We start from the raw sequence: 288,358 nt of genomic DNA, 5'->3' as shown, positions 1-288,358 counted from the left end.
CATCAGGAATGAAGAGCTTATGCTTGAAACGTGGACTCTCCTGCTCCTCGGATGCTGCCTGACCAGCTGTGCTTTCCTAGCACTACATTTTTCGACTGATTTCCAGCATCTGCAGCCTCACTTTCTCCGAAGTGAGGAAAGTGATGTGTTTTTATTAGGTATTGACAGTTTAACTGAACATAGTGATGTATTTGTTTCAGATATTAACTACAACTGAGGACAGTGATGTGTTTGAGTCAGATACTGACAGTGCAGTTGACAACATTGTGTTAGTGTCAGATATCAACAGTGTAACTTGGCACAGATAATGTGTTTGTGCTGTATGTTGACAGTGCAAATGTACATAGTAATTTGATTGTGTCAGACTTTCACTGTGACTCTGAACACTAATGATGTGTTCATGTAGGATATTGCCAATATGACTGAGGACAGTGATGTATTTGTGCCAGATTCTGACAGTGTAATTAACAACAATAATGTGTTTGTGTTCGATACTGACTGTAACTGAGAATAGTGATGTGTTTGTGCTGGATATGAGGGACAGTGATGGGTTTGTGTTGGATATTGGCAGTGTACCTGAGGACATTGATGTGTTTTTGTTGGATATTAACAATGTAGCATGAGATCTTTAATGTTTTTCTGCAGATATTGACAATGTAACTGAGGACAAGTGATTTGTTTATATTGGATAATGACAGTGCATTTGAAGATAGTGATAGTTGTATTGGAAATTGATAGTTTAACTGAGGACAGTGAAAAGTGTTTGCCTGATATTGACAATGTAATTGAGTACAGTGATACACTTGTGTTGGATATTACAAAGCAACTGCCAATAGTGATGTTGGTGTTGGACACTTGCACAGTAACTAAAGACAGTGTTACATTTGTTTTGGATATTGACAGTGTCACTGAATACTGTGATGTATGTGTCAGGTTGTGACAGAATATCAGAGGAGAGTGATATGATTATGTTGGATATTGATCATGTAGCTAAGGATCATGATGTATTTGTGTCAGATATTGAAAGTATAACAGGAGACACTGTTGAGTTTGTGTACTTGAGGATAGTGATGCTTTGAAAACCATTTCTGTAAATGATGAATTTTGTTACATGTGGCTGAGTCAGTCTGTCACTCCCAGTTTTGACATCTGTCTTTACCTGTCTCTTCTATTTTTGCTCTCCCTCAATATTCCTTTCACGTCTTAGATTCCTGGTCTCTCTCTGCAGTAAGATCAAACTTTTTTTGTCCAAAATTCCTCCTTCACTAATTAAACATGTGGTTATACACCTCAATGTTAAATATATCAATTTGTGATTTCATGGAAAGGAATTACATGGCCGAATTTTGCAAGATTTCTCCACCTGTTCTACACTCACTTAAAAAGCAGATGATACAATCCCTTGATAGCAGTTGCCAGGCTGCAGTGTGTAACCGACTGTCAGTAATATGAAGGCTGATGTAAGATTCATCTCTGTCTTTCTCCCTGTCCCAGTAGAGCTTTACTCACCTTTAGAAATAGCAATTCCTCCATACATCACCAGACCGGGACTAGGAGTCGAAATGAGTTTGGGACTGAGTTTGGGTGTCAGAGTGTGAGTGACTGACTCAACCCACATTGACAATGGAGCTCACACAGATTCGGAAGATTTTCTATCCTATTCTCGTTGCTATTGCTATCCCAGGTCAGTGATTCTGTTCCTGTTCTTCCTAATTGTACATAGTTATTGTCTTTGCCTGTCTGTCAGTGTGCTGCCGATGACACCAGCTCAAGGATTGTCCCATTATGTTCACCTAACTCCCTTTCACAAATGATATTGCTGCTTGGACCCATCTGTTAATGGAATCAGAGGGTTTGGAGGCCATGGGGCCCTTGTGTTCTTTTATCAATTTTGAATGGAGCTGAAAATGACTTGTGGACTTTGGATAGCTTGTGCTGAAAGGAAAAGACTAAAAAAATTTTGTTTGTTTGTGAGGCCAGGCCTGGAGGCTAATTTCAGTTTGAGCTTTGATTAAGAACGTTCTAACAGACACAATGAGCCCCCAAAAAGAGCATTGTGTTTAAACAGACATCAGAAGTTAGCCACTAATGAGATCAGTAATTGGGAATTATTTCCAGTACATCAGGAGAGACTCTATGTTCAAGGAGATAGCAGTAATTGAATGGTAATTGAGATCTCGGGAAGTCAATCGGTTAGGGTGGAGCTGGAATTAAAGTTGTTTTTTGAATTATGTTTTCTGAGATGCTGCTAAGGCAGAATGAAGATTTGAAAGCTCCCTGCCTCCTCTGATACACCAGCTTCTAGAAGCCCATACAGTAAAAAACTGAGTTAGAAATATTGGTGCCTTTGTCTGGGTGAGCTGAGAAGTGACTCTGATCAACCTTTCACAAAAAAACATCGATGCTCAGAGTATTGTTGCTGACTGCAATAGGGATTGAATATAAAAGGAGGGATGTTTTACTCCAGTTGTACAGCTTATTGGTTAACCACATCTGTTTGCATTGATATGCCAGTTCAGATTCACACTCAGAGTGATTCAGTTTTGGATTCAGATTAATTCAGATTCAGTTGGGGATCTGGTACTGAGGAAAAGGACACATTGGTGCTTGTCTATTGCCTATTGTCATATTGTTCTGTTTGTTTTACCTGCAATAGCTGCTGAAGGCTCTGTTGATGACTTTGTGGATATTGTAACTCCTGTAACTTTAATTTTCTAAATTAGTGACTGTCATAAAGCTAAGGTTGACCCCGCTATGAGAAAAAAACTGAAACACCCAAAGAGGAGTTCCTCACCCTATAGTCTGTAAAGAGGGTGTGAAAAGTGGTGTAGCCTGCTTTTCAACAACTTCTAGTGGTTAACTAAAAGAAATCCCTGGCACTCACTTCAAAATCAACAAATAGCAATTTATTATCTAACTCTAACAGTGAACAAATTAACTAAACTATTAACAAACTGAATAATTCCCTTCTAACTACTATGTATTGCCAAATAAAACAAGATTCTAATGGTATGATGTTCCAATAAATATAAGCCCCACTCATATACAAAATAAACCGAATTTGAATTTAGTCTCTCAGAATTACAGCCAGGTTGTATGTCTTTTGGGATATTCTGTGCATCCTCTCTTGATTCTTCTGTCAGGAACACCTCCTCCATCAATTCTACCATCAGGATCACCTGCTACATCATTGGTATTATTCTTATTTAGATGGTGCTTTCTCCAATACATAGATGACTGTGAGAGTCAGCGATTCTCCCTCGAAAACTGAGGGCTGTTAGTTCTGGCAGATGGCAGTCAATTCTGGGGTCTTTGTCCAACTGTCTCCTTCTTTTATACCTTTGATGAGTATCAATATTTCTTACAATAGGATTCATCCTATGTTGTCCAAACCACCAAATTTAAATTTAATAGGTTTTTTGGTTTCTAAGTACCTGGTTCAAATTGATTGGCTCAATTCAAAAACCTGTTGTCTTGGTAAAAACTGCTTGACCTGCTAACTGTATGGCCTTTTGATACAAATGTTTCAGTTCAGGTTCTCCACGAACTAGACATCCATTTTAACTCTAAGCACTGAAAAAAAAATGCATCTTTTAAAGGATCCATGAAATGCTTTCCCCTAGCATTTTACACATTTTACATTTTTAAAAATACCAAATTCTAACTTCCTGCCTCCGAATCTACAAATACTCTATCCAACGTCTCCTTCACAACACTGATCAGCCAATCATGAAATTATTAAATTTGACTCACCACTTGCCTCCCCAGGGCCATTAGAGATGGGCATCAATGCTCACAAACCATGAAAGAATAATAAATATGGCCACTGCTATTGTCCTTCTGGGAAGATCTGGTGTATTGCTGCAATACATGTAGTGGATGGAATCTACTGCATACTGATTGAAAATTTAAGGTGGTGGATTTGTTCCAGATCCTTGAGGAGAAAGTGAGGTCTGCAGATGCTGGAGATCAGAGCTGAAAATGTGTTGCTGAAAGAGCGCAGCAGGTCAGGCAGCATCCAGGGAACAGGAGAATCGACGTTTCGGGCATAAAAGGAAGAAGGGCTTATGCCCGAAACGTCGATTCTCCTGTTCCCTGGATGCTGCCTGACCTGCTGCGCTTTTCCAGCAACACATTTTCAGCTCTTGTTCCAGATCCTGTCAGTCTCTCCCTCTCTCTGTCTCCCTCTCCACCACCACCACCCTCCCATGCTCTTTCTTTCCATGTTTCCCCCTCTAACCCTCCACTGTCTGTTCCTCTTCTTCTTTAACTCAACCTGCTTCTTTATATTCATCCAGGGCAAAGCAGTCCACTTGAATGGCGCCACATCCACAAGTATCCACTTCCTCCAAAACCAAAATTCAGTTACAGTGGTATGTATTATCTCCAAGATGCACTGCAGAAATTCACCAAAGGTCCTTAAAAAGCACCTTACGAACCCATGACCATTTCTATCTAGAAAGACAAGTGCAGCACCACCTGCAAGTTTCCCTCCAAGCCATTCACCATCCTGACTTGGAAATATATCATCATTTCTTCATTGTCACTGGGTTAAAATCCTGGAATTCCCTCTCTAAGGGCAATGTAGATCTACCTACAGCACATGGACTGCAGCGATTTAAAAAGGCAGATCACCCCCACCTCAAGGACAAGAGACAAACAATAAATACAGCCAGCAATACCCCATGTCTCACAAGTGAATAAAAAAGATAATCATTCACACCTCTTGGTCTAAAATACATCTAATTATACCTGAAGAATTTAATTGAAATTGAACATAGATGTAGTGCCAAACCCTGGCGTCACCAGCTCCCGATTATATAACCATGGAAAGTTTTAGAAACTACAGCAGGGAGGTCAGCTTTTCTGCAAGTCCTCGCAAATTGTATCATAATTCCAGCTTTGATTCATGTCTGTCATACCCATAACCAACACCAAAACTATCAATTACAATTTTGAAAGTTGCCCCATCGAACCATTGTTTTTTCAGCGTAAGCTACATCATGATTTCAATCCTGGATAACCAGCTTGAGCTTTCCATTCTTTGTTCTCTTTTACAGAAACCCCATCAATAAAAATACTTTCTCTACACCTATCTCACGAAATGTTTTGATCATTTGAAAGAACTTGAAAGAATCTTATCCTCCAGAGGTGATCTGACCAAGCCTCTGTGCAATGTCATTATTAATCTCTCTGCTTCATCTCTGTCCCCCTGAAAACATTCCATCAACCTTTTAGATTACTTTTTGCATCCATTATACATTTTTCTGGTAGGCATAATCATACATTTCTCTGCTCCTAACTGCTGACCATTAAAGCAAACATTTCATTTTAACTGACATGAAATTGATAGCCCCCAAATTTCACATAGTGATCTCGTTGTGTTGCCCACTGTGATTAGTTTCCTTTTTTCTGTTGTGTGCAATTTGTGCTATGAACCAGCACTTGGTAATCATGGTAACATTCAAGGGATATAGCACTGTAAGTGTTTGCTGCATTTGAGTATTCCAAAACATTGGTTACAATCAATTCTGTTTAGAAATAGGGCAGATCCAGTTGAAATGGTTCAAAAAGGTGTTGTTGTTCATTGTGCTGTTAGAATCAACTGAGCATGAGTTATGTAAAGTTGGGGCTGTTAAACAGTTCTGTACAGCGAGAGATCAGGGATGTCTGAGGAGTTGTGATGGGGTTGAAAGAAGCCATTTCACTAAAAGTGCAGTCATTCAGAAAGTGTGGTTTGAAACTGCAGAAGCAATTTTCACTTTGTACATCTGAGTCAGGTAGAGATCAGGGGAATTAAATCCAATGTAGTACCAACTGGATGAAGTTTGGTGATAAGTTTGAGTTGTACCTGTGAGTAAAGTGCAAATTCCAAGAAGCTAAGGGAGCCATAGTCCCAGGAAAGGAAGGTGAACTATCAGAATATGGTTAAAAATCAGACAACAACAGGTTTATTTGGAAGTACAAGCTTTCAGAGTGCTGCGCCTCCATCAGATAGCTAGTGGGGCAGGATGATAGGACACAGAATTTATAGTAAGATATCAAAGTGATTTGATGTATTGAACAAACCTAGGTTGCCAATAAGTCTTTAACCACTTAGAATGATTTGCAGGTTTCGATTCATTCATATGTAAATCCCGGAACTTCTTTCATTTCACTTTCCCAAGATAACTTAAGATTTTACAAAAAAAGTGACATCTCAGCTCAGACAATGCAATAAAGATCTGAGGTTAGAGTCTGTCTGTATTCCAACCTTGAGTCAGACCGGTTCTATTTTCCAAAGTAAGAATTTATAAAATGTCATATGGACTGACTAACTGCAGATTATGTGCTTTTTGAATAAAATAGAATGTATTTGCAAATCCAAATCTGCAAATGTAAATTTACCCCAAAGACTTTTATATGTGTATGCATGTGTGTGAGTGACTGAGAGAAAGCAAGAGAGAGAGAGAGAGAGAAAGAGAAGAGAGTCTGTTTGTGTGTGTACGTGTGTGTGTGCCCGTGCGCACGCGCGCATATGTGTGAGACAAAGCATATGCCTGTGAGAGGTTGTGCACATGAGATGGGGTCTACGTGAGTGTGTAAGAGTGTGTGTTTATTTGTGTGTGGTGTGTATGTATAGTGTAGTGGGGTCACCTGTAGTGTGACATGAACCCAAGATCCTGCTTGAGGCCAGTTTCATGGCTACAGACCTTGGCTATCAGTCTCTGCTTGGTGACTCTGTGTTTTGTTTATCCTGAAGTCTGTCTTGGAGGATGGTCACCCGAAGATCCAATGCGAATCTCCCTGACTGCTGAAGTGTTCTCTGACTGGGAGGGAACATCCCTGTCTGGCAATTCTTGCACGATGTCCATTTGTCTATTGGCGTAGCTTCTGCCTGGTTTCGCCAATGTACCATGCCTCAGGGCATCCTTGCCAGCAGTGTATGAGATAGACAATGGCCGAGTTACATGAATACCTGCTGCGTACATGGTGGGTAGTGTCCCCACATGTAATCGTCGATACTCTGACACGTCTTGCAGTGGTTGCCGTAACAGGGTTGTATGGTATTGTGTTCAATGTTGTCCTAAAGGCTGGGAAGTTTGCTGTGGTCTATTAAGATTTGGCGATTGTTTAAAGGTGAGGCCTGGAGGCATAGGGAAGGTATTGGTGAGGTGCTCAGCCTCATTCATAATGTGTTGCAGACTGCGAAGAGCATGACACAGTTGCTCTGCTCCTAGGAAGTACTGAACAATGAAGAGTACCGTATCCCATGTCTGTCTCCTGAGGAGATCATATTTTTTCAACTGTGGCACATTAGAACTGGCAATTGATGAGAACAGGATGTGATGCCCAACTCATCGATCGCTGTTCTAATGTGCCACAGCAGTCAGTCCATGTGACATTTTATAAATTCCTACTTTGGAAATAGAATCGGTTTGACTCAAGGTTGGAATACAGACAGACTCTAACCTCACATCTTTAATACATTGTCTGAGCTGAGGTGTCACCTTTTTTGTAAAACCTTAAGTTATCTCGGGAATGTGAAATGAAAGAAGTTCTCAGATATACATACTAAGGAAGTAGCAGCGCTCTGAAAGCTTGTACTTCCATATACACCTGTTGGACGATAACCTGGTGTTGTGATTTTTAGCTTGGTTTACTTCACCTTAAAATTTGAATATCCAACTCTCGGTCTCTTTAGTTAAGTAATTCATGTAACTAGGTAACCATGACCAATTGGGGGAAACAGGTCTTTTGTCCAAAATCTATGTCATCACACTCAATAAACAATACATTTCATAAGATTATTTAGATCAGTTTATTTTACTAATTATCATTGTTACAGGACTATATCAAACACCATCACAGAAACAAAATTCATAGAAGCTCTGCTGTCCTCCACGCAAACAATCTCCTCAACAAAATCAACAAGTTTACCCAGGTATTATCAAACCTCTGCAAATCCATGTCGACTCATGTTGATCATATTATACTTGTAGACATAGGGGCAGCCTCCCTGACATTTCTACTAACTTTCCGAGACAGTTGCTTTCCCTCCTGTTCTTCTTAAATGTGACATTAGTAATTTTCCAATCCAGGGAGCTCTGTAACATTATGACTAACTCACCTGTAATTTTGTGGGCTTCTTTTTACTTCCATAGGTTGAACAGAGCGTGGATACTTGTTTATGCCAAGGACCATTAGTTTTCTATTACATTTTTAAAATGCAAGTTAAATACATTGACAAAGTGTAATGTCAAGGAACTGTAGAAAAACTGGAGTCAATGAAAATCAAGGGATTTCCAGTCAAAGCTGACATGTAGGAAGATGGTTGTGATTATTGGAGGTCAATCACCTCAGCTCCAGGATATCATTGCATACGTTGCCAAGTGGAGTGACAAAAATGTGGATATTTGCCAATAATTGCACAATATCCAGCACCATTTATTGTCAATGAATTATGCCCAAAAAGAGAACATCAGCAGCTCTTGACATTGACATCACTGAATCCCCACTATTAACATCCTGGGGGTTACTATTAAGTAAAAACAATGACTGCAGATGCTGGAAACCAGATTCTGGATTAGTGGTGCTGTATTCCCTTCATCAGGAATACAGGTGAAGGGCTTTTGCCCAAAACGTCGAATTTACTGCTCCTCGATGCTGCCTGAACTGCTGTGCTTTTCCAGCACCACTAATCCAGAATGGGGGTTACCATTGACAAGAAACTCAACTGAACTCACCAAATTAATACAGTGCCTACAAGAGCAGGCCAGAGGTTAGGAATTCTGAACCAAGTAACTCAGCTCCTGATTTCCCAAAGCCTGTAAAAGATATATAGAATCCCTATAGTTTGGAAGCAGGCCATTTGGAGAGCATCCCACCCTATTCCTGTAACCTTGCAATTCTCAAGGCCAATCCACCTAAACTGCACATCTTTGGAGTGTGGAAGGAAACCAGAGCACCTGGAGGAAACCCATGCACCACATAGGAAGAATGGGTGACTATCTATGTGGTGTTTGCACAATGATGGAATAAAACCAGGGACCCTGGCACTGTGAGACGGCAGAGCTAACCACTGAGTGACTGTGCCACGCTATGTCAGAAGTGTGATGGAATACTCCCTACTTGTCTGGATGGGTACAGTTGCAGAAGCTAAATACCATCCAAGACAAAGCAGCCCCTTCCCTGACGTCCATTCCACAGTCTTCAGCATTGACTGATTGGTGAGGCCACTTTTGGAACATCGTGTACAATTCTGGTCTCTTTCCTATCGGAAGGATGTTGTAAAACTTGAAAGGGTTCAGAAAAGATTTACAAGGATGTTGCCAGGGTTGGAGGATTTGACCTATAGGGAGAGGCTGAACAGGCTGGGGCTGTTTTCCCCGGAGAGCCGGAGGCTGAGGGGTGACCTTATAGAGGTTTACAAAATCATGAGGGGCATGGATAGGATAAATACACAAAGTATTTTCTCTGGGGTGGGGGAGTCCAGAACTGGAGAGCATAGGTTTAGGGTGAGAGGGGAAAGATGTATAAGGAACCTAAGGGGAAACTTTTCACGCAGAGGGATGTGATGACAGAAGAGGTGGTGCACCATGGTTCAATTACAACATTAGGATGGGTATACGAAAAGGAAGAGTTTAGAGAGATATGGGGCAAGTGCTGGCAAATGGGTCTCGATTTATTTAGGCTATCTGGTTGGCATGGATGAGTCAGACTTAAGTGTCTGTTTCCATGCTGTACTTCTTTCTGATTCTATAACTCTATGACTTGCTTCACCAGTGTCATAGCATGGCCACAGTGTGTACCATTTACAAGAAACACTATAATAATTCAGCCAAGTTCCTTAGACAGCATCTTCCAAACACACAACCTCCATCATCTAAAAGGACAAGGGAAGCAGATAAATGGCAAAACCATCAACAGCAGTTCCCCTCTGAATAGTACACCATCCTGATGTAATACTATAGATATAACTGTTCCAACAGAATTCAAGTCCACAAGTTCTATAGGCAAGGCAATGGCCTAGTGGTTTTATCACTGGACAGTTAATCCAACAACACAGGTAACGTTCTGGGGACTCAGGTTCAAGTCCTAGTATGGCGGATGGTGGAATTTGAATTTAATAAAATCAGGAATTGAGAGTCTAACGATGACCAAGAATCAATTGTCGGAAAAACCCATCTGGTTGACGAATGCCCTTTAGGGAATGAAACATAGAAGAATACAGCGCAGTACAGGCCCTTTGGCCCTCGATGTTGCGCCGACCCAAGCCCACCTAACCTATACTAACCCACTATCCTCCATATAACTATCCAATGCCCGCTTAAATGCCCATAAAGAGGGAGAGTCCACCACTGCTACTGGCAGGGCATTCCATGAACTTACGACTCGCTGAGTGAAGAACCTACCCCTAACTTCAGTCCTATATCTACCCCCCCTTAATTTAAAGCTATGCCCCCTTGTAATACCCGACTCCATACGCGGGAAAAGGTTCACACTGTCAACCCTATCTAACCCCCTAATCATCTTGTACACCTCAATCAAGTCACCCCTAAACCTTCTTTTCTCTAATGAAAACAGCCCCAAGTGTCTCAGTCTTTCCTCATACGATCTTCCTTCCATACCAGGCAACATCCTGGTAAACCTCCTCTACACCCGTTCCAGTGCCTCCACATCCTTCCTATAGTATGGCGACCAAAACTGCACACAATATTCCAGATGCGGCCGCACCAGAGTCTTATACAACTGCATCATGACCTCAGGACTCCGGAACTCAATTCCTCTACCAATAAAAGCCAGTACGCCATATGCCTTCCTCACCGCACTATTTACCTGGGTGGCAACTTTCAGAGATCTGTGTACATGGACACCAAGATCCCTCTGCCATCCTTAACTGGTTTGGACTGCATGTGACTCTAGACCCACAGCAATGTGGTTGACTCTTAACTGCCCTCTGGGCACTTAGGGCTGGGTAATAAATGTTGTCTGGCCAGCAATGCCCTCATCCCATGAATGAATAAAAATACATTCATTATCCACTCATTAACTTATGTCCAGGCATGTATAGGTGAATTTGGTTAGCCATGGTAAATGCAGGATAATAGGAATAGGATAGGGTGTGGGTGTGGGTCTGTGTAGGATGCTCCTCAGAAAGTCAAAGTGGACTTGATGGGCTGAATGGCCTACTTCCACATTGTAGTGATCCCATGATATCCATCACTAATCCACTAGGACCCTGGCATTCCTTCAGACTATATTGCATTATAAGACATGGCTAGGATCCATGCCATTATTCCTCAGTGTCACTGGCTCAAATCCTGGAACTCCAATCTTAATGGAATTGTGGATATCGGTGCACCATGAAGATTGCTGTGGTTCAAGATGGCAGCTCACTTTCACCTTTTCAAAGGCAATTATTATTCTTGCATCATTCCACATTCGCAAATCTAATCTAACCTGTTCCCTGGTTGATTCCAGAAAGTACTGTTCGATGAAAATGTCCTAACTCACCCTCTAGCCTACTTTATCAATTTGATTTATCCCGATTTGACTTTCCTGATGAAGGGCTTATGCCCAAAATGTCGATTCTCCTGCTCCTCGGATGCTGCCTGACCTGCTGTGCTTTTCCAGCAACACACTCTCGAATTTGACATGTCCAGTCAATATGAAAATTTCAATTCCCCAGATTATTGTAACTTTTTTTAAAAGACCCTAGTGTTGGAACAAAGAAAATTTACAGCCCAGGAACAGGCCCTTCAGCCCTCCAAGCCTGAGCCAATCCAAATGTACTGTCTAATCCTGTCAGTCAATTCCTAAGCATCTGTATCCCTCTGCTCCCCACCTACTCTGCATCTGTCCAGATGCATCTTAAATGAATCTACCATGCCTGCCTCTACTGCCCCTGCTGGAAACGCATTCCAAACTTTCCACCTCTCACCTTGAAAGCATGACCTCTCGTTATTGAATCCTTCACCCTGGGAAAAAGCTTATCTCTATCCACCCTGTCTATACCCTTCAGGATTTTATAAACCTCAATTTCCTTTTTTCTAGTGAAAATAAGCCTAACCTACTCAACCTCTCCATAGCTAGCACCTTCCATACCAGGCAATATCCTCGTAAACCTCTCCAAAACGTCCACATCTTTTTGGTAATGTGGTGACCAGAACTGTACATAGTATTCTAAATGTGGGCCGAACCAATGTCTTATACAATTTTAACATGACTTGCCAGCTCTTATACTATATGCCTTCTTGACTACTCTATCTACCTGTGCAGCAACCTTCAGGTACCATGGACCAGCACTCCCAGATCTCTCTGCCCATCAACTTTTCCCAAGGCTATTCCATTTATTATATAATTCGCCTCAGAATTAGACTTGCCTAAATGCATCACCTCACATTTGTCTGGATTGAAAGTCATCTGCCATTTTTCCGCTCAACTCTCCAGTCTATCTATATCCTCCTGTTTCTCTGATAGTCCCTTATGCTTTCTGCCACTCCACCAATGTTTGTGTCATCAATGTTCATTGATGTATACTCAGTGTAGCTGCTCGGAGGACAAAACCAATTTCTACTCTATTCCTTTGCTTTTCTCATCCACAAACTGATTCTACGTTTTGATGCATCAAAATAAACTAATTTCTCACTCCAGAATTGATAACATCCTTCAGTTTGTATACTCTGTCCCTTTCTGTCACAATTGGTTAACAATAACCTGCAAATAACAATAACAATAACAAAGCCTTGTCCTTTATTTTTAACATTCCAATTTTTCGCTTATATTCTAACAGTGATTGAATAAACGAGCTTGATCTGAAACTCATTCCATATCTCTTGTTTGACCAGTGCGTCATTAGTTTTGATGTTATGTGAAATAAATCAAATTGACTGCGCATTGGTGAAGTTAATTGCGTGATCCAAGGTGAATTATTCCCTCGACATCTCTGATTGGTTTTGGTTGTGAAGGATTCAGGCATTGGCAGCACATATGTATGCAGATAAACCTGATTTCATAGCATTGACAGATTTAGAGATTTGTTAATTCTGTATGTGAATGCAGCAGAGAAAAATGTTAATTCCTTTGAATGCAATATCTAATTTTTGTTACTACTCTGATAATTTTTTCTTGCTATTATTCTGGTTTCTCACAGTCAACCTGCTGGTGATTTTGATCCTATTGCGAGGAAAGTGTGGTCTGTCCCGATGTATCACCTGCTACCTTTTGGCTATGGCATCAGCTGATCTAACCGTTATTCTCACTGATGTGATAATGAATCAGATCATTCCACTTTATTCCTCGGTACTATTTTCAAATGACATCACCCTGTGTGGTCTCATTGACTGCCTCACTCATGCAGCCACAGACCTTTCTGTCTGGTTCACAGTGGCCTTTACTTTTGACCGATTTGTAGCCATTTGTTGTCAGAAGCTGAAAACTAAATATTGTATGTGGAGAACTGCAGTGGTGATTATCGGAACAGTGACTGTCCTGAGCTGTCTGAAGAATATCCCTTGGTATTATCGATATGATCCTGTTTATCTCTTTATCATACCTCTGTTTTGTATGGTTAAATTCAGCTACTACACCTCACCCCTATGGAAGGCCTTTGACCTCTTACATCGCATCACTACCCCACTACTCCCATTCGTTCTGATTGCGTTCCTCAATGCTCTGACTGTCCGGGATATTTTGCTGGCGAGTAAAGCTCGCAGAAGATTGCGGGGTCAGGGTGATAAGGAGAACCAGAAAGATCCAGAAATGGAGAACCGCAGGAAGTCTATCCTCCTTCTCTTCAGTATCTCTGCCAGCTTCATATTACTGTGGATGACACAAGCTGTGTACACCATTCACGAGCGAATTACATTAAACCACATCATTGATCGGCTTCTCAAAAACCGCCTTCCATTTGTTATTGGGTACATCGGGCCGATGCTGCAGCTCCTCAGCTCCTGCAGCAACACCTGTATTTATGTCGTGACCCAGAGCAAATTCAGAGAGGAATTGAAGAATGTGCTCATTTATCCCTTTCTCCTTGTTCTGCCGCTCATGAAATAACAGCTGGAGCTGGCCATTCTCCTGATTCCACTTCACGTTCCATTCCCAAAGGCCTCACACTCTCTGCTAAAGCAAAATATCACTGGAACAAGTGATTTTAAAGTCAGTCTAATCAGACCTCGCTTTGAGCTTGCATAATGCTGACTGGCACAGTTGTGAAGATTTGGTGAACAGAATTCATTGCTTTAATATAAAATTAAACCAAGCCAAAAGCAATGAGCAAAGAAGAAAAGTACATTTCATGTCATTATTACCCTAAATGACAGTTCATGGCTTTTCTGCACCCAACTGTTTCATGCTGCTTTGAATTATGTTTAATTCCTTTCAGACATTTGGAAATGTGTACAGAGACCTGCCAGTCCCTCAGTATCCTGCTGTTAGCAGCTTCAGCCCACCAACCCACCCTCCACTCCCGACACCTTCCCTTGCAGCCGCACGAGCTGTCAAACCTGCGCCCACACCTCCATCCAAGATCCCAGAGGATCCTTCAACATCCAGCAGAGATTTTCCTGCACACCCAAACACCTCATCTGCAGTGTCCATTGCTCTTGATGTGGTCTCCTCTACATTGGGGAGACAGGACACCAATTTGTGGAACATTTCAGTGAACATCTCTGGGACACACGCACCAAACAAATACAGCACCCTCTGGCCGACTACTTCAACTCCCCTTCCCACTCCGCCAAGGACTACAAGTCCTAGGCCTCCTCCACTGCCAAATCCAAGCCACCCAAAGTCTGAAGGAAGAACACCTCATCCTCTGCATTGGGACCTTCCAACCACACATCAACGTCGACATCACCAGGTTTTCATCTCTCCTCCACCCACCTTATCCCAAATCCAACCCTCCAACTTGACACTGCCCTCTTGAACTGTCCTATCTGTCCATCTTCCTTCCCACCTATCCACTCCACCCTCCCCTCTGACCTACCACCTTCACATCCCACCTGTATCTACCAATCACCTTCCCAGCTACCTCACCCACAGCCTCATCCCCACCCCTCTATTTATTTTAGTCCTCCCATCCCCCCATTCCTGTTGAAATACTTATGACGAAAACGTCGATTCTCCTGCTCCTCGGATGCTGCCTGACCTGCTGTGCTTTTCCAGAGCCACACTTTTCGACAGCTTCATCCATTGTCAGGTTATGCTTTATGATGTGTTTTCCAGTTAATGTTTTGCCTTAACTCATACATGAGTATTTGAAAATCTAAAAGTACCTTATGCATTGTGACTGTACTAATGAATGGAACTCCTAATTGAGGCAGAATCGAGATAATAGTGAAATATGCGCTGCAGCCTGATCAATGTGAGACACACCCCACTTTAGGCTCCTGCAGAGTAAAAGCACAAGACTACAAAGCACACGTTATCAATAATCATACTGTCAGTCATTGTTGATGCCTGCTTGCAGTAGTGTGGGTGTTATACTGTGGGCATCCCCTGGAGACCAAGAATGAATTTCTTGCACCAGAAAGTTGATCAGTGAGATAAAGATACTCAAAAAGGTGCAGAGGAAGTTTATCATGATACTACCAGGGTTGACTGAGTTCAGTTATGAAGAAAGATTGTATTAGTTCAGACTCCTGTGATGAACAGAGATGATTTTGAGGTTACCTCAGATGTATTTTCAAGACTCTGAGGAGTTTTGAAGATGGAGAATTATTTTCTCTGGTAAGGTGATCAGATCTTGAGTGGAGATTATGTGGATTTGGAATGTTAGATGGAAAAGGGGTAAAAGAGGCTCTTGAAATAATGTTAAAAGGGATTGGGCAAATATTAAAGGATGAGAAAATAACAGATAGAAATAATAACAGATTCAGACTTTTCTGTAAGTTTCTATGATTCTGTTTGAGTAATCAATGTATTTGACTCTAAATTCCTTTCTGTCTTTCTGTGTGGACAGATTTTTTAAATGAATGTTTGCCAACTATTAACACTGATAAACATGTCTCAATCATAATTAATTGTGAGATTGGTATGTCTTACAAAGATGAGTATTAGTTTGCTCATTAGAATTTATATTTACTGATTGGTCAGAATGGAAAGTATTAGAACTGGAATAAAAGGTGCTGCCAATCTGATTGTATTATTAAATCATATTATTGTACAGGACCAATAAAACTCAACTACAACCTAGCTCTTTAATCTGTAGCATTTTATATTCAGATAGTGGTCATTATTCATTATACTGCATTGAAACCAGTCTTCCTATACTCAACACAAGCCTCATCATTGTGTGGCTTCCTTCCTTTGCTCCTTTAAGTTCTGCCTGGCTCATGTCAACTCTAAATGATACCTCTTGATTCTGTCTCAGCCCTCTTAGCCAATGTCTGGTGTTCTTTATTTCAATCTGATTATTGTCCTACTTTTATAAAATAAAGAGTGTTGGAAATCTAAAACAAAAACAAAAACTGTTGGAGCCTGGCTGTATCTGTGGACAAAAAAATAAGAGTTAATGTTTCGAGTCCAGTGCCCCTTCTTCAGAATTATTCTGTGGCTACTTTGATCATTGCAGGTCTATCTGAAACCTATTGTTTCTCCAACAAAAAAAACAAAATGCTACAGATGTTAAAATCTAAAGACATAAAATGTTGATGAGATTTGATAGGTCAGGCAGCATTTATGCAGACAGAACAACAGTTAACAAGTCAGATTGATGACATTTCTTCAGCACTGCTGCTTCTTTCCATCTGCTGATTTGGTCTGCCTCCTGTTCCTTAATCCTGCCTCCTGTTCTTTAACCCTGCCTCCTGTTCTTTAACCTTGCCTCCTGTTCTTTAACCCTGCCTCCTGTTCTTTAACCTTGCCTCCTGTTCTTTAACCCTGCCTCCTGTTCCTTAATCCTGCCTCCTGTTCTTTAACCCTGCCTCCTGTTCCTTAATCCTGCCTCCTGTTCTTTAACCCTGCCTCCTGTTCTTTAACCCTGCCTCCTGTTCTTTAACCTTGCCTCCTGTTCTTTAACCTTGCCTCCTGTTGCTTCAACCTGCCACATTTTGCTTCAATCTGCCTCTTGTTGTCTCAGTCTGCCTCGTTTGGGTTTATCCAAATCTTATTCCTTCAGTCTGCTTTCTATTGGACCAATATAATCTTACTGGTTTAATCTGCTTCCTATTGAGTCACTGTGCCTCCTGTTGGTTCAGACAGGTATCTGTTGGATGAATCTGCCACCTGTTGGTCCATTCTGCATCCTGTTTATTCATTCTGCCCTCCTTTTACTACACTCTGCCTCCTGTTGGATCAGTCTAATTCCTATTGGTTTAGTTTGCTTCCAGTTGATTCTGATAAGGGCAACCCATTCAAAACATTACCTCTGTTTGCCTTTTACAGATGGGCCAAGACGAATTATGTTTCTCTATCAAATTCTGTTTTAGTTACTGATCTTCAGCATTTACAGTTCTTTATTTAATTCGATGCTCAATTCCTTCAGTCTGATTCCTGTCAGTTCATTCTGCCTCCTTGTTGCTTGAGTTGATTTCTTGTTGACTCAGTCGCCTTCTGTTCGTTTAGTCAGCCACCTGTTTGATCAAAAAAACCCCAAGAACTGCAGAGGCTGGAAATCAGAAACAAAAAAAACAAAAAAAAAACAAAGAACTGTGGAATTTCTGGAAAACCTCAACAAATCTGGCAGCATTTGTGGAGAGAAAGCAGAGTTAAAATTTCGGGTCCAGTGAGCCTTCTTCAGAAGGATCAGTCTGTTGGCTCACTCTGCCTCCTGTCGATTTGGAGATGCCAGTGTTGGAGTGGAGTGGACAAAGTTAAAGTGCTTCAAAAACTAGTGCTTCCAAATAAACCTGTTGGACTATAACTTGGTGTTGCGCAATTTTTAACTTTGTCTCTTGTTGGTTCACTCTGTCTTTATATTGGTTCATTCTGTCTCCTGTTGTTACCGTTAGCCACCTCTGCCCACTGTTTGTTCAGGAACTAAGAGAAAGGAAGGACTGCAGATGCTGATTTCTTGAAAGTGGAATCACAGGTAGGCAGGATAGTGAAAAAGGTGTTTTAGTTTACTTCCCTTCATTGGTCAGTGGATTGAGTACAGGAGTTGGGAGGTCCTGTTGCAGCTGTACAGGACATTGGTTCGGCCACTTATGGAATATTGCATTCAAATCTGGGCTCCAAAGTATACAAAAGATTTGTTAAACTTGAAAGGGTCCAGAAAAGAATATTGCTGGGATCTTTTTTAAGATTTAGATTAGATTCCCTACAGAGTGGAACCAGGCCCTTCAGCCCAACAAGTCAACACCCACTGTCTGAAGACTAACCCACCCAGACCCCTACCCTTTATTTACCCCTCACCAACACACCTAACACTATGGGCAATTTAGCATGGCCAATTTACCTGACCTGCACATCGTTGGACAGTGGGAGGAATCTAGAGCAAGCAAAGGGAACCCATACAGACATAGGGAGAATGTGCAAACTCCACCCATTGAGGGAATTGATCCCAGGTCCTTGGTGATGTGAGGCAGCAGTGCTAACCATTGAGCCACCATGCCACCCTGTTTGGAACGTTTGAGCTATAGGGAGAGGCTAAATAGGCTGGAACTATTTTCCCTGGAGAGTCAGAAGCTGAGGGGTGACCTTATAGAGGTTTATAAAACCATGAGGGGCATGGATAGGGTGAATAGTCAGTGTTTTTTTCCCAAAGTAGGAGAGTCCAAAACTAGAGGCCATAGGTTTAAGGTGAGAGGGGAAACATTTAAAAGTGACCTAAGGAGCAACTTTTTCATGGAGAAAGTGTGTGTATGGAATGAGCTGCTAAAGGAAGAGGTGGAAGCTGGAACAAATACAGCATTTGACATTATTGTGAAGATCTGTAGCTCGAGTTGGTGGTTGGAATCGTTGGCTGGTTTGCTGAGCTGGTTGATTTTTTGAAAACGTTTTGTTCCCCTTTTGGGTGACATCTTCAGTGCTGTGTAGCCTTTATATGAAGCACTATTCTGAATATCCATGGTTCTGTCTCTTATGGTGGGCGGTCCTATTTCCAGATTTGTACTGTAGTGGTCTGTAGATGGGGTCTGTTTCAACATATTTGTTTATGGCACCAGGGAATGAATACCAGGCCTCCAGGAACTCCTGAGCTTGTCTGTGTTTTGCCTGTCCCAGTTGAATTGGTGTCCTTCATTATCAGTGTGTATTGACATAAGGAAGACCTGATTCTGTCATTTTGTTGCAAGCATTGCTCATGTATTCTGGTGGTGAATTTCCTGCCTGTTTGTCTTATATAATATTTCTTGCAGTTGCTGTATGTAGTGGGTATGGAGTCTTTTGTCATGGATGGTAGCTGGTGAGGTGTGACTGTTGGTTTGTGTACTGTCATTATTCCCAGAGGATGTAAGAGTCTTGTAGTCAGTTCTGAGATGTTTCTAACATAGCATTGGGTGGTCAGTGTGTTGGGGCGCAGAGTCTTCTTGTATGCTTGGCATCGGTGGATGAAACTGTTAAGCTACCCATTATTCACAGGGACTTTTTAAAAGGTATTCCTCTTTTTTGCGAAGCTCTGGGGTGTTGCAGTGTGTTATAGCCCATTAAACAGAGTCATGACACAGCTCGGTTTGTGGACGTTACGGTAGTTACTGTTGTAATTAAGAATCTGGTCTGCGTATGTAGCCTTTCTATACACCCTGGTAAGGAATTCACTGTTCGTTCATTCCACCAGTATGTCACAGAACAGAAGCTGGTTGTAGTTCTCTTCTTCTCTGGCAAACTTGATCCCTGCAAATATGCAATTAATAAGGTGGTGTGTGTTTTCCAACTTGAACCGTTTGATGATAACAAAGGTATCATCCACATATCTGATCCATAGTTTGGGCTGGACCTGGGGGAAGTCTGTGCTTTCTAGTCTTTGTATTACTGATTCAGCAATAAACCCAGATTGGTGAGCCCATGGGTATCCCATTGATTTGTTCATACACCTGGTCATTACAGACAATATGCTGACCATGCAGTATCTTTGCTGATAGTTTCATTGGCAGTCTGGGTTGTGGATTTGTATAGAAGTGCGGCTAGTATTTCCTTCACCAGTGTAATGTTAGTAGAGGTGAACAGCACTGTAATGTTGAATGAGACCATCATTTCATCCTTATTGATTTTTGTATCTCTGTTGAGGAATCCCTGTTTTGAGTGGATGGAGTGTGTTGAACCCGCGACAAGATGGTTCAGTCTGTGGTGTAGCACTTTGTTGGTGTGCCTGCGTCACCAGTGTCTGAGGGGAAGGTCTGGTTTGTGCACTTGGGGAGTCTGTAAGAGCCGGGCTTGCTGTGAGTTTAGTCCAATTCCTGCTGGTCCTAGTTTACTTACTGTTGCTTTTGTTTGCTTCCTTTTGGTTCCATCTATTTTCTGTTGGTTCAGTTTGACTCTCATTAGTTCACTCTACATCTTGGTTCATTCTATTTCCTGATTCGTCAGTCTGTCTCCTATTTGACCAATCTGCCTCCTACTAGTTCAGATTGTTTCCTTTTGGCCCAGTCTCCTTCTGATTAGAGGGTTAAATGTAGTGAGGAGAAGGTGACAGAGGAATGTTGGTTAGTGAGTAGAGGGTGATAGGGGAATGTAGGTCAACGAATAGAGGGTGATACAGGAATGTAGATTAGTAGTGGAGTTTGATAGTGAAATGTAGTTCACTGCATAGAGATTATAGACTAACACAGTACAGGGTTACAGAATAATGTAGATCATTTAATACAATGTGATAGAGGAATGTAGGTCAGTGAGTATACAGTGAAGAGAGTATATAGGTCACAGAATAGCCGATAGTAGAATGTGGGTCAGTGAGTAATGGGTAATAAAGTAATGTAAGTCAGTGAGTAGAGGGTGTAAGGGGAATGTAGGTCAATGAGTAGAAAGTGATACTGTAATATAGTGAGTAGAAGGTGATCGAATAATATAGTTCAGTGAGTAGAGGTTATTGAGTGATGAGGTCAGTGAGTAGAAGGTTAGAGAATGTAGATCAATGAGTAGACTGTGAATAAGAAGTGCTGATCAGTGAGTAAAAGGTGATTTGATTTATTTATTATTATCACATGTACCTAGGTACAGAGAAAAGTGTTTTATGTGCAGTGCAGGTTGTACCAAAGTGCACAGGATAGTAGAAAAGGGCGAGGAATACAATGTTACGTTTGCAGAAAAGGTATACCGAGAGTGGGATCAATATTAAATTTAAGGCTCATTCAAAAGTCAAATAACAGCAGGGAAGAAGCTGTTCTTGAATCTGGTTGTACATGTATACAAACTTTTGTATCTTGGAAGAGGGTGGAAGAGAGTGTAATTGGGGTGGGGGGGACTTTACATTCGTTCCTTTCCCGAGGCAGTTGGAAGCGATAGATAGAATGAATGGATGGAACAGCCGGTTTGCATGATGGACTGGGGCTATGTTCACGACTCTCTATAGTTTCTTGCAGTCGTGGGAAGGGCAGTTGCCAAACCACGTTGTGATGCATCCAGGTAGAATGCTTTCTATGATGCACATATAAAAATTGGTGAGAGAGTAGGGGGATAAACCTCAGTGAGTTAAAGATGACAAAAGAATGTCAGTCAGTGAGCAGATAAGAGATAGGAGAATGCAGGTCAGTGAGTAGATGTTGTTACAGTTACCTAGGTGAGGGGTAATGTAAGTCAGAGATTAGAGACTGATACATTAATGTAGGTCAATGACTAGATGGTGTTACGATAATTATGTTCAGTGAGTAAAGGGTGACTGATGAATACAGGTTAGTGACCAGAGGGTAATAAGGTAATCTGTCCACGAGAAGAGGGTAACAAGAATATCAGTCAATGAATAAAGAGGGTTAGGGGAATGTAGGTCAGTGAGTAGAGGGTGATAAAGGAAAATGTAGGTCATTAAGTTGAAGATGTTTAGGGATAATGTATAGAAGGTGATAATGGAATGTCGATCAACGATTACAGAGTGATAAACTGATGTGCATCAGTGAGTAGATGATAGAAGAATGTAGGTGAGTGAGTAGACAGTGATACAGTAACGTAGATTCAATGAGTAGACAGCGAAAGAGGAATGTGGGTCAATGAGTAGAGAGTGACACAGTAATGTTGATTCAGTGAGTAAAGGTAAATAGAGAAATGTAGGTCAGTGAGTTGAGAGCACTTGGTGAATATAGGTCAGTGAGTGGATGGTGTTAAGAGGATTGTAGCTCAGTAACTAGAGGTGATATGGGAATGTCAGTCAGTGAGTACAGAGTGTCTGGGGAAAGTGAGTCCATGAGTTAAGTGATAGACTAACGTAATTCAGTGAGTAGAGGGTGATATGGGAATGTTATTCAGTGAATAGAACATGACAGAGGATATATAATCACAGATAGAGGAATGTACGTCAGTGACTGGAGAGGGTGTTTAGAGATAGACTAATGTAGGTCAGTGAGTAGATGGTAATAGAGGAATGTCATTCAGTGAGTACAGGATTACAGACTGATTTACATCTGTGAACAGGTGATAGAGGAATGTTGGTCAGTGAGTAGACAGTGATACAGTAATGTAGATTCAATGGGTAGATGAAGAGAAAGTATGTCAGTGAGTAGAAAATGACAGCAAAGTTGATTCACTGGGTAGGGGGTGATAGAGGGTGATAGAGAAATAAAAGTCAGTGACTAGTGGGTGATACAGAAATGTAGGTCAGTGAGTAGTGCATGTCAGTGATTCATGGGTGTTGCAGTAATGTAGATTTGTGAATACAGGTTGATAAAAGAATCTAGTTCAATGTGTAGAGGGTGATAGAGTAATGTAGGTCAGTGAATAGAGGGTACATTTTTTGTACTCATGGCACATAAACATTGGTTGGCCAGATAACTATTGCCTGTCCCTGGTGAGCTGCGTCCTTGAACCACTGCAGTCCGTATATTGACTCAGAATGCCATTAGTGAGAGAAATCCAGGATTTTGACACAGCGACAGTGAAGGAGTGGCAAGATATTTCCAAGTCAGGGTGGTGATTGGCTTGGAGGGGAACTTGCCCAGGCAGTGCTTTTCCCACATGTCTGCTGCCCTTGTCTTTCTGGCTGGTAGTGGCCATGCATTTGAAAAGTGCTGGCAAAATATCTTCAGGGAATTTGCAACAGTGCTGTAGAATTACAAAGTCCATCAACAACTTGGCAAGTTGTATTCTGCTAATGGTATTGCATTCAGTCAGCATTGTCACAGAAAATGATGTAACTATTGGGTTACTCCAAGTTAGACCAACAAAATGGCAGCAGAGAATTCAATGCAAGGGAATCAGTACTGGAACAGCACATTCCATTGGCATTTTGGGGATGAAGTCCCAATTAACAGCTCTTATTTTGTAAAAATTATGTATATGACTGGGTAAACTATTAATTCTCCTGTAGTAATTATCTCTGCTAGAAATGGGTGTTGGAAAGGTGTTATTAAGTTCCTCAGTGGCACTTTGCTGATTTACTGTGTGGGACTAGATTGTTAGGGTGGGCTTTATCATAGTCTCTCATCATGTGAAAATGAAACAGAAATCAAGAACAGCAAACAACAGGTTAACTATCAGCCAGGAAGCCGGACAAGGACTAGATTAGATTAGATTAGATTAGATTAGATTAGATTAGATTACTTACAGTGTGGAAACAGGCCCGTCGGCCCAACAATTCCACACCGACCCGCCAAAGCGCAACCCACCCAGACCCATTCCCCTAAATTTACCTCTTCACCTAATACTATGGGCAATTTAGCATGGCCAATTCACCTAACCTGCACATTTTTGGATTGTGGGAGGAAACCGGAGCACCCGGAGGAAACCCACGCAGACACGGGGAGAATGTGCAAACTCCACACAGAGTCGCCAGAGGTGGGAATTGAACCCGGGTCTCTGGCGCTGAGGCAGCAGTGCTAACCACTGTGCCACCATTGGACCTCCCACCAGTACAGACTTATCACCGTCCTTACTGTAAAAGGCACCCTAGAGAGGAGGGAGTGACTTCCAATGGGCTCTCTGACTGGTCCTCTGTAATGTCAGTGGAACATTCCCAGAAAACAGTATTGACTTTGGTAGTGCCCTAGAGTGTGGGAAGATAATATTTCTCACCACAAATATACCTGTGAAGGAAAAGTATATCATTCAACACATTTCATATCAAGTCTTTATTTTTGCTACAAAGTACCTTTTCTTATTAACAATGATTGTACCTTGACACCCAGATATTGAAATGGATATAGCTCATCCGTCTGATATGTTTAATAAAACTGACAGTCCCAGGAGTAAACGAGACAAATTAGAATTTGCCTCTTTGTGAAACAGCATGTACTGTATCAAAAAGGGCATAATAAATGGTATGATGACCACTCTGTTCATAGGGGATATGTTATTTTAGTCAGAACAGGACAGTGCTGGATGGCAGCTCAGACCTCTTTCAAGGGGTCCATGGTTGGAGGAGTGTCCTTCCAGTGAGGGGGCCAGGTTGCCTGGATACTGGGTCGCTCCTTCACTCGATTGTAATAATCAAGCAGGTATGGATATCTCTTCTGCGACAGTCTACAATCCAAAGTTCATAAACAAGCGTTAAGAGTTTTAGCATTACAGGTTTTAAATCAAGTCATCTCGTCTTCAGAATTAAGACCCACATTCCAGGCACCATTGTGCTGAATGTAGAAAACTTTCCTTGCAAACCTTGTTTAAACATCTTGCCCCCCTCATCTTAAACCTATGCACTCTAGTATCTGACATTTCCACCCTGGGAAGAAAGAAACTCTTGACTATCCACCCAAACTATGCTGCACAATTTTATAATCTTCAATCAGGTCAACCCTCGGCCTTCATAGCTCGACCAAAAACAATCCAAATTTGTCCAACCTTTCTGATAGCTAATACACTCTAATCCAGGCAACATTCTGATGGACTTCTTTTGCAATCACTCCAAAGCCTCCATACCCTTCAGGTAGCAATTGTAATGAGGTCAATCAGATGGACCTCAGAGTATGAGTTCCCTGTTTGGACCAGATTAACATCCCCAGTTAGGGATCCCTGGCTGAAAAATAAACACAGGAGTGGCAGACATCCTGTTCACTCTGACAGCGTGCTCAGAGGGAGCTGGATTAGTGTCATGTATTGTGCATATGTGAATAAAGGGTGGCTTGGTGACACGATAGCCTCCTCTGCGGAGTTATTTCAATAGCAACAAGAGTAAGGCATGCTCCGGAAGGGATTTGCTTGCAACAGCCATCTTTGAGTTGGGGGTAATCATTTCTGGCATCATGCTTTTATTTGGGAAACTTGATTCATTTGATCCTGCCAAAGATTGACCCAGTATGTGGAAAGAAAGTGCTACTTTTGCCAGAGAAATCAGGGGCAGGTGAAAAGTAACAAATACAGCTGACAACTTTTTCCATTATTAGAAGCCTAACTTTCCAAGGCACCAGATACCAAAACCTTTCAAGAGTTGACAGATTTAGTTAAGGAATGTTATGATCCCAAACCTCCTCTAATTCTGAAATATTATCAGTTTTACTCAGCAATTCCAGAAGAACTGAATCAGTCAGGACTTCTGACTAGGTTAAATCGACTGGCAGAGGCATACGACTTTGGTTTAACCCTTAATAAGATGCTGACGGACTGTCTGGTATGTAGGATTAATATGCATTAACCATGCAAAAGTGCCTACTAATCCAACTGGACTTCAAACAGGCATGACAACTAGTTTTACCATTGGGAAAATACAGGAAATGGAGTATATGAGTTGCAGGGTTTTCCAATGGATGTAGACACCCTTGCAAATCTAACTGAGCTTGGGGAATATTATTTATGTGAAGGCAATTGCATAATCTCAGTTAGCACATATCCTGAACAGAAGGACTCGAGGTCAACCACAGCAAAACCAAGCCTCATCTAAATGTTAAAATTTGGATCTAGTCTGGCAAGACATTGTGGTTGCTGCAGGTAAATAGACTCGAGACAGCAAAAGAGTCCCACTAGACTTAAGTGGAGTAACGGAACTCATAGGCTGATATGCAGGAGAGTGCACACCTTGGAAAATCCAACTACATCTGGGATGGAACAGTTAAATGGCTCAATAACATTCAAATCAGAACCAAACAAAATAAACATCTGGTTAAACAGACACCTGGTTCTACTGGAGAACCGTTTCAGTGATTGTAGAACCAATCTTCAACTAAATTCTCTCTGGACTCCAACCCTCAAGTTTTGTGCAAGGCCTCGTCAGACTGAGAACCAATTCCAGGGAACCTATACAGATAGAGGGTAGGACTGTGGACATCTTTTACAATACACAGACTCCAGAAGTGTTGATCACAGATAACAGGCGATCATTTACCAGCAGGGAACTGGAGTATTTCCTAAAATCAAATGGTATTCATTGTGTAAGGACAGCTCCAAACCATCCATCATCCAATGGTCTGACAGAAAGAGCAGTTAAAAACTTCAAAGGCAGGCTTAAAGTAACAATTTATGGCGTCATTAGAAACTATACATTCTTGGTTCCTCCTATTTGATTATAGGACCACCCCTAAAGCATCTATAGGGACAGCTCCAGCACAGTTGCCAATAGGGAGAAGACCCAAACTTGAGTTTTTTTTGCAGAAACAACAAGATTGATGAAAGTAGAGCAATGGACTATATGGACTTCAGTAAGCTGTTCAACAAGGTTCTGCATTGCGGACTGTTTAGCAAGGTTAGGAGAACAGGGAGACTAGCCATTTGGATACAGAACTGGCTCAAAAGGTGGGTGACAGAGGCAGGTTATTTTCCAAACTGGATGCCTGTGACCAGTGGTGTGCCACATGGATCAGTGCTGGGTCCACAGCTTTTTGTCATTTACATAAATGATTTGGATATGAACATAGGAGGTATGTTTAGTAAGTTTGCGTGACAGCAAAATCGGTAGCATAGTGGACAGTGAAGAAGGTTACCTCAGAGTACAGTAGGACCTCGATCAGGTGGGCTAATGGGCTACAGAGTGGCAGGTAAGGTTTAATTTAGAAAAAATGTGAAGTGTTGCATTTTGGAAAGGCAAATCAGGACAGGACTTAAAACATTAAGTGGGGAGTGTGGTTGATCAAAGAGACCTTGGAGTGCAAATTCATAGTTCCTTGAAAGTAGAGTTGCAAGTAGATCGGATAGTGAAGGCAGTGTTTGGTATGTTTGCCTTTATTGGTCAGTGCATTAAGTATAGGAGTTGAGCATCATGCTGCGGCTGTACTGGACATTGGTTCGGCAATTTCTGGAATACTGCATTCAATTCTGGTGTCCCTGCTAGGAAAGATATTATGAAAGGGTTGAAAAGATTTACAAGGATGTTGCCAGGATTGGAGGGTTTGAGTTATAGGAAGAGGCTGAATAGACTGAAGCTATTTTCCCTAGAGCATCAGAGGCCAAGAGGTGACCTTAGAGAGGTGTATAAAATCACGAGAGTCATAGATAGGGTAAACAGACAAGGTATTTTCTCCTCCCAGGGTAGCAGAGTCCAAAACTAAAGGGTTTAAAGGTGAGTGTGGAAAGATTTAAAAGGGAGCTAAGGGCCAATGTTTTCATGCAGAGGGTGGTGCACGTATGGAATGAAGTGCCAGAGGAAGTGGTAGAGGTTGGTACAGTTAATTAAGTTAAATCTGATCTTCCCAGACATGGTGGTGGAGGCTGAAATCGAAACAGGAATACCAATGCCGGACAGAAGACTCTGCTAAGTGAGAGAGACAGTTTACTTCAGTTTGGTGTAGGAACCAAGGGAATAGCATGATTAAAAGACATGGTCGACACAAAGTCAGGTTCAGTGACATATAGAGTTCAGGTAGGTCCAACAGTCCTGAGCAAGCCATAAACCATATGAAAGCTGCAAACTTACAAATGGTGTCCAGCTCCTCGACAGCCTTTCTAACTGTTCCAAAATGCATGGGGTCTCCCTCTCTGTCAAGCAATGAAGATTCCTCAGAATCTGAGATAGACATGGCAAATGCCGCCGCCTTGACTAAAGAGGACACAAAGGTCTCAGACAAGGCCCTAGCAATCTTCTCTTTTGTCTCCCTTAGTATCCTGGGACAGATTTCATCAGGCCAGGGAGACTTATCTACCTTACTGTTTTTCAAGGCAATCAATTTCCTTCTTAATATCGACATCCCCAGAATATGAACATACATATCCCTAACCTCACCATTATCTCTATCCTTGTCCTCATTAAGGACCTCACCTATTTCCTCTGGTTTGCTATGAATCTACCCTTTCCACAGTTATTCTCTTACCCCGAATATACATGTCAAATGCCTGGACATTCTCCTTAATCCTACTTGCCTCAGTTAAAAATGACACAACAACAGGTTATTGTCCAACAGGTTTATTTGGAGGTACAACTTTTCGGAGGGCTGCTCCTTCATCACCTGATGAAAGGAGCAGCGCTCCGAAAGTTTGCACCTCCAAATAAACCTGTTGAACTATAACTTGGTGTTGTGTGATTTTTAACTTTGTCCACCCCAGTCCAACACTGGCACTTCCATATCATGGCTACATGCCAAGGACATTTCGCTACCCCTCCTAGTCTTCTTAATTTCTGGTTTAAATTATTTTCTGCTTCCTTTATCCTCCCCGAGTGCCTTGCCAGGAATGAGTACTGTACCTAACCCTTGAGATATTGAACCAAGACAGAGATTTCTATAGAGATATTTCACATTCAACAATACAACTGTCAGTAACTTACCCAAATCGGACACATAGGGCCAGTTGTGGGAACAGCATGACATCAGCCATGGTGAAGTTTTTCCCTGCTATATATGATTGGGGTCCCATCTGAAGACAAAAAAAAAGGGAGAGATTATATCTGTTCACTGATAAACCAAAAGCATTAGCTCTCTGTCAGACAGTTCCAATTCGCATAGGGAGATGGAATCGGATACAATGGACAGTATCGGAAATCCAATTTTGCCAACAACTAGATTAAAATCAATTCCTATTTCCTCTGCAGTTGAATGCAAAGGGGAAACAGGAGTGTCTGCACAGCTTTACTCAACACAGAAAATGATAAGAATCATAGAATCCCCAGTGTGGAAACAGGCCATTTGGCCCAACAAGTACACACTGACCCGCTGAAGAGTGACCCACCCCTACCCTATTACTCTATATGTACCCCTGACCTAACCTACACATCCTTGAACGTTATGGACAATTTAGCATGGCCAATTCACCCAACCTGCACATCTTTGGGCTGTGGGAGGAAACTGGAGCACCCAGATGTAACCCACGCAGATACGAGGAGAATGTGCTAACTTCACACAGCGAGTCACCCAAGGCTAGAAATAAACCCAGGGCTCTGGTGCTGTAAGGCAGCAGTGCGAACCACTGAGTCATCGTGCTGCCATGAAAACTCTCAGAAGATCCCATTCATTTACGTCCAGCCATACTGAGATACATTAGATTAGATTAGGTTAGATTAGATTAGATTAGATTACTTAGTGTGGAAACAGGCCCTTCGGCCCAACAAGTCCACACCAACCCGCCGAAGCGCAACCCACCCAGACCCATTCTCCTACATTTACCCCTGCACCTAACACTACGGACAATTTAGCATAGCCAATTCACCTGACCTGCACATCTTTGGACTGTGGGAGGAAACCGGAGCACCCGGAGGAAACCCACGCAGACACTGGGAGAATGTGCAAACTCCACACAGTCAGTCGCCTGAGGCGGGAATTGAACCCGGGTCTCTGGCGCTGTGAGGCAACAGTGCTAACCACTGTGCCACCGTGCCGCCCACCCATCAGTAAAAAGAAAATGAAGACAATTTTGAATTTTGACACAAATATTACATTAAAGTTGGAAGCCATTTGCCATCAGATTACTGAAGATGATGATTCATACCCCAATTGCACACTGTGCTGCCAAGGCTCAAACTGCAAACTATAGAAGACTTTTGGGTTCGATTATGGGAATATCACAGCACACGTACCTGAATGGCACATACATTACTCTCATTAGTTTGGCCACATTTGGAATGTTGCATTCAGTTCTGGTCATCACATTACCTGAAGAATGTGGGAGCTTTGGAGAGGATACAGAGAAGGTTTACCAGGATGTTGCCTGGTCAGGAGGGCTTTAGTTACGAGAGGCTGGATAAACTCAGATTGTTTTCATGGAAAGACAGAGGCTGAGGCGGGGGCATCCTGATAGAGATCTACAAAAATTATGAGAGACAGAGATAGAGTGGATATTCAGAGGTTTTTGACCAGGGTGGAAAGGTCAACTACAAAAGCATAGGTTCAAGGTGAGAGGGGAAAGTTTAAAGAAGTGCAGATAAAAATTTTTACACAGTGCTCAGAATGCACTGCCAGTGGAGGTGGTGGAATCAGATACATTAGCAATGTTTAAGGCGTATCTTAATAGACACATGAACAGGAGGTGAACAAAGGCATAGCAACCATATATAGACAGTAAGTAGCAGGTCTAAGTAAGGATTAGGAATTGATGCAGGTTTGGTGGGCTGAAGGATCTGTTCCTATGCTACGTTGTATTGTATTATATTATATTATGCCAATCATATCCAAGGCATGGTTTTGAAGTCAGTCCAGGCCAATAGGATGCAAGTCTCCTGCTAACTGACCGCAGGAAACTTAGTCAAACAGGACTGGTCAGTTTCAATCCCATTCCACTTGCTATGTGAAACAGGATTGGTCAATCTCAAACCCTCCCCCTCATTGAGGACAAAAGACCTTACCTTCATTCCTCTCCTCCAAAGCTCATGTATCATCCTAAAGGTGGGGTGTGTCAAACTGAATACAATGCTACAGGTTGTTTATAACCCCCACTCTATACTGAAGCATCACTTGCTGCTCATTGTATTGCAGTTCCCTTTGAGATAAGAAACCTACCTTCCCTAGATATCCTTCCCAGAGGGTAAACTCGGATGTCAAGGCAGCTTTATTTCTTGCCAGGGCACTTTCATGTCGCTCAGGTTCTGGGACCCTCCAATTGTAGAAAGCATAATCAGCTGCAGATACAATAACAATTAAATTAGAATGGATTCTGCTCCCCAGTACATCCAGAAACCCATTCCCTACTGGATACTGTTCCAGTCTCACTGTTATTCAGGTGAGTTACTCACTGCTACCTGTCAATTTGGAACAATTCTTGCAACAGGAACAAGGATAAACAACTCTCTTGCCTTTCCAAATAATCTGCTCCCAACTGGGAAAGCAGTGTACATGCTAATATAATTGTCTGGACCAGAGGTGTTTGCTGGGTGTTGCTAGGGAAGATTGTAAGAGGGACTTCTGAGGCCACAGATTGGCAGGAGTTGGGTCCAGCTTCAGGGAAATGGTGGAGACAGGACTGCATCTGGTAAACCATTTCACAGATTCATACAGCGCAGAAAAGGCCCTTCAGCCCATTGCATCTGCACCAACATAACTACCACTAAAAAGGTAGTAAGTAAGGACTGCAGATGCTAGAGATCAGAGTCGAGAGTGGGGTGCTGGAAAAGTACAGCAGGTCAGGCAGAGAATCTCCTGCTCCTCGGATGCTGCCTGACCTGCTGTGCTTTTCCAGCACTGCGCTCTCGACTACCACTAAAGGTGCGCTAAAGTGTTATGATACTTGAAGTACTCATCCAGTACCTTCCCAGGCAGTGCATTCCAGATTCCCACTGAGTGAAGAAGTTTATTCCCCAAATCCCCTCTGAATCTCCTGCCCCTTACCTTATCGTGATTGACCCCTCAACTTATATAGCTTAATCATGTGTCCCCTCAGTCTTCTCTGCTCATTAAAAAAAATTCCATGCCTATCTAGTTTCTCCTTATAACTCAATTTTCCCATTCCAGCTAACATCCTGGTGAACCTCCTTTGTATCCCATCTAATGCTATCATAACCTTCCCGTAGTGAGGTGAACAGAACTGCACACAGTACTCCAGCTGTAGCCTGACCAATGCTGTATATATTTCCAACATTACCTCCTTGTTCTTATACTTAATTACTCTATTTGGATCCTTAATCCATGGAAGCTCTTCCTGTTTTTATTCTGAACAAAGTGTGTTGTGTGCAACGACTGTGCAAATGGGTTTCTGAATACTCCTTTACCATGTTCATAAACTTTTGACAAAGTTTCACACACGAGCTTTAATTTTGCTGACTAATCTCATGGTATCTTATTGTATTGACACGGATAGAAAACTGGTTGGCAGACAGGAAGCAGAGACTTGGAATAAACGGGTTCTTCTCAGAAGGCAGGCAATGGTAAAGCAGGATGCCACAGGTTTAGTGCTAGGACCTCAGCTATTCATGATATACATTAATGATTTGGATGAAGGAATAGAATGCCAGATCTCCAGATTTTTTGCAGATGACACTAAGCTGGGCAATAGTGTGTGTTGTGAGGACGGTGTCAAGAGGCTGCAGAGTTACTTGGATATACTGGCTGAGTGGGCAAATACAATATAATGTGGATAAAGGTGAGGTTCTCTACTTTGATTACAAATTCAGATTATTATCTGTATGGTGGCAGTTTAGGAAAACGTGAGGTGCAACGAGACCCAAGTGACATGGTGGAACAGTTAATGAAGGTTGGCATGCAGGTGCAGCAGGCAGTGCGGAAAGCTAATGACATGCTTCCTTCATAACGAGAGGATTTGCATATCAGAGTAGGGATGTCTTGCTGCAATTATGCAGGGCCTTGGTGAGGCCACACCTCGAGTGTTTTATGCAGTTTTGATCTCCTAGTCTGAGGAAGGACATTCCTTCTACTGAGGGGGTCCAGCAAAGGTTCACCAGACTGATTCCCAGGATGGCAAGACTGACATATGAAAAAATACTAGGTCGACTGGGCTTGTATTCACTGGAATTTAGAAGAATGAGGAGGATCTCACAGAAACACAAAATCCTGATGGGACTGGACAGGCTAGTTGCAGGAAGAATGTTCCTAATGTTGGGGAAGTCCAGAAAAAGGAGTCACAGTCTAAGAATCAGGGGTAAGCCATTCAGGACTGAGATGGGGAAGAACAAATTCACTCAGAGTTGTGAAGCTGTGGAATTCTCTCCCACAGGAAGCTGTTGGGGCCAGTTCATTAGATAGATTCAAGTGGGAGCTGGACGTGGCCTTTGCAGTTAAAGGTATCAAGAGACAGAGGGAATGGGATACAGAGATTGCATGATCAGCCATGGTCATATTGAATGGTAGTACAGGCCCAAACGGGTCAAATGGCCTACTCCTGTACATATTTTCTATGTTCTTATCCTCCCTTTTCCTTCTACCTTGTTCCACCTCAACCATCACCAACTTTACCGTCCCTCAGCATCCTATGCTCCCTCTCCCTATACACTACTTTGCCATCTTACCCTCTTTTCCATCTGGACTACTCGAAATTTTATACCCCCCACTTTCCTCAGTCCCCTCCACCTCCTTCCTGTCTCACTTTCTTCTCATTTCCCCCTCACCTGCACTTTCTCCATCAATCGTCCGTCCCTCTACCCCACACTTTCCTTTCTTCTCATTACCCTCCCAACAATATCCCGCATCACCCACTCTCCCACCACATGTTCCTTCCACTTCATCACTCTCCCCAACAATATCTAGGATCCAACAACAACCCTAACCCTACTCCAGTCTGGCCACCTCCTGAAACCCACTGCACAGAACACGAGTTCTGTGAGTTGCCCAGGTTGAATGAACTGGAACAGTGATACAATGGTTCAGAATGAGGAACTTACCCATCTTCTGATGCAGAGTTAGAACCTCAAACATTCTCTGGTAGACCAGAGCCTGTTCTGCTGGTGCGTCTGGGATCAATTGGTTGCCTTGGGATTTATACTGACTCTAAGGCAGAGGAGGAGAGAAATGGGAAAGAAAGACCAGATAAACATGCAATGCAATCCTGAGGAATATTTTATTGAGAGCTATTTGAACACATTTGCTTTCCTGTTCATGTAGTTAGCTAGGGCACAAACTCCCAGACGTCTGGTCATTTCTGCACCAGGACCTGGTTTTTCTGGCAGTAATGGTTAAATTGGCAAAGATAAAGTTGCTAACGCCACAAGATATATTTCACAATGTATCTGATATTTCATTGGTCTAATGGCTTTAAGAACGGTCGAAACTCAATTATATCACACGGCATGAATAATCCCTTATATAAGCACAAAAATATTCCAGCCAGTTTTAATTGAGTTTTGAAATTAATTTGGATGTTGGTATACGATTTGATGGAACATAAGAAAAGCAACCAATTTAGGAATTGATTTACGCCTAACTGGTATTGGCTTAGTTAATACAGTGATGCAATTTACCAGTCGTGAGAATATTGCTGTGGGAGAGGAAGAAATACTTTACCTACCATTTGAGAAAAAGTACTAGGGAAATTAATTGGGCTAAAGGCCAATGAATTCCCTGGGCCTGATACATTGCATCCTAGGACTGTCGAGGTTGCAGTGATAATGAATGTAATGATAGTAATAATGGTGGTAATCTTCCGAGAGTCCTTGGATTCTGGAAATGTTCCAGAGGATTGGGAAAATGCCAACATAACACATTTAATCAACAAGGGAGGCAGACAAAAACATAACTGTAACTTCGTGTCAACTCAGATGAAGAGTCATCTAGACTCGAATATTAGCTTACTGTCTCCAATGGATGCTGCTTGACCCACTATGACCTCCAGTATTTGTTGTTTTCAGAACAGATAACTATAGCTCAGTTAGGTTAACATTTGTCACAACCTATTATAAAGGATGCAATAACATTTAGAAAAATGTTAGAAAATTTAGAAAAAGGCATTCAATAAAGGGCGACACAGTGGCTCAGTGGTTAGCACTACTGAGACCTGGGTTCAATTCCAGCCTTGGGCGACTGTCTGTGAGGAGTACGTGCATTCTCCCGGTCTCTGCGTGGGTTTCCTCCGAGTGCTCCCACAATCCAAAGATGTGCAGGTCAGCTGAATTGGCCATGCTAAATTGTCCACAGTGTTCAGGTTAGGTGCAGTAGTCAGGGGTAAATGTAGAGTAATAGGGTAGGAGAATAGGTTTGGGTGGTATACTCTTCAGAGGGTCCGTGTGGACTTGTTGGGCCAATGGACCTGTTTCCATTCTGTAGTGATTCTATTATTCTACTGCATATAAGGTTACTTAATATGATTAGAACTTATGGTGTTGGGGATAATAGATGAGTATGGATAGATAATTAGCTAACTAATTGAAAACAGATTTGGGATAGAGTGGGCAGATTTAGGATGGCAACCTGTAATTAGTGGGGTCACATGAATAGGGTGGGACAGAATGGTTTACGATGTGCTAATGATTTGGAAGAGGGAAGCAAATGAACGGTTGTCAAGTTTGTAGGTGGCACAAAAAGTAGGTGGGAAAACAAGCAGTACACCACAAATAGTTTACATGGGGCTATTGACAGCTAAGGTGAGTGGGCAAATTCTTGGCAGGTGAAATATTGGATGGGAAAATATGCACTTTGGCAGGAAGAATTTTTTTAAAAAGCTGATAATTATTTTAAAATGGAGACGGACTGTAGAAAACTTTCACACAAAAGGATTTAGGGATCCTCATGAATAGAACATAGAACATAGAAGAATACAACGCAGTACAGGCCCTTCGGCCCTCGATGTTGCGCCGATCCAAGCCCACTTAACCTACACTAGCCCACTATCCTCCATATGCCTATCCATGCCCACTTAAATGCCCATAATGAGGGAGAGTCCACCACTGCTACTGGCAGGGCATTCCATGAACTCACGACTCGCTGAGTAAAGAACCTACCCCTAACATCTGTCCTATACCTACCCCCCCTTAATTTAAAGCTATGCCCCCTTGTAATAGCTGACTCCATACGTGGAAAAAGATTCTCACTGTCGACCCTATCTAAACCCCTAATCATCTTATATACCTCTATCAAGTCACCCCTAAACCTTCTTTTCTCCAATGAAAACAACCCCAAGTGCCTCAGCCTTTCCTCATATGATCTTTCTACCATACCAGGCAACATCCTGGTAAACCTCCTCTGCACCCGTTCCAGTGCCTCCACATCCTTCCTATAGTATGGCGACCAAAACTGCACACAATACTCCAGATGCGGCCGCACCACTTATACAACTGCAACATGACCTCAGTACTCCGGAACTCAATTCCTCTACCAATAAAAGCCAGTACGCCATATGCCTTCTTCACCGCACTATTTACCTGGGTGGCAACTTTCAAAGATTTGTGTACATGGACACCAAGATCCCTCTGCTCATCCACACTACCAAGTATCCGACCGTTAGCCCAGTACCCCATCTTTTTTTTTACTCTTACCAAAGTGAATCGCCTCACACTTAGCTACATTGAACTCCATTTGCCACCTTTCTGCCCAGTTCTGCAGCTTATCTATATCCCGCTGTAACCTGCCACATCCTTCCTCACTGTCTACAACTCCTCCGACTTTCGTATCATCCGCAAACTTGCTCACCCAACCTTCTAACCCCTCCTCCAGGTCATTTATAAAAATGACAAACAGCAATGGTCCCAAAACAGATCCTTGCGGAACACCGCTAGTGACGTCACTCCAAGATGAACCTTTGCCATCAACTACTACCCTCTGTCTTCTTCCAGCCAGCCAACTCCTAATCCAAACCTCCAACTCACCCTCAATGCCATACCTCCGTATTTTTTGCAGTAGTCTACCATGGGGAACCTTATCAAACGCCTTACTAAAATCCATATACACCACATCTACTGCTTTCCCCTCGTCCACCTCCTTAGTCACCTTCTCAAAGAATTCAATCAGGTTTGTGAGGCACGACCTGCCCTTCACAAAACCATGCTGACTATCCTTGATCACATTATTCCTATCCAGATGTTCACAAATCCTATCCCTTACAATTCTCGCTAAGATTTTGCCCACAACAGAAGTGAGACTCACCGGCCTATAGTTACTAGGGTTATCCCTACTCCCCTTCTTGAACAAGGGAACCACATTTGCTAGCCTCCAATCTTCTGGCACTACTCCTGTAGACAACGAGGACATAAAAATCAAGGCCAATGGCTCTGCAATCTCCTCCCTTGCTTCCCAGAGAATCCTAGGATAAATGCCATCAGGCCCAGGGGACTTATCTATTTTCACACTTTCCAGAATTTCTAACACCTCATCTCTACATACCTCAAAGCCATCCATTCTACTTAATTGTGACTCAGTACTCACATTGACAACAATGTCCTGTTCCTGATTGAATACTGACGAAAAGTATTCATTGTGTCTCCCCAATCTCTTCAGCCTCCACACGCAACTTCCCACTACTATCCTTGACTGGACCTATTCCTACCCTAGTCATTCTTTTATTCCTGACATACCTATAGAAAGCCTTAGGGTTTTCCCTAATCCTACCAACTAAGGACCTTTCATGTCCCCTCCTTGCTGCTCTTAGCTCTCTCTTCAGGTCCTTCCTGGCTACCTTATAACTCTCAATCGCCCCAATTGAACCTTCACGCCTCATCTTTACATAGGCCGCCCTCTTCCATTTAACAAGGGATTCCAATTCCTTATTAAACCACGGCTCCCTCACACAACCCTTTCCTCCCTGCCTGACGGGCACATACTTATCAAGGACACTCAATAGTTGCTCCTTGAACAAGCTCCACATATCAATTACACCCTTGCCTTGAAGCTTACTTTTCCAGGCCACACATCCTAAGTCATGCCTCACAGCATCATAATTTCCTTGCCCCCATCTATAACTCTTGCCCTGTAGTGCACACTTATCCCTCTCCATCACTAGAGTAAAAGTCACCGAATTGTGGTCACTGTCCCCAAAGTGCTCACCTACCTCTAATTCTAACACCTGGCCTGGTTCATTACCCAGAACCAAATCCAGTATGGCCTCACCTCTTGTTGGCCTATCTACATATTGTGTCAGGAAACCCTCCTGCACACATTGGACAAACACTGACCCATCTAACGAACTTGAGCTATAGCTTTCCCAATCAATATCAGGAAAGTTAAAGTCCCCCATAACAACCACCCTATTACTTTCACTCTTCTCCTGAATCATCCTCGCAATCCTTTCTTCTACGTTTCTAGGACTATTAGGAGGCCTGTAAAAAACTCCTAACAGGGTAATCTCACCCTTCCTATTCCTAACCTCAGCCCAAACTACCTCAGATGGCAAGTCCTCATCCATCGTCCTTTCCACAGCTGTAATACTATCTTTGACAAGCAATGCCACACCTCCCCCTCTTTTACCCCCACCTCTGACCCTACTAAAACATTTAAACCCTGGAACCTGCAACAGCCAATCCTGTCCCTGTTCTACCCATGTCTCCGTAATAGCCACAACATCGAAGTCCCAGGTACCAACCCACGCTGCAAGTTCACCTACCTTATTTCGTATACTTCTTGCATTGAAGTATACACACTTCAAACCACTTTCCTGTTTACAGGCACCCTCCTTTGAAATTGATGCCATGTTCCTAACCTCTCTACACTCCAGGTCCTGCACCCTAAAGCTACAGTCTGGGTTCCCATGCCCCTGCAGAGTTAGTTTAAACCCCCCCCAAGAGCACTAGCAAACCTCCCACCAAGGATACTGGTGCCCCTCAGGTTCAGGTGTAGACCATCCTGTTTATAGAGGTCCCATCTTCCCCAGAAAGAACCCCAGTTATCCAAATACCGGAATCCCTCCCTCCTGCACCATCCCTGTAGCCACGCATTTAACTGTTCTAAATCACAAAAAGCTAGTATCCACGTTCAGCAGGTAACAGGGAAGGCAAATGGAATTTTGGCCTTTATTGGAAAGGAAATGGAATATAAAAATAAATCTTACTAAAACTTCACAACACATTAGTCAGGCAAAATCTAGAAAAATGGGAACAGTGTTTGATCCCCTTATCTAGTAGGGACATGCTGCCATTTGAGGCATTCTAGAGAAAGCTCAGTAGGCCTTTAGCTATGGAAGAATTTTCTTATGAAGAGAGATTAAGTTGGGTTTGTATTCATTGGAGTACAGAAGAATGAGAGGCAAACTTATTGAAACTTGAAATATTCTTAGGGGGTACAGACAGGGTAGATGTAGGGAGGTTTCTTTCCTTTATAAGCGTCCAGGACTAGAGGGCATGATTTTTGAGCAAGCCCATTTAAGACACAAATGAGAAGGAATGATTTCTCACAGAAGGCAGTGAATCTGTGGAATTCTTCACTGCTGAGGGGTGTTGAGGCTGAACCGCTAAGTATGTTCAAAGCTGAGACAGACAGACTTTTAATCAATAGGATAACAGAAGGAAGTGGAGTTGAGGATTACCAAGTCAGCCATAATCTCGCTGAATGGAAAAACAGACTTGATGTACCAAATGGCTTAGTTCTGTTTCACCAAAGTTGACAAACATCTGAACCTGATTTTGAAACTCTATAAAGACTGTAAAAGAGTCCAAATTCAGACTGCTACCTGTAACTTCATACATGCCTTTAATTTGGACCTGCTATCCAACATAAACACCCTCCATGTAGGTCACTCACCAGAAGCTTGCACTGGCACCATGGTACAAAACTCAGTCCCATTGGGCTACCAATGCAGTCCAACAGCAGAAAACATCAGAAATAGTCAGCAGTTTAGGAAATGTCCTCAGGAAGAGAAAGACAGAAACACAGTTCAGGGTTCAGGTCATCAGGACGATCAAAAGTTAGTAAATGACCAGATTTAAACCATGCACAGAAGCAGGGAAAGGACAGGATGAAACATAAGAGAAGGTCAGAGATAAGTGGGAGGCTGGAAAGATTAAATAATAGAAGGAATGATGAAGCAGACAAAAGACAGACAAGGTGAGGGTTTCCACTGGATGGTCCCGTTTCCTCCCACAGTCCAAAAATGAAGAGCTCATTCCTGATGAAGGGCTTATGCTCGAAACATTGACTCTCCTGCTCCTCAGAAGCTGCCTGATTGGCTGTGCTTTTCCAGCTCACACTTTTTGACGCTGATCTCCTGCATCTGCAGTCCTCACTTTCCCACAGACAAAGATGTGCAAGTTAGGTGGATTAGCCATACCAAATTGCCCATAGTGTTCAGGGATTAGGTGTGTTAGCCATGGGAGATGCAGGATTACAGGAATAGGGTCATGGGTCAGGTCTGGGTGTGATGCTCTTTGGAGGGTTGGTGTGGACTTGTTGGGCCGAATGACCTGTTTCTGCACTATGTGGAACAGGAGTAAATGGGAAAACAGAATACTTGTCAGGAGCTGCAATGAAATGTCTCAGGTGAGGGGTGAAGTTGAGAAGTTGGGTGACAGCAGCCAGGATGGGAATTGAACTTGCACATTAGTGCTGGTGTCACTCTGTATTACAAACCACCATCCAGCTGATGGAGTTAACCCGACCTAAATGGTCAGTGCTCTCATCTCCTGTGGTTATCTGCCTCCAATGCAATTGACCCTAATCCCACTTCAACCTTTTTCCCCCCCAAGGTCATAAACAAGACAGGTGTGGTACTCCCAAACTTTCAACCTGTTCCTCTTGGGACACAATTCTTTCCTACCTCAACTCCCACATTACTTCTGAGGATCTTCTGAAATCTTTTGTTTGTTCCCAATCTACTGGAACACCCCTCCACCAGCAACCCCCCCCCCCCCCCTCACCTTTGTCCCCTTTGCCACTTCTCACCATGAGCTGGAAATTTTTTATCAAATTTCATTCCAGTCTAGGAGACAGAAGTATAAAAACTGGGAAGTGACATGTTGGTTTTCGGTTAGGGATTCAAAAGGAGCTCCAGCAGCATGTTCTAGAAACAAAGAACTGCGGATGCTAGAAATCGAAACAGAAATCGCTGGCGACTCTCAGCAGCATTTGGAAGGAGAAAGCAGAGTTAACGTTTCGGGTCCGTTGACGCTTTCTCTACAGAGACGCTGCCAGACCTGCTGACTCCTTCCAGCATGTGTTTGCTTTGGCCCAGCAGTGTGTCATTTCACTGTTCCTCCCTGGAATGGTGTGTGGGACCAATGGCTAGGAGAAGCTCAGTGACAGCCTTAGCTACTCCCACTTGGGAGGCTTTACAGCAATTCTCGATTTTCAACAATCTGCGCATTTTACTTCGGTGCAGGTTTGGTACTTCCGTGTGTCGGGTGAACTAGGAGGGAGAGCCCTATGGGGTCTCAAAAACGGAAATCCCAAATTGCCTAAACTTGAGAGGACTGGAACTTGACGCTGTCTTGTTTTGATCGGGCTGATTCTTACCTCCAAGTACATGCAGGCTGCGAAAGACTCGTTCACAATGTTCCCGTTGTGCTTGAAGCTTGGGAGCTGCAATATATTTTTAAAAAGAGGGCTAATTACTCCACAAGGTCGAAAATCCCGCACAGGTTTCACCTCCAGAATGACTTGAAAGTGGTTGCTTCCGAATTAAAGCTTCAGAACAGCGAGCTGGGCACTTGTACTGGTCTAAAACCGACTACATTTGATTACAATGCTGTTGAGATTATTAAAACCCGCCTTACTTGTCCTCTGGGGTTCACAGCCAGCACCTCCGGTGACTTGTGGTCCTGCTTGTCAAAACACAGCAATTTCTGCGGGATCCCAAATAGTTTCTTCTCTTGCAAGGCGATCATGATTCTCCAGCAGGGAGGGGAGCCCGAACCCCAGTACAAGATAGTGTTGTCGGCCATTGTGCAGCTCTCACACACTCACTCGCTAACTAACTAGTTAGCTAACACGCCGAGCCCTTTACTGAAAAGTCATCACCCCACCCACCGTTTTATGAGTTTATGGTCAGCTGATCAGCAACAATTTCGCAATTCAGGAAATGACATTGCAAAAATAAATTCAATAAAAAATTGTGCGTCCATTCACCTGGATTAAAAAGTGCAAAGGACTTTCACTTCCATTGATAAGGTTATTTTGCTGACAGCGACTCAGTGAGAGAGAACGGGGCTACCTGGTAGTTTATTAGAAACGCACTACAGTATAAACACCTCGGAGTAGGAGCACATCGAGTCTGCTCCGCAATTCAATGAGATAATGGTTGATCTGATAATCCTGGGCTGCACTTTCCTGTCTTTTCTCCACAACCCTTGATTTAATTACTTATTAAAAATCTGTCAGCTATGAAAATACCTCACCTCAACAGCCCTGTAATGACTTCCACAGATTCACAATCCTTGGAGAAGAATTTCTCTGTTTAAATGGGCAATCCCTTGTCTGAGATTATGCCCTCTGGTCCTACACTCTCCTAAAACACCAAACAACTTTTCCACATCCACCCTGTCAAATCTTCCAACAACCTTGTATGTTTCAACAAGGTTGCCTTTCATTCTTCTAAATCCCAATGAATACAGACTTGATCGACGTAATCTCTCTTTATAGAACAATTTGTCCTAGTGAACCATCTCTGGACTCCTTCCACTGCCAGTATTCCTTTCCTGAGGTAAAGGGCCCAAATCTATTCACAGTATTCCAGCTGTGGTCTGATTAGTGCTTGGTGTGGTTTGGGCAAAACTGCCCTATTTTCATACTCCATTCCCCTTGCAATGAAGATGCACATTCCATTTGACTTCCCTATTACCTGTTGAACTCGCACAGTATATATTCTGAAGATTTTACAATTAATCAAAATGTTTGACCATAATATCATGCAGTGATCAATTATCACTTTCTGTCATTGAAACATAGGGACACTCTGCATGTGCCATAAGACCCATGAACCTGCTCAGACTTGTTACAACACATCTCTGGGATCTGAACCTAGACCTTCTGGGCTCAGAGAAATGGAGATTACGACTATATTACAAAACCATCCACCATCTCCTGCTCCTCTCTCCCAACCCTAAAGAACTTGTGGGCGGCACGGTGGCACAGTGGTTAGCACTGCTGCCTCGCAGCGCCAGAGACCCGGGTTCAATTCCCGCCTCAGGCGACTGACTGTGTGGAGTTTGCACGTTCTCCCCGTGTCTGCGTGGGTTTCCTCCGGGTGCTCCGGTTTCCTCCCACAATCCAAAAGATGTGCAGGTCAGGTGAATTGGCCATGCTAAATTGCCCGTAGTGTTAGGTAAGGGGTAAATGTAGGGGTATGGGTGGGTTGTGCTTCGGCGGGGCGGTGTGGACTTGTTGGGCCGAAGGACCTGTTTCCACACTGTAAGTAATCTAATCTAAACTGATGCAGGCGTACAGCATGATTCTGCATGATCGCTTGCTAGTGGTACCTAGTGAAAATAAACCAGAATGGTCTCACACAGGCAAAGAATTACACAGGTCATGTTTAAATTAGCACATTTCTGTTACGAGTCCTGGCAAATGGTGTTAGGACCAATGTTTTGAGAAGAAGCAGTCTGTCTGTCCCCATGCCAACTGAGTGCTTGAAGGTTGCTCCAGACTTTCCGATGGTAACAGAAATGCATTCCAGCCTGTACATTAGTGTTCAGTTAGCATCAATGAGGAAACTGAAACCCAAGGAAGTAAATAAAACTAATGTGCTAATTTAAACATGACCAAACTGAAAAGACACATATCATCTAAATAATAAGTGTTATCAAAGTAACATGCAGCAATTACTCTGTGGCATAAGAGGACCTGCAGAAAAAGAAACAAAGTTCACATTTCAGGTCAATGACTTTTTATCAGATTGGAAGAGTTAGATAGGTTTTATAATACAACAGGAGAAATGGGAGGGAGTAAGGAGGAAGACGTTAAATCATAAACAAGCAAGGCAAAAGGAGATGGTAACAGAATAAGCAAAGGTGTTAATGCAAAAAATACAGAGTTGTTGCTAAAAGCTGTGGAAGTAATTGTACAATCCCAATTGAATCTTCATTAACTTTCTACATCAATCAATGTGGAGTCAGCAAACCATTTTTAAACTTCTTGCAGGGGATGTGAGCACTGTTGGCAAACTAGCATTTGTTGCCCATACCTAACTACCCTAGAACTGATTAGCCATGTCAGAGGTCAGTCATCAGTCAATTACATCACTGTGAGGCTGGAGTCAAATGTAGGCCAGACCAGGTAAGGACGGTAATTTTTTTTCCTTAATGGATATTAGTGAATCCGATGGATTGTGACAATATTTGACAATCGTTATATGGTCGTCATTCGATATTCTTTATTTTGAATTCCAGATTTTTAAATCAAATTCAAATTTCACCATCTGCCATGGTGGGGTTCAAACCCATATCTCCAGAACCTTACATTTGGGTTACCATAAGACATGGGAGCAAAAATGATAGCATTCGGCCCCTTGACTCTGCTCTGCCATTCAATCATGGCTGATAAGTATCTCAACCCCATTCCTCTGCTTTCTCCCCACAACCCTTGAGCCCCTTGACAATAAAGAACTTATCTATCTCTATCTTAAATATACATAATGAACTGGCCTCCACAGCCTTCTGTGGCAATGAATTCCATAGATTTACCATTCTCTGGCTGAAGAAGTTTCTCCTTATCTCCGTTCTTAAAGGTCTTCTCTTTACTTTAAGGCTGTGCTCTTTTGGTCCTAGTCTCGCCTACCAATGGAAACGTCTTACCAACATTCACTCTGTCCAGGCTGTGCAGTATTCTGTAAGTTTCAATTACATCCCCCTCCTCATTCTTCTAAATTTGATCAGGTATAGAGTCATAGAGGTGTACAGCATGGAAATAGACCCTTTGGAAGAACACGTCTATGCTGACCAGATATCCCAACCCAATCTAGTCCCACCTGCCAGCACCTGGCCCATATCCCTCCAAACCCTTCCTATTCATATACCCATCCAAATGTCTCTTAAATGTTGCAATTGTACCAGCCTCCACCACATCTTCTGGCAGCTCATTCCATACACGTACCATCCTCTGCGAGAAAAAGTGCCCCTTAGGTCTCTTTTATATCTTTCCCCTCTCACCCTAAACCTATGCCCTCTAGTTCTGGACTCCCCGGCCCCAAGGAAAAGACTTTGTCTATTTATTCTATCCATAAGCCCTCAAACGTTCCTCAGGCGATAAGCCTTTCATTCCTGGGATCATTTTCGTGAACCACCTAAGGTCCCAATCCAGGTCAGTACATCCTTATTGAGGTATGGGGCCCAAAGTTGCTCACAATAATCTATATGTGTTCTGAATAAAGTTTTATAAAGCTTTATAAAGCCTCAGTAGATCCTGCTTTTATATTCTAGTCCTCTTAAAATAAATGGTTTAAAGAATAAATCAAACATTGTATTTGCCTTCCTAACTACTGACTCAATCTGCAAGTTTACCTTAAGAGAATCCTGGACTAGAACTCTCAAGTCTCTTCACATTTCAGCTTTCTGAATTTTCTCTCCATTTAGAAAATAATCCATGCCATTAGTCAGGACTGCTTGTCCAGTGACTTAACCATGTTGCCACTGCTTCCCTAAACTAAAACACATGAAAAGTGCTGCCTTTTAAAGCTGCACAACTGAAACTAAAAAAAAACCCACAACCATAAAAGATAGCTAATAAATGTTTAGGAATCAATCATTGTGCTAGTAACCAGTGCACACTCCAGTCCCTGACATACCTACAGCTCATGGAAGGTGTGAAGTGTAATGAGAGACACAGACATTGCAACTGGACTTTAGAAGAGGCAGGCAACCAGAGGAATCCCTCCACTTCGAACTAGGCCTGTCCAATATGAACTTGGAAGTGGACATGTTGGGAAGGCTGATGCTCAGCTTCATGATTCCCCACTCCACAAAAGATTGCTAACTGAAAAAGGGTTACACTGGAAACATTGACTTCTCCACCTCCTGATGTTACTTGGCGTACTCTGTTCTTCCACTCTCCTGCTTGTCTCCCTCGGGTTCCAGCATCTTCAGTTTTTTTTGTCTCTAGCTATATGGAAACCAGGTTGCTAATAAGGGTGGTGCTGTTGATATCTGGTGTGCCAGCCTCTACCTTGCAGTGGTTTAGTGCCAACACTCGCCACCAGAGAACATTAAGTTGTTGATTCCAGGACGTTCACTGACTTCACCTTCTCTGCAGATTTTATTTTTGTAGCTTCCCACATCATTGTCCTCCAAACCTGCATAGCCTGCTTCTACCTCCTTACCAAAATCCATAAACAGGATTGTGGCACACCCATCATTTCAACAGGTTTCTGCTTCACTGAATTTATTTCGAGGTGTACAAAATAATGAGAGGAATAGATAGAGTCAATAGCCAGAGACTTTTCCTAGGGCAGGATTGACTGGTATAAGAAGTCATAGTTTGAAGATATTAGGAGGAAGGTATAAAGCAGAGTCAGAGGTAGGTTCTTTACACAGAGAGTTGTGAATGCATGGAATACATTGCCAGTTGAGGTGGTGGAAGCGAAGTCATTGGGGAATTTTAAGCGACTGCTGGACATGCATGTGGATAGCGGTGAGTTGAGGGGTGCATAGGTTAAGTTACTATATTTTACATTAGGATTAAGTCTCGGCACAACATCGTGGGCCTAAGGGCCTGTTCTGTGCTGTATTTCTCTGTTCTATTTCTTCCTACAAGACTATTCTTGTTCTCACCTCATCCAGACTTTTCCTACTTACATTCATGACTTGGAGATGCCGGTGTTGGACTGGGGTGTACAAAGTTAAAAATCACACAACACCAGATTATAGTCCAAAAGGTTTAATTGGAAGCACACTAGCTTTCGGAGCGACGCTCCTTCATCAGGTAATAGTGGAGGGCTCTATCGTAACACAGAATTTATAGCAAAAATTTGCAGTGTGATGTAACTGAAATTATACATTGAAAAATTGATTATCTGTTAAGCCTTTCATCTGTTAGAATACAGTGACAGTTTCAACATATAGACAACGTATTGTCTAGCTATCACCATTGTTAACAGCTAACCCGAGAATGCAACTTTAAAAAAAAGGTTTTGTGATTTACACATGAAAGAAGTGAAACTATTCTAACAGATGAAAGGCTTAACAGACAATCAATTTTTCAATGTATAATTTCAGTTACATCACACTGCAAATTTATGCTATAAATTCTGTGTTACGATCGAGCCCTACACTATCACCTGATGAAGGAGCGTCGCACCGAAAGCTAGTGTGCTTCCAATTAAACCTGTTGGACTATAACCTGGTGTTGTGTAATTTTTAACTTTGTACATTCATGACTGTTCTGACACTTTACATTGTAAATTGTGAAACTGGTTTCCTGGCTCCAGCCACCTCGCTATGACCCTTTTCATGCAATCCTTCAATAAGCCCTGCTTCATTCGCATTTTTGACAAGCTTAGAAATAAATTGCAGGCCCACCTTGAAGTATTTAGAATATCAGCTTTTGGATGAGTGCAGAATACTTCTTAACAGATCAAATGTGTAAGAACATTGTCAGTGCAATTGAATACAGTCGAGTATCAAGGGCCACACATACAACAAAGAACTGGGCATGAGACTAACTCCTGAAATGATTGTGCATGAATCTAAAGAACTGAACCCCAGAAAATATCCAACTACAGATCTGGAATCAACAAGTCCACAGAGATATTTATAGTGAAGGGGGTATAATGGAAATCAGATCAAATACTGTTAAAAATAGTCAGGACTCTGATCAGACTGGACATTAAATAAGGTGTTTACACCAGTGAATATTCAATGAGGTTGATAAAGAGATAACCACATGCTAAATCAGCCAGTAGAAAACCTACACAGATTTACAACTCTTTTATTGTTAAACTATAGTTCAGTACAAACACCCATTTCTACCCTTCTCTACTGAATCCTCTTACAATCCAGAAACCAACTCCCCGATTGGGAAAAATCCAACACTTTATTTATCAACAGAGAGATGTGAGAGATATAAAGTCTGTTATCAGTAGTTTTTAATGTGTCATTGATACAGAAGGAGTCCAGCAGAAGGCACTGTGTGAAAGCAATTGAAAAGAGAGCATCTAGCCTAATACTGAGCAGTAACTGAACAACTGAAACAATTCCAAAGTTAAAAATCATACAACACCAGGTTATAGTCCAACAGGTTTAATTAGAAGCACTAGCTTTCGGAGCGCTGCTCCTTCATCAGATGGTTCATCACAACTGCACCTTACATACCATGTTCGGTTCTGGTCAGACCCCTCCAATGACCAGTTTCCTTCAGAATCATACCAGAATTTAATATTCAGTTTATCTGGTGTACAAAACTCCCAACTGTCGGTATTATTACCAATTTCATATTGCCCAGCTTTTTTAGGCTGATGATGATACTATGATCTGGATGCAATAACAGAATAATTAGAATATGGTGACTGGTGGATGTTACATTGTCTGATTCATTCTCCTGTTCCTCTCATGGGCAGCTGAATATATTGTCCAGGGTGTCGGTAAGTGTTATTTTCTACATTCACAGTCAGCATTTCCCATTCACGATGACGACCTGCTTGTAACAATATTAACTCTGATCCCGTCAGTCATGTTGTAAAGCTCCTTAGAATTGTAGTACAGTTTTTATTGTGTCTAGTATTCCCATCTACTCCCCATTTTTATATCTATCAGCACAAATGTATCACCTATCATCATTACCTCGTAAAGTCCGTGCTAGAAGCTATCTTGTGGCATGCTGGTAGTGTCCCTATCCTTAATTTTGGAAGCCCAGGCTCAAGTTCCAGCAGCACCAGAAATATGTAATAACATCTCTGAACAGGTTGATTAAAAAATAGGCCAAATAAAAAAATTAAAATTGGTGCCAACATGACTGGGACCCACTTTACCATGTCTATGATCCATGGTATCTGTCATTTTCAAACTGTTGATCTTGTTCCATGTCCTTAACTGCCTGCCCGTACTTGACTTTATTCCAAAACAGGTGTAACTGTTTACTCAAGTCCTTGACGTATCCATAGATTTTACTGTTAAGTGGTCCTACATCAGCCTTACTGGCAATTATTCAATCTAGCAATTAAATGGCTTGACCAATCAATACTTCCAAGGGTGTGAGTCCCATATTCTTATTTGGAATTACTGGAAAGAGTATCAAGATACATAGCAAGAATGTTACCCACCTTTCCCAACTCCTGTATCATCTTTGTTGTGGAGTTTTAATGTTCGTTTCACGGTTTAAACCATGCAAGAGCTCTATGAATATGGTATGTGAATTTTTTGTTGAATTTCTATTTGCTTGCATACTTTCTTAATGACCTTACCTGTGAAATTGATCCTTTGGCCGGAATCCATTTGGGTGGGATATGATTTCCTCTGCTAATATTTTTGCTACATTTGGCTCAGAACATAAAGTGTTGGAATTTTCCATCTACTGGGTAAACCAAACTATGTTGTTTGTAAAGTAGGTGCACATGATACTCATTCTTTAGCCCAATTTTTCCCATTCCGAAACGCAATTCCTCTATCAATACAAGCTACACATCACATGCCTTCTTAACAACTCTATCAACCTGGGTGTCAACCTTCAGGGATCTATGTACATAAACATAGAGATCTGTCTGCTCATCTACACGACTAAGGATTTTACCATTAGCCCAATTCTCTCTATTCCTGTTGCTCCTTCCAAAATGAATCACCTCACAATTTTCTGCATTAAACTCCATTTACCACTTCTCAGCCCAGTTCTGCAGCTTATCAATGTCCTCTTGTAACCCACAACATCCTTCGGCACTATCCACAACTCCACTGACCTTAGTATCATCTGAAATTTACTAACCCATCCTTATGCGCACTCATCTCGGTCAATTATAAAAATGACAAACAGCAGTGGGCACAAAACAGATCCTTGTGGTATACCACTAGTAAATGAACTCCAGGATGAACATTTTCCATTAACCACCACCCTCTGTCTTCTTTCAGCTAGCTAATTTCTGCTCCAAATCATTAAATCACCCTCAATGCCATGCCTAGGTAGGCAATAGCCTACTGTGGGGAACCTTATCAAATGGTGTGATGCTGGATGTGGTTCTGGAGAAAGACGCTTGACAAGTTTTTGATGTGACAGTGGGGCACCATTTCGTCAACAGCGACCACATTCAAATCTGTTCGTGACAAGAATAAAGTTGGCCTGCAAAAGCTGGCTTTGGATTGGGGGGAGGGCAGATTTTATTTTATTTTATAAAGCAGAATCTGGCCACACTAGACTGGGACAATTCCTTGAGGGCACATCTGCATTGGAGCAATTGGGGGCATTCAAAAAGGAGCTGGGAAGAGCTGGTCAAACATGCGTACTTTAGAGGGAGATGTAGGAGCAGTAAGTTCAGAGAATGCTGGATGGCTAGGACAGTCCATGACTGGACAAAGACTTTTAGCAAGTCCAAAGGTAGCAATTCAGCTGTTGCCCTACATGAGTACAAGTAGTGCAGGAGGGAACTTATGAAAGCAATTAGAAGCGCAAACAGAGGCATGAGAAAGGACTTGTGAACAGGATTAGGGAGAATCCTAAGATACTTTCTCAATACATTAAAGGGAAGAGGTTAAGCAGAAAAAAGTAGGGCCCATGATGGACTAAGGTGGCAACCTGTGTGTGAAGCCACAGGATATTGGAAGGGTGTTGAGTTCATCTTCAGATTGGCAAAGAAAAAGGGTAGGAGTGGAATTTAAGAAAGGGGATAATAGAAAACCTACACAGTTTGGAAATGGGAGCTATTGCAGGTTCTGTTCATCTATGCAACTTCCATATCCGCCACAGATTCACCTGCATCTCCACCCACATCATCTACTGCATCCGCTGCAGCCGGTGTGGCCTCCTCTATATTGGGGAGACAGGCCGCCTACTTGCGGAGCGATTCAGAGAGCACCTCTGGGCCACCCGGACGAACCAACCCAACCACCCTGTAGCACAGCATTTCAACTCCCCCTCCCACTCCACCGAGGATATGCAGGTCATTGGACTCACCCACCGCCAAACCACAACAACGCGACGGTCGGAGGAGGAGCGTCTTATCTTCCGACTGGGAACCCTCCAACCACAGGGGATGAACTTGGACTTCACCAGTTTCGTCATCCCCCCTCCCCCCCACCTTGTCTCAGCCGAATCCCTCCAGCCCGGCACCGCCTTCCTGACCTGCAGTCTTCTTCTTGACCTCTCCGCCTCCATCCTACTCCGACCTATCACCCTCACCTTGACCTCTTTCCACCTATCACATTTCCAACGCCCCTCCTCCAAGTCGCTCCTCCCTACCTTTTATCTTCTCCTGCTGAACACTCTCTGCTCATTCCTGAGGAAGGGCCTGTGCCCGAAACGTCGAATCTCCTGTTCCCTGGATGCTGCCTGACCTGCTGTGCTGTTCCAGCAATAAAGTTTCAACACTGTTCATCTTAAAAACAGACAAATCCTCTGACCTGATGAACTGCATGCCATGAGACAAGGTAGGAAAGTGCAGGGACTCTGACACAAATTTTTAATTCCTCTCTAGCCATGGGGCAAGTGCCAGAGGACTGGAGGATGGCTAATCTCGTTCACCTTTTTAAGAGAGCTGGTAGAGTTGAACCAGGAAATTATAGACTCATCAGTGACAGGGAAACTATTGGAGAAAATACTGAATGAGCACATTGATACCCACTTGGAAAGGCCTGGGTTAATTAGGGAAAATTTGCTTGGCTTTGTCAGAGGGGGGTCATGCCTGACAAATGTGTGACAATTTTTTTGAAAATGTGATGGTGTGCCAATGGGGAAAGTTTTAGTTAATCAAGTTAATTTGAATTTCAGCAAGGCTTTTGACAAAGTCCCACAATGGAGGCTGATTGAGAAGGTTAGAGCACATCAAGGGAAACTTAGTAAGATGGATCAGAAACTAGTTTAGTAATAGGACAGAAGGGTAGTGGTAGAAGGCTGTTTAAGTGTCTGAGGGCTAGTATACAACAGTGTACTGCAAGTAATGGTACCATAATATAATTTCTTTAGTGTCCAGGCTTTGTACTTTTAAAATACCTGATACTCAATATACTCTAAATTTTCACAGTAGTGTCTTATACTGAGGTACATTATTAATAAACAGCTTGGTGGCTTAACTATAATTTATTTTCAAAGAGATATTTTGTTTTTAACCCATCATTGTTCTGTGACACTGACAGAGAGATTCAGGAGTTCTTGAAGGTGCCATGCTGGATCTGAGAAACAAAATTAAAATTCCTACATCCTGTGTTAGGAAGAATGGGTTAATTAATCCTAATGTCTCCCAAATTCTGAAACCCCAAATTTATAATCTATTGAGCATTATAAATTCTCAAGTCTTTTTAAGTAAATTCTCTGATTTAAATGGGGTGAGGCGAAAGTATTGGATGTTATTACATGATCACCCTCATCCTTCCTTCTGTGGGCGGCATGGTGGCACAGTGGTTAGCACTGCTGCCTTACAGCTTCAGAGTTCAATTCCCTTCTCAGGCGACTGTGTGTGGAGTTTGCACGTTCTCCATGTCTTCGTGGGTTTCCTCCGGGTGCTCCAGTTTCCTCCCACAATCCAAAAATGTGCAGGTTAGGTGAATTGGCTATGCTAAATTGCCCATAGTGTTAAGTGAAGGGGTAAACGTGGGAGTTGGGTCTGGGTGGGTTGCGCTCCGGTGGGTCGGTGTGGACTTGTTGGGCCGAAGGGCCTGTTTCCACACTGTAAGTAATCTAAAAAAGAGAGATTGGAGCCATGTGTACTCGTTTTCTTTTCAGAACAAGGGGAAAACTACACTCCTTGTAATGTCGAATTTTACTTTCAAATTCTTTGACAGACTTTTTCAAAGAAAATTATACTTCAAATGTTTCAAAATTCCAGTTTTTTCTCTAAAGAATCAATTCACACCAATTGATATTTAATAAGAGCAAATTTTACTATCCAGAGTTAAAGATTCTCGAGGGCAACTAGGGACAGGTGATTAATTCTGGTCAGCCAGCAATGCCCACACCCCACAAGTAAATAAAAGTAATATTAAAATGAAATTTGGATGAAAGTTCACTCTGACACGAGAACGAAATTACAGAATTGCCAATTCAATTTCAATAATTCTGAAGTTTTTTTTATTTAAAACATTTTTTTATTAAACTAAATAGCACAGCATTGTAAGGGAAAGAGGAAATAAATTTGTGTCATTTGTTGAGTCTGCTTTCTTCAATTGGCTTTCTCCAAATGTAATTAAGGAAGTAATTTCTCACCAGAAACCTTTAACATTCTGACTCCAAATAAACATTTTGCAGTTATTGTTTTAAAGACCACTATTAGCTCTTTCAAGGGACCATAAGGCCATAAGAAATAGGAATGGAAGTGTGAGAAACAAAGCTCACTCACTTCAATAATTTCAGTCCGAGACAAGATCTGAATCAGTAGTGTCATTTATTTCACCCTTGCAAGAGGGTGCGATGTCCACTGTCTACAAGGCAGGGACACACACACACACCGAATTCAACTAATACACGATATTTATGCAATTTGGTTCCTATTTTTTATCCCATTGCTCCTCCCTGTTTACATCTTCCACTTCTCTAAGACTGGCCCCATTACTCCTGTTTATCTCTTGCCTTATCCGGCCTGATCTGTGACAAAATGCTTATTTCTGGCCTCACAAGGCCGTTTGACCACATCCCGCTGTGGCCCATTGTTAGGTATTATCTACTCCCTCCATCTGTGCTTTCCCCAACCATACTGATCCTTATGACCTTCTAATTGGGGTTTGTTTCTATGTTTCTGTAGAAGTGAGAAACAGATGCTTATAACTACTACTTGTGCAAGCATATCTGACAACCTACATCCTGGGCGGCACGGTGGCACAGCAGTTAGCACTGCTGCCTCACAGCGCCAGAGACCCGGGTTCAATTCCCGCCTCAGGCGACTGACTGTGTGGAGTTTGCACGTTCTCCCCGTGTCTGCGTGGGTTTCCTCCAGGTGCTCCGGTTTCCTCCCACAGTCCAAAGATGTGCAGGTCAGGTGAATTGGCCATGCTAAATTGCCTGTAGTGTTAGGGTAAGGGGTATATGTAGGGGTATGGGTAGGTTGCGCTTCGGTGGGGCGGTGTGGACTTGTTGGGCCGAAGGGCCTGTTTCCACACTGTAAGTAATCTAATTCTAATTCAAATCTAAAAAAAATCTAATCCTCACAGCACCTTATCTATTTGTCTGTAACATCCACCATTGTTTTGTAGTCACGTTTCATTCTTGTATACAATTTTACCTATTACAAAAACAATTATGTATTTCCTCCACATAGTTTGCATTCTAGTTGACTCAGCTCTTAGTTGAAACAATTACACACTGGTGTGAGTTCATTTACCTTGCATAAGTAATTATAATTGCATAAGTAACACTACTTTACCTATATCCCACAGAAGTAAGGTCATTCGGCTCATCGAGTCCACTCAAAGGGACACATCACCATAACCTCAAAATTTTAATCAATTTGCTTTGCACCACAATTCTTCTTTTTATCTGGGAGAATCATAATAACATGTTAAAATCCCAGCACTGAATATTTCACTTAAGTCTGCCTTCATAGGTTTTTTTATAACACAATCACATCACATCACATCCACACTTTCATAACTCCATTTCCCATTTCATAACTCCATTTCCCATAGAGATATGAATTCTGATAAGTTACAAAACTTATCTCCAGAAAAAAAGCAGAAGCTATATATAAAACATTTGAAAAGCAAGGAACAAAAACAAATACACAAAACCAGATCACACGGGGTTAATGTTTAGTTCAGTGACTTCAGGCACTCAAGATATTCATACTTATTATCCCAATGAAATTTAAGAACATTCTTGCAACTTTTGTTTTACACAATGAAGCCTTCTAAACACTTTCCTCCAATCTCAGATCTTAACTTTATGCTTCAAACTTTGTTGTTGCAGGAAAGGGACAGAAATGTTTATATTTATGATTAGATATGCCAAGCAAAAGTACAGAAGCAAAGCAGAAGTTTCCCTCCTCCATTTTGGCTGTAGCAGTCGAGAGGTTACAGCCATTTTGGCTGTAGCAGTCAATTGGAGCAGCAGGAATTAGAATTTCAAGATAAGAGAAGGTAAAGCAAAGAGCGAAAGAGGGGATGAGAGAGACAGGATGGGGAAGAATGTGGACAAGAAACAGAAAAAAAGAGAGAATTTCAGGAAAAACAGCAGAAATGGGAGCTTGAACCAAGACAGCTTGAGCTTATGATAGACTCCTACTATATATCTTGATCACATTAATATCACAAATTTAAGGCAATTTTCTCATTTAGTTCTTAAATTTGGAGAGAGAGATGAAAATTTTCAACTCTTTCAAGTGGGTAGCACAACAGTCCAGCACTTACCATTACTGTGGAGATACTATCCTCAAGGATGAAATGGAGACTATCACTGATTAGGAGGCAGCAAAGAAGGATATCCTTCTTTGGCCAGTTTGTGCCAAAGGCATACCATCAAAAATTCCATACCATCAGAAAATGATCTAATCAGATATAACTGGAATTTGAAAGGCTTAAGCAACTTGCTTTTGACCAGTAAGTATGATACTTACAAAACAAAACTCCCCAAAATGGTAGGGCACTGGAGTGTTATTGAACAGAAAGACCTAGCGGTGCAGGTGCATAGTTCTTTGCAAGTAGTAGACAGGATGGTGAAGAAGGCATTTGGCACATTTGCCTTCATTGGTCAGTGCACTGAGTATAGGAATTGAGATGTCATACTGCAGCAGTTGTTTAGTGAGGCCACTTTTGGAATACTACATTCAATTGTGGTCTCTCTGTTATAGGAAAGATATTGTTAAATTTGCCAGGGTTCAAAAAAGATTTAAAAGGATGTTGCAAGGGTTGGAGGATTTGAGCTATAGGGAGAGGCTGAATAGGGTGGGGCCATCTTTCCATGCAGAGTCAGAGACTGAGAGGTGATCTTGCAGAGGTTTATAAAATTGAGGTCATGGGTAGGGTGAATAGCCAAGGTATTTTTGTCCCCCAAGTAGGGGAGTTCAAAACAAGAGGGCAGAGGTTTAAGGTGAGAGGCAAAGATTTAAAAGGGACATCAGGGGCAACTTTTCCACACAGCAGGTGGTGCATGTATGGAAATGAACTGCCAGAGGAAACAGTGGCCACAGATACAATAGCATTTATATGGATATATGAATAGACCATAAGACCATAAGACATAGGAGTGGAAGTAAGGCCATTCGGCCCATCGAGTCCACTCCGCCATTCAATCATGGCTGATGCGCATTTCAGCTCCACTTACCAGCGTTCTCCCCGTAGCCCTTAATTCCTCTAGACAACAAGAATCTATCAATCTCGGCCTTGAAGACATTTAGCGTCCCGGCTTCCACTGCACTCCGTGGCAATGAATTCCACAGGCCCACCACTCTCTGGCTGAAGAAATGTCTCCGCATTTCTGTTCTGAAATGACCCCCTCTAATTCTAAGGCTGTGTCCACGGGTCCTAGTCTCCTCGTTTAACTGAAACAATTTCCTAGCATCCACCTTTTCCAAGCCATGTATTATTTTGTACGTCTCTATTAATAGGAAGGGTTTAAAGGACCATGGGCCAAATGAGATTAGATTAATTTAGGACATTTGGTCGACATGGATGAGTTGACCAAAAGGTTTGATGTATGACTCAATAAATGATTAGGTCATCAGTTTGCTCGATGAGCTGGTGGGTTTGTTCTCAGACATTTTGTGACCATGCTAGGTAACATCATCAGTGAGCCTACAGCGAAGCGCTGGTGTTTTGTCCCATTTGCCATTTATGTGTCTTGGTTTGTTGTGGTGGGTGATATCACTTCTGTTTCTGAATGGTTGGTAAATAGGGTCCAAAGCTATATGTTTGTTAATGGAGGTCCGGTTTGAATGCCAGGCCGGTAGGAATTCCCATGCATGTCTTTATTTGGCCTGTCCCAGAATGGATGCACTGTTAAAAATGATTTTCACTGAGTAGTTTAAAAACTCTTCCTCCTCCCATTTAAAAAAAGAGGCACAGAGAGTGAGTGATCCAGGCAGGCAACCACATTTCCTGATGATTATGAGCCGATCCACAGAGAAGACCTCCAATTGGTTTGGGGTGACTGGGGAGGATAAGGTAGAGATGGAGGCAGTGACAGAAAACTGAGCTATGACCCTGCAGCCAGTGACAAGGGGCTGGTAAAGAAGATTAAAGGAGAGGAGACCCTTTACCTGTGGGTCTACCTGCAGTACAACCTGCACTGTGAGGATTCACTGACCTGCTCCAAGGCAGTAACCTGGCTGCTACTATCATTCCCAGTAATCTCAGAGAAGCATGATGATGTTATTAAAAGGTCAAAGTAACCTAGAAACAGAAACCAACCTTACTTGTAGCTGCCTGCCCGTCCCGGCACTGCGCGTGCGTACAGTTGGGGCCGGGGCCGGGGCCAGACCGGGCTTGTGGCGGGGGCGGGGCGGGTGCCGCGGGGTGTTGTGGGATGTTTGACGGTTTGTTTCCCTGGCAACCGGCGGCGTTCTGATCTCGAGAGCGAGGAAGAGAGTGAGTGTGAGAGGGGGATGGATGGGGTTGTAATGGACGGGCGGGGAGGGAGGGAGGGTAATGGGGAAGGGATGTCATTGCGAGGACAGGCGTGTAATGACAAAGACAAGGGTGTGATAGAGAGAGGAGAGCAATGGGGAGGTGGCTAATGGGAAGGAGTGGGCTGATGAGGAGGGGTGGTAATGGGAAGTGGGAGGAAAGGAGGAGCAGGCAGATAAAGGTGAGGAGGGTAGGGTGTAATGGAGTTGTAACCGGGTAGGAGGTTAGAATATGAGGTTAATGGGAGGGGTGTAATGTGGAGGAGGGTGGGGGCGAATGGGGAGGAGTTGCAACATGGTCATTGGAGGGGCAGGAAAGATGGGGTGTAGTTGGGAAGGGGTGGAGGGTGTGAAAGGGCAGGGTATTTAGTGGTTGGAGGCTCAAGGGGAGAAGGAGAGTGGTGTGTAATGTTGAGGAAGAGTGTGGACTGTGTTAATGGCGAGGATGGGAGGAAAAGGGTGGTGGGGGAATGGGTGAGTGGTCAAGAGTGGTGTGAAATTGTGAGTTAGGGATGGGAGTCAGATTATTGGGGAGGAGGAAGAGGTGATGGGGTGGAAGGAATAAGAATGGAGGATGTTGATGGGGAAGGGGTTAATTTGGAGAAAAGGTGGCAATAAAGAACAGGGGAAGATTGGGAGGAGGGCAGAGTCGGGACTTAATGGGGAGGAGGGAGGGAGGGTATAATGAGAAGGAGGGTTGGGTGATAATTGGGAGGGGTTAATAGATTGATTGGAGGCCTTTAATGTGGATCAGGGGAGGACCAGGTGGGTAATAAGGAGAAGAAAAGTGGGGCAATGAGGAAGAGGAAAGTGGAGGGGATAATGTGATAGTTAGGAGGAGGCTAAGGGATTCTGTTAATGAAGAAGGCAAGGGGGTAAAAGGGTGTGGGGGGGTGGAGTGGTAACTAAGGAATGAAGTGGAAGATTGGTGGGAGGGGAGGTAAAAAGGTGTGGAGGGGTGGGTGGTAATGGAAAGGTTGGGAGGGGTGATTATAAGAAGGTGTGTAATGAGGAGGAGAGGGAACAGGTTAATTGGGAGGATGAGAGTGGGTGATGGGGAGGAGGAGAGAAGAGTCATGGTAATGGTGAGGAAGGGAGAGGAGAGGATGAATTAGGAGTAATGAGGAGGTGAGGGTGGTAACAGGGAGGTGGATGATGGGGAGGAGGGAGTAATGAGTAACATTGAGGGAAGATGCAGAGATAGGAACAAAGTGAGGAAGTGTGGGGGACAGCTGGAAGGAGATAGATTGTCAAAAGGAGTAGAGTGAGGAACAGGGACATGGATGGAATTGAGGAAGGGACATGAGCTAAGTGAGGGAGGATATGAGGCCAGAGGTAAGAAGGGTGTGGGGCAAGGCTAGAAAGGAGGGAGTCAGAGGAAGGAACAGAGTGAAGGAGAGAGGAGAGCCATACAAGGATGGGAGAGAGGGAGCAGAGATTAGAATATTCAAGAAGACTGATTCAGCCTCCAGCATTAGCTATGGAGTAGGCAAAGTTGATGATCAGGGAACTGAGCAGGGAATGAAGACAGCAGTTTCACTCTTCCAAGTGTTTAGTTGAATATTATTTCTTCTCTATTATGACCATATGAGCTATAAGTGGTTGTTAGTTCCTCTGCACCATTGTTTGATAAGATTACAGTTGATCTGATAGTAGTAGTTTCTACTTTCAACCTCTTCTTTTATGTCTGTCACTTATGACGTTTGATTCCCACTTCAATCAATAATGTATCTAATTTGACCCTGAAAGTATTCAGTACCCACCCTCCTCTATGCCCTTTTTTTCTCCCCTAAATATCCACCCCACAATGTTGTGCTGAGCATAAACCCAAATTAAACAAATCCCTTTTGCCTGCCCTTGGTCCATATCCCTCCATTCCTTGCAAATTCATGTGCTTATCTAAACATCTTTTAAAAGCCCCTGTTGTATTTGCCTTCAACGCTGCTGCTGGCAGCGTGTTTCAGGAACCTACCTATCTCTAAAGTAAACTTTTACTTCCTATCTCTTTTGAATTTTTCTCCCTCTTAGCTTAAATACATGCCGACTTGTCTTAGACTTTTCAGTTCCGACTATCTATGTCTCATAATTTTATAAACTTCTGTTGTGTCTCCCCTCAGCCTCCATGACTCCAGAGGAAACAATCTTAGTTTGTCCAGCCTGTCTGTGTTCTGTTTAGTAAGATCACTGCTGAGTCATCTAAACTCAATTGGATATTGGCAACCTTTGTGAACTGAGAAGGACAGCGTGTGACTTCAAAAGGACATTGACAAGTTGTTGGTGGTTTTTTTAGATTAGATTACATTACAGTGTGGAAGGAGGCCCTTCGGCCCAACAAGTCCACACCGACCCGCCAAAGCGCAACCCACCCATATCCCTACATTTACCCCTTACCTAACACTACGGGCAATTTAGCATGGCCAATTCACCTGACCTGCACATCTTTGTGATTGTGGGAGGAAACCGGAGCACCCGGAGGAAACCCACGCAGACACTGGGGGAATGTGCAAACTCCACACAGTCAGTTGCCTGAGGCGGGAATTGAACCCGAGTCTCTGGCGCTGTGAGGCAACTGTGCCACCGTGCCGCCCGTGGTAGTGACAGTCAATGCAGAGAAGTGAGAGGTGATGCAATTTGATTGGAATAACATTAAAGGACAACATAAAGTAAGGTTATAAATGTAAAGGGAATGCAGGAGCAGAGGGGTGAGGGTGTATATGTGCGTGAGTTGCAGGACAGCGCAGTAATCATTTAGTAAAGCAGAACTGTTCTCAAATTTAATACTAGAGGCACGGAGTACAAGAGCAAGGAGGTGATGTTGAACTTGTACAAGACACTTGTTAGACTACAGCTGAAGTGTTGTGTATAGTTCTGGGTGCCAAATTATTCTGGGAGAATGCAGAAGTGATTTACAAGAATGGTTCTAGGAATGGGATACTTCTGTTGTGAGGCTTGATTGAAGACATTGGGGCTGTCCTCCCTGGAAAAAGGCTGAGAGTAGATTTGATAGAGCTTTTCAAAATCAGGATCAAACTGAAGGTTGAGGGAAACTGCTCCCACTCGTGAAAGGAAAAAGAAAGAGTGAGCATAGATTTAAAGTGAAATGCAAATAAAGCCAGGGTGATGAGGAAAAATCGGAATACACCAAGTCTGGAATGCACTACCTGTAAATGTAATGGAGTGAAGTTTGGTTTAGGCATTCAAGTGGGCACTGTATGGTTGTTTGAATAGAAACAGTATGTATGGATGTGGGAAAAGCAAGAGATTGCACTAGGTAATATAACAACTGCAGGCATAGAACAGTACAACACAGAACAGGCCCGTCAGCCCACGATGTTGTGCCGACCATTGATCCTCATGTATGCATCCTCAAATTTCTGTGACCATATGCATGCCCAGCAGTCTCTTAAATGTCCCCAATGACCTTGCTTCCACAACTGCTGCTGGCAACGCATTCCATGCTTTCTCAACTCTGCGTAAAGAACCCGCCTCTGACATCCCCTCTATACTTTCCTCCAACCGGCTTAAAAAATGACCCCTCGTGTTAGTCATTTCTGCCCTGGGAAATAGTCGATAGCCAGAGACTATCTATGCCTCTCATTATCTTGTATACCTCAATTAGATCCCCTCCTCCTCCTTTTCTCCAATGAAAAAAGTCTGAGCTCAGTCAATCTCTCTTCATAAGATAAGCCCTCCAGTCCAGGCAGCATCCTGGTAAACCTCCTCTGAACCCTCTCCAAAGCAAGAGATTTCCTATCAGAAACTGGACACAGTATTCCAAGTGCAGTCTAACCAAAGTTTTATAGAGCTGCAACAAGATCTCACGACTCTTAAACTCAATCCCCCTGATAATGAAAGCCAAAACACCATATGCTTTCTTAACAACCCGGTCCACTTGGGTGGCCATTTTAAGGGATCTATGTACCTGCAAGATCCCTCTGTTCCTCCACACTGCCAAGAATCCTATCCTTAATCCTGTACTCAGCTTTCAAATTCGACCTTCCAAAATGCATCACCTCGCATTTATCCAGGTTGAACTCCATCTGCCACCTCTCAGCCCATCTCTGCATCCTGTCAATGTCCCGCTGCAGCCTACAGCAGCCCTCTATTCTGTCAACGACACCTCCAACCTTTGTGTCGTCTGCAAACTTGCTGACCCATCCTTCAATCTCCTCATCCAAGTCATTAATAAAAATTACAAACAGTAGAGGCCCAAGAACAGAGCCCTGTACAACACAGCACTCACCACAGACTTCCGGGCAGAATATTTTCCTTCTACTACCACTCGCTGTCTTCTGTTGGCCAGCCAATTCTGTATCCAGACAGCTATGTTCCCCTGAATCCCATTCCTCCTGACCTTCTGAATGAGCCTACCATGGGAAACCTTCTCAAATGTCCATATACACCACATCCACAGCTCGACCCTCATCAACCTTTCTAGTCATGCCTCACTCTAAGGTTTGTGAGGCATGACCTGCCCCTCACAAAGCCGTGTTGACTGCATTTAATCAAGCCATGCTCTTCCAGATGGTCATAAATCCTATCCCTCAGAATTTGTTCTAACACCTTGCAGACGACAGACTTACTTAACTTACTTACTCTGGCATGATGGGCCAAATAGCCACCTCCTGCACTGTAAGAATTCTGTGTTAAGACAACTTCTTTATTACTCCAGGAAGTAGTCAAGTAAACCTTCTCTGAACAGCTGTGTATTTGTTTGTCTTTGTAGTGTATCTGATTGCTGGCGTTGCAATATTAGTGAATCTGCCTGCCTTTTCACTACTGCTGAATCTGACTGCATCCTTTGCGTATTGGTGTATCTGTCTCCAGTCTTTTTGTCATATGGGTGTATTTGACTGCTGCCTTTACAATATTGGTGCATCTAATTGCAGCCTTGGTTGATTTGACTAGAGCTTATGCAGTCTTGATGTATTTGACTGCTCCTTTGCAATATTGGTGTGTGCAGTTATAATGCAGCCTGGGTGGATCTGACTGCAGCCTTTGCAGTCTTGGTGGATCTGACAGGCCACTCCGTTTGCGGTGTTGGAGCATCTATCAGGATGCTCTCTGTGATGTTGATATGTCTAGTTATTGTTCTTGCAGTATTGTATGATTTTAGTTGTGTGGCCACAATTGTAATTGTGGTGTTATCTGTGCTGAATCAGTTTATTACTTTGGCAATATTCCCTGTATTGATAATTATTTGTGCCGTATTGCCCATATAGTGTTGCAAACCACTTATGGTCTCGCTATCAATGGGCGATCCCATAATTGTTTTGCTACTTTGCCAACGTGAACTATTATTTTACAGTAGTACATCAATGGGCATTTTCCAAACCATGTTGGTGTCCATGGCTTACTATCTTCATTCCCCTGCTACACGGTTTACAGATGTTCTTCTCACTTGCTGCTGTCCACATAGACAACTGGAACACCACTGATCTCCTATCATGTGTTCTGATTGTAATAGAGCATTTTTGAATGTCTTTGGGCACAAAGCAAACATAGTTAGCATCTCAATGTTTTATTTGACAAAAGGTACACCACTGATTTTGAAGGAAAGAATGTTACTTCATAATAAAACATTATTTGAAAATCAACTTAATGCTCCCTTTTTTGTTGTTGTTGATTCAGTTACAGATCATTTATTTTGATGCTAATGTCTTCAACAATGGGAGACAGCACAGAACAAACAGAGTTTGAGGGTCACCAGGGTGAGTAAAAAGGAGCAGCTTTTAGAAATGATGGACACCTTTGGACCTAAACAGCTACCACACAGTAGTTTGTGTCAAAGGCACAAGTGTCTCCATTGAAATTTTTGCCCCACTCATTACAATAATGTGACTGTGATGTGGGCAGAGCATTCCCAATAGACCTAAAAGCAAAGTGCTGAAGAAGCTGCGCCAAGGTCCCCTTGTAGAGAGAGGAACAGTTCTGAATCCAGAAACTACAGAGAATAACAATAGATCCATCACAACCTGGAATAATTTTTAAAATTTTCTTAATGCTCTTACTTTAGAACATAAATTTGTAAATGGGTGCTGTATTCGATCACAGAATATGGATTTTATGGATTTGGTTAAATGTAGTTAAGAGAGTTTGGCAACAGCAATTTGCTTAAATGTGGATGTGTATTAAGTTATAATAATAAGAGTAATAAATGAAAAGAAAAGAGAAAAAGCAACAAGTCTCATGCTCTTTTGCCCATCGATGGCTGGTCTGGAGATTGAGTTTGCTCCTGGTCCAAGGTGATGTCCCTGTCTCAGAATGAAGCTGTCTCTCTTATATAATCTCAAAAACACAGTGCTGACCCAGTAACGGAACAAAAACAAGTTGCTGTACCATCTTCAGCCTGTAAAAGGAATATTCACAGGACTCGTTCAATGTTGTGCAACTGTTGACTATCACAAACAATTTTAACCTTTCAGCCTCGACAATCAATTTTTCATGTAGCTGTCATCGAGTCATAGAGGTGTGCAGCACAGAATCCGACTCATCGGTCCAACTCGTCCATGCTGACCAGATATCCTAACCTAATCTAACCATTTTCCAGCACTTGGCCCATATCCCTTTCTATTCATATACCCATCCAGGTGCCTTTTAAATGCTGTAATTGTACTGGCCTCCACCACTTCCTCTAGCAGATCATGGCATACACAACCCAGCCTCTGAGGGAAAAAGTTGCCCCTTAGGTCCCTTTTATATCTTTCCCCTCTCACCCTAAACCTATGCCATGTAGTTCTGGACTTCAACACCCAGGGAAAAGACCTTGTTTATTTATCCTATCTATGGCCCTCATGATTTTATAAATCTCTATAAGGTCACCCCTCAGCCTCTGAAGCTCTTGGGAAAACAGTCCCAGCCTATTTAGCCTCTCCATCTAGCTCAAATCCTCTAAACCTAGCAACATCCTTGTAAATCTTTTCTGAAACTTTTCAGGTTTCACAAAATCCTTCCAATAAGAATTGCATACAATATTCCAAAAGTGGCCTCACTAATATCCTGTACAGCTGCAACATGACCGCCCAACTCCGAAACTCAATGCTCTGACCAATATGGTTAAAAATCTCACAACACCAGCTTATAGTCCAACAGGTTTATTTGGAAGCACTAGCTTTCACAGTGCCGCTCCTACATCAGATGGTTGTGGAGAATAAGATTGTAAGACACAATTTATAGCAAAAGTTTACCGTGTGATGTAACTGAAATTATATGTTGAAAAAGACCTGGATTGTTTGTTCAGTCTCTCATCCTTTCGAATGACCATTTCAGTTTCAGTTCTTTCATATGTAAATCACATAACTTTTTTTAAAAAAGTTACATTTTCAAGTGAATTTTAACAATTGGTGTCGTGTTGGCCCAGATAATGTATTGAAAGTGTTAGCACCCTGTGTGAGGCTGCCTGTGCCACAATGGTCAAACTGATTCTAATATAAAATAAGGATTTATAGAACCTTACATGGAGTCTTGCAATTTTTGAGCAAAGTAAAATGTGGGGTGAATTTGTACTTGCAGAATTACATTTTATTTTGCTCAAACACTTCCTGAAATCTCCTCTAAGCCTTCTACCCCTTATCTTAAATCTAAATACCCCATTTATTGGCTCCTCTGCTAATGAAAAAGTGCCTTCCTTTGCTCCTCATAATCTTGTATATCTCTATTATGTCACTTCTCAGCCTTATTTTTTTCTTCATAGCGCAGGCTATCTACTGAGGCAATATCCTGGTAGATTAGATTAGATTACTTAGTGTGGTAACAGGCCCTTTGGCCCAACAAGTCCACACCGACCCGCCGAAGCGCACCCACTCATACCCATTCCCATTCCCCTACATTTACCCCTGCATCTAACACTACGGGCAATTTGGCGTGGCCAATTCACCTAACCTGCACATTTTTGGACTGTGGGAGGAAACCGGAGCACCCAGAGGGGGGCTCACGCAGACACGGGGAGAATGTGCAAACTCCACACAGTCAGTCGCCTGAGGCGGGAATTGAACCTGGGTCTCTGGCGCTGTGAGGCCCACAATCCTGGTACATCTCCTTAGCACCCTCTCCACTGCAATCACATTTTTCTTGTGGTGACCAGTGCTGCACATAGTATGGCTGTTGTGGCCTAACCACCATGTTACATTGTTTATAACCCTAAGTCTAACCTCCTTGCTTTTGTATTCAATGTGTTGGCTAATAAAGGCAAGGAGTCGAGAGTGTGGTGCTGGAAAAGCATAAGGGCTTACGCCCAAAACATCAATTCTCCTGCTCTTCAGATGCTGCCTGACCTGCACTTTTCCAGCACCACGCTCTCAACTCTGATCTCCAGCATCTGCAGTCCTCACCTTCTACTACTGAAGGCAAGGATGCTATCTGTATGCCTTCCTCCCCGCATCTACCTGCAACCTTTGGGGATTTATGTAGGTCTGTCTAATCTTCAGTACTTTCCAGAATTCTTCCAGTAATGGGCTAATCCCTTGCCTTGTTAGTCTTCCCCAAGTACATTATCTCACACTTTCCTGGGTTGAATTCCATTCATCACTGCTGTGCCCACCTGAGCAGTATATTACTTTCCTTTTGCAGTTTACAGATATTCTTCTCACTATTTACTGACCTGCCAGTTTTTGTGTCATTGGCAAGCTCTTTGATTATACCACTTAAAATTTAGTCCAAATCTTTAATGAATACAAACAGCAAAAAGTCCAGCTTTCAGCACCAAACCCTGCTGAACCACACCAGTAACAGATGTCCAGTCACAGAAACATAAGCCAATTTTGGATCCTGTGCACCACTTTGCCTTGAATCCCATGGGCTCTTACTTCCTCAACCAGTCTATCATGAGAGACATTATCAAAAACATTTCTAAATAAAAGACCATGTAAACCATATCAAATGTATTATCTTCATTAACGGTCTGTTACCTTCTCAAAAACTTCAATCAAATTTGTCAAACACTGATCTTGCCAGGTATAGAAAGTTTGAGTTATTGATATGGGCCAGGCAAGACCCCCTCAAACTATTTTAAGAAGTTAGCCTCGATCCTAATGTTTTCTTATTTTAAAGGCAGATGTGAAGTGGGTGTTCCGGATGTGATACAGCTGGTCAAACCACTCGGATTTAAGCAAATAGAATTTATTGAAGCATGAACAAAAAAAATAGAAATTTAGAATAACTTAACTGTTGGAAAACCTAACTGACCCGATACAGTAGTGATTACTAATTAACTGTTCTAATACACTAACTCTGATAAACACACCTCTCGGCAAAAAGGTAAATTCAAACACAGATTCTTACAGGTAGGAGGGAACAACGTCCAGATAGAGATTTCAGAAGAAAGTCAGAAGAATTCTTTACTGAAGCTTGAAACATTCCTGGGCTGTCACGTCTTGTCATTTGTCCAAGTGCATTTTAAATGTTGTTAATGTTCCCACCTCAACCACTTCTGCTGGCAGCTCATTCCATATGCATACCTCCCTTTGTGTAAAAAAAAGGTTGCCCCTCAGATTCCCTTTTATTCTTTCCGCTCTAACCTTAAACTGATGCCCTCTAATCCTCAATTCCCCAACCCTGGGAAAAAGACTGAGTGCATTCACCATATCCATGCCTCTCATGATCTTTAATAGCTCCATAAGGTCCTCCCCTCAGTCTCCTAAGTTCTAAAGAAAAAAAGTCCTAGCTTCTCCCTACAACGCAGACCATTTAATCCAGGCAACATCTTTGTAAATTTCTTCTGCACTCTTTCCAGTTTAAAAACATCCTCCTTATAGTAAAGTGACCAAAACTGAACGCAATACTCCAAGTGGAGCCTCACCAGTGTCCTGTATAATTGCAACATAACTTCCCAACTTCTATACTCAATGCCCTGACTAATGAAGGCCAGTGTGCCAAAAGCCACCTTCACTGCCCTGTCTACCTGTGACTTTGCTTTCAGAGAACTGTGAACCTGAACTCCAAGGGCCCTCTGTTCCTCAACATTCCTGCCTTGATTTGACTTTCCAAATTGCAAGACCTCACACTTAATATGTATTAAACTCCATTTGTCATTTCTCGGCCTACTTCGCCAGCTGATTAAGGCCCTGCTGCAATTTTTGATAACCTTTCTCACTGTCCATGATACCACCTATTTTAGTGTCCTCCCCAAATTTCGCAATCATGCCGTTCTACATTCTCATCCAAATCATTGATATAGATAACAAACAGCAATAGGCCCAGCACTGACCCCTGAGGCACTCAACTAGTCACAGACCTCCAGTCCGACAAGCATACATCCACTAATACCCTCTGCTTCCTACCATCAAGCCAATCTTAAATCCAATTTGCCAGCTTGCCCTGGATTCCATGCGATCTAACCTTCGAGAGCAGTCTGTCATGTGGAACCTTGTCAGAGAGATTTAAAAAGAGGCAATATTTTTACAGAGGGTGGAATGAACTTCCTGAGGAAGTGGTGGATGTGTGTATCATTACAATGTTTTAAAAAATATTTAGATGGATGCATGAATAGGAAGGGTTTGGAGGGATATAGGCCAGGTGCAAGCAAATAGGATTAGGTTGGGATTATGTTTGGCATGAACTGGTGGGACCAAAGGGTCTGTTTCTGTGCTGTATGACTATTTGTCTCTGACCCTCACTTAACATTCTGACGTATCCCTTACTCAAAGTTTGTGAGAAGATTTGTAGCTCGGGTGCTCGTTGTTGTGGTTCTGTTCGCCGAGCTTGGAATTTATGTTGCAGACGTTTCGTCCCCTGTCTAGGTGACATCCTCAGTGCATGGGAGCCTCCTGTGAAGCGCTTCTGTGTTGTTTCCTCCAGCATTTATAGTGGTTTGTCTCTGCCGCTTCCGGTTGACAGTTCCAGCTGTCCGCTACAGTGGCCGGTATGTTGGGTCCAGGTTGATGTGTTTGTTGATAGAATCTGTGGATGAGTACCATGCGTCTAGGAATTCCCTGGCTGTTCTCTGTTTGGCTTGTCCTATAATAGTAGTGTTGTTGCAGTCAAACTCATGTTGCTTGCTACCAACTAGCCACGAAACGACACGACCAGCTATCCTTAGTAGCCACACACGCAGATGACAAGCAACATGAGTTCAACTGGGACAACACTACTATTATAGGACAAGCCAAACCGAGAACAGCCAGGGAATTCCTAGAGGCATGCTACTCATCCACAAACCCATCGACCCGGACCCAATATACCGGCCACTGCAGCGGACAGCTGGAACTGACAACCGGAAGCGGCAGAGACAAACCACTATAAATGCCGGAGGAAACAACACAGAAGCGCTTCACAGGAGGCTCCCAAGCACTGAGGATGTCACCTAGACATGGGACAAAATGTTTGCAACACAAATTCCCAGCTCGGTGAACAGAACCACAACAATATCCCTTACTTTCGCAATATTTGATAATGTGTTGCATTCCTTTCCCAGGGAGACACTCCACCTCGTGCCTGTCGCAATAACCCTATAATATACACCACCATCCTGTACAATAACATTCTTTAATATATCTCGCACACATTATTGAAATATTGTATGATAGATGTTAGAGAGCACTATAACATTAGTGGGTGACACAGTGGTTAGCACTGCTGCCTCACAGAGCCAGAGACCCGGGTTCAATTCCAGCCTCTGGCAACTCTCCCTGTGTCTGCGTGGGTTTCCTCCGGGTGCTCCGGTTTCCTCCCACAGTCCAAAAATGTGCAGGTTAAGTGAATTGGCCGTGCTAAATTGCCCGTAGTGTGAGGTGTAGGGGTGGGTTGGTTGCTCTTCGGAGGGTCAGTGTGGACTTGTTGGTCCAAAGGGCCTGTTTCCACACTGTAAGTAATCTAATCTGAATAACAGTAAATAAGACATGTCTGACACTCTGTTTCAGGAAAACAGCCAAACATACCCCTTGGCTCTGAATGTAATGCACAATGCACTGAGTAATATTTGCTGCTACAACCTAATCCTGTCTCAATACCATTTTGTGATCTAGCAACCAATTCTGAGTCATGTGAACAAAGTTTTCTGATATATCGCACACCCTCTCAATAAAGAATGCTATTCCTTCATTAAAATAGTTACCTCTCACTTTTGTCAGCAATAGAAATGTGAGCGAGGTAACAGATATTCGTCTATTTTATTTATTCAAACTTGGCAGCATGGTGGCTCAGTGATTATAGCACTGCTGCCTCACAGCGCCAGGTGACATGGGTTCAATTCCTCCTTAGTTGAGTGTCTGTGTGGAGCTTGTATATTCCCTTCATGTCTACATGGGTTTCCTCCCACAGTGCAAAGATTAGGTGGATTGGCCATGCTAAATTGCCCATAGTGTTCAGGGATGTGCAGGCTAGGTGGGTTAGCCATGGAAAATATAGGATATGGGAGTTGGGCCTGGCTGTGATGCTCCTTGAAGGGTCGGTGTGGACCAGTTAGGCCGAATGACCTGTTTCCACATGGTTGGGAAGCTATTCTATGATCCAGCACTTATTCTGATTGAGAAGAGCACAACTCACAAAACCCAGTTTCATGCTAATATATTTTTAGTAAATGAGCAACTCACCTGCAGTGAAGAAACCGAGCCTTTGAGAAGTGAAGGAGAATGTAAACTGCAGAAAGGTGACCAGTTGCATGATCAGAAAGGAGCAGATTGTATGGGGATACATGAACTCAACTCTACAAAACCTCAGGAGAAAGCCAAGGACTCAGGATCCAGGTGAGGAATTTGTTCTATATTACAATAATGTCCTGTAGTTGGAAATGGATAAGATTATTATTTAACTTCAAAAGCCTTATTGATTGTTCATCTTAAAGCATACTTTACATTAAATTATTGATGGTATAGTTCATTATATTAGAGAATCATTTCCCACAGAAACCGATATTGTGTCTATTGTGCCACATTGAAAGTGATATTCAAAGTTGTCCCATTTTCCTTGTAACTATTTTGTATGTTAGTATTTATGCAATTATGTAAGAAATAGAAGCAGTAGGTCTCCTTGCCCCTTGAATCTAATTCATCATTTAATAAGATCACAGCTGATCTGATTGTGGTCCCAACTCTACTTTCCTTCTTGGTCCTCAATGACTTTTGACTGCCCTGTTGATTTAAAATCTAACTCCGCCTTTGAACATTTTCAATGAATGGAGAATTCCAAAGTCTGATGATCCTCTGACAGAAGAAATTCCTCCCCAGTTCCACTGTAACTGGGAGTTCCCTCTTTTAAAATTGCTTCTTAGTTCTCTCTTTCTTCATAAATAGAATCAACCCTGATGGATCCCTTCAAAAATCTTACACATTTCATGAAACTCCTCTGGGCCTAACCTGCTGAAGTTTTCCTCGTAAAATATCCCTTTATCTCAGGGATCAGCCTAATGATTCTTCTCTGAACTGCTTCCTTCTTTATCCTTCTTTAAGTAAGGAGACCAAAACGGCACTTAACACTCCAGCCATCATCTCCCATTCCCTGTACGGTTGAGCAAGCTATCCTTGCTTCTATATCTTATTCCTCTTACAATAATGACTAACATTCCATTTGCTTTTATAATTACTTGCTTTAGCCGCATGGCCAAATTTTTGTGATTCATATATAAGGACACCCAGATTTGTCTGCACTGCATTTTTCAAAAGGTTTCTCTCTATTTAAATAATGTGTTGCTTTTCTATTCTCCCTGTAAAAGTTGGCAACATTATATTACTGCATATTACTCTTCATCTGTCCAAAGCTGCTCATTCACTTTAAACTTTCAAAATCCATCTGCAGACTTGTGGCTTCCACACATTACTTTCTTAGTAATATTTATACAAACAAATGTGGCCACAATATACCTGAATTCCTTAATCAAAGTCAGAAGTCTAGAAGTTTGGGGACCCCCCCCCTCCCCCCCCCCCCCCCCCCTCCCCCCCCCCTCCCTCCCCCCCCCTCCCCCCCCCTCCCCCCCCCCCCCCCCCCCCCCCCCCCCATACCAATCTCTATGACATTCGTGGTTACAACTATCCAATTAAGATTAGATTAGATTACTTACAGTGTGGAAACAGGCCCTTCGGTCCAACAAGTCCACACCGCCCCGCCGAAGCGCAACCCACCCATACCCCTACATTTACCCCTTACCTAACACTACGGGCAATTTAGCATGGTCAATTCACCTGACCTGCACATCTTTGGACTGTGGGAGGAAACCGGAGCACCCGGAGGAAACCCACGCAGACACGGGGAGAACGTGCAAATTCCACACAGTCAGTCGCCTGAGGCGGGAATTGAATCCGGGTCTCTGGCGCTGTGAGGCAGCAGTGCTAACCACTGTGCCACCGTGCCGCCCACTAAGGCTGGTTACGATCCATCGACCTCTGGGTTATGGGCCCAGCACGCTCCCGCTGTGAGGGTAAATTAATTAATTTACCCTCACCCTGCTTTCTGTTGGGTAGCTGAACTTCACTCTTGCTAATATTGTACTCCGCGAAAGTGAGGACTGCAGATGCTGGAGATTAGAGTCAAGATTAGAGTGGTGCTAGAAATGCACAGCAGGTCAGGCAGCATCCAAGAGCAGGAAAATTGACGTTTCGGGCAGGAGCCCTTCCTGATGAAAGGCTCCTGCCCAAAACGTCGATTTTCCTGCTCTCGGATGCTGTCTGACCTGCTGTGCATTTCCAGCACCACTCTAATCTTGACTAATATCCTACTCCCAATACCATGAGTTGTTAAATTGTGCACCAACCTTTAATTAGGCACCTTATTGAATGCTTTTTTTGGAAAATCCAAATACACTGTACATACCTACTTGTTTCTCGTTATCCATCCTGTTTGTTTTATCCTCAATGAGCTATATTAAATTTGTCAAACAAGATTTTCATTTCATAAAATCATGCAAAACAATATCGATCTGATCGTTTTAAAATGATCTTCTAAATGACCTGCTCCTGCTCCTTTCGTTTCAAAATGGGAAGAGCTGAAATTTCTGGATTCAACGTTAATTCTATCTATCACTCACCACAAATGTGCCAGACCTGCTGAGTTTGTCTAACATTTCCTGTTTTTATTTCAGATTTCCAGCATCTACAGTATCTTTCTTTTAGTTTATTGCTTCCTTTATAATGGATTCTAACATTTTTCCCAATGACAAGACGTTAGACTATGGTTTACTGCTTGCTGTCTCCCTCACTTCTTAAAGTGTTCCATCGTTGGGGGGTGTTCCATTGGTACTTTTCCAAACCACTGGAATATTACAAGAATTTTTTTGTTCAGCCTGTTTCTCAGTATTAATTCCCCAGTCTTGTTTTCTAAGAGGCCAACAAATCTTTTCCGTTTTGATGTTTTTGCTGTAATTTTTATATTTCTTGCTACTTTACTCTTATACTGTAATTTTGCATTCTTGGTCATTTTTGGTCATCCTTTGCTGCTTTCTAAATTTTGCCTAGTCTTCTTTTTATCATTAATCTTTGCAGCGTTGCTTAACCTTACTTTCAATATGATGCCATCATAATCATGGACGTTGCATGCATCTCAGTGTTTGTATATCAATGGAAAATGTCTTTGTTATATTTAATGAAATATTGGCTCAATGGCTCAGTGGTTAGCACTGCTGCCTCACAGTGCCAGGGACCCGGGTTCAATTCTCGCTTCGGGCAACTGTCTGTGTGGAGTTTGCACATTCTCCCCATGTCTGCGTGGGTTTCCTCCCACAGTCCAAAGATGTGCAGGTTAGGTGAATTGGCCATTCTAAATGCACATAGTGTTAGGTGCAGTGGTAAAAGAATGGGTCTGGGTGGGTCGCTCTTCGGAGGGTCGGTGTGGATTTTTGGGCCGAAGGGCCTGTTTCCACAATGTAGGGAATCTAATCAATCTCTTTGTATGTCTCTCACTGCTTTACTACAGAGCTGTCTTTTAACCTATTTCCCTTCCACTTTAGTCAACGCTTTCTCTATACCCTTACTGGTTTTAGACACCAGCTTCAAATCCACATTTCCCATGCTAAAATTGAATATGAATTTCAAGTATGTTATCGCTCCTACTTGGATGTTTTTTTACAATGAGGTACTGAATTAATCCAGATTCATCACACATGTCTCAAATGGTCTGTTCCCTGATTGGTTCCAGATAGTATTGTCCCAAAAATACTTTCTCAAATACAGTATACTATATGAACTCATCCTGCAGAATACCTTCCCAAATTGATTCGTCAAATCTATATGAAAATTTAAATTGCCAACTATCAGTGGGGCAGTACTTTTCTTACAAGATCCATGATTTCTTCTTTTTATTATTTACCATGTGATGTAGTTGCTGTTTCACAATTTAGAAGCCACTCTTACTAGTGACTTCTTTCCTTTGCAATTTCTTAACTCAGCTCAAACAAATTCTGTCCCTTGTCCTTCTGAGCCAAGATCATTTCTTACCATTTTGCGAGTTGCTATTCCCTTTTGTGAGTTGCTATTCTGTAGAACCATAGAATGGTTGCAGCATCAAAAGAGGCCTGTTGTCATTGTCAGCCTTCTGCAGACAAAAGTGCAGCTCCATCCCTGCATTTGTGTCGTAGAGTCATAGAGATGTACGGTATGGAAATGGACCCTTCGTACAACTCATTCATGCCGAGCAGATATTCCAATCCAATCTAGTCCCACCTGCCAGCACCCAACCCACATCCCTCCAAGCCCTTCCTATTCATATACCCAAGCAGATGCCTATTAAATGTTGCAATTGTACCAGCCTCCACCACTTCTTCTGGCAGCTCATTCCATAGATGTACCACCCTCTGCATGAAAAGGTTGCCCCTTAGGTCTCTTTTATATCTCACCCCCTCTCACCTAAACCTATGCCCTCTAGTTCTTGACCCACCCCAGGGGAAAGGCTTTGTCTATTTATCCTATCCATACCCTTCATGATTTTATAAACCTTTATAAGGTCATCCCTCAGCCCCCGACGCTCCAGGGAAAACAGCCCCAGCCTGTTAAGCCTCTCCCTATAGCTCAAAACCTCCAACCCTGGCAACATCCTTGTAAGTCCTTTCTGAACCCTTTGACGTTTCATAACATCTTTCCGATAGGAAGGAGACCAGAATTGCACACAATATTCTAAAAGTCGCCTAACCAATGTCCTGTAGAGCCACAACATGACCTCCTAACTCCTGTACTCAATACTCTGACCAATAAAGGAAAGCATACTAAATGCCTTCTCCACTATCCTATCTACCTGCAACTCTACTTTCAAGGAGCTATAAACTTGCACTCCAAGGTCTCTTTGTTCAGCCGCACTACCTAGGACCTTACGATTAAGTGTATAATTCCTGCTAAGATTTGCTTTCCCAAAATGCAGCACCTCGCATTTATCTAAATTAAACTCCATCTGCCACTCCTCAGCCAATTGACCCATCCGATCAAGATCCAATTGCAATCTGAGGTAACCTCCTTTGCTGTCCACTACACCTCTAATTTTGGTGACATCTGCAAATTTACTAACTATATCCCTTGTGCTCACATCCAAATTATTTATATAAATGATGAAAAGTAGTGGACTCAACACTGATCCATGTGGCACTCCACTGGTCACAGGCCTTCAGTGTGAAAAAACAACCCTCCACCACCACCCTCTACCTTCTACCTTTGAGCCAGTTCTGTATCCAAATGGCTAGTTCTCCCTGTATTCCATGAGATCTAACCTTGCTAACCAGTTTCCCGTGGGGAACTTGTCGAATGCCTTACTGAAGTCCATATATATCACATCTACCACTCTGCTCTCATCAATATTCTTTGTTACTTCTTCAAAAACACTCAATCAAGTTTGGGGCCAGCGACCATAATTCTATTAGTTTTAAAATAGTGATGGAAAAGGATAGACCAGATCTAAAAGTTCAAGTGCTAAATTGGAGAAAGGCTAATTTTGACTGCACTAGGCAAGATCTTCCAAAAGCTAATTGTGACAGATGTTCACAGGTAAAGGGACGGCTGGAAAATGATTTCCCACGCACAAAGCCATGTTGACTATCCCCAATCAGTCTTTGCTTTTCCAAATACTTGTACATCCTGATCCTCAGGATTCCCTCCAACAACTTGTCCATCACTGATGTCAGTGAGCTCACCAGTCTATAGTTCCCTGGCTTGTCCTTACCACCTTTCTTAAACAGTGGCACCACGTTAGCCAATCTCCAGTCTTCTGGCTCCTTGCCTGTGACTATCGACGTTACAAATACGTCAGTAAGAGGCCCAGCAATCACTTCTCTAGCTTCCCACAGAGTTCTAGGGTATACCTGATCAGGTCAGGGGAATTTATCCACTTTTGTGTGTTTCAAGACATCCAGCAGTTCCTCCTCTGTACTATGGACAGTTTTCAAAATGTCACCATCTATTTCCCTACATTCTATATCTTCCATGTCCTTTTCTACAGTAAACACTGATGCAAAATACTCATTTAGTATCTCCCACATCTCTTGCGGCCCCACACTCTTGCTGATCTTTGAGGGACCCTATTCTTTCCCTAGTTACCCTTTTGTCCTTAACGTATTTGTAAAAACCCTTTGGATTCTCCTTAACTTCTCCTTTACTCTATTTGCCAAAACTGTCTCATGTCCACTTTTTGTCCTCCTGATTTCCCTCTTAAGTATACTCCCACTGCCTCTATACCCTTCTAAGGATTCACTCGATCTATCCTGTCTATACCTGACATATGCTTCCTTCTTTTTCTTAACCAAATCCTCAATTTCTTTAGTCATCCAGCATTCCCTACACGTACCACCCTTTCTTTTCACCCTAACAGGACTCACTTTATCTCATTTCTGAAGGCTTTCCATTTTCCAGCCGTCCCTTTACCTGTGAACATCTGTCACAATTAGCTTTTGGAAGATCTTGCCTAGTGCAGTCAAAATTAGCCTTTCTCCAATTTAGCACTTGAACTTTTAGATCTGGTCTATCCTTTTCCATCACTATTTTAAAACTAATAGAATTATGGTCGCTGGCCCCAAAATGCTCCCCCACTGACACCTCAGTCAACTGCCCTACCTTATTTCCCAAGAGTTTTGCACCTTCTCCAGTAAGTACATCCACATACTGAATCAGAAAATTTTCTTCTGCACACTTAACAAATTCCTCTCCATCTAAAACCTTAACACTACGGCAGTCCCAGTCTATATTTGGAAAGGTAAAATCCCCTACCATAACCACCCTACTATTCTTACAGATTACCAAGACCTCCTTACAAATTTGTTTCTCAATTTCCCGCTGACTATTAAGGGATCTATAATACAATCCCAATAAGGTGATCATCCATTTCTTATTTTTCAGTTCCACCCAAATAATTTCCTGGATGTATTTCTGGGAATATCCTTCCTCAGTACAGCTGTACTGCTATCCCTTATCAAAAATGCCACTTCCTGTCCTCTCTTGCCTCCCTTCCTGTAGCATTTGTATCCTGGAACATTAAGCTGCCAGTTCTGTCCATCCCTGAGCCACATTTCTGTAATTGTTATGATATCCCAGTCCCATGTTCCTAACCATGCCCTGAGTTTATCTGTCTTCCCTGTTAGCCGTCTTGCATTGATATGTTGCAGTTGTATAAGACTCTGGTGCGGCCTCACCTGGAGTATTGTGTGCAATTTTGGTCGCCATACTATAGGAAGGATGTGGAGGCACTGGAACGGGTGCAGAGGAGGTTTACCAGGATGTTGCCTGGTATGGTAGAAAGATCGTATGAGGAAAGGCTGAGGCACTTGGGGTTGTTTTCATTGGAGAAAAGAAGGTTTGGGGTGACTTGATAGAGGTGTACAAGATGATTAGGGGTTTAGATAGGGTCGACAGTGAGAATCTTTTTCCACGTATGGAGTCAGCTATTACAAGGGGGCATAGCTTTAAATTAAGGGGTGGTAGGTATAGGACAGATGTTAGGGGTAGGTTCTTTACTCAGCGAGTCGTGAGTTCGTGGAATGCCCTGCCAGTAGCAGTGGTGGACTTTCCCTCATTATGGGCATTTAATCGGGCATTGGATAGGCATATGGAGGATAGTGGGCTAGTGTAGGTTAGGTGGGCTTGGATCGGCGCAACGTCGAGGGCCGAAGGGCCTGTACTGCGCTGTATTCTTCTATGTTCTATGTTCTAAATGCATCTTCACAACTCCCTAATTTTCTTTTCTACTTAGATAATTATCCTATTCTCAAAGTTCACTAACTCTTGGGCAATGCATTCCAGTTCCCAGCCACTTACAATGTAAATAAATGTTCCCTTGTGTTGCCTTTTGCCAATCACTTTAAATTGGTGTCTTCGGATTCGGAGGCCTTCTACAAATGGGAACATATTTTCCGTTGTTCTAATTTCAGATCGCTTGTGATTTTAAATACCTCTAACAAATCTCGATAAAATCTTGTATTCAGTAATTTGCACACATAAAACTTAAGATTCTTCTTGCTCTGTCAACCTCCTAAGAATAATATCGTTTGTAAAAAAAAAAAATTGCCTCATCTTGTTCTACCTACCAAAATTTATCACTTTGCAGTTCTCTGCAATAATTTATCTCTTATTTTTCTGCCCATTCCACCATCCTGTTCATGCCTTGCCTAAAGGACATGAGTGAATCAGATGATTTTCACAACAATCAGTAATGGTTACACAGTCACTATTCAGCCAGTTTATAATTTCAAACTTTTATTCAATTTTTGCCATGTGCCATGGTGAGATTTGAATCCATGCTACCAGAATATTACTTTGAGGTCCTGGATTATTAGTCTAGTGATGTTACCACTCTGCGACTGCCTACCAGTCGGGATGATGAAGGCATCAGAGGTGGGTGACATATGCGCTGCACTTAGCAAGGATATTGGATGAATTGAGCTTTGTGAAGAATGATTGAGTCTGAGAGGTCAGTATAAGGGCATTTGAAATGAAAGCCTTCAATTGATGAAGGGGTTGATCAAGTTATTAAAAACAGAAAACAAAGTTCAGAGCAGATGAGGTTAATTCAGATAGTCTGATTTAAAATGTTTTGATAACAGCAGTGTCATTTATGTTATTAATCAACCACATAGGTCACGAACATTACTGATCATTATTTAGTTCAAAGATGGTAGATTGTTGGTGATGAAGAGGAAACATCTAGTTCATGATGAAGCATTGTAATATTCCTTTTGTTGCTGTTTAAATCACAGCTCAATTATTCCAGCACTCACCTTGTCAGCAATGGGAGATGGGGCAGTGCAAACCAAGGATCACCAGGGTGAGTAAGAGGACACTGCTTTTAGAAGTGATGGTCACATCTCTGGATTTAAGTGGATGCTACATGGCATAATGAGGATGCAGTTTTAAAAACTCTTTCATGGATGTGAGTGTCCTGGCAAGGCCAGCATTTGTTGCCTTGAACTGGGGGGCTTGTTAGGCCATTTCAGATGACAGTTAAGCATCAACGACCTTGCTGTGTATCTGGAGTCACAGGTAGGCCAGACCAAGTAATGATGGCAAAGATGCCACCTGTTAAAATCTTCTCCCATCCGTTCATTTGTGATTTTTGGCACAAGATTTGTGTTTGACAATCCATTATTTACCCAATCATTCTTTAACCTTGATTGTGGTGTAGTGTGAGTATTATCTCTTCCTTGGTTCTGAATAAAATGGAAACATTTTCTACAAAAACTGCCAGGAATATGAATTGGTAATTGAGCGATGGCTGTGAGGCTGAAGCAGCTACAGAAAACATTTTCAACTTTGCATCATGAGCTAAACACCAAGATTGCAGTCAAGAAAATGACAAAGCCATAGCTAAGTTTCAGAAATTTCTATTTGCTAAGTCAGTGAATATTACTGTAACACTTTGAGGTATGTCCCATCGTTCTCTTCATATTGAGCCCTAACATATATCTGTCAACACTCTGGATAAAATCGCATAATATATGCCACTTATCTTCCTTATTCTGTCTGATCTGTCCTACCCTGCTCTTATTATTATTGATGTGGTTTCCATCACTTTCTTATACTTTGACATTGCAGACGTTGTCCATCACTGTTCATTCAGACACCGGCACGTTAGGTGTCAGGAGGCTGAGAACAATCCCAAAAGCCCAGCTTTCTATCAGCCTCATGATAATGTATTTTCAGGAACTGATCAGCTGTCCTGCAATGAAGAAACAAAACCTGTGAGAAGTGTAGGAGAAAGTAAACTGCAGAAAGGTGAGCAGCTATATGATCAGGAAGGAATGGAGAATCTGGAAATACATGAACCTAACTTCAGAAAAGCTCAGGAAAAAAGAAAGGACTCAGAATACAGGTGAGAAGCTGTTTCCATGAAATAGAGAGTAGATACTAATTGGTCATAAATGGGTTTTGCAAGATGTAATAGTGTACTGCAGGAGTCAGTACTGAGGCCTCAAGTGTTTAAAATTTATACAAATTACTTGGATGACGGGACTGAAGATGTGGTTACTAAATTTGTTAAGTACAAAAGTAGACAAAAGGAGGCTACAAAAGGATATAGACAACTTAAGTGAGTGGTAAAGATCTGGAAAATGTGACAATATTGATTTTGACAGACCAATAGAAAATAAGCATTTTATTTAAACGGTGAGAGGTTGCAGAACTCTAAGATGCAAAGGATCTGGGTGTTCTAGTGCATAAATTACAAAAGGCTGGAATGAATATTTAACATGTAATTAGAAAAACAATAAAATTTCATTTTATGAGAGAGGAATTAAATATAATAGGGAGTTCTTCACTGGTACAGAACACTGTTGAGACCACATCTGGAGTACTGTGCAATATTTCTGTCCTTGTTGAAGGAAGGATGTAAATGTGTTGATTGCAACTCTGAGAAGACTTATTAGATTATTACTTGGAATGTGTGAATTATTTTATGACAAAAGATTGGACAGGTTAGGCTTGTTTTCATTGGAGTTTACAAGTGGAGAAGTTGACTTAATTTAAACTGTAAGATCCCAAGGTGCCTTGATTGGGTGTACATGATGAGGATGTTTCCACTTGTAGGAAAAGTCTAGAACTAAGTGATAAGCATTTAAGACAGATGAAGCCAAAAGTTTCTCTCAGCGGATTGTGACTTTTTGGGACACTCTTTCTCAGAGCCAATGGAAGGAGAATCTTTTTTAAGGCAGAGGTGACAAGGAGGTGAACGTTGATACTTTTAGACATTCAAATCCTCAAGGTGTATGGAGAGAAAGTGAGAATATATTGAGATAGATGATCAGACATAATCATCTTGTATGGTGGAGCAGGCTCAAAGGGATGAATGGCCTACTCCTGCTTCAAGTTTCTCTGCATCTATATAGGTAGGAATGTGGATTTGAAGTTACAATCAGGTCAACCGTGACCTTATTACGTGGTGAGCAGAGTCAAGGGTCCAAATGGCCTATTCCTTAATCCTAACTCCCATGTTCATTTGTGTTGGTCTCAGATTCCAACAGTATCCTGTTATGGGGGAGAGACTAACCTTGTTGATTGCCTTGTTAGGCACTTAATCTTCAGTTGAACTATTTTCCCTTTGCCTTGCATTTTGGCATTTCTTTCCAATTCCTAACTTCCTACTATTCACCTGTAAGTTATGAAAGATGAGGAATGCTGTAGTGATAGCGATAGTCACGTAGAGTAGGGTAAGGGTGGGTGGAATGAGCCTCTAATATTAGTTTTGAATGGACTGTGAACAGCAACAGTGAAGAAATCAGGATAAGAAATGGGTGTGCTGAAGTTAAAAAGGATATTGGATTTAGATTAGTTTTGGATGAGTTGAGGATTGTAGGCATCACTTAATGAGATTGTGGCTAATCCAATAATCCTTAATTTCACTTTCTTGCCTTTTCTCCATGACTCTTTATTCTCTTAGTGATTTAAAATTGTCTATTTCAACCATTGATATACTTAATGACCCAGCCTGTACAGCCAACTTGAATAAGTAATTTCATAGAGTCATGGTTGAGCTAGGGAGGCTAGTTTCAAGAAGTTGATGGAGGGATTAATCAAGCTTTAAAAATAGAAGAGAATTCAGATAGGACAAGATGAATTTACACAGTCTGATAAAATTGTTTCTCTTAACAGCAGTGCAATTGGTGTCACGCCTGAGAAATCCTTGTAAAATTGTCCTGAAATTAGAATCACTGATCTTTCTTTAGTTCAGAGATGTTAGACTGTCAAGAATAAAGACCAAAGATCAAGCTTGTCATGAAATATTTTAATATACCTGTTCTTACTGTTCAAATCACAGTTCAGTCATTCCAGCAGTCGTGGTGTCAGCAATGGGAGATGGTACCGTGCAAACAAACGCCGAGGATCATCATGGTGAGTAAGAGTGAGCAGATTTTAGCTGCTAGTCACACATTTAGTCACATTTACGTGCTTCCAAGGAAGGCATGGCATGCCTCCCATTGATACAGTCTCTCACCCCAATCATTTGTGTTGTTGGCAGAGCATTTGTGATCGACATTCCATTGTGACAGACTCAACCAATAAAAGACACTCTAAACTCCACCCTTCACATATTACTCTCACTGAATCCCCCACTGTCAACATCCTTGGGGTTACCATTGACCAGAAACTCAACTGGACTCACAACATAGACACAGTGGCTGGAAGAGCAGGTCAGAGACTAGGTATACTACAGTGAGTAATTCACCTCCAGACACCCCAAAGTCTATCCACCATCTACAAGGCACAAGTCGGATGTGCGATGGAATACTCCCCACTTGCCTGGATGGGTGCAACTCCAACGACACTCAAGAAGCTTGACATCATCCAGGACAAAGCAACCTGCTTGATTGACACCACAGCTACAAACATTCAATCCCTCCACCACCGGCGCTCGGTAGCAGCAGTGTGCACTATCTACAAGATGTACTGCAGAAGTTCACCAAAGATCCTTAGACAACACCTTCCAAACCCACGACCACTTCCACCTAGAAGGGCAAGGGCAGTAGGTACTCAGGAACACCATCTCCCATTGCTGACACCAGGACTGCTGGAATGACTGAACTGTGATTTGAACAGTAAGTTCCCCTCCAAGCCACTCGCCACCCTGACTTGGAAATATACTGCCATTCTTTCACAGTCATTGGGTCAAAGTCCTGGAATTCCCTCCATACCAGCATTGTGGGTCAACCCAAGCAAGTGTACTGCAGCGATTCAAGAAGGCAGCTCACCACCAACTTCTCAAGGGCAAGGAGGGATGGGCTATCAATGCTGGCCAGCCAGCAATCCCCAAGTCCCAGAAATTAATAACAAAAAGTCTTTCTTTAACCTTGACCAGTGCGTAAGTGTGGGCATCAGCACTTCTGGATTTCCAAACAAAAGGGAAATATTGTTGATTAAAAACTTCAGGGAACATGAATTGAGAATTGACTGACTGTTTTCAGGCTGCGTCAGTTACAGACAAAACTCCATCCATGCAGCAAAATTACGAGTTGCACATATCCAAAACCAAAAAACTGTAGCAATGTCTACTGGGCAAATAAATATCCCTAACCCCTCATAATACTACTCCAGTATATATTCACTTCCAAGGAACACCTATTAATACACACTATATACCTTCACAATAACTTTGTATAATCTACGTTGTACTTTTGCACAGTAACATTTGTACATCCAGCACCTATCCTCAGAATGCTGTCTGACAGACCACATTTATTATGGTAGCATGTTCTGGTGTATCTTACATTTCTCTCAGTAAAAGGCACAAACATACCCCCCCCGATTACCTTGTAAAAGATCCACGGGATATACCACACCTCAGTAATACGCTTCCTGATATACCTGATTCCTGCCACCACATCCATCCTTATTTTCATTTGTTGGAGAGAATCCTGAGGGACAGGATTTACATTTTTGGAAAGGCAAGTACTGATTAGGAATAGTCAGCATGGTTTGGTGTGGGAAATCATGTCTCACAAACTTGATTGAGTTTTTTGAAGAAATAAGATTAGATTAGATTACTTACAATGTGGAAACAGGCCCTTCGGCCCAACAAGTCCACACCGACCTGCCAAAGCGCAACCCATCCAGACCCATTCCCCTACATTTACCCCTTCACCTAACAGTACGGGCAATTTAGCATGGCCAATTCACCTAACCTGCACATTTTTGGATTGTGGGAGGAAACCGGAGCACCCGGAGGAAACCCACGCAGACACTGGGAGAATGTGCAAACTCCACACAGTCAGTCGCCTGAGGTGGGAATTGGACCCGGGTCTCTGGCGCTATGAGGCAGCAGTGCTAACCACTGTGCCACCATGCCGCCCACCGAAAGAAAACAAAGAGAATTCATGAGGGCAGAGCGATGGATGCGATCTGGGTGGGGAATGGGTCTGGATGGGTTGCGCTTCGGCAGGTCGGTGTGGGCTTGTTGGGCCGAAGGGCCTGTTTCCACACTGTAAGTAATCTAATCTATATGGACTTCAGTAAGGTGTTTGACGAGGTTCCCCATGGGAGACTGGTCAGCAAGGTTAAATCTCATGGAATACGAGGAGAACTAGCCATATGGATGCAGAACTTGCTTGAAGGGAGAAGACAGATAGTTGTGGAGGGTTGCTTTTCAGACTTGAGGCCTGTGACCAATGGTGTGCCACAAGAATCAATGCTGGGTCCACATTTAAATAAATAATTGGAGGTATAATAATGAGTTTGCAGATGACACCGAAATTGGAGGTGTAGTGGACAGCGAAGGTGGTTACCTCAAAGTACAATGGAGGTACTCAGTTGGGCCAATGGGCTGAAGAGTGGCAGATGTAGTTTAATTTAGATAAATGTGAGGTGCTGCATTTTAGAAAAGCAAATCAGAGCAGGACTTACACACTTAATGGTAAGGTCTGAGGGAGTGTTGCTGAACAAGAGACCTTGGAGGTTCATATTTAGGCCACTTTTGGAATATTACGTGCAATTCTGGTCTCCTTCCTATTGGAAGGATATTGTGAAACTTGAAAGAATTCAGATAAGATTTACAAGGATGTTGCCAGGGTTGGAGGATTTGAGCCATAGGGAGAGGCTGAATAAGCTGGGACTATTTTCCCTGGAGCGTTGGAGGCTAAGGGGTGACCTTACAGAGGCTTATAAAATCATGAGGGGCATAGATAGGATAAATAGACAAGGTCTTTTCCCTGGGGTGGGGGAGTCCAGAACTAGAGAGCATAGGTTTAGGGTTACAGGGGAAAGATATAAAAGGGACCTAAGGGGCAACGTTTTCTCAAAGAGGGTGGTGCGTGTATGGAATGAGCTGCCAGAGGAAGTGGTGGAGGCTGGTACAAATGCAGCATTTAAAAGGCATCTAGATGTGTGTATGAATAGGAAAGGTTTAGAGGGATATGGGACAAGTGCTGGCAAATGGGATGAGATTAAGTTAGGATAGCTGGTTGGCATGGACGAGGTGGACCAAACGGTCTGTTTCTGTGCTGTACATTTCTATGACTCTATAACTGATTTATAGGAGAGATTGGACAAGCTAGTCTCCTAACCTCTTTTTCTCTTTAGAGGTGAGGAGACTGAGAGGGCATCTTATAGAAGTGTTTAAGATCATGAGCGGCACGGATAGGGTGAATGCACTGTGTTTTTCCCAGCGTTGCGGAACGGAGAACTGGATGGCATCAGAGAGTCATAGACATAAACAGCACAGGAACAGACCCTTTGATCCAACTCATCCATGCCACAGTTTAAGGTTGGAGGGAAAAGAATAAATTGGAACCTATAGGGCAACCTTTTTACAGAGTTGTATGCATATGAAATGAGATGCCAGTAGAAGATGTTGAGACAGGTACATTATCAACATGTAAAAGGCATTTGGACAAATACATGGATAGGAAAGGTTTAGAAGGATATGGGCCAAGTGTAGGGAAATGGGATTAACCTGGATCGACATATTGGTCAACTTGGACCAGTTTGGACCAAAGGGCCTGTCTCCGTGCTGTAGGATTCTATGACTCTACCCGCTGATATAGCCCAGTTTTAACTTAGTATCTTTGGTAATGTACATTACCTTAGTCTCCATGAAGCTTCTGTAAATAACCTACTTGTCTCTCAATAGCACTATCATAACGCATAACTGCTCAGTAACACACTGTTACATCCCAGGCCTTCTCACATTAAGACTGTCACGTCTCACTCTTCCTAGCAGTACTCACACTACACTGTGTGCCCATCTCATTTCATCTCCAGCACATGTATTGGATGGGGAGAGCACAACACAAAGCTCAGCATCTGTTAGCCTTGTGCTAATGTATTTTCAGAAAACAAGCAACTCTCAAGTGGTGAAGAAGCAGAGTCTGTGAGAAGTGAAGGTGAAAATAAACTGCAGAAAGGTGACCAGCTGCATCATCAGGAGGGAATGGACAGCGGAGAGGTGCATGAACTCAACTCCAGAAAACCTGAGGAGAAAGCCAAGCAGGACTCAGGATCCAGGTAAGGAGTTTGTCCTGGTAAACTTGGATTCAATCAGTAATGGATTGAATAATGTCCTGCAGTTGGGATGATTCATTAACTTCAAAGACTTTGTTGATTGTTCTTTAGGACACCTATTTTTACTTAATTCTTGACAGTACATTTCATTATTCAAAGGATCATCACCACAGAAGCGATCTGTTCTTTTTACACTGGTTCTTTGAAAGAGATATTCAAAGTATTTCTATTTCCTTATTGTCTCCCTATAGTTTTGCATTTTTGTGTTTGCATTTTAGGACTTAAGCAACATTTTTTGTAAATTATGATTTCAGTGTCAAGTATAAATGGTGAGAAGTGATTTGGAAGAGAGGCTGGAAGGAGTTGAAATGAATTTTGAGCTAAATACAGACAGTCACTGAGGGACAATAACAAAGAAGAGATTAGGAGTGAGTAATGGGTGCACTGAATTTGGTAAAGATATTAAATGTAGAGTTTTAAATGACTGAATTTGGAGTTGAGAATATTTAGAGGTTGCTGAGTGAAATGAGCACAGTTACAAGAAGAGGATGAGTGAGATTAATTTGAGTGGCTGATGAAAGTGTTTATAATTGACTTCTCTTGGTGTTAACCAAACAGGCCTGGGAAACTGTGTAAAAATGTTGAGATTAGCATCACTGATCATACTTTAGTTCAGAGATGTTCGACTATTTGTAATGAAAGTAGCTTATCATTAAATGTTTTAATATTTCTTTTGTTGCTGTTTAAATCACAGCTCAGTTATTCCAGCAGTTGCCTTGTCAGCAATCAGAGATGGAACAGTGCAAACAGAGTCTGAGAATCCCCATGGTGAGTAAAGGGAGGAGCTTTTAAAAGCAATGGTCGCACCTTTGGAATTAAGTGGCTGCTACACATCTTTTATCAAGGGTACAAAGGCTTCAGTTGACACCATCTCTCACTAAATTTCTTTATCATGTAAGCAGAGTATTTACAAAAGATACTCTATCATTTACCCAGTCTTTCTTTTAATCTTGTGTGTGTGTGTGTGTGTGTGTGTGTGGTGTGTGTGTAATGTGGGTGTCAATTTTATGAATCTAAAAACAATACTGTTGCTAATGCTAGAAATTGACTCATTTTGGGGACTATAATGAGTTATGAAGTCATCTTCAACCTTGCATCGCATGAAGAGAAGTAGACCAGGAGAAAGTGAGGACCATTTGACATACATTAGCCATTTGGCTCCTCCAGCCTGCTCTGCCATTCAATAAGATAATGATTGATCGCTTGGTGTTTCAATTCCATATTCCACACAACCCCAATAATTTTTTATTCCATTACCTAACAGAAATCTATCTATCTTCATCTTGGAAATGTTCAATGACATCATCTCCTTCTGAGACAGTGTTCCAATATTGCACAACCCTGTGAACGAAAAATAAACTTCATCTCTGCCCTAAAAATGTAACCCCTAATTTAAAACCGTGCCCCCAATCCTCGTCTCTCATACAAGAGGAAACATACTTTCCACCTCCACTTCGTCAAGACAGCTTTGAAACATGATTAAGTCATCCTTCACACTTTTAAGCTCCAGTGGAAACAAATCTAATCCATTCAACTTATCCCAAGGAGACGACTGATGCTTCCAGGTATTAATCTAGCAAATTTTTCGGAAGTGTCTGCAATGTATTTGCATCACGTCTTCCCACATTATACTCCATCTGACAGATGTTTTGGCCAATCACTCAATCTATAAATATCTATTACAAGCAACATAGGAACTTGTTACAACAGATTTTCTGACGTATCTTTTCATCATCTGCAAATTTTGCTACCATGCCTTCCTTCCCTCAGGTAAGTCATTGATATAAATTATAAAAAGTTGAGGCCCTAGAAAAGACAACTGTAGAACTCAACACATTACATCTTGCCCATCAGATGAGGACCCATTTATGTGTAAACTCTATTTTCTGAGAGTCATGCAATCATCTATCCGAAAATAGAAGAAATTGCTGGAAAAACTCACCAAGTCTGAGAGCATCTGTGGAGACAAAGCAGAATTAATGCTTCCGATCCAGTGACCTTTCTTCAGAATCATCTACCCATATCGATCAGTTAACCCCACGACCATGAGCTTTTATACCCCAAAGTAAGCTTTAGTACTTATCAAGTGCCTTCTGGAAATTAAGTACAATGTCTTTTATTTGCATTCCATGTTGCTCTTTCATAGGCCTCTAATAAACATAATTTCCCCTCATGACGACATTCTGACTCTTCTAGATTCCCTAAAAGTTTGTGTCTAGCCATAACTTCTTTAGTGATTGACTCCAAAATACGCTGTAGGAGCAGACATAAGCCATCAGATCATCAAATGTGCTCGGCCATTTAATGGCTGATCTGATAATCCTCAACTCCACACTCCTGCCTTTTTGCCAAAACATGAATCAAGGAGTAGCAATAAGGAGGGCTGATATCTTGGAAGGGTCATCAAATGATGCTTTGTGGGTAGAATTTCAAATTAAAAAGGGTGCAATCTCACTGTTTGGTGTGTATTTAGACCCCCAAAGAGTCAGTTGTAAATTGAGGAGAGGATATGTAGTCAGTTCACTAAGGAATGTGAAAATAATAAAAGGATACTTCTATTAATGGATTTTGGCTATCCTAATATTAATTGGGATAACCATAGTATAAGGGTTTAGAGGGGGAAAATTTTTTGAAATGTATATTGGAGAGCTTTTTTTTTGGCAACATTTGGATTATTGTACAAGGGATGGTGCAGTGCGGAGTCAAATTCTGGGGAATGATGCTGGACAGGTGTTCAAAGTGATGGTGAAGACCAATTTATGATAGCGACCACAACATCTTATGTTTTAAGTTTGTTATGCAAAAGGAGACAGACAGTCTGCAAGAAAGGGTATTGGATTTGGGTAAAGCAGGACCTGTCCAAAATAGACAGAGCAACTATATGAGACTAAATTTACAGCAGTAGAATGGGAAGCATTCAGAAAGAAATGGGGAGGTTACAGGTCCAATATGTTCCTTTTATGGTGAAATGTAGGAGCAACAAGCCCAGAAAATCCTGCATGTCCAGAAATATTCAAAACTGGATAAAAAAGAAACAAGAGATGTATAACAGGGAGCAAAGCACAATAGAGGCCCTACAGGAGCAGTGGAATAAATAAAAAACAATTAGGGGAGCAAAACGGAGGAATGAGAAAATGTTGACAGGCTACATTAGGGAGAACCCCAAAACATTCCACAAGTATAACAAGGGGAAGAGAATAACTGGGGAAAATGTAGGGTCTATTAGGAATCAGAGGGGCAATCTGTGCATGAAGCTGAAGGAAGCTGGTAGATGTTAAATATAAGTACTTCACATTTGTCTTGCTCAGGAGGAAGAGGATGCTCATATAGAATTCCAGAAGATTGAATGTGCAGTTCCTGGGCACTGACCTTCCCACAGTGCGGCCCTCCCTCAGCATTGACCCTCCGACAGTGCTGCACTCTCTCAGCTCTCACCCTCCGACAGTGTGGCAGTCCCTAAGCACTGAGCCTCCCACAGTGTGGCACTCCCTCAGCACTGACCCTCTGACAGTGCAGTTCCCCCTGTTTCCTGATCCTCTGACAGTGCACCATTCCCTCTGTACTGACCCTCCCACAGTGTGGCACCCCCTCAGCACTGACCCTTCTACAGTGCGGCGCTCCCTCAGCACTGACCCTTCTACTGTGCGGCGCTCCCTCAGCACTGACCCTCCCACAGTGTGGCACCCCCTCAGCACTGACCCTTCTACAGTGCGGCGCTCCCTCAGCACTGACCCTTCTACAGTGCGGCGCTCCCTCAGCACTGACCCTTCTACAGTGCGGCGCTCCCTCAGCACTGACCCTTCTACAGTGCGGCGCTCCCTCAGCACTGACCCTTCTACAGTGCGGCGCTCCCTCAGAATATTAAGGAGGATAGTAAAAGCTTTTTTAGGTATGTGCAAGGCAAAAAAATGGTTAGGACAAAAATTGGGCCCTTGAAGACAGAAACAAGGGAATATATTACTAGGAACAAAGAAATGGCAGAGGAATTAAATGGGTACTTCAGATCTGTGTTCACTGGGGAAGACACAAGCAATCTCCCTGAGGTAACAGTGGCTGAAGGACCTGAACTTAAGGGAATTTATATTTGCCAGGATTTGGTGTTGGAGAGACTGTTAGGTCTGAAGGTTGATAAGTCTCCGGGGCCTGATGGAAATTATAGACCAGTTAGTCTGACCTCAGTGGTCGGAAAGATGCTGGAGTCTATTATAAAGGATGAAATTTCTGCACATCTGGATAGTAGTAACAGGATAGGACAGAGTCAGCGTGGATTTATGAAGGGGAAATCCTGCTTGACCAATCTTCTTGAATTTTTTGAGGATGTAACTATGAAGTTGGACGAGGGAAATCCAGTAGATGTAGTGTACCTGAACTTTCAGAAAGCTTTGATAAAGTCCCACACAGGAGGTTAGTGAGTAAAATTAGGATGCATGGTATTGGGGGCAAAGTACTAGATTGGATTGAAAATTGGTTGGCTAATAGGAAACAAAGGGTAGTGATAAACGGCTCCATTTCGGAATGGCAGGCAGTGACCAGTGGGGTACCGCAGGTATCCGTGCTGGGACCGCAGCTTTTTACAATATATGTTAATGATATAGAAGATGGTATCAGCAATAACATTAGCAAATTTGCTGATGATACAAAGCTGGGTGGCAGGGTGAAATGTGATGAGGATGTTAGGAGATTACAGGGTGACCTGGACAAGTTAGGTGAGTGGGCAGATGCAAGGCAGATGCAGTTTAATGTGTATGGTTATCCACTTTGGTAGCAAGAACAGGAAGGCAGACTACTACCTCAATGGAATCAATTTATGTAAAGGGGCAGTACAGAGAGATCTGGGGGTTCTTGTACACCAGTCAATGAAGGAAAGCATGCAGGTAGAGCAGGTAGTGAAGAAGGCTAATAGCATGCTGGCCTTCATAACAAGAGGAATTCAGTATAGAAGCAAAGACGTGCTTCTGCAGCTGTACAGGGCCCTGGTGAGACCACACCTGGAGTACTGTGTGCAGTTCTGGTCTCCAAATTTGAGAAAATACATTCTGGCTATTGAGGGAGTGCAGCGTAGGTTCACGAGGTCAATTCCTGGAATGGCAGGATTACCTTACACTGAAAGACTGAAGCGACTGGGCTTGTATACCCTTGAGTTTCGAAGATTGAGAGGGGATCTGATTGAGACGTATAAGATTATGAAAGGATTGGACACTCTGGCAGTAGGAAACATATTTCCACTGATGGGTGAGTGCCGAACCAGAGGACACAGCTTAAAAATACGGGGTAGACCATTTAGGACAGAGATGAGGAGAAACTTCTTCACCCAGAGAGTGGTGGCTGTGTGGAATGCTCTGCCCCAGAGGGCAGTGGAGGCCCAATCTCTGGATTCATTTAAGAAAGAGTTGGATAGAGCTCTCTAGTGGAATCAAGGGTTATGGAGATAAGGCAGGAACAGGATACTGATTAGGAATGATCAGCCATGATTATATTGAATGGCGGTGCAGGCTCGAAGGGCTGAATGGCCTACTCCTGCACCTATTGTCTACTGACCCTTCCACAGTGCGGCGCTGCCTCAGCACTGACCCTTCCACAGTGCGGCGCTGCCTCAGCACTGACCCTTCCACAGTGCGGCGCTGCCTCAGCACTGACCCTTCCACAGTGCGGCGCTGCCTCAGCACTGACCCTTCCACAGTGCGGCGCTGCCTCAGCACTGACCCTTCCACAGTGCGGCGCTGCCTCAGCACTGACCCTTCCACAGTGCGGCGCTGCCTCAGCACTGACCCTTCCACAGTGCGGCGCTGCCTCAGCACTGACCCTTCCACAGTGCGGCGCTGCCTCAGCACTGACCCTTCCACAGTGCGGCGCTGCCTCAGCACTGACCCTTCCACAGTGCGGCGCTGCCTCAGCACTGACCCTTCCACAGTGCGGCGCTGCCTCAGCACTGACCCTTCCACAGTGCGGCGCTGCCTCAGCACTGACCCTTCCACAGTGCGGCGCTGCCTCAGCACTGACCCTTCCACAGTGCGGCGCTGCCTCAGCACTGACCCTTCCACAGTGCGGCGCTGCCTCAGCACTGACCCTTCCACAGTGCGGCGCTGCCTCAGCACTGACCCTTCCACAGTGCGGCGCTGCCTCAGCACTGACCCTTCCACAGTGCGGCGCTGCCTCAGCACTGACCCTTCCACAGTGCGGCGCTGCCTCAGCACTGACCCTTCCACAGTGCGGCGCTGCCTCAGCACTGACCCTTCCACAGTGCGGCGCTGCCTCAGCACTGACCCTTCCACAGTGCGGCGCTGCCTCAGCACTGACCCTTCCACAGTGCGGCGCTGCCTCAGCACTGACCCTTCCACAGTGCGGCGCTGCCTCAGCACTGACCCTTCCACAGTGCGGCGCTGCCTCAGCACTGACCCTTCCACAGTGCGGCGCTGCCTCAGCACTGACTATCCCAACAGTGCAGCACCTTGTGATCAAACCTGTTTGAAGTTCATGCTGATATCTCCTGCAGTGAGACCTGAATGTACAATCTTTAGTCTGAAGGTATGACCTATACCCCGCTGGACTGTTACAGGGATTGGGGGTTACCTAGAACTTGTAGATGGATCGCTTTTATAAAAGTGTGATCTTTGAATCCGTCCTCATCCACATGAAAGTAATAGTTGTCATTGTCTTCAGCTCTGAGGTTATCAATCTTCAAGGAGCAATTGTTCTGCTCCAAGCCCCAATTACATTTGTATGTCCAACAAAAGTGGACATCCTATAATTCGCATCTTTGCTGTAGGCGATAGTGTATTTCCAGTAGTACCGGTATTTAAACCAAGCTCCTTTCACGGCCTTGTAAGGGTGGGATGAAAACTGAAAGATGCAGGCTATAACCACACATGTCGAGTGTGTGGTGCTGGAAAAGCACAGAAGGTCATGCAATATCTGAGGAGCAGGAGAATCAACATTTCCAGTAAGAGCCCTTCGTCAGGACCACACACGGCCCACTGACGGCCCTCCGATCTACAGTTGGCATTATCCATTCTTCTGTCATTACACCTGAATGAGAGAGAGAGAGTGAGAGAGAAAAAAAAAAAGAGAGGTCTAGAGCATTACAGAACCAATTACAATTATGTTGGGAAACAGTGCATAGAGGAGCCTGACGGACCTATTACATGGATAATCGCACATTAGATTTAGATTACCTACAGTGCGGAAACAGGGCCTTCGGCCCAACAAGCCCACACTGACCCTTCGAAGAGTAACCCACCGAGACTCATGCACCTATCACTATGGGCAATTTAGCATGACCAATTCACCTGACCTGCTCATCTTTGGACAGTGGGAGGAAGCCGGAGCACCCAGAGGAAACACGCAGACACAGGGAAAATGTGCAAACTCCACACAGACATCGCCCGAGGCTGGAATCGAACCCGAGTCCCTAGCGCTGCTAGGCAGCTGTGCTAACCACTGAGCCATCTGAATCTGGAGCAGAAGTCGGCCATTTAGGCTCTTGTTTACTGATCTGTTTATGTTTAGAATTCCACATTCCCAGTCCTATCTATCCAATAACCTCTGATTTCCCCAGCCCAACAAGAATCTATCCCATCCTTTACAATATTTACTGTTCCCAACGCCTCCACTGTCTGAGGCAACGAGTCCCAAAGTCGCACACACACACTGTTTTAAAAAAAGATGACCTGTAATTTTAACACAGAGCCATAAAAGTGGATAAATCTCCAAGATCTGATCTAGTGTATTCCAGGATGCTGTGGAAAGTTAGGGAGGAATTGTCAGTGACCTACAGACCTGTGAATCTGACTTCGGTGCTGGGTAAGTTGTTGGAGGTGATTCTGAAAGATAGGATTTACACACATTTAGAGAGGCAAGGAATGATTACGGATAGTCAGTATGGTTTTGTGCGAGGAAGTTTTTTGAGGAAGTAACGAAAAAGTTGATGACAGAACAGCAGTAGACATTGTTTACTTGGACTTTAGTAAAGCCTTTGACAAAGTTCTACATGGTAGACTAATTAGTAAAGTTGGATCACATGAGATTCAAGTTGAGTTTGCCAATGGGGAAAAAAGGCTGAACAGCAGGAGACAGAGTGGTGGTCGACAGTTGTTTTTCGGGCTGGAGGCCTGTCGCTAGTGGCGCTCCACAGGGATTGGCGTTGGATCCACTTTTGTTTATAATTTATAATAATGATTTAGATGAGAAAATAAAAGGTATGGTTAGCAACTTTGTGATGACACCAATGTTGGTGGCATCGTGGACAGTGAAGAAGGTTTTCGAAGATTCTAAAGAGATCTTGATCGATTGGGTCAATGGGCTGATGTGTGACAGGTGGATTTTAATTTGGCCAGATGTGAGGTATTGCATTTTGGTAAAACGAACAAGTGAAAGTCTCATACAAATAATGGTAGGCCCTTGGGTAGAGTTGTAGAACAGAGGGACCTGCTGGTTCAGGTACATATTTCTTTGAAGTTTGTATACAAGGTGGATAAGAAGTGCTAATAGTATGCTTACCTTCATTGCTCCGACCTTTGAGTGTAGGAGTTAGAAATTCATGTTGAGGTCGTACAGTGTCAGTACATCCAGCAAGGAGATTTAAACTGTTCACAGTTCTCTAGGTATGGCCTCACTAGCATGCTATACAACTGCAGAATAATATCCCTGTTTTAAACTCCATCCCTCTGGCAACGAAGGACAATATTCCATTTGCCGCCTTAATTACCTACTGCACCTGCAAATCAACCTTTTTATGATTCATGTATAAGGACACCCAGGTCCCTCTGCACAGCAGCATGCTGCAATTTTTCACCATTTAAATAATAGTCCATTTTGTTGTTATTCCCACCAAAATGGATGACTTCACATTTGCCAATATTGTACTCCATCCGCCACACCATTGTCCACTCATTTATCCATATCCCACTGCAGCCTTTCAATGTCTCTGCTCACTTTGCTGTACTACTTACCTTAGTGTCATCTGCAAACTTTGACATATTACACTTGGTCCCCAAATCTAAATCATTTTTGTAAGTTGTAAAGAATTGTGGTCTCAACATTGATCCTGAGGCACACTACTAGCCACTGATCTCCAACAGAAAAACATTCATTTACCTAGGGAAGAATATTATAAACGTGTTACTGGAAAAGCGCGGCAGGTCAGGCAGCATCCAAGGAGCAGGAGAATCGACGTTTCGGGCATGAGCCCTTCTTCAGGAATGAGACCTCATTCCTGAAGAAGGGCTCATTCCCGAAACGCCGATTCTCCTGCTCCTTGGATGCTGCCTGACCTGCTGCGCTTTTCCAGCAACACATTTTCAGCTCTGATCTCCAACACCTGCAGTCCTCACTTTCTCCAAGAATATTATAAAGCTGAAGAAGGTTCAGAAAAGATTTACCAGGATGTTGCTCGGAATGGAAGGGAGAGACTGGATGGGCTGGGACTTTTTTCACTGGAACGGAGGAAATTGAGGTTTGTAAAATCATGAGGTGTATACAAAAGGTGAATGGCAGGTGTCTTTACCCTATGATGAGAGATTTCAAGAATAGGTGGCATAGTTTTTAAGGTGAGAGGAGAAAGATTTGAAAAAGACCTGGGGGCAACACTTTCCCACAGAGTGATTTGCATGTGGAATGAACTTCCAGAGGAAGTGGTAGTTACAGGTACAGTTACAACATTTAAAAGACATTTTGATAAGTGCATGAATAAGACATCTCTGGAGAGACATGAGCCAGTGCAGGCAGGTGGGATTGGTTTAGTTTGGGATAATATTATCTATTACTGGTTAGACCCTTTGGTCTAACCAGTAATAGATAATACTGGAAAGACCAAAGGGTCTGTTGTCATGCTGTATGATTCTAAGAGGATGCATCCTTGCCACATCCAATTTGAAAAGACCCTTCAAGATCTAATAAAGTGATGGTCTTTTCAGCCATGTAAAAAGTATTTATTCAGATTTAATTGATAAGCTGAATTAAAGCAGATGAAAGGGTGCCAGCCCCTGAAGAGGCAGTTTAAAAAGAAACCAAAATTGAAATGAACAAAATTCAAAGCAGTATTGTTTCTACTTCACCAGGTGACCACAAGCACAGACAGCCTGCAGTAAGGCTGTGGACTCTGTCTTTATGTACTTAATGAGAAGGCAAACGCAATATCAGGTTTTATTGAAAAAGGGATGGAGTATAAACATTTTGCGACAGCTGTACAGGACACTGGTTTCTGCACACCTCACTTGCATGCTTGGTCTTGTTATTTAAGGATGGACAGATATCTTCAAACCAGTCAGCTCAGGCAGGCTATGAAGCACCACTGCAGCAGTTGGGATGTGAACCCAGGCCTCCTGGATCAGAGACCGGGACTGTCAGGGTCTGTTTCTATGGTTTTTGAATCAATGACTCTCTGACTTTCTATCCTGTGTCACAAGAGTCACCTGATGCTTATGAAGGGCTACAGGTTGACGTGCACTGAGTGCAGGTTGGGCCCATAACCCATTGGGGTTTAATACAGTGATCTGACTGAGATCCTAAGTGGAGGATTAGTGAAGCAATTCCCCCATGGTGAAGCTTCTTAAAGCAGTGTATTGTTGTGTAGGCGCTATATGAACGCATTTGAGAGTACTGTCTCCAGATCACTCCCTTTTAGATACTGAGGTAATACTCTCAGCCCCAAAGCATTTTTCCATCTTCTGCCCTGCTGAAGCACCACCAACCTCTGTGGGAGTGTTTGTTGCTTGAGAGGTTTCCCAAGACAGTTCATGTGGGGAGAGGCTGGGATCATCCCAATCGGAGCAGAAAAGGATAATAGTGAGATTGAATCGAGGTATTCAAAATTACCAGAGGTTTCAATTGAGCTACTGAGGGAGACACTGTCGCCAGAGGCAATAGGGTCAGTCACCAGAGGGGGACAGATTGGAGAGAATCAGGAAAGGAACTAGAGGAGGGGGGAGGGAGAGGAGCAGAATTTCTTTTTAACACATCAAGTTATCTGATCAGAGACACTCTGTCTGAAAGGACAGAGGTGGTGGTGGAGGGTTGTTTTTCAGACTGGAGGCCTATGACCAGTGGTGTGCCAAAAGATTGGTGCTGGGTCCACTACTTTTCGCCGTTTATATAAATGATTTGGATGTGAACGTAGGAGGTATAGTAAGTAAGTTTGCATATGACACCAAATTAGAGGCTTTTACCTCACAGTAGAACAGGATCTTGATCAAATGGGCCAATGAGCTGAGGAGTGGCATATGGAGTTTAATTTAAATAAATGCGAGGTGCTACATTTTGGAAAAGCAAATCAGAGCAGGACTTACATACTTAATAGGCTGACTAGAGGGGAGGCCATATCGGATTTGGTGTTTGACGACGAACCAGATCAGGTGTCAGATCTCTTGGTGGGAGAGAATTTCGGTGAGAGTAATCACAACTCCCTGACTTTGACTGTAGGCATGGAAAGGGATAGGAGCAGAAGGTATGGAAAGTATTTAATTGGGGGAGGGGGAATTACAATTCTGTTAGGCAGAAACTGTGGAGCATAAATTGGGAACAGATATTCTCAGGGAAATGCACAACAGAAATGTGGAGGTTGTTTAGGGAGCACTTGCTGTGAGTGCTGGATAGATTTGTCCCACTGAGGCAAAGAAGGCATGGTAGGGTGAAGGAATCTTGGGTGACAAGAGATGTGGATCATCTAGTCAAGAGGAAGAAGGAAACTTACATAAGGTCGAGGAAGCAAGGATCAGGCAGGGTTCTCGAGGGTTACAAGTAGCCAGGAAGGCACTGAAAAATGGATTTTGGAGGGCTAGAGAGGGGCATGGAAAAGCCTTGGGTAGAATTAAGCAAAATCCCAAAGTATTCTACAGTTACCTAAGGCAAGAGAATGGCCAGAGTGAGGGTAGAGCCAATCAGGGATAGTGGAGGAAACTTGTGCCTGGAGTTGGAGAAGGTAGAGGAGGTCCTTAATGAGTACTTTGCTTCAGTATTCACCCGTGAGAGGGACATTGTCATTTATGAGGACAGTGTGAAATAGGCTGATATGCTTGAACAGGTTGATGTTAAGAAGGGGCATGTGCTGGAAATCTTGAAAAACATGAGGATAGGTAAGTTCCCTGGGCCGGACGGGACATGCCCAAGTTTACTAGGGGAAGTGAAGGAAGAGATTGCTGTGCCTTTGCATCCTCACTATCCACGGAGTAGTGCCAGATGATTGGAAGGTGGCAAATATTATTCATTTGTTCAAGAAAGGGAATGGGAATAACCTGGGGAATTACTGACCAGTCAGTCTTACAATGGTGGTGGGCAAATTATTGGAGAGGATTCTGAGAGACAGGATTTATGATTATTTGGAAAACCACCGTTTGATTAGAAATAGTCAGCATGGCTTTGTGAGGGGCAGGTCATGCCTCACAAGCCTTATTGAATTCTTTAACAATGTGACAAAACACATTGATGAAGTTGGAGCAGTGGATGTGGTGTGTATGCGTTTTAGCAAGACGTTTGGTAAGGTTACCATGATAGCCTCATTCAGAAAGTAAGGAGGCATGAGATACAAGGAAATTTGGCTGTCTGGATACAGAATTGGGTGGCCCAGAGAAGACAGAGGGTGGTAGTAAATGGAAAGTACCCAGCCTGGAGCTCGGTGACCAGTGGTGTTCCATAGGGACCTGTTTTGGGAACTCTGCTCTTTGTAATTTTTATAAATGACTTGAATGAGGAAGTGGAAGGGTGGGTTAGTAAGTTTGTCAATGACACGAAGGTTTTTGGAGTTGTGGATAGTGTGGAAGACACTGTTCTAGGTTGCAACAAGACGGCATGGTGGCATATTGGTTAGCACTGCTGCCTCACAGCGCCAGAGACCCGGGTTCAGTTCCCGCCTCAGGCGACTGTCTGTGTGGAGTTTGCACATTCTCCCCGTGTCTGCGTGGGTTTCCTCCGGGTGCTCCGGTTTCCTCCCACAGTCCAAAAAAATGTGCAGGTTAGGTGAATTGGCCACGCTAAATTGCCCATAGTGTTCAATGCAGGGGTGAATGTAGGGGAATGGGTTTGGGTGGGTGCGCTTCGGTGGGTCGGTGTGGACATGTTGGGCCGAAGGGCCTGTTTCCACACTGTTAAGTAATCTAATCTAATCTAAAGACATTGATAGGATGCAGAGCTGGGCTGAGAAGTGGCAGATGGAGTTCATCCTGGAAAAGTGTGAAGTCATTCACTTTGGAAAGTCAAGTTTGAATGCAGAATGCAGGGTTAAAGGCAGGATTCTTGGCAGTGTGGAGGAAGAGGGCTCTTGAGGTACATATCCACAGATGCCTCAGAGTTGCTACGCAGGTTGACAGGGTTGTTAAGAAGGTGTATGATGAGTTGGCTTTCATGAGATGAGTTTAAGAGCCACGAGGTTATGCTACAGCACTATTAAGCCCTGGTTAGACCATAATTGGAATATCGTGTTCAGTTCATTATAGAATAAATCTCCTCTGCACCCTCTCTAGCTTTAGAGAGGGTGCAGAGGAGATTTACAGTATGCTGCCTGAGCTGGAGGGAACATCTTATGAAGAAAGGTTGAGGGAGCTAGGGCATTTCTCATTGGAGCGAAGAAGGATGAGAGGTGATTTGATAGAGGTGGACAAGATGATGAAAGGTATAAATAGAGTGGATAGCCAGAGACCTCTTCTCAGGGTGGAAATTGCTATCACAAGGGGGTATAATTCTAAGGTGCTTGAAGACTTAGGGGAGATGTCAGAGGTAGGTTCTTTACACAGAGTGATTGGTGCGTGGACAGCAGTGATAATGGAGTCAGGTACATTAAGGACATTTAAGCGAATCTTGGATAGGCACATGGATGATTGTAAAATGAGGTTAGTTAGATGTTAGAATAGGATAAGAGGTCAGCACAACATGGAGGACCGAAGAGCCTTATTGCGCTGTATTATTTTATGTTCTTAATGTCAAACATAGAGGTGTGGCTATCAGAAATGATGATAGCAATCAGCTGCAATAGGGCACTGTATAGTAGAATGAGTAAATGGATGGCAGATAGGATTTAATATTGCAAAGTATTATCGAGTTATTGATACCAAACCTTATCGAGTTCTTTGAGGATGTGACTAGAAACGTTGATGAGGGTCGAGCTGTGGATGTGGTGTATATGGATTTCAGCAAGGCATTTGATAAGGTTCCCCATGGTAGGCTCATTCAGAACGTCAGAGGAACTTGTGTCTGGATACAGAATTAGCTGGCCAACAGAAGACAGCGAGTGGTAGTAGAAGGAAAATATTCTGCCTGGAAGTCAGTGGTGAATGGTGTGTTGTACAGGGCTCTGTCCATGGGCCTCTACTGTTTGTAATTTTTATTAATGACTTGGATGAGGGGATTGAAGGATGGGTCAGCAAGTTTGCAGACGACACAAAGATTGAAGGTGTCATTGACAGTATAGAGGGCTGATGTAGGCTGCAGCGGGACATTGACAGGATGCAGAGAATGAGCTGAGAGGTGGCAGATGGAGTTCAACCTGGATAAATGCGAGGTGATGCATTTTGGAAGGTCAAATTTGAAAGCTGAGTACAGGATTAAGGATAGGATTCTTGGTAGTGTGGAGGAACTGAGGGATCTTGGTGTGAAGGTACATAGATCCCTTAAAATGGCCACCCAAGTGGACAGGTTTGTTAAGAAAGCATATGGTGTTTTGGCTTTCATTAACAGGGGGATTGAGTTTAAGAGTCGTGAGATCTTGTTGCAGCTCTATAAAACTTTGATTAGACCGCACTTGGAATACTGCGTCCAGTTCTGGTCGCCCTATTATAGAAAAGATGTGGATGCTTTGGAGAGGGTTCAGAGGAGGTTTACCAGGATGCTGCCTGGACTGGAGGGCTTATCTTATGAAGAGAGTGTGACTGAGATCGGACTTTTTTCATTGGAGTAAAGGAGGAGGAGAGGGGACCTAACTGAGGTATACAAGATAATGAGAGGCATAGATAGTCTCTGGCTATCAACTCTATTTCCCAGGGCAGAAATGGCTAACATGAGGGATCACAGTTTTAAGCTGGTTGGAGGAAAGTATAGAGGAGAAAGTGAGGTCTGCAGATGCTGGAGATCAGAGCTGAAAATGTGTTGCTGGAAAAGCGCAGAGATCAGGCAGCATCCAGGGAACAAGAGAATCGACGTTTCGGGCATAAGCCCTTCTTCAGGAAAGTATAGAGGGGATGTCAGAGGCGGGTTCTTTACACAGAGTGTTGTGAGAGCATGGAATGCGTTGCCAGCAGCAGTTGTGGAAGCAAGGTCATTGGGGACATTTAAGAGACTGCTGGACATGCATATGGTCACAGACATTTGAGGGTGCATACATGAAGATCGATGGTTGGCACAACATCGTGGGCTGAAGGGCCTCTTCTGTGCTGTACTGTTCTATATTCTAAAGTGTGAGGATGTGCATTTTAGCAGAGAGATGGGGAGAGGCCATATATTTTTATTAGCGCAGCTCTGAATAGTATGCAAGGACAGGTATCTGGAGTTCATTTGCATTGATATTTGAAGATGGCAGGACATATTGAGTGAAATCAGCCTTGCCTTTAATAAATAATTTGGTCACAACACTTTTTTTAGGCAGGATGTGAAGATTCCTAAGAAGGTACAGAGGAGAGAGCAACATGGGACTCAAGAACAGGAGTGAGTCATCTAACATAAGGTTATGGCTAACTTAATTGTGGTCTGACTCCACTTGTTTGCCTCAATAATCCTTAGCTACCTTGTCGAACACACATCTTTCTAACTCCGCTTGAATAAATTGATTGATTCAACCCTCACTAAGTCAGTTGAGGAAAATTCCAAAGATCAGCTTTCCTTTTGATAAAAATTTCTCTTTTTCTCTATTTAGAAAGCGAGACCTCTTATTTTTAAACTGTGGTCTCCGCCAGAAGATGAAACATTCTCCAAGTAACAACCTTTTAAGCTTCCTCATTATCTTTGACCTTTCAATGATTTGGAAGTACTGATATTGGACTGGGATGGACAAAGTTAAAAATCACACAACATTAGGTTATAGTCCAACAGGCATATTTGGAGGCACTTACTTTCAAAGTGCTGCTCCTTCATCAGGTGGTTATACTGTATAAGATTATTAGACACAGAATTGAAAGCAGAAAGGTTACAGTGTCATGGAGCTGTAATTGTGTATTAAAAAAATTTGGATTAAGTCTTTTATCTTTTAGAATGTGATATGCTAGTTTCAGTTCTTTAATATGTAACTTCCAGAACTCCTTTTAAGTTACATTCTCAAGAAAGCTTTAGCTTTTCTAACAATAGGTGGCATCTCAGCGCAGACAATGCATTGAAGGTGTGAGGTTAAAGTGTCTCAATGTTGTCTCAAACTGGTTCTATTTCTAAAGTGGGACTTACAGAATCTTATATGAATTTATGCAGTTTTTGAGCAAAATAAAATGCAATTCTGCAAATACAAATTCACCCCATAAACCTTTATGCGTGTGCATGCAGGAGAGACAGAGTCAGTGTGGGTGAGAGTTCATGTGGACACACACTCTTGCAAGTGCACTTAAAATTCACAAACCTGACTCCCCAGTCAACTCATCGTCTGCGCCTGCTCCTACCCCACCAGACTTATCTCCTCATACCTTGACACTGTCATGTTCCCCTTGGTCCAGAAACTCCCCACATATATTCGGGACACCACTCACACCCTTCACCTCTTCCATGACTTTTGTTTTCCCAGCCCCCAGCGCCTCATCTTCACCATGGACATCCACCTTCAAACCCTCTGATTCTTCTCCTCCTGCCAATCCAACAAGTAGCACAGCACCGACACACTCATTCATTTGGCGGAACTGGTGCTCACCCTCAACAACTTGTCCTCCAAATCCTCCCACTTCCTTCAAACCAAAGGATTAGCCTTGGGCATCCAAATGGGTCTCAGGTATGCCTGCCTCTTTTTCAGATACATGGAACATCTTCTGCAGTTACACTGGCACCATCCTCCACCTTTTCCTCTGCTACATTAATGACAGTATCAACACCATCTTGTGCTCCCAAGAGGAGGGTGAGCAGTTCATCAACTTCCTAAACACCTTCCACCCTGACCTCAAGTTCACCTGGATTATATCAAACACCTCCCTCCCCTTCCTGGACCTTTCCATTTCTAGCAACCAATTCAACACGGACATTTAGTTCAAACCCACTAACTTCTGTAGCTACCTGGATTATACTTCCTGCCACGCTCTCACCTCCTCCAGTAAAACAACTATCCCTTACTCCCAATTGCTCTGCCTCTGCTGTATCTGCTCCCATGAGGAGCAAATCCAAACCAGGACATCCCAGATGGCCTCCTATTTTAAGAACCACAATTTCTCCACCCACGTGATCAACTATGCCTTCCGCACATCTCCTCCACTTTCCACACATCCGCCCTTGAACTCCATCCCTCTCACTGCAACAAGGATAGGAACCCCCAGTTGTCACCTTCCACCTGACTAACCTCTGGACACAGTGCATTAATAGTATGAAACCCCTCGCACGTCTTTGCCATATCTTTGACCCCTCTATAATTATTTGGAATTGCTCGCACACTGTGTCCATCCCATTTCAGTGAGGCGCCAGCACACTGAGTGGGGAAAGAGCGTTCACCTTGTAAGTTTTGTGCTAATGTATTTTCAGTGACTGAGCAAAGCTACTTCAGTGAAGGAACAGTCCCAGTCAGAAGTGAAGAACAAAATAAACTGCAGAAAGATGACAAACTGCATGATCAGGAAGGAACTAAAAGTCCAGAGCTGCATGAACTCAACTCCAGGAAACCTCAGGAAAAAGTCAAGAAGGACTCAGGACCGAGGTGAGAAACTTGTTCTGGAAAATATGACCAATTGTGTTATGATTGATTGAGTAACAGATTGGTTTTTTTTAAACTTGCAAACACGTGTTGAAACTTCTGTTTCCACACACTTTTAGTTGTCAGTTTCTTTTACAATATCATCGAGTATTTCTATAAAGATAGTGGCTGCTGAGCCCAATCTGTTCTGTTGATTTTGTGAAAGAACTGACCAATTCATGCTTTCCTGACAGCTTTAGTGTTTCAAGTGTCTATCCCACTCTGTCTTAGAAGTTCTTCAGATGGTATGATTTAAAGGAGTAATGAATGTGTGCAGCTCTGAGAGGAGTGTGGGCTTAAAATTTTGATTTTCTAGGTTGTTCAGCCACTGATTAGTTGTTTCTTGACCTTCTGTGGAGAAAAGTGTCTCATTTTCACTTCTCGAATTCCTTCTGCATGGTCACCACTGTCTGTTATGAGAATTGTAGAAATGGTGAAGAGGAGGTATTGATTGAGAACCTGGATATACATATGTAATAAGCAGTATGGCCAGTGTTTGCTTCAAAGAAAAGCTGGAGATCTGAAAAAAGAACAGAAGATGATGGATAAACTCCACAGGTCTGGCAGCATCCGTGGATTGGAAACTGTGTTAACATTTCCAAACACACTCTCTCTCTCCACAGATTTTGCCAGAATGATGGGTTTCTCCAACACTTTGTTTTTATTTCAGTATTTCCTTCAGTTACTTCCCTAATGATGTGCATTATAAGAATTTAATTAGCCACCTCCACAATGATTATCCTCCAGTTAGATATAGGAAGGGTTGAAGCTGTTATTTTGGACATGATTTAACTTCGTTTCTAGCCACCGATTCTATCATGCTTTGATCCTGGGAACAATCGATGGCACAATGCGGCACGGTGGCACAGTGGTTAGCACTGCTGCCTCACAGCGCCAGAGACCTGGGTCCAATTCCCGCCTCAGGCGACTGACTGTGTGGAGTTTGCACGTTCTCCCCGTGTCTGCGTGGGTCCCTCCGGGTGCTCCGGTTTCCTCCCACAGTCCAAAGATGTGCAGGGCCAGGTGAATTGGCCATGCTAAATTGCCCGTAGTGTTAGGTAAGGGGTAAATGTAGGGGTATGGGTGGGTTTCGCTTCAGCGGGTCGGTGTGGACTTGTTGGGCCGAAGGGCCTGTTTCCACACTGTAATGTAATCTAATCTAAAATCTAATCTGTAATCTAATCTAAAATCTTTGATTATGTCAGTCTGTTCACAACCTTGGTGCCACATTTGAGCCTAAGAGAAGTTTCTGACTTCATGATTGTACCTTTACTAAAACCACATTTCCACCTCCAATAACTTTTGTCTCCGTGCATCTGCTATGGAAATTATCATCCATGCTTTTGATGTCTAAACTCAATTATTCCAATGCATTCTTGGCTGGTCTTACCAATACTACCTTCCATAACCTTGACGCAATCCAAACTTCTGCATGAACCTTAAATCAATAAGTTAGCCAGACTAGTTCCTTATCACCTCTGTCCTCATTGAACTACTTTAGCTCTCAGTCAAGCAGATTCTTGATTTTAAATTCTCATCCTTATTTTCAGATCTATCCTAATGCTACCTTGCCACATCCATAAACACATTCAACCCCACAACTCTGAGATATCTACTCTGAATCTGGGCTGTAGTATTTCTGGTCTCTGAAGTTACACCTTCAGTTGCATCGACCCCTAGCTCTGGAATTCCCTGCTTACATCTCTTGATGTCTCTCAATTGCTTTCTTCCTTCAAGACTGCTCTTAAAACCTACCTCTTTGACTAAGCTTTTGGTCATTTCCCCTAATAACACCACATGTAGCTTTGTATTTTATTTGTTTTGCAGTACTTTGTGAAGTAACCATGGTTGCTTTATTACGTTAAGGTGATAAATAAATCAAAGTTGTTGTTGCCCTTTGATGAAACAGTAGTTCAGCATGTGGCATTACAAATTGTAGATATTACTGAATGTTGGCATTGTTAATAAGGAGCCTTTTGCCAGCTTCTACCAACTTGGCACCATTTGACATTCAGTTTTGTCATTAGATTAGATTAGGTTACTTAGTGTGGAAACAGGCCCTTCGGCCCAACAAGTCCACACCGAGCTGCCAAAGCACAACCCACCCAGACCCATTCCCCTACATTTACCCCTTCATCTAACACTACAGGCAATTTAGCATGGCCAATTCACCTAACCTGCACATCTTTGGACTGTGGGAGGAAACCAGAACACCCACGGTCATCTTCCATAATCTCTTGTTTGAACCTACTCATGTCCACATGTACTTGAGATCATCTACGATGGCACGCTTCTTTCTCAGTTGTGTTTCCCTGATTCTAGGGAACTATAGATAATCATTTCCTTCTGAGGGAAGTAAGGGAATTTTTGATTTTTTAATGACATGTGACTTCTGCCATATCAGCACTTGCATACTATAAAGATGAATGATTGAAAAGAGGAATCATTCTGTTTAGTACCATTAAATGTGAGATAAACCTCTTGAGATAGGCAATGTCACTTACTAGAGTGGTATTGTCTGTAAGCAGTACATTGAGTAGGACTTTCCCTGACCTTGAGGTACGACCAGAGAAATGGTATAAATGGTTACAAGTTTTTCAAAAACTGTCCGAGTGGAAGAGAATGTGGATTGGAAACAATACATTGGTTTAGTTCCTTTTTGAATAGTGTGGCAGTTGTTTAGGTGGGAGAGGTTTCATTAAAAGCTCCTGCCTTCCCCAGACATATTGAACAAACCTAAGAACACCTATCTTCAATGCCTGGGTCTATCCAGTCTAACCCTGAATGCAGCCCAGCAACACTTCACTAATGCATCATGAATTTTGGAAGCTAATGCTGCTGCAAATTCATTCCCTCCCTAGCAGGTGCAGCTCCTTTAGATACGTTGCATACTATATTACTCAAAAGCCTGCATTCCCAACGCCCTTCAACTGCTGGTTTCTTTACAGAGGATATAGTTAAACTGAAGCTCCTTCACTCTAAGCTGCTCCAAACTGGATCTTCCTTTTTAATGAAATGTGTAGTGAGTGAACTTTGAGAGAAGAACATCTACCATAACCACGTGCTCAGGGAACCTGCTAAAAGTTGTATTCATCATTTTCTTTCATAACAGGGCGGATTAAAATATAATATGGGAAATTGAGAGGATATGCACTTTGGTAGGAAAAATAGAGGAGCTGAATAGTATTTAATTGGAAAAGGCTGCAGGAAACTACACCATGGAGGGATTTAAGAGTCACTGCGTGTAAATTACAAAAATGCTCGCACACCAGTTCAGCAAGTACTCGGGAAGACAGATGAATGTTGGCCTTTGTTTCAAATGGAATGTAGCGTAAAAATTGGGAGATCTTGCTAAAGGAGAAAGTGAGGTCTGCAGATGCTGAAGAAGGGCTTATGCCCGAAACGTCGATTCTCCTGTTCCCTGGATGCTGCCTGACCTGCTGCGCTTCTCCAGCAACACATTTTCAGATCTTGCTAAAACCATACAAGTTCACGTGTACTAGTTAGAACGCAGCTTGACCACTGTGAACAACTTTGGCCCCCTACCTAAGAAATGGTGTACTGGCATTAGGGGTAGTCCAGGGTTTAATCTTAGATCTGGAGGGGCTATCTTTGAGTAGTTTGGTCTCGCACCCATTGGAGTTTAGAATTTTTAGGGGACTTGAGGAAATAGATGTAGAGAGACTGTCTTCCCAGCTGGAGAATCCAGGACCAGAGGACATAATCTGAGTAAGGGGACCTTTAGAACAGAAATGAGGAAAGATTTCTTTTCCCCAAAGATAGTGAATCTGTGGAATACTTTACTGCAGAGGGCCACTGAGGTTTTGATATTAAATATGTTTAAGACAGATTTTTAATCAATAATAGGACCACGTGTTATAGGGCAAAGACAAGGACATTGAGTTGAGGGTTATCAAATCAGCCATGATCTTACTGAATAGCAGGAAAGAATGAATGGCCAATTTCTCCTCCTGCATGTTATGGTCTTATAACAGATCTTTTCCATATTCACCTGAAGCTGGATTTTGTATGGTTGATGACATTCAAAACATGACTGCATTGCATAGTCTGACATCATTATGAAGGATCCCATGGTATTATTTGAAGAACAGATTGCTCTACTGATGTTCTGTACTTCTACATGAGCCAAGATTACTAAAACAAAATATCTGACACTTATCCAGTTGCTCTTTGTGGACACTCACCTTGAACAATTTAAGAAAAAAGAAATAAGAGCAAGAATAGCACATTTCATCACTTGAACTGCTCCCCTATTCAATATGATCATGTCTGTTCTTACTACATGAGTCCGTTTGTCCCTCTCCTCCCCATATTGCTCATTCTTTGCAAATTCAAAAATATATCTGTTTCAGCCTTAAATGTAGTCAGACTTGTGGTCATCCAAACCCTTTGGAGTAGATAGTTCTATAGTTTCAGAACCCTCTAGTTGAAGCAATTTCTCTTCATCTCAATCCTAAATGATCATCCTTTATCTTGACGCTGCATCCTTGTGTTTTAGATGCTCCAGTTAAGGGGAACAAAATGTGTCTAATCTGTCAACTGCATCACAATCGTCTATGTTTCAACAAGATAACCTCATGAGTGAAAGTTATTCGCCTTCTTTTCGTAGGAATTTATCTAGTGAATTTTTTCCATTACTCTCTATTACCTCCATTATAAATATAACCTTTCTTAGATAGGGAAGTCAAATCTGTGCACAGTGCTCCAAATGTCATGTCATTAAAGTTATGTACAATTGTAGCAAAATTTCCTTTTCTTGCACTTCAATCAACTTGCAATAAAGTCCAACAGGCTATTTGTCTTCCTGTAATAAAACAAAGAACTGTGGATGCTGGGAATCTGAAACAAAAACAGAAGATACTGGAGAAACTCAGCAAGTCTGGCAGCATCTGTAGAGAGAAATGCAGTGTTATCACTTTAAGCCCGGTGACCCTTGTCAGAATTGAATGAAGAGGCACTGGACTTGAAACGTTAACTGTTTTTCTTTCTACTGATGCTGCCAGACCCCTGTTGAGTTGATCTAGCATTTTGTTTTTATTTGTCTCTTCTCTGACTTGTTGTATTTGCAAGATAATAATTAATGTTCTGTTATATTCAAAACTTATTGAACATTGACATTTAAAAGTTTCCCATCTTTTAAAAACATATCCTGCTTTGCTGTTATTCTGAACAAAATGAGTAGTCTCACACATTGTTGTCCACTCAGTCACGGTTTTGATTTTTCCTATCAAATAAGGATGTACCTGCATTGGAGACACTACAAAAAGCATGGTTAAATTCACAAAACTATACCTTCTCAACCAAGTGAAGCATAAAGGATCACCACCACCTGCAAGTTCCTCACCAAGCCACTTACCACTCAGTCTTGGAAATATATTGCTGTGCCTTTGATGACACTGAAATTCTGGACCTTTCTCCTTAATAGGAGAAGGTATTGTAAGTTCCCACACCAAATAGACAACAACAGTTCAAGAAGGCAGTTCACCACCACCACCTCAGGAGCAGCTGGGGATGGGCAATAAAGATAGCTAAGCTAATGAAGTCCAAGTCCCATAAATGAATTCAAAGGTGTCCTACTGCAGCGTTTTACCATTCCTGCTCTGTTTAAAACTCAATGAAATTTCAACGTGCACACCAAACCATTATGGCTGTGACTGTCACTTTAGATTTCTGAATCTCCCTTTCACCTGATTCCTTCCTTCATAATAGTTAAAAACTTCGCTCTATTTGTACAATTCACCAAAACACTGATCCTATTCCAGTTTTAAATAGAAAATATCCCCATGGAACAGCTCTTTTATCACTGGTGTCAATGCCTCATGAATCAAAGCCATCTGAGCCATTTTAAATTCTCTGATCTGACTTATCCCTATGCTAATCAGAATGTGGCTCATGGAACAATCCAGAAATTATTATCTTTGTGGTTCTGTGTTTAATTGGAACCTAATTCCTTAAACTCTCTCAGTAAAGCATTATTCATAGTTCTACCTATGTCAGTGTTTCCAATGTGGACCACAGGGAGCAGTTTCTTTCCCTGCTTTCTCCAGTCACAAGGGTATGTTACTAATACTAGCATAGAGCAAGTGTCACAAACTTTGATATGCCTAGATATGATTGCAGAGAACAGTATCTGCCCATCAATCTATCGACCTCATCTATTCACTTAATGGATAGGAAGCAGTGAGAGGGTGTAAATGGGTCATTTTCAAATTGGTGGGCAATGAATAGTAGAGTGTTGGCCTCAGCTATATGGAATCCATATTAGTGACTTGGATGAAGAGTCAGTCAGTAATGTATCTAAGTTTGCTAATGATATGCAGCTGGATGGAGAGGTAAGCTGTAGAAGCATACATGGAGGTTGCAAGGAGATATGGACAGGTTCAGTGAGTGAGCAGGTGGGAACTGTGAGGTAGTTAATATTGGTCATAAAAATAAAATAGCAGAGTATAGTCACACTTGCAATTGTTAATGCTCAAAGGATGTGCTTGTACAGGGAGTATTGAATGTTATTATCTAGGTCCAGCAAGCAACTAGGGAAGATGAATGACGTGGTGTCCTTTATTGCAAGAGGATTGGAGTACCTGAAATAAAGCTGTTTTGTTAAAATTGTATGGGGCTTTGATGAGACCACATTTGGAATACTATGTGCTGTTGTGATCTCCATGATTGAAGAAGGATGTACTTCCATTGGAAGCAGTACAGCGAAGGGTCACTAGATTGGTCTTTGGGATGAGATAGTCGTTTTATGTTGATAAGTTATGTAAATTGGGCTGCTACTCTAAAGTTTAGAAGAATTAGACACAATCTCATTGAAACATACAATATTCTGACAGGGTTTAACAAATTAGATGCTGAGTCATTGTCTCTACTGGTTGTACAGTCTGAAACATTGGCACAGTGACAGGATAAGAGATGATCACTGAGGACAGAGACAAGGAGAAATTTCTCCACTCTTCCAAAAAACCCTGGATTCTCGAATAGTCCCTAGCAAGTTGTATGCATGGTACTTCTGTTCAAAGAAGGATGTAATCAAAAATGAGGAAATTGTTGACCAGTCAAAATCTAGACTACATTATTAACGAAGCGGCAGCAGAACATTTACAAAATCTTTCAGGCAGAGTCAACATAGTTTCGTGGAAAAGAAATTGTGTTTGACAAATTTAATAAGGTGCTTTAAGATGGAACAAACAAAGTGGATAAAGGAGTGCCAATAGATTTAGTGTATTTGGATTTCCAAAAAGAAAGATATAAGTAGTACATCAAAACTTAAATTAAGAGGTAAAAGCTCATACTGATAGCATTGATGTATAAGCATAGATAAGGATTGGCTAACTACCAGGAAACAAAGTTGGGATAAATATTATTTTGAGGATGTTAGACTTTAGTGGAGTGCCCAGGGACTAGAAATCTTCAATTATTTACAATTTACATTAATGACTTAGAGCGTATTCTACCCAAATTTGCTGGCGAAACAAGAATACGAGGAAGTACAGAGGATCAGGGGACCTTGGTGTTGAAGGACAGGGAGGGAAGGTGGTCAAGATGGTGTATGGGATTCTTGCATTTATTAGTCAAGACAATGAATACAAAAGTAAGGGGATGAAAATGGAGCTGTATATTAGTTAGGTCACAGCATGTGTACTGTGTGCCGTTCTGGTCGCCACTCTAAAGAAAGGATGTGATTACTGGAGAGGGTGCAGAAGAGATTAACCCAGGATGTTGCCTGGGCTAAAGTGAAGAGAGACTTGATAGGCTGGGGTTGTTTTCCTTGGAGCAGAGATGTACAGAGGTCTGAGGGCGTAGCTGCAGCTCTATAAAACCCTGGTTAGACCAGACTTGTAATTATGTATCCAGTTCTGGTAGTCTCATTATAGGAGGGATGTAGATCCTTTAGTGATGGTGCAGAGGAGATTTACCAAGGTTTGTGAGAAGATTTGTAGCTCGGGTGCTCGTTGTTGTGGTTCTGTTGGTCGAGCTGGGAATTTGTGTTGCAGATGTTTCGTCCCCTGTCTAGGTGACATCCTCAGTACTGGGGAGCCTCCTGTGAAGCGCTTCTGTGATGTTTCCTCCGGCATTTATAGTGGTTTGTCTCTGCCACGTCCAGTTGTCAGTTCCAGCTGTCCGCTGCAGTGGCCGGTATATTGGGTCCAGGTCGATGTGTTTGTGGATGAGTACCGTGGCTGTAGGAATTCCCTGGCTGTTCTCTGTTTGACTTGGCCTATAATAGTAGTGTTGTCCCAGTCGAACTCATGTTGCTTGTCATCTGCGTGTGTGGCTACTAAGGATAGCTGGTCATGTCGTTTCGTGGCTAGTTGGTGTTCATGGATACGGATCATTAGCTGTCTTCCTGTTTGTCCTATGTAATGTTTTGTGCAGTCCTTGCATGGGATTTTGTACACTACGTTGGTTTTGCTCATGCTAGGTATCGGGTCCTTTGTCCTGGTGATTTGTTGTCCGAGAGTGGCTGTTGGTTTGTGTGCTGTTATGAGTCCTAGTGGTCGTAGTAGTCTGGCTGTCAGTTCAGAAATGTTCTTGATGTATGGTAACGTGGCTAGTCCTTTGGGTTGTGGCATGTCCTCATTCCATTGTCTTTCCCTTAGGCATCTGTTGATGAATTTGCGGGGGTATCTGTTTTTGGCGAATACATTGTAGAGGTGGTGTTCTTCATCTTTTTGCAGTTCTGGTGTACTGCAGTGTGTTGTGGTCCTTTTGAAGAGTGTCTTGATGCATCAAGCACACATACCAACAGCCACTCTCGGACAACAACTCACCAGGACAAAGGACCCGATACCCAGCATGAGCAAAACCAACATAGTGTACAAAGTCCCATGCAAGGACTGCACAAAACACTACCCAATATACCAGCCACTGCAGCGGACAGCTGGAACTGACAACGGGAAGTGGCAGAGACAAACCACAATAAATGCCGGAGGAAACCTCACAGAAGCGCTTCACAGGAGGCTCCCAAGCACTGAGGATGTCACCTAGACAGGGGACGAAACGTCTGCAACACAAATTCCCAGCTCGGCGAACAGAACCACAACAGATTTACCAAGATTCTGCCTGGATTGGAGGGCATGTCTTATGAAGAGAGGTTGAGTGAACTAGAGCTTTTCACACTGGAGAGAAGATAGAAGTGTACAATGTAATGATACGCAGAGATAGAGTAGGTGGCCAGAGACTTTTCCCCAGGGCAGAAATGGCTGTCACGAGGGGTCATAATTATAAGGTGATTGGAGGAAGGTATGGGGGAGATAGCAGAGGTATGTTCTTTACGCAGAGAGTGGTGGGTGCGTGGAATGCACTGCCAGCGGTGGTGGTAGAGTCAGAGATCAGGGATATATAAGCAACTGTTGGAAAAACACATGGAGGGCAATAAATTGGTTGTTTAGGTTGATCTTAGATTAAAATAAATGCTCGGCACAACATCGTAGGCGGTAAGGCCTGTACTGTGCTGTACAGTCCTATGTTCTATAAGGTAGACAGGGAGACACCATCGTGGGCTGAAGGGTCTGTTTCCACACTGTGGGGAATCTAATTAAACATTTTTGCCTTAGCAAAATGACCAATAACCAGAGCACACAGTTTTAAGGAGAAAAAGATTTTCCGGTGATTTGATGAAAATATTTTTCATGCAGAGGGTTTCAGGTATCTGGAACTTGCTACCAAAAAGGGTGGTAGAAGCAAGAAATCTCAAAACATGTAAGAACTATTTCGATGAAACGCTCAAAATGCAATACAAGACAAGGGTACAGGTGAAGTGCTGGAAAATGGGGTTACAATAGATGGATGTTTGATGACCAGCACAGATACGATAGGCTATAGAAACATTTGCTCTGCTTTATGACTCTGAGTTCAGAGAAGTTTGTCGGGCTAAATCCTACGATAAAATCCCACAAGGAAAGATTGAGTAGATTGGCATATATTCATTGGGGTTTCGGTGATTGAGAGGTGATCTTATTGAAACATCAGATTTTAAGGAGGCCTAACAGGTTGGATTCTGGATCAGTGGTGCTGGAAGAACACAGCAATTCAGGCAGCATCCGACGAGCAGCAAAATCGACGTTTCGGGCTGCTGCTCATCGGATGCTGCCTGAATTGCTGTGTTCTTCCAGCACCACTGATCCAGAATCTGGTTTCCAGCATCTGCAGTCATTGTTTTTACCTAACAGGTTGGATGCTGAGATGAGATTTCCCTTCATGCATGATTATATAGTTAGGAAGTACAGTATTTAAAAATAAGATCTCTCATTTAAGGTGGAGATGAGTAGAAATTTCTCCTCTCAAAGAAATCAAAGTGTGGGCTAAATCTTTTGAGTAAGTCATTGATATACTCAAGGCTGAATTAGACAGATTTTTGAATTACAAAGGAGTCAAAACATATGATTGCGGCTTTTTGCTGTCTCTATATCAGCCATATTCTTGAAAGACTGGTCGAACAGACTGAAGGCTTAATACTGTTTCCATTCCTGATGATCTGATGACATTTTGCTGTCTTATATTGAAATCCACCTCTGACTTGTTCAGATTTCTTTCACATTCTAAAGGACTTCTTCCAATCTATCATTGTGAACTCTAATTTGTTGAAATGGGACACACCTTTCTACGTCAATGAAAGTTACCCCAAAAATATCCAACTTTACTTCTGTTCTTAGTTTATATGCTTACATTTCAAAAATACTTCAGTGCCTATGAATTGCTCTGAGACATCTGTGGTTATGAAAGACACATACATAAATGGACATGTTTTATTTTCTTTGGTTTTAAGGTACAGTAAATCCTCTATCCAAAAAATTGCAAATTGCGAATTCACCTAACTGTGCCAAAAAATAAGTAACAACAAAAATCAACATTGGTGGGCAAAAATTATATATCTGCGATTTTTAACCTATTTTTACCGAGCTCCATATCACAAATTTCATCATTTGTGGGGTTTCTCAGGAACAGAACCCTCACGGATATGTAGGAATGATTGTATAATATTTTGGATTAGTGGTGCTGGAAAAGCACAGCAGTTCAGGCAGCATCCGAGGAGCAGTAAAATCGACGTTTCGGGCAAAAGCCCTTCATCAGGAATACAGGCAGAGTGCCTGAAGGGTGGAGAGATAAATGAGAGGAGGGTGGGGGTGCAGTAAAAGTAGCATAGAATAGGTGAATGGGGGTGGGGATGGGGATGAAGGTGATAGGTCAGAGAGGAGGGTGGAGGAAGCCATGTGGCTGGTGCAGCCACCATCCCCACGCTGATTAATGATGTCACTTCCGCCCCCATCATGGCCGCTTCCACAGCCACTTCCGCCCCTCACAATTCCTCATGCACCACACATGACATCACTTCCACCCCTCACATCATTGCTGATGTCACAAACTCAGTAACTTCCGCCCCCCCCCCCCCATACTGCTGTGTTTTGCCACCACTTCCGCCCCCACCGATGCCACTCACCGGCATTCTGCTGACATGCCCCCCAAGATCCCACTGTCACCATCCCTGCTCCCCAGAACCCTGAGGGAACACCACCCCTGCTCATGACTCTACCCCATTCCCCCCACCACCACACCCACTTCAGTTACAGGCTCCGCCCCCACTCCAAGCTCCACACCCACACCAGATCCCAGCTCCCAGCCCTGCTGAGTTTTCACCATTCCTCCAGACCTCCCCCTCACTGAGGGCGAACAATCAGTCCTCAGCAAAGGACTCACCTTCATGTCCTCTACCCACACATCGATGAATTTAATACATGCTGTGACGTCGAACACTTAGTCCGCTGCCTCCGCCTCCAAGCTTACTTTCACAATCCGGACTCCCACCCACTTTCCAAGGACCCCTTCGCCCGCCTCCAACACACTCCATCCACCTGGACACCCCGTGCTGACCTGTTACCTGCCCTCGACCTCTTCATTTCCAACTGCCGCCGGGACATTAACCGCCTCAACCTGTCTACCCCCCTCCCTCACTCCAACCTCTCGCTCTCACAACACGCTGCCCTCCAGTCCCTCTGCTCCAATTCCGACCTCACCATCAAGCCAGCAGATAAAGGAGGTGCAGTGGTAGTGTGGCACACTGACCTCTACACCGCTGAAGCCAGATGACAACTCGAGGACACCTCCTACCGCCCCCTCGACCATGACCCCACCCCCCCATCACCAAACCATCATCTCTCAGACCATACAGAACCTCATCACCTCAGGAGATCTCCCATCCTCAGCTTCCAACCTCACAGCCTGGGAACCCCACACTGCCCGGTTCTACCTCTTTCCCAAGATCCTCAAGCCTGACCACTCTGGCCGACCCATTGTCTCAGCATGCTCCTGCCCCACTGAACTTATTTCTACCTACCTTGACACTGTCCTATCCCCCCTAGCCCAGGAACTCCCCACATACGTTCGAGACACCACCTCCAACTCCTCCAAGACTTCCATTTCCCCGGCCTCAACGCCTCATCTTCACCATGGATATCCAGTCCCTCTACACCTCCATCCGCCATGATCAGGGCCTCCAAGCCCTCCATGTCTTCCTCTCCCGACATCCCCAACAGTACCCTTCCACCGACACTCTCATTCATTTGGCCGAACTGGTCCTCACCCTTAACAATTTCTTCTTCGAATCCTCCCACTTCTTCCATACCAGAGGGGTAGCCATGGGCACCCGTATGGGCCCCAGCTATGCCTGTCTCTTTGTTGGCTACGTAGAACAGTCCATCTTCCGTAATTACACTGGCACCACTCCCCACCTCTTCCTCCGCTACATTGATGACTGCATTGGCGCCACCTCGTGCTCCCGCAAGGAGGTTGAGCAATTCATCAGCTTCACCAACACATTCCACCCTGACCTTAAATGTACCTGGACCACCTCTGACACCTCCCTCCCCTTCCTGGACCTCTCCATCTCCATTAATGATGACCAACTTGACACTGACATTTTTTACAAATCCACCAACTCCCACAGCTACCTGGATTATGCCTCTTCCCACCCTACCTCCTGCAAAATGCCATCCCGTATTCCCAATTCCTCCGCCGTATCTGCTCCCAGGAGGACCAGTTCCACCACACAACACACCAGATGGCCTCCTTCTTTAGAGACTGCAATTTCCCTTCCCATGTGGTTAAAGATGCCCTCCAACGCATCTCATCCACATTCCGTGCCTCCGCCCTCAGACCCCATCCCTCCAACCGTAATAAGGACAGAACCCCCCTGGTGCTCACCTTCCACCCTACCAACCTTCGCATAAACCAAATCATCCGACGACATTTCCGCCACCTCCAAACTGATCCCACCACCAGGGATATATTTCCCTTCCCACCCCTTTCCGCCTTCCGCAAAGAACGTTCCCTCTGTGATTACCTGGTCAAGTCCACGCCCCCCTACAACCCACCCTCCTGTCCTGCCACCACAGGAATTGCAAAACTTGCGCCCACACCCCCTCCCTCACCTCCATCCAAGACCCTAAAGGAGCCTTCCACATCCATCAAAGTTTTACCTGCACATCCACTAATATCATTTATTGTATCCGTTGCTCCCGATGCGGTCTCCTCTACATTGGGGAGACTGGACGCCTCCTTGCAGAGCGCTTTAGGGAACATCTCTGGGACACCTGCACCAATCAATCACACCCTATGGCTGAACATTTCAACTCCCCCTCCCACTCTGCTGAGGACATGGAGATCCTGGGCCTCCTTCAATGCCGCTCCCTCACCACCCGAAGCCTGGAGAAAGAACGCCTCATCTTCTGCCTCGGAACACTTCAACCCCAGGGCATCAATGTGGACTTCACCAGTTTCCTCATTTCCCCTTCCCCCACCTCACCCCAGTTCCAAACTTTCAGCTCAGCACTGTCCCCATGACTTGTCCTACCTGCCTATCTTCTTTTCCACCTATCCACTCTACCCTCCTCTCTCACCTATCACCTTCATCCCACCCCCATTCACCCATTGTATTCTATGCTACTTTCTCCGCACCCCCACCCTCCTCTCATTTATCTCTCCACTCTTCAGGCACTCTGCCTGCATTCCTGATGAAGGGCTTTTGCCCGAAACGTCGATTTTACTGCTCCTCGGATGCTGCCTGAACTGCTGTGCTTTTCCAGCATCACTAATCCAGACTCTGGATTCCAGCATCTGCAGTCATTGTTTTTACCCTGTATAATATTTTGATTAAGTTACACTGACTGTTTTGCATGACCCCTCAATTTGTTTCTCTGAACACTTGCACCAAAATCTTTCCGGTTTGCATTCAACTTTCACTATATTAAATCTTGCTTTGTGGTACTCACCATGCTTCCCAACCTCAAACATGAAGCCAACTCTGATGAATTGCTCAATACAAAAGAGACTCTACTGTCATGGCTTCACCAACATTTCTGTGAGAAGTAATTCCTGCTGGTATCAGCATTTTCTCTCCTCGCCAGCACAATGCACAAAAAATTTAAAATATTGTATTTTAACATGAAGAGGCTACACACAACAGTAAAACGTGCAGGGGACATTGGTTACATTCTCTCCTTCCTGTTTGACCTGTGAATCAAGACTTTGGTGAGAACCTGAAATATTTTTATCCTTAATTCGACAGAATGACAAAGCAGTTCCTGCGACAGCACTGTAAGGAGCAGAAGCTCTACCAGACACCTTACCTGAATGACACACTCTATTTGCACTTTAAAGGTTAGTGGAATTTTCATTTTTTCCAAACATTCTTAGCTACTAACTTCACAGCCTTGAGTTTCCTTTGTGTGCACAGCTTGGAGATTGGACCCAGAAACAAATTGAGGGATCATGCAAAACAGTCTGTGAAAAGTAATCAAAATATCATACTGTCATTCCTCCATATCTGTGAGGGTTACGTTTCTGAGAAACCCCACAAATGATGAAATTCGCCAATGTTGTCCTCATTTCGTATCAGTCATAGCATGTCTAACCCCTGCAATCAGGAAACTTTATAGTTCTTGATTTAGCTTTTACTTTGCATAAAGACTGTATATCAGGAATGATATGAATGCATTGGTGAGAATGTGGAAGAGGTGTAATAAGAATGGTGCTGAGGATCAGAAATGTTAGTTATAGTGTCAGATCTACGGCACAAAATGAGGCTTCAGCCCATCACATAATGCAGGTCAAAAAGAACCAGTTAACCTGACTGTTCTAATCCCTTTTGCCAGCCTTCTTGCAAAGATGGATTGGAGAGATCGGACTGTGTTCCTTGGAGAGGAAAAGGTTAAGAGGAAACTTTCTAGAAGTTTTTTCCAAGATATGGACAAAATAGATATGGTAAAACTATTCCTGCTCGTGAAAAGATTGGGTATGAGAGGGAACTCACTTTAGGAAAAATATGGAAGCTTTGGAGAGGGTGCAGAGAAGATTTACCAGGATGTTGCCTGGAATGGAGAATAGGTCGTATGAGGATAGGTTGAGAGTGCTAGGCCTTTTCTCATTGGAACGGCGAAGGATGAGGGGTGACTTAATAGAGGTTTATAAGATGATCAGAGGAATAGATAGAGTAGACAGTCAGAAACTTTTTCCCCGGGTACAACAGAGTGTTACAAGCGGACATATATTTAAGGTGAAGGGTGGAAGGTATAGGGGGGATGTCAGGGGTAGGTTCTTTACCCAGAGAGTGGTGGGGGCAAAGAATGCGCTGCCTGTGGGAGTGGCAGAGTCAGAATCATTGGCAACCTTTAAGCGTCAATTGGATAGGTACATGGATGGGTGCTTAAGCTAGGACAAATGTTCGGCACAACATCGTGGGCCGAAGGGCCTGTTCTGTGCTGTATTGTTCTATGTTCTATGGAACAGTTTTGCAAAAGAAGCAAATGCAAACTTTTTTTGCACGGCAAGTAGTTAGGATCTGGAATACAACACTTTGAATCTTAATGGAACCAGGTTCAGTCTCCTCATTTAGGAGGGCATTGGATGCTTGTAAACTACTCATTTATTTTCCATTCACTCTGAATATTGAGGCTGGAGAAAGTTAGTAATTCAAGGAAAGAACAGCTGGTCAGAAGATGCCTGAGCTAACTGAAGTTTTTAGGATAGATTTCTCTTTCGCTTAACAGCAATAATAAATTTTAATTTACACAGTTAGAGGTTAACTACATGTTTAAGGTGTGACAGAGGCCATTGCTACACTGTGTGCAATTCAGCTTTTAACCTGCATCCAATGTTAACTTCTCATACTAGATTTGAGTTTGATGAGCACTCGTCTTGTTTTTCTGTACTGCCTATTGTAGGCTTCTCCTGCATTGAGAATCTGGAGGAGTACACTGGCCTGAGATGTCTGTGGCTGGAGAGTAATGGATTGCTACGGATTGAGAACTTGGATGCTCAGACCGAGCTGCGTTGCCTCTTCCTGCATCAAAATCTCATTCATAAAATAGAGAACCTGGAGCCACTGCAGAAGCTGGACTCCCTGAATCTGAGCAATAACTACATCAAAAGCATTGAAAATCTGTGTAAGTAAAGGGCTTGACTGTTCTGTCCCCATAAACATGAAATGCTCATAACATAAAGTGGGTTTTCACTTCTTATTATCACACTTTTCCTTGTCACACAGACTGACTCATTCTGAAACCAGAGGAGAAAAACTAAATGGAAGTGATTGTCATTCCCACTGTAACTTGTGGCAGAGTTTCCATCACAATGAGAGATGGAAGTGAGAATGCAAGTAAAAATAGTTTCCAAACTATTTTTCTCAGTATTCAGTTGTATAGGAGGGAAACTATGTTGGAGTGCAAGACAAATGATGTCCATTCTGTTGGGAGAGGCATAAGGAAAGTGGGCATTGTGCATGGGTCAGAGGACAGGCTGAAGTACACATGGTTGGGAACAGGCAGGGATGGAGAGAGAAGCCATGATGTGTTCGCAGGTGAGCAGGAGAGTTGGTGCCAGACAGGAAGTGGCAGGGATAGGAGTGCATGGTGGTAATGTCAAGGAGGATGATTAAAGGCGCATGCAGTGGGGAGTGGAATATAAGGAATGAGTGAAATGTGAGCACCTGAATAAACCTTACACTAATCACATAGGAAGCAATTTGTATTTCCTTTTTGTAATTTTTTAGCTCAGCTGATCACACGTAGCTTCTCTCCCAGCCTTAAATATTCAGTTAAAGACAGTGAGTGAACTGTGTCCGTTTCACACATTTACTCTCTTTCTCTCTCACACATACTCAGTCATTTACTAATTCACTCTATCTTGTTCCTTACCAAAGATTTCCATTTGACTCTCTCCCTTTCATCATTTTACAAAAGAATATTAAAAACAAAAAGTAGGAGTGGACCATACAAATCCTCCAGCTACCTGAATTCCACTTTCCTATGCACTCTCCACAGACTGTTATTCCAAAATCTGTCTTTGTCAACTTTTTAAAAATGGAGAATAGACAACTTTATGGATTTGACTGTTTCAAAGATCCACTACCCTTTGAGTGAAGAAGTGTCTCCTCATCGCAGTCCTAAGTAATCAATACTATATCCTGAGGCCGTGGCCCCTTGTTTTAAATTCCCTTTGGCTAAGCTTCTAACTTGCAAAATTGGAAAGCTTTTCTATGTTTAGAAGTGCATTTTGTTGCTGTAGTTCTGCATATATCAAGAGGAATAGCAACCAGTTTATCTGTTTCCCAGGCAGGGATTAAGATTAGATTACTTACAGTGTGGAAACCGGTCCTTTGGCCCAACAAGTCCACACCGACCCTCCGAAGAGCAACCACCCAGACCCATTCCCCTACATTTACTGTTCACCTAACACTACGGTCAATTTAGCATGGCCAATTCACCTGACCTGCACATTTTTGGACTGTGGGAAGAAACCGGAGCACCCAGAGGAAACCCAGGCAGACACTGGGAGAATGTGCAAACTCCACAAAGACAGTTGCCTGAGGCGGGAATTGAACCCGGGTCTCTGGCGCTGTGAGGCAGCAGTGCTAACCACTGTGCCACCCACAATGTTGACTACTGTACTTTAATATTAGAGAGGGCAATTGGTCATCAGTAAATTGATGCATATCATCTGATACTGCTTTCCCTGTGGTATTTCATGGATGATTGTAACCGGTCTCCTTAATTCAAACCTTTTGCCTTCTTAGCTTGCCTGCCAGCTCTCAAAACACTGCAGCTAGCTCACAATCGCTTGTCCACAGTGAAGGACATTGAGCATCTGAAAGAGTGCCCCAGCCTGAGTGTCCTTGACCTTTCGCACAACAAGCTGACCGACCCTGACATCATAACTGTCTTTGAGGCGATGCCTGATTTGGTAAGTGAAGCTTATCTGTTTGTCCTGTAAATGTTAAATGCTTTGTACTTTAACAATGCAATGTGCAGCACAACCATCATCAATGTGGATTGAGTTTTATTCATGCTGAACGCAGAATTTAAATTTTCAATAGCATTTTAAAATTCTGAAGAATACTGATGCTGAGCTGGTATCCTCTAGGTGACAGGATGGTACGATATGTGAGAACCCTTTCAGTAAAGGATCTCAAGTCTAATTTAAATCATCCTGTTAATATTAAATTATCATAGAATCCCTACTGTATGGAAACAGGCCATTAGGCCCAGCAAGTCCACACCGACCCTCCGAAGAGTAACCCACCCAGACCCCTTATCCCTGACTAATGCACCTAATCCACACATCCCTGAACACCATGGGCAATTTAACTTGGCCTATTCACCTAAACTGCACATCTTTGGACTGTGGGATGAAACCGGAGCACCCAGAGGAAACCCACGCAGACAAGGGAAGAATGTGTAAGCGCCATACAGACAGTTGCCCAAGGCTGGATTTGAAACTGTATCCCTGGCATTGTGAGGCAGCCGTGCTAACCATGGAGTCACCGTGCCGCCCCTAGATATTCTTCCCTGAACTGAAAGTGTGCGCGGCAAGGGTGATCCACTTTAGAATTTTCACTTACTCAATGTTTAATTTCACATGGGCATTTTCAGACTTTTGCTGTACACATCACCAGTTCCTGGGTTCAGATTATCGCTGGGCTGTTCTCTACATGTCACCAATTCATGTGTCCAGAGTTTCACTGGACTTTTCCCAATGGACAACTGCCAGACCTATGATGAGACTGTCAAAGAGCTGTTCCCTATACACCACCACCACCTGTGTTTGTCTGTCACTGTGTCCTGTACGTCCCAAGCTCCCATATTTGGACTGTCATGACACATCAGCTCCTGTGTTCAGAATGTCATTAGACTGTTTGCTATAAATCAGCTTCCATGTTCAACATTAAATGTGTTTCTACTATTGGATAGCATTTACTAAATAATCCCAACTGTACCAAGAACTACATCAGAAACCAATTTAAGATTATTAGTCAGTCTTGCAATGAGATTTGATTGGTGAAGGCAAATGGAATTGGTCTATGTACAATGCACCTTTTTCATTGAGGAAAGTATCATGATGACTTTCGATCCCTGCTGTATCACCCGTCGCAAAACTCTGACCATTCAGAGTCAACCTGCTTGGTCTGAGTACTTTTTTTTTATTATTCACCAGCGAACTACGATTGACAATTAACAGTTTCTGTTGCATCTCCATGCCAATCCTGGTCCAATCAGTCAGCACCTTCTCATACTTGGTGTTCCCTTGCCAAGTTTGCTGTCAGTCCAATTTGTGCAAGATAAAAAGATTTGACTTTGTGTCTCCTTGTAGCAAATGTTCTGTTTTAAGATGGAAAATACCACAAGTAGACCAAACAGCATTTTAGCAGATTTCTGAACAGATTAAAAAAAGTAACAAAATCATGTAGCAAGATATTCAATCAGTAATTAATATTGAAGTCTGTCTACACAGGAAAGTTTAGCAAAAAGTAATGACAGAAGGAAGCGAAAAGTGAGAGGGATGAACAAAAGGTCTGATTGAATCTGGTATGTGTATGTAGACCTAAAGCCTATGCCTACACGCACGATTCTGTGCAGCACAGAAGATCTGTACGTATTATTTCTAGGAGAGATGCAGTCAGCCCTATCACGATCCATTTTTGCCTTTCCAAGTATTTATCTAATTTCCTTTTGAACATGTGTACATGCAAAGCTTGAGCCTGTGACTGTAGATAGGTGCAGACCTGGAGCCTACACTGGTATGTATGTGAAGATCTGGTGCCTGCAGCAGTGTGTACATGCAGGCCTGGTACATGATCCAGTGTGTACATGCAGACCTGGTGCATGATCCAGTGTATACATCAGTCCTGGTGCATGCACCAGTGTGTACATGCAGACCTGGTACATGATCCTGGAGCCTGTAGCAGTGTCTTTGTGCAGGCCTTGAGCTCCTGGTATTGTCTACGCACAGGCCTGGAGCCTGTGTTAATATGTACCATATGCTGGTACATAAGTCACAAAAAGTTAGTATGCACTTACATAAATGATTAGGATAACAAATGGAATTTTGTATTTATTGTAAGGGAATGGAATGTAAAGGTTTTGCTGCATTTATACAGGGCATTGATGAGATCACATTCTTTTGGTCTTACCGAAGAAAGAAGGTAAATACTTTTGGAGTTTTGGGAAGGTATGAAACTTATTTGATGAGGAAAGTATGGACAGGTTAGGTCTGTACCAGTCAGAGCTTAGATGAACCAGAAGTGATCTTGTTGAGATGTGAGATGCAGGCAGGGACACGGAAAGAACTGATGGACCCTGATGCTTCTCCTGTTTCTGAGACTCTCTCTCTATCTCTCTATCTATCTATCTCTCTCTATCTCTATCTCTATCTCTATCTCTATCTCTATCTCTCTCTCTCTCTCTGAATCTCTCTGAATCTCTCCGAATCTCTCCGAATCTCTCCGAATCTCTCCGAATCTCTCCGAATCTCTCCGAATCTCTCCGAATCTCTCTCTCTCTCTCTCTCTCTCTCTGAATATCTCTCTCTCTCTCTCTCTCTCTCTCTGAATATCTCTCTCTCTCTCTCTCTCTCTCTCTCTGAATATCTCTCTCTCTCTCTCTCTGAATCTCTCTCTCTCTCTCTCTCTCTCTCTCTCTGAATCTCTCTCTCTCTCTCTCTCTCTCTGAATCTATCTCTCTCTCTCTCTCTCTGAATCTATCTCTCTCTCTCTCTCTCTCTCTCTGAATCTATCTCTCTCTGAATCTCTCTCTCTCTCTGAATATCAATCTCTCTCTCTCTCTGAATATCTATCTCTCTCTCTCTGAATCTCTCTCTCTCTCTCTCTGAATCTCTCTCTCTCTGAATCTCTCTCTCTCTGAATCTCTCTCTCTCTGAATCTCTCTCTCTCTGAATCTCTCTCTCTCTGAATCTCTCTCTCTCTGAATCTCTCTCTCTCTGAATCTCTCTCTCTCTGAATCTCTCTCTCTCTCTGAATCTCTCTCTCTCTCTGAATATCTCTCTCTCTCTGAATATCTCTCTCTCTCTGAATATCTCTCTCTCTCTGAATATCTCTCTCTCTCTCTCTCTCTCTCTCTCTCTCTCTGAATCTCTCTCTCTCTCTCTGAATCTCTCTCTCTGAATATATATCTCTGAATCTCTCTCTCTGAATATCTCTCTCTCTCTCTGAATCTCTCTCTCTCTCTCTGAATCTCTCTCTCTCTCTCTGAATCTCTCTCTCTCTCTCTCTCTCTCTCTGAATCTCTCTCTCTCTCTCTCTGAATCTCTCTCTCTCTCTCTCTCTCTCTCTCTCTCTCTCTCTCTCTGAATCTCTCTCTCTCTCTCTCTCTTTGAATCTCTCTCTCTCTGAATCTATCTCTCTCTGAATCTCTCTCTCTCTCTCTCTGAATCTCTCTCTCTCTCTCTCTCTGAATCTCTCTCTCTCTCTCTCTGAATCTCTCTCTCTCTGAATCTCTCTCTCTCTGAATCTCTCTCTCTCTCTCTCTCTCTCTCTCTCTCTCTCTCTCTCTCTGAATCTCTCTCTCTCTCTCAGTAATCTCAGAGAGCTAGAGCAGGTTACTGAGATGGCTAGTGACTAGATCATGGAATGATTCATACTACAGAATACGAATTTTTAAATTTGCCAAAGTTAGAGCCATTGTGAATCAGCAAATGCTGGAGTTATTGATCAACTGGACATGGAACAAGAAATAAACTGATGTGATGGCTAAAGGTTAGAAAACAAGATAGACTAGACAGGAAGAGAAGGCAACTGCATTCTGTACATCTTTGACCACAAAATGTGGGACATATCATCTCTCCCGGATTAACCACATTGCTTTCCTCCTTTAACACACTGGAGGAGGGAGACAGAGAGAGAGAGAATATAGATACAAGGAATTTGGAAAACTCAAGAGGTTGGCAGAGAAGAAAGAAAAACTGGAGGAATTAAAAAAGAGAGACTGAATAATAGCCTCACTGTGAAGACAGAGCACAAGAAAGGAGAGGAGCACTTTGATTGAAATGCTGAGCAGATCGATCTGTCAGCATCTGTGGATAGAGAAATAGAGTTAAGGTCACAAGTCAAATATGACTCTTTTACAGCTTCATGTTGTCTAATTTATCATGCCTTATACCAAAAAGTTCATCCACGTTCAAAAGATGTACCTTTGTTATGAAGTTGAAGGTGTGTACTGTACCTTTAAGCGACAGTGAATGCTGTTCTGAACTGAGACCTCACAAACACCTGTTATGTGACTAGATGGCAGTCTCAGAGTGCACTGGAAAATTGAAAATATGTGACATTTGGCTGTGGAATAAGTGTAATTACCTGAGTTGGTTGCTGTGTTGATGGTTAAATTTGAATTGTCAATCAGTTTAAATTGTGCCCCAGGATACTAAAACCCAATCGAGTTTGAATTTATTGTTCTGCCAACATCGAACCAATGAGACGATTCAATGTTAGGGATGTAAAAATGCAGGTATTTTGCAAATTGGAGAAAGAGCAACTGCCATCAAGAGAGACCCAAGAAATTAGGAAACACTCTCTATCAAAGGTGTCTTTTCATATGAAACATATTCACAATAAAAATAAAGAAAACAGCTCAGGGAGATCTTCAGCCTGAAGAAGACAGACACCAAAGATGACAGCCGCTGTGTGGTTTTGAAATTAAGTCGATGTAATTTTAATAAGTGTCTAATAGGACAACATATTGTAACAGAGTTGGAGGCAGACAATAAGCGGTTAAGAGAAAGGGGGCCTAGACTTGTGGATAGTTGTTGTTTAATATTCACTTTTAGAGTTAAAGAATAAATTGATATTATTTTCTTTAAATAGTGGAATTTGGGAGTTCTCTATCACTCATATTTTAACAGATTACGAGGCAAAGTGAGTTTTTCTGAGTGTTTGGTTTAATTAACCGAAGAGTTCACTGCCGTGTTGTAACACTTTCAAAACACTGAACGCATTCATAACTTGGTATTGTGTGTCCGAAGAGATGCTAGAAGATTTGTTATATAATGTTTATTTAATGACCTCGCTAAAAACTCTGCCTGCTGATTATGTTCCCTAGCTACAATGTTTCCATCCATTTCACGTGTGCTACAAGTAATGAGATGTTGTGCAGGCTGATGTGTTGCCAGGCTCCTCTTTAAATCTTGTTATTCATTCTGTTTTCTACAGCATGTGCTGAACCTTATGGGCAATGAAGTCATTAAGAAAATCTCAAACTACAGGAAAGTAGTGACTGTGCGCCTGCATCATCTGACCTACCTGGATGACAGACCAGTCTTTCCGAAAGACAGGTAGATGTCTGAAAGGCACTTGAGTTAGCTAAAGCCGTGTGTATTCACTGCAAGAGTTAGCAGGAGGATCAAAAGAATGAACATAGGTCAGGTTAATGAGGACCCCATAGCTATATAATTGTAATCAGGACTGAGTCATAAATAGCTGTAGCACAGATCCCTTATGTTTAAATACTTCTATCAAATCTCTTCTCAACCTTCTTTAAGAACACCAGCTTTACTGATCTATCCTCGTTTCTGGCACTGTTCTGGTGAATCTTTTCCGCACTCTCTTTGACTTTTTATTTCTAAAGTGTGGTGCCTAGAACAATCCTCCAATTTGTGAGCCAAACCAGTATTATACAAAGTTTAATCATAACTAGGAGAAAGGGAGGACTGCAGATGCTGGAGATCAGAGCTGAAAAATGTGTTGCTGGAAAAGCGCAGCAGGTCAGGCAGCATCCAAGGAGCAGGAGAATCGATGTTTCAGTCATAAGCCCATCTTCCGCAGCTACTCTGGCACCACCCCCCACCTTGTCCTCCGCTACATCGATGACTATATCGGCGCTACCTCATGCTCCCACAAGGAGGTTGAACAGTTCATCCACCCCAACATCAAATTTACCTGGACCGTCTCAGACTCCTCCCTCCCCTTCCTAGACCCCTCCATTTCTATCTCAGGCAACTGACTCAACACGGACATTTACTATAAACCGACTGACTCCCACAGCTACCTAGATTACACCTCCTCCAACCCTGCCCCCTGTAAAAACACCATCCCATATTCCCAATTCCTTCGCCTCCGCCGCATCTGCTCCCAGGAGGACCAATTCCAATACCGAACAACCCAGATGGCCTCCTTCTCCAAAGACCGCAATTTCCCCCCAGACGTGGTTGACAATGCTCTCCACCACATCTCCTCCACTTCCCACTCCTCCGCCCTTGAACCCCGCCCCTCCAATCGCCACCAGGACAAAACCCCACTGGTCCTCACCTACCACCCCACCAACCTCCAGATACATCGTATCATCCTTCGTCATTTCCGCCACCTCCAAACAGACCCTCACAACCAAGGATATATTTCCCTCCCCTCCCCTATCAGCCACTCCCTCTGCGACTCCCTCGTCAGGTCCACACCCCCACCAACCCAACCTCCAGGAGTGACACCTTCCCCTGCAACCACAAGAAATACAAAACTTGCGCTCACACCTCCCCCCTCACTTCCCTCCAAGGCCCCAAGGGATCCTTCCATATCCGTCACAAATTCACCTGCACCTCCACACACATCATTTACTGCATCCGCTGCACCCGATGTGGCCTCCTCTACATTGGGGAGTCAGGCCACCTACTTGCGGAACGTTTCAGAGAACACCTCTGGGACACCCGCACCAACCAACCCAACCGCCCCGTGGCTGAACACTTTAACTCCCCCTCCCACTCCACCAAGGAGACATGCAGGTCCTTGGACTTCTCCATTGCCAGACCATGGCAACACAACGCCTGGAGGAAGAGCGCCTCATCTTCCGCCTAGGAACCCTCCAACCACAAGGGATGAATGCAGATTTCTCCAGCTTCCTCATTTCTCCTCCCCCGACCTTATCTCAGTCCCAACCCTCGGACTCAGCACTGCCTTCCTAACCTGCAATCTTCTTCCCAACCTCTCCGCCCCCACCCCACTCCGGCCTATCACCCTCACCTTAACCTCCTTCCACCTATCGCATTCCCAACGCCCCTCCCCCAAGTCCCTCCTCCCTACCTTTTATCTTAGCCTGCTTGGCACACCTTCCTCATTCATGAAGAAGGGCTTATGCCCGAAACGTCGATTCTCCTGCTCCTTGGATGCTGCCTGACCTGCGCTTTTCCAGCAACACGTTTTTCAGCTTTAATCATAACTTCCTGTCTCATTTTATAGAGCTGATGATCGCAGCCTTTCCACGCCTTCTTCAAAGTTTATGCACATATACCCCAGATTTCTCTGTTCTTGCAGCTCCTTTAAAATTGTATCCTTTCATTTAGATTGCGTCTTATTTCTCCCCCAAGCAAGAGGTATTATTTCACATTTCTGTACAATAAATTTCAACTACCATGTCTTCCAATTTTACTAAGTTGTCTATGGCCTTCTGAACTCCACATCTATCCTTCTTTTAATGCACTATACTTCCAGGTTCTGTAGCATCTGCACATTTCAAATTTGAGCATCCAAGTTTAGATAATCAGTATGAATCCATACAAAGTGGTGCTGAACCTGATCCCAGACTAACATCCTAACTGCTAACAATGGTACCCATTCTGACTCCTAATAGTAGTTCTCATCCTGACCCCAAACAATGGCATCCATCCTGACCCCTAACAGTGGTACACATGCTGACCCCTCAGTGATACCCACCCCGAACCATTTTGGGTACAAACAACTGTTGATGATTCTGTTTCCCATGACTTAGCAAAATTGACACTGCCTCACCTATTCATTGGTCTCAAATTTGCTGAAATGCTCACTTATTTGGCAGCTTATCACTTTATCACCCACATTACTTGCACTATCCTTATCATTCTCTTCAGTACTTCATGAAAAGCTCAACAACTTGCCTGTAAAAGATCGCTGCCAGCTTTCTTTATAGTTTCCATCTTTGATCAGGTGACTATTAATTTTGTTCTAAATTACCATTTCTGATAGCTTTCCCACCACTGAGGATAAACTGACTAGACCATAATTGATGGGATTATACTTATATTCTTTTTGAACAAGGGCGTGACATTTTCAATTTGAGCCTTATACAAAAGGAGATCTGGAAATGTTTGGCCAATACCTCAGCAATTTCCTCCCTTTGCTCCTTCATTATTCTCAGGCCAACATAGGTGAAATCAGATTTCACCTATCAGCTTTAAGGACATCCAGCCAATCAGTCTGTTTCTGAGACCTCTCCACTCTCATTGCTCCTTTTAACCTCAACTACATAATGTGTCTCAGGTACAGCATTGGTCTGTCTGCTTGTGGGATAGCTCCACTTTTGTTGTTCCTTTTAACCTCACTGCTACAGTTGCAGAGTCCTGCACAGATCCATCGTTGTCTGTCTGCTTCTTCGATCTTACTGCTGGCGTGGCTCCTTTTAAATTCACTGGGACCATTCCAGAATCCCACACAGGTTTCCTATCTACCTTGGAGCTTTAATCATTATAAGACTTCAAAAAAAAGACATCTGACCTAACTGGAGCAGCCATTCAATTCAGTTGCCCAGTAAGATGTTTCTGCCAGTTCAGTTTTGAAAGCTGCTGCATCTTTTTGCAGCTCCAACGTTGCTTGAGTTACAAACACATGCTACTGTTGTTTTCCCTCTGTATCACCTTGGTGTCCAGCAGCTCCTACATGTTCCAGCTGCAACATATCACCTGACCTTCATCTCTGTTGTATTTCATTTAATTTATTAAGTAATCACTCTAGTATCTGTGCTTTTTATACTGTATTGCGAGGGTCTCCAAATGTTTTAAGCACCAGATCACTTTCCGAATTTAAGTGCAGCCCTGGGTCTATCTTTAAGAAAATATCAAATAAACAGTTTATTTCTAGAGTGACATGAATCTAAAATCACACATATAGAATTTTTCATTTTGTCCCCTACTATCAAATCTCAGTGTACAGCCACAGGTGTGATACTATCTGGAGTGGATATGTTTCTCTGTTTAGACGTCCTTTGACCTGAGTTTCATATCAACATTATTTTGCACCGTAATTATTTCCATATGATCTCTATTACTTTGTAAATCAATTTGTAGATTCTGATAGAATTCGATAGCCAATCCACCAATGTCTGCTTGGAGGAATGTATCAGAGACAAGTATATCATTACATCCATTTCCTGAAATTGTTAAATTCCTCTGCTAACTTTCTTAAATGTGCACAGGAGTTTTCTCATGGAATTATTTTTCTTATCTTTGATTGTTTCTACTACTTTTTCTCCAGACTTGAGAAGGTATGTTATTTTTAACCGGGAGTATGTTATTTTTAACAGGGAGGACCCAGTTTCAATTTGAATGTGTCCAGAACACTAATGATATGCACTATGTCGCTTTCCTTTCACTGTAGTTTATACCTATTGTGGAACTGTTTTAACATTATGGCTATAAGGAACTCAAAAATGAGCAACCACTCCTTTTCTGACAGCTCACTGCATACTTCATTCCTGGATTTTGGGAAAGTGATGAATTTGGGCCTTAGATCTAAAAATCTTTGTAGAACTTTCCCTCGACTTAATTACCTCACAACAAGCTGGAGAGTTATTACTGTCAGCAGCATCGAGTTCAATTGTAAGGATTTGAACAGGTGGTGCTGAAGGACTCTGACTTGAATTGAGCTTTTAATCTTAACAAGAACTTTCATTAAATGAGAAAAGCCCATAATTTTACTCACTCATACTTGCTGGTACAGTCTACATTGGTAATTCACGAAAGAAGGGAAATCAGTCTGAAAAATGCAATTCAGCCCTCATTGGGGCCAAAAATATATATAGAGCATAGAACATAGAAGAATACAGCGCAGTACAGGCCCTTCGGCCCTCGATGTTGCGCCGATCCAAGCCCACCTAACCTACACTAGCCCACTATCCTCCATATGCCTATCCAATGCCCGCTTAAATGCCCATAATGAGGGAGAGTCCACCACTGCTACTGGCAGGGCATTCCATGAACTCACGACTCGCTGAGTAAAGAATCTACCCCTAACATCTGTCCTATACCTACCCCCTCTTAATTTAAAGCTATGCCCCCTTGTAATAGCTGACTCCATACGTGGAAAAAGATTCTCACTGTCGACCCTATCTAAACCCCTAATCATCTTGTACACCTCTATCAAGTCACCCCTAAACCTTCTTTTCTCCAATGAAAACAACCCCAAGTGTCTCAGCCTTTCCTCATACGATCTTCCTACCATACCAGGCAACATCCTGGTAAACCTCCTCTGCACCCGTTCCAGTGCCTCCACATCCTTCCTGTAGTATGGCGACCAAAACTGCACACAATACTCCAGATGTGGCCGCACCAGTGTCTTATACAACTGCAACATTACCTCAGTACTCCGGAACTCAATTCCTCTACCAATAAAAGCCAGTACGCCATATGCCTTCTTCACCGCATTATTTACCTGGGTGGCAACTTTCAAAGATCTGTGTACATGGGCACCAAGATCCCTCTGCTCATCCACACTACCAAGTATTCGACCATTAGCCCAGTATCCCATCTTTTTGTTACTTTTACCAAAGTGAATCACCTCACACTTACCTACATTGAACTCCATTTGCCACCTTTCTGCCCAGTTCTGCAGCTTATCTATATCCCGCTGTAACCTGCCACATCCTTCCATCTGTCTACAACTCCTCCGACTTTCGTATCATCCGCAAACTTGCTCACCCAATCTTCTAACCCCTCCTCCAGATCATTTATAAAAATGACAAACCGCAATGGTCCCAAAACAGATCCTTGCGGAACACCGCTAGTGACGGCACTCCAAGATGAACCTTTCCCATCAACTACTACCCTCTGTCTTCTTCCAGCCAGCCAACTCCTAATCCAAACCTCCAACTCACCCTCAATGCCATACCTCCGTATTTTGCAGGAGTCTTCCATGGGGAACCTTATCAAACGCCTTACTAAAATCCATATACACCAGATCTACCGCTTTCCCCTCGTCCACCTCCTTAGTCACCTTCTCAAAGAATTCAATAAGGTTTGTGAGGCACGACCTGCCCTTCACAAAACTATGCTGACTATCCTTGATCACATTATTCCTATCCAGATGTTCATAAATCCTATCCCTTACAATTCTCTCTAAAATTTTGCCCACAATAGAAGTGAGACTCACCGGCCTATAGTTACAAGAGTTATCCCTACTCCCCTTCTTGAACAAAGGAACCACATTTGCTAGCCTCCAATCTTCTGGCACTACTCCTGTAGACAACGAGGACATAAAAATCAAGGCCAATGGCTCTGCAATCTCCTCCCTTGCTTCCCAGAGAATCCTAGGATAAATGCCATCAGGCCCATCTATTTTCACCCTTTCCAGAATTTCCAACACCTCTTCCCTACATACCTCAAAGCCATCCATTCTCCTTAATTGTGACTCAGTATTCACATCGACAACAATGTCCTGTTCCTGAGTGAATACTGACGAAAAGTATTCATTCAGTGTCTCCCCAATCTCTTCAGCCTCCACACGCAACTTCCCACTACTATCCTTGACTGGACCTATTCCTACCCTAGTCATTCTTTTATTCCTGACATACCTATAGAAAGCCTTAGGGTTTTCCCTAATCCTACCAACTAAGGACCTTTCATGTCCCCTCCTTGCTGCTCTTAGCTCTCTCTTCAGGTCCTTCCTGGCTACCTTATAACTCTCAATCGCCCCAATTGAACCTTCACGCCTCATCTTTACGTAGGCCGCCCTCTTCCATTTAATAAGGGATTCCACACGACCTTCACACGACCCTTTCCTCCCTGCCTGGTGGGTACATACTTATCAAGGACACTCAATAGTTGCTCCTTGAACAAGCTCCACATATCAATTACGCCCTTGCCTTGAAGCTTACTTTTCCAAGCCACACATCCTAAGTCATGCCTCACCGCATCATAATTTCCCTGCCCCCAGCTATAACTCTTGCCCTGTAGTGCACACTTATCCCTCTCCATCACTAGAGTAAAAGTCACCGAATTGTGGTCACTGTCCCCAAAGTGCTCACCTACCTCTAATTCTAACACCTGGCCTGGTTCGTTACCCAGAACCAAATCCAGTATGGCCTCACCTCTTGTTGGCCTGTCTACATATTGTGTCAGGAAACCCTCCTGCACACATTGGACAAACACCGATCCATCTAACGAACTTGAGCTATAGCTTTCCCAATCAATATCAGGAAAGTTAAAGCCCCCATAACAACCACCCTATTACTTTCACTCTTCTCTTCTCTTGAATCATCCTCGCAATCCTTCCTTCTACGATTCTAGGACTTTTAGGAGGCCTGTAAAAGACTCCTAACAGGGTGAGCTCACCTTTCCTATTCCTAACCTCAGCCCAAACTACCTCCGATGGCGAGTCTTCATCCATCGTCCTTTCCACAGCTGTAATACTATCTTTGACAAGCAATGCCACACCTCCCCCTCTTTTACCCCCACCTCTGACCCTACTAAAACATTTAAATCCTGGAACCTGCAACAGCCAATCCTGTCCCTGTTCTACCCATGTCTCCATAATAGCCACAACATCGAAGTCCCAGGTACCAACCTACGCTGCAAGTTCACCTACCTTATTTCGTATACTTCTTCCATTGAAGTATACAGACTTCAAGACACTTTCCTGTTTACAGGCACCCTCCTTTGAAATTGATGCCATGTTCCTAACCTCCCTACACTCCAGGTCCTGCACACTAAAGCTACAGTCTGGGTTCCCATGCCCCTGCAGAGTTAGTTTAAACCCCCCCCCGCAAGAGCACTAGCAAACCTCCCACCAAGGATACTGGTGCCCCTCAGGTTCAGGTGCAGACCATCCTGTTTATAGAGGTCCCACCTTCCCCAGAAAGAACCCCAGTTATCCAAATACCGGAATCCCTCCCTCCTGCACCATCCCTGTAGCCACGCATTTAACTGTTCTCTCTCCCTGTTCCTCGACTCTCTATCACGTGGCACGGGTAACAAGCCAGAGACAATAACTCTGTTCGTTCTAACTTTGAGCTTCCAACCTAGCTCCCTGAAAGCATGCCTAACATCCTCAGCCCTCCTCCTACCTATGTCATTGGTGCCAATGTGGACCACGACTTCGGGCTGCTCCCCCTCCCCCTTAAGGACCTGGAAAACACGATCAGAGACGTCACGTACCCTTGCACCTGGGAGGCAACATACCAAACGGCACGGTGGCACAGTGGTTAGCACTGCTGCCTCACAGCGCCAGAGACCTGGGTTCAATTCCCGCCTCAGGCGACTGACTGTGTGGAGTTTGCACATTCTCCCCGTGTTTGCGTGGGTTTCCTCCGGGTGCTCCGGTTTCCTCCCACAGTCCAAAGATGTGCAGGTCAGGTGAATTGGCCATGCTAAATTGCCAGTAGTGTTAGGTAAGGGGTAGATGTAGGGGTATGGGTGGGTTGCGCTTCGGCGGGGCGGTGTGGACTTGTTGGGCCGAAGGGCCTGTTTCCACACTGTAAGTAATCTAATCTAATCAAACGTGAGTCTCTCTCTCATTCCCACAAAACCGCCTATCTGTGCCCCGAACTATCGAGTCCCCAATTACTATTGCTCTGCTCTTCTCCACCCTTCCCTTCTGAGTAACGGGGACAGGCTCCGTGCCAGAGGCCTGAGCCCCGTTACTTACCCCTGGTAAGTCGTTCCCCCCACAAGTATCCAAAACGGTATACTTGTTCTTGAGGGGAACGGCCGCAGGGGGTCCCTGCACTGGCTGCTTCCTCCCAGTCCCCCTCACTGTCGCCCATCTGTCTGCAATCTTTGGAGTTACTACTTCCCTAAAGCTCCGATCTATGACCCCCTCTGCCTCCCGAATGATCCTAAGTTCATCCAACTCCAGCTCCATTCCCTAACACGGTCTTGGAGGAGCTGGAGATGGGTGCATTTCCTGCAAGTGTAATCAGCAGGGACGTCCATGGCATCCCTCACCTCAAACATGTTGCAACATACTATCAGCTGTGATGAAAACTAGTGTCTTAGTTAAAATGTTTTTCTCAACTACATACCTTTTGAATTTGTTGTAAACCTCTTGTTCTCCAAGGGCAAAAGGTCCTAACAATCACATTTAGTTGTCATCTCCTTAAAAACCATGTACACAAAAACAATAAGCTGGACTGTTAATCATGTCAATGGATTGATCAAACTACATGAGAATCATTCACAGTCCTTTGGGTCCTGCTGTAGTTGCTGAAAGACATTTTCAGACAAAGATCCAACATGGTATGCTATTGTGGAAACACCAAATGACATGCTGTGGAGAGTGCCTTATTATTTCTTTGCCCTTAAAGTGTTTGATAAAGAGTCAATAACAACAGTCATTTATTCTTTACTATCTGAGAAGGATTTCTTGTGGCTTGCCAGATGTTTGCTAGACATAGGGAGTGGCATTGCTAATCAGGGATAGTATCACAGCTGCAGAAAGGAAGGTTGTCGAGGAGAGTTTGAGTACTGAGTCAATATGGGTGGAAGTCAGAAGCAGAAAAGGTGCAGTCACTTATTTGGGAGTTTTCTATAGACCAATACAATATTATGGGGATAACTGAGACGTGGCTCCAAGTGGACAGGGCCTGGGAAATGAATATTCAAGGCTACACGTGCTATTGCAAGGACAGACTGACGGGCAGAGGGGGTGGGGTGGCCTTGTTGGTAAGGGAGGATATTCAGTCCCTTGCGCGGGGTGACCTAGAGTCAGGGGATGTAGAGTCAGTGTGGATAGAGCTGCGAAATACTAAGGGTAAAAAGACCCTTTTGGGAGTCATCTACAGGCCCCCAAACAGTAGTCTGGATGTTGGATGTAAGTTGAATCAGGAGCTGAAATTGGCCTGTCGCAAAGATGTTACTACAGTTGTTATGGGGGATTTTAACATGCAGGTAGACTGGGAGAATCAGGATGGTATTGGACCTCAAGAAAGAGACTTTGTGGAGTGCCTCAGAGATGGATTCTTAGAGCAGCTGGCGCTGGAGCTGACCAGGGAGAAGGCAATTCTGCATCTGGTATTGTGTAACGCACCAGAATTGGTCAGAGACCTCGAAGTGAAGGAGCCATTGGGAAGTAGTGACCATAATACAATAAGCTTCAATCTGCAATTTGAGAGGGAGAGGGTACAGTCGGAAGTGACAATACTTCTGTTGAATAAAGGGAACTATGGAGCTATGAGGGAGGAGCTGGCCAAAGTTCAATGGTGCAATACCTTAGCAGAGATGACCGTAGAGGAACAATGGTGGATATTTCTGTGTATAATGCAGAAGTTGCAGGATCAGTTCATTCCTAAAAGGAAGAAAGATCCCAGGAGGAGGCATGGGCGGCCGTGGCTGACGAGGGAAGTTAAGAAACATATAGCAAAGATAAGTGGGAAAACTGAGGACTGGGAAGCTTTTAAAGAGCAACAGAGGATTACTAAGAAGGAAAATACGCAGAGGAAAAATGAGGTCCGAAGGTAAACTGGCCAATAATATAAAGGAGGATAGTAAAAGCTTTTTTAAGTATATGCAAGGCAAAAAAATGATGAGGACTAAAATTGGGCCCTTGAAGACAGAAACAGGGGAATATATTACGGGGAACAAAGAAATGGCAGAAGAATCAAACTTCAGATCTGTGTTCACTGGGGAAGACACAAGCAATCTCACTGAGGTAATAGTGGCTGAAGGACCTGAACTTAAGGGAATTTATATTTGCCAGGATTTGGTGTTGGAGAGACTGTTAGGTCTGAAGGTTGATAAGTCTCTGGGGCCTGATGGTCTACATCCCAGGGTACTGGAGGAGGTGGCTCAGGAAATCGTGGATGCGTTGGTGATTATTTTCCAGATAGATTCGGGGTCGGTTCCTGAGGATTGGAGGGTGGCTAATGTTATACCACTTTTTAAGAAAGGTGGGAGAGAGAAAGCAGGAAATTATAGATCAGTTAGTCTGACCTCAGTAGTGGGAAAGATGCTGGAGTCTATTATAAAGGATGAAATTACGGCACATCTGGATAGTAGTAACAGGATAGGACAGGGTCAACACGGATTTATGAAGGGGAAATCATGCTTGACTAATCTTCTGGAATTCTTTGAGGATGTAACTCTGAAGATGGACGAGGAAGATCCAGTAGCTGTAGTGTACCTGGACTTTCAGAAAGCTTTTGATAAAGTCCCACACAGGAGGTTAGTGAGTAAAATTAGGCCGCATGGTATTGGGGGCAAAGTTGGATTGAAAATTGGTTGGCTGATAGGAAACAAAGGGTAGTGATAAACGGCTCCATTTCGGAATGGCAGGCAGTGACCAGTGGGGTTACGCAGGGATCCGTGCTGGGAGCGCAGCTTTTTACAATATATGTTAATGATATAGAAGATGGTATCAGCAATAACATCAGCAAATTTGCTGATGATACAAAGCTGGGTGGCAGGGTGAAATGTAATGAGGATGTTAGGAGATTACAGGGTGACCTGGACAGGTTAAGTGAGTGGTCAGATGCATGGCAGATGCAGTTTAATGTGGATAAATGTATGGTTATCCACTTTGGTGGCAAGAACAGGAAGGCAGATTACTACCTCAATGGAATCAATTTAGGTAAAGGGACAGTACAGAGAGATCTGGGGGTTCTTGTACACCAGTCAATGAAGGCAAGCATGCAGGTAGAGCAGGTAGTGAAGAAGGCTAATAGCATGCTGGCCTTCATAACAAGAGGAATTCAGTATAGAAGCAAAGACGTGCTTCTGCAGCTGTACAGGGCCCTGGTGAGACCACACCTGGAGTACTGTGTGCAGTTCTGGTCTCCAAATTTGAGAAAAGACATTCTGGCTATTGAGGGAGTGCAGCGTAGGTTCACGAGGTCAATTCCTGGAATGGCAGGATTACCTTACACTGAAAGACTGAAGCGACTGGGCTTGTATACCCTTGAGTTTCGAAGATTGAGAGGGGATCTGATTGAGACGTATAAGATTATGAAAGGATTGGACACTCTGGCAGTAGGAAACATATTTCCACTGATGGGTGAGTGCCGAACCAGAGGACACAGCTTAAAAATACGGGGTAGACCATTTAGGACAGAGATGAGGAGAAACTTCTTCACCCAGAGAGTGGTGGCTGTGTGGAATGCTCTGCCCCAGAGGAGCAGATTGGGAGGCAGATTTTGGAAAGGAGCAGAAGTAACAAGGTTCATATTGATTGGAACCTCCCTCATTCAAATAGTTTGGATGGAGCAGTTTTTGTCAGATGTGTCCGGGAAAGATTCCTGATTCAATATGTAGATAGGCCAATGTTGAATTTGGTGCTTGGCAACGAACTAGGCCCGGTGTCAGATCTCTAGTGGGAGAGTATTTCCCACAACTCCCTGAGCTTGACTAGAGTCATGGAGAGGGATAGCAGCAGACAGTATTGGAAAGCATTTAATTGCACGAGAGGGAATCACAATGCTGTTAGGCAGGAACTGGGGCACCGGAATTGGGAACAGATATTCTCAGGAAAATACATGATAGAAATAGGGAGGTTGTTTTGGGAGTGATAGTGTTAGATAGGTTTGTCACACTGAGGCATGGAATGGATGGGTGACAAGGGATGCAGAGGAAGAAGGAAGCCTACTTAAGGTTGAGGAGGTAATGATCAGACAGGGCTCTAGTGAGTTATAAGGTAGCCAGGAAGGAACTGAAGAATGGACACAGGAGAACTAGAAGGGTGCATGAATAAGCTTTAGCAGGGAGGATTAAGGAAACCCTAAAGAATTCTGCACTTATGTGAGGAGCAAGAGGATGGCCAGAGTGAGGATAGGGCCAATCAGGGATAGTGGAGGGAACTTGTGCCTGAAGTTGGAAGTGGTAGGGGATGTCCTTAATGAATACTTTGCTAGCAGTATTCAAGACTGAGAGGGACCTTTAATGTGTCTGATGACAGCATGAAACAGACTGAAATACTCAAACAGGTTGATGTTAAGAAGGGGGATGTGCTGAAAAGTTTGAAAAATGTAAGCAAGATATTTGATAAGGCTCCCCATGGTAGGCTCATTCAGAAGGTCAGGAGGAATGGGATTCAGGGGAACATAGCTGTCTGGATACAGAATTGGCTGGCCAACAGAAGACAGCGAGTGATAGTAGAAGGAAAGTATTCTGCCTGGAAGTCTGTGGTGAGTGGTGTTCCACGGGGCTCTGTCCTTGGGCCTCTACTGTTTGTAATTTTTATTAATGACTTGGATGAGGGGATTGAAGGATGGGTCAGCAAGTTTGCAGACGACACAAAGGTTGGAGGTGTCGTTGACAGTATAGAGGGCTGTTGTAGGCTGCAGCGGGACATTGACAAGATGCAGAGATGGGCTGAGAGGTGGCAGATGGAGTTCAACCTGGATAAATATGGGCGGCATGGTGGCACAGTGTTTAGCACTGCTGCCTCACAGCGCCTGAGACCCGGGTTCAATTCCCGCCTCAGGCGACTGACTGTGTGGAGTTTGCACGTTCTCCCCGTGTCTGCGTGGGTTTCCTCCGGGTGCTCCGGTTTCCTCCCACAGTCCAAAAGATGTGCAGGGTCAGGTGAATTGGCCATGCTAAATTGCCCGTAGTGTTAGGTAAGGGGTAAATATAGGGGTATGGGTGGATTTCGCTTCGGCGGGTCGGTGTGGACTTGTTGGGCCGAAGGGCCTGTTTCCACACTGTAATTTAATCTAATCTAAATGCGAGGTGATGCATTTTGGAAGGTCAAATTTGAAAGCTGAGTACAGGATTAAGGATAGGATTCTTGGCAGTGTGGAGGAACAGAGGGATCTTGGTGTGCAGGTACATAGATCCCTTAAAATGGCCACCCAAGTGGACAGGGTTGTTAAGAAAGCATATGGTGTTTTGGCTTTCATTAACAGGGGGATTGAGTTTAAGAGTCGTGAGATCTTGTTGCAGCTCTATAAAACTTTGGTTTGACTGTACTTGGAATACTGCGTCCAGTTCTGGTCGCCCTATTATAAGAAAGATGTGGATGCTTTGGAGCGGGTTCAGAGGAGGTTTACCAGGATGCTGCCTGGACTGGAGGGCTTATCTTATGAGGAGAGGTTGACTGAGCTCGGACTTTTTTCATTGGAGAAAAGGGAGGAGGAGAGGGGACCTAATTGAGGTATACAAGATAATGAGAGGCATAGATCGAGTCGATAGCCAGAGACTATTTCCCAGGGCAGAAATGACTAACACGACGGGTCATAGTTTTAAGCTGGTTGGAGGAAAGTGTAGAGGGATTGTCAGAGGCGGGTTCTTTACACAGAGAGTTGTGAGAGCATGGAATGCGTTGCCAGCAACAGTTGTGGAGGCAGGGTCATTGGGGACATTTAAGAGACTCCTGGACATGCATATGGTCACAGAAATTTGAGGGTGCATACATGAGGATCAGTGGTCGGCACAACATCGTGGGCTGAAGGGCCTGTTCTATGCTGTACTGTTCTATGTAAGGATAGGTGAGTCCCTTGGGCCGGATGGGATGTACCCAAGGTTGTTGCAGGAAGCGAGGGAAGATATTTCTGCACCTTTGGCAATGATCTTTGCATCCTCACTCTCCACTGGAATAGTGCCAGATGATTGGAGGGTGACAAATGTTATTCCATTGTTCAAGAAAAGGAATAGGGATAATCCTGGGAATTACAGACCAGTTAGTCTTACATTTGTGATGGGCAAATTATTGGAGAGGATTCTGAGTGACACAATTTATGGTTACTTGGAAAACCATAGTTTGATTAGAGATGGTCAGCACAGTTTTGAGAGGGCAGGTCATGCCTCACAAGCCTTATTGAATTCTTTGAGGATGTGACAAAACACATTGATGAAGGTAGAGCAGTGGATGGCACGTACATGGATTTTAGCAAGATAAGGTTCCCCATGATAGGTTCATTCAGAAAGTCAGGAGGTGTGAGATACAGGGAAATTTGGCTGTCTGGATACAGAATTGGCTGGCCCATAGAAGACTGAGGGTGATAGTAGATGGAAAGTATTCCATCTGGAGCTCAGTGACCACCGGTGTTCCACAGGGATTTGATTTGGGACCTCTGCTGTTTGTGATTTTTATAAATGACTTAGAGTAGGAAGTGGAAGGTGAGGTGGGGGGGGGGGGTGCATTTAGTACATTTGTTGATGACACAAAGGTTGGTGAAGTGATGGATAGTCTCAAGGAATGTTGGAGATTGCAAGGAACAGGATGTAGAACTAGGCTGATAAGTGGCAGATAAGTGGCACTTTAATCTGGAAAAGTGTGAAGTGATTCATTTTGGAAAATCAAATTTTAATGCAGATTGCAGAGTTAAAGGCAGGATTCTTGGCAGTATGGAGGAACAAAAGGATCTTGGGGTCCATGTCCATAGGTCCCTCAAAATTGCCACCTAAGTTGATAGAGTTGTTAAGAAGGTGTATGGTGTGTTGGCTTTCATTGGCAGGGGGATTGAGTTTAAGAGCTGTGAGGTTATGCTGCAGCTCTATAGTGCCCTGGTTAGACCACACTTGGAATATTGTGTTTGGTTCTGGTTACCTCATTATAGGAAGCTTTAGAAAGAGTGCAGAGATTTACCAGGATGCTGTCTGGACTGGAGGGCATGTCTTATGAAGAAAGGTTGAGGGAGCTGGGGCTTTTCTCATTGGAGCAAAGAAGGATGAAAGGTGACTTGGTAGAGGTGGACAAGATGATGAGAGGCATAGATAGAATTAATAGTCAGAGACCTTTTCCCAGGGCTGAAATGTCCATCACATGGGGGCATAAGTTTAAGGTGATTGTCATCTCCCCTAAACCTTCCTCCAGAGGTCGGATCTTTACACAGAGAATGGTGGGTGCATGGAATGTACTTCCAGCAGTGGTGGTAGAGTCAGATACATTAGGGACATTTAAGTGACTCTTGGATAGGCACATGGATGACAGTAAATTGAAGGGTATGTAGGTTAGTTTCATATTAGATTAGGATAAAAGGTCAGCACAACATCAAGGACCAAAGGGTCTGTATTGTGTTGTACTGTTCTATGTTCTGGACGTTTGATCCAAAAACTCAGCTATATTCTGGGGACCCGCGTTCAAATCCCACCACAGCAGATGGTGGAATTTGAGTTCAGTAAAAAATGATCAGGATTTAAGAATCTGCTGATGACCTTTGTCAATTGTCAGAAAAACACAGCTGGCTCTTTAATGTCTTTCAGCGATGGAACTCTGCTCTGAGTCTGGAGTCAAATGTAGGGCAGGTGAGGATGGCAATGCGGTTGACACTCAACCGCCCTCTGAAAAGACCCAGCAAGCCACTCAGTTGTATTAATCGATATAAAGTCTCAATAAAGGAATGATACCTGATGGATCACCTGGCATCAACGTAGGCACTAGAAAAAACAATAGCAGAAATATCCATGTCAATCCTGCAAAGTCCTCTTTACTAACTTCTGGGGGCTCCTGCTAAAATTGTGAGGACTAGTAAAACAACGACCTGACATAGTTACACTCACAGAATCATACAGACAATCTCTCCGACCCCACCATCACCATCCCTGGATATTCCTGTCACAAACCCAGCAGAGGTGGCAACACAGTGGTATACAATTTGCAGGCAGTTGCCCTGGGAGTCCTCAACATTGACTTGAGATCCAGTGAAGTCTGATGGCTTCAGGTTAACATGGCAAAGAAACCTCCTGCTCATTATCCTGTACTGCCCTCCATCAGCTTATGAATCAGCCCTCCATGTTGAGCAACACTTGGAGGAAACATGAAGAGTAGCAAGGGCACAAATGTACTCCGGATGGGGATTTCAATGTCCATCACTGAGTGGCTCAGCAGCAGCACTAATGACCAAGCTGGTCAGTTCCTAAAGAATATTGCTGCTAGACTGGATCTGTAGCAAGTGGTGAGGGAGTCAACAACAGGGAAAAACATTCTAGACCTCATCCTAACCAATCTACTGGCTGCAGATGCATTTATCCATAACGGTGTAAATAAGAGTGACCACCGCACAATCCTTGAGGAGACTAAGTTCCACTTCACATCAAGGATACCCTTCATTGTATTGTATGACACTATCACTGTCCTAAATGGGAAAGACCTCAAAAAGATCTAACAACTCAAGTCTGGGCAAGTATGACGTGCTAGATCAGGTGGCATGGTAGTACAATGGTTAGCACTGCAGCCTCACAGTGCCAGGGACCTGGGCTTGATTATAGCCTTGGGTGACTCTGTGGAGTTTGCTCATTCTCTGTGTTTACATGGGTTTTCACTGGGTGCGGCCAGTTTCCTCCCACAGTCCAAAGATGTGCAGGTTAGCTGGATTAGCCATGGTAAATGTGGGGTTATTGAGATGGTGTGGGCCTAGGTGGGATGCACCTTGGAGGGTTGATGCAGACTTTATGTGCCAAAATGGCCTCTTTTTGCAGTGTAGTGATCCTGTGCTGTGGGCCATCAACTGCAGCAGAATTGTACTCCAGTACCTAATGGCTAAACATATCCCCCACTTGATGATTAGCATCAGGCTAGGGGATCAAAAGAGCTGAATTCCAGAAGTCAAGTGAAAGTGACAGCCCTCGACATGAAAGCTGCATTTGACTATGTGTGGCATCAAGATGCCCCAGAAAAACTGGAATCAATGGATGTCAGGGGCAAACTTTGTTCTCACTGCAGTCATTCCTGACATGTAAAAAGATGGTTGTGTTGGTTAAAGGTCAGTCATCTCAACTCGAGGACACCTCTGCAGGAGTTCCTCAGGATACTGTCTTAGGTTCAATCATCTTCACCAATGACTATCCCTCGATCATAAGTTTAGAAGTGGGAATGCTCACCAATGATTGCATAATGTTCAGCACCATTCTCGACTCCTCAGATGTTGAAGCAGTTCATATTGAAATGCAACAAGAACTAGACAATATCCAGGCAGTCACACTTGCATCAGACAAGTGCCAGGCAATGATCATCTCCAATAATCTGGTTAAAAATAACACTACACCAGGTTATAGTCCAACACATTTACTTAAAAGTATATGCTTTTAAAGCACTGCACCTTTGTCAGGTAGCTAATGGGGCAGAGGACACAAAATTTATAAGTAAAAGATCAAATATTATACAATTGTTGCGATGTATTAGACAAATCTAGATGGCTGTTAAGTCTTTAATCACTTCAACTAGGGATGCATTAATCTCCAGACAGGAATAATCCCTCCCTGTGGGGGAACACTTCAGTGGTCAAGGACATTCGGCCTCAGATCTTTGGGTGAACGTCCTCTAAGGTAGACTTTGGTATATAGAACTGTGCAGAGTCACCGAACAGCGGCTGATTACTATGAGGAACCCATGAGGACAGCCTCTACTGGGATCTTGACTTCATGTCAGGTGACCCCACCACACTATACACTCTCACACACACATTCACACATAAGCACACATACATACTCATGCACTCACACAGACTCTCTCTCAGACATATGCTTTCTCTCACTCATATACATACACTCACAGACATATTCTCTGTCACACTCACGCAAACGCACACACTCACTCAACTCAAATTATATGATATTGAAACTGCCAAGGTCTTGTTTCTTCTTTGACAAAGTAGTACCATAGTCCACAGGGTTTGCTTTCAGGAATCAGGCATGGATAATCATACTCTGCTACTTTGTGTATTTATTGAGTCTAAAGATTTCCATAAAGTCCTTGATGGCACAGTGGTTAGTATTGCTGCCTCACAGCGCCAGAGACCCGGGTTCAATTCCTGCCTCAGGCAACTGACTGTGTGGAGTTTGCATATTCTCCCTGTGTCTGCATGGGTTTCCTCCCACAGTCCAAAAATGTGCAGGTTAGGTGAATTGGCCATGCTAAAAATTGCCCGTAGTGTTCGATAAAGGGGTAAATGTAGGAGAATGGGTCTGGGTGGGCTGCGCTTCGGCGGGTCGGTGTGGACTTGTTGGGCCGAAGGGCCTGTTTCCACACTAAGTAATCTAGTGTGTAGGGATATACAGGATAAGTGGATTAGCCATGGAAAATGCAGGATTATAGGAATTGGTAGGGGGTGGATCTTTGAAAGGTCTGTGCAGACTAAATGGGCCAAATAGTCTGCATCCACACTGTAGGGATTTTATGATACTTTGAGTAGAGTCCTCCTTAATTTTCAATTCTTGATTTACATCTTCTTTTGCTATTGATAAATACCAGAAGTTAAAATGCTGCTTAGATGAGTTCAGTCATATACTTTTCTTGTCAAAATCACAGACTACAAATGCCAACACCACTGATTCCATGTTCCCCACATGGCGCACTCAATCAAATTCTCATCCGATTCCCCTGAATTAAAGTATAACCATTATCTGTTTTCTAGTTGCATCAGTCTCTATTAGATGGTAGCATTGAGTCAGAGTAGTAGGTTCTCTTCTGCAAAGGCTATTAAAGAATAAGGTGGACTTTTATAATTGTTCAAGCAGTTTATGTATTCCTTCTATGTGGCGCCAGGTCATAAATCACAAGGTAACTGTTTCAATATTTAGCCACATAAAAGGGCAAAGACAGCAAGTATGTGGGAACATTAGTACCTCCAAATTCTTTTCCAAGTCACGTTTCATCCTGAATTGGTACTATATTGTTATTCCTTCAATTGTCAAAGAAGGTGAAATCTTTAAAAATGTGTACATAAATACCGTGGGGCAACTTTCATTATACAGACTGCAGCAATTTGAGATGGCAGCTCACACTTTTTTTGTTAGGAGTATCTAGGGATGAATAATAAATGCTGGACACCTCTTTAATGTACTTTATTAAAAATCTGTCGGAATGAGAGACAGAATCACACTGGATAAAGGGCGGGGGAGAGAGAGAGAAAGTGGCAAGTGGGGAAAGGTAGAAACAGGAACATAAAGTAAGAAATTCTTGTCAGCCTGTGGTGTGCACTGTTGTGAAAAAAAATTGTCACGGTAGAAATTGAACTCTTAATCTCTTGACTTTGTGATATTCTGTTTGCATTTATGTAGAAATACTGAGAGGTTCCAACATAAGAGCCGTTTGGCCCAACTAGCTTCTGCCAGTCTTCACCATCTGCATGCTCAAATGGGCCTAAAAACTGTGCCGTTGATTTCTGACAGGGCATGTGCAGAGGCCTGGGCTCGAGGAGGATGGAAAGCCGAGAAGGAAGAAAGAATGCAGTGGGAAACGAGTGAGCGTAAAAAGATTCAGGATAGTCTTAATGCTTTATCAGCGATCAAGAGGAAGGCTGAGGAGAAACGTAGGCTACAAGAAATGGAAGAACGAGGTAGAATCTGGCTTGATGTTGTCTGAGTTTCTTTAAAGGAGTTGCATAATTTTCGCTCTTCATACTTTACACATGAAAACATTAAAGTCTAAGGTATTAATTGTTGTATCCATTCTACAGCAGATGCATATATCATGAATTAGATCACTGAGACCGGTGAGCCATGAATGGTTTCCAACCTTCATGAATATTTGAAGCATCATTTACAATGTTCTTACCTTAAGCACAAGTTCCTGTCATATAATGCACTCCCTAGGATAGTAACTGTAAAAGATCCAGTCCACCTCTTGAGCTAAAGGTAAAGTCAACACAGTCTTACCAGTCTGGCAAGTTGTTCTAAATAGAAAGAGAGACAACTGGTGATGGTTTACCTAAGAGTCACCATGCCTCAGGCAAAGGGATAGGTTGAGAATAAGAATCCTTCATGGCCTCAGCCAGTGTGGGAATTGAACTGACACTGTTGGTATCACTCTACATCACAAACCAGCTATCTAGCCAACAGAGCTAAATGGATCCCATTCCATTTCGAAATATCTTTGTTTCTGTCAATTTCATTATCTCCAAAAGGTACCACACTTGATCTCTCTCCATCTCATCCTTTCAAGTCCAAGGACCCATTACAATGACTCATTTCTCTCCTATGAAAAGCTGTGCTCTCTTTTTGCATTGTTTATTTGGTTTTGGAATTACATCTACCTTGTACATTAGATTGGAGTCTTGAGATGGTACTGATAGCATTTTCATGCTTCTATTCCATTTCAAATCGTCCAGCCCTTTGGGCTGGGTGTGAGATTTTACACCAGGTTTGTTCCATGAGGAAATAGGTCACTGACTCAGGTGAAACTATCACCGTCATAAAGGAGCCTTCCGATAACAGCCTTATGGGCACTCTGTTGGTATATCAATCTTATCCTTTGCCATTCCACCAAAAGTGCCAGTAGAAATTGTATCTTACTGTCCTGCAAAAAAACACTATCCTATCACTCCTTTTGCAAAGAAAGCTGTTTTAGATTAGATTAGATTAGATTAGATTACTTACAGTGTGGAAACAGGCCCTTCGGCCCAACAAGTCCACACCGACCCGCCTAAGCGCAACCCACCCATACCCCTATATTTACCCCTTACCTAACACTACGGGCAATTTAGCATGGCCAATTCACCTGACCTGCACATCTTTGGACTGTGGGAGGAAACCGGAGCACCCGGAGGAAACCCACGCAGACACGGGGAGAATGTGCAAACTCCACACAGTCAGTCGCCTGAGGCGGGTATTGAACCCGGGTCTCTGGCGCTGTGAGGCAGCAGTGCTAACCACTGTGCCACCGTGCCGCCCACAGCCTACCCTCCCTGCCAATCACCCATCCTACATCAGGGATTCCAGGTGAGCCCTACTCCCTTGTGCTGCAGGTCCAGTGTGAAATACAGTTTTCACACTCTCCTACTCTCCAGTGTCCAGGTGAGTCCCTCCATTCAGTGTTGGGAATCTGGGAGAAGCCCACTTCCAGTGTTCGAATTCAAGTGAGCCCTGTGGGATCTCTACCACAAAACTTATATCTGATGTCCTTTGGACAGATGCTTATAGCTCCCTTTTGTGTTTGGATGAGATGAAAACATGGTTGCAAGCAGGACTTGGTGTTTGTTTACAGCCACATAGCCAACCAATTTTCAACAACAGTCAAGGTTCCTATTTCAGAATCCCAACATTGTCAATAGAAATAAAAGAGCTCTATTATGGTCGCTTCTCACTTGATACTTTTTGGTCAATGTTTAACTTCAATAAAGTGATTTAGAAGAGGAATTTCAACTCAATTTTATACACTGCTATTACAGGCCTCTCTCTCTTTCTCCATAAAATTAGGATATGTTTGTAGAGATGTTGAAAACTTCTAGAAATAACATTCCCTCAAGATTTTGTTTTATTCATTCACGGGTCGTGGGCATCGCTGGCTGGGCCAGCATTTATTGCCCATCTCCAGTTGCCTATAAGAGGGTAGTGGTGAGATGTATTCTTGAATGGTTGCAGTCCATTTCCTGTTGAAACACAATGCCAAGAGAGGGAATTGCAGAATTTTCACCCAGAGACACTGAAGGAACAGTGATATATTTTCCAAGTCTGGATGGTAGGTGGCTTGGAGAGGACTTGTAGGCGGTATCACATGTATCTGCTGCCTATGTCCTTCTAGAAGTGAGTAATCATGGGTTCAGAAGTTGTTGAATAAGAAACCTCGGTGAATTTCTGTAGTGCGTCCTGTAGATGGCACATACTGTTGCTACTGAGTGCAGTGATGGAGTGAGCATATGTTTGTGGATGTTGTCATGGTGGCTCAGTTGTTAGCACTGCTGCCTCACAGCGCCAGGGACCCGGGTTCAATTCCCGCCTTGGGCAACTGTCTGTGTGGAGTTTGCACATTCTCCCCATGTCTGCGTGGGTTTCCTCCAGGTGCTCCGGTTTTCTCCCACAGTCACAAAGATGTGCAGGTTAGGTGAATTGGCCATGCTAAATTGCCCATAGTGTTAGATGCATTCTTCAGGGGTGAATATAGAGGAATGGGTCTGGGTGGGTTGCTCTTTGGAGAGTCGGTGTGGACTTGTTGGGCTGAAGGGCCTGTTTCCACACTGTAGGGAATCTAATCTAATCTACTTGAATAATTGGGGCTCTTTCTGGGGTAGGTGGGACCTCTACAAGCAGGATGGTCTTAATCTGAACCAGAGGGGTACCAATATCCTGGGGGGGAAATTCGCTAAGGCTATTGGGATGGGTTTAAACTAATCCTGCAGGGGAATGGGAACCAAAATTGTAGGGAGGTCCGAAATCATGTTTCAGAGACGTAAGATGGCACTGGCAAGCAAGAAGTTGGTTTGAAGTGTATCTACTTCAACGCCAGGAGCATCCGGAATAAGGTGGGTGAATTTGCAGCATGGGTTGGTACCTGTGACTTCGGTGTTGTGGCCATTTCAGAGACATGGATAGAGCAGGGACAGGTATGGTTGTTGTAGGCTCCAGGATTTAGATGTTTCACTAAGAACAGAGAAGATGGTAAAAGAGGGGTAGGTGTGGCATTGTTGGTCAAGGACAGTATTACAATTGCAGAAAGGATGTTTGGGGACTCGTCAACTGAGGTTAGTATGGGCTGAGGTTAGAAACAGGAAAGGTGAGGTCACCCTGTTGGGAGTTTTCTATAGACCTCCGAATAGTTCCAGAGATGTAGTGGAAAGGATAGCAAAGATGATTATCAACAGGAGTGAGAGAGGCAGGGTAGTTGTCATGGGGGATTTCAACTTTCCAAATATTGACTGGGAACACTATAGTACGAGTACTATAGATTTGTCCAGTTTGTGCAGGAGGGCTTCCTGACACAGTATGTAGACAGCGCTGAAAATATGTTGCTGGAAAAGCGCAGCAGGTCAGGCAGAATCCAAGGAACAGGAGAATCGACGTTTCGGGCATAAGCCCTTCTTCAGGAATGTAAACAGGCCAACAAGGGGCGAAGCCACATTAGATTTGGTACTGGGTAATGAGCCCGGCCAGGTGTTAGACTTGGAAGTAGGTGAGCACTTTGGTGATAGCGATCACAATTCCATTATGTTTACTTTAGTGATAGAAAGGGATAGGTGTATACCACTGGGCAGGAGTTACAGCTGGGGGAAAGGCAATTACGATGCAATTAGGCAAGATTTAGGAAGCATAGAATGGAGAAGGAAACTGCAGGGGATGGGCATATTAGAAATATGGAGCTTATTCAAGGAAAAGCTCCTGTGTGTCCTAAACAAGTATGTACCTGTCGGGCAGGGAGGAAGCTGTAGAGTGCGGGAGCCGTGGTTTACGAAGTAAGTGGAATCTCTGGTCAAGAGGAAGAAGAAGGCTTATGTTAGGATGAGATGTGAAGGCTCAGTTAGGGCGCTTGAGGGTTACAAGGTAGCCAGGAAAGACCTAAAGAGAGAGCTCAGAAGAGCCAGAAGGAGACATGAGAAATTTTTGGCATATAGGATCAGGGTAAACCCCAAGGCTTTCTATAGGTATTTAAGGAATAAAATAATAATGAGAGTAAGATTAGGGCCAATCAAGGATAGTAGTGGGAAGTTGTGTGTGGAGTCAGAGGAGATAGGCGAAACACTAGATGAATATTTTTTGACCGTATTTTCTAGAAAATGTCAATGTTGTCGAGGAGAATACTGAGATACAGGATACTAGACTAGATGGGATTGAGGTTCACAAAGAAGAGGTATTAGAAATCCTGCAGAGTGTGAAAATAGATAAGTCCCCTGGGCCGGATGGGATTTATCCTAGGATCCTCTGGGAAGTCAGGGAGGAGATTGCCAAGCCTTTGGAATTGATCTTTAAATCGTCATTGTCTACAGGAATAGTGCCAGAACACTGGAGGATAGCAAATGTGTTTCCCCGTTCAAGAAGGGGAATAGAGACAACCCTGGTAATTATAGACCAGTGAGCCTTACTTCAGATGTTGGTAAAATGTTGGAAAAGGCTACAAGAGATAGGATTTATAATTATCTGGAAAAGAATAATTTGTTTAGGGATAGTCAGCGCAGTTTTGTGAAGGGTAGGTCGTGCCTCACAAACCTTATTGAGTTCTTTGAGAAGGTGACCAAACAGGTAGATGAGAGTAAACCGGTTGATGTGGTGTATATGGATTTCAGGTAAAAACAATGACTGCAGATGCTGAAAACCAGATTCCAGAATAGAGTGGTGCTGGAAAAGCATAGCAGTTCAGGCAGCATCCGAGGAGCAGGAAAATCGACGTTTCGGGCAAAAGCCCTTCATCAGGAATACAGGCAGAGTGCCTGAAGGGTGGAGAGATAAATGAGAGGAGGGTGGGGGTGGGGAGAAAGTAGCATAGAGTACAATAGGTGAGTTGGGGTGGGGATGAAGGTGATAGGTCAGGAGGAGGGTGGGTGAAGGTAGCAAAGAGTACAATGGGTGGGATGAAGGTGATAGATCAGAGAGGAGGGTGGAGTCGATAGGTGGAAAAGAAGATAGGCTGTAGGACAGGTCATGGGGATAGTGCTGAGCTGGAAGTTTGGAATTGGGGTGAGGAGGGGGAAGGGGAAATGAGGAAACTGGTGAAGTCCACATTGATGCTCTAGGGTTGAAGTGTTCAGAGGTGGAAGATGCCTTGGATGGAGGTGAGGGAGGAGGTGTGAGCACAGGTTTTGCATTTCCTGCAGTGGCAGGGGAAGGTGCCAGGACAGGAGGGGGGCTTGGACCTGACCAGGTAATCACAGAGGGAACGTTCTTTGCGGAAGGCGGAAAGGGATGGGAAGGGAAATATATCCCTGGTGGTGGGGTCCGTTTGGAGGTGGCGGAAATGTCGGTGGATGATTTGGTTTATGCAAAGGTTGGTCGGGTGGAAGGTGAGTACCAGGGGGGTTCTGTCCTTGTTACGGTTGGAGGGGTGGGGTTTGAGGGCGGAGGTGCGGGATGTGGATGAGATGTGTTGGAGGGAATCTTTAACCACATGGGAAGGGAAATTGCAGTCTCTAAAGAAGGAGGCCATCTGGTGTGTTCTGTGGTGGAACTAGTCCTCCTGGGAGCAGATACGTCGGAGCCGGAGGAATTGGGAATACGGGATGGCATTTTTGCAGGAGTAGGGTGGGAAGAGGTGTAATCCAGGTAGCTGTGGGAGTCGGTGGATTTGTAAAAAATGTCGGTGTCAAGTCGGTCATCATTAATGGAGATGGAGAGGTCCAGGAAGGGGAGGGAGGTGTCAGAGATGGTCCAGGTAAATTTAAGGTCAGGGTGGAATGTGTTGGTGAAGTTGATGAATTGCTCAACCTCCTCACGAGAGCACGAGGTGGCGCCAATGCTGTCATCAATGTAGCAGAGTGGTGGGGAGTGGTGCCGGTGTAATTACAGAAGATGGACTGTTCTACATAGCCAACAAAGAGACAGGCATAGCTGGGGCCCATATGGGGTGCCCATGGCTACCCATTTGGTCTAGAGGAATTGGGAGGATTCGAAGGAGAAATTAAGGGTGAGGACCAGTTCAGCCAAGCCGTTCGATAAGGTTCCCCACAGTAGGCTATTGCACAAAATGCGGAGGAATGGGATCGTGGGAGATATAGCAGTTTGGATCAGTAATTGGCTCGCTGAAAGAAAACAGAGGGTGGTGGTTGATGGGAAATGTTCATCCTGGAGTCCAGTTACTAGTGGTGTACCGCAAGGGTCGGTGTTGGGTCCACTGCTGTTCGTCATTTTTGTAAACGACCTGAATGAGGGCATTGAAGGGTGGGTAAGTAAATTTGCAGACGACACTAAGGCCGGTGGAGTTGTGGATAGTGATGAAGGATGTTGTAGATTACAGAGAGACTGCAGAGCTGGGCTGAGAGGTGGCAAATAGAGTTTAATGCGGACAAGTGTGAGGTGATTCACTTTGGTTGGAGTAACCGGAATGCAAAGTACTGGGCTAATGGTAAGATTCTTGATTTGGAGGTGCCGGTGTTGGACTGGGGTGTACAAAGTTAAAAATCACACAACACCAGGTTATAGTCCAACAGGTTTACTTGGAAGCACACTAGCTTTTGGAGCATCGCTCCTTCATCAGTGGTAGTGGAGGGCTCAATCCTAACACACAATTTATAGGTAAGATTCTTGGTAGTGTAGATGAGCAGAGAGATCTTGTTGTCCAGGTGCACAGACCCTTGAAAGTTGCCACCCAGGTTGACAGGGTTGTTAAGAAGGCATACAGTGTTTTAGCTTTTCTTAATAGAGGGATCGAGTTCCAGAACCATGAGCTTATGCTACAGCTGTACAAACTCTGGTGCAGCCGCAGTTGGAGTATTGTGTACAGTTCTGGTCACTGCATTGTAAGAAGGATGTGGAAGCTTTGGAAAGGGTGCCAGAGGAGATTTACTAGGACGTTGCCTGGTATGGAGGGAAGGTCTTACAAGGAAAGGCTGAGGGACTTGAGGCTGTTTTCATTAGAGAGAAGAAGGTTCAGAGGTGACTTAATAGAGACATATAAGATAATCAGAGGGTTAGATAGGGTGGACAGGGAGAGCCTTTTTCCAAGTATGGTAATGGCGAGCACGAGAATAGCTTTAAATTGAGGGGTGATAGATATAAGACAGAGGTAGTTTCTTTACTCAGAGAGTCGTAAGGGTATGGAATGCTTTACCTGCAACGGTAGTAGATTCACCAACTTTAAGTACATTTAAGTCGTCATTGGACAAGCATATGGACATACATGGAATAGTGTAGGTTAGATGGGCTTCAAATTGGTATGACAGGTTGGCACAACATCGAGGGCCGAAGGGCCTGTACTGCGCTGTTATGTTCTATGTACTTTGTCCATTATGGTGTAAAGCTTCTTGAATGTTGCTGGAGGTGCATTCATCCATGCAAGTATTCCATCATACTTCTGACTTTTAGACAGTGGACAGGCTTTAAGGAAGCATGAGGTGAGTTACTCACTGCAAGAATCCTGCTTTGGAGCCACTGTCTTTATATATGGCTATTCCAGTTCGGTTTCTGGTCAATGATAACCCCAGGATGCTGATAATGGGGGATTCAGTGTTAGTGATCCATTTTGGGCGACACGGTGGCACAGTGGTTAGCACTGCTGCCTCACAGCGCCTGAGACCCGGGTTCAATTCCCGCCTCAGGCGACTGACTGTGTGGAGTTTGCACGTTCTCCCTGTGTCTGCGTGGGTTTCCTCCGGGTGCTCCGGTTTCCTCCCACATTCCAAAGATGTGCAGGTCAGGTGAATTGGCTATGCTAAATTGCCCGTAGCGTTAGGTAAGGGGTAAATGTAGGGGTATGGGTGGGTTGCGCTTCGGCGGGTCGGTGTGGACTTGTTGGGCCGAAGGGCCTGTTTCCACACTGTAATCTAATCTAATCGAATGTCAAAGAACAATGTTAGATACTCCTTCGTTGGAGACAGCCATTGCCTGGCAGTTGTGTGGTGTTCATTTTACTTGTCACTTGTCAGCTGAAGCCTGCATATAATCCAGGTTTCGCTGCATTTGGACACCGAATGTTTCAGCATCTGAGGAGTCGCAAATGGTGTTGAACACCGGGTAATCATTGGCAAACATCCCCAGTTCTGACCTGAGGATGGTTGGACCATGAAAACTATCCTGAGGAACTCTTGCAGAGATGTCCTGGAACTGAGATGACTGACCTCCAATAACCACCGCTATCTTCCTTTGTGCCACATATGATTCCCATGCTAGATAAACTACATCCCAAGTCCATCAGAGAATATTGAAGATCTCAATGAAACTTAACTCAACTGTTTCCAAACACATCCATTTGAAAATTACACTCTACAAGCTGAAAGAAGGTTTGTATTCCATATCAGAAAAGAGACAAATAAAGTAGCAGGAAATATTGATATTTCAACAGGAAAGCATAGAAAATTATCATGTTACTAAGAAGTGATTTCACTAAGTTACAACACACAATAGGAGGTAATGGCATGTCAAATAATTCCTTTTGTGTAGGCAGGGAAACCCAATTTACCATCCCAGTTGTACTCAGTGTCCAAAATGATAAAGTGACAAAGCAGATGGACCTGGTATATTAGATGAACAAATCAGCACCATTCACAATTCATCAATTACTGAGGCAGACAATGTTCAAATGCAACAAGCTCTGGACAGTATCCCGGCTTGAGATGACAAGTGGCCAGTAACATTCGTGCCACACAAGTACCAGGCAATGACCATCTCCATTAAGAGTTTAATTACTGCCCCTTGACATTCAGTGGTGTTGCCATCACTCGATTCCTTACTGTCAACATCCTTGCAGTTACCATTGACCTGAAACTCAGCTGGACTCACCACATCCACAAATGGCTACAAGATCAGGTGAGAGGCTCAGAAAACAACGATGAGTAACTCCTCTCCTGACTCCCCAAATCCTGTCCACTATCTACAAGGCATTGTAGTGTGATGGAATACTCCCCAGTTACCTGGAAGGGTGCAGCTGCTGCAACATTCAAGAAGTTTAACACCATCCTGGACAAAGCTTGATTGGCATTGAATCTACAAAGATCCAATCCCTCTACCACCAAGTAGTAGAGTGGTCGATCTACAGGATGCACTGCAGGAATATACCAAAATTCCTTAGACAGCACCTTCTAAATCCATGCCCACTTCCATCAAGAAGATTAAGGACAGCAGATGTATGAGAACACAACAACCTGCAAATTCATTCCAAGCAAATCACCATTCTGACTTGGAAGTCTATTCATTGTTGCTGGGTCAAAATCTTGGTATTCTCTCCCTTACTGCATTATCGGTCAACCTACAACCGATCTGCAGTGATTCAAGAAGGCAGCTTACCATCACCTTCTCAAAGGCATCTAGGGACAGGAAATAAATGCTGACCAGATAGCCATGCCCACATCCAACCAGTGAATCTTAAAAAAAATTGGACCTTTGGCTGTATAGGCTATACAATATGTCCAACAATTGCTTCGCAGCTCACAAACCTCAGACTGTAGAAGTGACCAAGATACTGGTTGTACGTTTGCTTGCTGAGCTGGTAGATTTATGGGCGGCACGGTGGCACAGTGGTTAGCACTGCTGCCTCACAGCGCCAGAGACCCGGGTTCAATTCCCGCCTCAGGCAACTGACTGTGTGGAGTTTGCACGTTCTCCCCGTGTCTGCGTAGGTTTCCTCCAGGTGCTCCGGTTTCCTCCCACAATCCAAAAATGTGCAGGTCAGGTGAATTGGCCATGCTAAATTGCCCGTAGTGTTAGGTAAGGGGTAAATGTAGGGGTATGGGTGGGTTGCGCTTCGGCAGGTCGGTGTGGACTTTTTGGGCCGAAGGGTCTGTTTCCACACTGTAAGTAATCTAATCTAATTTGCTCTCGGATGTTTCATCACTACGCTAGGTAACATGATCAGTGAACCTCCAATGAAGCGCTGGTGTTCTGCCCTGCTTGCTATTTATGTGTCTTAGTCTGTTGTGATTGGTGATATCACTTATGGTTCTTTATCTGACAGGTTGGTAAATGAGGTCCAAATCGATGTGTTTATTAATGCCGGTTTGAATGTCATGCTCTTGGAATTCCTGTGTGTGTCTTTGTTTAGCCTGACCCAGGATGGATGTATTGTACCAGTCAAACTGGTGCCTCTCTTCGTCTGAGTGTATGGATACTAGTGATAGTTGGTCATGTCTTTTGGTGGCTAGTTGGTGCTCATGTATCCTGATGCCTAGTTTCCTGCCCGTCTGTCCTATGTGATGATCAGTGACAGAATCAGCCTTTGTGACTTATCCATGGTATATAACAGGATCACTCATCTCATTCTTGCACAAAACTTATTCCATATAACCAAAGGTACTAGATTAACTGAGTTGATAAGCAACATGCTAGCCATCAGGTATTTATTTTTTAATTGAACTGGGAAGAGAAGCAAATGACACTGAAAAATATTTCACCTTTATGTAATATTCTCAAACTGTGCTGTTCAATGTGTATTACGAACATCATGTCCATTCCTTCAGCTGAAAGAAAACACAGAAATTGCTGGTGAAATACAGCAGACCTGGTAAATTCTGTGTAAAGAAAGCAGAGTTAACGTTTGACTCTTCATCAGAGCTGTTCACAGCTAGGAATATTAATTCAGCTACCAGCAGACCTCCTCAACAGTTGCAGAGCTCTGGCTGTCTGAAACCTACTAGACTGAATAATCTGTACCTGGAACATTGCTGCATCTGTTGTAAGGAGACAAGTTACATTAAGAGTAGTTCAAACAAAGCAGACTAATGACTTTCATCAACTTCTCTTCCAGAAAAATGTTTAACTCCAGGACACAACTACTTACATATTGTCCAGCCCCTAGATTGTAACCCCTACAACTGTTATCTTCTCATTGGATAAGGCCTCTACAAACAAAGGCACATAAATTGCGCCCCAACAGCAGCCAGTGAAATATAACTTGACTGTGCCACAGTCACTTTGGGACTGGTGTGAGTCTTTGCAAGGCCTTACGTACTAATGTGAGGATGCAGCCAAATTAATTCTGTCAACTGTGACTGTGGGAAGCCGTCAGCTCCAAGAATGCCTTCTACTGGCAGAGATGTTTGCACATCTGCAAGTCATCAATTCTCAAGCTAAAGCCTATACACGATATTGGTGAGAGAGAGTTTAGCAATGTGACAAAAAAAAAATTCACCATACTTATACTTGCTGACAAGGAAATGCATCCATTTTAAAAGTTATCATCGATGTACTTGAACTCCTCCATTACCTTGCTTCTCCCCATCCCTGCAACCTACTTTAGATCTATGATCTTTAAGAACACTGCGGTTCTGGTTTCATGTATTTTTCCTAATTTCCTAGTCACCACTTTTAACAACTGTGCCTTTGGCTGTCAAAGCTCGAAGTTCCCTCCCTAAACTTCTGCATCTAGGTCTGTCCTCTTCTCAGTTATTCCTTAAAACTTACCCTGTTTGACCAAGCTTTTAGTAACCTGTGTTAATATCTTTTTATATGTCTCATTGTCCATTTTTGTCTGATTAATCTCTCATTAAGGTATCGTGGAATGTTTGATCATACAAAATGGTGCTATATGAATCTAGGTATTACAATGAGACATACACAGGGTGCCTCCACTTTTTCTTGGAATTCAAAAATTCGCAGTTCTCCGAAAGCTTGTTTTTTTCACCCTATAATCCCACTTTTTAAATTCCAGGTGAAGATTCTAATTCCGAGTCCAATGACCCTGAGATAATTCCGTGTTATTCAAGTTTTGAAAGCCAGCAAAAGATCGAAGCGTTTGTGAATGATGTTGTGAAAATCCAGGAGGAGATTCTGGAAGACCAGCAGCAATTGGCTGAAAGAAAAACTGAGACAGCTACTGAGAACCAGCCAAAAGGATCCAGTGCAGAGATAGTAGACCAAGCTGCTTTACCTTGCAGTTTGGACAGAGGGAATAGTACTGAGTTCACGCAATCAGAAGAACAGGTTTTCTCACCATCACTGGATCCTTCTGACCAGTTGCAGAGCACAGTCTTCAACAGTAATATTGCAGGTTAAAGTATTTTCAACTTACTACTTAGGGTCATGGAGATGTACTGCACGGGAAACAGACCCTTCAGTCCAACTCGTCCATGCCAACCAGATATCCTAAATGAATCTAGTCCCATTTGCCAGCACTTGGTCCATATCCCTCTAATCCCTTCCTATTCATACACCCATCCAGATGCCTTTAAATGTTGTAAATGTACCAACCTACACCACTTTGTCTGGCAGCTCAATCCATCCACACAGCACCCTCTGCGTGAAAAAGTTACCCCATAGGTTCCTTTTAAATCCTTCCCCTCTAACCCTAAACCGATGCCCTCTAGTTCTTGACTCCCCCAACCCAGTGAAAAGACCTTGTCTATCTATTTGTCCTATTCATGCCCCTCATGATTTTAGAAACCTCTATAAGATCATCCATCAGCCTTCGACGCTTGAGGAAAAACATCCCCAGCCTGTTCAGCCTCTCCCAATAGCTCAAATCCTCCAACTTTGGCAACATCCTTTTCTGAGCCCTTTCAAGTTTCACAACATCTATTCTATAGGAGGGAGACCAGAATTGCACACAATATTCCAAATTGGCCTAACCAATATGCTGTATAGCTCCCAACTCCTATACTCAATGCTCTGAACACTAAAGGAAAGCATGCCAAATGTCTACTTCACTAAACTATCTACCTGAGACTCCGTTTTCAAGGAAATATGAACCTACACTCCAAGGTCTTTGTTCAGCAACACTCCCAGGACCTTACCATTAGGTGTAAAAGTCCTGCCCTGATTTCCCTTTTCAAAATGGTTCCTCTCACTTATCTAAATTAAATTCCATCTGCCACTCCTCCGCCCATTGGCCCATCTGATCAAGATACTGTTGTACGGTGAGGTAACCTTCTTTACTAGGAGAAAGTGAGACTGCAGTTGTTGGAGATCAGAGTCAAAAGGTGTGGTGGTGTAAAAGCACAGGAGGTCCGGCAGCATCCGAAGAGCAGGAGAGTTGACATTTCGGGCATTCCTGATGAAGGGCTTATGCCCAAAACATCGATTCTCTTACTCCTCAGATGCTGCTTGATCTGCAGTGCTTTTCCAGCACCACATGTTGCAACTCCAACCTTATTCGCTGTCCGCTACACCTCCAATTTTGGTGTCATCTGCAAAGTTACTAACTATACCTCCTATGGTCACATCCAATTCATTTACATAAATGACAAAAAGCAGTGGACCCAGCGCCAATCCTTGTGGCACATCACTGGTCACAGGTCTCCAGTCTGAAAAGTAACCCTCCTCCATCACTCTTTGTGTTCTTATCTTCAAGCCAGTTCTTTATCCAAATGGCTAGTTCTCCTTGTATTCCGTGACCAAACATGCTAACCAGGTGTTTTAAAAACTTAATAGTGTTTTAAAAATAGTGAAACATGCAAACGTTTGATTAACAGCAAAAATCAAAGTATTTAAGATATTAAAGGTTGATATTAATGAAGATGACATACAGCATAGGAAGGAATATTTACTTAGCTATCCTTTGTAACTGGGCAAAAGTGAGGACTGCAGATGCTGGAGATTATAGTCTAGAGTGTGGTGCTGGAAAAGCACAGCAGGCCAGGCAGCATCTGAGGAGCAGGAGAATCGATGTTTCGGGCAAAAGCCCCTCAACAGGAATGAGGGCTTTTGCCAATCCTCAGTTTCTCCTAGTATAATGGTATCTGGATTAGATGGGTGGAGGACTGGCAGATGGAATTTAATTTAGATAAATGCGAGGTGCTGCATTTTGAAAAGGCAAATCAGGGCAGGACTTTTACACTGAGTTGGTAAGGTCTTTTGTCCTCATTCCTGATGAAGGGCTTTTACCCAAAACATTGATGCTCCTGCTCCTCGGATGCTGCCTGACCTGCTGTGCTTTTCCAGCACCGCACAATCCTTTGTAATTGGGACAATGTAGGTCGGCAAGCACAAAGGTGATAGATGAACAGAATTCAATGTAAGGATATTGGTGACAGAGTTTGAATGATCTGAGATTTATGGAGACGAGAAAATGGAATGCTGCCACAGAATGCACTGGAGTCATCAGAGCAAGAGATAACAAAAGAAGGGATGTGGATTCAGCAGTAGAGTGAGAAACAGGTAATGTAAAGCACAGATATTGAATTTGCAAGGGTTGCATGTTGCCCTTTTTTTTAAACCAGTAGCATGTTGTTCCACCAATGTAGATGTCACTTGAGAAATTGCAAATTATCGTATCTGTGTGGCAGTATCTATAGACAGTGAAACAGAGTTAACTTTTTGAGTCTAATATGAGTCATATCAGGTTTGAAACAATAATCCTGTTTCTTGCTCTGCAGATGCTGTGTGACTTAGAATCATAGAGTCATACAGATATACAGCAAGGAAACAAGACTCATCGGTCCACCTCGTCCATGCCAACCAAATATTCTAACCTAGTCTAGTCCCATCTCCCAGCATTTGGCCCATATCTGTGTAAACCCTTCCTATTCATATACCCATCCAGATGCCTTTTAAATGCTGTTAATTGTACCAGCCTCCACCACTTCCTCTGGCAGCTCATTCCATACACATACCACCCTGTGTGTGAAAAAGTTGCCCCTTAGGTCCCTTTTATATCTTTCCTCTCTCACCCTAAACTTATGCCCTCTAGTTCTGGACTCCCCCACCTCAGGGAAAAGACCTTGTCTATTTATCCTATCTATGCCTCTCATGATTTTAGAAACCTCTGTAAGATCACCCCTCAGCCTCCGATGCTCCAGGGAAAACAGACCCAGCTCATTCAGCCTTATTGCATTTCTCTAGTACTTTCTGTTTTAATTCAAATTTCCAGCATCTGCAGCATTTTGCTTTTATTTGACTGTACCTGTGCCACTGTTTTAAATTTGTGACAATCATTACACTTGCTCCAGTCTGTAATTTTACATTACTAGGGGGCTCATGTGTCTTTTTCATCCCTGTTCTCAGACTCATCATCAAACAAGATGCCTGCTGAGAGGGTTCTAGTGACTGAACTGGCAAAGACAAACACCATAGAGACCATTTGCTTAGAAGAGGACAGGAAATTGTATATTGACGTGAGTCAAGCGCAAATGCAGAAATGATCAAAGCTAACAAAATTTAAATAGTTCTTTGGAAAAGTTTTCTGATATTATAGAATACAGTAGCCTCCCCCCCCCACCCCCCACTCCCATACACATGGGGGATACGTTCCAAGACCTACCGCAGAAGCACAAAATCACGGATAGGTGCGAACCCTTGGTGCCTGGTTGCAGAAGGTTTCCGAATATATGCTCGGGCCGCTATAAACTGTGGGTAACTGAAACTGGCAGTCGACCTGTATTGCAGAACAGAAGGCTCTGAAGGATTGTTTCCTGATTTCACTCCTTAATGTCTATGAGTAATATCGAATGGAATGCATTGGTTGTGTTTTAGTGGCAGTTCAACAGCTTCAAAGGTACATCTAATTTTGTTAGTTTATTTTTATTTTTAAATGTTTTAAGATTGAATACAGTTTCTAAAACTAATACAATTTAAAATGGAATTCTCAACACTGTTAGTACAGTACAAGTCAAAAGTTGAAAAAGATTTTTCAACATACAAATCTTGAATCCGCTGATGGGTGAGTGCCAAACCAGAGGACACAGCTTAAAAATACAGGGTAGACCATTTAGGACAGAGATGAGGAGAAACATCTTCACCCAGAGAGTGGTGGCTGTGTGGAATGCTCTGCCCCAGAGGGCAGTGGAGGCCCAGTCTCTGGGTTCATTTAAGAAAGAGTTGGATAGAGCTCTCAAGGATAGTGGAATCAAGGGTTATGGAGATAAGGCAGGAACACGATACTGATTAAGGATGATCAGCCATGATCATATTGAATGATGGTGCAGGCTCGAAGGGCAGAATGGCCTACTCCTGCACCTATTGTCTATTGTCTATTAATATTCAAATCTGGAGATGCAAAGACTTTCTGCAGTGAGGTGTGGTAGGTTTGGCAGCAAGCACCATTATTAGTGATGGAGATAAGCCCAATAAAGAAGTGTGGTGTCTAATATCCAATTTGTATAAAATCAAACAAGCAGAAAACTTGTCCTTCACAATGCCTTGTGTGATTAACAGCATTTTTAAAAATGTATTACGATTCTTTGATTTTAATCAATTTGTGTGTCCGGTGATGTTCCATGCATTTAAAATCCTCTTCCTGAATTTCTTGTATGATTGTAAATAATATATTTAAAAATCATATGTTTATCCAGATTCACATATGTGTTCAATTTTAATAGTCTCCAGCTTCCTGCTTCTTTATAGGATCTACCTGATTTAGAAGAACTGAGTGACTCATCAGAACCTGATGAGGCCTCAAGCTGCAAGGTAAACTATTGCATTCTCTCCATTTTGCTTCAATTTGAGTTTTTCTAAATAATGGAATTTAGTAAGCTTACTATATTTTTGGATGATCTGCCTGTACAGCCATCAAATTAAAAGTGTGACAAGCAAATTTAGTTCCTCTAGCATGTTCCACCAATCAGTGAGATTATAGCGGTTCCATGACCTAATGTGCTCCACATCCATTAATTTCTTAGCTGTCCAGAGTTGTGGCACATGCCTGCAGATATGAAATAACAAATTCTGAAACATGGATTTTAGCAGTGTGCTTCTAGCATATATTAGAGAATAAGGTTCAACAGCTCCAAATGGTTGAAGCAGTCTTACAGCTGGCCTACGGCAGCCTGGTAGAAAAACAGTGCATGGTGATGAGCAAGGTCCTACAGAGCAGATGCTTACCCTCCAGGGAGCATTTAAACTGCATCAGTAGAATGTAAATGTAGGGGTGTACAGGCTAGGTAGATTAGCCATGGGAAATGTACGGTTACAGGGATAGGCTGAGTCTGGGTGGGATGCTCAGTGTGAACTTGATGGACCAAATGGCCTGCTTCCACACTATAGAGATTCTATTCTATGATTCTATGACTCTGATATCTATCCCAGAATACTGCTATCAGAAGGAGGCAAGGAAAGAGACTGCTGGGACCTTGTCAGAAATCTTTCATATCCTATTTCACCACAGGAGAGTTTCCAAAAGACTAGAGAATAACCAATTGTTGTTCCGTTATTTAAGTAGGGCAATAGGGATAATCCAAGAAACTATTGGGCAGCGAGCCTTACGTCAGTGTAGGGAAATTATTGTAGAAGATTCTGAGGGACAGGATTTATTTGCATTTGCAACATAGATGGAAGCCATTCACCTTTTGAAAGATCTATCCAATTATTGCCACTTCCCCCCTCGTTCCCTATATTCCTGCACATTCTCCCCCCTTCATGTATATATCCAATCCCTTTCAAATCCGTTTCCACTGCACGTTCAGATTATTAGAATATTCTGAGTAAAAAGACTCATCTCCCTTGAGTGCTTTTGTCAATTATCTTAATGCATTCTAATTTCATGATAGATTTAATTTACTTCTATTAAATCTACATTATCCTGTTTGCTATGAATTATTTTCTCTATATTGAACAAATTTGTGTTGCAGACGTTTTGTCCCCTGTCTAGGTGACATCCTCAGTGCTTGGGAGCCTCCTGTGAAGCGCTTCTGTGATCTTTCCTCCGGCATTTATAGTGGTTTGTCTCTGCCACTTCCAGTTGTCAGTTCCAGCTGACCGCTGCAGTGGCCGGTATATTGGGTCCAGGTCGATGTGTTTGTTGATAGAATCTGTGGATGAGTACCATGCCTCTAGGAATTCCTTGGCTGTTCTCTGTTTGGCTTGTCCTATAATAGTAGTGTTGTCCCAGTCGAACTCATATTGCTTGTCATCTGCATGTGTGGCTACTAAGGATAGCTGGTCGTGTCGTTTCGTGGCTAGTTGGTGTTCATGGATACAGATCGTTAGCTGTCTTCCTGTTTGTCATATGCAGTGTTTTGTGCAGTCCTTGCATAGGACTTTGTACACTATGTTGGTTTTGCTCATGCTGGGTATCGGGTCCTTTATCCTGGTGAGTTATTATCTGAAGTGGCTGTTGGTTTGTGTGATGTTATGAGTCCTAGTGGTTGTAGTAGTCTGGCTGTCAGTTCAGAAATGTTCTTGATGTATGGTAACGTGGCTAGTCCTTTGGGTTGTGGCATGTTCTCATTCCCTTAGGCATCTGTTGATGAAATTGCGGGGGTATCAGTTTTTGCAGTTCTGGTGTGCTGCAGTGTGTTGTGGCCCTTTTGAATAGTGTCTTGATGCAACTTCTTTTGTGTGTTGGGGTGGTTGCTTTCGTAGTTCAGGACTTGGTCTGTGTGTGTGTGGCTTTCCTGAATACCTTTGTGGTGAATTCTCCATTCGGTGTTCTCTGTACCATCATGTCTAGGAATGGGAGTTGGTTGTCCTTTTCTTCCTCTCTAGTGAGGGACAACACTACTATTATAGGACAAGCCAAACAGAGAACAGCCAGGGAATTCCTAGAGGCATGGCACTCATCCACAGATTCTATCAACAAACACATCGACCTGGACCCAACATACCGACCACTGCAGCGGATAGCTGGAACTGACAACGGGAAGTGGCAGAGACAAACCACTATAAATGCCGGAGGAAACAACACAGAAGCGCTTCACAGGAGGCTCCCAAGCACTGAGGATGTCATCTAGACAGGGGATGAAACATCTGCAACACAAATTCCCAGCTCGGCGAACAGAACCACAACAACGAGCACCCAAGCTACAAATCTTCTCACAAATATTGAACAAAGCTACACATCCAGTTGATCTTTGTTTTGCTGTGTTTAAAGCTACAGCTTTTGTTTAGATATTTTAGGTTCACATCTCTAATCTTTATCTTGATCTTTTTACTTATAATTGACTATATTCTCCTTTGCTTTTACCTTTGTTTTACATGCTGTTTTTTATTGATGTATGTTCATCTATTTCTACCTTCCGTACCATGGTCTTTTTTATTACTTGAATTCTTGCTATTCACCACTCTACAACTTTGCCCCCAACTTCTATTAAACTTTCCACCTGTTCTTTAGTTTCCTTATGATTCAAATGCACTGCTCCCAACTTCACCAGAGCTGGTGCCAGTGCTCTTAAAACTGAATCCCCCCCTTTCCTCCCCCACCCCCTCTCCACTACCTCACTTTGTACCCACCAAATCCTTAGCCAAATGGTGGCTTCAATTTCTACGTAGATTCTTTACCACCAATACCTCCACTTCTGCTGTCTCCTAGACACCTCTAACGTGCAAACGAGGAGTGTGGTTTAATGGTTATGTTCTGATCATTTAGGATGTAGGTTTGCTCGCTGAGCTGTAGGTTTGCATAGGGATAGTATAGGGAACTTGTGTGTGGAGCCTGAGGAGGTAGGGGAAGCCCTAAATGAGTTTTTTGCTTCTGTCTTTACGAAAGAAACAAACTTTGTAGTGAATGAAACCTTTGAAGAGCAGGTGTGCATGCTGGAATGGATAGAGATAGAGGAAGCTGATGTGCTGAAAGTTTTGTCTAACATTAAGATTGACAAGTCGCCAGGCCCGGACCAGATTTGTCCTCGGCTGCTTTGGGAAACGAGAAATGCAATTGCTTCGTCACTTGTGAAGATCTTTGCATCCTCGCTCTCCACTGGAATCGTACCTGAGGACTGGAGAGAGGCAAATGTAATTCCTCTCTTCAGGAAAGGAAATAGGGAAATCCCCGGCAATTACAGACCAGTAAGTCTCACATCTGTCGTCTGCAAGGTGTTAGAAAGGATTCTGAGGGATAGGATTTATGACCATCTGGAAGAGCACATGGCTTGATTAAATGCAATAAACATGGCTTTGTAAGGGGCAGGTCATGCCTCACAAACCTTATCGAGTTCTTTGAGGATGTGACTAGAAACGTTGATGAGGGTCGAGCTGTGGATGTGGTGTATATGGATTTCAGCAAGGCATTTGATAAGGTTCCCCATGGTAGGCTCATTCAGAAGGTCAGGAGGAATGGGATACAGGGGAACTTAGCTGTCTGAATATAGAATTGGCTGGCCAACAGAAGACAGTGAGTGGTAGTAGAAGGAAAATATTCTGCCTGGAAGTCAGTGGTGAGTGGTGTTCCACAGGGCTCTGTCCTTGGGCCTCTACTGTTGTAATTTTTATTAATGACTTGGATGAGGGGATTGAAGGATGGGTCAGCAAGTTTGCAAACGACACAAAGGTTGGAGGTGTCGTTGACAGTATAGAGGGCTGTTGTAGACTGCAGCGGGACATTGACAGGATGCAGAGAATGGGCTGAGAGGTGGCAGATGGAGTTCAATCTGGATAAATGCGAGGTGATGCATTTTGGAAGGTCGAATTTGAAAGCTGAGTACAGGATTAGGGATAGGATTCTTGGCAGTGTAGAGGAACAGAGGGATCTTGGTGTGCAGGTACATAGATCCTTTAAAATGGCTACCCAGGTGGACAGGGTTGTTAAGAAAGCATATGGTGTTTTGGCTTTCATTAACATGGGGATTGAGTTTAAGAGTTGAGATCTTGTTGCAGCTCTATAAAACTTTGGTTAGACTGCACTTGGAATACTGCATCCAGTTCTGGTCGCCCTATTATAGGAAATATGTGGATGCTTTGGAGAGGGTTCAGAGGAGGTTTACTAGGATGCTGCCTGGACTGGAGGGCTTATCTTATGAAGAGAGGTTGACTGAGCTCGGACATTTTCATTGGAGAAAAGGAGGAGGAGAAGGGACCTAATTGAGGTATACAAGATAATGAGAGGCATAGATAGAGTCGATAGCCAGAGACTATTTCCCAGGGCAGAAATGGCTAACACGAGGGGTCATAGTTTTAAGCTGGTTGGAGGAAAGTATAGAGGGGATGTCAGAGGCGGGTTCTTTACACAGAGAGTTGTGAGAGCATGGAATGCGTTGCCAGCAGCAGTTGTGGAAGCAAGGTCATTGGGGACATTTAAGAGACTGCTGGACATGCATATTGTCACAGAAATTTGAGGGTGCATACATGAGGATCAATGGTCGGCACAACATCGTGGGCTGAAGGGCCTGTTCTGTGCTGTACTGTTCTATGCTCTATGTTTGATATCCAGACGTTTCATTACCTGGCGACCTCCAAGAGAAGCAAAGCTGTTGTCTCCTGCTTTCAGGAAATGTCTGGATATCAAACCTACAGCTCAGCGAGCAAACCTACACTCTAAACCTCAACCTGAGCTACAAACCTTCACAAGTTCTGATCATTGTTTCACTTAATGTGGCAGTAATGGTCATTTTGGTCAAAGTGAGATTAAAGGGTTCCAGTGGTGAACAGGTACATCCGGGAAACAATAATTTTCTCAAATGTTTAACATAAAATTCAAATATTTCCCCTCTTCTTTCAGACTGTCTATCGGCCAAAGATTGAGATCATTGCTGCTGAATATGACAATAGTGAGTTGGACACGGGGGAAGGTATGGAAAGTCTCATTTGGAACGTCACAGATGAAATAAATGAAGAAGATTCAGCAGATCTAAAAGAGAATAAATGTGGAGATAAAACTAGCCAAAAGAAACTAAGTGAAATTTCAGAAGAAAAGTCTGCGACACAACTAACTACCAACAAAATAGGAAACATGTTAACAAGTGAGAGAAATGTAGAGATAACAACACTTGAACTGAGTACTCCACCAGGGATACCTGAGGAAGACCAACCTACAAGAATACTCATAAGGGAAATCTCTAGCCAATCCGTAACTGAGAGCACTGATCAAATTAAACTACTGACTGAAGGTAAAAATACTGAGAGCAGGTAATGCTTTACCCCTGTACTATTTTTCCATGAGTGTTCTCTGGATCAGCCATTTATATATCCAATGGCTGTTAGAGCAGACCAAAGGCAAGTGAATAGTAACCAATCTGCCGCTTCCAATACCTCAATCTTCCATCAACTTCCCTGACAACCATAAGTCAGGAATGTCTTGGAATGCTGTCTCCTTGCAATTCTCAAACTTGACACTAATTAGCATAAAGTAGTCTAGGAGTAGTCAACTTGGCACCGCCCTCTTGACCAGTCCATCTTCCTTGAGAAAGTGAGGACTGCAGATGCTGGAGATCAGAGCTGAAAATGTGTTGCTGGAAAAGCGCAGCAGGTCAGGCAGCATCCAAGGAGCAGGAGAATCGATGTTTCGGGCATGCCCGAAGGGCTCATGCCCGAAACGTCGATTCTCCTGCTCCTTGGATGCTGCCTGACCTGCGGTTTTCCAGCAACACATTTTCAGCTCCGTCCATCTTCCTTCCCAACTATCTACTCCACCCTCCTTTCCAACCTATCACCTTCACCCCCACCTTCATGAACTTCTCGCATTTCCAGCTACCTACCCCCAGCCCCACCTCCCCCTCCCATTTAACTCTCAGCCCCCTTGGGCCACAAGCCTCATTCTTGATGAAGGGTTTAAGCTCAAAATGTTGATTCTCCTGCACCTCAGATGCTGTCTGACTGGCTGTGCTTTTCCAGCTCCACACTTTTCAACTATAGTCTACCTGATTGGCACATGACCTGAAACAAAATATTCCCTCCACCACTGATGCACAACAGCTTTTGTACGTGCTACCAAGTGTATAGCAATTCGCCAAGGCTTCATGAGCAAATTTCAAATTTCCCACCACTGTACAACAGTTGGAGCAGCTGATGCATTTGAATACAATCCATCATTACTTCCTATCAAACCACACTATTATAACTTGGATATGTACTCGCCATTCATTCAGTACCATTGGGCTATGAACCTCGAACTAACTTGGCTGACCATATTGTAAAATTAATTCACTACACTGACGGAAATCACCAAATCATCTGTGGTACTTTTCACCTCTTACTAACCACCACTAAATCATCCATGTTCCTAATTAGTCTATTTGCAAGGCCCACTAATGGCAATGCCCACTAATGGGAAAGGTAGAACAAGAGGAAAGGGATCAAATCAAAATGAACTTGGAAGGGAAAATAAGGCATTCCACCTCCTGCAGTGGCCACCTGTCTCTAAGCATATTGAGTAGTGGTGGACACGGCCTGTTCCCTTTCCAAGAACACCCATGCAAAAAGGTAGCTGCAGAAGAGGGGCAGACATAGGCGAATGGAGGTGATAGGTCAGAGGGGAGGGTGGAGCAGATAGGTGGGAAGGGAGATTGGCAAGTGGAACAGGTCATAAGGACAATGCTGAGCTGGAAGGTTGGAACCAGGAACACACTGCTGAGTTGGATGATCAACAATGATCATAACGGCAGAGCACACTGGAAGGGGTGAATTTCTTCTACTGTTCCTATTTTCTATGTTTCTATAACTATAGGGTAGCTATACTATTGGAACAAGTTGAGAACATAGAACAGTTCGATCCTCGATGTTGCACCGATGTGAAACCGATCTGAAGCCCATCTAACCTTCACTATTCCATTATCATCCATACATTTATCCAATGACCATTTAAATGCCCTTAAAGTTGGCAAGCCTACTATTGGTGCAGGCAGGGCATTCCACGCCCTTACTTCTCTCTGAGTAAAAAAACCTACCTCTGACATCTATTCTATGTCTATCACCCCTCAGTTTAAAGCCATGTCCCCTCATGCTCGCCATCACCATCTGAGGAAAAAGGCTCTCACTGTCCAACCTATCTAATCCTCTGATCATCTTGTATGTCTCTATTAACTCATCTCTTAACCTTCTTCTCTTTAACAAAATCAGCCACTCATCATAACACCTTCCCTCCATACTAGGCAACATTCTAGTAAATCTCCTCTGAACCCTTTCCAATGCTTCCACATCCTTCCTATAATGCAGTGACCAAAACTATACGCAATACTCCAAGTACAGCCACATCAGCATTTTGTACAGCTGCAACATGACCTCTTGGCTCTGAAACTCAATCCCTCTACCAATAAAACCTAATACCCCAAACACCTTCTTAATAACCCTATCCACCTGGGTGGCAACTCTCAGGGATCAATGTACATGGACACAGAGATTTCTCCACTCATCCACACTACAGAGAATCTTACCATTAGCCCAGTACTCTGTATTCCTGTTACTCCTTCCAAAGCGAATCAACTCTCATTTTTCCACATTAAACTCCATTTGCCACCTCTCAGCCCAGCTCTGCACCTTATCTATTCCCCTCTCCAACCTGCAACATCCTTACGCACTATCCACCAACTTCAGTGTCATCTGCAAAGTTACTAACCCATCCTTGTATGCCCTCATCCAGGTCATAGTCATAGAGATGTACAGCATGGAAACAGACCCTTTGGTCCAACTCTTCCATGCCGACCAGATTTCCCAACCCAATCTAGTCCTACCTGCCAGCACCCGTCCCATACCCCTCCAAATCCTTCCTACTCATCTCCCAATCCAGATGCCTTTTAATGTTGCAATCATACTAGCCTCCACCACTTCCTTTGGCAGCTCATTCCATATACTTACCACCCTCTGCGTGAAAAAGTTGCCCATCAGGTCTCTTTTATATCTTTTTCCTCTAGTTCTGGACTCCCCCACCTTAGGGAAGGGACTCTGTCTATTTATCCCATCCATGCCACTCATGATTTTATAAACCTCGATAAGGTCACCCCTCAACCTCCGATGCTCCAGGGAAAACAGCCTCAGCCTATTCAACCTCTCCCTATAGCTCAAATCCTCCAACCCTGGCATCATCCTTCTAATTCTTTTCTGAACTCTTTCAAGGTTCACAACATCCTTCCAATTTGCACGCAATATTCCAAAAATGGGCTAACCAATGTCCTGTACAGCCGCAACACGACCTCCCAACTCCTGTACTCACTGCTCTGGCCAATAAAGGAAAGCATACCAAATGCCACCTTCACTATCCTATCTACCAGCGACTCCACTTTCAAGGAACTATGAACCTGCACTCCAAGCTCTCTGTTCAGCAACACTCCCCAGGAACTTACCATTAAGTGTAAAGGTCCTGCTAAGATATGCTTTCCAAAAACGCACACCTCACATTTATCGAAAATAAACTCCTTCTGCCACTTCTCAGCCCATTGGCCCATCTGATTAAGATCCAGTTGTAATCTGAGGTAACCTCCTTCACTGTCCACTACACCTCCAAATTTGGTGTCATCTGCAAACTTACTAACTATTACCACTTCCAAATCATTTATATAAATGACAAAAAGTAGTGGACCCAGCACTAATCCTTGTGGCACTCCACTTGTCATCAGCCTCCAGTCTGAAAAACAACCCTCCACCACCACCCTTGTCTTCTACCTTTGAGCCAGTTCTGTATCCACATGGCTAGTTCTCCCTGTATTCCATGAGATCTAACCTTGATAACCAGTCTCCCATGGGGAACCTTGTCGAACGTCTTTGTTTTAAAAAAATTCTCAAGGTCAGGTTCGTAGGAGAGTAGTCTGACACAGAACAAACGACCAAGAGGCGAGTCTGCTAGAATATGAGCATTTTTATTCCCCGCAGCGTCGCCAAAACCAGGTCTCATCTTACAACGGGTCTGGCTTATACTCACTCTACATGTTACCGGAACTGGGAGCCGTCAGTTCTCGTAGAGCGGTTGCCAACAACCCACGCTCGGCGGTTAAACGTAACCCCGGAGCAGACTCCCGGGTCTGGCTTATACTCACTCTACATGTTACCGGAACTGGGAGCCGTCAGTTCTCGTAGAGCGGTTGCCAACAACCCACGCTCGGCGGTTAAACGTAACCCCGGAGCAGACTCACCGAACTGGAGACTTCTCCAGCTGATATACTCTTTTCCAGATATAAACATTCATGTGAACAGCAGAGCAAAGCTAAAAAACACATTCCATTCTGGTTACATACAGATAAGAAGATTCACACGGGACTAAGCAACACCTCCATTCCGGTTAGATTCACACATGTATTGGGACATAATTTTTAACCGTTTCACCACATTCCACTGCTTGGAATTTTACACCACATTCCACTGCTTGGCCCAATACATGTGTTACATTATGCTTAATTCAGTTCAATTCGTTTCAGTTAATTTCAGTTCAGTCAATTCAGTGTAGTTCAATTCAGCTCAGTTCAGGTCTGTTCAGTTCAATTCAATTGTGTTCAATTCAGTTCCGTCCATTTCAATTCAATTTAGCTCAGTTCCATTTTGTTCCGTTCAATTTGATTCACTTCAGTTCCACTCAGTTCAGTTCAGTTCAATCCCATTCAATTCTGTTAACTCCGCTTCAGCTTTTTGGACATGCCCACATCCTCCGCTGTACCCCAGGCAAGGGGTTCTTCGGCAGGACTGGGATCCTCTCAAGGGTGGACAGCAGCGACCCTGGGGTTCCTCCGGTCGCCCCCCACCATTTCTCAAACAAACTGCCACGTCATGCCATCCCGGGACGGTCGGGACCTCCACAGTTTGTTCTTCTGGTTTCTTAGTCTTTTTCCAAAACATTGTTCTGTATCAAAATCTCTCCTCAATTGCGATTGACCCTGCTCGACTACGCCAAATGTTTTAAAAAAATTCTCAAGGTCAGGTTCGTAGGAGAGTAGTCTGACACAGAACAAACGACCAAGAGGCGAGTCTGCTAGAATATGAGCATTTTTATTCCCCGCAGCGTCGCCAAAACCAGGTCTCATCTTACAACGGGTCTGGCTTATACTCACTCTACATGTTACCGGAACTGGGAGCCGTCAGTTCTCGTAGAGCGGTTGCCAACAACCCACGCTCGGCGGTTAAACGTAACCCCGGAGCAGACTCCCGGGTCTGGCTTATACTCACTCTACATGTTACCGGAACTGGGAGCCGTCAGTTCTCGTAGAGCGGTTGCCAACAACCCACGCTCGGCGGTTAAACGTAACCCCGGAGCAGACTCACCGAACTGGAGACTTCTCCAGCTGATATACTCTTTTCCAGATATAAACATTCATGTGAACAGCAGAGCAAGGCTAAAAAACACATTCCATTCTGGTTACATACAGATAAGAAGATTCACACGGGACTAAGCAACACCTCCATTCCGGTTAGATTCACACATGTATTGGGACATAATTTTTAACCGTTTCACCACATTCCACTGCTTGGAATTTTACACCACAGTCTTACATATAGATCACGTCAACCGCTCTGCCCTCTTCAATCCTCTTTGTTACTTCTTCAAAGAACTCAATCAAGTTTATGAGACATGATTTCCCACGCACAAAGCCATGTTGACTATCCCTAATCAGTCCTTGCCTTTCCAAATACATGTACATCCTGTCCCTCAGGATTTCCTCCAACAACTTGCCCACCACCGAGGTCAGGCTCACCGGTCTATAGTTCCCTGGCTTGTCCATACCACCCTTCTTAAACAGTGGCATCACGTTTGCCAACCTCCAGTCTTCCGGCACCTCACCTGTGACTATCGATGATACAAATATCTCAGCAAGAGGCCCAGTAATTACTTCCCTCGCTTCACACAGAGTTCAAGGGTACCACTGATCAGGTCCTGGGGATTTATCTACTTTTCTGTATTTCAAGCATCCAACGCTTCCTCCTCTGTAATATGGGCATTTTTCAAGATATCACCATCTATTTCCCTACATTCTATACGTTCCATGTCCTTTTCCACAGTAAACACTGATGCAAAATACTCGTTTAGTATCTCCCCCATCGCGTGCGGTTCCACACAAAGTCTGCCTTGCCAATCCTTGAGGGGCTTATTCTCTCCCTTTTGCCCTTTATGTATTTGTAAAAACCCTTTGGATTCTCTTTAACTCTATTTGCCAAAGTTATCTCATGAGCCTTTTTTGCATTCTGATTTCCCTCATAAGTATACTCCTACTGCCATTATACTCTTCTAAGGATTCCCTCGATCTATCCTGTCTATACCTGACATATGCTTCCTTCTTTTTCTTAACCAAACCTCAATTTCTTTAGTCATCCAGCATTGCCTATACCTATCAAGCTTTCCTTTCACCCTAACAGGAATATGTTGTCTCTGGACTCACTTTATCTCATTTCTGAAGGCTTCCCATTTTAAAGCCGTCCCTTTACCTGCGAACATCTGCCCTCAATCAGCTTTTGAAAGTTCTTGCCTAATACCGTCAAAATTAGCCTTCCTCCAATTTAGAATTCCAATTTTTAGATCTGGTCTATCCTTTTCCATCACTATTTTAAAACTAATAGAATTATGGTCGCTGGCCCCAAAGTGCTCCCCCACTGACACCTCAGTCACCTGACCTGCCTTATTTCCCAACAGTAAGTCAAGTTTTGCACCTTCTCTAGTAGGTACATCCACAGATTGAATCAGAAAACTTTCATGTACAGACTTAGCAAATTTTTCTCTATCTAAACCCTTAGCACTATGGCAGTTCCAGTCGATGTTTGGAAAGTTAAAATCCCCTACCATAACCACCCTATTATTCTTACAAATAACTGAGATCTCCTTACAAATCTGTTTCTCAATTTCTCTCTGACTATTAGGGGGTCTATAGTACAATCCCAATAAGGAGATCATCCCTTTCTTATTTCTCAGTTCAACCCAAATAACTTTCCTTAGTGTATTTCCGGGAACATCCTTCAGTATAGCTGTAATGCTATCCCTTATCAAAACTGCCACTCCCCATCTCTCTTGCCTCCCTTTCTGTTCTTCCTGTAGCATTTGTATACCAGAACATTAAGCTGCCAGTCCTGCCCATCCCTGAGCCACGTTTCTGTAATTGCTATGATATCCCAGTCCCATGTCCCTAACCATGTCCGGAGTTCATTTGCCTTCCCTGTTAGGCCCCTTGCATTGAAATAAATGCAGTTTATCAGTCCTACCTTGTTCTCTGCTTTGTCCCTGCCTGCCCTGACAGTTTGACTCGCTTTTTTTCTCAACTGTAGCAGTCTCAGATTGATTTCTTTCCTCATTATTTCCGTTGGTCCCACTCTTCCCCCCCCACCTTACTAGTTTAAATCCTCCTGAGCAGCTCTAGCATATCACCCTGCCAGTATATTAGTTCCCATCCAATTCATGTGCAATCTGTCCTTCTTATACAGGTCACTTCTACCCCAGAAGAGATTCCAATAATCCAAAAATGTGAATTCTTCTCCCATACACCAGCTTGTCATTTATAAAAATGTCAAACAGCAGTGGCCCCAAAATGGATCCATGCGATACACCACTAGTGACTTGCCAATTTCCGATCCATACCGCTAAATCACCCTCCATCCCATCCCTCTATTTTCTTCAGCAGCCTACCATGGGGAATCTTATCAAACGCTTTACTGAAATCCATATACACCATATCACCGCTTTACCATTATCCACCTGTTTAGTCACCTTCTCAAAGAACTCAACAAGGTTTGTGAGGCACGACCCTCCCTTCACAAAACGGTGTTGAGTATCCCAAATCAAATTATTCCTATTTAGATGGTTATACATCCTATCTCTTATAATCCTTTCCAACACTTTACCCATAACCAAAGTCAGGCTCACTGGTCTATAATTACTAGGGTTGGTCTCTACTCCCCTTCTGGAATAAGTGGTCAACATTTGCTATCATCCAGTCTTGTAGACAATGACGACATAAAGATCAAAGCCAAAGGCTCCGCAATCTCCTCCCTGGCTTCCCAGAGAATCCTAGGATAAATTCCATCTGGCTAAGGAGACTTATCTATTTTCATACTTTCCAGAATTGCTAACACCTCCTTCTTATGAACCTCAATCTTGTCTAGTCTAATAGCTTGTACCTCAGTATTTTCCTCAACAATATTGGCTTTTTTCCATGTGAATACTGACGAAAAATACTTATTTAGCATCTCTCCTATCTCTTCGGACTCCATGTGCAGCTTCCCACTACTGTCCTTGACAGGCCCTAATTTTCCTCTCATCATATTTTTGAATATACCTATAGAAATCTTTAGAGTTTTCCCTGATCCTACGTGCCAAAGACTTCTCATGACCCCTCCTGGCTCCTCTTAGATCCTTTAGGTCCCTTTAGGTCCTTCCTGGCTAACTTGAACTGAGTCTTCACATCTCATCTTTACATAAGCCTCCTTCTTCCTCTTGACAAGAGCTTCAATTTTTTGCGTAAACTATGGTTCCCTTACTCGACCACTTCCTCCCTGCCTGACAGGTACATACGTATCAAGGACACGCAGTAGCTGTACCTTGAACAAACTCCATGTTTCAATTGTGCCCATCCCCTGCAGCTTCATTTCCCATCCTGTGCATCCTAAACCTTGCCTAATTGCATCATAATTGCCTTTCCCCCAGCTACAACTCTTATCCTGCATTATACACCTGTCCCTTTCCATCACTAAAGTAAACTTAACTGAATTGTGGTCACTATCACCAAAGTGTTCACCTACGTCCAAATCTAACACTTGGCTCGGTTCATTGCTTAGTACCAAATCCAATGTGGCCTCCCCTCTTGTTGGCCTGTCTACATACTGTGTCAGGACATATCCTGTACATGCTGGACAAAAACTGACCTATCTCAGGTACAAAGAAGATTTACAGCCCAGGAACAGGCCCTTCGGCGCTCCAAGCCTGAGCTGATCCAAACGTACTGTCTAAACCTGTCGGTCAATTCCTAAGCATTTGTATCCCTCTGCTCCCCACCTACTCATGGTACTCAAATGGTACTCAAATCATAGCGTTTCCAGTCAATATTAGTAAAGTTAAAGCCTCCATAACTATTACCCTGTTATTTTCGCTCCTATCCAGAATCATCTTTGCAATCCTTTCCTCTACAACTCTGGAACTTTTTGGAGGCCTATAGAAAACAACCAAACAGAATGACCCCTCCTTTCCTGTTTTTAACCTTAGCCCATACTATCTCAGCAGACAAGTCCTGATTATGACCATTTATGCATACTCTGTTTTCTGCCAGTCAGCACAAACTTCTGTCCAGGCTAATATGTAACCCGCATCCCCCCATCATGAGCTTTTATTTTCTACAATAACCTTTCATGTGCCACCTTGTGAAAGACTTTCCAGAAATCCAACTGTAGAAGATCTTCAGGATTCTGTTTATCCACAGCATGTTACTCCTCCAAAGAATGCTGATAAATGAGTTAAACATGCTTTGCCTTTGAAAACACCACGCCTTCTCTTCTTGAATATCTTGAGATCTTTGAATTGTGCTTGCATAATTTTTTTAATGGTGAATTCTAACATCAAGACACGGTTCAAAAGGGCCACAACACACTGCAGTACACCAGAACTGCAAAAAGAGGAAGAAGAACACCTATACAATGTATTCGCCAAAAACGGATACCCCCGCAATTTCATCAACAGATGCCTAAGGGAAAGACAACGGAATGAGGACATGCCGCAACCCAAAGGACTAGCCACACTACCATACGTCAAGAGCATTTCCGAGCTGACAGCCAGACTACTGCGACCATTAGGACTCATAACAGCATACAAACCAATAGCCACACTCAGACAACAACTCACCAGTACAAAGGACCCGATATCCAGCATGAGCAAAACCAACGTAGTGTACAAAATCCCATGCAAGGACTGCACAAAACACTACGTAGGACAAACAGGAAGACAGCTAATGATCCGCATCCATGAACACCAACTAGCCACAAAACGACACGACCAGCTATCCTTAGTGTCCACACACGCAGAGGACAAGCAACATGAGTTCGACTGGGACAACACTACTATCATAGGCCAAGCCAAACAGAGAACAGCCAGGGAATTCCTAGAGGCTTGGCACTCATCGACAGATTCAATCAATAAGCACATTGACCTGGACCCTATATACCGACCACTGCAGCGGACAGCTGGAACTGACAACCGGAAGCGGCAGATTCAAACCACTACAAATGCCGGAGGAAAGATCACAGAAGCGCTTCACAGGAGGCTCCCAAGCACTGAGGATGTCACCTAGACAGGGGACGAAACGTCTGCACCAGAAATTCCCAGCTCGGTGAACAGAACCACAACAACGAGCACCCGAGCTACAAATCTTCGCACAAACTTTGATTCCCTAGTGTGGAAACAGGCCATTTGGCCCAACAAGTCCACACCGACCCTCCAAAGAGTAACCCACCCAGATCCTTTTCTCTCTGAATAATGCATGTAACACCATGGGCAATTTAGCATGGCTAATTCACCTAACCTGGAAATCTTTGGACGGTGGGAGGAAACCAGAGCACCTGGGAAAAAAACCCATGCAGACACAGGGAGAATGTGCAAACTCCACATAGACCGTCACCCAAGGCTGGAATTGAACCTGGGTGCCTGGTGCTGTGAGGTAGCAGTGCAAACCACTGAGCTACTGTGCCACCCAATCTAATGGAACATTTTCTAAATCTATTCAGTTTTGAAAAAAGTAACCTCAATGTATCTACTACCTCATTAGCTACCTGCTTTAAGACACTAGGTTCAACTCCATCAAGACTCGAAGATTCATCAGTCTGCAACTTCGTAGTTTGCTTTGCACCAGTTCCCTCATGATTGTAATTTTGCTATATTCCTCTCTCCACCTTCTGCTCACAGCTATTACTGGAATGTTTTTCGTATCCTCTCGTGAAGTCAGAAGCAAAATGCACATCTTGTTCATTTCATCTACCATTTCCTTATTTTCTACCATTCTCACTCTCTAGAAGATCAACATTCACTTTACTTCCTACCTGTAGAAACACTTGGCATCTCTTTTTATGGTTTTAGTTCAATTTTTTTTCATACTCTAGTCTCTTCCTTAATTCTGACCAACAATCTTACATACTACTCATCTTGGTGAAGTTACATGCTTCTTTCTTAATTTGAAAGGTTTCTGTAATTTCCATAATTAACCACAGACTGCGGGTCCTCCCTTTAGAAAGTTTATTTAGAGTCGGAATACACGTATTCTGATTATTTTGAAATATCCCCTAAAATGTCTGCCACTGTGTCTCTATTTATCTGTCACCCTAGCCTTGTATCCCAGGTCACAGCCAGGTCAGTTATCACACCAGCATCGTTGCCTAAATCATAACCTATACCTTCTCCCCTTGAAACAGGATGTAAAATTCATATTGTGGTCACAGCTATTTACACTGCTTTAAATTTTGAGGTAATTAAATAAGCATAAAAATTCTTTTATTCTTTTTATTTTTAATGTGCATTAGAAACTTGTTATCATGAGAACCTATTGCTTAAAAATGTGTAGAACTAAGTTAAAGTTCGTCTTTTAGGTTATTTCATTGACAAAATTATAGTAAAACAGAATCACCAAATTACAATGGTACAGAAGGAGGCCATTCAGCCTATCATGCCTGGACCGGCTCTATTATCTCGTGCTAATCTCCTCTGTTTTCCCCATGTCTCTGCACACTATCAAAATAGGATTAAAAACAATGACTGCAGATGCTAGAAACCAGATTCTGGATTAGTGGTGCTGGAAGCATCCAAGGACACTATCTAAATAAGCATCCAATGCCTTCTTTAATGCTTCAACTGATAGGACCATTGCTGAATCAAGAGAGTTTTGAAAATGAAAATCAATGCATCAACTATCTTACTGGGCACTTTTTTAAGACCCTAGATTGAGGTCCAACAGCTCCAGCAGTTTGATCAGTACCTGGTGATCTTTGATGATTGTGATTTTCCTGAATTCCTCCCTCCCTTCTTTCAATTTCCTAACTTATTGCTGCTTCTTTGTTACTGTGTACTCTTTAGCAAAAATGATGCAAGATGCATATATAATTAATCCATTTCCTTATTTTTCATATTCATTCTGCAGTCTTGTCTTCTATAGGACTAATGTTATTTTGTTAACTTTCTTCTTTAAATACTTAGAAACTTTTTTTTAATATTTCTGACTAGCTTTTTTGTGCTCCAATTTTTTCCTCCATTTTCATTTTTAGTAATTTACTGTTTTTTTAATGTTCCAAGCAATCTTCTGACATGTCTCCTGTCTTTGCACAATTATATGCTTTTTCTTTTAGTTTGATATGACCGTTAAAGTGAGAAATGAAGCTCACTCACTTCAATAATTTCAGTCCGAGACAAGATCTGAAGCAATCAGTATGTTTATTATACGCTTGCAAGCGTGGTGCCTAAAATAGACACGCAGAGCTTAGCAAGTACATATCTTATATAGGATTCACTACTCCAAACCCGGTGCCCATTACTATTGTTTATCTCCTGCTTTATCCGGCCTTGTGCATAACAAAGTACAAGTTTTACTTGGCCATTTCACCACATCCTGCTGTGGTCCATTGTTAGGTATATCCTCCTTCACTGCCATCTGTTTCCCTTACTTGTGACATTTCCTCCCATTCCTCAACCATATTGAACCTTATGACCTTTGAACTGGGGTTTGTTTTTGCAGAAGTGGGAAACAGATGTTTATAACTACTGTTTGTACAAGCATATCTGGCTTAACCTACATCCTCACAGCACCTTATCTATTTGTCTGTAATATCTACCATTGTTTCATTCTTGTATGCACACTTTAGCTAATACAAAAACAATTATATATTTCCTTCACACAGTTTTCATTCTTGTTGACTCCAGCTCTTGGTTGAAACAATTATACACTGGTGTGAGTTCATTTACCTTGCATAAGTAATTATGATTGCAGAAGTAACACTACTTTACCTATATCCCACAGTTAACATTTCTAGTTAACCATAGGACCATTCTTTGGAATTTCTTTTACTTGCTTGAGACATGTCTATTCTCTGTATACTGAACTTTCCCCTTTAAATGTCTGCCACTGCATCTTCATTGACTTAACTTAATTTGCAAACTCAGTTTGGCCAGTTCTGGTTTCACACACTCATCATAACCTTTATTTGATTTTAAAAAAAATAGTCTTGCAACCTCTTTCAGTCCTCAAACTGAATGTAAAATTCAATGTCAGTATGGTCACTGTTACCTCAGGGTGACTTAACTCTAAGATAATTAGTTAATCCTATCGCATTGCAACTGGACCAGGCTTAGTATAACCTTCTCTCTGGTCGGTTCCTTGAAGTACTGTTGAAAGATATTAGTCAGAAATCATTTAGGTTACCTTTGCCCACATGTCTTTTCCAGTCTATATGTAGATATGGGGCTTGTTTAGCTCAAATGATTGGATGGCTTGTGTGTGTGCTTTTCCAGCATCACTCTCCACTGTGATGCAGCATGACTCCAATATTCTGGGTTCAATTCCTGCACCAACTGGGGTTACCATGACTGTCAATCTCAACCCCCCCCCACCCCCCCTATCTTGCCTGAAGTGGCTTGACCCTCAGGTTAAATTACCACTAGTAATACCTCTCGAATGAGAGAGTGAGACTATGGCAACTTGACTACTTTTAGTTTCATTTAAAGCAACTTTTTTTTAAAAGAAAGGTGATGCTTATACTCCATTGTCGGAATTTCATATCATTAGTGTGAGCTATCCCTCAAATTAAAGATGACATCAGCATTGTGGTTTCTCAGTGATGCATCTTTATGTGACTGAATATGTGGATTCTCAACACATAGACCTTTGGATAAAAGGGGCAGGACATACCATGAGGTACTAAGCTCCTTCCAATCATAAACATCATTGCTGTCATGCTTGAGGGAAAACTTCAAAGTATCTTTGTAGCATTTGCTTTGTCCTCCCCGAGAATGCTGGCCATTTGACAATCTTTAAAATCAGTTCTGTTTTCTCAATTCCCAAACATGATTTTACTGAGTGTTGGGAAAGGCTGTGTACATTAGATTAGATTACTTACGGTGTGGAAACAGGCCCTTCGGGCCAACAAACCCACACCGACCTGCCGAAGCGCAACCTACCCAGACCCATTCCCCTACATTTATCCCTTCACCTATCACTACTGGCCAATTCACCTAACCTGCACATTTTTGGTCTGTGAGAGGAAACCGGAGCACCCGGAGGAAACCCACGCAGACACGGGGAGAATGTGCAAACTCCACACAGTCAGTCGCCTGAGGCGGGAATTGAACCCGGGTCTCTGGTGCTGTGAGGCAGCAGTGCTAACCACTGTGCCGCCCACATTGATGCTATGCTGTTGAGCAAAGGTTGTACAGCAAAATGCTGAGGGTTATTATTTAACTGGGATGTGAAACAATAGTCAATGAGGTGTTTCCTTTCCTGATCAACTTTGTTAATATTTTCTAAGGAAATTTCACTCATTGTGGTCCTGAAGGAGAAAAAATTAAAGAAGAATTAGCAATTTTGGAGCTTGATCATATCCACACTGAAGACATTGAGTTTGGCCTGGACTGAAGAGCCCCAATAGTTTATTGGTGATATCAACCAAAGAGAAAAGACTCCAGTTTCAGGGAGATTTATTTAACGGCTGTAGGTTAAATGATAATTAATTTGCTTTGTTAAATGACAGTGTTTTGGGATGTTTTAAAATGTGCTGTTAAGTCTATTTTTGACTGTTATTTCAATAAATAAGTTTATTCCTTTAGAGGCCTGCAATATAACTTGAGGTGAAAACTCATTTCGCTCCCCTTATTTCTGCTGATCAACCCTTGCTCGTCCACTGCTGCTGCCTCCAACCATCAGGTACACTGCCTACCCAAGTCTCAGTGTATACACCACGTTTGCCAGACTCTGCCAACTGAATCAATCAGGACAATGAGGCAGGAAAAGCCGCATTTGTTAATTTGAGATCATTTGATTTTACTGCAGCATTAAGAATAGTCGGGGGTTAACAGGAGAGAAGTACGAACTCTTCCTGTGAGCATTGAAGGTGCATGACAAACCATTGCCGCCTCTCCAACAAGGATTTCCAACAAGTTACTTGTGTTGATTATTTTAACCCCCCCACCCCCACCCCCAGCCCAGCCACCGCTTCTGCGAACATCACACGGAACGTCAGTTTTGCTTCCCGTCCCCCGTGAGTGCCACTGTTAAAGTAAATTTTGGATGACACCAGCTTCAGATGCCGGACACTTTATTTCTGAAAACCGCGGGAGAGATCTAGAATGCCACTAAAGGCGTCTGGCTGTCTTCCTATGGAAGCAATCCCTGATGAATCTCTGAACATTATAATTAAATTGCATTTTTTTATATCTTGTTCGAGTATGTATCACTGATACAAAGGATTCTGACATCACAGGGCGGAATACAAATCTCGTTAACAATATGGGTTTTTCACTCTCACAATAACTACAGATCGCTGCCTTCCTGTGATAATATTAAACCACTCACAGAAACTTGTGACTGTACTGTTCTCACTCTCATGCTAATTGATAAAGGGGTAGATAATAGGTTTTAGTATCAGTAGTGTGGTTAGTCTTCACATTTACTTCCTTCCCGGCTAACAAGAGTATGAATGGAAACGGAAGGTAGTTAATGGGATGTCTGTTAAGGGCTGACAGATCTAGGGGATGGGAACAAAACACACATACTCCAGGCGGCTTTAGTGTTTCAGGAGCAGCCAGACCCCTGCTGTGATCTCTGGTCTCTGCTTGAGACTGGACAGGCATACAGTCGAATACATAAAGAATCATTCCAATAGGGGACCTTTAACCCTTGAATTCCCGCTGCCTCTAAGCACTAGGATAAGCCAGTGAAACAGAACATTTCGCGGTTCACAAACTTCATCACCACTGAATACACTGCTTCTGCCTCTGTGACCACCCCTGTTTATATATTTTTTTAATTTTATTAAACAAATTACAAAACAGTTGACAAAAAACATTGACAGCTGTACACAAAAGACAGCAATTTTACAAGGGAGAGGAGCAGCAAAGCTAGGCCCCAAACCCTACCGTTCAACCATTTTACAGGGAGAGGAGGACAAACCTCAAATCCCAGTTCCACATATAAGACAGTGACAATGACATTTGTACATTCGACAATACCGTTACATACAAAAGTGCAGACAATACAGACCCAGCAAGCCCCCGCCCCTCCCACCTTCCGACCACTAAGGCAGCCCGCCCCTACCCACCTTCCGGTTCTCGGTCCACCCCATGCCCCTTCCAGTTCTCGGTCCGCCCTGACACACCTTTCGACCACCTCTAGGACAGCCCGCCCTGGTACCCGCCCAGGGTGACAGCAGTCAGGACAGCCTACCCACCTTCCGGCTTCACTAACCACCCTCAGCACCTTTCGACCACCTCTGGGGCAGCCCGCCCCGGTACCTGCCCGGGGTGACAGCGCTGAGGACGGCTACCCGCCTTGTGGCTCTCGGTCTGCCCCTAGGTACCATTGGGCTCTCACCCACCCCGTTGCACCTCCGACCAGTGGGCTAACCACCCCTGTTTATATCACTTCCTCTGGTGACGTTGACCATAACATCACCAATTATCCCATGACCACACCCACTCCAGAGACAAGTCTGCACTCCGTATCTGGGCTCAGCTCCCAGCTCTGCTAGGTTTTTACAATCCCCTCAGATCGCCCCCTCACTGAATGATCAGTCCTCAGTAATGGTCTCCCCTTCATCCCACTACGCATCCAGCTAAACAAATTCCATACACGTTGCAACATCAAACTTTTCTTCCACCACCTCCGCGCTTTTTCCATCAACCCTTGTTCGTCCACTGCTGCTGCCTCCAACCATCAGGTACACTTCCTATCCAAGTCTCACTTCATGCGCCATGTTTTCCAGACACTGCCAACTGAATCAGTACCTCCCTTCAGAGAATCCCTTCTCCTGCCTCCAACATACTCCATCCATTTGGACACCCCGTCCTTGTCTGTTATACACACCTTCTATCTCTTTATCTCCAACTGTGGCCGTGATATTAACCGCCTCAACCTGTCCACCCCTCTCACCTACTCCAACCTCTCACCCTCACAAAGCACAGCCCCCACTCCCTCTGCTCCAATCCCAACCTCACCATTAAACCAGCAGACAAGAGGAGCAGTGGTAGTTTGGCACACTGACCTCTACACCATTGAAGCCAAGCGCCAATTCACAGACACCTCCTCCTACTGCCCCCTCAACCATGACCTCATCTCCTATCACCAAACCATCATCTCCTAGACCATCCACAACCTCATCACCTCAAGTGATCTCCCATCCACAGCCTCCAACCTCACAGCCCCCAGAACCCCGCATTGCCCAGTTCTACCTCTTTCCCAAAATCCACAAACCTGACTGCTCTGGTCAACCCATCGTCTCTACCTGCTCCTGCTCCACTGTACCTATCTCCTCATATGTTGACAATGTCCTGACCCCTTGGTCCAGGAACTAACCACATACATTCAGGCCACCACTCTCACATTCCACTTTCTGCATGACTTTTGTTACCCCAATCCCAATGCCTCATCTTCACCATGAACATCCAGTCCCTATACACATGCATTATGCATGGTGAAAGTCTCCAAGCTTTCCATTTCTTCCTCTCCCAATGACCCAACTCGTACTCCTCCACCGACATACTCATTTGATTGGCAAAATGGGTCCTCATTCTCAACAAACTCTCCCTCGAATTCTCCCACTTCCTTCAGACCAAAGGGGTAGCCACAGGCACCTGCATGGGCCCCAGCTCAGCCTGCCTCTTCATCGAGTACATGGAACATTTCATCTTCCGCAGTTACACTGGCACCATCCCACACTTTTTCCTCTATGACATTGATGACTGTATTGACGCCACGTCACCCTCCCACGAGGGGGTTGACTAGTTCATCAACTTGATAAAAACCTTCCACCCTAACCTTATGTTCACCTGAACTATCTCGGACACCTCCCTCCCTCCCCTACCTGGACCTCTCTGTCTCCATATCTGGCCACCGACTCAACATGGATATCTACTTCAAACCCACCGACTCCCACAGCTATCTGGATGACACCACCCTCCTATAAAAATGCTATCCCTTATTCCCAATTCCTCTGCCTCCGCCATATCTGCTCTGAGGAGGAGCAATTCCACTCCAGCAAATGCCAGGTTGGTCTCCTATTTCAAGGACTGCAATTTCCCCACGCACGTGATCAATAATGCCCTCCAGTGCATCTCCTCCACTTTCCAAACCTCTGCCCTTGAATCTCATCCCTCCAACTGCAACAAGGATAGAGCTCCTCCGGTCCTCGTATTCCACCCCACTAATCTCCAGATACAGCGCATTATCCTCCAACATTTCTACCATCTACAATCAGACACCACCACCAGGGATATATTTCCCATCCCACTCCTATCCGCGTTCCGCAGAGACCATTCCATGCGACTCCCTTGTTAGGTCCACGCCCCCCACCAACCCACCCTCCACTCTTGGCACCTTCACTTGCCACCACAAGAAGTGTAAAACTTGCACCCTCAGCTCCCCCCTCACCTCCATCCAAGACCCCAAAAGATTCTTTCACATCTGGCAGAGATTTTCTTGCACATCCAAACACCTCACCTACTGTGTTTGTTGCTCCCTATGTGGTCTCCTCTTCATTGGGGAAACAGGATGCCAACTCGATCTCTGGAAATACAAGCAGCAAACAACCCCACCACCCTGTGAGTAACCACTTCAATTCCCCGTCTCACTCTGCCAAGTACATGCAAGTCCTGGGCCTTCTCCACTGCCAAATCCAAGCCACCCAGCAACTGGGGAAAAAACTCCTTGGGATCCTCCAAGCACAGTACATCAACGTCGACTTCACCAGTTTCCCCAACTCCCATCCATCCCCCCATTCCCAGATCCAACCCTCCAACTCAGCACCATCCTCTTGAACTATCCTATCTGTCATCTTCGTCCCACCTATCTCTTCCACCGTCCCTCATTTACACATTGACCACTCTATGTTATTGTCTAGTCCCTGAGTTACACACTGACCACTCCATATTGTTGTCTAGTCCCTGAGTTACACACTGACCACTCCATATTGTTGTCTAGTCCCTGAGTTACACACTGACCACTCCATATTGTTGTCTAGTCCCTCAGTTACACACTGACCACTCCATGTTGTTGTCTAGTCCCTGAGTTACACACTGACCACTCCATGTTGTTGTCTAGTCCCTGAGTTACACACTGACCACTCCATGTTGTTGTCTAGTCCCTGAGTTACACACTGACCACTCCATATTGTTGTCTAGTCCCTGAGTTACACACTGACCACTCCATGTTGTTGTCTAGTCCCTGAGTTACACACTGACCACTTGCCGTATCTCTAATAACTGTTTCAGTGTACCCCTGACTGTTTCAGTGTACCCGCCGTGCCTGGTGCCTGTTGTGAGATGTGGTCCGTGAACCAATGAGGTGGCGGGTCTGTGTGTGCGGGGCCCGCGCGGACTGGGTGTGGTTGGAGCGGGAGCGCGCCGAATTCTCGGGGAGAACGTGTCGCGGGTTCGGCCGCGAGAGCGCGCAGAGGCCAGAGCCGGAGCAGGCGCGGTGTGAGCGGCGGTGTCCGGGAGACCGAGCCCGAGGAGGATGATCGAGCGGCCGGAGGCTGGGGGCGGTGTCCCGGTGAGTGAGTGAGTGAGTGAGTGAGTGAGGGAGGGAGAGCGGGGGGCCCGCACCGTCAGGCACCCGCCCCCCCGGTCAGACCCCCCCCCCCCCCCCGGTCCCCCCCTCTCCCCCGGTCCCCCTCCCCCGGTCCCCCTCCCCCGGTCCCCCCCTCCCCCGGTCAGACACCGCCCCCCCACCGCGGGGCGCACCCAGAGCCAGCACAGACACACAGGGGGCAGACCCGCACCCAGCGTCACTCACAACCGCCCTCTCCCCAACACCGGGGTGGGGGAGGGGGGGACTGTCCCCAACACTGGGGGGGGACTGTCCCCAACATCCACACCCACACCCAGACCGTATCCAAACCCCACACCCACACCCAGACCGTATCCAAACCCCACACCCAGACCGTATCCAAACCCCACACCCAGACCGTATCCAAACCCCACACCCAGACCGTATCCAAACCCCACACCCAGACCGTATCCAAACCCCACACCCAGACCGTATCCAAACCCCACACCCAGACCGTATCCAAACCCCACACCCAGACCGTATCCAAACCCCACACCCAGACCGTATCCAAACCCCACACCCAGACCGTATCCAAACCCCACACCCACACCCAGACCGTATCCAAACCCCACACCCTGACCGTATCCAAACCCCACACCCAGACCGTATCCAAACCCCACACCCACACCCAGACCGTATCCAAACCCCACACCCAGACCGTATCCAAACCCCACACCCAGACCGTATCCAAACCCCACACCCACACCCTGACCGTATCCAAACCCCACACCCAGACCGTATCCAAACCCCACACCCAGACCGTATCCAAACCCCACACCCAGACCGTATCCAAACCCCACACCCAGACCGTATCCAAACCCCACACCCACACCCAGACCGTATCCAAACCCCACACCCACACCCAGACCGTATCCAAACCCCACACCCTGACCGTATCCAAACCCCACACCCACACCCAGACCGTATCCAAACCCCACACCCACACCCAGACCGTATCCAAACCCCACACCCACACCCAGACCGTATCCAAAACCCACACCCAGACCGTATCCAAACCCCACAGCCAGACCGTATCCAAACCCCACACCCACAGCCAGACCGTATCCAAACCCCACACCCACAGCCAGACCGTATCCAAACCCCACTCCCACACCCAGACCGTATCCAAACCCCACACCCACAGCCAGACCGTATCCAAACCCCACACCCACAGCCAGACCGTATCCAAACCCCACACCCACACCCAGACCGTATCCAAACCCCACACCCACACCCAGACCGTATCCAAACCCCACACCCAGAGCGTATCCAAACCCCACACCCAGACCGTATCCAAACCCCACACCCACAGCCAGACCGTATCCAAACCCCACACCCACACCCAGACCGTATCCAAACCCCACACCCAGACCGTATCCAAACCCCACACCCACACCCAGACCGTATCCAAACCCCACACCCAGACCGTATCCAAACCCCACACCCAGACCGTATCCAAACCCCACACCCACAGCCAGACCGTATCCAAACCCCACACCCACAGCCAGACCGTATCCAAACCCCACACCCACACCCAGACCGTATCCAAACCCCACACCCACACCCAGACCGTATCCAAACCCCACACCCTGACCGTATCCAAACCCCACACCCACACCCAGACCGTATCCAAACCCCACACCCAGACCGTATCCAAACCCCACACCCAGACCGTATCCAAACCCCACACCCAGACCGTATCCAAACCCCACACCCAGACCGTATCCAAACCCCACACCCAGACCGTATCCAAACCCCACACCCAGACCGTATCCAAACCCCACACCCAGACCGTATCCAAACCCCACACCCAGACCGTATCCAAACCCCACACCCAGACCGTATCCAAACCCCACACCCAGACCGTATCCAAACCCCACACCCAGACCGTATCCAAACCCCACACCCAGACCGTATCCAAACCCCACACCCAGACCGTATCCAAACCCCACACCCAGACCGTATCCAAACCCCACACCCAGACCGTATCCAAACCCCACACCCACACCCTGACCGTATCCAAACCCCACACCCACACCCAGACCGTATCCAAACCCCACACCCACACCCAGACCGTATCCAAACCCCACACCCACACCCAGACCGTATCCAAAACCCACACCCAGACCGTATCCAAACCCCACAGCCAGACCGTATCCAAACCCCACACCCACAGCCAGACCGTATCCAAACCCCACTCCCACACCCAGACCGTATCCAAACCCCACACCCACAGCCAGACCGTATCCAAACCCCACACCCACAGCCAGACCGTATCCAAACCCCACACCCACAGCCAGACCGTATCCAAACCCCACACCCACACCCAGACCGTATCCAAACCCCACACCCACATCCAGACCGTATCCAAACCCCACACCCAGACCGTATCCAAACCCCACACCCAGACCGTATCCAAACCCCACACCCACAGCCAGACCGTATCCAAACCCCACACCCACACCCAGACCGTATCCAAACCCCACACCCAGACCGTATCCAAACCCCACACCCACACCCAGACCGTATCCAAACCCCACACCCAGACCGTATCCAAACCCCACACCCAGACCGTATCCAAACCCCACACCCAGACCGTATCCAAACCCCACACCCAGACCGTATCCAAACCCCACACCCAGACCGTATCCAAACCCCACACCCAGACCGTATCCAAACCCCACACCCAGACCGTATCCAAACCCCACACCCAGACCGTATCCAAACCCCACACCCAGACCGTATCCAAACCCCACACCCAGACCGTATCCAAACCCCACACCCAGACCGTATCCAAACCCCACACCCAGACCGTATCCAAACCCCACACCCAGACCGTATCCAAACCCCACACCCAGACCGTATCCAAACCCCACACCCAGACCGTATCCAAACCCCACACCCAGACCGTATCCAAACCCCACACCCAGACCGTATCCAAACCCCACACCCAGACCGTATCCAAACCCCACACCCAGACCGTATCCAAACCCCACACCCAGACCGTATCCAAACCCCACACCCAGACCGTATCCAAACCCCACACCCAGACCGTATCCAAACCCCACACCCAGACCGTATCCAAACCCCACACCCAGACCGTATCCAAACCCCACACCCAGACCGTATCCAAACCCCACACCCAGACCGTATCCAAACCCCACACCCAGACCGTATCCAAACCCCACACCCAGACCGTATCCAAACCCCACACCCAGACCGTATCCAAACCCCACACCCAGACCGTATCCAAACCCCACACCCAGACCGTATCCAAACCCCACACCCAGACCGTATCCAAACCCCACACCCAGACCGTATCCAAACCCCACACCCAGACCGTATCCAAACCCCACACCCAGACCGTATCCAAACCCCACACCCAGACCGTATCCAAACCCCACACCCAGACCGTATCCAAACCCCACACCCAGACCGTATCCAAACCCCACACCCAGACCGTATCCAAACCCCACACCCAGACCGTATCCAAACCCCACACCCAGACCGTATCCAAACCCCACACCCAGACCGTATCCAAACCCCACACCCAGAGTCAGACCATACCAGAACCGCGCACACAGACTCAGACCGTACCCAAACCACACACCCACACCCAGATCCAGACCGTTACATGCTCCACACCCAGAGCCAGACAGTACACAAACCCCACACCCACAGCCAGAGCCAGACTGTACCCAAACCCCAATGCCACAGTCAGAGTCAGACCATACAAACCCCGCACCAACACCCAGACTCAGACGGAAACAAAAGCACATACCCATTCCCAAACCGTATCCAAACCCCACACCCAGAGCCAGAGCCAGACGGTACCCAAACCCCACTCCCAGACCCAAACCCAGACCGTACCCAAACCACACGTCCACACCCACATCCAAACCCCACACCCAGAGCCAGACGGTACCCAAACCCCACTCCCAGACCGTGCGCAAACCCCACTCCCACACCCAGAGCCAGACCATACCCAAACCCCACTCCCACACCCAGAGCCAGACCATACCAAAACCCTGCACCCACACCCAGAACCAGACTGTAACCAAACCCCACAACTACAGCCAGAGTCGGACAGTACCCATACCCCACTCCCACAACCGGAACCAGACTGTACCCATACCCCACTCACTCAACCAGAACCAGACCGTAACCAAACCTCACTCTCCCATACCCAGAGCTGGACCGTACCTAAACCCCAAACCCAGAGCCAGACCGTACCTAAACCAGGCACCCAAACCCAGAACCAGACTGTATCCAAACCCCACACCCACAGTCAGAGTTGAACCATACCAAAATCCCGCACCCACAACCAGACACAGACGGTCCCCAAAGCACATACTCACTCCCAGAGCCAGACCATACCCAAACACCACACCCAGAACCGGACCGTACCCAAACCCCAGTCCTACACCCAGAGCCAGACAGTACCCAAATCCCACATCCAGAGCCAGACCGTACCCAAACCCCACATCCACACCCAGGGCAAGACCGTACTCAAACCCTGCACCCACACCTAGAGACAGACCGTATCCAAACACCACACTCACAGGCAGAACCAGATCGCACCCAAACTCCACACCCACAGTCAGAATCAGATCATACCCAAACCCCACACCCAGAGCCAGATCGTACCCAAATCCCACACCCACACCCAGAGCCAGACCATATCCAGACCCCACACCCAGAGCCAGACCATATCCAAACCCCACACCCACACCCAGAATCGGATCGTACCCAAACCCCACATCCACAGCCAGAACTAGACCATTGCCAAACCCCACACCCCACAGCCAGAACTCGACCATACCCAAACCCCACACCCCACAGCCAGAACCAGATCGTACCCACACCCCACAGCCAGAACTCGACCATACCCAAACCCCACACCCAACAGCCAGAACCAGATCGTACCCAAACCCCACACCCCACAGTCAGAACTAAACCATACCCAAACCCCACACCCCACAGCCAGAACTAGATCGTACCCACACCCCACAGCCAGAACTCGACCATACCCAAACCCCACACCCAACAGTCAGAACCAGATCGTACCCAAACCCCACATCCACAGCCAGAACTAGACCATACCCAAAACCCACACCCCCACAGTCAGAACCAGATCGTACCCAAACCCCACATCCACAGTCAGAACTAGACCGTACCCACACCCCACAGTCAGAGTCAGACCATACCAAAACCCCGCACACACTCCCAGAGCCAGACTGTACCCAAACCCCACACCCCCCCCCAGAACCAGACCATATCCAAACCCCACACTCACAGCCAGAACTAGACCGTACCCAAACCGCACACCCACAGCCTGAACCAAACCATATCTATAACCCACACCCACAACCAGAACTAGACCGTACCCAAACCCCACACCTACAGCCAGAACCAGCCTGTTTCCAAACCCCAGACCGACAGCCAGAACCAGACCATATCCAAACCCCACACCCACGCCCAGAGCCAGAACGTATCCAAACGCAAACCCCACAGTCAGAGTCAGACTCAGACAGTACCCACAGCCAGAGCCAGACCGTACCCAAACCCCACTCCCACCCCCAGAACCACACCGTACCAAACCCCACACCCAGAGCCAGACGGTACCCAAACCCCACACCCAGAGCCAGACCGTACCCAAACCCCAGACCGACAGCCAGAACCAGGCCGTATCCAAACCCCACCCCCACACCCAGACCGTATCCAAACCCCACAGCCAGAACCAGACCGTACCCAACCCCACAGTCAGAGTCAGACCATACCAGAACCGCACACCCACATCCAGACTCAGACGGTACCCAAAGCAAGTAGCCACACCCAGAGCCAGACCGTACCCAAACCCCACTCCCACACCCAGAACCACACCGTACCAAACCCAGAGCCAGATGGTACCCAGAGCCAGACCGTATCCAAACCCCACACCCACAGCCAAAACCAGACCATACCAAAACCCCACACCCAGACTCAGACGGTACCCAAAGCATATACTCACTCCCAGAGCCAGACCGTACCCAAACCCCACTCCTACACCCAGAGCCAGACGGTACCCAAACCCCACACCCAGAGCCAGACGGTACCCAAACCCCACACCCAAAGTCAGACTGTACCCCAACCCCACAGCCAGAGTCAGACCGCACCCAGGTCGGACCGTACCCAAACCCCACTCCCACACCCAGAGCCAGAACCAGACTGTATCAAAACCCCACACCCACAGCCAGAACCAGACCGTATCCAAACCCCATTCCCACACCCACAGCCTGACAGTACCCAAACCACGCACCCACACCCGGAGCCAGACCGTACCCAAACCACGCACCCACACCCAGAACCAGACCGTACCCAAACCCCAGACCGACAGCCAGAACCAGACCGTATCCAAACCCCACAGCCAGAACAAGACCGTACCCAACCCCACAGTCAGAGTCAGACCATACCAGAACCGCACACCCACATCCAGACTCAGACGGTACCCAAAGCACGTAGCCACACCCAGAGCCAGACCGTACCCAAACCCCACTCCCACACCCAGAACCACACCGTACCAAACCCCACACCCAGAGCCAGACGGTACCCAAACCCCACACCCAGAGCCTGACAGTACCCAGAGCCAGACTGTATCCAAACCCCACACCCACAGCCAGAACCAGACCATACCCAAACCTTAGAGTGAGTCAGACCATATCAAAACTCTGCACCCACACCCAGACTCAGACGGTACCCAAAGCACACACCTACTCCCAGAACCAGACCGTACCCAAACCCCACAGCCAGAACCAGACCGTATCCAAACCCCACCCCCACAGCCAGAACCAGACCGTATCTATAACCCACACTCACAGCCAGAACTAGACCGTATCCAAACCCCACACCCACAGCCAGAACCAGACCGTATCTATAACCCACACCAACAGCCAGAACTAGACCGTACCCAAACCCCACACCTACAGCCAGAACCAGCCTGTTTCCAAACCCCAGACCGACAGCCAGAACCAGACCATATCCAAACCCCACACCCACGCCCAGAGCCAGACCGTATCCAAACCCCACAGCCAGAACCAGACCGTATCCAAACCCAACCCCACAGTCAGAGTCAGACCATACCAGAACCGCACACCCACATCCAGACTCAGACGGTACCCAAAGCACGTAGCCACACCCAGAGCCAGACCGTACCCAAACCCCACCCCCACACCCAGAACCACACCGTACCAAACCCCACACCCAGAGCCAGACGGTACCCAGAGCCAGACCATATCCAAACCCCACACCCGCAACCAGAGCCAGGACCAGGCCGTATCCAAACCCCATCCCCACAGCCAGAGCCAGCCCGTACCCAAACCCCACAGCCAGAACTAGACCATACCCAAACCCCACACCCGCACCCAGAGCCAGGACCAGAACGTATCCAAACCCAACACCCACACCGAGTCAGACCATACCCAAACCCCACACCCACACCCAGACCGTACCCAAACCCCACTCCCACATCCACAGTCAGAACCCGACCGTATCCAAACCCCACACCTACAGGCAGAACCAGACCATACCCACACCCAGAGCCAGATCGTACCCAGACCCCACTCCCACACGCAGAGCCAGACCGTACCCAAACCCTGCACCCACACCCAGAGCCAGACCATACCCAAACCCCACTCCCACAGCTGGAACCAGACCATATCCAAACCCCACTCCCACAGCCAGAACCCGACCGTATCCAAATCCCACACCCACACCCAGAACCAGATCGTGCCCAAAACCCACACCCACATCCAGAGCCACACAGTAGCCAAACCCCACACCCAGAGCCAGAGCCAGACCGTACCCAAAGCACATGCCCACTCCCGGAGCCAGACCGCTGCCAAACCCCACTCCCACAGGCAGAGCCAGACCGTACCCAAACCCTGCACCCACACCCAGAGCCAGACCGTACCCAAACCCCACTCCCACAGCAGGAACCAGACCCTATCCAGACCATATCCAAACCCCACGCTCACAGCCAAAACCAGACCATATCCAAACTCCACACCCACACCCAGAGCCAGACCATACACTAACCCCACACCCAGAGCCAGACCGTACCCAAACCCCACACCCACAGCCAGAACCAGACCGTATCCAGACCATATCCAAACCCTGCACTCACCGCCAAAACCAGACCATATCCAAACCCCACACTCACACCCAGAGCCAGACCGTACCCAAACCCCACTCCCACACCCAGAGCCAGACCATACACAAATCCCACACCCACATCCAGAGCCACACAGTAGCCAAACCCCACACCCAGAGCCAGACCGTACCCAAAGCACATGCCCACTCCCGGAGCCAGACCGCTGCCAAACCCCACTCCCACAGGCAGAGCCAGACCGTACCCAAACCCTGCACCCAACACCCAGAGCCAGACCGTACCCAAACCACACACCCACTGCCAGAACCAGACTGTATCCAAACCCCACACCCACAGTCAGAGTCAGATTGTATCCAAACCCCACACCCACAGTCAGAGTCAGACCATACCAAAACCCCACGCCCAGACTCAGACGGTACCCAAAGCATATACTCACTCCCAGAGCCAGACCGTACCCAAACCCCACTCCTACACCCAGAGCCAGACCCTACCCAAACCCCACTCCCAAACCCCACACCCAAAATCAGACTGTACCCCAACCCCACAGCCAGAGTCAGACCGCACCCAGAGTCGGACTGTACCCAAACCCCACTCCCATATCCAGAACCAGAACCAGACTGTATCAAAACCCCACACCCACAGCCAGAACCAGACCGTATCCAAACCCCATTCCCACACCCACAGCCTGACAGTACCCAAACCACGCACCCACACCCGGAGCCAGACCGTACCCAAACCACGCACCCACACCCAGAACCAGACCGTATCCAAACCCCACCCCCACACCCAGACCGTATCCAAACCCCACAGCCAGAACCAGACCGTACCCAACCCCACAGTCAGAGTCAGACCATACCAGAACCGCGCACACATACTCAGACGGTACCCAAAGCACATACCCACAGCCAGAGCCAGACCGTACCCAAACCCCACTCCCACCCCCAGAACCACACCGTACCAAACCCCACACCCAGAGCCAGACGGTACCCAAACCCCACTCCCAAACCCCACACCCAGAGCCAGACTGTATCCAAACCCCACACCCACAGCCAGAACCAGACCATACCCAAACCTTAGAGTCAGAGTCAGACCATACCAAAACTCTGCACCCACACCCACACCCAGACTCAGACGGTACCCAAAGCACGCACCTACTCCCAGAACCAGACCGTACCCAAACCCCACAGCCAGAACCAGATCGTATCCAAACCCCATGTCCACAGCCAGAACCAGACCATACCCATACCCACACCCAGAGCCAGACTGTACCAAAACCCCACATCCACACCCAGAGTCAGACCATACCCAAACCCCACAGCCAGAACCAGACCGTACCCAAACCTCATTCCCTCATTCAGAGCCAGATCGTACCCAAATCCCACACCCACACCCACACCCGGAATCAGATGGTGCCCAAAACCCAGAGCCACACAGTAGCCAAACCCCAAACCCAGAGCCAGACTGTACCCAAAGCACATACCCACTCCCAGAGCCAGACCGCAGACAAACCCCACTCCCACAAGCAGAGCCAGACGTACCCAAACCCTGCACCCACGCCCAGAGCCAGACCATATCCAAACCCCACGCTCACAGCCAAAACCAGACCATATCCAAACCCCACACCTGCAACCAGAGCCAGGACCAGGCCGTATCCAAACCCCATCCCCACAGCCAGAGCCAGACCGTACCCAAACCCCACAGCCAGAACTAGACCATACCCAAACCCCAGGCCCACTCCCACTCCCAGAGCCAGACCATACACACACCCCACACCCGCACCCAGAGCCAGGACCAGAACGTATCCAAACCCAACACCCACACCCAGAGTCAGACCGTACCCAAACCCCACTCCCACATCCACAGTCAGAACCCGACCGTATCCAAACCCCACACCTACAGGCAGAACCAGACCGTACCCACACCCAGAGCCAGACCGTACCCAAACCCCACACTCACACCCAGAGCCAGATCGTACCCAGACCCCACTCTCTCACCCAGAGCCAGACCGTACTCAAACCCCACTCCCACAGCCAGAACCCGACCGTATCCAAATCCCACACCCAGAACCAGATCGTGCCCAAAACCCACACCCACATCCAGAGCCACACAGTAGCCAAACCCCACACCCAGAGCCAGAGCCAGACCGTACCCAAAGCACATGCCCACTCCCGGAGCCAGACCGCTGCCAAACCCCACTCCCACAGGCAGAGCCAGACCGTACCCAAACCCTGCACCCAACACCCAGAGCCAGACCGTACCCAAACCCCACTCCCACAGCAGGAACCAGACCCTATCCAGACCATATCCAAACCCCACGCTCACAGCCAAAACCAGACCATATCCAAACCCCACACCCACACCCAGAGCCAGACCGTACCCAAACCCCACTCCCACACCCAGAGCCAGACCATACACTAACCCCACACCCACACCCAGAGCCAGACCGTACCCAAACCCCACACCCACAGCCAGAACCAGACCGTATCCAGACCATATCCAAACCCTGCACTCACAGCCAAAACCAGACCATATCCAAACCCCACACTCACACCCAGAGCCAGACCGTACCCAAACCCCACTCCCACACCCAGAGCCAGACCATACACAAATCCCACACCCACACCCAGAGCCAGACTGTACCCAAACCCCACTCCCACACCCAGAGCCAGACCATACACAAACCCACACCCAGAGCCAGACTGTACCCAAACCCCACACCCACAGCCAGAACCAGACCGTATCCAAACCCCACACCCATGCCCCGAGCCAGACCGTACCCAACCCTACACCCTTACCCATACTCAATCAGACTGTACTCAATTTCCAAACCCTACACCCAGACAGTACCCAAACGCTACGCCCACAGCCAATCCCACACAGATTACCAGGGGCAGACCCGCACCTAGAGCCAGGGGCAAGCACATGTCCAGACTCTCAAAAAGAGCCTTACCCTACTCCTCCAATACTATTCTACACAGGCAGATTTGTCCCATGGTCATGATATTTCAGTGTTATACAATGATGTGCAGTTTTGTTCAGTACTGTGTCCCAGTGTTTTATAATGACAGACTGTGTACAACAGTAGTGTCCCAGTGTTATACAGTGGCCAACTGCGTGCAACAATACTGTCTCTCAGTGTTAGGTAGTGATTGACTTGTCTCCCTCTAGCAATGGATCCTAACTATAACATCATGACCATCCTGTCTCCACCATCACTGTGCCCCAAACCTTTACACAGATTGTTTCCACCTGGTGATACTCGGTAGCAGATTACTTCCCACGATTCATGTGCCCTTGAATGATAGTGACAAGGACTCCAACCACAATCCCCTACCCCTCCCCACCACCACCAGGTATTAGTGTACTCTGTGCTGGTAGACCTGTCCCCACCATTACTGCACCCTCAGTAATATACAATGACACTTGTATTCCCAGCAGCACTCGATTCCAGTGTTACACAGCAATAGTCCTGACCCTTTCCAGTAGTGTACCCAAGTGTTATTGACAGACCTGTCCCTATCATAAAATCATAAATTATTGCAGAGGCCTTTCAACCCATTGCCTACACAGAACCTACACTAAATCTGCTCTAATCTCACTTTCCATCACTTGGTCCATAACCTATGTACTTTGAAAAAAGTTGACAGGATTCCTACCTCAATTACCATCCTGGGCAGCTCATTACAAATTCCCACGATGCTCTGGAAGGAAATCCTTTCCTCCAGTACCCTGTAAACCTCCTGGCTTTCTTCTTAAAATTATTTCTCCCTTGTTCTTGACCCTTCATCTGAGGAGGACAGCTGCTTCTAATCACCGTATTCGGGCTCATGCCCGAAACGTCGATTTTCCTGCTCGTTGGATGCTGCCTGACCTGCTGTGCTTTTCCAGCAACACATTTTCAGTTCTGATCTCCAGTATCTGCAGTCCTCACTTTCTCCTCCATCACCTTATACAGGCAGTCTCCAGGTTGCAAATAGTTTCAATTCTGAGTCTGCAAGTCAATTTGTACACAAGATAGCCATCATCCCGGGCAATGTAAATTTGTTAGGAAATGTTCATATGTTGGATCTTTAAAATTACACTCCATATAGGATCATGTTCATTAGTTGGAAATCCCCTAATCAGGTACACTCTCGGCCTTCTCGGCTCTAAAGAAAACAACTTGAGCTTATCCAGGCGCTCTCCATTGTTGAAGTGCTCCATCCCAGGCAACATTCTGGTGAATCTCATCTGCACCTCCTCCAGTGAAATCCTATCCTTCCTGTCGTCCAGTGGCCAAAACTGTGCACAGTACTTAAGCTGTGGTCTGACCAAAGTCCTGTACAGCTCTAACATAACCTCCTTATTGACCTGCTATGCCACCTTCAGGAATTTGTGAATAAGCACCCTAAGATCAGAGTTTCCTAGTGTCCTGCCATTCATTGAGTATTCTATTGTTCTGTTACTCCTTCCAACATGCATTACTTTGTATTCAGGCTTACATTTGATGTGCCACTGAACTGCCCCTCTGACCAAACCGCCTTTATTCTCCTGGAATGTAAGACCTTCGTTGTGGTTCTGTTCGCCAAGTTGGAAGTTTTTGTTGCAAATGTTTCGTCCCCTGGCTAGGCGACATCATCAGTGCTTGGGAGCCTCCTGCGAAGCGCTTCTTTGATGTTTCCTCCGGTGTTTATAGTGGTCTGTCCCTGCCGCTTCCGTTGTCAGTTTCAGCTGTCCGCTGTAGTGGTTGGTATATTGGGTCCAGGTCGATGTGTTTGTTGATGGAGTTTGTGGATGAATACCATGCTTCTAGGAATTCCCTGGCTGTTCTCTGTCTGGCTTGCCCTATGATAGTAGTGTTGTCCCAGTCGAATTCATGTTGCTTGTTGTCTGCGTGTGTGGCTACTAAGGATAGCTGGTCGTGTCGTTTCGTGGCTAGTTGATGTTCATGTATGCGGATTGTTAGCTGTCTTCCTGTTTGTCCTATAGCTAACAATCCGCATACATGAACATCAACTAGCCACGAAACGACACGACCAGCTATCCTTAGTAGCCACACACGCAGACAACAAGCAACATGAATTCGACTGGGACAACACTACTATCATAGGGCAAGCCAGACAGAGAGCAGCCAGGGAATTCCTAGAAGCATGGCATTCATCCACAAACTCCATCAACAAACACATCGACCTGGACCCAATATACCAACCACTACAGCGGACAGCTGAAACTGACAACCGGAAGCGGCAGGGACAGACCACTATAAACACCGGAGGAAACATCAAAGAAGCGCTTCGCAGGAGGCTCCCAAGCACTGATGATGTCGCCTAGCCAGGGGACGAAACGTTTGCAACAAAAACTTCCAGCTCGGCGAACAGAACCACAACAACGAGCACCCGAGCTACAAATCTTCGCACAAACTTTGAAGACCTTCTTCGTCAATATAGCCACCCAGCCAATGTTTGTCACCTGCATGCTCATGCTCACTTATCAACTTCCCCCCGTTCTCATCAATATCCTTAGTGAATCCCCCCCCTCCCCCCCCAGTTCTCATCTATATCCTTAGTGAATGTCACAAACAGTACGGGACCCAGCGTTGATCCCTGTGGTAAATTGTTGGACACTGGCCTCCTGTCACCTGAATATCCTTCTACGGTCACCCTGTAACTCCTGTCACCAAACCAATTTTAGATCCAACTTAATAAAAATTCAAAGAACTGTGGCTGCTATAAATCAGAAACAAAACAGAAATTGCTGTAGAAGCTCAGCAAATGTGGCAGCATCTGTGGAGAGAAATCGGTGTTAACATTTCATGTGGAGTGACCATTCCTCAAGTTCTAACCGATGATATTAACTATAACTTTTCTCCATAGATGTTGTCAGACTTGCTGAGCTTTTCCAGCAATTTTTATTTTTGTTTAGGTCCAACTTGTCAAGTAATCACAAATCCGATGTGCTTTGATCTTCTTTATCAGTCTACTGTGTGTGACCTTGTGAAAGGCTTTTCTGAAAACGAGATAAACGACAACAACTGAATTACCCTGATCTACATACTTGGTAACTTCCTCAACATTCAGCACTATACTCTATTGTTAAAGAGAAAGAGAGATCTCTTCCCCTCTATGCACCCTTGTTATACAGTGGCAGACCTGTTCCAACTGGTACTGTGCCCCAATGTCCAATATGACTCGACCATTTCTATACTCTGTATATACTGTAGATCAGTGCAATTCATTGTCAGCCATGACCCCACCAGTACTGTACCTCATCGTTTTACAGTGAGAGATTTATTCTCACAAATACCATGCCCCATTCTTACATACTGACTTTGTCCCCATCAGTACTGTGTTCCAGTGTTATAGAGTACCAGACCTGTTCCCACCAGCACTGTACACCAAAGTTATACAATGAAATGTCTCCCCACCAGGACTATACCCCGGGGTTTTTCAGTGACAGATCTATCCTAACAGAGACCCATCAGCCCTGTTGGTTTTGAAAAGCTCATGTCTTCTCCTTTTTCTACATTGGTCTGAGAGAGGACTCTGTTCTTTTTCTGTTAGCATCCCCGTTCTCTGGAGGGATATGTTGGATTCGCAAATCTCCCGAATCAAGTATACCGCAAGTCAGTGAAACGGGGATTTGAGTTCACGCTCATGGTTGTGGGTGAGTCTTGGGACTGGTATTTGGAAATTATACCAGCTACATTGTGTGAAATTGAGTATTGTCAGAATCAGAAGCAGTACACACTCACTAAATACTCACTCACTCACGAAATACACACTCACTCAGGGTGAAGGGCGTGTGTGTTGTGTGAGGGGTGAGAGTGGGAGTAATTGAAGATTAAGATCCTCTTTGAGTGAGCAAGTGTATCCGGTTTCTGTGAGAATGCAGATGTTCGGGGGGTGCTCTTGGTTTGAGGGAGCACTCAAGATATGGAGTGAATGGGCCAGGAGAGCAAAGTCCTGTTATGTGGTGGGGAATGTTGGGTTGGGGAGCTAATGTCTTGGTGAAGCTAACATCACAAGGGGCAACAGAATGTGGGTATTGCTGGAGTTTTTGGATCACGTGGGTGTGATTGGGTATGAGTGTCATAGAGGCTGAAATGGCAGTGACATCCAGAAAAGATGATTTCAGTATAGCTGAAAAGCTGCATTGATATCTTTTAAAGGACAATGTGGAGGGCTTCAGAAAGTGGGGCTCGACCAAGGTACGTTTTGATGCAGGACGGTTGCAGACATTTGGTTATGAGGATGACAGAGGACTCCAAAAATGCTACTCTCCTAGCAGGAGTTACTGCAGACAGCAGCTGGAATGCCTTTGGCATTTATCATCATGTTTGATGTGGCATTTTGTCAAATGCCTTCTAGAAATCTAAGCACAGAGCATCCACTGGTTTCCCTTCACCTATGTTTCTTGTTACTTCCCTAATGAACTGTAATAAATCAGTCAAACAGATTTCCATTTCACAAAACCATGCAGACTCTGTATAATTGCATGAACATTGTCTCAGTGCTGTGCTGCAACTTATAATAGAGTCCAGCATTTTTCCTTTGACCAATGTTCAACTAATTGGTCTGATTGTTGCCCATCTGTCATCTTCCTTTTTTTCTTTAATTGAGAAGTAACATTCACTATTTTTAAAACTAGATGTGTGATAGAATAGAATTTGAGGAAAAAGATATATTTTGGCACTTTTTTGTCTTGCATTCATCAAGACGATTTGCAAGAAATATCAATTCATGGAGAAAACGTGCTGTGTGAGAGAAGAGTACTTATTGGTTGGCAAGTGAACTCTGGTAAACTCTAGTATTTGATCCACTCTTCAAACTGAATCAGAAATTCAATTGTTGTATGATGCCTGTTAGCTAGCCTTAACTAAGAAGTCATTAATGAATCTATCTCCTTGAACATTGTATATCAATTATAGACTACTCTGTTGTTGTGGTTCTGTTCGCCGAGCTGGGACTTTTTGTTGCAAACGTTTCGTCCCCTGTCTAGGTGATATCCTCAGTGCTTGGGAGCCTCCTGTGAAGCGCTTCTGTGGTGTTTCCTCTGGCATTTATAGTGGCCTGTCCCTGCTGTTTCCGGTTGTCAGTTTCAGCTGCCCGCTGTAGTGGCCGGTATATTGGGTCCAGGTCGATGTGTTTGTTGATGGAGTTTGTGGATGAGTGCCATGCTTCTAGGAATTCCCTGGCTGTTCTTTGTTTGGCTTGCCCTATAATGGTAGTGTTGTCCCAGTCAAATTCATGTTGCTTGTCGTCTGTGTGTGTGGCTACTAAGGATAGCTGATCGTGTCGTTTCGTGGCTAGTTGATGTTCATGGATGCGGATCGTTAGCTGTCTTCCTGTTTGTCCTACGTAGTGTTTTGTGCAGTCCTTGCATGAGATTTTGTACACTACGTTAGTTTTGCTCATGCTGGGTATCGGGTCCTTCGTTCTGGTGAGTTGTCTGAGTGTGGCTGTTGGTTTGTGTGCTGTTATAAGTCCTAGTGGTCGTAGTAGTCTGACCATGATTATTAGATTAGATTAGATTACATTACAGTGTGGAAACAGGCCCTTCGGCCCAACAAGTCCACGCCGACCCGCCGAAGCGAACCCACCCATACCCCTACCCCTACCCCTATCCCTACATTTACCCCTTACCTAACACTACGGGCAATTTAGCATGGCCAATTCACCTGGCCCTGCACATCTTTGGACTGTGGGAGGAAACCGGAGCACCCGGAGGAAACCCACGCAGACACGGGGAGAACGTGCAAACTCCACACAGTCAGTCGCCTGAGGCGGGAATTGAACCCGGGTCTCTGGCGCTGCGAGGCAACAGTGCTAACCACTGTGCCACCGTGCCGCCCACTTTATAAAAGGATTGATTAGATTAGGTTACTTACAGTGTGGAAACAGGCCCTTCGGCCCAACAAGTCCACACCGACCCGCCGAAGCGCAACCCACCCATACCCCTCCATTTACCCCTTTAACCTAACACTACGGGCAATTTAGCATGGCCAATTCACCTGACCCGCACATCTTTGTGACTGTGGGAGGAAACCGGAGCACCCGGAGGAAACCCACGCAGACACGGGGAGAATGTGCAAACTCCACACAGTCAGTCGCCTGAGTCGGGAATTGAACCCGGGTCTCTGGCGCTGTGAGACAGCAGTGCTAACCACTGTGCCACCGTGCCGCCCACAAATTATTGTCATGTCTTTCTCACAAGTCTTTATCATTTCTTATGTATCCCATTTTACAGTATGGTTGTTGTTAAAGGATGGCAAGTGACTTCAAATTTACTTATTCTTCTGTCTGTCCAAACTGATTCTAAACCCTGATCTTCAGAACGAAATAGTTTCTCTATTCTACCAATGCCAGCCTTAATTAACAGAGCCATCCTCTTCCAACTTTTCCCTACTTCCTTTCCTTTCTCAATATCACATAGCCTTGAGTAGTTATTTCACTGGTTTTGTTCTCTTGCAGCCATGTCTCTAAAGGCTATTAAATCATATATATTTATTTCAAGTTGCACTGTCAGTTCATTTAATGAATGTTACACACATTCAAGTACAGATCCTTTAGTCCTGTCTCTTTACTACTTTTGGAATCTCTAGCCCCATCTACTGTCACGCTCTTAGGTTTGGATGCTTGTCCATTTCCATCCCACTCTGATTACTGTTTCTCTTATTTCTCTAGTCTCATCATCTCTATTTCATTTACCAAATTTGAACCCTTAAACCCTCTTGTTAAAAGCCAGAATACTGATCTCATAATGGTTCATATAGACTGATCCAATTTCATCTTTTCCCAGTGTTGGTACCTATGCCCTACAAATTGAAACTAGCCTGTGAGCCATGCAGAAGAGAGTTTGGCAAGCTCAATGCAGGAGAGTCTAGGAGCAGAGGGGCATAATCTCAGTCACCCATTTTACAACAGAGCTGAAGAATTTCTTCCATCAGAGGATATTGTATTTGTGGAATTCTTTACCACAGACAGCTGTTGAGGCTGACATTTTGAATATTCAAGGCTAGGACAGACAGATTTTTAGTAAAGTGTATTGGAGAAATGGCAGGAATGTGGAGTTGAAGATTATCATTGACTCTGTCGTGGAGAAAATGTAGAGAATCACCAGGAGACACGGAGAGTTCTTCAAGGAGTAGGTCTTTTTGCAAACAAAAAACTGTGACACTCAGCAAATTCTCAGGGGCCGTGGCTTGGTTTTATCATGTTTTTGTTAGCTCATCAGCATGCCCAACTGTGTTAATCAGAATTACCTCACTCCAGCTATACAATAAACCAATGATGTTAGTTCCCATTATCTCTCTACTTCTGCCACTATAGTTTTTCCTACATTCTACTTAATATTATTCTAATGTCATGATTAGATATTTCACCCTCAAGGGTCTTAAGCAGGCTGACTCTACTAACTATTAATTAAATATTTAATATAATGTCCTAAATATTTATTGTCACGACCTGTCCCAACCTGCCATGATGATATTTAGCAGGCAAGGTTGTTGTTATCTCATCCTGCCATAGTGACCTTTCAGCACCAACTTTACTCTGCTCCTTGGTGTAGGAGCATTCCACTATTCTTATCCCATCCTGCCACAATGACCTTTTGACAAGTGTAGCATTCCACAGACTCCTTGCAACAGATCGCCAGTGGTCTTCATGCTTTAACCCTTCCCATTGCTTTCATGCTCTTTATTTTCCATAACTGGCAGAGCAGAATTAATGGGCCAAATAACCACCTCCTGCTCCAAGCCTTGTGTCTTACTCCTGTAGTTTTACGAAAGGGACTCTGTCAGTTCTCTTCCGTTACAGAAACTAGATTCAACCACTTCCTTAATAAATTCTTTTCAAGCATTGTCTGGCAGAGCTAAATCCTGAAGAAAATCATAATTTAAACAGTACATTTCAGTTAAATGCTAAATGCAGCTACAGTTAGATTTTAAAAAGGCATTGGCCTGGATTTTCCAATGATGTAATGCCTGAGTAAGTATTCAACTTTAGCTTGTACAGCCCAAGTTACACTCCCCCCAGGTATCCAATAACTGTCAGATTCTGACCTGACTGCCAGGATGTGAGCCTTGCCACATCCTTACCTTTCTCCTCACCCTCCCCATTCCAAAACCTGAACCCAACCGTCTTCCCTCACCTGCACTGGTCCCATCCCTTCCCCACCCCCTCTGCCAGACTTGGTTTCTCCTACCCAACCCAAACAACACTTGACTCTGTGTGAATCACATTTCAGTAGTAGGGTATCCCAATCCCATGTTGTCAACCATGCGCTGAGTTCATCTGCCCAGCTCACTAAACCTAAAGTCCCCGTTTCCCCCACCCCCCCCTCACCAAACTCTTATTCTATCATGAGCCACGCTCCTCGTCCATCGTTCCCATCGCTATGGCTTATGAGGAAAGACTGAACAGGCTGGCATAGTAACCACTAGAGTTTAAAAGAGTAAGAAATTACTTGCTTGAAACATTGAAGATTCTAAGGGATCTTGACAGGTAGATAAAGAATGAAAATCTCTTGTGGGAGAATCTAGAATTAGGGGTCACAATTGATAATGAGACATGAAAACAGATGAGAGTTTTTTTCCCTTAAAGGTTGAGTCTCTTTGGAACTCTTCATGCAGAAGAATTTTGAATATTTTTAAGGCAGAGGTGAATAGTTTCTTGTTGAGAAAGGGGGTGAAAAGTTAATGGGTTTAGGTCGAAATATGGATTTGAGTTTACAATCAGATCAGCCATTATCTTATTGAATGAAGGAGTAGGGGAAGTCATAGAAGCAGATATGACAACAAGATTTAAAAGGTATTTAGATGTATGAACAGGCAGGGAATAGAGGGATACAGGCAGATAGGGTTAGTTTAGAATGGGATCATGGCACAGAGATGTGTCTGTTCCTGTGCAATGCTGTTCTAAGTACTATATTAGCACATTTTTATGTAAACTACTATATCGTCAATGACCCTGAATGTTGGCAGGTCCTTGAAAACTCAACATCTGCTGTATTTCCCTTAGTTTGCTGAATCTTTGCCAAAATTTAAATCAGTGAGTCAAGCATAAACTGCCTCCAATATTCATAAACCCCAGACATTGTTTTCACTCACATTTAACTTAAATTTCACCAAGTTGACTTAATGGCCTGTTACTTCCTGAGAGATTGTTTTCCCCTTTTATTTAGCAATTCTTGTCTGTCAGTCTTTTGGCACAATTCCCAGGTCCAAAAATTTATGGTTACCATTTCTGCAATTTTCCCTTAAACCAAATAGGGAAGGATTGACAATCTTGTGTTTAAGTAGTATCTTTCACCACAACAGACCATGCCCAAGCACTTTACAGCTAAAGAAGGGGTTTTCCCCCAGGTGCTCCGGTTTCCTCCCATAGTCCAAGGATGTGCAGGTTAGGTGAATTGGCCATGCTAAATTGCCCATAGGGCAGGGATGTATATCTGGGCGCATTACTCTGGGGAAATGTAGAGCAATGGAGTAAGTGGGATGGGTGTGGGTGGGATACTCTTTGCAGAGTCGATGAAGATTTGTTGGACCAAATGGCATGTTTTAGAGTTTTTATGATTGTAGTCACTATTGTAATGTTCGAACCTCGGCAGGGTGTTTACACACATGTATTAATTGTAACACTCAGTGATAATGCTACTTATTCAGATTTTAGTGATGCTGGCTGTAGGATAAATATACACCAGAACACCATCCTGAGATTAATATTTTTAAAGACAGGCTGTTTTCTTGTTGTTTGTTTCATTATTTTTATGCAAATCTTCTACTTCTCTGGCAGGTTTCTAAAAACCTTGTTCGCTCCATCCTGTATAAATGGGAGCCAAGTATTTAAGAACTGTTCCCCAGACAGTACAAGATGGGCCAATCGACGAAGCCCTTTTTAGCTTTCCTTTTCTTTTGAAAAAAAGTCAGCATTTCCCTCTATGGTGCCAACAATGCATTCATTAGATTAGATTAGATTAGATTAGATTAGATTAGATTAGATTACAGTGTGGAAACAGGCCCTTCGGCCCAACAAGTCCACACCGACCCGCCGAAGCGAAACCCACCCATACCCCTACATTTACCCCTTACCTAACACTACGGGCAATTTAGCATGGCCAATTCACCTGACCCTGCACATCTTTGTGACTGTGGGAGGAAACCGGAGCACCCGGAGGAAACCCACGCAGACACGGGGAGAATGTGCAAACTCCACACAGTCAGTCGCCTGAGGCGGGAATTGAACCCGGGTCTCAGGCGCTGTGAGGCAGCAGTGCTAACCACTGTGCCACCGTGCCGCCCATCTTCTATATTTTAGTCTTTCCAATCTCCTTGCTGCTTTTATTTTCTACGAGTTCCTTTTGTCATTCTTTTAAGTATGGCACGATGGTTCAGTGGTTAGCCCTGCTGCCTCACAGCGCCAGGGTTTGATTCCACCCTCAGGCAATTGTCTGTGTAGAGTTTGCACGTTCTCCCTGTGTCTGCGTGGGTTTCCTCCCACAGTCCAAAGATGTGCATGTTAGGTGGATTGGCCATGTGAATTTGCCCCCATGGTGTCCAGGCTAAGTGGATTAACTGTGGTAAATGTTGAGTTTGATTAGAATGCTGTTCAGAAGGTTGGAGTAGACTCGATGGCCCATGTGGCCTCTTTCTGCACTGTGAGGAATCTATGATCTACTTGCTGGGGAGCCTTTGCCATTTATGATTCTCAGTACTCCTTACTGTAGGAGTACATTTAAACTGTGCATCATCTGTCTAGTATTCAAATATCTCCTGCTTGCCCTGTTTTATTTTTCCAATTCATCTAGGTGTAATCCCTCTGAATAACAGTTCAGTTGGCTGACTTCCTGCTCACCTTACCATTGAATTCCTCAATTCAATTTGATTCTTGCATACTTAGTCATATTTAGGGGAAGTGATGCTGTAGTGATAATGTCACTTGACTGGTCATCCAGGACCCCTGGCTAATTTTCTGGGAGCTAGGGTTCAAATCCCACCAGGACATGTGTGAAATTTTAACTCACTAAGAATTTGGACTGTTGTAATTAGTATCAATTGTCAGAAAGACCCTTCTTCTTCGGGAAAGTTCTTCAGGGAAAGAAATCTGCCACCACCCTTGTCTGATATGGTGTACATGTGACTTGAGACTCAGTGTGGCTGACTCTTAACTGCGCTCTGCCAATTTCTTAATTGTCCAATAAATGCTGACCTAGCCAAAGATGCCCATGTCCAATAACTTTTGATAAAATTGTCTCCTCTTATGTCGCCTTAATTAAAATCAGCAAGCCAGCAACTTCCTCCTCAAAAAGAAAGTACTGCACCTGAAATTAAACTGAGTGCTGGAGAAATTCTGGAGTTCTGATAGCATCTCTAGAAGGGGAGGTGGAGTTCACATTTCAATATGAGTGACTTCTTCAGATCTGGACTCAAGTAGAAATGTGACAGAATTCATGCTGTTGAAAGTGGGGTGGTGGGGGCGAGTGAGGAATAACAAAAGAGAAGAACTGGGATACAATAGAGGGTGGGATAAATAAATTAACAAAGATGTCCATAAGACCAATGAGTCATAGAAACAGAAGTAGCCCATTCAGCCACCATTCAATGAGATCGTCGCTGATCTGACCACCTTCAACTCAACTTTCTTGCCTTTTCCCCAAAACCTTTGATTCTGTTACTGCTTAAAAGTCTAACTGAACCTTAAAATGCTTAACCACCCAGCCTCAACAGCCTTTTGATGGCCCACAGATTCGTAACCTTCTAACAGAAGAAATGCCTCATCTATGTCATAAATGTATGATGGGTTATTGTGAGATTATATCCTCTAGTCCTCAGGAGTGAAAGCAATCTTTACATGTCTACCCTGTCAAGTTCTCTTAAGTATCTTGTACATTTCAATAACATCACTCATTCTTCAAATTCCAACAAGTACAGGTTCAATCTCAGCCTCTCCATACCAGGTATCAGCCTAGTGAACCTTCTCTGGACTGCCTCCAATATAAGTGTCACGGTGGCTCAGTGGTTAGCACTGGTGCCTTACAGCACCAGGCACCTGTGTTCAATTCCCACCTCAGGCAGCTGTTTGCACATTCTCCTCGTGTCTGCATGAGTTTCCTCTGGGTTCTCGGGTTTCCTCCCACAGTCCAAAGATGTACAGGTCAGGTGAATTGGCAATGAGAAATTAGTCAGGGGAAATATTGGGTAGGAGAATGGGTCTGGGTGGGCTACTCTTCGGAGGGTTGGTGTGGACTTGTTGGGCCAAATGGGCTGTTTCTACAGTTTAGGTAGTATAATAAGTGTATCTTTCCATTGATAAGGGGCCCAAAACTGTTCACAGTATTACAGCTGTACCTTGTATAATTTTAGCAAAACCTCCCCTACCTTTATGCTCCATTCACTTTGGAATAATGGCTAATATTCCATTTGCCTTCCCAATGACCTTGGCTAGCTTTTTGTGATTCCTGCCTAAGGACTGCCAAATTCCTTTGTTCTGTTGCTTTGTCATTTGAATGGTACTCGCTCCTCTCATCTTCTTGTTAACATTGGATAACCTCACATTTCCCCACATTATCTGCTGTGTGCCAAGTTTTTGCTCACTCACTGAACCACCGCATATTTCTCTGAAGACGCTTTGTGCTATCCTTTCCACTTGCCTTCCCACGTTTTTTTGTGTCATCTGTAAACTTGGCTCCAGTACATTCACTTTTTTTATCTAAGTCATTTATATGTTCTAAATAGCTGGAGCTCTAGCATCCCTGTGGCACACCAATAGTTATTCGTTGCCATCACAAAGGGACCATCCAGCTTCCAACTATATTTTATTAACTAGCCAAGTCTATATCCATGCTAACTATAGTACCTCCAATGCCATGGGCTCTTATTCTGTAGTATAATGAATGGTACCTTATGAAAAACCTTTTGAAAATCCAAATATATTACATACACTGCTTCCCTTTATCTATTCTATTACTTCTTCAAAGAATTCTAGTAAATTTGTCGGGCATGCTTGAAGCCATGCTGATTCCTCTTCATGTTATGTATTTCTAAATGCTTTGCTATACATGCTTTACAATAGTCTAAAATTTTCTCAGTATCAAGCATTAACTGCTCTCTAGTTTAATTGTTTTTGTCACCTTTCCTTTATTAAATAACGGTGTTACTTTGTCATGATACGAAGGGCAATGGAAGTGGTCATAAAGATACAAAGCATTGGTTCAGAGGGAAAGTGAATGGCCAAATAACAAATCACTCCATCCACAAGAAAAATCATGAGACACAAGTTTAAGACCAGCATGTAGCAAAAATAAAAGCAGCATTGAAAAGGCGAAAAGAGTTTTTTTTGTCTGATGTTGAGTCCAGGAGCTAAAAATGTCCATACAGAAGATGAGGTTCTGTTCATGGGCCTGATGATGGGCTTTGCTAAAACTGCATCTGACCGTGACCAGAAATTTGAGCCTGAGAGCAAACTGGAGAATCACGTTCACAAACAACTGGAAGGTCAGCATGATGCTTGCAGATTGGGTGGTGGTCTCTGAAGGCAATCACCCAGTCTGCGATTGGTGTCCCCAGTGTCCTGGTGACAACATTGTGAACACAGGAAACTGGATTGAGTAATGCCCAAGTAAATCATTGTTTGGGACTTTGGACTGTGAGGTGGAAGAAAAGTAAGTGTTATACTGCAGAGGAAAGAGAAGAATCCCTTCGGAATGCTGATGTCTTTGGTAGTGACATCGTGCTGGAGCTGTTGGAAATGATGGAGGATAATCCTTTAAATACAAAGGCTGGTGGGGTGGAAAGTGAAGACGAGGGGAGCCTAATTTCACTTCTGGGAGCGAGGGTAAGCTGTGAAAGCAGAAATGGCAACTTGATCTTTCAATGTGCAACTTACTATTTGAGCCACAGACCTATTCCGTGATGCCTTGACATTCTGACTAAAGTCCTTTTCTGAGCCCAGTTTGAATCCCCAATATTACAATTTAGTTTCTGCAAGGGATCTCTGTAACTTAGACTCTTTCTGCTTATTCCTGGTCTGCAATATGCTGCCAGTGGAATAATACCTTCCTCTGTCTTAAACTCAAATGCAGGGAATTCCCTGACCACTACCAAATAATTAAAAATAATTGTTTTGTCCTGTGGTTATAATTAATCAGACTGCCTGTGCCATCTTTTCTTTCTCATTCTCTCCTGTGGTACTGATATTTAGGTGTCAGTTCAGTTTGGTTGGAGCCAAGCTTCCATCAAGATGGCATGGTGATGTATTAGTGTCATTCTAAAGTTCCACCACTTACTTTAGTGACATTCCATAGTTCTATCACTTACTTCTAATCCTTTACCAATTCATAAATGATCTATTCTTCCTTTCATTCTTAAGTTAGAATGCCTTTTGATGCTTGACTAATCATAAACTGCAGCTGAATGGTTAATCACAGTCCTTTACTCTGTCCCCCAGTATGTATAATTTTCTTTTTTTTATCAGTTATTTGATCTAGTTCCTGTTTAAATGTTGGAATATCTGCATCAATGCTGAAATATTGTTTGCTTTTTGAAGATTCCTCTCGATTTACCCAGGTTTTGCATTATGGTTTAGGGGAACAACCGGTTTTGTTCTCATCACCTCAGTTAGTGGGTGATGTTGTCATAGTAATAATAGCTTTGGCATTTATATTTATATGTCAAGTGTTACAACGTGCATAGAAGCAGAGTTAGAAATAGTCATCAGTTTACATAATAATTGACAAAATCATAAAGATTAAATTTAACGCCAAAAAGACAAGAAAAGTATTGAATTCCTAGACACTACAGTATTTAAATTGATACAAGATAATAATCGCAGCTTTACAAAATTTATTTTTGAAATAACTGATACATTTTTTTGACATGTGAAAAGCTATCACCATAAGTGCACTTTCTGCAAACTGCTGAGGTCACAGTTGATGTATTTCCATTGCACATGCTTAAAGCTGGATCATTTTACAACTCCATTTGTTTTTCCGATCTAAATTTCCGATCTAAACATCCAAATGCAATTCAGTGTTTATTGCATTTAGACCGACTACACCTTTGTAAATGTTGTAGCTCGTGAACTGACACAACCTTAAACTGGAGATATTGTATTCATTTACAAGGCATTCATCATCCAAACGAGTTTAGGTTTTCTTAGATCCCAGTTGGCGAGGATGTCCTCACCTCGCAGCGTCCTTCTCCATCTTGCCTCTCGCTGCCAGCTCTTCCCCACTTTGTCTCTTGCAGCCTTCTCCCTTGTCATGTTTCTCGCCACTTCCCTTGCACCTTACAGCTTATTTTTCCTCAATAACCCCTTCCTTTTGCTTCCTCCTCTTCCCCCATCCCACCTAATAGCCTCCACCATTCTTAAACCTTCTTGTAGCCACCTCCTCCTGCCCTCCCTCTCTTTCCCTCAAGCCCACCCTCCCTTTAACTCTCATCTTGGAGACAAAATTCATGGATCAATAAAAGTGAAAGTCCCCATGAGAATGTGTATCAGGTATGAGCAGGTCGGGAAAGAGTTAAGTTTTGAGTTTTGTGAAACGAGGTTCAGCCGAGCATGACTCAGATCAGATAAGAACTTGCAGTTAACAATGGGGTGCTGAAGGCAAGAGCAATGGGTTAACAAGGTGGAAAAGCATTCATTATGTAAAGCCATTTAACAAGATGAGGTAATATTCACTATGTGAGGTCAGTTTAACAAGGTGGGAAGTATTCATTATGTGAAGCCAGTTATTCATTGTGAGACAGCAGATGGCTTAATCTTAACCACTGAGCCACCGTGTTGCCCCACGTAAATCTTGTGATACAGACAGAAAGAGACTGCACTGCTCCCCATGTCTCATTTGACTGAGACTGGAACGGTCTATACCAGGGCCAGAACAGTGACTGGTTCTGATAGATGACATGGTGTTTGAGATGGGGACATTCCAGAGTAAGAATATGTATTGCCAACTTGTTGTAAATATACCACTAACATTGATCACTGTCATTGCATTGCAATATTATTGAAAGCATTCTTCCTTTTAAGTAGTAGTTTCTGATATGTCTTCAGTTTGTTTTCCTCTAATTTGATAACCACTTCATCTGCGCCTGATTGGATTTGAGGTAATATTTGTAGCTGACTAGAATATTTAGACAGATTTAATTGGAAGCACTAGCTTTCGGAGCGCTGTTCCTTCATCAGGTGGTTATCATCTGATGAAGGAACGACGCTCTGAAAGCTAGTGCTTCCAATTAAACTTGTTGGACTATAACCTGGTGTTGTGATTTTTAACTTTATACACCCCAGTCCAACACCGGCATCTCCAAGTCTAGAATATTTGGCAATGGCTTCTGTTCCTTTCCAGCTCCTGCATGTTACCTCCAGAGTGCCCAATATCATCCTCTGCACCTTGCTGCTCTCCCAAGGGTTTACCACCTGGGTACCCTCACTGATTGAGAGGTGAGCACATGAACCCATATCCTGCCGTTTTTTAAAAAAATGGTCCTGCTGGACTCGAAGCATTAACTCTGTTTCTGTTTGCATAGGTACTGCCAGACCAGCTGACATTTTCCAGCACTTTGATTTAATTACTGCCTACTTCCTTGATGTTACAATGTACCAGCTTTGAGTAGTACCAGAGGGTATTTTATATTCATCTAAAAAAGTAGACAGTGTTCAGTGCCTTCTCTGAATAACAGTACCTACAACAGTGTGGCATCTCCTCGGTGCTGCACTGTATTGTTCACCTGCACGATACATTCATTCGTCTCTCAAAAATAATACTTGAAACCATGACACACTGAATCACACAAGGTGAAGGGTGGAAGGTATAGGGGAGATGTCAGGGGTGGGTTCTTTACCCAGAGAGTGGTGGGGGCATGGAATGCGCTGCCCGTGGGAGTGGTAGAGTCGGAATCATTGGCGACCTTTAAGCGGCATTTGGATAGGTACATGGATGGGAACTTAATCTAGGTTAGAAGTTCGGCACAACATTGTGGGCCGAAGGGCCTGTTCTGTGCTGTATTGTTCTATGTTCTAAGGTAACACACAGTAGGCAATGTAGCATAAGCGACAGGAGGCAGAGTGTTATGTTTAAGATCAGGGTGTAATGGAGCAGGCCAGAACTCAAAATATTTTAAAAAGGTAGCCTCAACCCTCACATTTTCTTCTTTTAAAGGCAGATGGTGTGATGCAGCTGGTCAAAACAATTCAGCTTTAAGCAAAACACAATTTATTTAAACACTACAGTTGCAACATGAACAGAAGAAAATGGAATTTAGACTAACCTAACTATTGGATGCAGCAACTTAATTAAGGAACTGTTCCAATCCAGTAACGTCCCATGAACACACCCCTTGGCATAAAGGTAATTTGAAACACAGATTCTTACAGGCAGGAGGGAACAACATCCAAAGATATTTCAGAGAGAAAGTAAAAAAAAAAGGCTATCAGGAAACATTACTGAAGTTTGCAACCTTCCCTGGACTCCAGCTACTTGTGACTGCCACAGCTAAATCAAACTAACAAAAACCCTGAACTGGGAGAACTGGCCACTCCCTGGCCACTACTAAAATGAGCTCTTTCTAAGCCTCTTGCACCTCTGCCTTTACAACCTCCCTTTAAAAAAAACTGACAAAATAACCTTGTTTAAGTGGCAGGGTTGTCACAAGGGACATCTGTCATATATAGGATAAGAATATATCAGGTAACAGGATGACTTGAGACATTTTACATACCATTGTGTATTTTTAAAATGTATTCACCATTACATTTTGAAAACACGGCGACCAATTTGTACAAAGCTGAGTTCAGAACCAATATCTGAGAGATAATTTCCGATATCAGCATCCCAGGGAAGTAACTGGAGAAAAACTGAATGGGAAGTCAACAGGAAAATTGAAGGTTGACTTTTTCTGAACTTGCAGATGATGAGGGCAAGTAGTTCTTGGAAATGCAGAACAGTCTGATTGTACATCAGGGAGATATTGGAAAGCTGCCATATTGACAGTTGAGTACATATGAGGAATTGAACCTGCTCAGTATCCAGGTATAGACTGTGAACACTCCCTGGGTGTTGGAATATGTCTTTGGAGACCCATATCTGCTACAAAAGCTGGACCTTGGTAAAATTCAGTTCACTTGAAATCTCTGGGTAAAGTAACTTTATTGTCCATGCAAAACATTCTTCCAAAAACTGCATGGCATACTGCCTTCTACAAAGATGTATTTTAACCCTTTATGAGCTGACTCTTCATATTATTAAATATTGTGAAAGTATTTTACTGTGACTTCAGTGCACATATTGTACTATAAGTGAATTAATTATCTTCAGTTCAAACGTCACAATTTGACAGTGTGATATCTGGATTAGACAAGACAAACTGATGTGTGTGTGAGGAATAGGGGAATTCAACACTTCGAGTCCATTCAGCCTTTAATTAGACTATGGTTGACCTGTCAGAGGGAGTCATCAACCCAAAGAGACACTGCCACTTTCACAACAAGTTTGAGAATACAGTCTTTATCACAAAGGTAGGTAAGAGAAGTAAGTTGTGAACACGACAGAAGGAAGCTACAAAAATAGGTTGGGAATTGCCAAGTATTTAGCCAGTGGAATGTAATGTGGGAAAGTGTAATGTCATTTGTATTTGGCAGGCAAAATAGGTATCCTCCATGGACAGCGCGGTGGCTCAGTGGTTAACACTGCTGCCTCACAGCACCAGGGACTCAGGTTCAATTCCAGTCTCGGGCAACTGACTGTGTGAAGTTTACGCACTCTCCTCGTGTCTGCGTGGGTTTCCTCCAGGTGCTCCGGTTTCCTCCCACAGCCAAAAGATTTTGCAGGTTAGGTGAATTGGCCATGCTAAAATTCCACATAGTGTTCAGGGGTAGTGTAGGGTAGTGTAGTTAGGTGCATTAGTCAGAAGTAAGCATAGTCTACATAGAACATAGAAGAATACAGTGCAGTACAGGCCCTTCGGCCCTCGATGTTGCGCCGATCCAAGCCCACCTAACCTACACTAGCCCACTATCCTCCATATGCCTATCCAATGCCCGCTTAAATGCCCATATTGAGGGAGAGTCCACCACTGCTACTGGCAGGGCATTCCATGAACTCACGACTCGCTGAGTAAAGAACCTACCCCTAACATCTGTCCTATACCTACCCCCCCCTTAATTTAAAGCTATGCCCCCTTGTAATAGCTGACTCCATACGTGTAAAAAGATTCTCACTGTCGACCCTATCTAAACCCCTAATCATCTTGTACACCTCTATCAAGTCACCCCTAAACCTTCTTTTCTCCAATGAAAACAACCCCAAGTGCCTCAGCCTTTCATCATATGATCTTTCTACCATACCAGGCAACATCCTGGTAAACCTCCTCTGCACCCGTTCCAGTGCCTCCACATCCTTCCTATAGAATGGCGACCAAAACTGCACACAATACTCCAGATGCGGCCGCACCAGAGTCTTATACAACTGCAACATGACCTCAGTACTCCGGAACTCAATTCCTCTACCAATAAAAGCCAGTACGCCATATGCCTTCTTCACCGCACTATTTACCTGGGTGGCAACTTTCAAAGATCTGTGTACATGGACACCAAGATCCCTCTGCTCATCCACACTACCAAGTATCCGACCATTAGCCCAGTACCCCATCTTTTTGTTACTCTTACCAAAGTGAATCACCTCACACTTAGCTACATTGAACTCCATTTGCCACCTTTCTGCCCAGTTCTGCAGCTTATCTATATCCCGCTGTAACCTGCCACATCCTTCCTCACTGTCTACAACTCCTCCGCCTTTCGTATCATCTGCAAACTTGCTCACCCAACCTTCTAACCCCTCCAGGTAATTTATAAAAATGAATGTAGGGAATGGGTCTGGGTGGGTTTCTAGTCAGAGGGTCGATGTGGACTTGTTGGGCTGAAGGGCCTGTTTCCATACTGGAGGAATTCTAATTCTCATAAATGAATCACAAACAGTGTGCAGGTATAGAAAGTATTCCAGAAAGCAAAGATAACATTGTCATTAATCATGAAGGGAATTGAATACAAAAATACTTGTGCAAAGTTCACATGAATATGGCTGTTTATGTATTAGATTAGATTAGATTACTTAAAGTGTGGAAACAGGCCCTTCAGCCCAACAAGTCCACACCGACCCGCCGAAGCGCAACCCACCCAGACCCATTCTCCTACATTTACCCCTTCACTATGGGCAATTTAGCATGGCCAATTCACCTAACCTGCACATCGTTGCAACTGTGGGAGGAAACCGGAGCACCCGGAGGAAACCCACGCAGACATGGGGAGAATGTGCAAACTTCACACAGTCAGCCGCCTGAGGTGGGAATTGAACCTGGGTCTCTGGCGCTGTGAGGCAGCAGTGCTACATATGTTTCAGTTATCCAAGACATTGATGTTGCCACGTATGGAATTCTATGTGCAGTCTTGGTCATCTTATTTAGAGAAGATTTTCTAGACTAATAGCTAGGATGGGCAAGTTAACATCGCTACACTAGATGCAGTTTAGAAGAGCAAGCGATGACTTGACTGAAATGTAAGATTCTGAGGGGACCTGACAGTGCAAATGTGGCGGAGATGTTTCCACTTGTCTAATATTTTAGAACTAGCGGTCACTTTAAAAGTAAGGGCTTGCACATTTAAACAGATGAGAATGTTTTTCTCATGGAAGGCTGAGCATTTTGTTTCTAAACTCTGTTTCCATCACCTTTTGAGGAAAGAGAATGTTTTGAATATTTTTAAGGCAGAGGTGAATAAATTGTTCAAGGGAGTGGAAGTTTATCGAGGGTAACTGAGAATGTGGAGTAATCAGATCAGCCTTGTTCATAAATGGCAGAGTAAGTTCAAAGGCTGAGGGGCCAACTCCTGCTAAGTTGATTTTATTTTAAATGATATTTTACATCTTTCAGACTTGATTCCAAGACAGTTTTAATCAAAATCTCATCTCCCACTCTTTCCCCAAGTTCTCTTCTCATGTCAATTCTTTTGGGTGAACTTTAAAAGGTTGTGAGCTGCAGAATCATGGCCCGGTGATTTTATTGTCTCCAGTGAGGAAGCTTGTCAAGGCCGCAAGAGTTTCAGTGGAATGAAACTTTCAACACCGATGTACACCTTCCCTCCCTCTCCCACCCTTCACCTCTCTGTCTCCGTTTCACTTGAGAGCTATTGCAAAGTGAGATGATTTTATTGATAAAACAGAGCTCACTGATAGCTTTGGACTGTCCAGTTTATCATAATACAACTCCGCCACCCACTCCTGTTGATCTTTCTGCTGAGCGATGTTACAGTAGTTTCAGACTGAGCTGCTGATTTGTATCTCAAAAAACAAAGAAAATTTACAGCCCAGGAACCGGCCCTCCAAGCCTGAGCCGATCCAAATGTACTGTCTAATTCTCATAGAGTCATAGAGATGTACAGCATGGAAACAGACCCTTCGGTCCAACCAGTCCATGCCGACCAGATATCCCAACCCAATCCAGTCCCACCTGCCAGCACCGGGCCCATATCCCTCCAAACCCTTCCTATTCAAAGACCATCCAAATGTCTTTTAAATGTCGCAATTGTACCAGCCTCCACCACATCCTCTGGCAGCTCCATACACGTACCACCCTCTGTGTGAAAAAGTTGCCCCTTAGGTCTCTTTTATATCTTTCCCCTCTCACCCCTCTAGTTCTGGACTCCCCGACCCCAGGGAAAAGACTTTGTCTATTTATCCTATCCATGCCCCTCATAATTTTGTAAACCTCTATAAGGTCACCCCTCAGCCTCCAGCGCTCCAGGGAAAACAGCCCCAGCCTGTTCAGCCTCTCACAGTAGCTCAGATCCTCCAACCCTGGCAACATCCTTGTAAATCTTTTCTGAACCCTTTCAAGTTTCACAACATCTTTCCGATAGGAAGAAGACCAGAATTGCATGCAATATTGCAACAGTGGCCTAACCAATGTCCTGTACAGCTGCAACATGACCTCCCAACTCCTGTACTCAATACTCAGACCAATTAAAGAAAGCATACCAAACACCGCCTTCACTATCCTATCTACCTGCAACCTGCTATGAACCTGCACTAAAGGTCTCTTTGTTCAGCAACACTCCCTAGTACCTTACCATTAAGTGTATAAGTCCTGCTAAGATTTGCTTTCCCAAAATGCAGCACCTTGCATTTATCTGAATTAAACTCCATCTGCAACTTCTCAGCCCATTGGCCCATCTGGTCCAGATCCTGTTGTAATCTGAGATAACCCTCTTTGCTATCCACTACACCTCCAATTTTGGTGTCATCTGCAAACTTACTAACTGTACCTCTTATGCTCGCATCCAAATTATTTATGTAAATGACAAAAAGTAGAGGGCACAGCACCGATCCTTGTGGCACTCCACTGGTCACAGGCCTCCAGTCTGAAAAAGAACTCTCCACCACCACCCTCTGTCTTCTACCTTTGAGCCAGTTCTGTATCTAAATGGCTAGTTCTCCCTGTATTCCATGAGTTCTAATCTTGCTAATCAAGTCTCCCATGGGGAACCTTGTCGAACGCCTTACTGAAGTCTATATAGACCACCTCTACCGCTCTCCCCTCATCAATCTTCTTTGTTACTTCTTCAAAAAACCCAATCATGTTTGTGAGACATGATTTCCTACGCACAAAGCCATACTGATGATCCCTAATCAATCCTTGCCTTTCCAAATACATGTACATCCTATCCCTCAGGATTCCCTCTAACAACGTGCCCACCACCGGCGTCAGGCTCACTAGTCTATAGTTCCCTGGCTTGTCCTTACCACCCTTCTTAAACAGTGGCACTACGTTAGCCAACCTCCAGTCTTCCGGCACCTCACCTGTGACTATCAATGATCCAAATATCTCAGCAAGAGGCCCAGCAATCACTCCTCTAGCTTCCCACAGAGTTCTCGGGTATATCTGATCAGGTCCTGTGGATTTATCCACCTCTATCCGTTTCAAGACATCCAGCACTTACTCCTCTGTAAGCTGGACATTTTGCAAGATGTCACCATCTATTTCCCTATAGTCTATATCTTCCATATCCACACAAAGACCACCTTGCTGATCCTTGAGGGCCCCTATTCTCTCCCGAGTTACCCTTTAGTCCTTAATATATTTGCCAAAGCTATCTCATGTCCCCGTTTTGCCCTCCTGATTTCCTTCTTAAGTATACTCCTACTTTCTTTACTCTTCTAAGGATTCACTCGATCTATCTTGTCTATACTTGACATATGCTTCCTTCTTTTTCTTAACCAAACCCTCAATTTCTTTAGTCTTCCAGTGTTCCCTATACCTACCAGCCTTCCCTTTCACCCTGACAGGAATATACTTTCTCTGGATTCTTGTTATCTCATTTCTGAAGGCTTCCCATTTTCCAGCCATCCCTTTACCTGCGAACATCTGCCTCCAATCAGCTTGCGAAAGTACTTGCCTAATACCATCAAAATTGGCCTTTCTCCAATTTAGAACTTCAACTTTTAGATCTGGTCTATCCTTTTCCATCACTATTTTAAAACGAATAGAATTATGGTCACTGGCCCCAAAGTGCTCCCCCACTGACACCTCAGTCACCTGCCCTGCCTTATTTCCCAAGAGTAGGTTAAGTTTTGCACCTTCTCTAGTAAGTATGCCAACATACTGAATCAGAAAATTGTCTTGTACACACTTAAAAAATTCCTCTCCATCTAAACCTTTAACACAGTGGCAGTCCCAGTTGATGTTTGGAAAGTTAAAATCCCCTACCATAACTACCCTATTATTCTTACAGTTAGCTGAGATTTCCTTACAAGTTTGTTTCTCAATTTCCCTCTGACTATTGGGGGGGGTCTATAATACAATCCCAATAAGGTGACCATCTCTTTCTTATTTCTCAGTTCTACACAAATAACTTCCCTGGATGTGTTTCCGGGAATATCCTCCCTCAGCACAGCTGTAATGCTATCCATTATCAAAAAGCCACTCCCCCTCCTCTCTTGCCTCCCTTTCTATCCTTCTTGTAGCATTTGTATACTGGAACATGAAGCTGCCAGTTCTGCCCATCCCTGAGCCATGTTTCCGTAATTGCTATGATATCCCAGTCCCATGTTCCTAATCATGCCCTGAGTTCATCTGCCTTCCCTGTTAGGCCCCTTGCATTGAAATAAATAGTTTAATTTATTTGTCCTACCTTGTCCCTGCCTGCCCTGACTGTTTGATTCACTTCTGTTCTCAGCTGTACCCGTTTCAGATCAATCTCTTTCGTCACTATCTCCCTGGGTCTCCCCCCCCCCCCCCCCCCCCCCCTCCCCAAGTAGCTCAAGCAAATTTCCCTGCCAGTATATTAGTCCCCTTCCAATTTAGGTGCAATCCGTCCTTCTTGTACAGGTCTCTTCTACCCCAAAAGAGATTCCAATGATCCAAAAATGTGAATCCTTCTCCCATACACCAGCTCCTCAGCCATGCATTCATCTGCTCTGTCCTCCTATTCCTGCCCTCACTAGCTCGTAGCACTGGGAGTAATCCAGATATTACTACCCTTGAGGACCCCCTTTTTTAAATTTCTGCCTAACTCTCTGTAATCTGCCTTCAGAGTCTGAACCATTTCCCTTCCAATGTTGTTGTTTCCAATGTGGGCAATGACCTCCTGCTGGCCCCTCTCCCCCATGAGAACATTCTGCACCCTCTCTGAGACATCCTTGATCCTGGCACCAGGGAAACAACACACCATTCTGCTTTTTCTCTGCTGGCCACAGAAACGTCTGTCTGTACCTCGGACTAAAGAATCCCCTAACACAATCGATCTCTTGGAAGCCGATGTACCCCTTGTTGCATTCGAGCCAGTCTCAAGACCAGAAACTTGGCTGTTCGTGCTACGTTCCCCTGAGAATCCATCACCCCCTACATTTTCCAAAACATCATACCTGTTTGAAATGGGTATATCCACAAAAGATTCCTGCACTAGCTGCCTACCTCTCTTACCCTTCCTAGAGTTAACCCATCTATGTGACTGTATCTGAGACATCCCCCCCTTCCTATAACTGTCATCCGTCACATACTGTTACTGTTGCAAACTCCTCATCGCTTCTATCTGTTTCTCCAACCGATCCACTCGATCTGATAAGATTTGCATCCAACAGCATTTATGCAGATATAATCCGCAGTAACCCTTAAACTCTCTTCAAGCTCCCACATCTGACAAAAATTGGAAGGGGACTAATATACATCTCACTGCAAAGGCCATTTTTGCTCCTTCACAATTTACAAACCCAGAAAATAACACCGTCTTATTCCTCTACAAACACTGCCCCAGGTTAAATTAATAGCTATGGCTTATATTTTAAGTTTAATCAAGAGACTTATCTCCAAAAACATATAATCAAGAAAGAACCCACTGTACTCACTACTACCTGTCGGTCAATTCCTAAGCATCTGTATCCCTCTGCTCCCCACCTACTCAAGCATTTGTCCAGATGCATCTTAAATGAATCTACCATGCATGCCTCTACCACCTCTGCTGGCAACGCGTTCCAAATGTGAAATACTTACTGCGTGTATCCCCCTTAAACTTTCCACCCCTCACCTTGAAAGCATGACCTCTCGTTATTGAATCCTTTACCCTGGGAAAAAGCTTGTCTCTATCCACCCTGTCTATACCCTTCATGATTTTGTACACCTTGATCAGGTCCCCCCACAATTTCCTTTCTTCTTATGAAAATAAACCTAACCTACTCAACCTTTCTTCATAGCTAGCACCTTCCATAGCAGTCCTCTCCCCTGCCTCTTTAATGAGGAGCCTCTGGGTCAGCATTCGGGGATGAGAATTTGGAGGTGCTGGGCGGTGGTGATGGTGCTGTATTAATTCTCCTCAGCAATGGCAAGTGTTCCTGTCCATTTTGTACAGGTGGATTCACATTGCCCTTTCATGATATTCATTGAGGTACAATTGATTTAATGGCTGATTACCAAGCCTGGGAATTATGAAAAGTGGACATTGCGGTACTGTATGACATTCAATTTCCACTTGTATTGAAACACATCTACCTTCAGCCTGACCACAAGCGTCGTAACTTGTGTTTTGGTTTTGGAATAGTAAATAAATTAACTGCCACATCAAAAACCAGGAATAAGCAAATGTTCAGGAGGTGCAACAGAGACTTGACAGGTTCAGCAATATCTTTTGTGAGGATAATAAGCAGAGGTGATGTGAATTAAATGGGACCATCTCTGAGGTTCGGGAACAGAGAAAGCTAAAGATTCCCACATCTAACTCATTGAGGGTGGCAGGTCAAGTTGAGACACTGTTAAAAAGCATAACAAGACTTTAGAAGACTGAGAGGGGATCTGATTGAGACAGATAAGATTATTAAGGGATTGGACACTCTGGAGGCAGGAAACATGTTTCCGCTGATGGGTGAGTGCCGAACCAGAGGACACAGCTTAAAAATACGGGTTAAACCATTTAGGACAGAGATGAGGAGAAACTTCTTCACCCAGAGAGTGGTGGTTGTGTGGAATGCTCTGCCCCAGAGGGCAGTGGAGGCCCAGTCTCTGGATTCATTTAAGAAAGAGTTGGATAGAGCTCTCAAGGATAGTGGAATCAAGGGTTATGGAGATAAGGCAGGAACAGGATACTGATTAAGGATGATCAGCCATGATCATATTGAATGGTAGTGCAGGCTCGAAGGGCAGAATGGCCTACTCCTGCACCTATTGTCTATAAGGAGTTCTTGGCTTCATGAAAAAGGCAAAGAGTACCGCAACAAAGTAATTGATGCAAAACCTTTTGTAAACCACTGTCTAGTTGCCATTCCTGATGAAGGGCTTTTGCCCGGAACGTCGATTCTCCTGCCCCTCGGATGCTGCCTGACCAGCTGTGCTTTTCCAGCACCACACTCTCGACTCTAATCTCCAGTATGCGCAGTCCTCACTTTCACCTAGCTGTACTATTATGGCCAATTGTAATACTCACCAATAAGGAAGGACGTTACAGCCTTGGAAAAGCATATGCAGGAAATATTTCAGGGATGAGAGCTGTCACTCCTGCAGAGAGACTGGCGATATCTGATTTGGGTTTGTTCAGAGCTGAGGGGCATCAGAGGAGATTTAATGCAGGTGTTGGATACTGTATACCAACATAGAAATCAGCGCAAAAGTAAGCCTTTCAGCCCCTTGAGCTTGCTCCACCATTCAATAAGATCATGCTGATAGACCTTAAATCTGCATTCTTGCATATCCCTGATCGCTTTTAACCCCTATGAGCCCTTTTACCCCTCTACTGTAAAAATTATTCAATAGCTCTGCTTCCAACTCCTTTTTCAAGAAGAGAACTGCAAAGACTGGTGACCCTCAGAAGATTGCCTCATCCTTGTTTTTAATAGGTGATCTGTAGTTCTAGATTCTCCAGTAGAGGAAGTATCCTCTCCACATCTGCCCTATCCAGTCCTCTGGATGAATCAAATCCCTCGTTACTCTTCTAAACCGCATCAGATACAAACCTAGCCTGTCCAATTCTTCCTCATCATCATACCTCTCATTCCAAGTTCCAGGTCTATAGGAAGCCTTCTCTGAATTAGCCCCAGTGCATTTGCATCCTGCCATCCTTCCAGCTCGATATTTCTCTGGGAGAAGGTGGCGCTTTTGATTGGGTAGTTAAAGATAAACTCTTATCAGTGGCAAAAGTTGCTACAAACTGTAGAAAACCCAGAATGAAGGTAATTGGTAAGAGAACCCAACCAGGAAGGCCCTGCCTGAAAGGGTTTTTTTGTATCCACTGGGATTTGGGTATCATCAGCTGGGTCAGCATTTATTACCTGTCTCTAGTTGCCCTTGAGACGATGGTGGCAAGCTGCCTTCTTGAACATCTGCACTCCTGGGCAGTTTTTCACATTGTTGGGTAGATGCCAATAAATATTGTGGCTGTACTGGAACAGCTTGACTGGGAGATACACCTGGTTCTGGAGCACAAGCCTTCAGCACTTTTGCTGGAATAAAAGCCCAGAAAATAGAAGTAGGCCATGATCATATTGAATGATAGAGTGAGGATCATGGCCTATCTCAGTGCTGCATTCCTGCTCGCTCCTTGTATTTCTTGACACTGTTTGTGTCCAGAAACTTATCCATTTGTCTTTTTAAATATATTCAGTGACAGTCTCCTCCACCTTTTGTATATGCTAGAGAATTCCACAAAGTTGACCACTCTCCGAATGACAAACGTCGTCCTCCTCTCAATTTGAAATGGCTTTCCTTGTATCCTAAGACCTTGTCCCCTTGTTCTGGGCCCCTGACCGGGGAAAATATCTTTTTGCTTCTAGTCTGCCTGTTTGTTTAGAATTTCTGTGCATTCCAGTAATATCCCCTTGAACATTCCAAAACTCCAGTGAATGCAGACCAGTTTAAATTAGATTACTTGGTGTGGAAACAGGCCCCTCAGCCCAACAAGTCCACACCGACCCGCCGAAGAGGGACCCACCCAGACCTATTTCCCTCTGACTGATGCACCTAACACTACAGACAATTTAGCATGGCCAATTCACCTAACCTGCACATCTTTGGACTGTGGGAGAAAACCGGAACATCTGGAGGAAACCCACGTAGATGCAGGGAGAATGTGCAAACTCCACACAGAGAGTTGCCTGAGGCGGGAATTGAACCCAGGTCTCTGGCACTGAGGTAGCAGTGCTAACCACTGTGCCACCGTGCTGCCCGTTTGACCCCATCTTTCTTCTTATAACAAACCTACCATCCCAGGGATCGGTCTGGTCAACTTTCATGGTACTCCCTGAATGGCAGATACATCCTTTCAGATAGAGACAAAAACTGCACACACCATTCCAGCTGTGGGCATACGAAGACCAATGTTTAACCTCAACTTGCTCTTGTATTGAAATTTAGCCATGATCATATTGAATGGAAGAACAGGCTTGAGGGGTCAAATGGCCTATTCATACTCATGCCTTCTAACAAACCATCTTGCAATGAAGGTCAACATATCATTTGTTTTCCTAACTCTATGCTTGCGGTCCGTTCTGGTGTACCAAAAAACATAGATTCCAATCGATCACCATTTAAATAATGCACTGCCATTTGTTTTCCTGCCAAAGTGGACAACTTCACATTCTTCTACATTGGACTGCACCTGCAATATATTTGCCGACTCATTCTACTTGTAAAAAATTGCCCTGAAGCATGTTTACATCCTCACTACTCAAATCCCACCTAATTTTGTTCGGCATGGACTGGTTGGACCAAAGGGTCTGTTACAGTACTGTATGACTCTAGTCGTGTCTGACAAAATTCTTAAAGTTAAGTTTGAGGTGGTGAGAAGCAGGATAGTTAAATGAAACCAGCAGATGTCATGTATGCACGTGACAATACAAATCAAATACAAATCAAAATCTAAATTCTGATTACCACAAGATGTTTAAGCTACCCTGCAAGGCTGTTTAGTGCATTAAGTTGGGGATTCGGTATGGATGAGAATTGACTAACAAATTGAAGCAAGTTGGGAATAGGGGGATGTTCTCAGGATAGGAATCTTTTACCTCGTGGAGTGCAACAGAGGTCTGCTAGGACCACTGTTATTTACACTACATATAAATAATGAATGATGAAATTAAACTTAACATACCATTGCCAAGTTTGTAGCTGACTTCAGTAGATGGGAAGGTTATTGCAAAGTGGTAGGGTGGAAAGTGAGGAGCTGGGGGGTTTTGTCCTTGTTACGGTTGGAAGGGTGGAGTTTGAGGGCAGAGGTACGGGATGTGGATGAGATGCATTGGAGGGCATCTTCAACCATGTGAGATGGGAAATTGCGATCTCTAAAGAAGGAGGCCATCTGGTATGTTCTGTGGTGGAACTGGTCCTCCTGGGAGCAGATACAGCGGAGGAATTCTGAATACGAGATGGCATTTTTGCAGGAGGTAGGGTGGGAAGAGGTGGGAGTCGGTGTGTTTGTTAAAAATGTCAGTGCCAAGTCGGTCATCATTAATGGAGATGGAGAGGTCCAGGAAGGGGAGGGAGGTGTCAGATGGTCCAGGTGAATTTAAGGTCAGGGTGGAATGTGTTGGTGAAGTTGATGAACTGGTCAACCTCCTCGCAGGAGCACGAGGTGGCGCCAATGCAGTCATCAATGTGGCGGAGGAAGAGGTGGGGAGTGGTGCCGGTGTAACTACGGAAGATGGACTGTTCTACGTAGCTGACAAAGAGACAGGCATAGCTGGGGCCCATACGGGTGCCCATGGCTACCCCTTTGGTCTGGAGGAAGTGGGAGAATTAAAAGGAGAAATTGTTAAGGGTGAGGACCAGTTCAGCCAAACTAATGAGAGTGTCAGTGGAAGGGGATGTCGGGACCCTTCTATTGCTGATGAAAGGCTTTTGCCCAAAACGTCGATTTTCCTGCTCCTCGGATGCTGCCTGACATGCTGTGCTTTTCCAGCACCACTCTGATCTACACTCTGGTTTCGAGCATCTGCAGTCCTCATTTTTGCCTATAAGTAGATGGGAAGGCAAGTGTGAGGATGACTCAAATCTACAGAGGAATATAGACAGGTTGAGCGAGTATGCAGAAATTTGGCAGTTGGATATAATGCGGGAAAATGTGAGGCTATGCATTTTGGCAGGAGAATAGAAGAGCTGAGTATTATTTAAATGCAGAAAAACTGTAGAAAACTACAGTGTGGAGGGATTTGGGGATCCCTGTCCATGAATTTCAAACTAGCATCCAAGTTCGGTGGCTGATGTGGACAGCAGATGGAATGTTGGCTTTTATTTCAAATGAGGTATAAAAGTAGGGAGGTCTTGCTAGAACTAGACAAGGGCATTAGTTTGGCCACAGCTAGAATACTGTGAACAGTTTTGGTCCCCTTATCTAAGGAAAGATATACTGACATTAGAGGCAGCCCAGAGAAGATTCCCTGCATTGATTTCAAGTCTGGGTGGATTTTCCTGTGAGGATTGGTTGGGTAGGTTGACTTCTGTTCATGGATGTTCAGTAGAATGAGGGGTAATCTTACTGAAACATAAAAGATGATGAGGGGACTTGACAGATGCTGAGAGGTTGTTTCCCCTACATCGGTGAGTCTAGGACCAAAGGACAACATTTCAGGTAAGGCGTCACTTGTTTAAGGTAGAGATAAGGAAGATGATCATCTTGTGAAATTCTTTACCACAAAGGGCTGTTGAAGATGGATCATTAAATACATTCAAGACAGATTTTTAATCAATAAGGGAAACAAGGGTCATGGGGATAAGACAGGAATGTGGAGTTGGAGATTTGCCTTGATCTCATTGAATGTTTAAGGTAGTGATTCATAGATTTCTGAATACCTGTGGCTTAGATGATGATCGGAATGGGGTAGGTAAAAGGCTTGAAATATTTGATCAGTCACAATTGTTTTGAATGGCTGGGCAAGCTCAATGTGCTGAATAAACTGAATTGCCAATCTTATTCCTCAACCCTCCCTACCTTACCATCATTCCACATGGCCAGTTAATCAGTCCAGTTCACTCTGACTTCATCAGTCAAACTCAGTAAATGTTAGTCTCGAACATCAATATCTAAGACCTTCTATTTAGCACCTATATTTGGACACAATATCAGATTACGTAAGAAGCCAAGTAATAAGTGCGGAAGTAGACCATTTGGCCCTTCAAGCATACTCTGTCATTCAGTGTTATCAAGACTAATCTTCGGCTTCAACAAAACATTTTCCACTCCGTTCCCCATATCCCTGCTTCCCTTGAAGACCAAAAATCTGTCTAGTTTATCTATGATCTCTGTTATTTAGTAATGAATTACCACAATCCAAAGAGTTACAGTTCTCTAGGTAATTAGATTTCTCTTCATCTCAGCCTTAATTATGAGCCCCTTATCACAAGACTGTGCCTTCCCCACCCGCTGCTGTAGATCCCTGAGTCATTGGAAGCAATCTCATAGTGACCACCTTGTCACACCCCTTCAGGTTTGTGTGCTTTAGTCAGGTCACTTCTCTGTCTTCAAAATTCAAAATAATATCGACCCAGGTCCATTCAACTTGTCATAATAGGACAGCTTAACCCAGTGACCATTTTAATAAAGTCTGTGCCTTCAGTGCAATTATTACCTTCTAAAACATATTGAGACGACACCTGCAGACAGTCCAGCCGATAGGTCTCACCAGTACTGATCTCTGGCCTGGCACACTGTCAGCTCCTTGCTACTGTTATTTACTGCTTTGCATCTACTGTGACTTCTTTATTTATACCAGAGTAAATGCAAATACATTGTTCTTAATAATTGGGACTCCAGTGAAGCTGGCTGACAGCATTTGAATTCTTAGAGGTAGCATTCTTGGTAATATTATAAATTGAGAGGAAGGTCATCCAGATCTTCAAAAGCATGTGGAGAAGTTGGTGGGATGAGTGGATAGGTGTCAGGTGCATTTCAATGTAGAGAAATGTGAAGTGATTTCTTTTCCTAGGAAGAATGCAGACAATGTATAATGAAAGTCCAACACTAAAGGGAGTGAAGGAGAAGAGGGTCATGGATGCAAATATAGATAAGTCATTGAAGGTGGCAGTGCAGGTAGAGAGAGTGATTAATAAAGCCTACTGTGTTCTGGGCTCTATTAATAGGAGTACAGAGTACAAGAGCAAACAGGTTATGTGTCTTATACAAAAATAACATGTTCAGCCTCAGCTGGAGTAGTTCTGGGCACCATCTTTAAGAAAGATGTGAAGTCAATAGAGAGAATGCAGAAAGGATTCATGAAAATAATTTCAGGGATGAGGGAGATACAAAAATAGATTGGTGAATTTGTGCTTGTTTTTCTTGGAGAAGAGAAGGTTGTGGGCGGCACGGTAGCACAGTGGTTAGCACTGCTGCTTCACAGCGCCAGAGACCCGGGTTCAATTCCCGCCTCAGGCGACTCTCTGTGTGGAGTTTGCACATTCTCCCCGTGTCTGCGTGGGTTTCCTCCGGGTGCTCCGGTTTCCTCCCACAATCCAAAAATGTGCAGGGGTTAGGTGAATTGACCATGCTAAATTGCCCGTAGTGTTAGGTGAAGGGGTAAATGTAGGAGAATGGGTCTGGGTGGGTTACACTTCGGCAGGTCGGTGTGGACTTGTTGGGCCGAAGGGCCTGTTTCCACACTGTAAGTAATCTAATCTAATCTAGGTTGAGAGGAGATTAATTGAGATGTGTAAAAATCATATGGAGCATGTACAGAGTGGATGGGAAGAAACTTCCCACTTGTGAAATGATTGAGAATGAAGTTCAAGGTAGTTAGTAAAAGAAATAAAGAAAACATTTTCACACAGTGAGTGGTTCAGATCTGGAATGTGCAGTCTTGAGAGTGGGGAGGCATTTGGGAAAGAGCTACTTCAAAAGAAACAATATGCAGAGTTGTGGTAAGAAGGCAGGACAATGGCAGCAAGTGAGATTCTCATTGGACAGTTGATGCAGACACAATGGGGCCGAATGGCCTGTTATGATGTAATCCATTCTGTTGACTGGATGTGCTTCCCACATTCTGAGCTCATTATGTTATGGGAAGCTTACAGCAGGGAGAGTTTTTACTTCAGAACAAACACTGTTCCTGTAGCTTCCTGAAGCACCCTGCCATAAACTCTATTTTCTGCTGCAGGAACTAAAGGTCTGGATGCTAAGAGCCATATCTTGGTGATGAGCTCACTCTCTTTGGGTTGTTGTTGACTGATCTTCACCTTTTATCTTCCCTAATAGGGGAATCAGGACTTGGCAAATCAACTTTGATCAATTCGCTCTTCCTGTCAGACTTGTACTCCAAGGAATACCCTGGGCCCTCCCTCAGGATCAAGAAGACTGTCCAGGTGAATGATGTTTTCATGTGCAGGTGTGCACCTGTGTGTTCGTGGGCATGTGTTCACGTGGGTTTGTACAGATTGGTTTGTGCATATGTTTGTGTGTGTGTGTGTCCACATGTATAGTTGTTGGCTTTCTGAGCAGGCTGAGACCAATCAGCTCCTCTGGCCCATTCATGCATTCAATGATAGAACAAAGTAGAATACAGTACATGAACAGCCCCTTCGGCCCTCCAAGCCTGCACTGATCCAGATCCTCTATCAAAATCTGTCGCCTATTTTCCAAGGATCTGTATCCCTCTGTTCCCAGCCCATTTATGTATCTGTCCAATTATGTCTTAAATGATGCCATGATTTAAATGGGCGATATGGTGGCACAGTGGTTAGCACTGCTGCCTCACAGCGACAGAGACCCAGGTTCAATTCCCGCCTCAGGCGACTGACTGTGTGGAGTTTGCACATTCTCCCCGTGTCTGCGTGGGTTTCCTCCAGGTGCTCCGGTTTCCTCCCACAATCCAAAAATATGCAGGTCAGGTGAATTGGCCATGTAGTGTTAGGTGAAGGGGTGAATGTAGGGGAATGGGTCTGGGTGGGGTCGGTGTGGACTTGTTGGGACGAAGGGTCTGTTTCCACACTGTAAGTAATCTAATCATGCCTGTCTCTACCATTTCCTCTGGTGACACGTTCCAGGTACCCACCACTGTCTGCATAAAGAACTTTCCACGCACATTTCCTTTAAATGTTCCCTCTTTCACCTTGAACTCGTGACCCCTAGTAATTGCGTCCCTCACTCGGGGGGGGGGGGGGGGGGGGGGGAGCTTCTTGCTATCCACCCTGTCTATACCTCTCATGATTTTGTAGGCCCCAGTCAGGTCCACCCAAAATCTCCGACTTTCTTATGAAACTAATGCTAATCTACTCAACCTCTCTTCATAGCTAACGCTGTCCATACCAGGCAACATCCTATGAGGTCATAGTTGATCTGAACCTATCATTCTTGGAATGATACACGTTTACCACCAACTGAGTGAAAAGGGTATCCTAAATGGCCTACCATCTATCCTGATACTGTGGGCTGTGGTTCTTGATTCCCTCAATCAGGGCAATCATTGTTCCTGCACCTAATCTAATCTAATGTGTCCATTTCTGGTGGAATTTTATAGTTTTGATCAGTTCCTCTCATTCTTAAATCAAACAAATACAGGCTCAGTCCAAACAAAAGAGAAAATGCTGAAAAATCTCAGCAGGTCTGGCAGCATCTGTAAGGAGAGAAAAGAGCTGACGTTTCAAGTCTAACTGACCCTTTTTCTCTTTTGGTCTCAGTCCAACTAATCTCTTCTGATCAGATAGTCCTACAAAGCCCCAGAACCTCCCCTGTACTCCTACTATGGCAGATATGTCCTCTGTTCGGTGGGGAGACAAAAACTGTGCAATCCTCCGGGAACAAAAACAGAAATTGCTGGAAAATCTCAACAGATCTGGCAGCATCTGTGGAGAGAAATCATAGTTTTAGGTCAGTTGACCCTTCACAGCACTGATGGTAGCAAGGAAAATGTTGTTTTAATGCTAAAGATAGTGTGGAGGGAGGGGGTAAGCAGTAAACAATAGGCAGAGATAGAGCCCAAAGAGATGGAAGAACAGTTGGACAGACAGACGAGTGGAGAACCGTCAGTTTAGGAGAATGAATGGCTGCTAATGGAGACTATTAGTGCTTTGTGTGAATAATGGGTTGTGTGTAATAGCAGCTGAAAATGTGTTGCTGGAAAAGCGCAGCAGGTCAGGCAGCATCCAAGGAGCAGGAGAATCGACGTTTCGGGCATGAGCCCTTCTTCAGGAATCCTGAAGAAGGGCTCATGCCCGAAACATCGATTCTCCTGCTCCTTGGATGCTGCCTGACCTGCGCTTTTCCAGCAACACATTTTCAGCTCTGATCTCCAGCATCTGCAGTCCTCACTTTCTCCTGTGTGTAATAGCAGACCATGTGATAACGAGGTGAAAGTGAGTACTGCAGATGCTGGAAATTAGAGTCAAGAGTGTGGTGCTCCTTGGATGCTGCCTTACCTGCTGTGCTTGTCCAGCACCACACAAGTGAGAACAAGACCTGGTATGTGGGGGTTGGTGTAAGGATATGGGAGAAGGTACCTCAAGCCCGAAGATTGTTGAACTTGCTGTTAAGTCCAGAAGGCTGTAGAGTTCCCAAGTGGAAAATGAGGTGCTGTTCTTTCAGTTTGTGCAGAACTTCACTGAAGCACTGCAGCAAGTCTTAGACAAAGATTTTGGCCAGGGAACAAGGTGGCATGTTGAAATAGCAAGCATCTGGAACCAGGTGGGTTTTTGTTCCTGGCCAGAACATTAATGTTCTGTGAAGCAGTCAGCCTGTATTTCATTCCTCTAGTGTAGAAGAGACCTCATTATGAGCAGCGAATACTCACCAGAGTAGAATGAGTGAAGTGCAGATAAAGCGCTGCTTCACCTGGAAGGTGTGTTTGGGTCTTTGGATATTGAGGAAGAAGGGAGTAAATGTGCCAATGTTACAACTTCTGCGGTTGCAGGGGAAGGGGCTGTGGAGTTTTGGATGGTAGTGTGAAAGAGGAGTGGACCAGGGTGACCCAGAGATAAGGGTCCTTGTGAAAGGCTGACATGATGGGAGGGGAATGTGTATCTGGGCATGGCAAAAATGGCAGCTAATGATCCTGTTTGTGTGAATGCTGGTGGGATGATAGGTGAGGACAAGGGGTACCTTTCATTGTTGTGCACATCGAACCTGGCTGAGGGTCCTGTCAACTACGGTGCTGGAGAATTCTCGGTTAAGGAAGAAGGCGGACTTGGAAAATCAGGTGGGTTGATGGTGCTAAATTGCCCGTGGTGTCCAGGAGTCTACAGGCTAGGTGGTTTATCTGTGGAAAATAGTGTTATAGGGATAGGGTTGCGGGCTGGGTCTGAGTGGGATGGTCAGTGTGGAATTGATGGGCAAAATGGCCTGCTTCCATGCTGTAAAGATTTTGATTTCAGAGACTTAAACTCAAATCCTCTTGCAATGAAGACTAACATACCATTTGTCTTCCTAATGTCTTGCTGTAGCTGCCAATTTGGTGGGCAAGGACACCCAGATCCACACTCCCCAATATATCACCAGAGATTATTTAATTTTGATAAATGTGAGGTGCTGCATTTTGGGAAGGCAAATCAGGGCAGGACTTATACACTTCATGGTAAGGTCCGAGGGAGTGTTGCTGAACAAAGAGACCTCATAGCCCCTTTAAAGTGGAGTCAAAGGTCGAAAGAAGAGTGAAAAAGGCAGTTGATATGCTTGCTTTCATTGTTCAGTGCATTGAGTATAGAAGTTGGGAGGTCATGTTGCAGCTGTCGAGGTTAGGCTACTTTTAAAATACTGCATTCAATTCTGCTCTCCCTGCTATAGGAAAAACTTTGTGAAACTTGTAAGGGTTCAGAAAAGACTTAAAAGTATGTTGCCAGAGTTGGAAGCTTTGAGCTATTAGATTAGATTACATTACAGTGTGGAAACAGGCCCTTTGGCCCAACAAGTCCACACCGACCCGCCGAAGCGCAACCCACCCATACCCCTACATTTACCCCTTACCTAACACTACGGGCAATTTAGCATGGCCAATTCACCTGACCTGCACATCTTTGGACTGTGGGAGGAAACCGGAGCACCCGGAGGAAACCCACGCAGACACGGGGAGAACGTGCAAACTCCACACAGTCAGTCGCCTGAGGCGGGAATTGAACCCGGGTCTCAGGCGCTGTGAGGCAGCAGTGCTAACCACCGTGCCGCCCACTATAGGGAGAGGCTGAATTTTCTGGGGCTATTTTGCCTGGAATGTCGGTGGCGTGATAAAAATTTATAAAATCATGAGGAGATAGATAGGATGAATAGCCAAGGTCTTTTCCCTAGGGTGCGGGAGTCCAGAACTAGAGGGCATAGCTTTAAGTTGAGAGGGACCTCGGGCAACTTTTTCTAAGAGTGGTGCATGTATAGAACGAGCTGCCAGACGAAATGTGGAGGTTGGTTAATTATAACATGTAAAAGGCAGCTGAATTGGTATAAGAATAGGAAGGGCAGGAATATGGGCCAAATGTTGGCAAATGGAACTAGATTAATTTAGGATATCTAGTCGGCATAGACGAGTTGGACTGAAGGGTCTGTTTATGTGCGGCACAGGTCTATGACATGATGTGAGAAACCAAGATAATATTGTACATAGAGAGAGACAGACTAGCACCCCATAGGCAGAGAGAAATAAAGAGCAGACAAAGAAGGAGACATCGAGAGCAGCAGTTCCACACACAGTCAGAAACAGACTGACACCCCCGAGAGAGACAGAAGTAGAAGTGAATGTAATACAGCCAGGTTTGCGGATGACACAAAAATAGGTGAGAAAGCAAGTGGTCAGGATGACGCACAGAATCTACAGAGGGATATACAGGGGAAGCTCGATTATCCGAACAAGATGGGCGGGCACTATTTCGTTTGGATAATCGATTATTCAATTAATCGATTAAATGCTATTCCTCTGGGGGCTCGGAGTTTTTAAAGTCTGCTCCCCATTCAGGAGACGAGGTAGTAGCACAGAGCACGCGAGACCCCACCCCCAATTCCACTCCCCAACCCTGTCCGACACCGCCCCCATGCCCCCCCAACACTGTCCTACACCACCCCCCACAGTGCCCCCAACACCCCCACCCCCCCTCCCCCCCAGCCCATCGAAACCCCCACCCCGTCCAACACTGCCCCCCGCCCCCTCTCCGGGGCAGCCGGACTGTACACCAACAACAAGACTGCTGCTGTTGGAGTTGCCTTTGTGTGGTAAGTCTCCAAATAGCGCGTGCATGCACATAAGTTTTTACTGCAACGTATTGACAGGTTCCACCTTTGCCCTGTACAGGACAATGTTGGAGAGATTATGTGGGGATGGGGGAGGGGGAGGTGGTTTAGGGTATACCCCTCTGCAGAAACTCCAGGGAAAGTTTAGGGGGAGAGAGAGAGGGCGGACAGACAGTCATTTGGAGACAGTGCCTATCTAATCACCTTAAACAAAAGACACGATGACTGTTGGAAACCAGTCTTTGATGTAATGTTTCCATTGGGACCTTGAGATCTCCTTCGGATAATCCGGTTTTCGGATAATTGGTATTCGAGTAATCGAGGTTCCCCTGTAGACAGGTTAAGTGAGTGGGCAAAAACAAAATGAGTAGGACGGAATATAATATGGGAGAACGTGAGGTTATGCACTTTGGCAGGACAAGTAAAAGTTGAATATTATTTAAATGAAGAAAGCTGCAGCACAATGATTTTGGAGTCCTCTTGCATGAATCACAAGAAACTAACATCCAAGTTCAGCTGATAATGGAGAAGACAAATGAAGTGCTGACCTTTATTTCAAAGGAAATGAAGTAAAAAAGAAGAGCATTGTTGCTGTATTGATACGTCTGTTGAGGTCGGCAACAATCGGGTAAATGCAGTGTAACGCGGGCAAATGTTTAATTGACCATTCTGGCAGGAAGAATAAAAAAGGAACATATCAACTAAATGATGAGAGATTGCAGAACTCTGAGATGCAGAGGGATCCGGATGTTCTAGTACATGAATCAGTATGCAGGAACCGCAAGTAATCAGAAAAGTGAGTGGAATGTTATTGTTTATTGCAAAGGGAATTGAATAACGGCTTAAATCTGGGCAGATGGATTTAAAACAAAAACCTACAAAAATAGATTATCTTCAAGTTTAAGAGCGCAATGCTGAGATTACCTGTGTGTGTACAGTTTTGTGCCTCTTGAATAAGGATCTAAGTGCTTTGGAAGCAGTTCAGTGAATATTTGCCAGATTAATAACTAGAGTGGACAAGTTGATTTATAAGGAAAGGCTGGATAGACGAGGCTTGTAACTACTGGCATTTAGAAGGATAAGATTTGACTCGATTGAAACACAAGATCCTGAGGGATTTGACGTAGTAAATGTGGTGAGGACATTGCCGCTGTGCAAGAATCAGGAACTAAAGGTCACCATTTAAATTCAGTACAGAGATGAGACTTTTATTTCCTCAAAGGTCATGAACGAAGGGATGGAAGGTTATCGGGTAGAATGTAGATTTGAGTTTATGATCAGATCTGCAATGATCTTGATTGGTAGGTAGGGTACGCTCAAGGGGCTGAATGGCCTACTTCTCATCGGTATGTTTGTAAACCAAGGAGGCGGGGTCTCCATGAATTACTGGTTGGCAGCATTCTGCATCGTGCTCACACCACTATAATAGCTGATGCTTTTTTTAATGGTGACCTCAGTGCAGTTTCTTTATTTCCAGGTTGAACAGGTAAAGGTTCTGGTTAAAGAAGGTGGTGTGCAACTCACACTGACTATTGTTGACACCCCAGGATTTGGAGATGCAGTGGACAACAGTAACTGGTAAGTTTGTAACCCTGACAGAAGGTAAAATATCGCGCATTTCATCTTGCTCCTCCCTCACCTCACTGAGAATCACTGTCTTTCTCACCACCTTTGGAATATCCAAAAAGCATGGCTGCATCCAACAAACCAGATCTTGAGCGTGAAGAAATATAATTTCTGATTTTTTTCTATGTCTGTAACTAATTTGTCATAAGTCATATTGAAAAAATCCTGTGCTGACATCAAAGTTCTGCTGTGCATCCTGGGTGGACATCATTTGTATCTTTACCCATGCCTTCATTTTTAAGATTTGGAGATGCCGGAGTTGGATTGGGGTGTACAAAGTTAAAAATCACACAACACCAGGTTATAGTCCAACAGGTTTAATTGGAAGCACACTAGCTTTCGGAGCGACGCTCCTTCATCAGGTGATAGTGGAGGGCTCAATCATAACACAGAATTTATAGCAATAATTTGCAGTGTGATGTAACTGAAATTATACATTGAAAAATTGATTGTCTGTTAAGCTTTTCATCTGTTAGAATACAGTGATAGTTTCACCTCTTTCATGTGTAAATCACAAACCTTTTTTTTAAAGTTGCATTCTCGGGTTAGCTGTTAACAATGGTGATAGCTAGACAATTTGTTGAAGGTGTTAGCCCCCTGTGTTCTCTGCCTATGACCTGATGTTTAGATTGATTCCAATCTAAAAAGTGAAATAACAGAGTTTTACATAAATTCATGCAGTTTTTGAGCTCAGAGTTCTACATGAATGTATGCAGTTTTTCAGCAAAGTGCAATGTAACTCTGCAAGTACAAATTCACCCCACAAAATATGTGTGTGCATGTGGTCTTTGTCTATCTGTGTGTGTGTGTCTGTCTGGGGTGGGGGTTGTGAGTGTGAGAAAGTGTGTGTGTGTGTAGTGAGTGCAGAGAGAATTAAGTCTTTGAGGGGGTGCAAGTGTGAGTGTGTGTGTGGGTGTCTGAGTGCGCGTCTGTGTGTACCTGTGTCCGTGTGTGTCTGTAGGAATATCTGTGTGTGTGTGTGTATAGTGCAATGGTGATCACCTGTAATGTGACATGAACCCAAGGTCCCGGTTGAGGCCCTCCCTATGGGTACCGAACTTAGCTATCAACCTCTGCTCAGCCACTTTCCTCTGCTGCCTGTCCCGAAGTCCACCTTGGAGGCTGGTCACCCGAAGGTCCGAGGCTGAATGTCCTGGACCACTGAAGTGTTCCCCAACTGGGAGGGAACCATCCTGTCTGTTGATTGTTGTGTTGTCAACACAACAATCAACAGACAGGAGGGTTCCCTCCCAGTTGGGGAACACAACAACAGACAGGAGAGTTCCCAGGGGGGAGTAAGGGGGGAGGTGTGGGCGCAAGTTTTGCATTTCTTGCGGTTGCAGGGGAAGGTGCCAGGAGTGGAGGTTGGGTTGATGGGGGGTGTGGACCTGACAAGGGAGTCACTGAGGGAGTGGTCTTTTCGGAACGCTGATAGGGGAGGGGAGGGGAATGGAATATATCCCTGGTGGTGGGGTCCGTTTGGAGGTGGCGGAAATGACGGCGGATGATATGCTGTACATGGAGGTTGGTGGGGTCGTAGGTGAGGACCAGTGGGGTTCTGTCCTGGTGGCGATTGGAGGGGTGGGGCTCAAGGGCGGAGGAGTGGGAAGTGGAAGAGATGCGGTGGAGGGTCTGGGGGGAAATTGCGGCCCTTGAAGAAGGAGGCCATCTGGGTTGTACAGTTTTGGAACTGGTCCTCCTGGGAGCAGATGCGGCGGAGACGAAGGAATTGGGAATATGGGATGGCGTTTTTACAGGGGGCACGGTGGGAGAAGGTGTAGTCTAGGTAGCTGTGGGAGTCGGTCGGTTTATAGTAAATGTCCATGTTGATTCGGTTGCCCAAGATAGAAATGGAAAGGTCTAGGTAGGAGAGGGAAGAGTCTGAGACGGTCCAGGTGAATTTGAGGTCGGGGTGGAAGGTGTTGGTAAAGTGGATGAACTGTTCAAACTCCTCGTGGGAGCACGAGGCAGCGCCGATACAGTCATCGATGTAGCGGAGGAAAAGGTGGGGGTTGGTGCCAGTGTAGCTGCGGAAGATGGACTGTTCCACATATCCTACGAAGAGCTGGGGCCCATGCGGGTGCCCATGGCTACTCCTTTGGTTTGGAGGAAGTGGGAGGATTGGAAAGAGAAGTTGTTCAGGGTGAGGACCAGTTCAGTCAGTCGAAGGAGGGTGTCAGTGGAAGGGTACTGGTCGGTACGGTGGGAAAGGAAGAAGCGGAGGGCTTTGAGTCCTTCGTGATGGGGGATGGAGGTGTACAGGGACTGGATGTCCATGGTGAAGATAAGGCGTTGGGGACCGGGGAAGCGAATATCATGGAGGAGGTGGAGGGCGTGGGTGGTGCCCCGAACGTAGGTGGGGAGTTCTTGGACTAAGGGGGACAGGACCGTGTCGAGGTATACGGAGATGAGTTCGGTGGGGCAGGAGCAGGCTGAGACAATGGGTCGGCCGGGGCAGTCAGGTTTGTGGATTTTGGGCAGGAGGTAGAAGCGGGCGGTGTGGGGTTGTGGGACTATGAGGTTGGAGGCGGTGGATGGGAGATCCCCTGAGGTGATGAGGTTATGGATGGTCTGGGAGATGATGGTTTGGTGGTGGGGGGTGGGGTCATGGTCAAGGGGACGGTAGGAGGAGGTGTCCGCGAGCTGGCGTTTAGCCTCAGCAGTGTAAAGGTCGGTGCGCCAAACTACTACCGCGCCTCCTTTGACTGCTGGTTTGATAATGAGGTTGGGGTTGGAACGGAGGGAGTGGAGGGCTGCACGTTCCGAGGGTGAGAGGTTGGAGTGGGTGAGAGGAAGTGAAACGATCACTGTATTCTAACAGATGAAAGGCATAACAGACAATCAATTTTTCAATGTATAATTTCAGTTACATCACACTGCAAATTTTTGCTATAAATTCTGTTACGATCGAGCCCTCCACTGTCACCTGATGAAGGAATGTCGCTCCGAAAGCTAGTGTGCTTCCAATTAAACCTGTTAGACTATAACCTGGTGTTGTGTGATTTTTAACTTCATTTTTAAGGACTAATTGTGATTGTGTCAGATCTGTGAGCCAACCAGCCGCATCTGTATTGTCACAATGTAAAGAAAGTAAGTTCTGAAATTCCTATACTTGTTCCATAAGCATATCCTTGCATTGGTACATTTTCCTATTCACAGCCAATTTTTCAAGAATATGGCACGCAGGTGTGATTGTAAGTCACGACCAGAGATAGCACAAACAAGATCCATCAAACCTTAAGTTGGGTAGCATCCATGGAAAAAGAGCAAGCTAGCTCTTAGAGCTGAATTGTGTTATGGAGGGACAGCATTCAGCTCTGACGAAGTGTCATCTGGACTTGAAACACTACCTTGCTCTTTTTCCATGGAGGCAAGCATACTGCTTTTATCACTACCTTGTCTACCTTTGACTCCACTTTCAAGGAACTATGAATCTGCACTCTGACGTCTCTTCGTTTAGGTAGTGTTCTGGGGACCTGAGTTCAGATCCTCCTTTGGCAGATGATAGCATTTGATTTCAGTACAAATCTGGAATTAAGAGTTGTTGATTGTTGGGAAGAACCCATCTGGTTCGCTATTGTACTTTAGGAAAGAAACATAAACATTACATTACAGTACACGCCCTTCGGCCCTCAATGTTTTGCCAAACTGTGGATCCAATCTGAAGTCCATCAATCCTGCACTATTCCATTCTCATCCACATGCCTATCCAACGACCATTTAAATGCCCTTAAAGTTGGCGAGTCTACTACTATGCAGGCAGTGTGTTCCACACCCCCTACTACTCTGAGTAAAGAAACTACTTCTGACATCTGTCCTAATCTATCACCCCTCAATTTAAAGCGATGTCCCCTCGTGCTAGCCATTATCATCCAAGGGATGATCCACCTTGTCTATCCCTCTGATTATTTTAATTAAGTCAGCTGTCAGCCGCCTTCTCTCTAGCGAAAACAGCCTCAAGTCCATCAGCCTTTCCTCGTAAGACCTTCCCTCCATACCAGGTAACATCTAAGTAAATCTCTGAACCCTTTCTAAAGCGTCCACAACTAATCTAATCCTTCCTATAATGCGGTGACCAGAACTGTGTGCAATACTCCAAGAACCAGATGTTTGCATTATCAAAATGCATAGTAAAGTTAACACTATTCTGGATAAAGCAATGAAAAATTAGACAGGGTCTGAACTTGGATCAGTGGCAAAATCTCTAACTAATAAATGTTGGGTGGCGGGGGAATTGACGATGATGAATTCAGAGACATATGTTTCAATATGAGCAAAATAGTGATGAATATGGCAATACCATTTGTAACTTTGCTGACAGTTGACATATTAGTCCCAGCGAAGGTTATTGGTATAGATGGAAAAATGATCATTGCACAAACTGTTCAAGATGCTTGGCATGGATTATAAATTTGCAGGTTCCGAAGTAGTTATAGAATATAGTGAGGAGTCAGGTACTACCTATAAGCCAATGTTACACAACTATAAGGTTTAGACAGCCATAATTTATGGTTTATCTCATAATGGACAGATTATTTCTGATGTACTGGATGAGGGTCAGGGGCTTAGGCTCATGGGGGTGGCAGGGGGAAAGTGGGGGGATCAAGGAGGAGGAGTAATATGTCGATAACAATTCATTGTTGGATAATGTAAAATGAAAGAAATTTGGGAATGGAAAAAGATTTCAAAGTATTCTAAAAATAAAAAAGGTGATCTGTCCTCATTTAATAGGGTCTGAAGGAGTACCTGAGACCTAATGAACTGAGGGAATCGGTGATGGATTTTTAAAAATTCACTCATTGGATCTGGGCATGGCTGGCTGGCCAGTGTTTATTGATCAACCCTAGTTGCCCTTGAGATGGTTGTCGTGAGCTGCCTCCTTGAATTGCTGCAGTCCACAGGTACATGCTGTTGATCTGTAGTGCCCCTAGGGAGGGAATTCCAGAATTTTGACCCAGTGATAGCGAAGGAGCGACAATATGGTTGTGAAGACGGTGAGTGGCTTGGAGGGGAACTTGCAGCGGTGCTGGTCCCATGGATCTGCTACAATTATCCTTCCAGTGGTCATGGGTTTGGAAGGTGCTGTCTATAGATCTTTGATGAATTTCTGAAATGCACCTTGTAGATAGTTGTGACAGTGTGCACTGAGCATTGGTAGTGGAGGGAGTGAATGCTTGTGTACGTGATGCCATTCAAGTGTTCTGCTTTGTCCTGCGTGGTGTCAAGCTGCTTGAGTTGGTGTTACAAACATCCAGGAAAGTTGGAAGTGTATTATTGGTTAATTAAGTTTGAATTAGTTGTACAAATATGGCAAGCTAGTAATCAGTGGGCTGAGAATTTTATGGGGTTTGGCTAATTGAAATAAAGTTCTCACTAAAAGTGTGGACTTGAATTCTGTTTAAAGTTTTTACCTTTTGGACTGTGACATGACCTAATCATGGATGTCCCTCTTGTCTAGCTGTTGACAGCCATTCATCTGACTTTTGTGTGACATGTGGATAGCTGCTAAATCTTGTCAAGGACTCCTCAGCCTGTTCGAACACCAGAAACCTTTATCTAAATAAATGTGTGTAGCACTCCCTCGGCTTTAATTTCCATTTCTTCCCTTGTGTTACTCCACATCTTCCATCCTAGCTTCCAATCTCCCAATACCTTGACTTGATTTTCTTTTCAAAGTTTGTGAGAAGATTTATAACTCGGATGCTCATTGTTGTGGTTCTGTTCGCTGAGCTGGGAATTTGTGTTGCAGACGTTTCGTTCCCTGTCTAGGATTTTCTTTCCTGCCTCCTTCCTTTATTTGCCCTTCCTCTGGTCTGCAAATGATTCCAAGCACAAGAATAAAAGATTTCTTCTCAATGTACTGGTCAATATCTCTCTACCAGCATCACAGACCTGTCTTCTGGTATTTATCTGCATCCTCTTTGAGCAAGTTCTATGCCTCAGCCAGCCTTGAACGTCATCTAGTGGATTTGGTCACAGTTTTTGAGAGTGAGCACAGGTCCTGGGGTGTGCTATTCACACAGTGGTCCTTCCACTGAATGTTTCATTGCTTCTCTCTGTTCTTGTGCAGTTGGCAGCCAGTCATCAATTACATTGACAGCAAGTTTGAAGATTTCCTCAACTCTGAGTCGCGAGTTAACCGCCGCCAAATGGCTGACACCCGTGTTCACTGCTGTTTATATTTCATTGCTCCATCTGGACATGGGTGAGTGCTGCATCTGGGAGGGAATAGGAGGAGTGGGGTGGGGCGTTGTCTTTCTCAACTGCACGATGGTTGGGGAGGAGAATTCTCATCCAGAAACACAGGAATCGCTGGTTTTGATCAATCTGACCCTACTGCAAAGGGCTAGTATGGGTAGGAAGAACCAAAGTGTCCTCCAAAACTGTATATTCCTCTGGCTAGTGAATTTGTGAAATATGAATGCTGTAATAATAGAAGTTGCTTTTTGCCATGATCCACGAAGAGTTAAGCAAACTTCATTAATCATATCCCGAATGCTACTCTGCTGCTTTATTCATTTTTGTGCAAGTTACAGAGATATGAATATATTTTAAAAAGTTTAATTTGTTTGTTTAGCATGGGCATTGCTGGCTAGGCCATCCTTTGTTGCCCATTCTCAAATACCCCTTGGGAAGGTGGTGGTGAAATAAAATGGGGTCACATTTGAATACCCTTTCTGAAGCACTGCCACAGAGATCTGCCAGCAAGATGATATTCACTTGTTAGTGTGCACTTGATCTTCTATTACTAACTGCATTGAATGCTGAACTCATTTTGGTGATTTGATGCAGATATATTGGTCCACAATCTTCACAGTTAAAGAAATAAACAAAGAGAAACTAATATTGCTACTCACTTGAAATCTAATAACTCCACATGTTTCAAATGACCTACAGGTATTTGAATTTCATTAGATATTATCAAGAGAGCACTAGTACTGCACAATGCCCTATCAGAAATAAAAGTCAGATTACTTTTGCCTTTGATGACTCTGTTCCCTGTAGCTATATAAATGCTGTGGCTACAGATGCAGGCCAGAGGCAAGGAATCCTGCAGCAAGTAATTCACCTCCTGATTTCCAAGAGCTTGTGCACTATTGTCAGTAGTGTGATAGAGTTGCAGATTTGCCTGTACAGGTGCAGCTCCAACAATACTCCAACTTGACACCATCCAGGATAAAGCAGCTATCTTGATTGTCACCACCTCCACTGGCGTCTAGTCCCTCCACCACCAATGCTCAGTAGCAACAGTGTGTACCATCTACAAGCTACACTCCAGAAATTCATCAGAGCTTCTTGAATAGCACTTTCCAACCCCATGTAGAAGTCCAAATACAACAGATAGATTCGAACACCACCACCTGCAAGTGCCTCTCCAAGCCATTCATTATCGTTTCTCCCTCTCACACACACACACACACTCTTTCTTCGGTGTTACCAAGGTAGAAATCTGAACTGCCTCCCTGAAAGCACTGAGGATGTACCCACGCCACATTTGTGAGTTGCAGAAGTTTAAATGCAAGTAGATGCTGGCAGTCAGTTAGCGGAAAATAGTGTTTGTTATACTTTGCTACTGTATCCTGTTGTAGCTCTCACTTAAATGCTGGTGCTGTCTTCCAGGCTGAAGCCTTTGGACATTGAATTTATGAAACGTTTACATGACAAGGTGAATATTATTCCACTCATAGCTAAAGCAGACACTCTCACCCCTGAGGAGTGCCAACACTTCAAGAAGCAGGTAATTACAACAAGTCATCTTTATATCGTGTGTCTTTAATGTGGTTAAGCTTATCAATAAACTAATAAGGGTGGGGATGTGGGACCCAGAGAGATAGTGAGGAAAGAGATCGATCTGAGATGGATACAGCTGAGAACAGAAGTGAGTCAAACAATCGGGACAAGCAGGGACAAAGTAGGACTAATAAATTAAACTGCATTTATTTCAATGCAAGGAGCCTAACAGGGAAGCCAGATGAACTCAGGGCATGGTTAGGACATAGGACTGGGATATCATAACAATTACGGAAACATGGCTCAGGGATGGGCAGGACTGGCAGCTTCATGTTCCAGGATGCAAATGCTATAGGAAAGGGAGGCAATAGAGGAGAGTAGTGGCATTTTTGATAAGGGATAGCATTACAGCTGTGCTGAGGGAGGATATTCCTGGAAATACATCCAGGGAAGTTATTTGTGTGGAACTGAGAAATAAGAAAGAGGTGATCACCTTATTGGGATTGTGTTATAGACTTCCACCCACCCCCCCCCACCCCCCAATAGTCAGAGGGAAATTGAGAAACAAACTTGAAAGAAGACCTCAGCTATCTGTAAGAATAATAGGGTAGTTATGGTAGGGGATTTTAACTTTCCAAACATCGACTGGGACTGCCACTGTGTTAAAGGTTTAGATGGAGAGGAATTTTTGAAGTGTGTACAAGACAATTTCCTGATTCAGTATGTGGATATACCTACTAGAGAAGGTGCAAAACTTGACCTACTCTTGGGAAATAAGGCAAGGCAGGTGACTGAGGTGTCAGTGGGGGAGCACTTTAGGGCCAGTGACCATAATTCTATTTGTTTTAAAATAGTGATGGAAAAAGGATAGACTAGATCTAAAAGCTGAAGTTCTAAATTGGAGAAAGGCCAATTTTGATGGTTTTGGCAAGAACTTTCGAAAGCTGATTGGAGGCAGATGTTCGCAGGTAAAGGGATGGCTGGAAAATGGGAAGCCTTCAGAAATGAGATAACAAGAATCAGACATTCCTGTCAGGGTGAAAGGAAAGGCTGGTCGGTATAGGGAATGCTGGAAGACTAAGAAATTGAGGGTTTGGTTAAGAAAAAGGAGGAAGCATATGTCAGGTATAGACAGAATAGATCGAGTGAATCCTTAGAAGAGTATAAAGAAAGTAGGAGTATACTTATGAGGGAAATCAGGAGGGCATAATGGGGACATGAGATAACTTTGGCAAATAGAATTAAGGAGAATCCGAAGGGTTTTACAAATATATTAAGGACAAAAGGGTAACTAGGGAGAGAATAGGGCGCCTCAAAGATGAAAGGGAGGACTGCAGATGCTGGAGATCAGAGCTGAAAATGTGTTGCTGGAAAAGCGCAGCAGGTCAGGCAGCATCCAAGGAGCAGGAGAATCAACGTTTCGGGCTTGAGCCCTTCTTCAGGAAGAAGGGCTCATGCCCGAAACGACGATTTTCCTGCTCCTTGGATGCTGCCTGACCTGCTGCGCTTTTCCAGCAACACATTTTCACCCCTCACAGATGAACAAGGCAGCCTTTGTGTGGAGCCAGAGAAAATGGGGGAGATACTAAATGAATATTTTGCATCAGTATTTACTGTGGAAAAGGATATGGAAGATATAGACTTTAGGGAAATAGATGGCGACATCTTGCAAAATGTCGAGTTTACAGAGGAGGAAGTGTCTTGAAACGGTTAAAGGTGGATAAATCCCCAGGACCTGATCAGGTGTACCCGAGAACTCTGTGGGAAGCTAGAATAGTGATTGCTAGGCCTCTTGCTGAGATATTTGTATCATTGATAGTCACAGGTGAGGTGCCGGAAGACTGGAGGTTGGCAAACGTGGTGCCACTGTTTAAGAAGGGCAGTAAAGACAAGCCAGGGAACTATAGACCGGTGAGCCTGACCTCGGTGGTGGGCAAGTTGTTGGAGAGTATCCTGAGGGACAGGACGTACATGTATTTGGAAAGGCAAGGACTGATTTGGGATAGTCAACATGGCTTTGTGCGTGGGAAATGATGTTTTTCAAACTTGATTGCGTTTTTTGAAGAAGTAACAAAGAGGATTAATGAGGGCAGAGCAGTAGATGTGATCTATATGGACTTCACTACAGCATTCGACAAGGTTCCCCAGGGGAGACTGGTTAACAAGGTTAGATCTCATGGAATACAGGGAGGACTAGCCATCTGGATACAGAACTGGCTCAAAGGTAGAAGACAGAAGGTGGTGGTGGAGGGTTGTTTTTCAGACTGGAGGCCTGTGACCAGTGGAGTGCCACAAGGATCGGTACTGGGTCCTCTACCTTTTGTCATTTACATAAATGATCTGGATGCAAGCATAAGGGGTACAGTTAGTAAGTTTGCAGATGACACCAAAATTGGAGGTGTAGTGGACAGCAAAGAGGGTTACCTCAGATTACAACAGGATCTGGACCAGATGGGCCAATGGGCTGAGAAGTTGCAGATGGAGTTTAATTCAGATAAATGCGAGGTGCTGCATTTTGGGAAAGCAAATCTTAGCAGGACTTATACACTTAATGGTTAGGTCCAAGGGAGTGTTGCTGAACAAAGAGACCTTGGAATGCAGGTTCATAGCTCCTTGAAAGTGGAGTCGCAGGTAGATAAGATAGTGAAGAAGGCGTTTGGTATGCTTTCCTTTATTAGTCAGCGTATTGAGTACAGGAGTTGGGACATCATGTTGCGGCTGTACAGGACATTGGTTAGGCCACTGTTGGAAAATTGCGTGCAATTCTGGTCTCCATCCTATCAGAAAAATGTTGTGAAACTTGAAAGGGTTAAGAAAAGATTTACAAGGATGTTGCCAGGGTTGGAGGATTTGAACTACAGGAAGAGGCTGAACAGGCTGAGGCTGTTTTCCCTGGAGCGACGGAGGCTGAGGGGTTACCTTATAGAGGTTTACAAAATTGAGGGGCATGGATAGAATAAATAGACAAAGTCTTTTCCCTGGGGTTGTGGAGTCCCGAACTAGAGGGGTGAGAGGGGAAAGATATAAAAGAGACCTAAGGGGCAACTTTTTCACACAGAGGGTGGTACGTGTATGGAATGAGCTGCCAGAAGATGTGGTGGAAGCTGGTACAATTGCAACATTTAAGAGGCATTTGGATGGGTACATGAATAGGAAGGGTTTGGTGGGATATGGGCCGGGTGCTGGCAGGTGGGACTAAATTGGGTTGGGATATCTGGTCAGCATGGGCAGGTTGGACCGAAGGGTTTGTTTCCATGCTGTACATCTCTATGACTCTATGATGTGCTTCTTACTAAGACCATCGGGCCATATAGGGCGATGGGTCAGACAATCAAAAGTGCAGTTTAACAACTTCTAACAAGTATGTTAAAGGAAGGTGGTGAGGTGTAGCCAGAGTGCTGCAGAGCTTCGGCAAGATGGTGAAGGCCAGCTGCCAAAAGTGAGAGAATGGCAGCTCAATGTTCCAGGATACAGGACCTTCAGGTGAGACCAGGATGGAGCTAAAAGAGGAGGTGGTGTCACAGTTTTGGTCATGGAATCTACTACAGCAGTAAGCAGTGATGACATCTTAGGAGGCCCTCAAATGAAGCAATATTGGTTGAACGTAAAAACCAGAAAGGAACAATCACATAGCAGGGAGTGTACAGTAGGCCTCCTAACAGTCCAAGAGGCTTAGGAGAGCAGATATCTTGGCAAATTTCATGCAAGTGATGAAAGTAATACATTAGTTCAGCGAAGAGATTCATTTTGAAAGGTTGAGTTTGAATGCTGAATACAGGATTAAAGACTAGATTCTTAGCAGTGTGGAGGAACAGCAGAATGTTGGGGTCCATGTACATAGATCCCTCAAAGTTGCCACTCAAGTTGATAGGGTTGTTAAGAAGGCATATGGTGTTTTGGCTTTCATTAACAGAGGGATTAAGTTTAAGAGCAGTGAGGTTTGCTGCTGCTCTATAAAACCCTGGTTAGACCACACTGGGAATATGTTCTGGCTGCATATTATAAGAAGGATGTAGATACTTTAGAGAGGATGCAGAGGAGATTTAGCAGGATGCTATCTGGATTGGAGAGCATGTCTTATGAAGAGAGGTTGAGGGAGCTAGGTGAGTTGATAGCGGTGTATAAGGTAATGAGGAGAATGGATAGAGTTGATGGCCAGAGATTTTTCGCAAGAGCAGAAATGGCTATCATGAGTCATCATTTTAAAGTGATTGGAAGGAGGTATAGGGGAGATATCAGAAGTAGGTTCTTTACGCAGAGAGTTCTGTGTGCGTGGAATGCACTGCCAGTGGTTGTAGTAGAGTCAGAGACATTAGGGACATTTACGCGACTGCTGGACAAACACATGGATGGCAGTAAATTGAGGGGTGTGTAGGTTAGGTTGATCTTAGATTAGGATAAATGCTTAGCACAGCATTGTGGGCCAAACTGTGCTGTACTGTTCTATGTTCTATGTAATGCAGATACGATTGTTGTCTGCAAAAGTCTCTGGCTATTTACTCTATCTGTGCCTCTCATTACCTTGTACACCTCCATCAAGTCACCTCTCTTCCTTCTCTCCGTGTGAAAAGCCTGAGCTCACTCAACTTCTGTTGATAAGACATGCCCTCCAAACCAGGCAGCATCCTGGTAAATCTCCTCTGCATCCTTTCTAAAGCAGCTACATCCTTCTGATAATAAGGTGACCAGAACTGGACACAATATTCCAAGTATGGTCTAACCAGGGTTTTATTGAGCTGCAGTAAAACCACGTGCCTCTTACACTCAAAATCAATCCCCCTATTAATGAAAGTCAAGACAACATACAACGCCTTAACAAGACCAGCAACTTGGGTGGCAACTTTGAGGGATCTATGTACGTGGATCCCAAGATCAGGTTGTTTCTTCCAAACTGCCAAGAATCCTGTCTTTAACTCTGTATTCAGCATTCAAATTCGACCTTCCAAAATGAATCACTTCACATTCATCCAGGTTGAACTCCATCTGTCACTTCTCAGCCCAGCTTTGCATCCTGTCAATGTCTTGTCATAGCCTGCAACAGCCCTTGACACTATCTACAACACCACCGACCTTTGTGTCATCGGCAAACTTACTAACCCACCTTTCCACTACTTCAACCAAGTCATTTATGAAAATTACAAAGAGCAGAGGCCCAAGAACAGATCCCTGCAGGATACCACTGGTCACCGACCACCAGGTGGAATACTTTCCATCCACTACCACTCAGTCTTCTTTCAGCCAGCCAATTCTGTATCCAGACAACCAAATTTCCCTGTATCCCATTCCTCCTAATTTTCTGAATGAGCCTGCCATGGGGAACCTTATCAGATGCCTTACTGATATCCATATACAGCACATTTGCTGCTCAACTTCCGTCAACTTGTCACATCCTCAAAGAACTCGATAAGGCTTGTGAGGCGTGACCTGCTGACTATCTTTAATCAAAGTATGTTTTTCCAAATTGTCATAAATCCTATCTCTCAGAATCCTTTCCAGTACCTTGCTTTCCATAGACGTTAGACTGACAGGTCTGTAATTCTCAGGGATTTACCTATTCCCTTTCTTGGAACAAAGGAACACCATTCGCCTCCCTCCAATTAGCCGGTACTACTCCCATGGAGAGTGAGAATACAAAGATCATCGCCACAGCCGCAACAATCTCACTTCTCGCTTCCTGTAGTAACGTTGATTATATCGGGTCTGGCCCTGGGGACTTATCTACTTTGATGCTTCCCAGAATTTCCAGTGCATCCACTTTCTTAATATCAATCTGTTCAAGCCTATCAACGTGGTCCACAGTGTTCTCACTATCAACAAGGTCCCTCTCATGAATACTGAAGCAAAACTCATTACATTCATAATTGTTCTGGAAAAGGACAAGGATGGCCCGAAATCATACTAAAGTGGAAGAAGTCTGCTTTTAATAAGTTCAGATATAATTTAGCCATAGTGGACCTGGAAGTAAATCTGTCACAGAACAGTGGAAAGGTGGAGCCATCAAATCCTGTGAACTCTGGATGTTGAGGGATATACAGTGTTGGATTGAGAAAGAAGGAGAAACCTTTGGAAGGTACCAAGTGCTCAGAGCAGCACAACTCCGGAGGAGTATTGAATATGCAAGAGGAAGCTTGAAAGGAAGATTAGGAGAGCTAAAAGTGGGCATGAAAGGATACTGGCAGGCAAAATAAATGAAAGTCCTAAATTGTTTTACAGGTACAATAAGGATAAAAGGGAATTGAGGGAAAGAATAGGGTCTATTAAAGGACCACGGTGGTAACTTGTACCTGGAGCCAGAGGATGTAGGTAGGCTTCTAACTGAACATATGTTGGTATTCACAAGTGCAAGGGATAGCTATAGAAATCAGGAAAATAGTCTGTGATACAATTAAAGAGATTAGCATCAACGGAGAAGGTGTTCTGAGTGGCCTGACAGGCTTAAAACTAGTTAGATCTCCAAGTTATTGAGTGAGGCAAGAGAGGAAATAGCACGGATGCTTGCAAACAATTTCAATTCCTATCTCACCAATGAAGTGCTGTTATACAAGAAGGGAGCAAGGGATAAACTAGGAAACTAGGCACGCTGTCTAACTCTATGGTGAGGAAACTATTGGAAGCAATTCTGAGGGACAGAATTAATCTCCATTTTGAAAGGCAGTGATTAATTAAGAACAGTCAGCACGGTTTTGTTAAGAGGAAGTGATTTCTGACCGATCTGACTGAGTTTGATGTAGTCTACTTGGACTCCAGCAATGCTTTTGAAAAAGTCCCACATGAAACTGATTGTGAAGTTAAGAGCCCTTAGGTTGCAAGGAGATTTGAAAAATGGATGTACAATTGACTGAGTAGCAGAAAGCAGAGTGGAATGGTTCAGGAGTCGTCTTTGATTGCAGGTGTGTGTCCAGTCAGGCCCCACAGGGATCACTGTTGGTGCTCTTGCTGTTTCTGCTTTATATAAATGATTTAGGCTTGAACATAGAAGAGTTGATCGTAAGTTTGCAGATTATACAAAAATTTGTGTGGGTGTAAATAGTGAGGTGATCCTTAGACTACAAGAGGATATAGACAGGCTGCTCAGCAGAAAATGGAATTCTGTTTGGATAAATGTGATGTGATGCCCTTGAGAATGACAAGCAAGGCAAGAGAATACATGAGCGGTGGGGCCCTGGGAAGCACCAAAGTTTACAGGGACCTTGCTGTGCATATCTGGTGGTCCTTTAAGGTATCAGGACAAGTGGATAATGTGGTTAAGAAGTTACATGATATATTTATCTTTATTAATTGAGGTAGAGTGTTTAAGAACAAGGGGGTTATGCTGGAATTACATAAGACTTGGTTAGACAATAATTGTGTGCAATTCTGGAATCCACAGTATACAGGAGGAATGTGATAGCGCTGGAGAAAATGCAGCGGAGATTTACCAGCATGTTGCCTAGACTGAAGAGTATGTTATGAAAAGAGATTGGAGAGTGTGGGTTGTTTCCTTAGAGAAGAGGAGATTGAGAGGGGTCATGACTGAACTGTGAAAACTAAGAAGGAGAAACTTTCTCCTTGTTGGAGGGGATCATTGACCAAGGGGAAGAGGTTAAAGGTAAGGGGGCAGAATGCGCTTAGAGGAGATGAGAGGAAAACCTTTGTCACCTAAGAGGGTGGTGAGAATCTTGAACTTTCTGCCTGTAGGAATGGTAGTATCAGTGACCTTTGTAACATTTAAGAAGTCTTTAGGTGTGCACCTGTGATGCCACTACAAGGTTATGGGCAAGTGCTGGAAAACGGGATGATAATTATGCAAGTTAGCTAGCTGAGCTTGAAGGTTGTTTTCAGATGTTTCGTCAGCATGACTAGGTAACATCATCAGAGAGTCTCCGGTGAAGTGTTGATGATATGTCCAGCCTCTCTCTTTATAGATCTTGGTTTCTTATGGTGGGTGATGTCATTTCCAGTTTTCTTTTCAAGGGAAGGTAGATAGGATTGAAATCGATGTGTTTATTGATGGACTGCTGGTAAGAAAGCCATGCCTCTAAGAATTCCCATGTACATCTTTGTTTCGCCTGTCCTAGGATGTGTGTTGCCCCAGTCAAAGTGGTGCTCTCCTTTGTCTGTATTTAAAGAAACTAGTGAGAGTGGGTTGTCTCTTTTGATGGCCAGTTAATATTCATGTATCCTGGTGGCAAATTTCCTGCTAGTTTATCCGAAGTAATTTTTTTTTTTACAGTTCTTGCATGGTATCTTGTAAATGACATTAATTTTGCTGTTAGTATCTAACGGATCCTTTAGGTACATTAGTCCCTGCTTAAGTGCATTCGTAGGTTTGTGGGCTACCATGATGCCAAGAGATCTGAGTAGCTGGAAGTCATTTCTGGTATATCTTTGATGTAAGGTAATGTGGCTAGAGTTTTTGGTTGCATTGTGTCTGCTTGTTTGGGTTTGTTTGAGGAATTGGTGGATTGTGTTTATTGGGTAGGCAAAAGTGAGGACTGCAGATGCTGGAAACCAGAGTTTAGATCAGAGTGGTGTTGGAAAAGCACAGCAGGTTTAGCAGCATCCGAGGAGCAGGAAAATGGACATTTCAGGCAAAAGCCCTTCATCAGGAATAGAGGCAGGAAGCCTCTAGGCTGGAGAGAGTTTCCTGCTCCTCAGATGCTGTCTGACCTGCTGTGCTTTTCCAGCACCACTGTTTATTGGGTACCCATTTTTCTTAAAAACATTGTATAGATATTTTTTAGATTAGATTACGTACAGTATGGAAACAGGCCCTTAAGCCCAACAAGTCCACACCGACCCGCCAAAGCGTAACACACCCAGACCCATTCACCTACATTTACCTCTTCACCTAACACTACAGGCTATTTAGCATGGTCAATTCACATGACCTGCACATTTTTGGACTGTGGGAGGAAACCGGAGCACCCAGAGGAAACCCACGCAGACACGGGGCGAATGTGCAGACTCCACACAGAGTCGCCTGAGGCGGGAATTGAACCCAGCTCTCTGGCGCTGTGAGGCAGCAGTGCTAACCACTGTGCCGCCCACTTCTTTTTTCTTCTGCTTTTTGTAGTTCTTGAGTGCTGCAGTGTGATGTAGCTCATTGAAATAATGTCTTGATGCAGCTCTGTTTGTAAATGTTGGGATGGTTGCATCTGAAGTTAAGTATTTGGTCTGTGTTTGTTGTTTTTCTGTAGACACTGGTTTCGAAGCTCTCCGTTAACTGTACGTTCAGCGGTCACGCCTAGGAATGGGAGTCTGCTGTCGTTCTCCTCTTTTGTGAATTTTATGCCTGTCAGGATATTGTTGATGGTGTTGTATGGTTTCTCTAATTTGTTCCATTTGGTGATTACAAAGGTGACAAAAGCAGACCCAAAGTTTGAGTTGGATAGATGGGAGGGCAGTTTGTTCAGGTTACTGCATTACTGCTTGCACTATGAACCCTGACCTTGGTGATCCCATAGGTGTTCTGTTAACAAGTCAATGGGTGAGAAGGCATGGCCTTCTAACCAGAACTCTATCAATAAACACATCGATTTAGATCCTATCTACCTTCCCATGGAAAAAAGAACCGGAAATGACATCACCCACCTTAAGAAACCAAGCCCTATAAAAAGAGAGGCAGGACATACCACCAGTGCTTCACCAGAAACACTCACTGGTGATGTTTCCGAGTGTGGTGATGAAACGTCTGAATACAAACCTTCAAGCTCAGTGAGCTAGCTTACAGAATTATCATCAACATGTGCTACAGATTTTCTCAAAAATCACTATTATAATACTTGGATGGTTGTTTTTGACTGGCACAGATGCGATAGGCCAATGGACCTTTCTCTGTGTTGTAGATCTTCATGGTTCTATGACTCCATGTCAAGGTTTAAGATATTGTTCTCTTTGAACAGGTAATGAAAGAGATCAAGGAGCAGAACATTAAGATTTATGAATTTCCAGTTACTGAAGATGATGAAGATAATAAATTGATAAAGAAGTTTAAGGTAAATTGGTTTTCTCATCGTGTGCAGAAATCCATAGCTCACTGTGAGAGGTTGTCAGTCTCCACACAGCACTGACAAAACTACACACCTCCCTCAGAGCATGCTACTGTCTGCACAACACTGACTAAACCACACACCTCACTCAGAGCATGTTATTGTCTGCACAGCACTGACTAAACTACACTCCGAAGTGACAGCTTGTCAGTCTCCACATAGCACTGACTAAACCACACACACACACACACACACACACACACACACACACACACACACACAGAACATGCCACTCTCTGCACAGCAATCTATTTCTAAGATGAATCCTTTTTCTGATCAATTAATCCCTCTTCTTCTATTTATACTGTTTACTATGTCACCTTGCTAATAGTTCCTCCCTTCTCAACCATGTTAGTTACCCCAAACATTCAGGGAGGTTTGTTTGATATAACCTATACTTTTCCTGTCTCTGGTCTGCTTATTCTTGTCCAGTCAGTCAGTTATTCCAGACACGCTTTTCAAGGTTGGTCTGATCACAACTGCTGTCAGCCTCAATATGATATCATCAATTATGGCCTCACCAACATCTTACATAGTTGTAGCATAGCCTTCCTGCTGTTGAATTCTGTGCCTCAGCTAATAAGGATATCCCAAATGCCACCTTAACAACTTAGTCTACATGTCCTGCCACCTTCAAGGATCTGTGCAATACGCCTAAAGGTCCCTCTAATCTTCAATACTTTGAAGGGTCATACCTTTCATCATACAATCTCTGACCTTGATAGCCCACGTTAAGGCATTGACGTGCTCAGAAAATCCGGAGTTCATTGTAGTTTCCTCCCAAGATGGGGATGATTATTCATGTCCAAAGGATTTTTGGATTTCACCTAACAAGCATTGATATGGACTGTAGCCCCCAACAATTTATCGTTAGTTCTTCATTCTGTCCATGCCACTGTTAGTTTTGGAAAAGCACAGCAGGTCAGGCAACATCCGAGGAGCAGAAGAATCAATGTTTCGGGCATAAGCCCTTCGTCTGGATGGGAGGGGAAGGTAGGTAAGAATGCAATAGGTAGATGAAGGGCGCGGAGAAGGTGATATGTTGGAGAGGAAGGTGGAGCCAATAGATGGGAAAGACGAAGGACTGGTCAAGAGGGCAGTGCTGAATTGGAGGTTTGGGACTGAGTTAAAGTAGCAGGAGGGGCAATGAGGAAACTGGTGAAATCCACATTAATCACGTGGGGGATGCAGGGTCCAAGCCAGAAGCTGAGAACATCTCTGGGACACCCGCACCAACCAATCCCCCCCCACCCCTAAAGCTGAACACCAACTGCCCCTCCCACCTCCATCGTTAAACCCTAACCAACCAATGCCAGGAGGAAGGACACCTCATCTACCATCTTGGGCCCTGCAATCACACAGGACCAATGTGGATTTCCTCTCCCCTCACCTTTTCCCAATGCCAAGCTTCCAAGTCTGCACCACCCTCTTGACCTGTCCATTATCTTCCCTATCTATCCGTTCCATCCTCCTCTCTGACCAATCACCTTCTCCCCCACCTTTAAATATCTATTGCATTCTCAACGACCTCCCCCCACCGCCCCCTAACACCCCCCCCCCCCCCCCCCCCCCCCCACACACACACACACACACCCATCCCCCTCCCATTCCCATTTATCTCACAAGCCTCATTCCTGATGAAGGGCTTATGCCCGAAACGTCAATTCTCCTGCTCCTTGGATGCTGCCTGACCTACTGTGCTTTTCCACCACCACACTTTCGATTCTGATCTCCAGTATCTGCAGTTCTCACTTTTTCCATTGTTAGTTTTGCTAAAACTTACTGAGATATTGATTAGATTAGATTTCCTACAGTATGGAAACAGGCCCTTTGGCCCGAAATATCCACACTTACTCTTCGAAGTGTAACCCACCCAGACCCATTCCCCTACCCTATATTTACCTCATGCACCTAACACTATGGCCAGTTCACCTGACCTGCATATCTTTGGATTGTGGGAGGAAACCGGAGCACCCGGAGGAAACTCTCAAACACAGAGAGAATGTGCAAACTCCACTCAGACAGTCACCCGAAGCGAGAATCGAACCCGGGTCCCTGGTGCAGTGAGGCAGCAGTGCTAGCCACTGAGCCGCTGTATCTTGTCTATTGTTCATCAATTTCTGATAAACTTCATTACAGAAGGAATATTCTGCTGCTGTCTTCATTACCACAAAGTTCACACCTTTTCATGGATCTTGAAATTTCTCATTCAGTTGGGAATTTAGCCAGTGCCTCCACTGCAGTCCCTATCCATTGTTTCATTATGTTTTCCACAATCCCTTTTTATTCTTTGATATGTTATTGCAGATTGATGCACTCAGTTGGTATGTCTATGAAGTATACGGTTAATTTTCTTTGAGGTAAAAACAATGACTGCAGATACTGGAAACCAGATTCTGGATTAGTGGTGCTGGAAGAGCACAGCAGTTCAGGCAGCTTCCAAGGAGCTTCGAAATCGATGTTTCGTTCTGGATTAGTGGTGCTGGAATTCTCTTTGTCAGTTTAGCTCGTACCTTCAAATCCATTGCTACAACTTCATTGAAGTCTGCTGCTCATGAGAGATTCATTATGGGACAGGATGTTCTTTTTTTAACCCCCACAATTATCACATTTAATTCTGATCTCTTCAAAAAATTTAGTCAGTTTAAATCCCTTATTCCTACACATTTTAGTGTTTTTAACTTTTGAGAAGATGGCTGGGCCAACTGTTGGTGAAGTTTTAAGATAATTTTTTTTGTCCCATTCAACTACTAAGCCCAGTGCCAATGACATTTCTTTGCTATTTTGATTAGAAAAGTTAGGCCTTACTAAAGGAATAATTATAGATTGTGTAAGCTGAAAATCTACTGACCTCCCAAAATTAATTGCTTTGACATGTTTCATGCCCAGTTTTATTTGAGCTTTGTTCATAGGCGGTTTGCTCAACAGTAAGGCCATTTCACTTGATACCAAACCTGTGCTGATAAAGTGGTTTGTCACTGCTATTTTACATACAGTTATCGTGTTTTCATTGACTTAAGTGTGTTGTAATTCCCAACCTTGAACAGGTAGAACTCTCAAACTCTTGATGTTTCTTTCGTCCTTATTATCTACAGAATTTTGATAATGCTCTAACCCAATGCACTCCACACCTTGGGCATGTATTCACTGACGAGCAGCATTTTTATAATTTGAGCATTCACCTCCTTGTGACCAGTACAATTTCTTCAGTTTGATTGATATCACCCCTCCCCCCTTTTCCTGCAGCTTCATTTTGAAAACCTCGCTGTTCCATTCAGGAAATGATTGCATCATAATGTCTCGAGCTACAGCCAAAAACTCTTCACCATTCCCATGCATTCCTGGGCTTCATTCTTCCCTTGTAGTTTCCTGATTCCTGCCTTATGTCCTAACTGCCAAAGTTGTGTTTATCTTAGTTGCTTTTAGTTATGATCCTTCTTTGCTGTTGACGCTTGTGTTCAGTGTATGGGCAGGCTCAAAATGCAGCTACAATTGAATCCTCTTTTTTGTGTTGCCATTTGTGTCAAGAAGGTTGCTAAAAATTAGTGTTTTCCCAGGAGTTTTTGTAAAGCCTCTGATATCTGTTCTGAAGCATCTTTCTTTCTGAAAATCTAACTGAAGTTAATACTCTGGACCCACCTATGTTCCACACCTTAGCACAGTCAAATAATTTAAAGACAAAAATTGAGTTAGGAGATTTTGCAATCACTCAAACTCTTGTTAAATTTCATTATATATTCTATGGAGTATCTCTCCAGCTTTATAAATTTATTCAAGTCTGACTATGACTTGTTCATTTACCAAGTCATTAGAAATTTTTCCGTAATTTTTAATAAATTTCCAAACCTTGGTGAAAAGTCATGCCCCGACACATGACACTTGGCTTTAACTATTTTCTGTAATTCATACATTGTCATGTTATGTCTCGATATCTTAATTTCCAATCACCACCTGTAGGGAACCATCCTATGCTACCACTATACGTAGATTACAACACAGCTAATGAGAAATCAAGGCACATTTTTTCTTTGGAGCGAGGCACAGTTTTTTTTTCTCTTGCTGCATCTCTCTGCTTTCATCCCACGGCAGTGTCGCAGCTGGCCCCTATCTGTATGTGCTCATAGACAGTTAATATTCACCAGCTGTTCCTCTTGACCCTAACAGTAACATGAATAAATCTTAATATTGCGACTGAGCAGGCGTATTTTCAGAGATGTGGATCTGACTATGACTGGAAGCCATGTTGAAATGGATCTTCCACAGCTGGAGCCAGGATTTGATTTTGAGAGCAGTGTTCTCTGCCCCATTGCCCCTGCTGCGGATTCTGCTGTAACCAAGTAGAGATTGAGGGTAATGATGATCTTTGCTCTCTGTAGGACCATGTACCACTGGCAGTCGTTGGAAGTACTCTCGTCTTTGAGGTCAATGGGCGAAAGGTTAGAGGTCGCCAGTATCCATGGGGAGTTGCAGAAGGTAAATGTTCTGTTGATTTCAGCTTTGGAATTTAAGCATTTTATATAATTATGTCCAAGCACCAACCAGCAATCAAGCCCATGGACCATCTCCAGACAGCACCACTCTTCCAGATGTAATGTCTGTGACTTCAGGACCAGACCTTCAGTTATGACACTCCCCACCCCACCCTTTACTTCCCCCTCAGGACCAGGCCATCAGTCAGGGGTAGGCAATGGCCTACAGGTACTATTGTTACATTATTAATCTCGAGACCCAGGTAATGTTCTGAGCACCTGGGTTCGAATCCCACCTTTGCAGATGGTCAAATTTGGATTCAGTAATAATCTGGAATTAAGGTCTAATTATGACCATGAAACCATTGCTGGATTGTCAGGAAAAACCAGTCTGGTTCACTAATGTCCTTAAGGGAAGGAAATCTGCCATCCTTACCTGTTCTGGCCTACATGTGACTCCAGACCACTCATTGTGTGAGTGATTCTTAATTGTCCTCTGGGCAGTTTGGGGATGGATAATAAATGGTCCAGCCAGTGACACAATATTTTAAAAAAGTCACGACCCTCCTTCCTTTCTCAGGATCAGGCCTCCAATCATGATCACTCCCTTCCTCCTCACTCCCGAGTGACTGTTATATCCTAAGCAGTTGTTTCCAACTGAGTTCTTTAACTGTTTCCATCTCAGTTTTGATTTTGAATGCCTGTAAGCTTCATCAGAGCCTCCTGCAAATCATACTTTCAAACAGCTTTTGTAAGCTCCTCCTTGGCCTCCACACCAGGGCATCTGCACGTTAAGACTCCAAGCTGACATCTTCCACTCAATACCAACATTTTTCCAAGTTGGGTCCCCCCTCTATTTTATGGTTACTATCAGGATTGTTGAAGTCTTGCTGGGCAGTCCTGGCTATAGGCATATGCAAACTCAAATTACATTCAAGAATTCATTTTGACTGTATGGACCCACAGTGCTAAATTTCTAAATCAGAATGCTGTGGGGATTGGAGGGGAACTTGCATGTTTATTCCTAAATGGAAGTGTTCATGGGTTTGGAAGGTGTTCACTGAGGTGCCATGGTGAATTTCTGCAGTGAATCTTGTAAATAATACATGTTCCTATTACTGAGCATCAATGGCAGAGAGAGTGGATGTTGAACATGGTGGCTGGGGTGACAGACAAATCAGCTGCTTTATCTTAGATGAAGATTAAGTCCAGTATTGCAGCTGATGCTCATCAGCTCATCATGGATACCTTGTTTTGAGTTGATACATCTGTTTGAAATCTATCCCACTCAGCTCAGGCATGGACAGTCTATCTCTGTGACAGGTAGACTGGTGAAGTCAAACTTATGTGGGTTTGCCCTCTTGCTACTTTGTTCCCTGCCACTGACTCAGTCTACCAGCTGTGGTCAGCACAGTCAATAATGGCGCTGAACCACATTTGTGATGGTGAGCAATGAAATCAATTGAAAACATGAAATGTAATGTGGAAGATGTGAGATTATCCACTTGGAAGAGGCTGAAAGTGTCGATGTACAAAGGTGTGCTTGTTGATAAGTCACTGAGGGCTAATATGCAGGTGCATCAATCTATTAGAAAGGCTAATGGTATTTTGGTTTTTATCACAAGAGGATTTGAGTGGAGAGGTAATTGCATCAATTGTATTGTAGCTTGGTTGCACATAGCTCCTGAAGTACTATGAGCAGTTTTGGCTTGCATAGAGTAATGCGATGAAGGTTCACCAGACTTGTTCTCGGGCTGGCAAGGCTGTTCAGAGTAGAAATTGGGCAAACTGGGTCTTTGGTCTTATTGAAACCCGCATAATATTTAAAGGGCTACACAGGGTGGATGCAGATAGATGGGGGTCTTGTTTTGGGGGTCTAGAACCAGGGGCCAGAATTTAAAAGTAAGGGGGAGACCACTAGGAACACAAAGAGGTGAAGTATTTGTTTTACTCAGAGGATAGTGAAACCTTTGGAATTCTCCAGCAGAGGGGGCTGTGGAAGCTCAGGTGTAGAGTATTGGTCTGAGATTGGTGTTTACTAATCCGTCGGTGGTACAAAGGAATAGATTCTTTGGATTATGTGGAGAAAAGGCACTGAAGTGCTCGATCAACTAGGATCGTATTGATTGCAAAGAGAAGCAAAGAAGAATTACGAGAAAAGGCAAACAGTTAACATCAAGAAAAATCCCAAAGTCTTCTACAGGCATATGCATAGTAAGAGTTGTTACAACAGGAGCAGAGCTGATGAACAACCACAAAAAAGGGATTTACACAAGGAGCATTGCTATGGTGTCAAATAAATACATTTTGCATCTGACTTTACAAAGGAGGCAAATGCTGCTCAGGCCATTGTGACAAAGGAGGAAACTCTATCTGTAAAAAGAATGAGGCCATAGATTTCGAATAACATGCAAATGTTATGACCAAAAATACATTTTCACACAAGTAATTAGGTAAATGGAGTACAGTCAGTTCTGCTATAATGCGGTGGTTATGATTTTGTGCAATTCTGTGTTATAAGAAAATTACATAATACCATTTAGACTAATGGGACCATGATCCCATTATAACCAATACATGTTTTAAAACTTCGCGCTTTAGAAACAGTGCCCTCAATTTGTCAGTCGTGTTATAGCAAATTCATGTTAGCGAAATGCGCATTATAGCAGAACGACCTGTACACTGCCTGGAAGTATGCTGGAGGCAAGCTCAGCTGAGGCATTCAAGAGGGCATTGGGGTGTGTCTTTGGATAGAAATAGTGTACAGGGATATGGGGGGAAAGGATCTAGGTAATAGAACTGGCGTATGCACGAATGGACTGAATAGCCTCTTTCTGCACCTTACTGATTCTGTTTGTTCACGTGTGTTTGATTTACAGCCAAGATACCAGGGCACTGCTGTGCTTGTCTTATGTGTTACCATAATTATTTGGATAGAAGTAGTGGGTGTAAGTATGGGGAAAATGCAGGAGATTGGCGTTAAGTAATGACGTTCATTTTAAGAGTGCACCTTCTGCACTGTAACAAGTTTGTAATTCAGTGAAGAATGGAGCAAATCTGATGGGCTGAATGGCTGATTCCTGTTCCTTATGACAAAAGAGCAGAATTCCAGAAGTGAGGTGAGAGTGACTGCCTTGATATCAAAGCTATCTTTGATCAAGTGTGGCATCATGGAACCCTATGAAAACTGCAGTCAGTGGGAATTGGGGGATAATTTTGTGAATGTTTGTTAAACAAAGGGATTGTGGGTCAAAAGCAGGTATATCGAATTAGGCCACAGATCGGCCATAATTTCATTGAATGGCAAAATGGGTTCAAGGGCTGAATGGCTTACACCTGTTGCTATTAATTCCTTGCACAACTGATGATCAGTAGCAACAGTATATATCATCTACAACGTGTGCCACAGAAATTCATTGTCGCTGCTGAGACAGCACCTTCCAAACCCACAACCACTACCATCTCTAAGAACAATGGCAACTGATACATGGAAAACCACCTCCTGTTCCCCTTCAAGCCATCCTGACTTGGAAATATATTGCTGTTCTTTTGTTGCTGAGTCAAAATCCTGGAATTCCCTTCCGAGCAGCATTGTGGTCTAGGCTGTGGTTCCAGAAAACAGCTCACCACCTTCTCAGGGCCAACTACAGACGGGTAATAAATGGCACATCCCATTTTTAAAAAAAGCACCAATATGTTTATCAGTGTACAGAGATCAGAGGTGAATGAAGGGATTAAAATGCGGCCTTTGTGTGGAGCCGCGGAAAATGGGGGCGATATTAAATGAGTACTTTGCATCAGTATTTACTGTGGAAAAGGATATGGAAGATATAGATATGGAAGATGTAGGGAAATAGATGGTGACATCTTGCAAGATGTCTATATTACACAGGAGGAAGTGCTGGATGTCTTGAAACGGGTAAAGGTGGATAAATCCCTAGGACCTGATCAGGTGTACCCTAGAACTCTCTGGGAAGCTAGAGAAGTGATTGCTGGGCCTCTTGCTGAAATATTTGTATCATAGATAGTCACAGGTGAGGTGCTAGAAGACTGGAGGTTGGCAAACGTGGTGCCACTGTTTAAGGAGGGTGGAAAGGACAAGCCAGGGAGCTATAGACCGGTGAGTCTGACACCGGTGGTGGGCAAGTTGTTGGAGGGAATCCTGAGGGACAAGATGTACATGTATTTGGAAAGGCAAGGACTGATTAGGGATAGTCAACATGGCTATGTGTGTGGGAAATCATGTCTTACAAACTAGATTGAGTTGTTTGAGGACGTAACAAAGGATTGAGAGCAGAGCGGTAGATGTGATGTATATGGACTTCAGTAAGGTGTTCAACAAGGTTCCGCATGACAGACTGGTAAGCAAGATTAGATCTCATGGAATACAGGGAGAACTAGCCATTTGGATACAGAACTGGCTCAAAGGTAGAAGGCAGAGAGTGGTGGTGGAGGGTTGTTTTTCAGACTGGAGGCCTGTGACCAGTGGAGTGCCATAAGAATCGGTGCTGGGTCCTCCACTTTATGTAAATGACAAAAATGATTTAGATGCGAGCATAAGAGGTACAGTTAGTACAGTTAGATGACACCAAAATTGGAGGTGTAGTGGACAACCAAGAGGGTTACCTCAGATTACAACAGAATCTGGACCAGATGGGCCAATGGGCTGAGAAGTGGCAGATGGAGTTTAATTAGATAAATGCGAGGTGCTGCGTTTTGGGAAAGCACATCTTAGCAGGACTTAAACACTTAATGGTAAGGTCCTAGGGAGTGTTGCTGAACAAAGAGACCTTGGAGTGCAGGTTCATAGCTCCTTGAAAGTGGAGTCGCAGGTAGATAGGATAGTGAAGGAGGTGTTTGGTATGCTTTCCTTTATTGGTCAGAGTATTGTGTACAGGAGTTGAGAGGTCATGTTGCAGAACATTGGTTAAGCCACTGTTGGAATATTGCGTGCATTTCTGGTCTCCTTCCTAATGGAAAGGTGTTGTGAAACTTGAAAGGGTTCAGAAAAGATTTACAAGGGTGTTGCCAGGGTTGGAGGATTTGAGCTATAGGGTGAGGCTGAACAGGCTGGGGCTAATTTCCCTGCAGCATCGGAGGCTGAGGGGTGACCTTATAGAGGTTTACAAAATTACGAGGAGCATGGATAGGGTAAATAGGCAAAGTCTTTTCCCTGGGGTGGGGGAGTCCAGAACTAGAGGGCATAGGTTTAGGGTGAGAGGGGAAAGATATAAAAGAGACCTACGAGGCATCTTTTTCACGCAGAGGGTGGCACATGTATGGAATGAGCTGCCAGAGGAAGTGGTGGAGGCTGGTATAATTGCAATATTTATTTGGATGGGTATATGAATAGGAAGAGTTTGGTGGGATATGTGCCGGGTGCTGGCAGGTGGGACTAGATTGGGTTGGAATATCTGGACGGCATGGACAGGTTGGACCGAAGGGTCTATTTCCATGCTGTACATCTCTATGACTCTATAACTGAAAAATAGTATCTTGCACTTATTTTCTGTGATTGATTATTGTCACATGTACCAAGATACAATGAGCATTGTTTCATGTGCTATACAGGCAGGTCATATCATACAAAGTGCATCAGGGTAGCAGAACAGTGCAGAATGCAGTAATATAGCTGTAGAGAGAGATCAGAATTAACAGCAGAAAAGAAGCTGTTCTTGAATCTGTTTACATGTATATTCATTTTTTTCCTGCCTTCTGCCTAATGGAAGTGTCAAAAGAGTATAATTGGGTGGTGAGGGGGTCTTTGATTATATTAGTTGCTTTTCTGAGGCAGCAAAAAGTATGGATAGAATCAATGGCTGATTTGCATGATGGACTCAGTTGTGTTAATGACTGTATGTAGTTTCTTGTCTTGGAAGAACAGTTGCCATACCATGGTGTAATGCACCTGGATAGGATACTTTTTATGGTGCATCTATAACAATTGGTAAAAATCCTTCTGCACATGCTGAATTTTCTTAGCCTTCTGAGGAAGTTGAGACACTGTGCTTTCTTGATCATCGTGTTGAGGTGGGTGAACCAGGAGAGATTGTTGGTGATCATCCCTTCAAGGAACTCGACGCTCTCGACCCTTTCCATCTCAGCATCACTGATTTTTGCAGAAGGAGCATGCTCTGCACTCTGCCTCCTGAAGTCAATGACCAGTTCTTTTGTTTTGCTGACGTTGACGGAGAGATTGTTGGCTTTATACCTTGTCGCTAAAGACTCCATCTCTTTCCTGCATTCTGTCTCGTCATTGTTTGGGTCCCAATCTACAGTAGTGGTGTTGTCAGCAAATTTGTAAATGGAGCAGTAGAAGAATTTGGCCAGTCATGAGTGTGTAAGGATTATAGTAGGCATCTGCTGTGGACCTGTTGCATTTACAGAGATGGGAGCTGAGACCTAGGTCTCTGAGTTTGGAGATTAATTTGTTTAGAAGGAGGAACTGTAGTCAATAAGTCGGAGTCTGACCGATATCCTTGTGATCCATACGTTCCAAGGATGAGTGTAGAACCAGCGAGGTGGCATCTGCTGTGGACCTGTTGCATTTATAGGTGAGTTGCAAAAGATCAAGGCAATTTGGTGGGCTGGAGTTGATGTGATCCATGACTAATCTCTTCATAATTATGGAGGTCAGAGTCATCAGGCGGTATTTATTGAGACAACTGCATGGTTTTTCTTTGACCATGGTGATCTTCTTGAAGCAAGCGGGGACTTCAGATAGTTGTAAGAACAGATTAAAAATATCTGCGAATAATCCCACAAGCTGGTCCACACAGGATCCAAGTGCACAGCCGGGTACTCCAATTGGACCAACTGCAACGTGCTCAGTGAGGCAGAGGAAAATGGTGGCAAATGGTGGAGACTCGTCATGCTTCCATTGGAAAGATGGGAGCTCTTTCCTATCCTTGGAGGTAAGTATGGTGGTATTAGTTCTACAGGCCAGCCTCAGAAAGCTGTCAGTGTTACTTCAGAAAAGAAGTTTACAATCTTGTATGTCAGTGCCACTTGTCTTATACATTGGTCTGATTAACATCCATCAAAGTTAAAAATCACCCAACACCAGGTTATAGTCCAACAGGTTTATTTGAAAGCACAAGCTTTCAAAGCACTGCTTCAACCACCTGATGAAGGAGCAGCACTTTGAAAGCTGCATGACACTGTAAACCTTTGCCATAAATTCTGTGTCCTGTGGTCCTGCTCCACAACCACCTGATGAAGAAGCAGCGCTTCGAAAGCTAGTGCTTCCAAATAAACCTGTTGGACCTGGGGTTGGGTGATTTTTAACTTTGACAACCCCATCCAACACCAGCTCCTCCAAATCATAATATCAAACAGTGAAATAATATGAATACCTTGGGAATATAAGCCAAGTACTGAGGATGCTAGAGATCCGAAACAAAAGCAGAGAATATTGGACAAACTCAGCAGGTCTGGCAGCTCTGGAGACCAAAAGAATTAATGTTTTGAGTCTGATATGACTCTTCATTTATATTATAGAATCCCTACAGTGTGGAAACAGGCCAGTTGGCCCAACAAGTCCACACCGACCCTCCAAAAAGTACCCCACCCAAGTCCATTCCCCTACCCTATTACTCTACATTTCCTCTGACTATTGCGCCTAGCTTATGCATCCCTGAACACTATGGGACAATTTAGCATGGCTGATTCGCTTAACCTGCACGTCTTTGGATGTGGGAGGAAACCGGAGCGCACACAGGAAACCAAGGCTGGAATCAAACCCAAGTCCCTTGTGCTATGAGGTAGTAGTGCTAACCACTGAGCCACCGTGCCACTCTAAATTTACTTTATCTTCCTCCACAGATGCAGACTGACTGAGTTTCTCCAGCGTTCTCTGTATATAATCAGTGTACAGAGATCTGGTTTGACATTGATGAATAGTTACTTAATAGTTGCAATCCTGTGCATTCAGTGTTTTACCCCCTTCAGAACCAGATTGTTGAACCCTTGTGAACTGTTGTTACAATTCAAAAAAGCTGCAACATAACCAGCTAACTGTATACATCAGCTACTCCCACTGAACTATTTTTAATAAGTTCACACCTGTCTATCTATCTGAGATCTCCACACAAATGTCTCATACAGACAACCTGGAATCTGTTTGACTAAGTTTGATGACACCACAACTGTAGATGTTGAATTTCCCAAACGTGGTGCAGCCCAGAACGTCAGAAACATGTCCATAAATGACAAAGATTCAATTTCAAGGTTTCTACCTGAATGCTGAATCAAGTGCAGTTTCCATTTCAGCGTTGAAGAACAGTGACTGGCTGAAAACCGCATACCATTTCAAATGAGAGATAAAAATGGAAATCTTATTTTACTGGCACATGGTTTTATTTTTCCTGTTTGTTTTTGCATCTCATTTCAAAATGACTGATGTCAGGCTTACTGAGTGTTTACAGAGTCAGTCTAAGAGACTACAACAACATATGTTTATCTTGTCCTAACTGAGCAGTAATTCAGTGTTTTACCCCCTTCAGAACCAGATTTTACAGCCTCTTGTCATATTCCACACAGTGCAGTAGTATTTCTGTCTCAGCTGTCATGTGATAACACATGCAACTTTGAATGTCCAGTTGGATATAGTGAGTTGTAGAGAAATTGCTATTGCAGAGAGAGCCAGCGACGAGTCAGGAAGGAGGGCTGGTGTCAGCTCAGGTGAGAACTCTGAGCAGCTGTGAGCAGAGAGTCGCAAAGGAGTGAGTGGGGTTAGAGAGAGCTCAAGACAGGGTGTGGGATCCAAGAGAGCCTGTAATGGGAGCACACATAGAGACTCTTAGGATGGTCCTGTGTGCAAAGACTGGTGCACAGATGGTGATTGAGAGGTTCTGAAGGGGAGATTGGCAGGGCAGTGGGGAGGATGTGGTTTGAGGTTGGTAGTGAAAGATGAGGTGCGAGCCATTATTGGCATCAGATGAAGGGTACACACCTTTGAAGAGAGCGATTGCAGCAAAACAGTAGATGTACTCCAAGCCAAAGTATTTGTGAACATGGTTGATTCTCGCCAGCTACTGCAGTCTCTCTGGGTGGGGTGTGTGTGTCGCCATCTACTGCAGTCTCTCAGGTTGTGGTGGATATGTTGTGGAGGTGTTTGGTGTCCTGATGTATGAGGCTTTCTCTGGACTGAAGTTGTTAACATTTGCTCTTTTTTCCAATCTTTTCCAGTTGAAAATGGAGAGCACTGTGATTTCTCTCTTCTGCGCAACATGCTGATCAGGTAAACCCTCTCGCTGACCAATGATAAACCTTGCTCTTGCTGTCTGATTCTTCTTATATCTCAAGAAGTAGGAGTGGGAGTACACTTGTCAATCCTGCTCCCCATTTCTGTCCTAAATGATTGTCTCCTTATCCTTAGATTCTGTCCCCATGTTCTAGATTCACCAACAAAATGAAAGCAATCTCTTTGTGTGTGTCCCATCAATACACTTCCTGTGGGGCAACCGTCTTATCCTAAGGACCAATCGAGGGAAACTTCATTGAAATATATTCTTCCTTAAATATGGAAACTGCAACTACACGTAATATTCCAAGTGTGGTCTCTCCAAAGGTCCATACAATTTGAAGAAAACTTCTTTATTCTGGGTGCACCGATTCCTTTGCCATAAACACCAATGTGCCATTTATTTTTCTGCTTGCTGTACCTGCATGCTGACTTTCCACGTTCCTTGTATGAGTACACCCAAATCCTGAAACTTCCAAGCCTTTAAGTATTCTATGTTTCTGATCTCCCCAGATTATACTTCAACAGCTACCTTGTTGCCGACTAAGTCAACCTTCCTATGTCCTCCTCAGAGCGTACACTCAGCTTCCCTTCACAGTAAACATTGAAACATTGCTTTCAGATTCTTCTTTGAAATCATTAACATAGATTGTATAAAGCTGAGATCTGAGCGCTGACCGTGTTGATACTCCATTACTTAACAACCAATTTGAAAATGCCCCATTTGTCTCAATTCTCTGTTGCCTCTGTTAATTAGTCTCCATCCTGAATAATATGCTCAAACTCCCAGGACCCTTACCTTCCGGTGCAGCACCCCTTTGAATACCTTTTAGAAAACCACGTATGCTACATCCACTGGATCTCCATTGTCGCTAATCGGTTTTCTACTTCCCATTTACTAATATGGTTGTATCTATCACATGACATGTGCAATAAGGTCTTCATTTTGCCTAGTTCTGTATCTCTGGGTGGTTGGTGGTGGTGAGTGGGGAAGCTCCTGTCTCTGGGTGGTTGGTGGTGGTGAGTGGGAAGCTCCTGTCTCTGGGTGGGTGGTGCTGGTGAGTGGGAAGCTCCTGTCTCTGGGTGGGTGGTGGTGGTGGTGAGTAGTGGGGAAGCTCCTGTCTCTGGGTGGTTGGGGGTGATGAGTGGGGAAGCTCCTGTCTTTGGGTGGGTGATGGTGGTGAGTGGGGAAGCTCCTTTCTCTGGGTGGGTGGTGGTGGTGGTGAGTGGGGAAGCTCCTGTCTCAGGGTGGTGGTGGTGGTGAGTGGGGAAGCTCCTGTCTCTGGATGGTGGGTGGTAGTGGTGAGTGGGGAAGCTCCTGTCTCTAGATTGTGGGTGGTGGTGAGTGGGGAAGCTCCTGTCTCTGGGTGGGTGGTGGTGGTGAGTGGGGAAGCTCCTGTCTCTGGGTGGGTGGTGGTGGTGAGTGGGGAATCTGCTGTCTCTGGGTGGGTGGTGGTGGTGAGTGGGGAAGCTCCTGTCTCTGGGTTGGTGGTGGTGGTGAGTGGGGAAGCTCCTGTCTCTGGGTGGTTGGTGGTGGTGGTGAGTGGGGAAGCTCCTGTCTCTTGGTGGTAGTGGAGAGTGGGGAAGCTCCTGTCTCTGGGTGGGTGGTGGTGGTGGTGGTGAGTGGGGAAGCTCCTGTCTCTGGGTGGGTGGTGGTGGTGGTGAGTGGGAAAGCTCATGTCTCTGGGTGGGTGGTGGTGTTGGTGAGTATTGGGGAAGCTCCTGTCTCTAGATGGTGGGTGGTGGTGAGTGGGAAGCTCCTGTCTCTGGGTGGGTGGTGGTGGTGGTGAGTGGGGAAGCTCCTGTCTCTGGGTGGGTGGTGGTGGTGGTGAGTGGGGAAGCTCCTGTCTCTGGGTGGGTGGTGGGTGGTGAGTGGGAAAGCTCCTGTCTCTAGATGGTGGGTGGTGGTGAGTGGGGAAGCTCCTGTCTCTGGGTGGGTGGTGGTGAGTGGGGAAGCTCCTGTCTCTGGGTGGATGGTGGTGGTGGTGAGTGGGGAAGCTCCTGTCTCTGGGTGGGTGGTGGTGGTGGTGAGTGGGGAAGCTCCTGTCTCTGGGTGGGTGGTGTGGTGGTGAGTGGGGAAGCTCCTGTCTCTGGGTGGGTGGTGGTGGTGGTGAGTAGTGGGGAAGCTCCTGTCTCTTGGTGGTGGGTGGTGAGTGGGGAAGCTCCTGTCTCTGAGTGGGTGGTGGTGGTGGTGAGTGGGGAAGCTCCTGTCTCTGGGTGGGTGGTGGTGGTGAGTGGGGAAGCTCCTGTCTCTGGGTGGGTGGTGTGGTGGTGAGTGGGAAGCTCCTGTCTCTGGGTGGGTGGTGGTGGTGGTGAGTGGGGAAGCTCCTGTCTCTGGGTGGGTGGTGTGGTGAGTGGGGAAGCTCCTGTCTCTGGGTGGGTGGTGTGGTGGTGAGTGGGGAAGCTCCTGTCTCTGGGTGGGTGGTGGTGGTGGTGAGTGGGGAAGCTCCTGTCTCTGAGTGGGTGGTGGTGGTGGTGAGTGGGGAAGCTCCTGTCTCTGGGTGGGTGGTGGTGGTGGTGAGTGGGGAAGCTCCTGTCTCTGGGTGGGTGGTGTGGTGGTGAGTGGGGAAGCTCCTGTCTCTGGGTGGGTGGTTGTGGTGGTGAGTGGGGAAGCTCCTGTCTCTGGGTGGGTGGTGGTGGTGGTGAGTGGGGAAGCTCCTGTCTCTGGGTGGGTGGTGGTGTTGGTGAGTAGTGGGGAAGCTCCTGTCTCTGGGTGGGTGGTGGTGGTGGTGAGTGGGGAAGCTCCTGTCTCTGGGTGGGTGGTGGTGGTGGTGAGTGGGGAAGCTCCTGTCTCTGGGTGGGTGGTGGTGGTGATGAGTGGGGAAGCTCCTGTCTCTGGGTGGGTGGTGGTGGTGATGAGTGGGGAAGCTCCTGTCTCTGGGTGGGTGGTGGTGAGTGGGGAAGCTCCTGTCTGTGGGTGGTGGTGAGTGGGGAAGTTCTTGTCTCTGGGTGGGTGGTGATTGGAGGAGCTCCTGTCTCTGGGTGGTTGGTGGTGGTGGTGAGTGGGGAAGCTCCTGTCTCTGGGTGGGTGGTGGTGAGTGGGGAAGCTCCTGTCTGTGGGTGGTGGTGAGTGGGGAAGTTCTTGTCTCTGGGTGGGTGGTGATTGGAGGAGCTCCTGTCTCTGGGTGGTTGGTGGTGGTGGTGCGTGGGGAAGCTCCTGTCTCTGGGTGGTTGGTGGTGGTGGTGCGTGGGGAAGCTGCTCTCCCTGGGTGGCTTTTTTATAAGTGCTTTGGATGTGAATGTTAGAGGTATGGTTAGGAAGTTTGCCATAACATCAAAGTTTTTGGTGTGGTGGACAGCCAAGAAGGTTACATCAGAGTGGCAGATGAAGTTTAATTTAGATAAATGTGAGTTGCTAAATTTTGGCAAGGTAAATCAGGTTAGGACTTTATAGATGAATCCCTACAGTGTGGAAACAGGCCATTAGCCCAACAAATCCACACCAACCCACCCAGACTCATTCCCCTACCCTATTACTCTACATTCACCCCTGACTAGTGCACCTAGCCTGCACATCCCTGAACACTATGGGCAATTTACCCCTGAACACTATGGGTAATTTACCATGGCCAATTCACCCAGCCTGCACAGCTTTTGTGATTGTGGGAGGAAACCGGAGCACCTGGTGGAAACCCACGTACACATGGGGCGAATGTGCAAACATTACACAGGCTGGAGGCTGCCCGAGGCTGGAATCGAACCCAAGTCCCTGGTGCTGAGAGACAGCAGTGCTAACCACTAAGCCACCGTGCCACCTCTGCACTTAATGGTAAGATCCTATGGAGTTTTGCTGAACAAGGAGACCTTGGAGTGCAGGCTCAGAGCTCCTTGAAAGTGGCGTCGCAGGTTGGCAGGGTAGTGAAGGTGGTGTTGGGTCCGCTTGCCTTTATTGGTCAGTGCATTGAGTATAGGAGTTGAGTGGTGACATTGCGGCTATACAGGACTACATTTAGAATACTGCATTCAGTTCTAGTCTCCAAGAAAGATGTAGTTAAACTCGAAAGGGTTTAGAAAAGACTTAAAGATTTTGCCACGTTTGGAGAGTTTGAGCTGTAAGGAGAGGCTGAATAGGCTGTGGATGTTTTCCCTGGAACTTCGATTACTGAGGGGCGACCTAACAGAGGGATATGGATATGGTGAATAGTCATGGTCTATTCCCAGGGTAGGGGAGTCCACTACTAGAGGTTTAAGGTGAGAGATGAAAGATTTTGGGCGGCACGGTGGCACAGTGGTTAGCACTGCTGCCTCACAGCGCCTGAGACCCGGGTTCAATTCCCGCCTCAGGCGACTGACTGTGTGGAGTTTGCACGTTCTCCCCGTGTCTGCGTGGGTTTCCTCCGGGTGCTCCGGTTTCCTCCCACAGTCTAAAAGATGTGCAGGGTCAGGTGAATTGGCCATGCTAAATTGCCCGTAGTGTTAGGTAAGGGGTAAATGTAGGGGTATGGGTGGGTTTCGCTTCGGCGGGTCGGTGTGGACTTGTTGGGCCGAAGGGCCTGTTTCCACACTGTAATGTAATCTAATCTAATCTAATCTAATTTTAAAGGGAACTAAGGGGAAACTTTTTCATGCAGAGAGTGGTGCTTGTATGGGATGAACTGCCAGAGAAAGTGGTGGGGCCTGGTACAATTACAACATTTTTTTTTTAGATTAGATTACTTACAGTGTGGAAACAGGCCCTTCGGCCCAACAAGTCCACACCGCCCCGCCGAAGTGCAACCCACCCATACCCCTACATGTACCCCTTACCTAACACTATGGGCAATTTAGCATGGCCAATTCACCTGACCTGCACATCTTTGGACTGTGGGAGGAAACCGGAGCACCCGGAGGAAACCCACGCAGACACGGGGAGAACGTGCAAACTCCACACAGTCAGTCGCCTGAGGCGGGAATTGAACCCGGGTCTCTGGCGCTGTGAGGCAGCAGTGCTAACCACTGTGCCACCGTGCTGCCCATTTAATAGGTATTTAGATGGGTATATGAATAGGAAGAGTTCAGAGGGATATGGACCAAATGCTGGTAAATGGCCTCGGTGGCTAGCACTGCTGCCTAACAGCACCAGGGACCTGAGTTCAATTCAGGCCTCAGGCAACTGTGTGGAGTTTGCACATTATCCCCGTGTCTGCGTGGGTTTCCTCTGGGTGCTCCAGTTTCCTCCCACAGTCCATAGATGTACACATTTGGTGGATTGTCCATACTAAATTGCCCATAGTGTTCAGGGATGTGTAGGCTAGCTAGATTAACCATGGGGAAAAGAGATGCAAGGTTACAGGAATAGGGTGTGGATGGGAATGGGCCAATATAGCTTTCTTCCACACTGTAGGGGTTCTATGATTCTAAATGGGACTAGATTAATTTAGGACATCTGGCAGACATGGATGAGCTGGACCCAAGAGTCTTTTTCCATGCTGTACATCTCTATGAATCTCTGTAATCTGAATATTGTGCTTTTTTTTTAATCACAGGACACACATGCAAGATCTGAAAGATATCACCAACAACGTCCACTATGAGAATTACCGGAGTCGCAAGTTGGCTGCAGTGACTGGTAATGGGATCGATGCCAGTAAGACGAAGGGACCCCTCACTAGGTCAGTCTTATAATGGACCTTTGTGAGCTCATGTCCTTCCAGAGGTGAGCTGCTAACACAGTCTATCACTAAATCTAACTGGGTGCAGAGTAAAGCAAATTGAGGTATGAGCGACTCTTCAACTTCCGCAAAGCATGTCGCACATTTGCTTGTATCTGCTGTCATCTTGGCAAACAATTCAGCAGACCAACACGTTCCCTGGCCCAATGTAATGTTGACTTTTAACTGCTCTCTGAAATGGCTGCAGCAAGCAACTCCATTGTAATGAGCAGCTCCCGAAAATTCAGCAAAGGTATGAAGCAGGCACACTACCTGACAGTAGAAATTGCAGAGGCACAGCCAACCCGGGCAACCTCCACACTATCTCCCAGAGGCTTGTACTAGAATTGGGAGGTTAGCACATGGTCCAGTCAAACAACAGCCAGACAGCCAATCAGATTTTACAGCACTGTGACCATTCTTGAATATCTCCTGGGGAATTACAGTGCAAGGGGAGTGTTTGGGCTGGGTTTCCTGTGGACTGTGCAAGGAGAGTATTGGGGGATGTTTCCTGTGGACTGTGTGAGGGGAGTATTGGGGGATGTTTTCTGTGGACTGTGCGAGGGGAGTATTGGGGGACGTTACCTGTGGACAGTGCGAGGGGAGTATTGGGCGGTTTTCTGTGCACTGTGGGTGAACTCACCCTAACATGTCATGTTGAATGGCAGGAGTCCATTGGCTGAAATGGAGGATGAACGTCGGGAGCATGTGGCCAAAATGAAGAAAATGGAGACAGAGATGGAGCAGGTCTTCGAGATGAAGGTTAAAGAGAAAAAGCAGAAGCTGAAGGACTCTGAAAATGAGGTACGACATTGCACCCATTGGTCGTCTTTGACTCGACCTCACTTCTATTCTCTCTCTCTCCTCAACCTCTTTCTCTCTCCCCTCAGTCTCTTTTTCTCTCTCAGGCTCTCCTCAGTCTCGCTCGCGTGCCTCTCTCTCACTTGCATCTCTCTCGCACTCGTGACTGGCCCTCTTACGATCCCCACTCGCCTGCCCCCCCCCTCGCCCGCCCGCCCCCCCCTCTCCGCCCGCCCCCCCCTTCTCCGCCCGCCTCCCTTCTCCGCCCGCCTCCCCTCTCCGCCCGCCTCCCCTCTCCGCCCGCCCTCCTTCTCCGCCCGCCCCCCCTTCTCCGCCCGCCCCCCCTTCTCCGCCCGCCCCCCCTTCTCCGCCCGCCCCCCCTTCTCCGCCCGCCCCCCCTTCTCCGCCCGCCCCCCCTTCTCCGCCCGCCCCCCCTTCTCCGCCCGCCCCCCCTTCTCCGCCCGCCTCCCCTCTCCGCCCGCCTCCCCTCTCCGCCCGCCTCCCCTCTCCGCCCGCCTCCCCTCTCCGCCCGCCTCCCCTCTCCGCCCGCCTCCCCTCTCCGCCCGCCTCCCCTCTCCGCCCGCCTCCCCTCTCCGCCCGCCTCCCCTCTCCGCCCGCCTCCCCTCTCCGCCCGCCTCCCCTCTCCGCCCGCCCCCCTTCTCCGCCCGCCCCCCTTCTCCGCCCGCCCCCCTTCTCCGCCCGCCCCCCTTCTCCGCCCGCCCCCCTTCTCCGCCCGCCCCCCTTCTCCGCCCGCCCCCCTTCTCCGCCCGCCCCCCTTCTCCGCCCGCCCCCCTTCTCCGCCCGCCCCCCTTCTCCGCCCGCCCCCCTTCTCCGCCCGCCCCCCTTCTCCGCCCGCCCCCCTTCTCCGCCCGCCCCCCTTCTCCGCCCGCCCCCCTTCTCCGCCCGCCCCCCTTCTCCGCCCGCCCCCCTTCTCCGCCCGCCCCCCTTCTCCGCCCGCCCCCCTTCTCCGCCCGCCCCCCTTCTCCGCCCGCCCCCCTTCTCCGCCCGCCCCCCTTCTCCGCCCGCCCCCCTTCTCCGCCCGCCCCCCTTCTCCGCCCGCCCCCCTTCTCCGCCCGCCCCCCTTCTCCGCCCGCCCCCCTTCTCCGCCCGCCCCCCTTCTCCGCCCGCCCCCCTTCTCCGCCCGCCCCCCTTCTCCGCCCGCCCCCCTTCTCCGCCCGCCCCCCTTCTCCGCCCGCCCCCCTTCTCCGCCCGCCCCCCTTCTCCGCCCGCCCCCCTTCTCCGCCCGCCCCCCTTCTCCGCCCGCCCCCCTTCTCCGCCCGCCCCCCTTCTCCGCCCGCCCCCCTTCTCCGCCCGCCCCCCTTCTCCGCCCGCCCCCCTTCTCCGCCCGCCCCCCTTCTCCGCCCGCCCCCCTTCTCCGCCCGCCCCCCTTCTCCGCCCGCCCCCCTTCTCCGCCCGCCCCCCTTCTCCGCCCGCCCCCCTTCTCCGCCCGCCCCCCTTCTCCGCCCGCCCCCCTTCTCCGCCCGCCCCCCTTCTCCGCCCGCCCCCCTTCTCCGCCCGCCCCCCTTCTCCGCCCGCCCCCCTTCTCCGCCCGCCCCCCTTCTCCGCCCGCCCCCCTTCTCCGCCCGCCCCCCTTCTCCGCCCGCCCCCCTTCTCCGCCCGCCCCCCTTCTCCGCCCGCCCCCCTTCTCCGCCCGCCCCCCTTCTCCGCCCGCCCCCCTTCTCCGCCCGCCCCCCTTCTCCGCCCGCCCCCCTTCTCCGCCCGCCCCCCTTCTCCGCCCGCCCCCCTTCTCCGCCCGCCCCCCTTCTCCGCCCGCCCCCCTTCTCCGCCCGCCCCCCTTCTCCGCCCGCCCCCCTTCTCCGCCCGCCCCCCTTCTCCGCCCGCCCCCCTTCTCCGCCCGCCCCCCTTCTCCGCCCGCCCCCCTTCTCCGCCCGCCCCCCTTCTCCGCCCGCCCCCCTTCTCCGCCCGCCCCCCTTCTCCGCCCGCCCCCCTTCTCCGCCCGCCCCCCTTCTCCGCCCGCCCCCCTTCTCCGCCCGCCCCCCTTCTCCGCCCGCCCCCCTTCTCCGCCCGCCCCCCTTCTCCGCCCGCCCCCCTTCTCCGCCCGCCCCCCTTCTCCGCCCGCCCCCCTTCTCCGCCCGCCCCCCTTCTCCGCCCGCCCCCCTTCTCCGCCCGCCCCCCTTCTCCGCCCGCCCCCCTTCTCCGCCCGCCCCCCTTCTCCGCCCGCCCCCCTTCTCCGCCCGCCCCCCTTCTCCGCCCGCCCCCCTTCTCCGCCCGCCCCCCTTCTCCGCCCGCCCCCCTTCTCCGCCCGCCCCCCTTCTCCGCCCGCCCCCCTTCTCCGCCCGCCCCCCTTCTCCGCCCGCCCCCCTTCTCCGCCCGCCCCCCTTCTCCGCCCGCCCCCCTTCTCCGCCCGCCCCCCTTCTCCGCCCGCCCCCCCCTTCGCCCGCCCCCCCCTTCGCCCGCCCCCCCTTCGCCCGCCCCCCCTTCGCCCGCCCCCCCCTTCGCCCGCCCCCCCCTTCTCCGCCCGCCCCCCCCTTCTCCGCCCGCCCCCCCTTCTCCGCCCGCCCCCCCCTTCTCCGCCCGCCCCCCCCTTCTCCGCCCGCCCCCCCCTTCTCCGCCCGCCCCCCCCTTCTCCGCCCGCCCCCCCCTTCTCCGCCCGCCCCCCCCTCTCCGCCCGCCCCCCTCTCCGCCCGCCCCCCCCTCTCCGCCCGCCCCCCCCTCTCCGCCCGCCCCCCCCTCTCCGCCCGCCCCCCCCTCTCCGCCCGCCCCCCCCTCTCCGCCCGCCCCCCCCTCTCCGCCCGCCCCCCCCTCTCCGCCCGCCCCCCCCTCTCCGCCCGCCCCCCCCTCTCCGCCCGCCCCCCCCCTCTGCCCGCCCCCCCTCTCCGCCCGCCCCCCCCCGCCCGCCCCCCCCTCTCCGCCCGCCCCCCCCTCCGCCCGCCCCCCCCCTCCGCCCGCCCCCCCCCCTCCGCCCGCCCCCCCCCTCCGCCCGCCCCCCCCCCTCCGCCCGCCCCCCCCCCTCCGCCCGCCCCCCCCCCTCCGCCCGCCCCCCCCTGCCCGCCCCCCCCTCTCCGCCCGCCCCCCCCTCCGCCCGCCCCCCCCCTCCGCCCGCCCCCCCCCCTCCGCCCGCCCCCCCCCTCCGCCCGCCCCCCCCCCTCCGCCCGCCCCCCCCCTCCGCCCGCCCCCCCCTCTCCGCCCGCCCCCCCCTCTCCGCCCGCCCCCCCCTCTCCGCCCGCCCCCCCCTCTCCGCCCGCCCCCCCCTCTCCGCCCGCCCCCCCCTCTCCGCCCGCCCCCCCCTCTCCGCCCGCCCCCCCCTCTCCGCCCGCCCCCCCCTCTCCGCCCGCCCCCCCCTCTCCGCCCGCCCCCCCCTCTCCGCCCGCCCCCCCCTCTCCGCCCGCCCCCCCCTCTCCGCCCGCCCCCCCCTCTCCGCCCGCCCCCCCCTCTCCGCCCGCCCCCCCCTCTCCGCCCGCCCCCCCCTCTCCGCCCGCCCCCCCCTCTCCGCCCGCCCCCCCCTCTCCGCCCGCCCCCCCCTCTCCGCCCGCCCCCCCTCTCCGCCCGCCCCCCCCTCTCCGCCCGCCCCCCCCTCTCCGCCCGCCCCCCCCTCTCCGCCCGCCCCCCCCTCTCCGCCCGCCCCCCCCTCTCCGCCCGCCCCCCCCTCTCCGCCCGCCCCCCCCTCTCCGCCCCCCTCTCCGCCCGCTCCCCCCCTCTGCCCGCTCCCCCCCTCTCCGCCCCCCTCTCCGCCCGCTCCCCCCTCTCCGCCCTCTCCCCCCCTCTCCGCCCGCTCCCCCCCTCTCCGCCCCCTCCCCCCCCTCCGCCCCCTGCCCCCTCTCCGCCCCCTGCCCCCTCTCCGCCCCCTGCCCCCTCTCCGCCCCCTGCCCCCTCTCCGCCCCCTGCCCCCTCTCCGCCCCCTGCCCCCTCTCCGCCCCCTGCCCCCTCTCCGCCCCCCGCCCCCTCTCCGCCCCCCGCCCCCTCTCCGCCCCCCGCCCCCTCTCCGCCCCCCGCCCCCTCTCCGCCCCCCCGCCCCCTCTCCGCCCTCCGCCCCCTCTCCGCCCCCTCTCCGCTCTCCGCCCCCTCTCCGCCCCCTCTCCGCCCCCTACCCCCTCTCCGCCCCCTCTCCGCCCCCTACCTCCTCTCCGCCCCCTCTCCGCCCCCTACCCCCTCTCCGCCCCCTCTCCGCCCCCTACCCCCTCTCCGCCCCCTCTCCGCCCCCTACCCCCTCTCCGCCCCCTACCCCCTCCTCGCCCACCCCCGAGCATCTGTCATCTCCCTCTCTGTCACTCGCTTCTGTCTCTCTCTCTCGCGCGCGCGCGCGCCCGGTCATCTCTCCGTCACATCTTCCCCACACGCCCTCCATGCTTGCGTCTCTCTCCCCCTGCCCTCAGGTCTTTGCACACCTGCACTCGCCTCTTTGCCCCTCCCCCACCCTCAGGTCTCCATCCCTGCCTCTCCTCTCTCCACTCACTTCCTTGTGCTTGTCTCCTCGCGCATTCCATCTTGTCCCTTCCTCCCACTCATTTCTTCACTCCTGTCACTCCATTTCCTCCTCCTATCTTCCTATTCCCTACCCTCCTACCCAGCCCCAATATCCTCCTCCTCCCCGCCAATGTGCACACCCTTTTTTATTTTCTCCCTCTGATTTCTCTGTGTACCCACTGTCTTTGTGTCTGCCCCCTCAATATGTGCTGAGTCTGTGCTTGGACTCTGGATTACTGTGTGCTTGTCTGTCTGTCATGCTGTTCTCTGACTCCTAACTGTAGCTGCAGCGTCGGCATGAGCAGATGAAGAAAAATTTGGAGGCACAATACAAGGAGCTTGAAGAAAAACGTAAGCAGTTTGAGGAGGAGAAAGCAGCCTGGGAGATGGAGCAGCGTGTATTGGAACAGCAGAGGCTCGATTCATCAAAGTGAGTGCAACTGAGCGTGTGCTAGGAATGGGAGATCATGTGCGAGGGACAGGGGAGAGTGTGGGAGAAAATACATAGGATGGGGAGAGCGTGTGCAACCTGGTCAAAGAAAAGTAGAGTGTGTGTGAGGCTCAGAGAGGGGGACATAGACAGAATTCGTGAGACAGCAAAAACATGAGCAAGCAAGCAGCTGTGGAGAACTTTTTCATTGACTATCTTTCACTCAGCTATCCAACCTTAACCTCCCTCACCCCCTTGCTCATCCTCCACACTGTTGTGGAGCAGTTACGTGGTCAATTGGCTTTTGACACGATTCCATACCAGAGGTTAGTAAGGAAAATTAAAGCTTAATATATTGGAGGTAATGTATTGACATGGTTAGCGACTGTTTGGCAGACCAGAAGCAGAGAGTTGGAATAAACCAGTCCTTTTCAGAGTGGCTGGCAGTGATGAGTGGGGTGCTGTAGGGTTTGTTGCTGGGATCACAGCTGTTCACAATATACGTTATATATTTGGGCAAAGGAATTGAATGCCTTACCTACAAATTTGCAGATGACACTAAGTTGGGTGACTGTTTGTGCTGTGAGGAGGATGCTAAGAGGCTGCAAGCTGTCTTGGACAGACTGGCTGAGTGGGTAAATACTTAGCAAATACATTATAATAAAGCTCCGCTTTGGTCACAAAATGGCAAGACAGATTATTATCGGAATGGTGGTAGTTTAGGAAAAGCTGAGGTGCAGGAAGACGGGGGGGTGTCATGGTGGAACAGTTAATAAAGGTTGGTATGCAGGTGCAGCAGGCAGTGAGGAAAGCTAATGATGCGCTATCCTTCATAGCGAGAGGATTTGAGTATCAGAGTAAGGATGTCTTGCTACAGTTATCATACACAGGACTTTCGTGAGGCCACACTTGAGTAATGCGTGCAGTTTTGGTCTCCTAGACTGAGGAAGGATAGACTTGCTATTGAGGGAGTTCAGTGAAGGGTCACCAGACTGATTCCCAGGATGGCAGCACTGACGTGATGAAAGACTGGATCAGCTAGGTTTGTATTAGCAGGAATTTAGAAGAATGAGAGCAGATCTCATTGAAACAGGAAAAACATACAGGAACAAAATCCTGACGGGACTAGAACAGGGTAGATGTCAGAAGAATGTTCCCAATGTTGAGGAAGTCCAGAACAAGGGGTCACAGTCTAAGAATCAGGGGCAAGCCATTCAGGGCTAAGATAGGGAAGAATTTCTTCACTCAGTTATGAACCTGTGGAATTCTCTCCCACACGAAGCTGTTGGGGCCAGTTCATTCAATAGATTCAAGAGGGATGTGGCCCTAGTGTCTAACCGAATTCAGGGGTATGGGGAGAGGGCAGGAGTGGGATACTCGGGTTACATGATCAGCCATGAATAGTGGTGCAGGCTTGAAAGGCCAAATGGCCTACCCCTGCAGCTATTGTCTGTTTCAGTGGTTCAAGTTCACTAAGGTGTGTTAAAACAACAACTGGGTGTAATTATATTCAGGGTCTTAATTACTCGGATATTTATTGGGGTGACGATCATATAAAGGGTTTATAAGGGATAGATTTCTTGAAAATGTCAGTATGTAGATACTGCTACAAGGGACAGTGCACTACTGAACCGAATTCTGGGGAATGAAGCCAGAGGTGACATGGGGGCGTCGTTGAGTGATAGTGACCCATGCTGTATGTTTTAAATTGCTTCTGGAAAAAGAGAAAGGCAGTCTGCAAGAAAGGGATTTGCATTTGGATTAGGCAGATTTTGTTAAAATAAGGCAGGACCTGGCCAAAATAGACTGGGAACAGCTACCTGAGGATAAATGTACAGCAGAACAGTGGGAGGCGTTCAAAAAGGTACTGAGGTGGGGGAGGCAGTGAAGTACAGACCCAACATGTTCCCTGTAGGGTGAAATGTTGTAGCAATAAGCCCAGAGAACCCTGGATATATCGGAATATTCAGGACCGGATAAAAAAGAAAAGGGAGATGTGTAGCTGGTACAAAAGGAACAGGGGGAGCTCAAGAAAGTAATTAGGAGGAAGCATTAAAAAATACCGACGACATGATTAGGGAGAATCCCAAGATATTCCATCAATGTAGGAGAAAGTGAGGTCTGCAGATGCTGGAGATCAGAGCTGGAAATGTGTTGCTGGAAAAGCGCAGCAGGTCAGGCAGCATCCAGGGAACAGGAGAATCCACATTTCGGGCATAAGCCCTTCTTCAAGAAGGGCTTATGCCCGAAACGTCGATTCTCCTGTTCCCTGGATGCTGCCTGACCTGCGCTTTTCCAGCAACACGGATGCTGCCTGACCTGCGCTTTTCCAGCAACACATTTCCGATTCTATCAATGTAGGAAAGGGAAGAGAATAACCAAGGAAAGAGTATAACCATTTGGGTCTAAGGGGGAAATATGTGTGAAGTTGGAGGATATTGGGAGGGTGTTAAATAAGTGCATCACATTATGCTTCATTCAGGAGGAGGGTGATGTAGTTACAGAATTCCAGATGATGAACTGAGATTCTTGAGCAGAAGTGAGGAGGTCATGAAGGTTTTGCTAGGTTTACAATGATCAAATCCCTAGGTCCAGGTAAGTTAGAATACAGTACATAGAATAATACAGCACAGGAACAGACCCTTCAGCCCATCATGTGTGCTAACCATGATGCCATTCTAAATTAATCCCATCTGCCTAGACATGGTCCATATCCCTCGATTCCTGTTAGTTCATGAGTCTGTCAAAATACCTCTTAAACTTTGTTAATATATCTGCTTCTATCACCTCCCCTGGCAATGCGTTCCAGACATTACCATCCACTGTGTTCCGTTAAATTAAAAAATTGCCTTGCACATCTCCTTTTAACTTGCCCTTTTGTCTTAAACATGTGCTCTGTGGTATTTAAAATTTTCACCCTGGGAAAAAGTTTCTCACTTACCACCTTCTCTGTGCCACTCATAATTCTATACACTTCTTAAAGGTTGCCCTCAGTCTCCGATGCTCTAGTTAAAGCATTCCAAGTTTGTCCAACTTCTCTTTCTAGCTAATACATTCCAATGCAGGTAATATCCTGGTAAGCTGCTTCTGCACCGTGTCCAAAGCCTCCTCATCCTTCCTACAGTGCAGCAACCAGAACTGCATCCACTACTTCAAAGTAAAGTTTTGTACAGCTGCGACATGACTTACCAACTTTTATACCTAATGCCACAACTGACCCATGCTAGCCTTACGCCCTTATCCACTTGTGTTGCCACTTTCATGGAGCTGTGGATTTCGACCCCGAGATCTCTCTGTGTGTCTTTGCTGCTAAGGGATTGGCCATTTACCGTATGCTTTCCTCTTGCATTCCTCACTATCTGTGACTCCACTAATTCATCAGCAAATTTGCAAATCAGACCATTGAAAATTTCATTCAAATAATTTGCATTGCAATGGACATTGATAGGGGAAATAGAAAGTAGCGGTTCTCCCAAAGGATCAATGACAAGGGGGCATAAGTGAAAGGCGGAAGGTGTAGAGGGGTTTTGAGGAAGTTTTGCTTTCACTCGAAGGATAGTCAAGTTCTTGAATGTGCTGCCTGGAGATGGGAAACTTCAAAATCTTTAAAAAGTACTTGGATCACCATTTGAAATGTTGTAACATTGAAGGCTATGGGGCTAGTGCAGGGAAGTAAAGTAGATCGGAGTATGTTTTTGGCAGTACAGACTCGATGGACAGAAGGGCATTTCCTGGTCTGTGTTATTCTATGAATCCCCTCTACCCTTGTGTACCCCTCCTTCCCTAGCCCTCGCATGTGTCCTGCATACAGTGTCTGAGTGAATTAAACTGACAGCTTTCTCTTTAATCCCCTCAGAACAATGGAGAAAAACAAAAAGAAAGGCAAGATTTTCTGAGGTTGTCCAAATATTTCTGGCTGACATCATTATCCACCCTGCAGCTTCTGGGCGTCAATAAATGCCACTGATCACACATTTCCAGAACTGTCTTTGTCCTACCGGACTGCTGATGAAATGGTGAATATACACCAGATCAAGACCACACGCTTCTTCACTGAGCCTCTTGATGTAGTTAAACTCCATGCTGTTTGGTGTCTTGCAGGGTGAGGAGGATTGTTTGTGTCTGCCAACACTATAATCTTGCTCACACTAGCCTGCCTCTAATCAGAGTCAAGTTTTAGCTTCCAAATTCCTGTCTGCTTGGTGTGCTCTGACACCTCCTCACTTTCAGCAGGTAACTCCTAGCAAGGCCTGGGCAACTCCAGTTGCTGCTTTCCCCGAATCCTCGGACATTGCCAGGAGCTCATCTGGTTGGTGTGCGATGAAGGGGTTCGCCGTGTTTGGGGATGGAGATTGCTAGCATTTCTTCCCCGCTCATACGGATTGGGAATGGGACTTAACCGTCTACAGTTCAATCACTGAGCTGTTACTGAGAGAGAGGGTGGACCCCATACAGTCACCATACACGTTGACCAATCCACAGAGCAACTGTGATCAATTCCTATTTGTGGTCAGGTTTTAGTGAGTAAGCCCAAGATCTTGTACTTACACTCGAGCGCATGAGAACTACTCGTGATTCTCTCTATGTAAGCTCTTTGCCTCTTGTTTCCCAGTGACTCTGTGAGGGTTTTGATGCTGTGCATGATTGATGTTGTGTAACTGCTCCCAGGCCCTCCTGCTGTCCTCTTGTCAGGTTTTCTATAAGCTTAAACAGCATGGGAAAATGTGCTTTGTCACTGGCCTGGTGTTCCCAGTGCAATGGTGTGATTGTGCTGCAGCTACAGACCAGCTTGGAAATCCTAGCTCACCTATTACTGAAGGTTTGTGATGTTTTACTGTGCTTTTCACCAGTTTATTCAACATGGAGAGTCTGAAGCCATGACTTTTCACATCACAGCTTGGAGGACACTTCTTTCTTTTACCTTTCCTTCTCCCTTATTCCTTGTCCATTCCTTCCTTTCCCGTTCCCTCCCCATCTCTCCCTCATTGCGCTCTTACCATCCTGCCATTCCAATCTACTGCAGGATTCCTGCCCGTTCCCTTTCATGCACTGGCCAGAGCATGTTGCTGAGGGTGCTATTGCTCCTCTGGGAGACAGGCTGGAACTGACTGGGATTGATCAGTGTACGCCCCACCCCTGGGCTCCTACCCACCCCCAGTGTTTGGGGGTTTTGAAGGAGTGATTGAAATATTGACTCAGACTCTTCCCCCTTTTGAGGCATTTATTATAAGTTTTAAAATGTAAGCTTCACTTTGATATTTTGTAACCATCACTGCCATGTATGTAAAGCAATGATTAAAGTCTCCAGTATCAACTAGTCATATTTCCAGGTGAGTGACATGCCTCTGTTATTGTATTATACAGCACAGGACTGTACACATGCAGTCACACTTACATGCAAGGTCACACACTGTCGCTCTTGCACACGTGGTCATACAGTTTGCTTTCTCACGCATGCACACAGACATCTATTTGCACTTTCACAAGGTGGGTAGTAATGCAATGCTACTGCATAAGTAATGAAGGAACCCAGGTAAGCCCGACATACTTCTCCTTACTAACGTTTGGGAATGAGTGCCAAAATTAGGAGAGCTGTCTTGCAGATTAACATAGAAAATAGGAGCTGTTGTAGGCCTTTGAGCCTGCTTTGCCATTCAGCACGAACATAGTTGATCATTGAGCTCAATACCCTAACCCTGCCCACCCCTGTATCTCTTGATATTTTTATAGCCACATGAGCTATATTTACATTCTTGAAAACGCAATGTTTTGGTTTCAACCATTTCCTGTGGTAGACGGTCCCCACTTTCTGGGTGGAAAAAATTCTGCTCATCTCAGCCCTAAAAG

General features: G+C 44.9%; 3 protein-coding genes across 9 annotated transcripts; 2 read left to right on the top strand and 1 right to left on the bottom strand.

Annotated features, from left to right (window-relative positions):
- Window positions 1-24,118: 24,118 nt before the first annotated feature.
- LOC122558615 (glutathione S-transferase A-like) lies at window positions 24,119-41,661 on the bottom strand. Its single transcript, XM_043707404.2, has 6 exons — window positions 41,435-41,661; window positions 41,175-41,240; window positions 33,689-33,794; window positions 30,858-30,976; window positions 28,694-28,782; window positions 24,119-24,528 (listed from the first exon to the last, which is right to left on the bottom strand). The coding sequence occupies exons 1-6, from the start codon at window positions 41,600-41,602 to the stop codon at window positions 24,396-24,398; spliced, it is 681 nt and encodes a 226-aa protein (XP_043563339.1). The 5' UTR covers window positions 41,603-41,661; the 3' UTR covers window positions 24,119-24,395.
- Window positions 41,662-57,248: 15,587 nt separating this feature from the next.
- Window positions 57,249-183,737, top strand: dnaaf1 (dynein axonemal assembly factor 1). 5 transcript variants are annotated; one of them, XM_043707394.2, is made up of 19 exons: window positions 57,249-57,301; window positions 62,971-63,050; window positions 69,851-70,019; window positions 78,428-78,495; window positions 79,371-79,539; window positions 81,481-81,554; window positions 85,487-85,658; window positions 86,410-86,483; window positions 103,338-103,509; window positions 118,130-118,221; window positions 119,784-120,005; window positions 121,634-121,800; window positions 127,058-127,179; window positions 146,899-147,065; window positions 158,729-159,067; window positions 162,019-162,128; window positions 163,357-163,419; window positions 168,383-168,770; window positions 183,055-183,737. In XM_043707394.2, exons 2-19 carry the CDS (start codon window positions 62,990-62,992, stop codon window positions 183,159-183,161), a joined length of 2,736 nt encoding a protein of 911 aa, XP_043563329.2. In that variant the 5' UTR covers window positions 57,249-57,301; window positions 62,971-62,989; the 3' UTR covers window positions 183,162-183,737. The 5 variants fall into 5 exon arrangements, with proteins under 5 accessions (XP_043563329.2, XP_087852246.1, XP_087852247.1 ...); XM_087996120.1 differs by lacking the exon at window positions 78,428-78,495 and having other exon boundaries at window positions 57,250-57,301; XM_087996121.1 differs by lacking the exon at window positions 79,371-79,539 and having other exon boundaries at window positions 57,252-57,301.
- Window positions 183,738-188,135: 4,398 nt separating this feature from the next.
- On the top strand, window positions 188,136-287,830 carry LOC122558656 (septin-7-like). 3 transcript variants are annotated; one of them, XM_087996119.1, is made up of 13 exons: window positions 188,136-188,288; window positions 203,031-203,133; window positions 233,178-233,284; window positions 239,611-239,702; window positions 245,821-245,955; window positions 247,371-247,488; window positions 257,366-257,458; window positions 261,889-261,985; window positions 271,171-271,222; window positions 276,691-276,816; window positions 277,524-277,659; window positions 282,366-282,511; window positions 286,368-287,830. In XM_087996119.1, the coding sequence occupies exons 1-13, from the start codon at window positions 188,253-188,255 to the stop codon at window positions 286,405-286,407; spliced, it is 1,281 nt and encodes a 426-aa protein (XP_087852245.1). In that variant the 5' UTR covers window positions 188,136-188,252; the 3' UTR covers window positions 286,408-287,830. The 3 variants fall into 3 exon arrangements, with proteins under 3 accessions (XP_087852245.1, XP_087852244.1, XP_087852243.1); XM_087996118.1 differs by having other exon boundaries at window positions 239,602-239,702; XM_087996117.1 differs by having other exon boundaries at window positions 239,587-239,702.
- Window positions 287,831-288,358: the final 528 nt, after the last annotated feature.

Source organism: Chiloscyllium plagiosum, unplaced genomic scaffold (assembly GCF_037043375.1).
Source record: "Chiloscyllium plagiosum isolate Xiang-an unplaced genomic scaffold, Cpla_swu_hap1 HiC_scaffold_17, whole genome shotgun sequence".
NCBI classification, from domain to species: domain Eukaryota; kingdom Metazoa; phylum Chordata; class Chondrichthyes; order Orectolobiformes; family Hemiscylliidae; genus Chiloscyllium; species Chiloscyllium plagiosum.
This window is presented reverse-complemented; position numbering and strand designations above follow the sequence as displayed.

What these genes read in the sequence shown, in the direction of transcription:
- LOC122558615 (XM_043707404.2), bottom strand. Translation starts at nt 41,602, where the DNA reads ATGGCCGACAACACTATCTTGTACTGGGGTTCGGGCTCCCCTCCCTGC. An exon ending in AACTCTGCATCAGAAGATGG is followed by an intron (nt 30,977 to 33,688) that starts GTAAGTTCCTCA and finishes TTGTATCTGCAG; the next exon opens with CTGATTATGCTTTCTACAAT. An exon ending in GCCCTATGTGTCCGATTTGG is followed by an intron (nt 24,529 to 28,693) that starts GTAAGTTACTGA and finishes TTTGGATTGTAG; the next exon opens with ACTGTCGCAGAAGAGATATC.
- dnaaf1 (XM_043707393.2), top strand. Translation starts at nt 69,745, where the DNA reads ATGACCTGTTTCCACATGGTTGGGAAGCTATTCTATGATCCAGCACTT. An exon ending in AAGCAGGACTCAGGATCCAG is followed by an intron (nt 85,659 to 86,409) that starts GTAAGGAGTTTG and finishes TTTAAATCACAG; the next exon opens with CTCAGTTATTCCAGCAGTTG. An exon ending in AAGAAGGACTCAGGACCGAG is followed by an intron (nt 103,510 to 118,129) that starts GTGAGAAACTTG and finishes TTAATTCGACAG; the next exon opens with AATGACAAAGCAGTTCCTGC.
- LOC122558656 (XM_087996117.1), top strand. Translation starts at nt 188,253, where the DNA reads ATGATCGAGCGGCCGGAGGCTGGGGGCGGTGTCCCG. An exon ending in GGATCAAGAAGACTGTCCAG is followed by an intron (nt 233,285 to 239,586) that starts GTGAATGATGTT and finishes ACCTCAGTGCAG; the next exon opens with TTTCTTTATTTCCAGGTTGA. An exon ending in GCCAACACTTCAAGAAGCAG is followed by an intron (nt 247,489 to 257,365) that starts GTAATTACAACA and finishes CTCTTTGAACAG; the next exon opens with GTAATGAAAGAGATCAAGGA.